At 37.0% G+C, this 288,358-nt stretch overlaps 1 protein-coding gene across 3 annotated transcripts in view; it reads left to right on the top strand.

The window, feature by feature from the left end:
* The first annotated feature begins 265,570 nt into the window (after positions 1–265,570).
* The window catches only part of GRIK2 (glutamate ionotropic receptor kainate type subunit 2), a 652,846-nt gene continuing 630,058 nt past the window's right edge, over positions 265,571–288,358 (top strand). For 2 of the 3 annotated variants that reach the window (XM_082731868.1, XM_082731869.1), the window contains exons 1-2: positions 265,571–265,865; positions 271,106–271,512. In XM_082731868.1, the coding sequence (XP_082587994.1) occupies positions 271,398–271,512 (115 nt within the window). In that variant the 5' untranslated portion in view covers positions 265,571–265,865; positions 271,106–271,397. The remainder of the gene's footprint in view (positions 265,866–271,105; positions 271,513–288,358) is intronic. The other variant, XM_082731867.1, reaches the window with a different exon arrangement.

The raw sequence follows: 288,358 nt of genomic DNA, 5'->3' as shown, positions 1-288,358 counted from the left end.
GCAAGGTTATTGGTTTAATAACTGGAGGCAGTACAGTTGGGAAGTAAAATTAGATAAATGGGATGGGGCCAGATTACAGGGAGTTTGAACACCAAATAGAGGAGATGTAGTGAAGCAGACAGGAACCACTGGTGGTTCAAAACACCAAACAAAAGAGATGAGATTCGGATGTAGTGAGACAGGAAGCATTGGCGGCTCAGTGGTAGCATGTGGGGAAACATCACAGTGTTTGTACAGATAATGTTGTGATGACTGGTACCATCTACACCATGCAATTAGTTCTGCAGTAAAACCAGCTAGGTTTTGGTAATATAAAATTATAATTAGAGGATCAAGATTAGGCTCGTGGTGCCAAAAATTAAGAAAGGATATATAGGAGACCTAAAAAAAGTCAGGACTTTTTTTTTTTTTTTTCACTGACCAGACATAGGATATGAACCTCCTTTTCTAACTTCTGTAAAGCAGATAATTTAGACCCAGAAGGACTGGTGTAATATAATATATATATATATATATATATATATATATATATATATATATATAGTACAGAGATGAGGAAACTGAATCTATAGAGAGGTGAAATGGATGGTCCACGGGTCTGCAGATATAGTGATAAGATCCTGAATTTGGTGTCAGGAGGCCTTCTTCAAACTTGGACTTGGCTATTCATTGACTTTTTGACCTTGGACAAGTCTTTTAATCTCTAAAAAGCTAGGCTTCCTCTTCTGCAACAAATAAGGATAGTAACACTCACTCTGCTTCTGTGCAATCTTATATGACTGATAAGAAAATCAAGATTCTCTCTGAAGGTACTACACCACTAACTGTAAGGCATGGTGATCCACAGGCAGATCTAGAATTCAGGTCTCTGACCTGAATTTTTGCTTGTTTTCTCTTCTGCTCATGAATGCTCAAAGTTTGTTCTCTGAAATGTAATGCATGACCATGACACATTCTTTATGGGGAAGAGATCTCAGAAAAACTATATATCTAGATCCAGTGTTCTGATAGAACTCCATCACAATTCCTGGAAATATTTTCAGAATTTCATATGTCTGTTTGGGTCTGAGATAAAACTTTTGATGTTCTCTAAGGTTCACTCTTCCAAATATGACTTGTTATCATTTAAAGTTTATTAGGTGATTTTATATTTTTTTGCACCAAAATGAAAAGTTCCATATCATTTCAATGGCCCTAGAGATTTCCTTTTGCTATCCTAGCTAAAACAATGAATATACACCCAATAGTAAAGAGTCAAGGGGTAAGCAAATTTGAGGCTTTGAAAATGCATGTTATTATTATAAAGCCGAATATTCTTGTTGGGAAATAATGGTGACAATAGCATATACCTAGTTAAATCAGAGAAATGACTACTGCCTGGGCTGGAGATAACCAAAAATAAAATTAGTCCCATAGCCTAAGGGAAAGTTAAAAAGGCAGGTGACTCCAGTTATGGGTTTACAAAGATGCTGAGAAGACAACTAAAGCAGGCCATTATGCTTGACCTCTTGTATGACACAGGTTAGTGTCATATTCTTTCTGGCTAAAGTTACATGCATCATAACTGATACTTTCAGTAACCACATTTTTATCATATTAACTTCTGCTTCTAAATATTTTGTCTCTTTGCTCTTATTGAAAATGGGACCTTCAGATTTTTTGACTATTGTTTTTTATAGTGATTTTTTTTTTATTTCTTTGTAATGATGATCCTCTCTTAATTTTTTCATTAATTATTAGGATTTTGGAGTTGAAGTTTCTAAAGATTCTTAAGTAGACAGCCATAGTGTCCTGTATTCTTATATATACAATTCATTATTTTTTTCTTTTTTCCCTATAAAGAGGCACATCTTATGTCATTCATGGGAATTTACAGAAAAACAATGAGTAAGCTAATCCTTGCAGGCACCCCATTCTTATGGCTGGCTTCTATGAGAATGTCTTCACTATTTTACTGTTCTGTATGTTGTTGGTTATTAGTTGACCACATATCTTTCTAAATAGCCTTTGGTTTTACCCAATAACATTCTGGCAGTTGTTAAGATGATGATACAATTTTTCTTTTTTGATGTACCAGTATTTTACTAATGATATCAAAATAATTGTGTTAATATGATTAATTAATATGTTTCATTATGTTAAACCAACCGTTCCACAGGACTTGGCCATACTTGAACACCATTATAAAACACCCTTCTCTTCTAGCTTGCTTCCTCCTCTCTCTCTCTCAGTCTCCTTTACTGGCTTCTTCTCTCTGATCTTTTAATGTTCAAGTGCCCCAAAGAAATCTTTGATTTCTTTCTATTCTTGAAATTATCATGTCTCATATCTTTAACTATTATCTGTATGCTGAAGACTTACATATTTATATCTCTGTTCCACCTCTTTCCAAAGCTCCACGCATGTTTATCTAGCTGCCTACTTGATGTCTCCTTTTGGATATATGAATTCTTTTTAAATACAATATATTAGAACATTTCTTGATCTTTCTCCTTCCACATTTCTCAACTTATAGCCTTTCAGTTTCAGCTGATGACAGCTTCATCTTAACAGTTGTTGGGGATAAAAACTATGGAGTCATCATTGCCTCCTCTCCCTCCAATATATAAGAATTCCTGACGTCTGTATTTTCAAAATATATCTAGCAACCAGCCACTTCTTACTACTTCCATAGATATCACACTGGTCCAGGTTATGGCTTGCCTGGAACACACAATATTTTCCTGTTTTTCCTGATCCCACCCTTTCCCACTACAGTCTATTCTCAGCACAGCTGCTAGAGTGATTATTTTCCAATGTAGATCATTTATGTTATTGCTCTGCTCAAAACCCCCAGGTGTCCCTATTTCACTTAGAGTATAAGTATCCCTAGAAGATCTGGTGCCATTATTTCTCTGACTCCATCCCTAGTCTTCCCATACCTCACGTCACCCACCCCACTAGCCTCTTTATTGTTCTTGGAGCTTACCAGACATAATCTGGCCATAAGGGCCTTTGCACTGACTATATCCTTTGCTTAGAATGCTATTCCTCAAAGTATCCATAAGCCTGACTTCTATATCTTCATGTTTTTGTTCAAATGCTATCAACTCAAGGGATATCTCTTCCTGAACTTCTTATTTAAAATTCCAACCCACTCCCTGTTTTCATTATCCCTGATCCTCTTATCCTGCTCTAGTTTTTCTTTTTATGTCTCATTTGTCACTCTCTAATTTACTGTGTAATTTACTTATTTATGCTACCAATTGTTTATTGTCTTCATTTCCTGCTATATTTTCTATGAGGCAGCGATCTTTGTTTTGTTTGTTGATCCTAAATACTGAGAATTATGATTTGTATTATAGATACTTAATAAACATTCAACATTGTTGAATAAATTAATGGATGCATTGACTTCTACTTGATTATGTGAGATATTTCCTTTAATTTATTATAGGATACGATTTACTTTTTGCTTAGGATTTTTGAATTTATTGAATTCATGTTAGTAAGATTATTATTTTAAGATTTTTTTTTCTTTTTTGTTCATATATTACTCTGATTTTAGTATTGGGGGTATGATAGATTTTTTTTTTTAAAGATTTTATTTATTTATTTGACAGAGAGAAATCACAAGTAGACTGAGAGGCAGGCAGAGAGAGAGAGAGGAAAGCAGGCTCCCTGCTGAGCAGAGAGCCCGATGTGGGACTCGATCCCAGGACACTATGATCATGACCTGAGCTGAAGGCAGCGGCTTAACCCACTGAGCCACCCAGGTGCCCGGGGGTATGATACATTTTAAAAAAACAACACGTTTTTAAGATTCCCCTACTCTAGAAGCATTAAAATAGCATAGGAATGATTTGTGTTTTGAAGAAATAATTCTGCCATAGAACTGATACTGGCTTTCTCTTTGGGTAACTTATTCAATTTCTTTCCTATTTTTAAAAAAAGATTTTACTTATTTATTTATTTGAGAGATAGAGAGTGCACACATGCACATGTGTGCACAAACAGGGGGAGGGGCAGAGAGAGAGAGAGAGAGAGAGAGAGAGAGAGAATCTGGAGCAGACTCCCTCCTGACCCTGGAGCCTTATACGAGTTTGGATACTAGGACCCCAAGATCATGACTTGAACTGAAGTGACGAATTAGCCGCTTAGCCAAATGACCACCCAGTTGCCCTCTTTCAATATTTCTAGAAAATTATTTTCATCAATAATTCTTATTTTTTTAAAGATTTACTTATTTATTTGAGGGGGTAGGGGCTGCATAGAGGGAGAGAGAAACTCAAGCAGACTCTGTGCTGTGTGTGGAGCCCCAGCTGGTGCTGGATCTCATGACCCTGAGATCATGATCTGAGCTAAAACCAAGAGTTGGACGCTTAAGTGACTGTGACACCCAGATATCCCAGTAACTCTTATTTTAATATTAGTATAGAATTTGTTCATAAATTAAAAAAAAAAACAACCTCTCTTTCTGAATTTATATCTTTCTTATCCCTCATGTTATATATTTGTGTTATTGGTTTTTTTTTTTTTAAGATTTTATTTATTTATTTGATAGAGAGAGATTAGGACCAGGGGAAGCAGCAGAGAGAGAGGGGGAAGCAGGTTCCCTGCCAAGCAGAGAGCCCAATATGGGGTTTGATCCCAGGACCCTCAGATCCTGACCTGAGCCAAAGGCAGAGGCTTAACCCACTGAGCCACCCAGGCGCCCCTGTGTTATTGTTTTTGATAAACTCAGGGCTTATTTGCCTAGTTTTTACATTGGACTTCCAAAGTATAATAAAGTTTACAACTCCTGGCTTCTTTTGAATATAATGTATTCCAATGTCTGAATGTAGCACTTTTCTAGTTGACATTATTACAAAATCAGAGAGTAAGTTTAAAACATTTTTAAGACATTATTTATTTATTTGAGAGAGAGGGAAAGGGAGAAGCAGACTCCCTGCTGAGCAGCGAGCCCGGTGTGGGACTTGATCCCAGGAACCTGAGATCATAACCTGAGCTGAAGGCAAACACTTAACTGACCAAGTCACCCAGATACCCTAATGTGTAACATCTTTTACATCATGAATGAAATATGATATTTTTTATTTTTAGTGTTAGGAGGACCTCTAGAAATGACTTTGAACCTATGGTCTCAGATTTTGTGTGTGTGTGTGTGTGTGTGTGTGTGTAAACTAAGGCTCTAAGTAAATGGTTTATCTAATAACAAAACTATTTGTCACAGTTAACATTTAAAAAAGGACATTTTCATTTGTTAGTAAGTTACAACTTTTTTTTTTAAATTAAGCATTCATCAAAATGTTATATAGATAAAATGATGATGCCCAATGCAGCATTTTAACAGATGGTTCTTTTGACATAGTATTTTAGAAAAGTAACATGATGACAATTCTGCATTTGCTAGAGCAGACAGACATTTTGCAAGATGTTATGGCTGCTTATATTTAAAAAGCCTGGAGAACCAGGGCTGGGAATTCTGACATCAGCCAGCTTGCCAGCTTAATTCCTCAAATAAATATTCTTTATCTTGGCTGAGGACATTTAGCAATGTCTGTAGACATTTGTGGTTGTCACAGCTGGGTGGGGAGAGGTGGCAGTTCCTACTGGCATGTAGTGAGTGGAGGCCAGGGATGCTGCTACATGTGCTAGAATGCACTGGGCAGCCCTCAACAATAGAGAATTATCTGGCCCCAACTATCAATAATGCCAAGATTGAGAAAGCTCAACCAAAGGTGACGACTCTTAAATTGATTGTGCCAGTCCTGTACTTACAGTTGCTTATAATCACTTCAAAATGAATATTACATATATATTTTTTTAAAATTTTATTTATTTATCAGAGAGAGAGAGGGAGCTAGCGAGCACAGGCAGACAGAATGGCAGACAGAATGGCAGACAGAGGCAGAGGGAGAAGCAGGCTCCCTGCTGAGCAAGGAGCCCGATGCGGGACTCCATCCCAGGACGCCGGGATCATGACCTGAGCCGAAGGCAGCTGCTTAACCAACTGAGCCACCCAGGCGTCCCTGAATATTACATATATTTTGAATGTAACATTTCCCAAGGTGTGTTCTATGAAACATGAGTCTTATCAGATATTCTGCAAGAAAATAGTCAAATATGATTGAGAAACAATGCAGATTATATTGTTCTCTTGGAAATTCACAGTGAAAAACGTGCATCTTAAAGTCTCTGATATGTCCTGCAGTAAAAATTCACGTAATGTTGCTTATTCCAGAATATTCTTATCTTTGTTATATCATATAACATTTTGACATAGGCTCTATAAATATTCCTGGAAAGGGGCTTCAAGAAATGCTGTTGCTACGCTTTATGGTTGTCAAAGCCCTTTTATATTTTATCTCATTGGATTCTATCAATCATTCCTTAAAATAAAATCTTAAACTAACCTCAGCATTTCTCCCAAATAATCTTTCCATTCTAACTTATTCTTCCTTGTTCATTTCCTAGAGCCAGTAAAGATTTTTCTGTCAATTAAGGTGAATTTATTAATTTTGTTTTTGCAAAAATAAACTACTCGTAGATAATATATAAAATGTAAGTAACAAAACAAAAAATTCTCATAACTCTTCCAATTGTTAGCATATTGTAATATTTTCAAATTTTCTTCCTGTCAATATATTTGAAAATAACAAAATAACATTAGGGGCACCTGGGTGACAAAGACAGTTAAGTGTCTGATTCTTGGTTTCAGCTCAGGCTGTGATCTCAGGGCTGTGGGATGGAGCCCTGCATGAGTCTCTGCATCAGTACAGAGTCTGCCCGGGATTCTCTCCCCCCCCCTTACCCCTCCCACTTCTCTCTCTCTCTCTAAAATAAACAAATAAATCTTTAAGAAAAATAAAATAAAGTAGCATTATAAATTCTTTTTATAAACTTGGATTCCTTTTTAGTTAATAAATTCAACATTCTAACATTTTATTACTATTATTACAGTATCATAATAACAGAAAGGAATACGGTTATCTCCTACTTTTCAAAAGTTTAGGAGAGGCGACTTTGCTTTTGCAAAAGGCCTGCATCAGTACCTGTTTTCACAAACTGAAGGAAATCCAAAGAGATTTTGCTTTTGTAATAAAAGACAAAAGGCAAAAATGGTGTTCAGCATTTGTTTTGCAGTGAACCATTATAGATGCAGTGTGTGTTTGGAAAAGTGAGTGGCACCACCAAGCCGCCACCAAGCCCTTTCCAGGTCAACTGCACTTACCATCTCAGCATCAAGCCTCTGTAGCTTTGAACTGTGTCTGCAGGCATCTGTGCTTTATCTTCATTTGTTTTGTGCATCTGTTAGCAAGATGTGTCCTGAGGTCTCAGAAAAGCCTAAAAGGTTTTTGTGTGGGTCTGGGAACACTCAAAATGTGTCCATACATTATTGGTAATTGTTTCTTCACTTTATACCATTTCAGCTTTTCAAGTTTTTGTAGAAATATTCTATTTTCTCTATTCAAGTACTAGCTGGATATCTGATGGGTGTTTCATTAAAAGGCAATGTCATGTTTTATTTAAGAAGTCCCCTAGTAATGGGAAACCATTAGTTTCCTCTTTTTTTTTTTTTTTTTGTCTAATTTTCAGGATAAGCTAATGAACAACTTTCTACATGTATCTTTTCACACATTCTTAATGGTTTCTTTGGGAGAGTTGTTAGTTGTGGAATTCTCATATTAATAGGTTTGGAAGACATAGGTTCAAGGCTGTGGTAATAGTGGCAACTGATGTATATTTTAAGGATTTGGTGCTGAACAGACATTTAGAAAGGCCATGCAACTTTACATTCTCAACAGTGGCATGTAAGAGAGACATTAGGTATCTTCTTGTCTTAAGAGCAAAGTGTGAGATCTATCCTCTTAGTAGGTGAAGTATACAATACATTATTATACTGTATTCTTATAGTGTTGGATTTATCTCTTTTCATTTTCCCTGCTAGGCCCAACCCCTTATTTTTTGGCTTTCTGGTTATCATACTACTTTGGCCATCTCCATTTCTTTGCTCATGCAGGCTCAACTCAAATTCTTATTTCTCTAAAAATCTCTCCTACATCAATTAGCATCAAATTCCACATTTCACAGTTTATCACGTCCTTATGTTGTGTTTAATTGCATCATATATGCATGTCTTTGCGGTCTGACCAGCTTATTAGCACTACTAGAGCCCAGATCCAAAGAATCATTATGTCTCAGTCACTGTGCTAGTCCCAAGGATGCAGGAATAAAGCAAACACAGCTCTTGCTGTCAAGCTGAAACAGTTTGTAGAGAAGATAAAGAATAAGCATCCTATGAAATGCACTATAACAGCACTAAATAGGGTACCATAGGAAGCCTGGGGATTTGATGCTAGCGAAGACTTCTTGGAAAGAGATCCTCAAGGGAGGATTTGAAGGATGAATAATTGTCCTGAGTAGTGAAGGGTAAGTAGGTGAAGACATTGGAGAGTCTGCATCTTGTAAGCATATATGTACACTTGTGCATCTATAACATGTCAGGGGAACAACTTGAAATATACATGGAGGAGTAGCAAGAAATGAGCCTGGAGAGATTGGAAGAAAGAGAACAAAACCTAAGGATCATACAGTTGCTGCTAAGACATTTAGGCTATGTCCTGAAGATACTAGGAGTATGGAGGGTGGATTGACTGAGACAGGGATGCCAAGAAGCCGTTTATAGTTCTGCAGTAAGTGAGGGGCTGGTCCCAATTCCGTGTGTGTATGTATGTGTGTGTTTCTGATTTTTTTTTAAAGATTTTATTTATTTGACACAGAGAGAGAAATCACAAGTAGGCAGAGAGGCAGGCAGAGAGAGAGAGAGAGGAGGAAGCAGGCTCCCCGCGGAGCAGAGAGCCCGACGTGGGGCTCGATCCCAAGACCCTGGGATCATGACCTAAGCCGAAGGCAGAGGCTTTAACCCACTGAGCCACCCAGGCGCCCCTGATTTCTTAAGGATTCTAGACATGCCATTTAATTCCTTGGGCATCTTATTTGATAAGATGATTATGTTCACAATTACCTTCCTTGTATAGGACTTAATGGGAATGGAACATTATATTTCGTGAAAATGTCTGAAATAATGGAGAAGTTATAGTTTTCCCCTCCTGTTTGGCTTATGTACATTTATGATGCACAGGTGTCCTGCTACTTCTATCCCAAGCTCATATAATGTGGTCGCGATATGTAGGGCTGATTTATTAATGATTTTATTTGCCTTCTTACTTGATTATACACAGTGGAGAGATGAATAGAGTCAGGTAGACAAGAAAAACCTCTTTGAGATAAATCACATTTTTGTCAGGAAATGAAAATCATTTTTATTCTACTGAGAGAAAAATGTTTTGTTTATGATATGATTTAATTTTTAGAAATTTAATTATAGCTTTTAATATAAAGCTTTGAGTTCTGAAAACATAATAATAATAACAATAGACACCATTGAATTCATTTTTTTGCATAGGGATTTCTACCCAATTTAAGAACTCATTGTTTAACAGCTAAGGCTTAAATCACATGCATTTGCTACCTTACTCATATTTCAACCAGATAAAAGACTTTGCTATTTTATAGCAATAGCTTGTTTTTTGTGTAGAGTTAAGATGCTGATAGCAACTTTTCACACATTGCCCACTAGCTTTACCTAGCTGAAGAATAATTAACTATACTGACAAAGAGTACTCAGTAACTAGAATTACTCAGGAGAAAAAAATTCTTTAAATTCAAATTGCTGTATTATAATTACAAGCAACTTGCATTAGCTTTCTTCAAAGAACGTTATTTAAAGGCCCTAAGGAGTTTTGTCATCCTTAGGAGGTAGTTTCTTCTCACTTTATGGATGGAGAAACTGAAGTTAAATGATTTGCTCAGAGTCAAAGAAAATGGTTATGTGAGACCTGGTATTGAGAAAAAATATTATTTCTTAGAAAAGCTCCTAGGGCTTTACTCAGACCACTGGTCCAGATCTGCCCCACCTTCCTGTAGTGAGAACATTGTCTATAGCCCATATAGCCTGTCTGGGACAATCAGATGAATTTCAAAGGGTCTCTTCTTTGGTGATCAATCTCAAAACTTTTTGAAGCAATTGATACTCTGACAAAATCTAAATAATAGGTCACCCAGTGTGTTTGGGAGAGAGATTGTGAAGTGTTTCTCATTTGTCATATAAATATTTGAGGTGGTACCAAATGTCACCTCAAGGTTAACTATACTTACAAACTTATAAAGTAGGGATTGATATCTGACGTAAAAGTGTCAAGAAGGAAGAAGACCTATAGTCATCTACTGGCATTTAAGCATGCAACACACTCAGTGATTCATATTTCCCTTGGGAACCAATGTGTTTCATTTGCAGGAATGTGCTTTCTTCCTATAAATAGGCATATTAATATATCATTAAGTTTTAATAAGATAAGATTAATTAATTCTAATACGATAAGATAGATAATTTCCATTCATCAATTTATTTTGGAATGTGGAACATTTAATTTACCTTATATTCTTTGCTACCCCAAAAGACTCATGCAAAAAGATGGTTCTTTTTTTTCTGAATTATTTTGGAAATATGGTTGTATATGGAGAAAAATGAACCATTTAATGCTTCAGTTACATTAATAATTATTACCAGCATAGTCTAACCTGGCAACTCTGACAGTAACAGTCTACAGCAAGAATCTATGTCTTGGATAAAATGTGCAAGTCTACCTCTCATATCCCTTAATGATCCTTGCATGACTAATACACAGTGACATTTACGAAGCACTCATCTAAAACCGTTCATATTCATTTTGAAAATATTCATCTGTGGCATATTCACCAGCAAGAAATGCAGCTGAAAAATCATTAACCCCTTCTTCATTGGTGTTATAAAATGTTATGGGATTTGTGCTTTCTGATCATACTCTGCTAATATGACCAACCCAATATTATACAGTAGATTAAGGTGTTTAAAACATAATCAAAGACATTATTAATGAGGCAATCTATAAAATTATAAGAAGCATTTGGGAGGTCTATAAAATGTGTATCCCAGAGTATAAACCAGTATGATAAGAAGTTACTTGAAGAGGACATTGAGAAAAGTGATTAGAAATAATAAAGTGGGGCGCCTGGGTGGCTCAGTGGGTTAAAGCCTCTGCTTTTGGCTCAGGTCATGATCCCAGGGTCCTGGGATCGAGCCCCGCATTGGGCTCTCTGCTCAGCGGGGAGCCTGCTTTCCTTCCTCTCTCTCTGCCTGCCTCTCTGCCTACTTGTGATCTCTGTCTGTCAAATAAATTAAAAAAAATAATAATAAAGTGACGAAGGCACTGAGATAAAAGGAGTTTATGGAGCTAATTGGGTTACTCTGTGGTACAGTTTATTACAGAATGACTGAAAATGTCCAAAGTGTGTGTATGCATTAACATGGCAGCCATGGGTCTCAATCATGGCCATCTCCAGATTATTTTAAGATAGTATATTTGAAAAGATTTTGTGAGTAAAGTTGTTCCATTTGACTTCATTGATTTTGCTAATAGTGATTTCCTTTTTAAATTTTCCAAATCTATTATGTAGAGTTTGTGCTACCTTTTCCTCTCTTACCCTCATTTTATATAGAATATCTTTATTACCCAACTTAATTCTATTTTTAACTCTCCATCTTGAAGCCCAGGATTGGAAAGAGAGGGGTAGGGAAGTAAGTACTAAATAAAGTACCCTGGTTGTGTTCATCTCTAGGTGAAGAAATTTCCAGCATCTCTGTCAGATGTGACCAGCCTCCTTTTGATGGGAAGGAAACTCATTACTTATCAAAATAGCCCACTACATTTTTTTCAGTCAATTAATTGTTGCAATGTTTTTCTACATATTTGATTATGTAATTTTTGTCTCCTGATTCCCAGCAAATTTAGGGACCTAATCAAACACTTCTTCATATCATGTTTCTGCTTAGTGTACATCTCAATTTTTATATTGTAGTATCATTGTTTTACTATATTTACCTCCTTTACTTGTCCTTGATTTTCTTAATTCCAGTGCCTGGTTCTACGCTTGGGGCAGTTTAGGAAGTCAACAAGCATTGGGTGCCTGGGTGGCTCTTTGGGTTAAGCCTCTGCCTTTGGCTAGGGTCACGATCTCAGGGTCCTGGGATTGAGTCCCGCATTGGGCTCTGTGCTTGGCAGGGAGCCTGCTTCTTCCTCTCTCTCTCTCTCTCTGCCTGCCTCTCTGCCTGCTTGGTCTCTCTCTGTCAAATAAATAAATAAAATCTTAAAACAAAAAAAACCCAAGCATTTATTGAGCACATCAATGGATATCCTTTTTTTGCTGTCTGATCAGAATTATTTCTACTGCTAGCCTTCTGCCTCTAGCCGCGTCTGGATTGAAGTTTAACTCCTATATATACTTGGGACCTGCCTAAACTATACTCTATACTAGAAACATTTGTTCAGTCAGGTTTCTAATGGTTTGTCCTGTTCCATTTAGAGTATGATGGCACCAACAGAAGTTTAAATGCCGGCTGATCAGAGATGACAACTTCCAGTCCCAGCTTTAGGCCCTGCAGGAGTATGACATTCTACATATACATTTTCAGGAACATTTGAAGAAGGCTGTTGGGATGTCAAAAGACGTTTACATTCTTCATCATATATTTTTGTGTTTATTGTGTATATTTTAAAATTATGGATTTTCCAATATCCATTTTCATCTCTTTTAAAAAATTATCTATTTGTTAATTACTGGGCCCATATTAAAGCATATGAAACAGTAGCTGCATTTTAATGTATTTTTTTTAAACATTGAGACAGTAAGTAAGAATGTGTTTTATTTTATTTTTTTTTTTTTAGAATGTTGTGTTTAAGAAGATATCTGCAGGGGGATGTGATGATTAGTAATTACAGTAAAAAAAAAAAAAAAAAAAAGAATCAGAACAGACTGAAGGACAGGGCACATAACAGAGACAAGCCAAGTTACTAAAAACCTAAATATGATCCCCCTTTTTTATGATCAAAACAAAACAGGTGGGTGGGAATAAGTGAAAACAAGAGAAAATTTGCTCACATGTTGGATGAGAAAATGTAGAAGTTTTAGTTGAAATCTTAAGTAAGGTTTTGGGATTGAAGAGAGAAGATATGGGATGAAATCTAAAAGGAAATTAAAGTGCAATTGTTAAAATCAAGAATTTAGTGCCATGAATAGAGATGGAGAGATGCAGCTGGGAGGGGGAAAAAGAGTGAGAAGGAAGTAAAATTAGTCACAGATGTGAGTACTTAGGGAATTCAATACTTGTTGATTTGCTGTTTGGAATGACGGTAGATTTATAGGTTGAGCAATCAGTATTAGGGTTCAGAGTTATGGAAGAAAGAAGGAGTTAGAGAGAAAGTTCACTTTGGAACAGTGGTTTGCAACCTTGGTTGCATATTGGGATAACATGGGAGCTATAAAAAATACTGATGTCTGGGTTTGACCCCTAGAGATTCTAATTTAATTGTTTTAATGTGTGCTAGTGAGAGTTTCAAAAACTCTCTAGCTAATTCTAATATGTAGTCAAGATTGCTCTAGAATCATTGCTCTAGAATTAGAAAAGATGAACACTAATATTTTAGGGAAACAGCTGAAGAGTGAGAATAAATTCAGTGCCTTATCAGGACTCAAAGGTAGTTGAGAGGGGAAGGTGAGAACTTTCAGAGAAGGAAATAGAAGACTAGAATTATAAGTCACTTACACTCAGCCCAGCAGGTGTTAACATTTTTACGAAGGAAAAATAAGAAAGAAGAGTGAAATAGTGAAGGGAAATAGGATGTGGAGCTGAAAGCCGAATGATCATTTGGATTTTAAGTAAGGTTTATTTAATTATTTGTTTAACAATTTACTCATACCTACTATAGCCATGACACTGAGCTTGGTTTTACAGATATAGCAGAAAACAATAAAGTCAGAGTTGCTGATCTCATGGAGCTAAAATTTTAGTGAAGGAAAGAGAGGGAGAGAGAGAGAGCAGGATAGGAGGGGAGGAGAGGAGGGGAAATTCTTGAAAGAATTGTGGTTGTAGCAAATGGCACACAGAGAGCTAACTGGAATCAAAGAGATGAGAAATAAAATTTTTGAGAGAGCATTGTATTTCAAAGAACTGAAGGTGTTTGTGACTGATGAGAACTAGAATAATTGTTGGGTCCCCAAATCTCTAAAGGTAGGGAGCAGACTCAGTGCCCAAAGGTGAGGCAGGGAAAGAGGGGGAAGGACATAGGTTTCAATGACCATTTTATTTATTTTTATTTTTTTATTTTTTTAAAGATTTTATTTATTTATTTGACAGAGAGAGTTCACAGTAGACAGAGAGGCAGGCAGAGAGAGAGAGAGAGAAGCAGGCTCCGTGTTGAGCAGAGATCCCGATGCGGGACTCGATCCCAGGATCCTGAGATCATGACCTGAGCCGAAGACAGCGGCTTAACCCACTGAGCCACCCAGGCGCCCCATCAATGACCATTTTATAAGTGGTCAAGCTGGATGATGGGAAAGATTCCCCAAGTTCAGAGCCAGGGTCATGAAGAACAATGGACTGGGGAACCCCTTCCCAGAAGAAGAATCTGGATCTGACCGAAGAACATACTCTAACCCCAGGTAGGATTTCATGATTATTATGGATTGTTTACTACTCTGTCTCTTCTTTTCATTCTCTTGCTCTTTGAATGGGGTTGTTTATTACAGTTATCCTGTCCCCTTTCAGCTACTCAAAATGTTCATGGGAAAGATAGTTTGTTTTTCGGTTTTTAGAGCCTATCGCAGACATCATCAAGAAGTCCGGGACATTGGACTTAATCCCATGACCAGATACAAAATTGGGTAACTTCCATAGAGTGGGGGTGGATATCAGGCCTGTAGGAAAGATGGTGAATGGAGTATTTGATGAGTAGAGGGGCAGACTGTGACAGTAATCAATGCGGAATGCCAACTATTTCTAGTTCTTCTCCTTTCTTGGACAGTCAGATTTCACAACTGTTGCTGTACTATTGCCCAACCAATCTTGACTAGTTTTGGAGGTTTTTGTGGAAACCTAGTAAGACAGTGGTGGTCATGAATAGGGTAATGGCAGTAAACATGTAGGAAATATCTAAGTCAAGATATACACTGAGGATAAAAAGTATATAGGAATTGCTGCCACTACTTGGATGTGGGGAGGGAAGGAAAGGAATAATCAAAGATGAGTCTCAGGTTGTGTAGTATTGATGTTTAGTTTTGAAAAGATTTATTTATTTCAGAGAGAGAGAGAGAGAGAGAGAGAGAGCGAGCATGCACCAGTGCCAGGGAGGGACAGAAGGAGAGGGAGAGGGGAAAGAGAATCCAAGCAGACTTCACACTCAGCCCATCCTGGGGCTCAATACCATGACGTTGAGATCATGACTTGAGCCAAAACCAAGAGTTGGACACTCAACTGTAACCCCCCCAGGTACCCCTGTATCACTGTTTTGAGATAGGAAAAAAACAAAGGAGGTGGGGCAGGTTGAAAGGACAAACACGTTTAGCTTCACACATTTGGAGACTGAGATATGTGTGAAATATCCAAGTAAAGATGTTAAATAGGCAGCTGGATATGTGAGCCTGGGATTCAAAGTAAAGATTTGCGCTGGAGAGCTAAGCTTCTGGGAGATAAGCATATAAATAGTATTTTTAGTCAGAATGGGTAAGATCCCATAAGGTGAGGAGGGAAGTTGGGCCAGGATGGAGCATGGAGAATTGCCAATATACATAGATTTAGTGTGGGGGAAGAGGGAACCTGAAAAGGAGAATGAGGAGGAGTGACCAGAGGAGTAGAAAGAGAAGTGGAGTCCTGCACTCCGTGATAAGCGCATCTGAGAGGCTGGGATGGAGAAGCGCTCCCCAGAGCGGTGCAGGCAGAAACCAGACTGAAGTGGGTTGAAGAGCGAATGGGAGGTGAGAAAAGTGGAGGCAGCACAAGTAATGCCTCTTTTGAGGAATTCGGCTATGAAGGAGAGAACAGAATATTTTGGGGTTGAGAGAGGTTTTTAAATTTTTTTTCTTGTTTTTGATCTGTGATACTGCAGGGTATTTGAATAAATATAGAACTGCTTCAGTGGAGGGGAGAATTGCTAATCAGGGATTGGCAGGGGAGAGGGGGGAATGCTTCACCCAAGTAGTGACATCTGTGAGAAGGTGAGTGAAGCTGGGAACCAGAGCACACAGGAGGAGTTAGGCTTTAATAGAAGGAGCAGAGAAGGGGAAAAATGGCTGTAGATGCCGAGAATATAAAGCAGATCACTGACTTTCTTATTTTCAGAGAGTAATGAGATGAGACCTTTATCGAGTGAGGATGAAGTATGTATACACTAGTTCTTGGTGAGTTAGAAGTTATGCTACTTGAGAAACATAGTAGGATTACGAGGCAGTAGTGAGCATCTATTTAACTTTGCAGTCATGAATTTAAAGTGAAACCAGTCAGCCAGGTTGGGCAATTTTTCTTCAGGAATGTTCAGCTGTGTAACCGTAGGCATGGATACCCCATTTTATCCATCACTTTGATGGAGGGAGAAAACAGGAAGGGAACTGAGAGTATTTGCAAGGCAGGGAATACAATACTGGACCTTGACTATATGGGCTGGGTAGGAGGGCAGGGAACCCAGGAAGGACTCACAGAAGGTGAAGCGGTGATACTATGGTCCAGGGAAAATTGTGAAGCAGGAGTTAAAATATTCAATAAGTGATTGTGAATGAGCAGAGTTTGGCAGATGATTGCAACGTGTGTGAGGATGGAGTAATATGTCCTGTTAGCAGGAGCTCGAAAGAGCAGGGATTTTTGTGAGCAGGAGGGAGAAAAAGCTGGGGATTAGCAAGACTGTTAGGGTGTGGTTTTAAGGTGAAAAACAGAAGAACTTTTCCTCAAGATCTCAGAGCAGATGGTATCCAAAAAGATCTCTTTAAAATAAAGAATTTGCTAATTCCAGTGGGTACAATAGAAGGGTTTAGGATGAGGAGGATGGGTGAGGAGCAGAGGTGGGAGACTGGGACAGCTTAGAGATTTTCGTGGGGTGCAAAAGTGCACAATAATATATACTTGAGAAGAAAATTTAGCGGCAATGTCATTTGAGCAGAGTCTTTTTCTAGAGTCATCTATTCTATTTGCATTCTGGTTGCATGCTTACCCTCACCATTACTTTCCTGACCCTAACTTGCCATGCATTTCTCTATTACATTCTCAGTTTTGCTAAAGGAAGAACAGGAGTTTGCCCTTCTCAGCATTTCTCACCCACACTAGATGTCACTGTTGCTTGCCTCCTAATTTCAGTCCTTCCATAGCTTATTCAGTGTGACTGTTCTGCGTGGCAGGGATCGCTCCAGGGGCCACCCTTTGCCTTACCCACACAAAGACACACACACTCAAGATTTAATGAGATTCTGGCGCTTATAAAACCACTGAGGTGTTAAATCGCCTAGGGTTAAACAGAGCTTCTTATGTGTATATTCTGTGAAGCTTATTTAGTTTTTGTCTGCATTTAGGAATTAAAAGACTGAGTGAGAACTCAAGACTGGAATTCTTCACAGAAAACGCATCTCCTTCTTTCTGTGAAAATATGGCATTTTACACTTAAATTCAAACTTAGTTAATGAGCTGCCTCCTCACCCTCTGTTATGGGGAGCAGGAAGCCTGATGTGAAATTGCACTTAGGTACCTTGGTAATCCTGCTGTGTGGTGAAGAAAATCCCTGGGCTGAGCTTGGGTGTGCTGTTACCCACATGAGGTTGTCTACTTCTGGTTTCTGATCTAGGGGCACAGCACCAGATGGTTGGTTCCTTAGTCCAGACATGAGTGTGGAAGACTCTGTGAGCAAAGGAAAAAGTCCAGGCTCTTACTTGCAAAACTGGCAAAGACTACCACCACCACAATAACCAGAAACATAACCAGAAATTGCCAGTAGCTATGGAGTCACTTTTTTTTTTTTTTCTTCCTGGTAGCATCCTACTCATGAAATGAGAGGAAATATCAGAAAGGATAGTGAGGGGCAGGTTGGAGAGACCATTATCTTTCGGAGTTTCAAAAGAAAACCAAATATTTATTCAGTCAGTGATGTAACCAATATTTATTGCATAACTACCAAGTGTAAGTATAGCTTGAAGTACTGGGGACATGCTGGTAAACAAAACTGAATTGATTCCCACTTGCATAGAGCTTAATTCCATTGGCACATGGGAGAGACAGAAATAAATGTGCATTTTTTTTTCCCCTGAAAAACAGCTTTGCAGAAAGTAAAATATTGTGATGGGATAGAGAGCATGTGGGTGGTGGTGACATCTAGGCTGAGACCTGAGTGATAAGACTGAACTAAGAGATCACGTGGGAGATGGAACTGGTTTGTGCAGAGGGAAAGCTGACGCCAAGGTCTATGTCAGGAAGTCCATGGCTTGTTCAAGGAAGGGAATGAAGACTGGACAGGCCAGCACACAATGGGCGAGCACAGTGTTTGAAGTGAAGACAGAAGTAGAAGTTGAAGTGTAGACTATAGGGCACATTGTGGGTTACATGTACTTGGTTTAGATTTGACTGTTATAATGACTGAGGGTTTTGTGAATTGTGAGGTGATTTGGTTTATGTTTGTAAAAGATCATCCAGGACATTGACTAAAGAACTGGTAGGGGCCAGAGTAGAGAGCAGGAAGACCAGGTAAGAGGCAAGGGCAGTGGTGCAAGGGAAGAGGCAGTGGGTTGAGTCAGACTGGTGAGGGTGAAGATTGGAGGTCCGTCTTTTAACAACAGACAGCTTTGAACCATCGACCCTACTTTCAAGTCTATAAAGAACATTTCAGGATGCTTTTTCATCAGTTGATTATTAGAATTAGGTGTGGAATGGGGGGAAGGGTGGTCAGCAGCAGAAGAAAAAAGAGATAAGGAACTAATATGAAAAGGGCAGGGGAGATTTCACAAAGTATTTCTCTAATCACTGCTCTCATTGCCTAAATCATTAGTATATTTCATTCTAAAGCAAACTTGCTAATATTATTATTAGGATGAAGTTGAGATTGTGTGTGTGTGTGTGTGTGTGTGTGTGTTTCCCTTTCATTAAATATGACACAGGCCCAAAACAACCATGCTAGTAGCACCAGGAGATTCCTAGGTGCTGAGGTGTAGGGCAAGGACTGTCTTTTGATGAAATTCCTGAGAGGCCAGGGGAAAGAGAACTAATTTGAGCTATGTTAACCTTTACAACATAAATTCCAACAAGTCTGTGTGTGGGAGCATGGGAGGGACTGGGACGGCTGGTGGTGTGCTTGTGTCTGCGCACCCACACACGTAAGTCGGGACAGATGTATCACTGTATAATGCACTTTCTAGGCAAATGGGCCTCCATTTATAAACTCTTACTATCTGTTAGTACTCTACTCCCAGATTCCTATCTTGTACCGTAATCAGTCACCATGTTAGTCCTATAAACTACGTGATGTCAGTGTACACATTTCATAGATGAGGAAGGTGAGATCTAAAAGAGGTAACACCACATGGCTAGTAAGTAAATAGGCAAATAGGAATTGAAACTCGGACCTGCAGTTTTAGTAATTATGCCGGGCTGCCTCCCAAAGTTTCTTGCTAGTTACATATTTCCAAAGTGACATTTTTTACTTACACAGAGTTGGCTGTTTGTAGTTTTTATCTGTTTACTCTTTTTAATTAACATATAGTGTGTTATTTGCTTCAGGGGTACAGGTCTGTGACTCATCAGCCTTACACAATTCACAGCACTCATCATAGAACATGCCCTCCCCAACGTCCATAACCCAGCCTGTTTACTCTTTATAAAGAACATTTTTAAGAGCAAGAAGGACATTTCTATCATTTTTAGTAAACAATTCTTTGTTGTACTTTTCATATGATGTACAATAGTACAACCACAATATTAATCTTTAAGAATTCTAACTACCCTAATCTGTCTCTTAAGCAATATTTTTATCTGATGAACCCATAGAATTATGAGGCTTTTCACTATACAAACAGACACGTGGAAGACTGGGTATATCCCCATCAACTATTCTTCCTTTCATACGTAACTAGGCTTCTATTCATAGCACAGCACAACATATTCCAACAGTGCTGGCAACACTGAACAGTAAGATAACCTTCTGTGTATTAGGGAGGGTTCCCTGTTGCAAGCACCAGAAGCTGACTCCCCTTCACTTCAGCAAAGAGAAATTTGCTGGCAGCCTATCAGGAAGCTCACTTGTTTGCTGAAGAGCCTAGAGACTCTGGAGACTGGCAGGAATGCGGGCAGGATCAGCAGCAAGAACCACAGCCGAGGTCAGGCGGCAGGAATGGGCTAGTGAGGACACCAGTCTCAGCCTCTGCAGCTACCTCACCTCCCTGTCCTTATCCTGGACATTGGATTCTGCCGCTGGCACTGGGAGATGCTTCTCGGAGTGAATTCCAAACTGTCCCTGCCTTTTTCTCTGACTTAGCTACAGTTCAAATGCGGCAGGCAGGATCATCAGATTGGCTAAGCCTGGGTCACCTGCTCTACCTGTCCGTGGCAGGAAGTAGGTATGTGATACACCTCACTTTTCAGAGAGAGGTGAAGCCTTACTTTTCACCAGGTAGGAGGGATTTCAGATGCTAGGCAATGAAAGGAATGGCACATGTTATAGGCCATTAAACTATAAAAGTATTTTTTATAAATTTTAAAAAATATATATATTTTTATAAAACTATTAAACTATAAAAGTAACATATTTTTAGGCATTAAGTGCTCATATAGAATTTTTCAGGTTTCTTGAAAAGGCAACAAAATTCTGGAAAGAAACTACTTTCCCACAGTATAGACTTCAATTATCTCAAAATAGCTACTGAGCTGGGGAGGGGTCACTTACTCCACATTTGCATACAGATGATCTTGCCAGCCATTTGGTTCTGTGTTGAGAATTCCAATATGACATTCGGCAGTTATTGGAACAAAGACCGAGTTTGCGTCTTCCTTCCATTTATTTCATTTATCTCTGATAGGCTTTGTGGGAACAGTTTGTCTCTAATCCAAGCCATCAGAAAGGCTTTTACACGTTCCTTCTGGCGATGTCTGATTTTCAGTGTTCTTGGAGTAATCAGTTGGCATTTTTTTTTTTTAATTGAGCTCATTGAAAAGCAACTCCTCCCCTCGAAGGAATGTTATGTTTTTGAATTTTATTGTTTTGCTCAGAGATTAAGCATTTGTATCACCATACCTGAAATGTACCCTGCCAACCTGTTAGTACCACAATAAAATTGATGTGGCAGTGTTTTAATCCACACAATGGTTTCAGCGTTTATCCCCCTAGCTTTAAAAGCAAAGTGACCAGAGGACATGCAAAAGGCCATATGAGATCTTTAATGTAGCATGTTTCCTGCCATTATGCCGCAGTTTTATTCTGATGTGGTAGGAGCCTAGTTGAATCGGATCTATTAAAAATGAATAAAATAGGATTATTACAATACAGACAAAATAAAATTAACAGAGCTAAATGTTATGGAAACTGCAACTGTCAGCACAAGGCATTATGAGAACTATAATAGCATTTAAAAAAAAAAAAAAGAAAGAAAGAAAGATAAAAAGCTACTCAAAGCAACCAAGCATTAATCTTGTCCTAACAGGGACACTCAGTGTAGTCTAGATACAGTGGGATTTGATTCATAAATCACTTATGCCCCACTCAATTGCAAAATCCATGAAATTTATGTGATTCTAAAATAATATCCAAAAAAATAATAAAATAATAAATATATTTTATTATGTGATGATAAAATAATATCCAAAATTCCTCAGTCTTTCTTCCTTCAACACCTACATAACAACCTGAATTTATTTCTGTAGTTCATCAATATACTGTACAGGGAACCCAAAGAGTCAACCTCAAATAGATCTTTGGAAAAGAAGCAAAGTATAGTACAAATTAGAGGGAAACAAAAAATACAGGATTAATGTATACAAAGAAGGGAATACAAAATTCAAGTAAAGAAATTCATAGCTGTGGATGTTTCTGAAAAAGTGTTTTCACTGGAGAGGAAGTAAAAAAAGAGTGTTAAAATAAATATTTTGCTCTTTCTCTACATACTAATTAGTTATTGGTTCTTGGCTTTATACTAACTCTCCTATTTTAGTACTTTTCACATGCCAGACATTTTGTATAAGCATTTTGTATACCTTATCCAGTTTAATGTCTCAGTAGTTCCATGAGGTACATAACATTAGCTCCATCTTGGAGTAAAGGAAACTGAGGCTTCAAGAAGTTAAGAAGAAAAAAGTAACTTAGCATTTGACCCTATCTCGGCTTCAACACTCTTTATCCCTAGATGTACTACCGCCCTTGAGTATCCCACTTCCTTTAATGCTCACAGAATGCTCAAAGTCAGGCTATAAGCCTTACTATGTGCTACTTGAAGACCGGAATCATATTGACAGTTTTTGTACACCATGCTTACCTAGGACAGTGCTTTTGAGGCTCTCAGAAAACAGTTGAAATTATGAAGTTATTGATTTTACCAGCCTTGCAATAAACTCCCAGTTATAATCATTAGAGTATCTCTACAGTGAAGTTCAGGCTTCTGTAAAATTAGATTTGAGGTTCAACTTTGAAATTAGATAGTTTAGGCAACCTCAATAGGGAGCAAGTACCGGGTTTTGATGGACTATTATAATTATGAGGTCACACTTGAGACCCTTCTCCATAGGGGATGAAAAAAACAATATTCCATCCGAATGATTAACTGCTTTCTAAAATGTTGAACAAAAAATTTATTTTCCAATGGGGATCCACACATAAGCAAATTCCATACCATTGAGATGTGTTGGTAGAATGGGACATAAGAAGTGATGCCTATTTTCCTAATATGCTTCACCTTGACCTAGATGTTTGTCTTTCTTCCCTAGTCCACAACTGATACTTCTACTTGAGTACAGGGATGAGTTACTTCAGTTGTTTTAGCTCACAATTGACCAAGAAAAACCCACATGTCCCCCATCCAACTCTCTCAATCTGTTTGTTTAAAAAAAAAAATCAGTTCATAGAAAAACGTTATTAATTTTTCTAGTGCAAATATTCTTAATGAAAAAGGGCTATTTTTATAGAGATATTATAAGGTTTTCTCATGAAGTTTGGTAAACTAATAGATAGGACAAATAGATTATATTTGATATAAATAATTATATGCCTAAGCTATAAAACAATCAGGACTGAAGTTGTTACAGACTCCTGCACTGGGTTATTCTGACTTTCATATACTGTGAGATTGTTTAAGGCCATTGCATTACATCATATTACATTATTAAATGTTTGAAAGTGTTTTGAGGAGATGAGATAATTTTACCAAGAAAGAAAAGGAAAGAGTGTATAAAAGCTCAGCATTAAGAGAATATATTTGTTTTCAAAGTTGAATGTGAACAATCATATTCACTATTTTCTTTTTCTTCAAATAATTCACCTGACATGAGGTATCTGCATTACTTATCAACCCCATCAGTTGAAGTTTTACTTTTAGTTGAGATAAAACCTTTATGAAGAAAATTTTCTTGTTTATATTAAGATTATTGGATTTAATCTTTTATTGTAACATCAGATTAAATATGTTCTTGCATTGGAGGACTACTTTTTGTAGTAATTGGATTAAAGGGAGTAGGTATTTTATTTCATTTGAGATCACCTTGCTGCCATTGTTCCAAAAATATTCATCAAATGCATATTCTGTGTTATGCATGCACATGTTACAGTGCAGGGATATAATGATGAAAGCAATATTATCATTGTCTCAAATAACTCATAAATAAGCTGTCAGAACATTTCAGTTTATTAGGAGATCATTGAAGGTATACCTACAGCACTGTCAGAATAGGAAGATGGGACACTAGCCAATCTGAGGATTCAGATAGTCTGAATATAATCTATATGTTTAATAATCCATATGTTTAACACCCATTCCTCTCACCAACGTTCTTCCTCTCTTCCACCCTCCCTCCCTCTCTCCCATCCTTCCTTCCTTCCTTTTCCTTCTGTATTGCTCATGCACTTACTATATGCTTGATATCATGCTAGGTATATATGCCTGACATCATGCTAGGTATCAAGGATTTAATAGTAAATAAGCTGATGTTCTCCCTACCACATGAGACTTCCATTTTTGGGGGCAGATGCTCAATTTAACAGCCGCGTGAAGTAAAGAGTATGTTAGGAGATATATATAGGACAACAAGTCTACTATGAAAGTAGATACTGATAGGGAGAGCCAGGAAAGAATTTCCAAAAAGAGGAATGTACTAATTCAGAAATAAAGGTTGAATAAGAGGTTTAGACATTAGCAGTTTACCAACCCTTAATCAATTAGTGGATTTAAGCATTGATCATCACTGACTGCTTACATTACAATAACAGAGACAAGCATGCATTATATACTCCATGATACAAGAATACTATACAATGTATGATGTATGATACAGTCTTGGAAAGAAAAAAAAAAAACCGATGGATTCAGATTAAATCTCTAGATCTAGTTAACAAATTATAGTAACTGTGGTGGGCAGAGGAACACGGTAAAACAGGGATGCAATCAGAATTATCCGGCTTGTGGGGAACTCTATAGAACAGTCAATCCACTTTTTTCAATTAATAAATTGCTAAGGATGGAAGAGGGATTTGAGATTAAAGGAGACTTAAGAACATTATCATCACAATGTATTACACTTATTTGGATCTTGAGTCACATAAAGAAATTATAAGTAAAAATAATTTCATGTATACGGAATTCGTGAGGCAGCTGGATATCTGAACACTACTGGATAAAGGTTTTAATTAATATTTAAAAATATGCAAATTATAGTTGTGGTAAAAATAGTCCTTATAATTTAAAATACATACTGAAGATTTTAGAAATAGTATGTGTTGAAATAATACAGGAAGGGGTAAGTAGATTGAGGTATGCGCAAAACAGGATCAGTGTGAGTTAGTGATATTTGAAATTGAGAAATGGAAAATAGGGCTTTTTGAAATTGAGAAATGGAAAATAGGGTTTTATTAAACCATTTTTTCAAATTCTGTGTATGTTTAAAATTTACTATTAAAAGTTGATTAAAAAGGTTAAAGTCCTATATCTCAAGGTTTAAAAATTAACCATGTGGAGAGGCAAAGTATCTCTGTCAGAGTAAACATTATACATAAATATTTAGCTAGAGGTAAAGGAGAATGCCATTTTCAAGGAACTGAAAAATTCAGTACGGAAAGAATGAGAAAGAAGAAACACAAGTTGCAAAATGGGAGGCGTCCATTCATGAAGGATCTTGAAAGCCACATTAAGTTTGGATACTATCCTTAGGGATATAATAAACCATTGAAACATCCTAAGCAGAACTAACCTAATTAGTAGCCTTGAAAATGATTACAGCCTTGAAAATGATTTTGAAGGAACCTAGACAGAAACTATGAAGTTCTTAGACTGTTGGAATGGTGTGGGGAGGAGATGGCAGATGAGATAGAAAGCAGATGGAGTTGAGAGATATGAAGAAGTAGATATGAAGGATGTGCAGGAAAAGGGATCAGAGGTGATTTCCTAGGTTTCGGGCTTGGATGGCTGGGTTGTTAGTGAGGCACTACTGAAATAGGGAACATCAGATGAAGATTAAACTTGGAGGAAAATATGAGGAGCTCTCTGGATAGATTGAGTTGGAGGTACTTGTAGGTCATTTAGAGTAGTTGTATATGGGTTCAAAACTCAGATGTCCAGGGTTGGGGTAGAGATTTGGGAGTTATCAGCAACATGTCTTGATTTAATCATTCAAGGAGAATATGTATAATAAAAAGAGAAGAAAACAGGGAACAGAACTTTAGAAATACCAACATTTAGGGGATGAGTAGAAGAAAAGGAACCTATAAAGGTAGAAAGAATGATCATAAAAGTATAAGGAAGATCAGGCTAATCTTCCTTACCATGAAGGCCAAGGGCAGGGAGGATTGCAAGATACATTGTGATTACTAGAATTGAATTCCTAAGAGCACCAAGTAAGGTAAAAATTGCAAATTGTCTATTGTATTTAAGGAAGATCCTTTTTATTCTTACATTGTAAGTAGGTTTTTAAAAAGTGATTAGTGTTAACTTACCTAACGCATTTTTTTCTGCCTGTGCTCATGCAACAACAAAAACAACAGTAATATTGACTATTTCTTATAAAAAGCTTACTATGTGCTAAGCACTATATATGAATGGTTCATATATTAACTCATTGTATCAGCTGAAGTATCACAATATGGGTAATTAAAGAGAATTTAATTAAAGGACTATTTATGATGCTATGGTCAAGAATAAAGGAAAGCAATGGTTTCCTTTGGTGAAAAATTTGGGGGTTAACAGCAATAGGAAACTGTTATCACCCCTTAGCCTTAAGGTGCAGTAGACAGTAGTTGGGCTGAAGTGGAAGAGCCATGTGAATAAATACTCTTATTCTTTCTTTCTTATTCTTATTCTTATTCTTATTCTTATTCTTATTCTTATTCTTATTCTTATTCTTATTCTTACTCTTACTCTTACTCTTACTCTTACTCTTACTCTTACTCTTATTCTTATTCTTATTCTTATTCTTATTCTTATTCTTATTCTTATTCTTATTCTTTCTTTTCTGACGAACCAACCAACCTCTTGTTGCTGCTTGAAACCCCACAGAGAGCAAGAATGCCTTATAGTTGTATAGTTCATGCAGGTCAGCCTCCTGAAACACAGATCAGAGTGGAGAAGGCCGGAGAGTGGATCTGGAGAAGGAAGTGTGAAATGTCCAGCACATCCATTTGGTCTTCACAACAATCTTAAATAAATGCCATTATTTTTATGATTCTACAGATGAGGAAACTGAGACACTTGGAGTTAAGGGATTTGCTCATGGTCACACAGATAGCAACAAGTTGCATGCTTACTTCATTAATTTTTATTCTTTCTTCTTCACTAATATGTGTAAGGTTGCAAATACTGTTTCAGATGGATTCTACCAGTTTAATATATAGTATTTCTATCTTTCACTTCAAAAAATATATATTTTCCTTATGGCTTTTGTTTTACCCCTTGATTATTTAGAAGTACATGTTAGTTCACAAATGTATGGAATTTTTAAGAATTATGATTTTTAAATTGACTTCTAAATTTATTTGGATTAGGGCGCCTGGGTGGCTCAGTGGGTTAAGCCACTGCCTTCGGCTCAGGTCATGATCTCAGGGTCCTGGGATCGAGTCCCGCATCAGGCTCTCTGCTCCACAGGGAGCCTGCTTCCTCCTCTCTCTCTCTCTGCCTGCCTCTCTGCCTACTTGTGATCTCTCTCTGTCAAATAAAAAAATAAAATCTTTAAAAAAAAAAAAAAAACAAATGTTAAATTTATTTGGATTAGAAAATGAAATGGTTATATCAGTTCTTTGAAGTTTATTAAGACTAATGTAAACATTTATTTAGTGAATTTTGTAGTAGTTCTCTGTGAACTTGAAAATGAAGTATTCTGTAATTTCTGAATCCAATTATTTATATATGTTTAAGCATAATCAAGCTTATTAATTGCATCAATTTAAATTATCACTATTATGTCACTTTGCATACATTAATTTCTTCCTGTGGTTTTTATGATTTTGCTCTTTATATTTTAAGGCAATGTCAATATATGAATATGTGTTCAAAATTTCTATATTTTTCTGGAATTTTTGTGGTAATGCAGTGACCTCTTTCATTGTTTTTGTTGTTGTTGTTGTTGTTTTTGGCTTGGGATTTATTTTGTTTGATACTAAGAGAGTAACACCACTCTCTTTTGGCTAGTGTTTTACTGATGCATCTTTTTCCATCATTTTACCTTCAATATTTCTGAATTCTGTATTTTAAATGTGTCTTTTGTAAATCGTACTTAGGAAGAAATCCTATGACAGAAATCCGAGAAATTCATCATCTCTGACTTCTTAACAGAGCATTTAAAAAATGTACGCTTATTGTAATAACTGAAATATTTGGATTTATTTCAATAAATCCAATATTTGATCATCCTACTTATTCTATACTTCTTTTTTCTCTGTTCTTATCATCTTTTGGATTTATTGATTACTCTTCTCATTTAGTTTTTTCATTGGCCAGTTAGTAAGATGTAGTTTCTTTTCTGTATTTTAAAAAATAATTACTCTAGAAAATTCAGCATGTTTATTTGTCCAAGATAACTTTAATTATTATTTTTACCCTCTTCTAAAACAATGTAAAGTCCTTAAAATCTTTAAATGCAATTACTGTCCCCCAACTTTGTTATTATTACCGTGTATTTTTGTTTTACATTTTATCCCACTATAAGTTATTCCTAGTGCCTCCTGCACTTTATTTCCTCTTGCTTCTTGATCTTCTATCAGGATCATGTTCTTTTTTGCCTGACATATATCATTTAATTTCATTTTAGTGAGGGTCTGTCTGTGAGCCAACCCTAATGTTTTCATTAGATAGCAATATCTTATTTTGTCCTTTTTTGGTAAGATATTTTTACTTGATACAGAATACTAGATTGAAGATTTCTTTTTTCTTAACACATTGAAAAGATTCCACTTGCTTCTGGCTTGCATTGCTGCCATTGAAAAGTCTGCTGTCAGTATAATTATAGTTTCTTTAAAAGTAAATCTATTTTTTAAATTCTGTTTTAAGATATTCTTTATCTTAGTTTCTGTAGTTTTACAGTGATTTGAGTAGGGGATAGATGTCTTTTTATTCATCTTGCTTAATATTTCTTAAGACAGAATTTAACTGATTAAAATGTTACACTTTCTCCTTCTCTCTTCCATGTTTCAACATTTCCTCATCTTTCTGTGTTTCTGTGCTGCAGTTTTCAGATCTCTTTTACTATTTAAGTTTCTAATTTCAATCATTATATTTTTCATTTATAGAAATTGCTTGATTATTTCTCAAATATGGCTGGCAATTTTAAAGTTCCTTGATCTTTATTTATATTACTGATCTTTTCATTATTTTCTAAACATAATAAAAATACTTACATTCTTTTTAAAATTTATTTTTAATTTAAATTTGATTAATTAACATGCAATGTATTATTTGTTTCAGGGGTTAAAAATACTTATATTCTGTTTGATAATTTCAATATCTGAACTACTTGCATGTCTGATTCTGTTCTTTATTGTTTTTGTGTTGCATTTGGTGATTTATTTATGTTTTGAAATTTTGTCTAGAAGAAACTATTTCCTGGAGTTTGGGCTATAGGAATAATTCAAAACTAAGCTCATGTGAAGAGTTTCATTTTTTTCTGCTAGTTGTAGTTTAGAAACACTTGAAATTCTTAGCTTGAGATTTTTTCAGATTAAATAAGTATATAAATTTTACATAAAATCCATGTGAAGTCTACATTGTGGTTAAAAATTGTCAAGAGTGTTCAGAACCAAGGTAGTTCTCTTTGCAGTCCCATTTTGAAGGGTGGGCATTTGGATAGAATTATCTTAACCTCATTTTCACCATTCTGCTGTGATCGTAGCCTTTTGAACTCCAGTTTTATGGCAAATATCTCATCATATTCTCTGAATAAGGAGATACTGGGCCTTTTCCCACCTCTTATCCACCCTCTTCAATTTTAAAGCCATATAAAACAACTGGAAATATATCAAGATTTGGCAAATGCTCACAAAGTAAAAGCCAATTTTACCTTTTGGGTTTTTGCCTTCACTCAATATTTCTTACTTTCTCATCAACTCACAGATAAATTAAAATTTTTATTTGGTCTTTTTTTCTGTTTGTTTTTTGGAAGAATTATTTAAGATTCAATCAGGGCACTTAGTTTACCAGGTTGCTGGAAAATAACTTGGCATTATCCATGACCCTGAGAAATCTTTTATTTTTTTTTTTTTAAGATTTTTTATTTATTTATTTGAGAGAGACAGTGAGAGAGGTCATGAGCGAGGAGAAGGTCAGAGAGAGAAGCAGAGTCCCTGTGGAGCTGGGAGCCCGATGTGGGACTCGATCCTGGGACTCCAGGATCATGACCTGAGCTGAAGGCAGTCGTCCAACCATCTGAGCCACCCAGGCGTCCCTGACCCTGGGAAATCTTGATGCAGTATTTCAGAGGATTTGTAGGTGATTTAAGTAAGATGGTAGTAGACTGAAGAGCGAGAGAGTGTGAGGCTATGTGGTGGTAAAGGAAGGGGTTCAGGGCTACGAATCTATACGTGGACCCATTCTAGTCTCCTTTTTTTCTCTTTTGCATCCACAGAGTCCATACTTCAAAACTCTACCAGATACTACATTATCTATAATTTTAGCCTTTATTCATTATGGATTAAAACACTAACAGCCTCTTAGAGCCCATTGAAACCAAATTTTATTCTGTTCAAGATTCAGAGCCAGGTAATAAATCTTTATATGATTTACTGATTTTACTGATTACTGGAATGCTATGATATTTTCCTCAATATTCTCTGATTATCTTCATTATATTCCAAGTCTTATATTACCATGTGAGCTCACTGTCAGTCTTGGGTCTCTTTGGGCTAAACTGGCCTTTTTGGAAGCAGTCCTCCCTCTGTCAAGAGATGCCATTTCCGGATCTGTGGATTCAGCATAGCTGAATGGAACAGGCAGCCCAGCAGGAGCAGCAGCAAACCGTAAAATCCACAATTTTAAAGTGTCAGGATAAGTATTTCATGGATCCATCCTGTTACTCTAAAATCAGATCAACTGGGAACATACTTTCCAGCCAAATTTTGACAGGTGCAGCTACTGCCATGGCTCTGCTGTTCTTTCTCTAATCTGCCCATCTGCTCCCAGGATTCCTCTGTTTCCCTTATAAATATTCCCTCTTCTGCTTTCTTTAGCCTCAAAAATTCCGGTTTGTCATTTAAGACAAGGTCCACACAAATAAGTCAATGCAGGCAGGAACAGAGCTATTATATGTAATTAGAGTGGTAAAGGCAGCCAGTCTGAATAATTCCATCCTGCAAATTGGTTGTCTTGTCTTTATCATTCTTATTTACCCAATATACTCTGATTTTGGGGGGGGGGGATTTTGCCTACTGTACATAAGCAAATAAGATAGCTAATTAAGTTGTTAGTAATGGATAAAAATGCCTAATGGATTTATTTATACAAAATTTTCCGTGAATATTATCTAAATACTAAACACTATTTTTCTTTCACAGTAGTTAACAAAAACACATATTTTGTGCTTTCAAGAGTTTGCTAAAATTAATATTTATTAATGACATCATTATCATTATTTAATTTTGGCATGAATTATTTTGTTGAATCACAAGAAGAATTTGCCACATCACTGGTTATGTTTTATAACCTTGTAGGGTAGACTAGAAATTGCTTACAAGCTATACAAAAAGAGGAGATGGGATAAATTTTGTTCATGGGCTGGAATTTCCTAACCTCTGCCTTAAAACAATCTTGTAAGAATGAGTTATTAATCTCAGTTTTCAGAAGGAGTGGAATAGAAGAACTTGGGTCAAAATAGCAGAGCTTTCAATACATTTCTAAAATTCTTTCTCTTATTTTACAAAAGCCTATCTCTCTCTCCTTTTCTCTGTTGTGCAAGTTTCTAGGTGGAGCAGGGACAAAAAGAGCAATGTTGCATGGTAATTTGGGGGCTTGGGGACCTTCCAGGGTAAATGACACCTATATGTTTTAAAATCCTGTCTATAAAATCTTCTCCTCTCTGGATCTGGGGATTCATGTGGCTGGTACTTCCCAACCTCTCTGAAAGCAAACCTATCTAGGCTGATTTATCCCAGACCTTCAGAGCAATAGTGAAATAGATTAAGTGTATCTCCCATCCCTTCTCTCTTGTTAGTCAAGTACTCTTACATTCTTACAGTCTTCACATTCTCCCTAATACCCTGGGAAAGCCATATTCAATGAGAAATCCAATGTTATAATATAAATTGTTAATAAATAAAGAGAAAGATGTTATCCTTCCCAAGGATTTGCAGTTTTACTGAGGACCAACCCCTATACCACAATATTTAATATCTTATTGCTATTTCTGTTATCTATGAGTAATGCAGATGGAAAGAATATTTTTGGTTTCCATAAACAGATGACCATATTTTGTATCTGCTCATAAAATTGACTTTAATGTTCCTGAATTTTAAAGTATTACTTAGTTTACTGGCGAACTTTAATCCACCTTGGTGGAATCTTACTTTTTAATAATGAAAAAAGTGAAGTAAGGCCTAAAGAATTGCATATCTAACTGTTTCAATGAAATGTTTCTATTTTAGTATGAATTATATTTTTTAAGCAGTTTTATATCACAGGGCAGTAAGTTTGTATTTGTGAAGTATTTTTAAGCTCAGTAAAAGTATAACCCAAAAGACAATACGGTATAGAGAAATATGCCCTAGACATTTTGGAGCATTCTCTTTTCCAGTGTCAAGAATAGAATATGTGAAAATATACTGAAAAGAGGGTAGCATGTGTGTGTGTGAAGAGAGAGAGTGAGTGTGCACACCTTTTTGGGTACTTGTATAACTATAGAAAAGGGACAGTGTATCAGTTATCTACTGTTGTAACAGACTACCCCCAAACCTAGTGGATAACCACTCATATGCTGATGATTCTGCATTCTAAGCTAGGTTTAGCTGGTGATTTTCTGCTGATCTTACATGGAGTCACTCCTGTGCCTATGGTCATCTAGTGGCTCAGTTGTGACAGGCTGGCCCATGATAACATCATTTACATGAATAAGGGTTATCTAGGGCTCTTGAGGGAGACTGCTTAGTTCTTCTTTGTGCAGTTTCTTTGGAAGGGTAGTCTGAGTTTCTTACATGGTGGTAGTACTATTCCAAAAGAACATGCCCCAGTGTTTTTAGCATTTGTTAAGCCCCTTCTTATGTCATACTTGTAATATCTACTGGCCAAAACAAGGCATGTGGATATGATGAGCATCATTGTGAAAGCGGACTACACAGAGATGTGGATACCAGGTAGGGTAATTCACTTGGGAGTAAAGTTATGGTTATAAGATCTCCCTCCAAAATGTTAAGCTGAAAAGGTATCTTTTTTTTTTTTTAATCACAGAACAAATAGATCCACAATGCATGTTTCACAACTTTATATAGCTAATTTCCAGTATTACTATGTTTAATGTTCTTTGCTGTGACATTTTAAGCAATTATAATTGTTTTCCTAAGATGTCATAGCCTTGCATGAGGGTAGGGAACACGTAGGGAAGCTATATTACAATTCAGAAGCAGTACCATCAGTGCTTTATAGTGCTTAAGAGAATTTTGGTTGAAAGCATGAACTTTATTTGCCAACCCTGCCACTTGCTTTCTTGGACAAATGCTAAACATCTCTGTCTCCATTTCCTCAGCTATAAATATTGATAGCAAGAGTTTGAAGGACATTTATATACCTCTTCCCATGACAGGCTCATATTATACCTGATAAAATATGGTAGTATTATTATTTAATACTTCTCTGTGTATTCTTCCTAGGTTCTTCAACTATTCTTCATAGAAATATCTGATCAGTCTTTCCTTTGCTAAGTTAAAAATAATTAAGTCATTATTATATATTATGTGAAGGCACCACCACCACAGAAGACATGTAGTTATATCCCCAGTAAGTTCCATTTCCATGTGAATCTGTTGGCTTGCATCCTCTTGATTCTCCTTACATTTCCCAATTTCCTAACAATTGCAATGAATTAACATTACTGGGGATCATAAACATTTTTTTTTTAAAGATTGTTTATTTATTTATTTATTTATTTATTTGACAGACAGAGATCACAAGTAGGCAGAGAGGCAGGCAGAGAGAGAGAGAGAGAAGGAAGCAGGCTCCCTGCTGAGCAGAGAGCCTGTGAAGGGCTTGATCCCAGGACCCCGAGATCATGACCGGAGCCGAAGGCAGAGGCTTTAACCCACTGAGCCACCCAGGTGCCCCGGGGATCATAAACATTTTATAGATGTTTGTGTGCTCCTATGTCTTTTATAAAGTCCAAGGTGGCAGATTTAATGGCATCAACTGAGGATTTGGGATCAGCAAGACGTGGGTGGAAATCCAACCACTGTCACTTAGAGCTATAGGACTCTAAATTTCAGTTTTTCATCTGTAAAATGGGGCTAATAATATAGTCTTAGAAAGGTTGTAAGAATTCAAAGGGATAATGTTTATAAAATGCCCAGCACATACCTAGGCTGAATAAATGGTAATCCTTACAAATAAATTTACGTGTACTTTTGCAGGGTTATGTGGATTCATTATATAATCACAGCCTAAAAATCAAGCCTTATGACACCTTGGTGTATGAAAATATTTCTGCTGCCAAAGCTATCACTGTAAGTTTTAATCAAAGATTCCAGATAACTGTGATTACTTTGCATTTCTGTGTCAAGATTGCCTGAGGACATATCCAAGAACAAATAGCCTACTGTCGGATGGAAATATGGAAACAGACTTTGGAATGCTAGCATGCAGTTAGCTCACCATGACTGTTTCTGAAACACTTCAAAATTACTCCAAAAAACATAAAAGACAGAAGGAAACATCGGGGAATATTTATGGAAAATAATCAAGAGAAGATAAATTAGCTTTAGAAATGTTCTATAATAATTTCAACTTATATGCTTTTTCAAATGAATATAATCTTTTTAGGATTTCAAGGATAACTATACAAAGCAAAACAAATATCTAAGCACAAATTGAACAAAACCCCATTCCTTCCCCTACCCTAAAGACATGGCCTAATTATGTTCAACCTACTTTAAAATGGCATTAACTCTTTAAAGCCTTCAGGTTAGTATTTAGTAAACTGCATCTTCACTTCAACTAATGGAATCCTAGTAGACTCATAGCCTTAAAAATCTTTTTAGAAACCTCAGGATTCTGGAGGGCCATGGTATAGTAGAAATGAAAGGTATATTTGCCTTACCTACCAATTTCAGTCAGGTTTCTTGGTTCCCTTTGAAAGGTCCAAGATGCCTGACCTGGGCACCTGGGAATGCATACTGTAGGGTTAGCCTCTCATAGATACAGAGCGGAGCAGAGGAAAGGTGCAGTTGCAGATTGAAATGGGATGATCGGGGTATGTTTTATGGTGAAGGAGAGCAAAGAATGGAAAGAGGTCAGGAAACCAACCATACCGACATTCAGAAACATAGCGGTTTAAGCAGAAGGGACAGTGGGTTCAAAGGCCCTAAGGGGGAGTATGTTTAGCAAGTTCTGTAATGGCTAGAGGCTACTTTGGCTGAAGCTGACTAGGTGAGGATGTCGTGGTAGGAGGGAGGGTCAAAGGGGAAATGGTTGAGATCTATGGGTCATTATAAGGGTTCGGATGTGCTGTGTGTGAGATGGAGAACCTTTGTAGTGTTTTACAGAAAGTGACACTGCATGAGGTTTTAAAAAGATCCATCCAGCGGCTGAATGGGAAATAATCCAGGAGGATGGTGTTGGGGGAGACAAGGGCAGAAGCTCATAAACCAGGTAGGAGGCTTTTGTAGTAATCCTGGCAGGGGATGATGGTGTTTCAGACCAGGAGGGTAACAGCAGAGATGGTCAGAAGTGTTGTATTCTCAGTATATTTTGAATGTAGAGCCAACAGGATTTCCTAATCGAAACTAACGAGGACTTTCTTGGCATGTCAACTTCATTTTAGTGCTGTGAATCACTTATTCCAAATTTCTAATAATTAGCTGAGCAAACCATTTTAATCCCTTCCAGCTTCTCAAGGCAGCACACTGAATCATGCAGTGATGAATTTGACCTTCCAGACAAAGGGAGGCTCTCAGGGTTGGGAATGAGAGATCAGGACTCAGGGTCGTTTGCGTCCTCTGAAGCCTTTTATTTATTCCTATCCCAGTTTATAAGGTCTTGCTCTTTCTTCTTCAATACCACAACTTCCTTAAAAGGAGACTGTGAGGCTCTGAACTTCATACTGTAGAGATGATCGCAGATTGTATAGTCTTAAGGCTGTGAACTTCAGTAGACATAACTCAACAAATTATTTGCCTTAACCTTAGGTGTGGTTTTTGGTCACTTTGGCCCTGACGTTTTAGGACTTAATAAATTCATTAGTGGGGCACCTGGGTGGCTCAGTGGGTTAAAGCCTCTGCCTTCGGCTCAGGTCATGATCCCAGGGTCCTGGGATCAAGCCCCGTGTTGGGCTCTCTGCTCAGCAGGGAGCCTGCTTCCTCCTCTCTCTCTGCCTGCTTCTCTGCCTACTTGTGATCTCTGTCTGTCAAATAAATGAATTAAATATTTTAAACAAAATAAAAAAATAAAAATAAAAATAAATTCATTCGTATCTTCAGAGGAAGGCGCTAGGTATCAGGTTGTTCCTTAAGCCAAACATTTAGGGATATAACTTGTTGTTCTCTCTTCAGTCTGCTTAATGTCACTAAAAGAAGTGCCAACAACAGGTCTTGACTCTCACAATTTCTTTGTTGCAGTGTGGCCTTCCATGTCTTGCCCTCGTGCTGCAGCCCCCTCCTGAGGACTTATTTTTGTTTGTTAGGTTTTGTGGTTGCAAGCACAAAGCCAAGTCTGATTGACTAATTTAAGCTGCAAATAAATTTATTGGAAGGTAGCTCATCGAACTGACAAATGCACGGAAGGGTTAAGTTCAGGAAGGGCTACAAGTAGGTCCACTTGGAGCAGGCATTTGGTCATGCATCAGAGCAGCCTTTTTTTGATGATTGCTGGAGGCTTCCAGCCTCTGCTTGCTAATTGGAGATGATGTGGCTCTGGTCTGGCCTCTACCCCAGACTCTAATCACTGAATATTTGCATTGTGGCTGCAAGACCTTCAGTCCCTGGTGAGAGGGAGCATCTATTTGGCTAATCCTAGGTTAAATACCCAGGTCAGTTTAAAAGGAGAGGGAGTTCTTAGAAATCAGGGAGGTAAACTTCCTTTGCAATATACAAAGGAGGATTTTCTTCCAAAAGAAAATATTTGGATCCTAAGTAGCAAAATGTGGTGGCCATATCAAAACTAAATAATGCAACTGGAAACATCTGAAAGGAATCACCTTTGCTTTGAACAACATAACGATTTGTATATACCTTGCATTTGCCCTAATGGACTCACGCCATGCTTTTGCCTCAGATACTTTTCTGTTTAACATATTAATAGTACTAACCTGGAAATTTCTCCTTTTTTAAAAAAAATAACTTTTATGAATTCTTCCCTAATTATTATTTCCTTCCTCTTCTTATTCAATTTTTATTTCTTCCAGGGTGTATCCTTTTCTTCCCCCTCTTCCTCTTTCTTTTCTTTTCTTTCTTTCTTTCTTTCTTTCTTTCTTTCTTTCTTTCTTTCTTTCTTTCTTTTTGCATTTTTTATTATTTGACTTTATAATTTTTTACTTATTAAAAAAAAACTTGTTTTTTTTCTTTCTTCTCTAATTATAAGAAATGTGATGGTTAGAACCTAAGCAAAGTTTGTAGGTTCTGTTTATTTTCAAACCTTTATCATTAGCCCCTCTCCTCCGCCCCATGACCCTGACTACCATCACTTTCAGTTTTCTAGCATTTCCTAGGTATCCAAGATCCCCACATATACCAAAGAGACAGCAATGGAAAGGCAGTGTAGTATAATGGCTGAGGATGTGTCCCCTGGAGTCAAACTGCTGTTATCAATTATATTATATAATAATAAAGCCTACTTCACTGACTTGTTTACAAGTTTAAATAAATTATTTTATGTGTTTACAACAGTGTCTGCAATATCGTAAGCAAAGTGCAGATGAGAAGCTATCGTTATTACTGTTTTCTGTATTAAATTATATCCACTCTTTGTCCCATTATTCCAAGGCCCTCTTCTATTTCTAAAGTGTTAAGATGATGTAATCAGCATAATATGTTCATGGATTTAAATGCTTTAAGATACGATCTCAATCCAGGCAACATATCTCTGTTTCAGCATGAGGTTTATAGAACCACAAATGTCTTAACCAAAAGAGGTGTTAATGTCTTTTTGGCACCCTGGTGAAAATGGGCCTTAGAAAATGGGCCTCTGAGCTTTTTGATATTCAATGTAGATAACACTACAACTTTAATCTCTAGAGTTTTCCTTTTAATTAGATCTTTTAAACCCTTAGGTATCTTCTCCTACTCCACACTCCCAACATTTTATTCTGAAAATTTTCAAAGATTACAACAAAGTTGAATGAATTTCCCAGTGAACGCTCTCATTTCTACTGTAGATTCCTAGAACTACACTGTCATCCCCCCCCCGCCCCAATGTGTGTATCACTAGACTTAGTTGTAGCAGGGAAGCAACACAGAAAGTGCAAAGAACATGGGCTTTATGTTCAGAGGTCTGCATTTAAGTCCCTTTTCCTGGCTTTAGAGCTGTTTTACTAGGGTTGATTTCTTAAACTCGTTGAGTTTAGTTTCTTTATCTGTAAAATTTGAACACTAATACTGACTTTGAAGTGTTGCTTTCAAGATCAAATGACAGCTTAGATGTATAATAGACACTAAATTGATGTTAATTCTCTCATTGTACTTTTTTACTGTGTTTATCATAGTCATTTTTAAATTAGTACATTCCAGACCACTGGCCTTTGTGTAGTATTTTTCATCTTTCAAATCTATAAAAGAAATTGGCACAACTGATTTAAACAACTGTGTTGGAAACTAAATGTTGTGATAATTTACTGTGGGGCAATCTTTTTTGATTATATACTTTCATGACCGTTATGTGTTCTGTTTAGTTTTGGGGGCTTTCTTTGTCATTTCAATGAAAATTTTATTGTTTAAACCTCTCTCTTTTATTTTCTTGGCATGAGATTGGCATTTGCTTCTTTGCTTTGAAACATATTTGCCTTTGTTAATTTTTACCTTTGGCCTATTCCCTTATCTCTGTGACCTTTTCTAAATCTTTTATTTCTGCTAAAATTTATTTTTTCTTATTTGTGTGTGTGTAATCTAGGCTTGTTATACCTGAATGCTTATTTTCCTCCAAATCCCATTGCTCATTCTTACCCTATCTCCTTCTTTGTGGAATTTCTTGATCTTATTCATGAATTCTACAATCAGGAAACACTTTTGCTATTTTTCTGCTTGGCTCCTTTTTCCATTGGGAAAGATGCAGACATTTCCTCCATTAATCAAGCTGCTTCTTGTGCATTTTTACATGTTATTCTTATTGTTTGTTAGCATTGTAGTGCCTTTTTTTTTTTCCTTCCATGTTTTCAAGCTACATTATTGAAAGGTGCTTTAATTGAAAGATGACAGTGATTCAATTTTTCTTTTGTTGTTTATACCATTTTAATATGCTACTGCATTTACCTAATCTGGTCTTAACCTAAACCAATCCACACTAATTTTTTCTACACAAAACATTTCAGAAACAATTTATTTTGAACAACCACTTAGTAAGTTATCATTATTAAGTTAGTATTTTTAATTTAAGTTTTAATATACTTCTTTTAAAGATGGCTTGTTATTTGATAAATTCTAGCAAATATGGTAGTTTATACTTCCATTTCTCTATTTACCTCATATATATTTTAGTCGTAACTGGTGATAGATATTTGATTTATGGTTGTAACCAAATAGATAGAGTTAAGATTCTAATTACTTGGTACCCTTAATTATAAGAAAGAGCTGTGAATAAAAAGGAAACAATAAAATTTCAGGTTTGGGAAATGCAAAAAATACCCTAGATGTGAAGAAGATATACAGAGGAAAATGTACTAGGCCTACATATGCTTCCAACCTTAGTGCTATTCTTTCCTAGCTCTTCATTATGAGAACCTCATGGGGTTTCTGTAGGTAAAACCCACCATGGTGGAAGGGGCTTTCCTGAGACTGTGGCCCTGAGGAATTTCTCAAGTTCATGCAAGTCAATTCTCAACTTCCAAATTATCATTCAATTACCATTTAATATTGCTAGTTTTTGGTCCTGTGGCTTCTTCTGCAATTAAAAAGATTGTGCCATGATTCTCTGTCTTCACTTGTCTCTCCAAACTTTAGGGGCAGTGATTTGTCCTCTGGTTCTCTACTGATTCGAACAAAAGTCATTAATTTTCAGTTTGCTTAGCCATTTTTTTTTTTTTAATTTCCAAAGTCTTTCTATGTGCAGCTGAAACCAGAAATCCTAGATTGTTTTATAACACGTGGTATTGGAAGGTACTGGATATCTATACAAAACAAAAAGGGATCTCCATCTGTGCCTTGCATCAGTTTTTTAAAAAAATCACTCAAAATGGAACATAGACCTTAATGTGAAGCCTAAAACTATAAAACTTCTAGAGGAAAACACAGAAGAGAATCTTTGTAATCTTGGTGTAGGCAAAGTTCTCTTAGATATGACATTGAAAACATGATCCATAAAAGAAAAATTTGATAAACTTGATCTCACCAAGATTAAAAATACCTGTTCTTCCTAAGGCACAGTTTAAAAAAATCAAAAAAACAAGTCAACTGCATAAAAATATTTTCAAATCCTTATATCTTTTTTAAAAGACTAGTGTCCCGAATATAAAAATAATTCTCAAAGCACAATCATTAAAAATGGAACAGATTTTAAAGAATTAAAATATTTAAATATACACTTCACCAAGAAGAGATTTGAATAGCAAATAAATGCATGCAATTCTAAATATCATTTGTCATTAAGAAAATGCAAATTAAATCCACAATGAATACCACTACATACTGCTAGAATGGTTAAAATACAAAAACAAAACTGCTAGTACCCAGTACTAGCAAAGATGTAGAACTGGAATGCTCCTATATTGTTGATGGGAGTGGATAATAGTATGACTACTGTGGGAAATAGTTCAACTTGTTTCTTATGAAATTAAATGTATGCTTACCATAAGCTGTAGCATTACCATTTTTAGGTAACTTAAAAGAAGTGAAATAGCTTTACCTTAATATATATCGCAGTTTTATCTGTAATAGCTCCAAACTGGTAACTAAAATGTCTAACAGCTGGTTAATGCATATACCAACCATAATCCATCCATAAAACGGAATACTGCTCAGCCATAAATGAAATGGACTATTGATACAGGCAATGACATGGATGAATTGAATCTCACAGGTATTGTATTAGGTGAACAAAACCCAACACTTCCAAATGGCTCTATGTTCAATGATTCCATTTGTATAACATTCTGGAAAAGGCAAAAGAATAGGAGAGAAAACATCAGTGGTTCAGATAATAGACGCAGAGCAATGTCTTGGGCTGCTACAGCAAAAATGTCATAAGACTGAATGGCTTAAACGGAATAGAGACTTATCTCTCACAGTTCTAAAAGCTAGGAGTCTAATATCAGGGTATTGGAAAATTCAGTATCTGGTGAGAGCCCAATTTCTGGTTCATAGATGGCAATCTTTTCGCTGTTCCTACACATGGTGGTAGAGCTCTGTGGGGTCTCTTTTTTAAGGGCACTGATTCCACCAGTGAAGGTTCTACCTTCATGGCCTTATCACCCATCTCCTAATACCATCACATTGGGCATTGGGTTTCAGCATATGAATTCTGAGGGTGGGGGATACAAACATTCAATCTGTAGAGGGGAGGACTTGATTACAAAGAGACACAAGAAGATTTTATGGAGTGATGGGCCTGTCATGTTTGTTGGATTTTTTGTTGTTGTTGTTGTTGTTGTTTTTTATTAATTTTTTATTTTTTATAAACATATATTTTTATCCCCAGGGGTACAGGTCTGTGAATCACCAAGTTTACACACTTCACAGCACTCACCAAAGCACATACCCTCCCCAATGTCCATAATCCCACCCCCTTCTCCCAAACCCCCTCCCCCCAGCAACCCTCAGTTTGTTTTGTGAGATTAAGAGTCACTTATGGTTTGTCTCCCTCCCAATCCCATCTTGTTTCATTTATTCTTCTCCTACCCACTTAAGCCCCCATGTCGCATCACCACTTCGTCATATCAGGGAGATCATATGATAGTTGTCTTTCTCTATTTGACTTATTTCGCTAAGCATGATATGCTCTAGTTCCATCCATGTTGTCGCAAATGGCAAGATTTCATTTCTTTTGATGGCTGCATAGTATTCCATTGTGTATAAATACCACATCTTCTTGATCCATTCATCTGTTGATGGACATCTAGGTTCTTTCCATAGTTTGGCTATTGTGGACATTGCTGCTATAAACATTCGGGTGCATGTGCCCCTTTGGATCACTACGTTTGTATCTTTAGGGTAAATACCCAATAGTGCAATTGCTGGGTCATAGGGCAGTTCTATTTTCAACATTTTGAGGAACCTCCATGCTGTTTTCCAGAGTGGCTGCACCAGCTTACATTCCCACCAACAGTGGAGGAGGGTTCCCCTTTCTCCGCATCCTCGCCAGCATCTGTCATTTCCTGACTTGTTGATTTTAGTGAAGGTTACATAATTCTATACAGTTAAGGGAACCCATAGAACTGCACATAGAAAAACACTAAAAAGTGTGAAGTTTATTGTTTATGTAAATTGTGCATTAATTAAAAAAGAAGTCAATAGATAATCTGTTAAGTTAAAAATCAAGAGTTAGCAAAAATTTTAGCATAATATATATATATTTATATTTATATATGTATATATATGTGTGTATGTGTAATATTCTGTTTTCTTTTTAATTTTCTAAATATTGCCCTTAGGTCAAATTTGGTACATGTTATTTCATGAGGTTTTTTTTCACTCTTTGTAATGCCACCAACTTTCATATTTAAAGAAACAATATTTATTAAATAACAGTTGATATAGAATATAAGGCTCTTTTTATATTTATTAATGAGACTTTCAGTCAATATCTTTTTTTAAAGTTTATTTATTTATTTAAGTAATCTCTATACCCAATGTGGGGCTTGAACTCATGACCCCAAGATCAAGAGTTGCATGCTTTCCAACTGAGACAACCAAGGACCCCTAGTCAATATATTCTAATGGATATTATCCGCTATATTCTACTATATCTAAACAATAATGATGGTACTACAGGGTTTTCAAAGTTTATAATTTCAAATTAACCATAAAAATAGACATGCTTTCTTCTGTGTGTCTACTACCTGCCACTCTGAGAATGCATACCTATTTATTCTGTTTCTACTATGTAAGATAGTAGAAGCATAATTTTAGTAGGTCACATGTAGAATGTTTTAATCACAATTATTACCTAGGGGTCTGGGAAGGCACAATAGAAGCTGGTTGGACATTTTAATTTAGTTTTTCAACTCTCAAAGTTGATGATCCAATGATGGATTTTTCTCTAGGGGAAAAATGCATTTTCTATATTCTAGTTAAGGATTATAGCAACTTAGGTATTATTTTTCTATGATTCCGAGGTATTTTAAGAGTTGTGCAAGGCTATATCTCCCAGTAATATTATAACCCAACAGTTCTGTTTCATCTTGAGTGGTTTGGTCATTGGACAATTCTTCACCCACAGGTTTTGATGGAGAGGCTAATTATCCTTACAATGAACTAAACCAGTTCTCATGACTTTCCTACCATGGGAATGAGACTGTTAGTAAACAAACCATGGTAATTTATTTATATAACTGAGGATATATAATCCCATTATATTTAAGTTTCTACTACCACAAACTAAGTAGTTTAAGCAAAATAAATTTATTGTCTCACAGTTCTGGAGGGTAGAAATCCAAGATAAAAGTGTTGGCAGAATTACGTTCTACTCTAAAGGCTCCCTGGAAGGATCGGTACCAGACCTCTTTCCTAATTATTTCCTAGTTATTTTCACATAGTGTTTTCCCTGTGTGCATGTCTGTGTTCAAATTTCCTCTTTTTAATATGATTATCAGTCACATTGGATTAGGGGCCCATCGTATTCCAGCATAGTCTCATTTTAAGTAGTTGTATCTACAATGGTCTTATTACCAAGTAAGGTCACATTTTAAAGTACTGGGGGTTAGGACCTCCTCATATGAATTTTGTGGGGGGATACAATCAACATATATATCTGTATTGACACTTGTCCAATGCCTGAGGCAGAGGCTTCAGCTAAGGACAGCAAACTCTTCTGACATATGATTTCCATGGCATGGTTGCAGACTACTGTAAAAAACTAAGAGCATTAGAAGCAGACTAAGCCAAGTCTAAATTCTGACTTCAGATTTAAAGAGGCCTTCAAATTTCTTATGTGGTATCTGCTTAACAAATAAGACACTTTGATTTTTGTCATTAGTGATAGTGTATTCCTACTTCTGTTTCTCTTTGCATTAAGCTGTTTTTGAAGCAGTTACAGAAACAGATCAGAACTTTAAGATGAAAGATCAGTAGCCATTGCTTATGTTTCAACTTTTTCTTTGTCTCCATAAAATTATGAAAAAGATTAATTTATATCTTTAAAAGATTCTTCTGCAACAGAGCAGTTTCACTTTTCCTTCCATGCAGTTATTATTATTAGCTGAAATTTTTTTCCTATCTTATTTTCATAGCATGATGCAGCCATGGTTCTTGACTACAAATGTTTGATGAAAAACTGTATAGGAAAGGGAATTTTGGAAAGTCCATGTGCCAGATATAAAATGTCAACAAGTGTTTGTTCCTCTTGCTATGGTTGTCATTTTTCAGGCAGTATGCTGAGTGTTACTTACTGCTTTATTTTCCTTTGATTTATGTTCATATACAGTAGACATTTTTATCTTTTTATTCTCTTCATATAATATTTAGAAATGACATTCTCTACTTATTCTTCTTTTCTTAGAATTTTTTAATATTCTCTTATCATTTATGTTATTCTCTATCCTTTTCCTTCTTTTTCTCCTTTCAGACTTTTTTGAACTCTTTGAAACTGAACTCTGCTTTTGGTGACAATGTAACTTCATAGACAGGAATGATTACTCTCTCTATTAGATCAAAACTGAGGGTTGAGGTAAGCTATTTTCAGAAACCAGACACAAACAGGATCTTTTGCTGCTTTAGGTCTGGCCCTCAGGCAGCCATGAAGTCTCTAAAGGTCATTCAACTGAAATAGAGTCCTCTCTGGGGAGTCACTGCTCCTGACATTCAATTAAGTTATTCAGGGTGTCCACCCTGTGAAGAGAAGCTTTGTATTGCTTCTGTGTAAAACAGTGAAAGTAAATGAAATCTTGTACACTCGAGGATTCTGTTTCTAAACAAGACCAGTAGAGGACTTTAGTTTTCTAGATAACAAGAATCATGCAATTTCTAATTTGATGTGGCACCTAAACCATTGCATTGTGAGCCTTCTCTAAGGACCAGATCAAACAATTAACCATTGCTTCTTGAATTCACATCCTTCTGGACCACTGAACTCCTCATTCATGTAGACTCAGCAGAAATATTTATCCAAGATCCTTCCCAGCTTTTATGTCTTGGTTTTAAAACAAAACAAACAGAAACACTAAAGTTGATGAAGATTTCCTGTAGTCATGAAGAAGTCATAAGTAATATCCTCACTCTCAGAAGGATATTACTAATGTGATCAAAGAGGCACATGAAGTAGTGGAACAGGTTTCTAAACTCTGCTCTTGGGTACACAAGAGCCCCATGAAGATGCTTTAGATGATGAAGCAGCAAATTATTTACTACCTAACAGTCAAAATTGTAATTTCCCAAGAAACTCATTCATCATTTTATCATTTTATATAATGATATACATAATATCCAATATATGATATTAAATTATATCTCTATATAAAATTTATCTTACATAAAATCCCATTATATAAAATGTCATTTAAAAATATGAACAGGTAAGAATGTTTATATCATATATGTACCTTAACATATTTGGTTATTAATAAAAACTAAGTAGGGGTGAGAAACAATGTTGTCTTCTAGACTTCTTTTTTTAAAAGAAAAGATTTGAACCCTGTTCCTTCCCAACTAGATTGTGAGTTCCATGAAGCATTTTTTAATGATTTTTTTATTTATTTCATTATTAGTTGCTGATTTGCCATGACTGGCACAAATTCTTATTAAATGAGTAATTGGTGAATGAGCCAATAAACAGAGAAATTAACCATCTTATCTCTAAGATCCGCCAATACTCTGTTTTGTTATGCCAGACCAGCTTCCAACAACCTGACTTTGGACAAGATAGCTGACATGGAAATGAAAGAGTTACATTAGAAGTGGGCTGAGTATAGCTTTCCCTTTCTTTGTTGGGAAGTTAGAAGTTCTATTCTTGTTCTGCCCTCATTCTGAGCAGCAATGACCTAGTATACATTGGGTAGCAAGTAGGCCAGCAGATACTACCCTTTCATCTTGAGTCATAAAAGTTGGCATTTTGGATTTTTGACATTTAGCTAAGTCTTTGTGACAGCACTCTCCCCAGCTTCCTACATGACATGTGGGATGAAATCCGGTATAGCAAAGTTCCATATGATTTCTTGCTGCATGTGATATGCAATAATAGATTGGATGAGTAAATTTCTTTTTTTTTCCACTATATACATAGATGCAAAACTACAAATAGAGAAATAAAGCATGACACAATCATGCAACTGCTAAAGAGATATACATTATATCAAGAGCCATATCAAGAATATAAGGAGACATATGTATATAATGTATTTTAGAATATTTTCCATAATTTTTGGCTAGTAGCATGAGGACTTAGAGATATATATGTAATATATGATAATATTATGAAAAAATTTAACTTTCTGTTTCAGTTCAGCAGTTATTTAACATAGTACCATGTATACAGCAGATATTAAAAATGGGTCAAAAGGGTTGCCTGTGTGACTCAATTGGTTAAGCATCCAACTCTTGATTTCAGCTCAGGTCATAAACTCAGGGCTGTGAGACTGATCCCTGCACTGAGCTCCACAGTGAGTTTGGAATCTGTTTAAGATTATCCCTTTCCTTCTGCCCCACCACCCCTTCCCTAAAATAATGGGGCATGATATGGACCTTAACTTCAAGAAGCCCAGAGCAAAGATTTTATAAGAACACAAATAATTATAATTAAGACCAAATAAATAAGAAAAGTACAGATAATTTAAATGGAGTTTAAAAAGCAGAAAGTAGTTCATGTAACTGAGATTAATGAAGAAGATGGCATTTAAGATGGACATGAAGAGATATGATTTTATTTGGTGGAAATAAATGTACTAGAGAAGGAAGAGCATGAACAAAGCTGTGACCATGGAAAGTGGTCTATATTTTGGAATAGCAAATAGTTAAATGCCTCCAGATATGAAGGGACACTTGGAGAACTAGTGGGAAATAAAGTTAGAAGGATAGGAAGGTCTTACTGCAGAAGTGGCTAAATATTAGGTGAAATACCCAGACTCATTTGGCTTGGAATGTGGCACCCCTAAAAGCGTTTGAGGGGAAGAAGAATAGGTTTGGCACAATGGTTTAAGAAATGTGGTCTGACAGAAATCAGGCAGAGAAAGAGAAGAGGGTAGATGAGTTCTGATTTTACTACAATTCTCTAGTCCCTGGGTTAATGAGAGGGGATTAGAGAAGTGTTAGCCAGGGTTTATATGGGAAACAAATGGCACATTCAATTTGAATAATTTGAGGAGAGTTTAATAAAGGGACTATTTTAAAATCTCTGAATAGTTGGAGGGGGGTGGAAATCACAAGGAATACATAATGCAGTTATTTGGGATTTATTAGAACTAGGAACAGTACCACCCCTAGGTCTAAAATGATGTGGGGCAGAGACTTTTTCATATCTCAGGGGAGAATTGTTTGATCAGAGAGCCTTTAGTAGAGAGGGAGAGCCAGTTTGTAACAACCCCAGGGGAAGTATTATGGCCTTATTCTCCTCCTTCTAGTTTTTGCTGGGGTTCTCCATTGGCCAAGTACAACCAGAAGCCAGATGTCAAGAGAGCTTTTCAGGTCATCCATTTAAGTCTGCTTCCCAGGGAACTTAGGAGAGTGGAGAGTGATCTGGAGGGAAAATGAAAGCTATCCTGAGCAGTCATAGACCAATACAGGTTACTTTAGATGAGATACCATGAGAAAGTTGGAAATGGAGTGCTGCGGGAATGATGAATTAAAGATGAGGAATTTTGAACTGCTGAAGTTATATGAATGGATGAGATCATGGGGAAAATATATATAGAGAGGAAAAAAGGAGTAAATTCATAGGATAGAACTTTCAGGAGAAAAGACAGGAGAACAAAGAGGAGATATCAAAGAAGATAAGGAGGAATGGACGGAAACAATACCAGGAGCAAAGAATGATGGAAAAGAAGGCAACAGCCAGCATCAGGAAGAAGGAGGCAGAGAAGTCTCAGGCATTTTGAATAGACTGTCACTATATATGTAACATATGATAATATTATGAAAAATTTTAGCTTTCTGTTTCAATTCGGCAGTTATTTAACATAGTACTATGTATACAGCAGATATTAAAAATGGGTTGAATAGACTGTAACTGGCTCTTTGCCAACTTAGAATAAATGGTTTTATCAATACCAATGTGGCCTTCTGTTATGGTTGTGTTTTGGAATTGGGGAAATAGGAAAGAAAAATGCAGTCATAGTAAAGGAGTTGAGGCCAGGAACACATAATCTCATCCTTATTTTTCCATTTAGTTTTATTTTCTTTGGCTAGTCCTCTTGCTTCTCCTTTCTTCTTCCTCCTTTGCATTTATTAATATATATAATATACTAGACACTTTGCCTAGTTACAGCATTCCATTTCAAAACAACCCAGGGTGGTAAATACTCATGTGAAAGAAAGTTTGGTCATGCATTTGGTAAGGATCAGGCTCATTTTCAAAACCAGAACTCTTAGACTCCAAAGCTGTGTACTCTTTTCGCAGTGTTTGGCACATAGTATTTATCATCTAGTTGAAGAAGGAATGAATTAAGTGTGGCATAGAATACTGCTTAAGAGACCAGGAGCCTGGGTTCCAGTGTTAGCCTTGCTATCAAATACAATGTGAACGCTCTATTAATAAAACTTGCTTTTAACTGTTCTGAAAATAATTATGTCATGAAAACACTCTCCTTAGATAAAGTTACTATATAAATATTAGATGAATCATGAATATTTTCCATAATGCAAATGTTGGAATCAAATGGAACATCTTCTTTGTAAGGTCCTTAGAGTAAAATATTTTTATTATGTCGTTGTTACTGATTTTGCCCCCAAGGAAATGGATGATATAATTCTAGATGCTTTATGATATGCCATGCTCATTGTTCAGTTTACAGTATATAAATCAAGATATTTCCAATTACTCACAATGTGATCATAGTAAGTTGTTGTGAAATCAATGACATCTAAGAGTTCAGGCTAGAAGATAAATCAAAATCCGAGCAAATAAGGAATGATTGGAGCCCTCTGACCTATGCCCTTCCCCAAAGGAAAAATGAAAACACCCACAGTTCATCTTCGTTGTGGTTGAAAAATCAGAACTGAGCAATCTGGTCTGCTCTTGAAATGTTTGCCTTAAATAGGAAGTGTCCATATATTTTTTTAGTATCCCCGCCAATGTAAATACCACTTAGTCTTCCATTCATGAACTTTTGCTATATTGTTAAGAGAATACCATCTGTCTACCATGTAACATTTAGTAATGATTTTACTGTGTTTTTTTTTTTCCTTTGGTAGCAACTGCATTGAAATTACAGAAATTATTGGATAAATATCTTTGCCATCTTTTAAAACTTTCAGTTCAGCTAGTACACAGATTTCCTCTTTTTTTTTCTTCCTTTACTCTGCTTCTCTTTAGAAATTCCTTCAGTTCTGTGTTGTTCTACATAGTGCTGTCCTTAGACTACTTGGGACATATTGTAGATAATTAACATCTGCTCACATTTGTAAAGTAGAAAAGTGACACATTTTATGTTCCTCCCAGCACAATCAGAAAAGTGACACCCAGAAAATGTTAATTGATTTACCATCCAGATAAGTGTGGAATTAGCAGGGCCATAGAATGACCCAGTGTTCAAGTAACAAGTTCAGTGTCTACAATTCACCAATTAGGCAGACTGTGTTCAGAGCACTGAAGTAAAATAATCTCCACCCCCACCTTTGCATATACTGATGAACACCTGTGTTAAAACTGGTAGAGTTGTAGAGTGGAAAAGTCCAAGGTCTTTTAGATCTCTAATCTTATTTTTGTGTTCATTTACAGATACAGATACAGAGATTTTTTAAAATTTTCAATAAATATCTATATTTACATATAATCAATAACAGGATACTATCAATTTCTCCCCATTTTTGTTCCACTAAGTGGTGTTACAATGCAACCCATTCTTATTTTATTCATAATCCCTGATCATAAATGAAGTGTCAAATCATATCTTTATTGTCCCAAAGTTTTTCTTATCTATAATAAACTACATTTCTAATGAGCTGTTTGTTTTTCTTATTCTTTTTAAGATATTTCATTTTTTAAGGAGATTAATGCCTTCTCATTTATAATGAAAATATTTTTTCTAGACAAGATTTTGTTCTCTGCTTATGGCATATTGTGGCCAATACTTAAAAAAATTTTTTTTATTAACATATAATGTATTATTAGCCCAGGGGTACAGGTCTGTGAATTGCCAGGTTTGCACTTCATAGCACTCATCATAGTACATACCTTCCCCGATGTCCATAACCCAACCACCCTCTCCCTAACCCCCCTCTCCCTAGCAACCCTCAGTTTGTTTTGTGAGATTAAGAGTCTCTTATCGATCCCATCTTGTTTCATTTATTCCTTTCCTACCCCCCAAACCCCCATGTTGCCTCTCAACGTCCTCAGATCCGCGAGATCGTATGATAATTGTCTTTCTCTGACTGACTTATTTCACTAAGCATAATACCCTCTAGTTCCATCGATGTCATCGCAAATGGCGAGATATCATTTCTTTTGATGGCTACATAGTATTCATTGTATATACCACATCTTCTTTATCCATTCATCTGTAGATGGACATCTAGGTTCTTTCCATAGTTTGGCTCTTGTGGACATTGCTGCTATAAACCTTTGGGTGCATGTGTCCCTTCAGATCACTACATTTATATCTTTAGCATAAATACTCTGTAGTGCAATTGCTGGGTCATAGGGTAACTCTATTTTCAACTTTCTGAGGAACCTCCATGCTGTTTTCCAGAGTAGCTGCACCAGCTTGCATTCCCACCAACAGTGTAGGAGGGTTCCCCGTTCTCCACATCCTCGCCAGCATCTGTCATTCCCTGACTTGCTAACTTTAGCCATTCTGACTGGTGTGAGGTGGTATCTCATTGTGGTTTTGATTTGTATTTCCCTGATGCCAAGTGATGTGGAGCACTTTTTTATGTGTCTGTTGGCCATCTGGATGTCTTCTTTGCAGAAATGTCTGTTCATGTCCTCTGACCATTTCTTGATTGGATTATTTGTTCTTTGGGTGTTGGGTTTGATAAGTTCTTTGTAGATTTTAGATACTAGCCCTTTATCTGATATGTCGTTTGCAAATATCTTCTCCCATTCTATCAGTTGTCTTTTGGTTTTGTTAATTGTTTCCTTTGCTGTGCAAAAGCTTTTGATCTCGATGAAGCCCCAATCGTTCATTTTTGCCCTTGTTTCCCTTGCCTTTGGCAATGTTCTTAGGAAGAAGTTGCTGTGGCTGAGGTCAAGGAGGTTGCTGCCTGTGTTCTCCTCAAGATTCTGATGGGGGGCGCCTGAGTGGCTCTGTGGGTTAAGCCTCTGCCTTCGGCTCAGGTCATGATCCCAGGGTCCTGGGATCCAGCCCTGCATCGGGCTCTCTGCTCAGCCGGGAGCCTGCTTCCTTCTCTCTCTGCCTGCCTGCCTCTCTGCCTGCTTGTGATCTCTCTCTGTCAAATAAATAAATAAAATCTTTATTTTTTTTAAAGATTTTATTTATTTATTTGACAGACAGAGATCACAAGCAGGCAGAGAGGCAGGCAGAGAGAGCGGAGGAAGCAGGCTCCCGGCTGAGCAGAGAACCCGATGCAGGGCTCGATCCCAGGACCCTGGGATCATGACCTGAGCCGAAGGCAGAGGCTTTAACCCACTGAGCCACCCAGGTGTCCCAATAAGTAAATCTTTATTTAAAAAAAAAAAAGATTCTGATGGATTCCTTTCTCACATTGAGATCTTTCATCCATTTTAATCTCTTTTATGTGTGGTGTAAGGAAGTGGTCCAGTTTCATTTTTCTGCATGTGGCTGTCCAATTTTCCCAACACCATTTGTTGAAGAGGATGTCTTTTTTCCATTGGACATTGCTTCCTGCTTTGTCAAAGAGTACTTGACCATAGAGTTGAGGGTCTATTTCTGGGCTCTCTATTCTGTTCCATTGATCTATGTGTCTGTTTTTGTGCCAGTACCATACTGTCTTGATGATGACAGCTTTGTAATAGAGCTTGAAGTCTGGAATTGTGATGCCACCAACTTTGGCTTTCTTTTTCAACATTCCTCTGGCTACTCAAGGTCTTTTCTGATTCCATATAAATTTCAGGATTATTTGTTCCATTTCTTTGAAAAAAATTGATGGGGTTTTGATAGGGATTGCATTAAATGTGTAGATTGCTTTAGGTAGTGTAGACATTTTCACAATATTTGTTCTTCCAATCCATGAGCATGGAACATTTTTCCATTTATTTGTGTCTTCCTCCATTTCTTTATAGTTTATATGCTTTATAGTTTTCTGAGTACAGATTCTTAGCCTCTTTGGTTAGGTTTATTCCTAGGTATCTTATGCTTTTGGATGCAATTTTAAATGGGATTGACTCCTCAATTTCTCTTTCTTCTGTCTTGTTGTTAGTGTATAGGAATGCAACTGACTTCTGTGTATTGATTTTATATCCTGACACTTTATTGAATTCCTGTATAAGTTCTAGCAGATTTGGAGTGGAGTCTTTTGGATTTTCCCCATGAAGTATCATATCTTGTGCAAAGAGAGTTTGACTTCTTCTTTGCCCATTTAGATGCCTTTAAATTCTTTTTGTTGTGTGATTGCTGAGGCTAGGACTTCTGGTACTATGTTGAATAGCAGTGGTGATAATGGACATCCCTGCCGTGTTTCTGAACTTAGTGGAAAATCTCTCAGTTTTTCTCCATTGAGAATGATATTCGCGCTGCGTTTTTCATAGATGGCTTTGATGATATTGAGGTATGTACCCTCTATCCCTACACTTTGAAGAGTTCTGATCAAGAAAGGATGCTGTACTTTGTCAAATGCTTTTTCAGCATCTACTGAGAGTATCATATGGTTCTTGTTCATTCTTTTATTAATGTGTTGTATCACATCGATTGATTTGTGGATGTCGAACCAACCTTGCAACCCTGGAATAAATCCCACTTGGTCGTGGTGAATAATCCTTTTAATGTACTGTTGGATCCTATTGGCTAGTATTTTGGTAAGAGTTTTTGCATCGTGTTCATCAAGGATATTGGTCTGTAATTCTCTTTTTTGATGGGGTCTTTGTCTGGTTTTGGGATCAAGGTAATGCTGGCCTCATAAGATGAGTTTGGAGGTTTTTATTCCATTTATATTTTTTAGAACAGTTTCAGGATCTTTGACCTCAGGATCAGGAGGGAATGTGAGTGAACAGGCTGTAAAAGCACTAGCCACCTAGATTACTGGCATTCCATCCCGAGTTAGTGAATCAACCTAAAGCATGTCTATTATAACTAAGATTTACATTTGTGAATAGGCTTAAGTTGGCAAGGGAAGAAAAAAATGTCATAGTTTGGAACTCTATGCATATTTAAAGTTTTTATGTTCTTGTTTTGTTTTTAATTTTTACATATGAGGGCAACATGTTTTTGGTCAGAGCTAATTAAATGGAGATGGAACCAGGGTGTTGGCATTAGAAATGAGAAATCAGTCCCTGTTCTGGGACTGCACCTCCCTTTATAATGATCTGCAAAAGCATGTTGAGAAAAGAAGATTTAAATAGGTAGGGACACAGAGCCCAGTGTTCCTTTCTACCATCCTTCTACAGAAGATCTCCACTTACCCTATCATCACCTCTCAGAAACAGACTTTTGTTTTCTTTCAATTGTTGTATAATTGACACAACAGTATATTAGTTTCAGGTGTAACAATGATTTGATATTTGTATACATTGCAAAGTGATCACTACAAGAAGTCTAGTTAGAATTTATCACCATACTTGATTGGGAGAAATTTTTTCTTGTACTGAGAACTTTTAAGATCTGTTCTCTTAGCAAGTTTAATTATACAATACCGTATTATTAGCTATAGTTACCATGCTGCATATTATATTCCCATGACTTATTTATTTCATTGTTGTGAACCGCCTCCGGCCGGGAAAGTCCCCGCCATTAAAAGATGGCGCTTGTCTCACTGCCAGCAAAATACGCTGCAAGTATACAACGAACTTTCTGGTGAAGCCCGCCTAAAGGAGGACATAGTCATTGGCTGTTTCAAATTTAATCAGCATAGTAACAAGACTCTCATTGGCTCTCCCCATTGCTTGGCCCCTTATTGGTCACCCTGCTGCATATAAGCTAAGGAAGTTGACGAAATAAACAGAAGGGGATGAAGCATTAAATAAACATGGAATGAAGCATTAACACCATACCAGGCTCATTGTCGTCCTTGAGGGTCGAGGGCGATATTTCATAACTGAAAGTTTTTATCTTTTGATCCTCTTCACCTATTTTGCACACCTCACACTGTCCCTCTACCCCTGCCTCTCACAGCTACCAATGTGTTCTCTGTCTCTATCAGCTAGGTTTTTGTTTTATTTATTTTTCTTAATGTTTTTGTTTTAGATTCCACATTTAAGTGATATCATGAATTGTCTTTTGCTGTCTGACTTATTTCACTTAGCATAATGTCCTCAAGGTCCATCCATGTTGTCACAAATGGCAAGATTTTATTCTTTTTTTATGGCTGGGTAGTATTCCATTATATGTATCTTTCTTTATCCATTTATCTATTGATAGACACTTAGGTTATTCCATATATTGACTATTGTGAATAATGTTTCAATGGAGTGCAGACATCTCTTCAAAGTCCTGATTTCATTTCCTTTGGATATATGCCAAAAAGTGGGATTTGGGCCATAGGGTAGTTCTATTTTTAATTTTTTTGAGGAATCTCCATATTATTTTCCATAGTGACTTCACCAGTTTGCATTCCCACCAACAGTGCATGAAGGTTCCTTTTTCTCTACATTCTCACCAACACTTGTCACCCGTCTTTTTCATAATAGCCATTCTAATGGGTGAGATCTCATTGCAGTTTTGATTTGCATTTCCCCGATGGTGAATGATATTGCACATCTTTCAAATACCTACTGGCCATCTGTATGTTTCTTTGGAAAAATATCTATTCAGATTTTAAGTATCTTCTTCAGACAAGTATCTTCAGATTTGCACATTTTTCAATTGAATTATTTATTTATTTTTTTTTTTTGCTATTGAGTTGTAGGAATTCTTTGTATATTTTAGATATTAATCCTTATCAGATATACGATTTGCAAATATTTTATCCTATTCAGTAGATTGCCTTCTCATTTTGTTGACTGTTTTCTATACCGTACAAAAGTTCTTACTTTTAAAGTATAGCATAACAGACACGGACCTAGGAGGAGAGAGAGAATCATAGATTAGTTATAAATCACTTGTGGAACCTTAGGCTTGTGCCCAAACCTTTTGGGCTTCAGTTTTTCCAAATCTATAAAATAAGAGTTTGAATAAGATTTCTAATATACTATTTCACTTTAAAATACTATATTGGGCTATATTTTCATTTGGAGCCAGGGATGTTGGACATTTTGATAATTCAAAAAACGCATTGTCTCATGCCTAAAAAGAATTAGCAATATACTCTGGGAGGGCCTTGATTAGATTCAGGAGATACTTTGGTCTTGGGAAATTTGTTTAAACATCTTCTGTGAAAATATTTAACAAAAATGCTAGTAGCCTAAGTTTTTTAGCACTCAAATATATAATTGCTCCTGAGAGAATTGAAAATATCCTCACAAGTGAGATTCCTGGGACAGCATGTGTTAAAGTTACTTTCTTAAAACAAAGCTTCAACAGATTAAAAAAATATATCAGTTCCTCGTTAATACGAACCATTTCCTGACAATATTTCCTGTCTGCATGTTTTATCTTCCCTAGTAGAAGTGTAAACTCCTGGAAAGCCAATATAGAATCAAATACAACTCTGTATACTCTACATTGAATACATTCTCTACTGCCTTTCAAATAAGACATGCTCAATAAATGCATAGAATAAACGAGGCAAATAAAAGTGAACAGATGTTGAGATATACCATAAAGAAGAGCTAAAGGGTAGTAAGGTCAATTGTAAGCTGATATCCATTGGCTCTGTCAGTCTTCCCCTAAGATCATTGGTATTTTAAATCCAATTTTAAAATTTGGAAAAGGCGAAGAGAAAAAAGGGATTGATTTCAACTTTGAGGAAATAAGTCTTAGGAGGAAAAGATTCAAGGTAGTAGTTTTACTCACTTAAGAAAGATGGGATTGGGAGGGAGACAAACCATAAGTGACTCTTAATCTCACAAAACAAACTGAGGGTTGCTGGGGGGAGGGGGTTTGGGAGAAGGGGGTGGGATTATGGACATTGGGGAGGGTATGTGATTTGGTGAGTGCTGTGAAGTGTGTAAACCTGGTGATTCACAGACCTGTACCCCTGGGGATAAAAATATATGTTTATAAAAAATAAAAAATTAAAATTAAAAAAAAAAAAAGAAAGAATAGATTATAAGGAAGAAGTAAGGACAGACTACAATCAATTACATAAAGAGGTAAGCTATTCTCACCTTCTTTCATAAGTGGACAAAGCTAAAATTTGGTTTAAATATTCAAATATTTCTAAAGTTAATGTTTAGAAATATTTTAATTTCATATCCTATGTTAACTAGATTAGTCTGAAAATGATAAAATCATGTGCTTTCAGTTTACAACATGATTTTATATACATGATTTCATTTGTTCTCATTCGATCCTTACAGGTATTTAGAGAGACAAGTAGAGTAGATATTCTTTTCATTTCAAGAAAAATAAATTTGCAGAGAAATTTAAGACTTTTCCCAGGGACTCATCACCAATAAGTGATAATTGGAACCAGAACACAGGCTTCCTGACTTCTACTGTAGTGTCCTGCCTGAGGACATCCAACCTTAGAGGTAGAAATGGAATCACTTCCTAAAGATTCTAGGTTCTCAAATAATATGTAAGCCAACCTCAAGCATTAACTAAATATTGGGCTTTTGGATCACTTCTAGTTATTATTAATAATAGGTTATATTTGTATAACTATACTATATGTATAAAACAAATTTAAAGCTTTAATTATGAGATCTCTTAATCTGAATGCTTTTCCTGGGATTCACCTCATTCTGAATTTTCAAGGATAAAGTTGTGATAGCAGTCCACATTGCTATGCTGATGGGTTAATTTTCTCCTTTCCGCCTTCAAATGCTTTAAATTTGTCAAAAAAGGGCATTTTCTCTCTCTGGTTTGCCTCCTTACTTCAAAAGAGGAGGCAGGAGCCCATTGAGAGAGGTGGCTTGGGTACTCAGCATGAGCTGTCCAAGCTGGCTGGAAGCAGTAGCACAAGCAAAAAGAAAAACAGGATTTCAATTGCCAGCATGAGCCCCAAAATGGGATTAATAAGAAACAGATAAAAACTATACACTGTAATTATATTCTGTCAAAAGGACTCTAGCAGACTCTTTCTGAAGTTACTATCAAAAGAGAAGGAAATGGCTAAGAGTATAATTTTCTCCTGTATCATTTTGCCACTTTAGTGATTAGAAGAAATTAAGTGAGTGCACAAAGAAAATTGCCCACTGGGTCAATGAAAACCACCTTCTGTCCACAAAAGAGAAGTAATGTAGATGGACTTTCTCCCTTTTTAATTAAGAAATCTTTAAGGAGCATATTATTAAAATATTTCACATATTTGCACAAGCCAAAATTCAATGAATGTTCATGTAGCTCTTCCAATATATAAGGTAAGACTGGGTGTCCCAGTTTGTCAAAGAGTTTGCAGTCTAGTGTGGCTTGCACATAATAAATAGCTATGATGAATGATGGAAAATGACAACCTTAATTCTAGAGATAGAGAAAAGAAAGGATGGGGATTCAGAAGCAAGAGTGATGATTTCTAGTTGGAGGAAATCAAAGAGAGCTTCTTGAAGGAGTTAGATTTTGGCTACATTTGGAAGATCATAAAGATTTTGATGTGTGAAAATAGTGGAAACATTAATAAAATATTCTATGTGGAGAAAACTGTATGAGAAAAGGATATCCAGTATGTCGCCAAAAAGAAATATATGTATGTGATATATATATATATATATATATATATATATATATATATATATATATATATATGATATGTGTATTATGTATATATATATGAGTCACAGATTATATGCACCTCAGTTTAATCAGAGCATAGGGTGTGTGAACATTAGTGGATAAGTATGATTGGAAAGGTTGGCTGGAGGCTAAAAGGAATTTTGATTTTTTTCTATTCATGGTGGGGAACTACTCAATGTTCTTGAACTGGGAATGAAATGATCAGAGTTGTGCTTCTGGAAGATTAATCTGGCAGTGAGTTATAAATTGTGCTAGAGGGAGAAGAATATAGGAGGTGGATAAGGATTCCAGTTAAGGGGTTATTGCAGTAAACCATGAATGTGATGATGCAAATGCGAGTTTGGAGAAGCAGTGGGACTGGAAAGGAGGGCATGCATAAAATAGGCTGTGCATTCCTTCAGTTAATAGGTATTGGATACCCTGGACTCTGCTGGGTTGTAAATTAATACTGCTGAGCAAGAGAGAAATAGTCTTTGCCTGCATAAGATTTACAGTATAGTAGCAGGCAGAAAACTGTTCACATAATCTCAAAATCATGTAAATGCAAACACAGAATGGTTTATGAAGAGAACATACTTGATTCTAGAAGAGCATGTGGTGGAAGATCTGACCCAAACTTGAGGAGGCAGGGAAGGGGTCTCCAAAGAAGGTTTATTTGGTATAAAATCAGGATAGGTAAGAATTAAATATAGGAAGGGAGAGAAATGGAGCAGCATTCTAGGCAGAAGGACCAGATATTCAAAAGCCTTGAGGTGAGAAAGAACTTGGTGTTAGGTTCAAGCAACTGGAAGGAGACCAGTGAAGTTGAGACAGAGGGGGGAGAAAGGGGAGAGAGCAATATGAAATGAGACTGAGACCCTAAGTAGGGGCAGTTAAAGCCTTTGTACTTCATCTAAGATTAATGGATTTAAAACAGTGGCGAGACAGTTACTTACAAGTTAAGTAGAATACTCTGACAGATTCCTGGAGGATGATTTTGAGATGGGCAAAATGGATCTGAGAGTCTGATTAAAAGGCTGATACACTAGTATGGTACACAGGTATAAAATGATAGTAGCTTTGAATAAGTTGGTTTCAGAGGAAGAGAGAGAAGTAAATTATATAAGACTGATTAATAGACTACATGTGGAGTTGAAGAGTGAGAATTTGTTGTTGTTGTTGGTGGTGGTGGTGGTTTATAAAGCTATACAAAAAATTAAGGGGAAAAGTATAGTTTTAATTTTAAGAAAACTGAGCTTAAGTTGTCTTTGAGACATGTTAAGTGGAGAAATCTGGTGGAGAAGTCCATGGGGGGGTGTACCCACCTAGAGCTAGATGCAATTTGGGAATCATCAGATGGATTATAAGATGGGTTAGATGAAATCACCAGGGAAATGAGTAAGTGTATAATGTATAGCATACAAAGAGAAGAGGCACTAAGTCTGGCACTTGAAGATATCTATTCCATGTTTAATGGCCAACTAGAGGAGAGTGAGACAGTAGAGAAGACAGGGAAAGAAGGGACAGAGATTTGGGAATAAAACAAGGTGAGGGTCATCAAGGAAGTAAATGAAAGAGAATGTTTCAAATGTTTCAATGCTTCTGGTCAGAAAAGAGGAGCACTGAATATATCCATGGGATTTAGGATCAGATTAGAGAGGTTTGAAGAGAAAGAAGAGTAGGCAGTGAGCCTAGGAAACCCTCAGAAGTTTGAGTACGAAGGAGATGAGTAGGCAGCCAGAAAAAGAAGTGGAATAAAGAGATTTTTTTTTTTTTAGATTTTTATTTATTTATTTGACAGAGAGAGATCACAAGTAGGCAGAGAGGCAGGCAGAGAGAGAGAGGAGGAAGCAGGCTCCCTGCTGAGCAGAGAACCTGATGCGGGACTCGATCCCAGGACCCTGAGATCATGACCTGAGCCGAAGGCAGCGGCTTAACCCACTGAGCCACCCAGGCGCCCCAAGATTTTTTTTTTTTAAATGGAGTTACTTCCTTCAGAAAATAATTTGTCACCTTGTGAAAAATATTAAATATATGATACTGTCTAAACATAGAAATAAGTAAGTAAAATCTTGCCAAAGCAAAGTAAATAAATATTCATGAGGACTAATTTAGTTAGAATCATTGAAAATTAAAGATGCCTGGATGGCTCATTGATTATGCATTTGTCTTTGGCTCAGGTCATGACCCTAGGTTCCTGGGATTGAGTCCCACATCAGACTCCTTGCTCAGTAGGGAGCTTGCTTCTCCCTCTGCTCCCCTTGCTTGTGTTCGCTCTCTCTCTGACAAATAAATAAAATCTTTAAAATAAAGAATCTTTAAAGATTAAATTTCATTTGGGACTCCCTGGAAGCCGAGGCAAATAGAGACAGAATGAGCATCATATAAATTCTTTTATCTGATAGCCATAACAAAGATAGGTGATATTAATGGGTGATTTCTATTATACATGGAGTATCTCATTTAGTCCTCATTAAAGTCCATGAAGTAGTTACTATTCTAAAATGTATTTTTCACATGAGGGTACCTAGGCTAAGGAGGGTAAGTAGCTGGGCTAACATCACAAAGGTAATGACTGGCAGAGGGTTGCTTAGACTTGAGCCCTCTGAGCCAGAGCCACACTCTTTCAAAATTAAGGTATGTGGCTTTCATTTATAGTGACTCTTCAGAGAAGAGAGTTTCTTTTTGTACCAAACTCTAAAATGAATCGGTCACATGGGATCTTGTATAAGGGTTATTGCAGAACATGCTGGAAAATGTCTACATGCTTTTAGCAGGTGTAGTAGCCATTGATGTTACCAGTGAATGTTCAGGGAAGTGGATATCTTTTTTTTTTTTCTTTTTGTCTCATAATATTTTATTTTTTCAAGTTTTTATTTAAATTTCAGTTAGTTAACATACAGTGTAGTATTAGCTTCAGGTGTACAATATAGTGATTAAACACTTGCATACCTCACCCAGTGCTCATCACAACAAGTGTGCTCCTTAATCCCCATCACCTATTTAACCCAACCCCCCATCTTCCTCTCCTCTGGTAACCATCAGTTTGCTCTCTGTGGTTGAGTCTGTTTCTTGGTTTGTCTCTCTCTTTCTTTTCCTAATGTGCATTTGTTTTGTTTCTTAATTTCCACGTAGGAGTAGAATCATATGGTATTTGTCTTTCTCTGACTGACTTATTTCAGTTAGTGTAATACTCTCTGGCTTCATTCACATCATTGCAAATGGTGGGAATCTTGAGTACCTATTTCTTGGTTCATGCCTGCTGCATATTCTAACAGCTGCAGCAGCCCTTTCTCCTGCTAAGGGAATTTACCCAAGTTCTGCTTCTTGTGCTCAATTTTGAAAGCCCTCACTTACCTGCTTTGTAGGATTTACATTTCTGTCTCCTATAAATGCTTCTCTTCTGCTGAGCTTCTTAGAATTGTTTACTACTGAGATGATCAGAATTGCTTTCTTTCTTTCTTTTTTTTTTTTAAGAAAAGTAATATTTGTTCATTATATAAAATTTGGAGAAGCCAGAGAAACATAAAGAAGAAATCAAGGACCACTTTTAATCCCTTCATTCCCTACATAATCACTGGAAGCATTATCCTTACTGCATTTGTTCTGTGGATTTACATATGTTTATCTAGTATCTTTTGATTTAGGCTCTGTGTTAAATACTTTGTATCAATATTTATACAGGTGAAATAATACTGTAAACAATGTTTTATAAAATGTTTTCCTTGCTTACACATTTTGAATAATTTCCCATGGCATTAAATATTTCTCTTTGAAATAGCTTAATTGTATTTCATTAGAAGGGTGAACATTCTGTGTTTACTCAAGTCTACATTGTTGGGTACCCAGGTTTTCTTCTCATTGTTTTGGTAATTATATTTAAGCCTATGAACATTGTACATAAATTTCTGGGCATGGGTCTGGCTTTTTTCCTTAGAAAAATTCCTAGAAAGTTGCTGTATTAAGTGGAATTTTAAAAATCTGATTATTTAGAAAAATTAGCTTTTCTCCAGGATACTCTGTCTTATTGTTTTTTTCTATACCACTTTTTTGAGGTATGTTTGTACATATTTAACATATGCTACTAGATGAGTTTGAAGACAAGTATACAGTCATGAATTTTCACTATAATCATGGCTATAAATTTATCGCTTCCAAAAGTATGTATTTAATTATGTTTGTTTGTATCTATTTATCTATTTATTTATATCCATTCTTTTCTTTTGTGGTAAGATCACTTAAGATAATATTTACCTTTTTAGCAAAATTTTAAGTGTACAATACAGTATTGTTATTTTGTTATATAGAGCTTATTCATCTGGCATAACTGAAACTTTGTAAGGGATACTGTTTCTTAAATTAAATGTGAATGCATAGAGTAAATAACCCTGTGCATCACATTCAGTGGTTTCTCAGTAAATGATGACTGTTATTATCCAAGAGAGGAAAACCACAATTTGTCCTTGAGCTTAATTATTATCAAATGAGAATATTTTCCTTAGAAAAATAACCTTTTCACTACCTAATTTTCTTACACAATTTCTGTGTTTCTTCATGATATTCCCATGGGACAATGATGATGATAAACACTTTTTAGAGCAGACACTGAATTATGAATTTTTTGTGGTATATATCACTAATCTTCACATGCATAGGCACTGTTATACTCATTTTACAGATGAAGAAATTGAGATTAGAAAGGATTATGTGATACCTAAAGGGAGATAGAGTTTAAGTGGTAGAGCCAGGCTTCAAGGCAGCTATTTTGATGCCAGAGTCTATACATTTCACCATGACTCTGTGAGACAGAAGGAAAATAATGTCAATGAATGAAAATGACCTGTGATTCTACTTCTGTTGCTAAACCTAATGACCTCTAGTCAGGCAGTAACAGTTTATCTATAGTAGGCCAAACGATATGTTTTCTGCCCTCTCTTTTTTTTTTTTTTCTATTTCTTTCTTTTTTTCTTTTTCTTTTTCTTTTTTTTTTAGATTTTATTTATTTGACAGAGAGAGACAGCGAGAGAAGGTACACAAGCAGGAGGAGTGAGAGAGGGTGAAGCAGGCTCCCCACCAAGCAGAGAGTCTGATTCGGGGCTTGATTCCAGGACTCTGGAATCATGACCTGAGCTAAAGGCAGGTGCTTAACAACTGAGCCACTCAGGTGTCCCTTTTTTTTTTTTTTTTTCTATTTCTATTTTATTTTTTATTAAGCCCATTCTCAGGTTGCTCAGGTTTTTTCTCCATTACTGCCATCAAAATCAACTTTTATGAAGGGTCTCCTGAATCATTTATGTAAGGTTTCTCAAGATTTGCAACTGTATTTTAATAGGAGCCAACATTTTAATTCAAATTTGAGTACGTCAAATGATGGTAGTTTAAACTTTAGAAAGCTGGTGGGGTCAGCAGATTTTGGGGGGCAGGGGAATCTTTCTGAAAGACACAGGGTAAGCAGCCATACTTACTACTGACTCCAAACACCAGCCTCTAACCTTGGCCTCTTATTTCTTTCTCTCTTTCTCTTCTTACCTAACTTATTTTCTCACTATTTCTTGAGAGCATTTTGGGAAAGTAATAAAAATGAATGCATCACTGCTTTGGGAAACAGGCAAAGTGATTGAAAAGTGATGTTTATATTCATTACTTTCTTTTTCTTCAAGCTTTTGGGTTTTGACTTCAGGACCTTTAATCTACAGGAAAAGCATTATGCTAGACTAGTTCAAGTGAGGAGTAATGGAGACAGACAAAAACTGAAGGGCAGGGGTGAAGCAGCTACAATCATTAAGAACCTTCACAGTGATTTTTTAGCCCTCTGAGGCTCCGTGGTGACTCTCCTGAGTAGAGGAATCTCCTTGGCATAAAGGAGATTTTTTTTTTTTTTAAAGAAGATGATGGATGTACAAGATTTCCTCCCTTTTGCCAGTTATGGAACTGGCTGGCCCTGAAGTTTTTGCCATAGTTATTGCTTCAAGGAAAGAAAAATTTGTGTAGGGGTGGAAATTATTCAAGGATATCATCTTTCCTGATTTTTTCATTTCCTTTTCCAGGTGAGAGGAAGATAATTTAACGAGGTTGTAGGATTTGTAAGTAAATATGTTGTAGGTAGTATTTATATACAGTGGCCCTGGTAATGTCAAGAAACCAGCAAGGATTATCCAAACCCACTTTTGACTTCTACTATAATCGACCACCTAACCAACTGAACAACCAAAGGTACTCTCCTGGACAGTGAGGATAAGTTCACAATTTTTAAATGTTATCAGTAAAGGTTTCTACCCCCAAATTATAGACAAATTACTAGTTACTCTGCAATCATTAGCTTAGGCTCTGCAATATTATGACTATCATGACCTCATGATCTAAGGCCACACCAGAGTTTACCTGGTATACCTTAAGGATTCACCATTCTCTGGCTATGTTTTGAGATCATAGATCTAACAAAATGAGCTAACTGACTGAGATATTTCATGATTTTTCAGTGAACAAAAGTGGTTGGTAGAGAAAGATTGAATTAAATTCTTGTTTTTGTTTTTTCCAAGACTATTATGTTTCACTTCCAGCTCAATTTTGTACCTTAGTTTATAAAATGTAATAGGAGGAATGGGCATAGAAATAAGACTGGATTTCTTCCTTTACCCATAACAGATGAACCAAGAGGAAGTAAACACAACTCTATAGTGTTTAGACTCTCATTTTGACAACTGTATTCACTTTTGAACAATTTTAATCAAAATAAAGAGGTGATGGGCATCTCTGAAATGTGGATTGGAAAAGTTAACTTTGATAGCTCATATAAATGATCTGCTAGTTGGTTTCCATGCAGTTTGTGAAGTCTACCTTTTCCACACATTATTCCTTCCCAAACCTATAATTCTAGCTGCCCTAAAGAATCACACCATTCTATTTTTTTTTAAGATTGTATTTATTTATTTGACAGAGAGAGAGAGAGAGAGATCACAAGTAGGCAGAGAGACAGGCAGAGAGAAAGAAGGGGAAGCAGGCTCCCTGCTGAGCAGAGAGCCTGATGTGGGGCTCGATCCCAGGATCCTGAGATCATGACTTGAGCCGAAGGCAGAGGCTTAACCCACTGAGCTACCCAGGCACCCAAGAAATTTACCATTCTTAATCTCACAATCACAATCATGGTGGTATTGGAATCAGGTTACACAGAATTGTAAGGTCAAATTTGAAACTTAGATTAAAGAAATCTTTTCAATTCTCTGATATGGCCTTGTTGAGTAGACCTGGAAAATTCCTGAGGAATTCTATATGCAATTGAGGGAAACGAAGTTTCTAGGACATAGTATTTTTATGTCTCCCCTCCCCTTCAAAAGGAAACAAAACAAAACAAAACAAAAAAAGGATTCAGAATGGTATAGAAAGACAGGTCTTCCAAGTTCATTTAGGCTGTTTGGACCTCTTCTGCTGCGGCTCATACAGAGCCTCAACTCTTGGATGTGCCCACCCATGTCCCAGTCTGGACACATGGAAATGTTGTAAATTCTTGCCAAGCAAAGGCAGGAGAAGGGAGCCATCTGGTGTGGGAGGTATGTGCTGGTGAACTGTGTCAGGAAGCAGGTGGTTAAGCTGCAGGAGGTTTGCAGGCTGACAACTAGAGACAGGGCAGGCTTTGTAGGTACGATGGACACTGAGACATCAAAGTAAGAGAAAGGAGCTTACCAAAGGAGAATTTCAGTGGGAGAAACCACTTTTTGCTATGCTTACATTTTGGCTTGCATTCAATTCCATTCCACAAATGTTTATTGAGTGCCACCACAGGTAAGACACTATGCCTTTTGGGAAATAATTAAGAAGACATGTCATGGAAGAGAAGGAAGAGAAATTATTTAGAGGAGAAACAATTCTAATGGGCATGATGCCTCGTAATTCCCTAAATGCCTGTGAGACCATGGCAGGCGCTGTGCAGACTATTCCAAAGCTGCATTCTTTCTCCTTTAGGAAGTGGCAGTATGAAATATACAGCTAAATAAAACTCATCCTAGGTTTGTTTTATAGAGAGGCATATTCCCTGTATCCTAAATACATATGTATTCTCTCAGGTGTGAACTTAATATCTCTCGCTCTTTCTCACCCACACACAGCCTTCTTCCCAAACACAGTTTATGTTAACCATATAAAATTTTATTACTCTAGGTTTTTATAAGGTTGGTGCAAGTAAAAATGCATATGGAAAGGGTTAAAAAATAAACACAGAACAAATAAGGAAAATTTATGTTTATAACTTTTCTATATTTATATTATAAATATAACATGTTCACAAAATAAATAATATATAGCTTTATAATAAATATATGTATACTAAGAGTTATAATTGCACTGGTCAGTCCCTTCATTAAATAAATGAAGAAGTCAAAATTCAGAGAATTAAATGACTTATCCAAGGTCATACAACTCAGAAGTAAAATTGGGGACAAAATCAGTTCACATGCCTTATAATCTAGTGATTATAAAAATGACAATATGTTACTCTTTGAATATGAGAAACAAAATACATTTTATGGAAAAATGTGGGTTAGCTTCATCTTTTGGCTCCTCTTTAGTATTATCTGAGAAACTCTTTTGCCTTGCATTGTTGCCCTTCTGCTATATACATGCTTTATTTTTTATTTTTTTAATTTATTTTCAGCATAACAGTATTCATTATTTTTGCACCACACCCAGTGCTCCATGCAATCTGTGCCCTCTATAATACCCACCACCTGGTACCCCAACCTCCCCCCACCCGTCCCTTCAAAACCCTCAGATTGTTTTTCAGAGTCCATAGTCTCTCATGGTTCACCTCCCCTTCCAATTTCCTCCAACTCCCTTCTCCTCTCTAACTACCCATGTCCTCCATGGGACATATTTGTTATGCTCCACAAATAAGTGAAACCATATGATAATTGACTCTCTCTGCTTGACTTATTTCACTCAGCATAATCTCTTCCAGTCCCGTCCATGTTGCTACAAAAGTTGGGTATTCGTCCTTTCTGCTGGAGGCATAATACTCCATAGTGTATATGGACCACATCTTCCTTATCCATTTGTCCGTTGAAGGGCATCTTGGTTCTTTCCACAGTTTGGCAACTGTGGCCATTGCTGCTGTAAACATTGGGGTACAGATGGCCCTTCTTTTCACTACATCTGTATCTTTGGGGTAAATATCCAGTAGTGCAATTGCAGGGTCATAGGGAAGTTCTATTTTTAATTTCTTGAGCAATCTCCACACTGTTCTCCAAAGAGGCTGTACCAACTTGTATTCCCACCAACAGTGTAAGAGGGTTCCCCTTTCTCCACATCCCCTCCAACACATGTTGTTTCCTGTCTTGCTAATTTTGGCCATTCTAACTGGTGTAAGGTGGTATCTCAATGTGGTTTTAATTTGAATCTCCCTGAGGGCTAGTGATAATGAACATTTTTTCACGTGTCTGATAGCCATTTGTATGTCTTCATTGGAGAAGTGTCTGTTCATATCTTCTGCCCATTTTTTGATATGATTGTCTATTTTGTGTGTGTTGAGTTTGTGGAGTTCTTTATAGATCCTGGATATCAACCTTTTGTCTGTACTGTCATTTGCAAATATATTCTCCCATTCCGTGGGTTGCCTCTTTGTTTTCTTGACTGTTTCCTTTGCTGTGCAGAAGCTTTTGATTTTGATGGAGTCCCAAAAGTTTATTTTTGCTTTTGTTTCCTTTGCCTTTGGAGACTTATCTTGAAAGAAGTTGCTGTGGCTGATATCGAAGAGATTACTGCCTATGTTCTCCTCTAGGATTCTGATGGATTCCTGTCTCACATTGAGATCTTTTATCCATTTTGAGTTTATCTTTGTGTACGGTGTAAGAGAATGGTCGAGTTTCATGCCCACTCTCACCACTCTTATTCAACATAGTATTAGAAGTCCTAGCAACAGCAATCAGACAACAAAGAGAAATAAAAGGTATCCAAATTGGCAATGAAGAAGTCAAACTCTCTCTCTTCGCAGATGACATGATTCTTTGTACGGAAAACCCAAACTACTAGAACTCATCAGCAATTCAGCAACATGGCAGGATACAAAGTCAATGTACAGAAATCAGTGGCTTTCTTATACACTAACAATGAAAATACATAAAGGGAAATTAGAGAATCAATTCCATTTACTATAGCACCAAGAACCATAAGATACCTGGGAATAAACCTAACCAAAGAGGTAAAGGATCTGTACTCGAGGAACTACAGAACACTCATGAAAGAAATTGAAGAAGACACAAAAAAGATGGAAGACAATTCCATGCTCTTGGATCAGAAGAATAAACATTGTTAAAATGTCTATACTGCCTAGAGCAATCTATACTTTTAATGCCATTCCGATAAAAATTCCACTGGTATTCTTCAAAGAGCTGGAGCAAATAATCCAAAAATTTGTATGGAATCAGAAGAGACCCCGAATTGCTAAGGAAATGTTGAAAAACAAAAATAAAACTGGGGGCATCACGCTACCTGATTTCAAGCTTTACTACAAAGCTGTGATCACCAAGACAGCATGGTACTGGCATAAAAACAGACACATAGACCAGTGGAACAGAGTAGAGAGCCCAGATATGGACCCTCAACTCTATGGGCAAATAATCTTCAACAAAACAGGAAAGCTGGACAGCTATATGTAGAAGAATGAAACTTGACCATTCTCTTACACCGCATATACATGCTTTTAATAAATTAATCTTTATTTTTGAAAATATGTGCAGCTTTTAGTCAATAGTCACTTGATGAAGTTGTAGCATTTTGTTTCTTTATTCTTTCGCATTCTACTACTAGATAAAGTTTTATGTTTATTGCCTAAATTAGCTGTCTATTCACAGCTAAACTTCCTGGAAGTACATTTTGGTTTCAGCTGGAACACTAGGATCATCGCAGGTTAATGTGAAAATACCTTTTGATAGATTATCTTTGTACAATAATCTGCCAAAATGCCTTGGCCCCAAATCACTTATTTCTGGGCTACCCCATATAATCAATTATACTGTCCTGGGAAGTGCCACTTCAAAGGAAATCAGAAAGAACCAGAGTGTTTGGGTATGTTTCCCAGTAAAGTGATGTAATCTTTCTTTAAATCTAGAATTCTGTAGTGTAGAATATTCAAAAAATTATTTTGATAATTTATGTATGGTGAGCTGCAGGGAGATATCAGAAAGAATATACATGGTATGATGGAAAAAATGTTGATACTTGGTTTGGAGGATAACTGTGAAATACTTTTTTTCTTACAACAGTAAAGTTTTAGCAGAAAAAAAAATCACAGAAAACTGGGGAGATGGAATCAATGTTTTAGGTAAGATTTAATTAGTTATGACTTAGAAAAATTGTTCTTGCTTTATATTTTATTTATTACTTATTCTTATAAAGACAGTTTAGATGAACAGTCCTTTCTGGCAATACATTGAGTAACTATAATAATATGATGATACTGGTGTCCTAATCACGTATAAATATTCAGTAGGACCCTAGTGAGAGTTATATAGTTTATTTCTGCTGCTTAAGCTTCCATGTGCTCCTACTTTGTACATTATAAATTTGCTTTGAGTCTTCCAACCACAGGTTGGAATTTCTTATATGTAGATACTTTGATACTAAAGTTAAAGTCTTGTAAACAATTCTTTAAAATATCCTCTGTGTCCCTTCAATACCTAATATTTATTGACTGCTTGTTATATTCAAGGCACTGTTCTAGGGATCTTGAAGCATAATGTCATTTCTAATCCTCACAACAACATAGAAGGCACCCAATTTTAACTCCATTTTACAGATAAGAAACCTGATGCTCACAGACATGAAGTTAATTGCCATGGTCACCCAACCAGTAAGTGGGACAACTGATACTCTAGTCCAGGTCAGTCATACTCAGAGATTATATTCTCCATCACTCCACTCTCATGCCTTAATGTTAATTCCATGGTTCACATCAGCTCATTCGCTAGTAACTGGGAGGTAGCAGTGCTCTTTGTGATTGGCCTCTGTTGTCAATAGGTTCATAGAAATGGGTATTAAGTAGTAAAGCAAAGGTAAAATCTCAGGTGGGCCATTGGAGGAGATATTGAGATCATCTAGTGACTTGCCAAGAGATAGCAACATTAGCACTCCTGGGAGCTTGTTAGAAATGTACTCTCTGCCTCCCTTTCACCCAGCTCCTCAGTTAGAGGATAGCCAGAGAGCATTCACCAAAGAGCTCTAGACATCTGGAAGAGGGTCTGTCAGGGCTGCAGAGAGCTTAAAGTGTTCATACAACTCCCTTCAACCAGAGAAGCTCAGGTTTGACTTTTTTCCCCTTCATTTTGAATTTTTGTCAAATAAGACTCCAGGATTTCATTTAATGACTAAATTTTGCTGCTTTAAAAACAAAGTTGAGGGGCGCCTGGGTGGCTCAGTGGGTTAAAGCCTCTGCCTTCAACTCAGGTCATGATCTCAAGGTCCTGGGATCGAGCCCTGCATCAGGCTCTCTGCTCAGCAAGGAGCCTGCTTCCCTCTCTCTCTCTCTCTCTCTCTCTCTCTGCCTGCCTCTCTGCCTACTTGTGATCTCTCTCTCTCTAATAAATAAATAAAATCTTAAAAAAAAAAGTTGAAAACCACTGATCTACACATGATCATGAGGTTTATGCATGAGGAAAGTGAAGTTCAATTAATGACTCGCCCCATGCAAATTATTGGCACATTTAGAAGTATAACCCACAGCCCAGCTTTTATGCCTTTGGATGAAAACTACTTGAGCAGTGTGTTATATAGGAATCAGGAGGTGGAAGTTCTACTCAAGGCTTTATCTAGACTCAGCCAGATATGATCCAGAGTACACAACTGCATTTCTCTGTGCCTTAGTTTCTGTGGCTATAAAAAAGAGAAAGATGGTATTTATAATTTTTATATTCCTTTCTAGCTTTTATATTTGATATGAATATTATCACCCATTTCCTAAAATCTTATTTTTAACACAAGCTTAAAATTAACATGAAAATTATCCTATAGCAAAAAAAAAAAAAATCAAGTGGTACATAAGGATCTAAAGAAAAATTAAAAATCTTCTTTCTCCCCTGCTCCCACCCCTGGTCTGTCCACACAAGCAAGAATTAATGGTTTCTGTTTTTTACTTCTACTTCCCATTAAAACAATGTACTTGTGACTTGATTTCCAGACTTACCACTAGAAAATATTGACTCCCTTTATAAGAAGAAGAATTTATTCCATCTAAACTACCAGAAAATTCTTCATTCCCTTAACATTTTCCTTTTAGTTGTATCTTATCGTGCTTTTCTGGAGGTTACCTTTATGATTTTAAAAAAGCATACTCTTCCTTTGTTTATATATCTACTTTAGAACATATCTTTTTATATTTTTTATGTCTCCTGTTATGAAACTTCTGATAACTATTAATACTGCCTTTGTAGGTAGATTTTTTAAAAATTAAAAAGCTAATAAACAGCATTTATGGTAATATGATTTTATAAATATGGTTCATACATGTGACAGATAGTCTCTAGGGTAGCCCCTATGCATATGTCCTGCCTTTAAGTATGAGTGAAAACTTTGTCTTGCTTTCAACAATAGAATATGGCAAAGGTGATGAGCTGTTACTCCCATGATCATGTTATGGTGTGTATTTGCATGTGTGTGTGTGTACTTTTGTGTGTTTCTGTGGGCTCTGAATGATAGCCATCATAAAAATGGGAACCCCTCAGTCTTTCAGCCACAACAAGATGAATTCTGTCAACAACTTGAATGAGCTTGAAAGTGGGTTCTTCCCCAGTCCCACCTCCAGATGAGAATGTAGCCAGGCCAAAATCTGGATAGTAGCCTTGTGATACCTTGATCAGGGGACACAGAAGGGAACCTGTCTGGGCCTGAACCTGACCTTGGAAATAGTTATAAATTGTTTATGAAGTAGTAGAAAACAAATACAAAGTAGAATTATTTTTTTCCATAATGAAGGCAATGTAATGTTTTGTCACTACATTTATACTGACTATAGAAAGAACATCCAAATATTAAGGACTGTTTGTTCTTAATTACTTTATTTCATTTTAGTAACACCTCAGGTGCAGTGGGGTTAATTACTCATACTGTTCAGTCATGACTGTTCTTTATTTCTTTATTGCTTTTATTCCTCACTTCTCACTCCCATGTTCTCCCTACTACAGGCAACTGTTCTAATGTATTCGATATATAGCTATTTTTTTACATGCATTCCAGAAAAACAAGAATTGATGTTTTAGGTGAATGAATATTTTATTGCCTCGTGATGCATGAAATTATAGATCTCGTTCATTTTCTTACTTTTTCCTTTAAACACTGTGTACTTAAGGTCCAACACATTACTATGTATATATCAAGTTCTTTGTGCCAAAGTCCACATAGGACTCCACTGTGTACATCACTCATTCTAATTTACCTGCTCCACTGCATGGGATACCCAGGGCTTCTTCAGATCCCTGACATCACAAATGATGCTATTTATGGAATTTTATTCTTCCATGAAAACTTTATATTTATTAATTACTTAAAAATATACCTAGGATTTTGATTGGGATTGCAATGAACATATAGATAAATCTTGAGAAAATTAATATCTACATACTATTAAAATGTCCCTTCTAGAGCATGGGAAGATTCTATTTTATTTTGATCACCTTCTGTGTTATTTATCAGAACTTTTAAGTTTTGTATATTTCTTGCCATCTTCCTTCTCTGATGATTCTTTGAGTTTTCTTATTTCTCCCTAGTTAAACAATGGCATCTTTTACAAATAAAGTAACATTTATATTTCCTTTTTTCAATTATGCATTTCTTATTTCTTTTTATTTCTTAATGAGTTTTCCAAGACTTCCCATGATTTTGAATCAGTGGCAGTGATAGGGGCATTATATTTCTTTCCTGATCCTTAAAGAGGAAGCATGCAGTGTTTCTTTTTTAAATTAAATTTTATTTTTTTCAGTGTTCAAAAATTCATTGTTTATGCATCATATCCAGTGCTCCATGCAATATGTGCCCTCCTTAATACCCATCACCAGGCTCACCCAACCTTCCATCCCCCTTCCCTCCAAAACCCTCAGTTTGTTTCTCAGAGTCCACAGTCTCTCATGATTTGTCTCTCCCTCCAATTTCCCCCAACTCACTTCTCCTCTCCATCTCCCAATTCCTCCATGTTATTCCTTATGCTCCACAAGTAAGTGAAACCGTATGATACTAGGCTCTCTCTGAGTGACCTATTTCACTCAGCATAATCTCTTCCAGTTCTGTCCATGTTGATAAAAAGTTGGGTATTCATCCTTTCTGACGAAGGCATAATATTCCATTGTATATATGGACCATATCTTCTTTATCCATTCATCTGTTGAAGGGCATCTTGGTTTTTTCCACAGTTTGGTGACTGTGGCCATTGGTACTATGAACACTAGGGTACAGATTACCCTTCCTTTCACTACATCTGTATATTTAGGGTAAATACCCAGTAGCTCAATTGCAGAGTCATAAGGTAGCTCTATTTTTAATTTCTTCAGGAATCTCCACACTTTTCCAAAGTGGCTGCACAAACTTGCATTCCCACCAACAGTGTAAGAGGGTTCCCCTTTCTCCACATCCTCTCCAACACTTGTTGTTTACTGTCTTGTTGATTTTAGCCATTCTAACTGGTGTAAGGTGGTATCTCAATGTGGTTTTGATTTGAATCTTTCTGATGGCTAATGATGAACATTTTTTCATGTGTCTGTTAGCTATTTGTATGTCTTCTTTGGAGAAGTATCTGTTCATGTCTTGTGCCCACTTTTTGACGTGATTATCTGTTTTGTGTGTGTTGAGTTTGAGAGTTCTTTAAAGAACTTGGATACCAGCCCTTTGTCTATAGTGTAAATTGAGAATATCTTATCCCATTCCATAGATTGCCTCTTTGTTTTTTTTTTTTTTTTTGACTGTTGCCTTCGCTGTGCAGAAGCTTTTGATCTTGGTGAAGTCCTAAAAGTTCATTTTCGCTTTTGTTTCCTTTACTTTTGGAGATATGTCTCGAAAGAAGTTGTTGTGGCCAATGTCAAAGAGGTTACTACCTATGTTCTCCTCTAGGATTTTTTTTAATATATAATTTTTTATTTTTTATAAACATATATTTTTATCCCCAGGGGTACAGGTCTGTGAATCACCAGGTTTACACACTTCACAGCACTCACCAAAGCACATACCCTCCCCAATGTCCAAAATCCCACCCCCTTCTCCCAAACCCACTCCCCCCAGCAACCCTCAGTTTGTTTTGTGAGATTAAGAGTCACTTATGGTTTGTCTCCCTCTCAATCCCATCTTCTTTCATTTATCATGCTTAGCGAAATAAGTCAAGTGGAGAAAGACAACTATCATATGATCTCCCTGATATGAGGAAGGGGTGATGCAACATGGGGGCTTAAGTGGGTCCTCTAGGATTTTGATAGATTCCTGCCTTACATTGAGGTCTTTTATCCTTTTTGAGTTTATTTTTGTGTGTGGTGTAAGAGAATGGTCAAGTTTCATTCTTCTATACGTGGCTGTCCAATTTTCCCCACACCATTTATTGAAGAGACTGTCTTTTTTCCATTGTATATTTTTTCCTGCTTTGTCAAAGATTAGTTGGCCATAGAGTTGAGGGTCCATATCTGGGCTCTCCACTCTGTTCTATTGGTCTATGTGTCTGTTTTTGTGCCAGTATCATGCTGTCTTGGTGATCACAGCTTTGTAGCAAAGCTTAAAATCAGGCCATGTGATGCCCCAGTTTTGTTTTTCTTTTTCAACATTTCCTTAGCAATTCGGGGTCTCTTCTGCTTCCATACAAATTTTAGGATTTTTTGTTCCAGCTCTTTTGAAAAATGCCAGTGGAATTTTGATCAGGATGACATTGAAAGTATAGATTGCTCTAAAAAGTATAGATATTTTAATAATGTTTATTCTTCTGATCCATGAGCATGGAATGGTCTTCCACCTTTTTGTGTCTTCAATTTCTTTCATGAGTGTTCTGTAGTTCCTCGAGTACAGATCCTTTACCTCTTTGGTTAGGTTTATTCCCAGGTATTTTATGGTTCTTGGTGCTATAGCAAATTGAATCAATTCTCTAATTTCCCTTTCTATATTTTCATTGTTAGTGTATAAGAAAGCAACTGATTTCTGTACATTGATTTTGTATCCTGCCACATTACTGAATTGCTGTATGAGTTCTAGTAGTTTGGGGGCGGAGTCTTTTGGATTATCCATATAAAGTATCATGTCATCTGCAAAGAGAGAGAGTTTAACTTCTTCTTTGTTAATTTGAATACCTCTTGTTTCTTTTTGTTGTCTGATTGCTGTTGCTAGGACTTCCAGTACTATGTTGAACAGGAGTGGCAAGAGTGGACATCCTTGTCGTGTTCCTGATCTCAAAGGGAAGACTGTCAGCTTTTCCCCATTGAGGACGATATTTGCTGTGGGTCTTACATATAGATTTTATGAAATTGAGGGATGTTCCCTCTACCCCTATCCTTTGAAACATTTTAATCAGGAATGGATGCTGTATCTTGTCAAATGCTTTTTCTACATCATTTGAGAGGACCATGTAGTTCTTCTCTCTTTTCTTATTGATTTGTTCTAGCACATTGATTTATTTGCGGATATTGAATCACACTTGCATCCCTTGGATAAATCCCACCTGATCTTGGTGGATAATATTTTTAATGTACTGTTGGATCCTATCAGTTAGGATCTTGTTGAGAATCTTGGCATCCATATTCATCAGGGATATTGGTCTGAAATTCTCCTTTTTGGTGGGGTCTTCACCTGGTTTGGGGATCAGGGTAATGCTGGCTTCATAGAAAGAGTGTGGAAGTTTTCCTTCTGTTACTTTTTTTTTTTTTAAGATTTTATTTATTTATTTGACAGATATCACAAGCAGGAAGAGAGGCAGGCAGAGAGAGAGAGAGAGAGGGAAGCAGACTCCTTGCTGAGCAAAGAGCTCAATGTGGAACTCTATCCCAGGACCCTGGGATCATGACCTGAGCCAAAGGCAGAGGCTTTAACCCACTGAGTCACCCAGGCACCCCTGTTTCTATTTTTTGAAACAGCTTTAGGAGAGTAGGTATTCTTATTTCTTCTTTGAATGTTTGGTAGAGTTCTCCAGGGAATCCATCAGGTCCTGGGCTGGGGAGGTTTTTGAGAGGTTTTTGATCCCTGCTTTAATCTGGTTGCTAGATTTTGGTCTATTCAGGTTGTCCATTTCTTCCTGATTCAATTTTGGAAGTTTATAGGTTTCCAGGAATGCATCCATTTCATCTAGGTTGCCTAACTTATTGGCATATAACTGTTGATAATAATTTCTGATGATTGTTTCTATTTTCTTGGTGTTAGTCATGATCTCTCCCTTTTCATTCATAATTTTATTAATTTGGGTCTTTTCTCATTTCTTTTGGAATAGTTTGGCCAGTGGATTATTGATCTTATTGATTCTTTCAAAAAACCAACTTAATTGATGTGTTCTCTAGTTTCTTTCTCATTGATCTCTGCTCTAATCTTGATTATTTCTCTTCTTGTGTATGGGGTTGGCTTAATTTGTTGTTGATTATCCAATTCTTTAAGGTATAAAGAGAGCTGGTATATTCTGGATTTTTCAGTTTTTTTGAGTGAGGCTTGGATGGCTGTGTATTTCTCCCTTAGGACCACTGTAGGTTTTGGACCAATGTGTCTTCATTCTCATTGGTTTCCATGAATTAAGTTCTTCTTTGATTTCCTGGTTGATCCAAATATTCTTAAGCAGGGTGGTCTTTAGCTTCCAGGTATTTGAATTCCTTCCAAACATTTTCTTGTGGTTGAGTTCCAGTTTCATAGCACTGTGGTCTGAGAATATGCAGGGAATAATCTCAGTTTTTGGAATAGCCCTGATTTTTGACCCAGTGTGTGGTCTGGAAAAAGTTCCATGTGTTGTTGATAAGAATGAGTATTCTTTTGTTTTAGGGTAGAATGTTCTGTATATGTCTATGAGGTCCATCTGGTCGAATGTATTGTTCAATGCTCTTGTTTTTTTTTTTTTTAAGAATTTATTTATTTGACAGAGAGAGAGATCACAGTAGACAGAGAGGCAGGCAGAGAGAGGGAGAAGGAAGCAGGCTCCCCGCCAAGCAGAGAGCCCAATGTGGGACTCGATCCCAGGACCCTGAGATCATGACCTGAGCCGAAGGCAGCGGCTTAACCCACTGAGCCACCAAGGCGCCCTGCTCTTGTTTCTTTATTTATTTTCTGCTTGGATGATCTGTTATTGAGAATGGCATGTTAAGATCCCTTCCTATTAATGTATTCATATCAATATGACTCTTTTATCTTGATTAGCAGTTGTCTTATGTAGTTGGCTTCTCCTGTATTGGGGCATAAATATTTACAATTTTTAGAACTTCTTGGTGAATAGACCATTTAAGAATGATGTAGTGTCCTTCTTTATCTCTGACTACAGTCCTTAGTTTAAAATTTAATTTATCTGATATAAGAATCACTACCCCAACTTTCTTTTCAGGCCCACTGGCATGAAAGATGCCTTTCACTTTCAGTCTGGATGTATCCTTAGGTTCAAAGTGGGTCTCTTGTAGACAACATATGGATAGGTCTTATTGTTTTATCCAATCTGCAACCCTGTGCCATTTGATGGGGGTGTTTAGGCCTTTCAGGTTGAGAGTGATTTATTGAAAGATAGGTTTTTATTGACATCATGTTGCTTGCAAAGTCTTTATTTTTATAGATTGTCTCTGTGAATTTCTGTTCTGTGTCACTCTTGGGTTCTTTCTTCTTTTATAGGACCCCCCTTAATATTTCTTGTAGTGCCGGCTTGGTGGTCACATACTCTTTTAAACCTTGCAGGTCTTGGAAGCTCTTTATCTCTCCATCCATTCTAAATGTCAATCTTGCTGGATAAAGTATTCTTTGTTGCATGTTCTTCTCATTTAGTGCCCTGAATATGTCTTGCCAGCCCTTTCTGGCTTGCCAGGTTTCTGTAGACATGTTTGACATTATTCTGATGGACCTTTCTCTGTACATAAAGAATCTCTTCCCCCAGCTGCCCTTAGAAGCTCTTGTCTAAAATTATGATTCGTCAGTCTTATAATCAAGTGTCTTTCTAGATTCGTTGATTTTGGGGATGTTCTTTCTGCCTCTAGGACACGAATGCTGGTTTCATTCCCCAGATTAGGAAAATTTTCATTGAGAATTTGTTCAATGATATCTTTTAGTCTTCTCTCTTTCTCCACTCCTTCAGGGATCCCAATTGTTCTGGCATTGGAACATTTCATGGCATCATTTATTTCCTTAATTCTGTTTTAATGGCTTCTAAGCTGTTTCTTCCATGCCTCCTCCTGATCCTTTTCTCTATCAGTTTGTCCTCTAGATCACTAATTCTAACTTCTGCCTCAGTTACCCTAGCTGTTAGAGTATTTAGATTAGGTTGCATCTCATTGATAGCATTTTTAACTTTTTCCCAGGTGGCTTTCAAGTCTGCCCTTAGAGATTTTATGTTGTCACTAATGTTTTTCTCCATCCTAACCATTGCCTAGATAATTGTTACCCTGAATTCCCTTTCTCAACATACTGTTTATGTCCATATCCAATAGTTCTGATGGAGAGGACACAGTCTCTGAATTTTTCCTCTGTTGGGTATTCCTCCTCCTAGTCATTTTAGTGAGAGGTGGTTGAGGGAATGCATAGTTGAATATATCATCCACAATCCAGGCAAGGAGCACCCTGGAATGCTTCTGAACAGTCGGAAGTCACCACCAAAAGTAAAGAAAAAAGAAAAGAGAGAGAGAGAGAGAAGATCTAGCCAAAATGGGCCCCAAAGGTAAGGTTTATAAGGTAAACAAGCAAAAACGAGCAAACAAAAAAACCGACAAAAGTAAATGACAAGGGGGCGCCTGGGTGGCTCAGTGGGTTAAGCCGCTGCCTTCGGCTCAGGTCATGATCTCAGGGTCCTGGGATCGAGTCCCACATCGGGCTCTCTGCTCGGCAGGGTGCCTGCTTCCTCCTCTCTCTCTGCCTGCCTCTCTGCCTACTTGTGATCTCTCTCTGTCAAATAAATAAAATATTAGTGTTCATCAAGGATATTGGTCTATAGCTCTCTTTTTTGGTGGGATCCTTGCCTGGTTTTGGGATCAAGGTGATGCTGGCCTCATAAAATGAGTTTGGAAGTTTTCCTTCCATTTCTATTTTTTGGAACAGTTTCAGGAGAATAGGAATTAGTTCTTCTTTAAATGTTTGGTAGAATTCCCCCGGGAAGCCGTCTGGCCCTGGGCTTTTGTTTGTTTGGAGATTTTTAATGACTGTTTCAATCTCCTTACTGGTTATGGGTCTGTTCAGGCTTTCTATTTCTTCCTGGTTCAGTTGTGGTAGTTTATATGTTTCTAGGAATGCATCCATTTCTTCCAGATTGTCAAATTTATTGCCGTAGAGTTGCTCATAGTATGTTCTGATAACTGTGTATTTCTTTGGTGTTAGTTGTGATCTCTCCTCTTTCATTCATGATTTTATTTATTTGGGTCCTTTCTCTTTTCTTTTTGATAAGTTGGGCCAGGGGTTTATCAATTTTATTAATTCTTTCAAAGAACCAGCTCCTACTTTCGTTGATTTGTTCTATTGTTTTTTTGGTTTCTATTTCATTGATTTCTGCTCTGATCTTTATGATTTCTCTTCTCCTGCTAGGCTTAGGGTTTCTTTCTTGTTCTTTTTTCAGCTCCTTTAGGTGTAGGGTTAGATTGTGTACCTGAGACCTTTCTTGTTTCTTGAGAAAGGCTTGTACCGCTATATATTTTCCTCTCAGGACTGCCTTTGTTGTGTCCCACAGATTTTGAACCGTTGTATTTTCATTATCATTTGTTTCCATGATTTTTTTCAATTCTTCTTTAATTTCCCGGTTGACCCATTCATTCTTTAGAAGGATGCTGTTTAGTCTCCATGTATTTTGGTTCTTTTCAAACTTCCTTTTGTGGTTGAGTTCTAGCTTTAGAGCATTGTGGTCTGAAAATATGCAGGGAAGGATCCCAATCTTTTGATACCGGTTGAGTCCTGATTTAGGACCGAGGATGTGATCTATTCTGGAGAATGTTCCATGTGCACTAGAGAAGAATGTGTATTCTGTTGCTTTGGGATGAAATGTTCTGAATATATCTGTGATGTCCATCTGGTCCAGTGTGTCGTTTAAGGCCTTTATTTCCTTGCTGATCTTTTGCTTGGATGACCTGTCCATTTCAGTGAGGGGAGTGTTAAAGTCCCCTACTATTATTGTATTATTGTTGATGTGTTTCTTTGATTTTGTTATTAATTGGTTTATATAGTTGGCTGCTCCCACGTTGGGGGCATAGATATTTAAAATTGTTAAATCTTCTTGTTGGACAGACCCTTTGAGTATGATATAGTGTCCTTCCTCATCTCTTATTATAGTTTTTGGCTTAAAATCTAATTGATCTGATATAAGGATTGCCACTCCTGCTTTCTTCTGATGTCCACTTTAAATCTGGAGGTGTCTTCGGGCTTAAAATGTGTTTCTTGGAGGCAACATATAGATGGGTTTTGTTTTTTTATCCATTCTGATACCCTGTGTCTTTTGACAGGGGCATTTAGCCCATTAACATTCAGGGTAACTATTGAGAGATATGAATTTAGGGCCATTGTATTGCCTGTAAGGTGACTGTTACTGTATATGGTCTCTGTTCCTTTCTGATCTACCACTTATAGGATCTCTCTTTGTTTAGAGGACCCCTTTCAAGATTTCCTGTAGAGCTGGTTTGGTGTTTGCAAATTCTTTCAGTTGTTGTTTGTCCTGGAAGCTTTTAATCTCTCCTTCTATTTTCAATGATAGCCTAGCTGGATATAGTATTCTGGGCTGCATGTTTTTCTCATTTAGTGCTCTGAAAATATCATGCCAACTCTTTCTGGCCTGCCAGGTCTCTGTGGATAAGTCAGCTGCCAATCTAATATTTTTACCATTGTATGTTACAGACTTCTTTTCCCGGGCTGCTTTCAGGATTTTCTCTTTGTCACTGAGACTTGTAAATTTTACTATTAGGTGACGGGGTGTGGGCCTATTCTTATTGATTTTGAGGGGCGTTCTCTGAACCTCCTGAATTTTGATGCTTGTTCCCTTTGCCATATTGGGGAAATTCTCCCCAATAATTCTCTCTAGTATACCTTCTGCTCCCCTCTCTCTTTCTTCTTCTTCTGGAATCCCAATTATTCTAATGTTGTTTCGTCTTATATCCTTGATGAACACAGATGCGAAAATACTCAACAAAATACTAGCCAATAGGATTCAACAGTACATTAAAAAGATTATTCACCACGACCAAGTGGGATTTATTCCAGGGCTGCAAGGTTGGTTCAACATCCGCAAATCAGTCAATGTGATACAACACATCAATAAAAGAAAGAACAAGAACCATATGATACTCTCAATAGATGCTGAAAAAGCATTTGACAAAGTACAGCATCCCTTCCTGATCAAAACTCTTCAAAGTGTAGGGATAGAGGGCACATACCTCAATATCATCAAAGCCATCTATGAAAAACCCACCGCAAATATCATTCTCAATGGAGAAAAACTGAAAGCTTTTCCGCTAAGGTCAGGAACACGGCAGGGATGTCCATTATCACCACTGCTATTCAACATAGTACTAGAGGTCCTAGCCTCAGCAATCAGACAACAAAAGGAAATTAAATGCATCCAAACCGGCAAAGAAGAAGTCAAATTATCACTCTTCGCAGATGATATGATACTATATGTGGAAAACCCAAAAGACTCCACTCCAAAACTGCTAGAACTTATACAGGAATTCAGTAAAGTGTCAGGATATAAAATCAATGCACAGAAATCAGTTGCATTTCTCTACACCAACAGCAAGACAGAAGAAAGAGAAATTAAGGAGTCAATCCCATTTACAATTGCATCCAAAACCATAAGATACCTAGGAATAAACCTAACCAAAGAGACACAGAATCTATACTCAGAAAACTATAAAGTACTCATGAAAGAAATTGAGGAAGACACAAAGAAATGGAAAAATGTTCCATGCTCCTGGATTGGAAGAATAAATATTGTGAAAATGTCTATGTTACCTAAAGCAATCTACACATTTAATGCAATTCCTATCAAAGTACCATCCATCTTTTTCAAAGAAATGGAACAAATAATTCTAAAATTTATATGGAACCAGAAAAGACCTCGAATAGCTAAAGGGATATTGAAAAAGAAAGCCAACGTTGGTGGCATCACAATCCTGGACTTCAAGCTCTATTACAAAGCTGTCATCATCAAGACAGCATGGTACTAGCACAAAAACAGACCCATAGATCAATGGAACAGAATAGAGAGCCCAGAAATAGACCCTCAAATCTATCGTCAACTAATCTTCGACAAAGCAGGAAAGAATGTCCAATGGAAAAAAGACAGCCTCTTCAATAAATGGTGCTGGGAAAATTGGACAGCCACATGCAGAAAAATGAAATTGGACCATTTCCTTACACCACACACAAAAATAGACTCAAAATGGATTAAGGACCTCAATGTGCGAAAGGAATCCATCAAAATCCTTGAGGAGAACACAGGCAGCAACCTCTTCGACCTCAGCCGCAGCAACATCTTCCTAGGAACAACGCAAAAGGCAAGGGAAGCAAGGGCAAAAATTAACTATTGGGATTTCATCAAGATCAAAAGCTTTTGCACAGCAAAGGAAACAGTTAACAAAATCAAAAGACAACTGACAGAATGGGAGAAGATATTTGCAAACGACATATCAGATAAAGGGCTAGTATCTAAAATCTACAAAGAACTTAGCAAACTCAACACCCAAAGAACAAATAATCCAATCAAGAAATGGGCAGAGGACATGAACAGACATTTCTGCAAAGAAGACATCCAGATGGCCAACAGACACATGAAAAAGTGCTCCATATCACTCGGCATCAGGGAAATACAAATCAAAACCACAATGAGATATCACCTCACACCAGTCAGAATGGCTAAAATCAACAAGTCAGGAAATGACAGATGCTGGCGAGGATGCGGAGAAAGGGGAACCCTCCTACACTGTTGGTGGGAATGCAAGCTGGTGCAGCCACTCTGGAAAACAGCATGGAGGTTCCTCAAAATGTTGAAAATAGAACTGCCCTATGACCCAGCAATTGCACTATTGGGTATTTACCCTAAAGATACAAACGTAGTGATCCAAAGGGGCACGTGTACTCGAATGTTTATAGCAGCAATGTCCACAATAGCCAAACTATGGAAAGAACCTAGATGTCCATCAACAGATGAATGGATCAAGAAGATGTGGTATATATACACAATGGAATACTATGCAGCCATCAAAAGAAATGAAATCTTGCCATTTGCGACAATATGGATGGAACTAGAGCGTATCATGCTTAGCAAAGTAAGTCAAGCGGAGAAAGACAACTATCATATGATCTCCCTGATATGAGGAAGTGGTGATGCAACATGGGGGCTTAAGTGGGTACGAGAAGAATAAATGAAAGAATCTGGGATTGGGAGGGAGGCAAACCATAAGTGACTCTTAATCTCACAAAACAAACGGAGGGTTGCTGGGGGGAGGGGGTTTGGGAGAAGGGGGTGGTATTATGGACATTGGGGAGGGTATGTGTTTTGGTGAGTGCTGTGAAGTGTGTAAACCTGGTGATTCACAGACCTGTACCCCTGGGGATAAAAATATATGTTTATAAAAAATAAAAAATTATATTAAAAAAAAGAAATATACTTAAAAAAATAAATAAAATATTAGAAAAAAAAAGTAAATGACAAGAAAAAAAAAAAAAAGAACCCAGCCAAAATGAATCCCAAGGATAGGATTTATATAATAACAGAACAAAAACAAGTACACAGAAACACTGACAGAAGAAAAAGATAGGAGAGTGGTTATAAAACCTTGATGTGGGTGAACAAGTTTATTTTGATTCTTTCTGGGTATATCTTGATATCTTTGTTAAAGGACTCAACTTTCCAGAGATAAAGGGAGATTAAAACTGGCTTATATATAGGGGTAGTATTGATTAGGGAAAGAGGATTACCTTGAAGCTTATATCTATATGTATATTTAAAAAAATAGAAAAGAAAAAGAAAAACACAGGCATATGTATGAAAAAAGTTCAAGTTAAAAGGTTATTATAGAATATGTTATATTAAACCTCTAGTTGTAATGGTAAGTAGGTTAAAAAATTAGAAAGAACAAGGACAGTGAGAATGAACTAAAAATAAAAGTTGTATTTATGAAATATACAGGCGTTAGGGCAATACTGAGAGGTTAATATATTGTTTTCCCCTGAATTTGGGGTTTTACAGTTTTATGGGGACCCTCTGGTGGTTGTCCTCTCATTCTTTTGGCTGGCTTTCTGGGGGACGAGCCTGCCATATTGATTTGCAGTCAGTCTTGCTTGGATTGAGTCCTCCTGTCCCCTATCAAGGGGCTGGGCTCTGTGGAAATTGGTTTTTTAGGCTTTTGTTCTCTGGAGGTTTTTGTTCTTTGGAATCTTTTTGTGGCTTTTCAGAGGTTGAGTGGAAAGCAAATTGCACCCAGACCTCTGTCTCCAAATTAATGCTAGTCCCCAATCACAGGGCACTTTTGTATTGTGGTATTTGTATTTGTATTGGACTATTACTTTCCAGAGGGTCGCTTCTGATGCCTCCCTCCCCCTTCTGTTTATCCTCTGGTATCAGTCTATCAGTCTGAGCATTCCCACTCTGCTTTACCGCTCCACTGGCGTCTTCTGCCCCATAGAGACCCAGAAGTGTATAATCCTACATTTTGGGCTGATTTCATGGGTATTCAGAGTGTTCTTTTAGATAATTAGCTTACTTTAGGGAACTGCTTGAAATAGGGTCTTCTACTTCTCCATCTTGCCTCTCCCCCGCAGTATTTATTTTTTAAGTATAATGTTTACTGTAAGCTTTTTTTCAAAACTTTATTAAGGTGTAATTGACCTATAGTATTTAATGTGTATAATTTTATAAGTTTTCACACACACACACACACACACACACACACATTTGTGAAACCACAATCGGGACATCATAATCAAGATAATAAACCTATCCTTCATCAACACTCCAAATTTTCTTTGTTTCTTTGTATTCTCCCCTCTCATACCCTTCTCCCAACCTTCCCCATATATAAGCAACCAATGATCCGATTTTTTTCACTGTACAATAGTCTACATTTTCTAAAATTTTATATAAATGAAAGTATACATTATTCACTCACATTGTTTCACTCAGCATATCTATGATTTATCCATGCTGCTGAATGTATCAATACTTTAATCTCTCTTATTACTGATTAGTTTTTCATTTCATGGATATATCACGATTTGTTTATCTATTCATGTTTTGGTGAACGTTTAGATTGTTTCCAAGTTTTGTTTATTACCAATACAGCTGCTAAAAGTATTAGCATACAATACTTTGCATGGACCTATGCTTTCATATCTCTTGGCCAAATGCCTAGGAATAGAATGTCTGTGTCATATGGTTATTGCACATTTAATTTAATAAGAAACTGCCAAAGTGTTTTCCAAAAAAGTTGTCCTATTTTACATTACCACAAGCAGTTGTTCCACATCCTTATCAGCATTTGCTGTTAGCAGGTTTTTTTGTTTTTAATTTTAACCATTCCTTATATGTGTAGTGGTATCTGTGATTTTAATTTGCATTTCCCTAATCACTAATGATACTGGCTATCTTTTTACATTCAGATGGCTCATTTATCATCCATATATTTTATTTGGCCAAATGTCTTCTCAAATATTTTATATATTTTATTTGTTTGTTTTCTTATTATTGAGTATTTTAAAGAATTTTAAATAATATATTGTTTTAAGTTCTTTATCAGATGTTTGATTTTCTAATATCTTAATTTAGTCTGTGGCTTGTCTTTCATATTCTTAAGAGAGTCTTTGAAAGAGCAGAGGTTCTTAACTTTGATGGAGTTCAGTTTGTCAATATGATCTTTTATGCATTATTCTTTTGATGCATGTAAGAAATCTCTGCCTACTTCAGCATTATGAACATTTTCTTCCATGTTTTCTTATAGAAGTTTTATAGTTTTAGACTTTGCCTTTAGGCCTGTGATCCACATGGAGTTAACTTTTGTTTGCATTGAGAGGTGTGGATGGCAGTTTATCAGTTTTCATATGGATGCTAATAATTTAAGGACCATTTGTTGAAAGATTTTTCTCTTTTCACTGAATTGTTTTTACATTTTTGTCAAAAATCAGCTGAGCACATATGTGTGGGTCTATTTCAGACTCTTTATTAATAAAGTCTAATTTCTCTATTTTAGTGGCCATACCATACTTTGCTTAATGTAGTTTTATATTGTTTCAAATTCAGGTAGTAAAAATCTTCTAACTTTGTACTTTTTGAAGCTATTTTGACCATTCTCTATCCTTTGCATTTTATATGAATTTTAGAATAGTCGTGTAAAATTAAAAAGACTGCTGGGATTTTGAATAGATTGTTGTTTATATATAGGCCAGATTGTGGGAAATGGACTCTTAGCCAGATCGAGGTTTCTGATCTACGAACCCAGTGTACTTTTCATTTATGCAAGGCCTCCTTATTGTTTTTAGCAGTGCCTTGTAATTTTTCATTTATACATTTTATATACTTTTTGTCCAATTTTTCTCTAAGTTTTTTATTTTCATGCTACTTCAGGTGGTGGTGTTATTTTTAAAATTTAAAATTCTGATGTTAATGTACAACAATATGATTGACTTTATGTATTGACATTGTATCCATAATTTTCTAAACTCGCTTCTTAGTCCTAGTCTCTTTCTTGTAGATTCCATAGGATTTCCTTTATAAGACATCATGTTGTATATGAACAAAGACAATTTTATTTCTTCCTTTCCAGTCTGGATACCACTGCTTTCTATTTCTTGTTATCTTTAGCTTCCCTCTCTTAGAACCTCCAGCAAAATGTTGAGCAGATGTGGTAAGAGAATATATACCCTCACCTTGTTCCTCATCTTAGCTTGCATGAAGGGGGAGAGCTGCCTGCCACAGTCATATTTTCCCCAGTTTCTCTTTAACCATATCCAATGGCCAGGCTTTATACCAGGAGGAATTTCTGAGTCTAACCAAACACACCCTCCTTTTATCAGTAGGAATTATTAAGTTTTAGGTTGAGCTCAAATGAAATTACTAAATTATAGACCCTGTTGCTGGACCCAGTTGTAAGTTTTTGTTTGTTTGTTTGTTTGTTTTTAGTGAGACTGGGACAATGCTTTCCCACAAGCATAGTAAAGCTTGAGGTCAGACTCCTTGTTTTTACCTACTGTTCTTTCCATCTCTCCAAAGCCTATGTGCATATTATCTGCATACACGGCGTATAAAAAAAAAAATGAAAAGTTACTTTTGGTTGTGATCACAATCCCAGCATTGGATGGGTCCTTTGATTATCAGATAAGGCAAATTCTGTAAGGTACAGAAAACTCTGTGCTCATTAGAGAGAAGGGAAATACTTTGTTTTCTTGCTGGAGTTGAAGCTGCTTTCTATTTTGAGTCTAGGCTCTTCTACCTCCAATGAGAAGTTTTCAAAGGGACAGAGAAAGGACCCACACACCAACCCACAGTGAAGGGAGGTGAAGGGACACAAACAGTGAAGGTAGGAAGTAGAGGTGTCAAGAACCAGATTAAGGTGCATTTGTCCATCTGAGTTCTGGCATCTGGCCTGATGTGGTCGCTTTAGCATAGGGTCAGGCAGGAGTGCCTATAAAAAGGCTGTGTCCCTCACAAACTTTTCTTTTCAAAAATTTATTCTGGGTATGTTTAACAATGGGTACCCATACCAATAGGTGAAAAGTTTGTTATAGTGGGATCAGGTACTGTCTCCATGGGCCCATAGTTAACTGAGTACAGAAAACACAGAACTGGATCAGATAGTGTCCCTGATACTAAGGGTCTTATAAACTTGTTGGGGTGCAAGGGCAGGTGGGCATGCGTTGGGCGGACATGCGATCACATAAATAGAGTAAATTATAATAGATGTTACAGATACAACTGCATGTGATATAAGAGTTATGGGACCAAAGAGAAAGTGACTAAATGTCCTAGAGAGGACAAGATAACTCAGAGAGCTAAGGTGATGCTGGAGATGAGTGTTGAGAGGCATGTAGGGGCCTGTAGGCAGCCAGGCACAGTACCAATTACAACATATTCTCATGACACATTGTACTTTTCTTCTGGAGTACTAAGAGATAATAATTTGTTAGTTATTTGTTTAAAAATGATTTCTATTGCATTTTCTTCTTGGGAAAGTAAGCTCTGATGAGGTTCTTGTTCACCAAATTGTACACAGAGTTCTGTGGCTTTTTTCCCCCTCTGTAGATATTTGGCATATTAAAACTTTTTATTATGTAAATTTTTAAACATATGCAAAAGTAGTGAGTGGTGTTTAATGAACCCTCCCATACCTACCACCAGTCTCAATAATTTCTAATATAACTCTTCTTATTATAACATGTAACTAAATATCATTTTCTAATATTGTTTAATACCCAGCCCCTATTCAAATGCAACATGGGGGCTTAAGTGGGTAGGAGAAGAATAAATGAAACAAGATGGGATTGGGAGGGAGACAAACCATAAGTGACTCTTAATCTCACAAAACAAACTGAGGGTTGCTGGGGGGAGGGGGTTTGGGAGAAGAGGGTGGGATTATGGACATTGGGGAGGGCATGTGCTTTGGTGAGTGCTGTGACGTGTGTAAACCTGGTGATTCACAGACCTGTACCCCTGGGGATAAAAATATATGTTTATAAAAAATAAAAGATTAATAAAAAAAAAAGAATTAAGAGTGATGGGACTGTGTGTCAAAACAAGGTGTCAGCTAGCTTGGAGTCAGCTATAAATGAGCACTTGGGTCTGGATACACCTGTATGTGCTGAGTGGAGTGTACTCCTCGGACAGGCACAGTCGCTATAGGGGGACATCATGGAGAGTATCCTCTAGTGTGAGCAGTTATTTTTCAGGCTAGTATTCAGGGAAATCACATGCTGGTGTGTTAGACCATAAACTTAATGTGAATGTCACCTAGAGAAAACAGAAATTCATAAGGTCATTTAAACACTAAATTTAAAGTATAGCTGTGCTTTAAGTAATGACTTACCCTGGGTTCTTTTCTGAATTGGTGTTTGAGGGCATAAAAACATCCCAAACAAATAGCCACTGAATACATTTTGTGGTAGATGGGGAAGAGTTATTTCTATATATTGGGATTTGAGCCAATATTTTTCTTAATTATAAACATAAAATATGACTGGAATACATTCCCAAGCCATTCCACAATCAAATGGGGACAATGAATTGTGAGCTGTGCAAGTAAATAAAGTAAATGTGGTTGTGAATATGCATGTCTCTGATATAGAAGTAAAACCAAACTGCTCATAGAGGGGTCAAGGAAAGAAGAGTGAGACCATGGGTTGGGTAAGGATTTCCTACTCTCTAACAGTACCATCACAAAATATAATGTAGTATTTCAAGAAAGAATCTGAGGTTTCAGCAGTGATTAAAATAAAAAAAATGCAAAGACACCTTTGATGTCTTTGCACAAGGAGGTTTCCATGAAGAATCTCATAAAGCTTGAATGGTAGAAACAGTAGATAAAAGATAAGGGCTCTCTCAGGCTGCATGTGTTTCTCTACTCCTCTGTATGTGGCAGTCACTGACAGATAACATCCTTTGTGTTCTCACTTCCTTGTGTTTCTCTATCATGCTTGCTTGTGCTTCCCTCTTACTGAATAGCTGCATGGTCATTTATTCATTCAGTAAACATCTATCGCACATCTTCTATCTGCCACATGCTGTGTGATGGGCTGGGGATAAAGATAGAAAGAAGACACAGACCTAGTTCTGCAGGAGCTCACAGCCTAGGAGGCTAGTTTATAGCACAGATCTTAGAAGGGCTACTGCTTGAAGTTGCCTATTTCAGATAAAAATAGCAAATATGCTACTCCTTCTCTCTCTCTTTCTCCCTTGCCTCCCCATGATGCCAAACATCCAATCAGCAATAGTTATATGTTTCCAAGCTTCTATCACAAGCTATTTCTATTTTTATTCTGACCAAACCCTACCCAGTTCCTCCTTTCTCTTTTCCTTTCCTTCCTAATCATTAGCTTCTAAAGATACACTTGTTTTCTTTACCAAAGCAAATAGACCCCTTATTTCAAAGTTGCTCTTTTCCTCCTACCCTGTCAGACATATTTTCAATATAACAAACACATTGTATAAGAAAGCATGACTTTCAAAAAGCTTTCTTTATGATCCCTGTTGACCAATTGTATGGACCACTTTTACCTAACTTTCTGAAAAAAGTATATGAACTTGTGTAATTTTACTTGATTCAAGCAAACAAGTGACCATTACATTTAGATGAGTTTTATGAATTTCTACTATGGCTGCTTCATATAAATGAAGGCTGAATTGACAGAAAGGAAATTCATGTTCTCAGGGATTTGGTGACTTTCTCAAAGGCCAGTGTGTTAAAACTGAAAAGAAGCACAAACCATAATCTCCCCCAACTTTCCACAGAGGAGAGCAAGATGGATGCACAGCGACTTCCCTAAAGCATTAGACATCTGTTCACTCAATCTAACCAAAGTTCACGTAGGCCTATCATTTGTTGTTGGCAAGATATCACCACCTCTGTGCTGAGATTTTAACTGATATTCTCTGAGTGATGTGTTTTCTTTTGTTGTGTTGGAACCTGCTTAATGAAAGCATTTGTTAGATTTTTGTTATATCTCATGAAAGAAATACTTTACAAAGTTCATAGAGAACTTACTTTAAAAAGAAGGGGGGCATAATACATTTTTTTTTTCATTGAGACCCTATACTGTTATGAATTCTTCATTTCTCATGTTGTAATGACCTATGACAAGCTCCCATTTCTTGAACATCCTGTTCTCAAGTGCAAACTGCATATCTAAAATAATGCCCTTTAGAATCTACCTAGTCCCTCTGGATTCTTTGAACATCCTATTAATGAAGACATAATTAATCTCTAGCATACTACTATTATTGAATAGTTTAATTAGTAAAAATGTCTGACAACTTCAATTGAATCAATGGAAATAAGACTTCCTATACTTCGTACAAGTGAGATATTTATAATCTGATACTTTTTCAGTCCTCCCTGTTAATGTATTAATTTCCTTCTTTCAACAGTGTGACGTTCCCTCTACTCAGTTATGTACAGGTGTTGGAGCAGTATTCTAACAGCTATCACTTTTTTAAATATTTTATCCTCCAAAAAAAAGTGCATTTATGTGTCCATGTTTGGTAGAGGAGGAATTGATAAAATATTACGAATTCTCTTCTTTTATATATTCATACTCTGCAATTTTAAGAACAATACTCCTCCCTTTTAAAACGTTTGACTTATGAAGAGAATTTTTAAGAAATATATATTTTATTGTAACAATATGCCATCAAAGCTTTTTTAAAGTATAGAAATATTTCAAGCTCTAACAATATACTTTCAAATTAAAGTTTATGAAAAGATGCTTGGTAAAGTAAAATAACTAGAAGAAAAAGACTTTTAAGTACACTTAGACCAAAATTTTAGTGGAACACATATCTCTGAGAATTATGAAAGGACAAAGGACATTAGAAAAACACTAAAACATTATTTTTTAAAATTTTTTTGCAAGCATGAATTGAAACTTCTCATCTATTGAAATATAATTCTTAGGTATATGGTAGTAAAATGCTTTTCATGGCAGTATACTTGGGGAAAGCAGCACATGCAATGTCTTTTTAGTCTGTGGAGTATCTCTTGGAAGAATGAATCAAAATATTTAGTTTTAAGGTTCTCCAGAAAACAAAGTCCAAGACAACACTTTTCGTGATGATGTCATATTGGGAAGTATAATGCAAGGGTGGTGATAGCGAGGGAAAATGGAAGGAGTGGCAGGGAAGAAGAACTAACAAATATGAACAAAGTGGTTCTTTACCAAACTGATCTGACTCTGTGAAAACCACATCTAGTTGCTTGCTCATGTGGATGAAGTAAGCTGTAATGAACCACTCCCCTTTGGAACAGTCTTGCAGAGGGAGAAAGGAAGAAGACCCTGTTGGTTCCCTCTCATCATCATTTCCTACAGTTCTGGATTTTGCCACTTGAGACCTTTGGACAGCCCCTGAAAAAACCCCATCTTACATGCCATGTCACAGCACATCTTCTGGATATGGAAGAATTGGAGAAGCCAGAATTTTGGGTTGGGTTGGGGTCTGGAGCTCTGGTAACTCCTGCCCCAGCAGGTGTAATAGATGCTGGCACAGCATAGCCCTAACCTAAAGTTGTGACAGAGACAGCTGGTAATGTTAGAAGGTGAAAAAACAACAGTCTCTAGCTAAGGGACCAGAAGGTAGAGAAGTTTGTGCAAATCTAGGAAGAGACATAAATCGGGTCCAGTATAATCTTCCCTGGGCACGATTCAGTTTGCTCATACCCTCTTGTGAAACTATTATGTGAGACCTCCATTTTTATAAGAACAACATGCCCTCATTTTAAGAGGAAATGCCTAAGAAAGGAGGCATCAAGCCAGCCAATCACAGATTTTCCTTGAAGATTTTTCTTTCCTTCAGACCAATGTCTGCAAAAGGTTTAAGGAGTCTTAACAGGTCAAACTGCAGCCTCCTTTGTTGTTAGTTATCTTCCTACTGTAATTGATAATCATCATGCTTCTTACGGGTTTCTTCTTCCTCTAGAAGGGAGTCTGAGTCCTGAATTGCCTTGACTTTGTTGGGATGTAGTTATTGTTTGCCTACTGGCAGTTGTAACTGGGGTGAGAGTAGTAGAATCTCCAGTATTCTCTAGGTTTTAGACATAATTTAGACAATAATTTGAACATAATTCTCTCTGGCCTATTGTGTTATGATTCTGGCTTGCTATAGTAATTAGGATTAATTAAATCCCAAAATGTTGTACTCCTTTATCCCCCTGCTTGTCCATTGACATGAGAATTACAAGTGGCTAGGTGGTTATAATAGCCTCAGACTCAATGGAAATCTTAATATATCCTCCAGCAAAAGTGGGAACTACCTCCACTCCAAGGTCAAGGATTCTAGTCAGTAAATCTTATGCTTTCCATTTAAGAAACCACAAATTTTCTCAGGGGGTCACTGGGAGAGATGGAAGAAAGGGTACCTCCTAAGCCCATCCCCATACATTCCAGCCATTAGAAAATAAAATTACATATTGTTTAAATGCAGCTATTGCCTGTGGAGGACAGTGTCATAATTTTGAAATGTGTTTTCCCCAAGCTAGTACTTTAGGTAAGCTTTTAAGAGACTGCTTCATTTTTACCAGGCCAGGCTTCTGACAAAGCTTTTGTAGTCATGAGCCCATTGTCTTAACTCATATTTTTTTTTTAAAAAAAAGGAGTATCTGAGAAATAAACTGAGGGTTTTAGAGGGGAGAGGTGTGGGGGGATGAGTGAACCTGGTGGTTGGTATTGAGGAGGACATGTATTGTATGGGAGTTATTGTTTATACATAAATGAGTCTTGGAACACTGGGTGGCTCAGTGGGTTAAAGCCTCTGCCTTTGGCTCAGATCATGATCCCAGGGTCGTGAGATCGAGTCCCACATCGGGCTTTCTGCTCAGCAGAGAGCCTGCTTCCTCCTCTCTCTCTCTGCCTGCCTCCCTGTCTACTTGTGATCTCTGTCTGTTAAATAAATAAACAAAATCTTAAAACAAAAACAAAAACTAATGGTGTACTGTATGGTGAGTAACATAACACAATATAAAAAAATGAGTCTCCTAGTATAAAGTAATGTATGAAGGGTCAGGCATAAAATAAACCACTGGATGTTAGTGCTGGTGGGGAGCCAGAGTCCATGTGTCCCCAAAAGATACTGGCTAGCTATACCACCTTAGACACCTTTGCTCATTTGTTTTTAATCCTTCCTGGCAGCAGAATTCTTACCTAAAATTAGGAATCGCTCATGTCTTTTTCAGTTCCAAATCTTACGAGCTTTCACTGAAATCATACTATATTGGCGAAGTATTCAGGCTCATTTCTGCAGATTGAAGGAACTAGTACGAGGTGGAAAAGGCGTTTTGTGGTAGGGTACAGACCGGGGCTTACACGCAGAAAGTCGGAAACATATTAGGGGCAGATACAGACAACATTTTCAAAAAAGATATCGTGGGCTAACTACTCTTAAACACCGCTACATGAAGCTGATAAATACAGTCATCTAAAAAGAGCACGAGTTAAAAGAAACAAAACACTAGGTTCAACTTAGTGCCTTCTCTTTTCAGTACCACTCATTCTCACTCCCTTTCAATTAACTGTGTTAAGGCATTTATTCTGAAACAGCTTTTTTTCTCTGCTGAAGTGTTTGGGGTCATCCGTGGCCGGCACCTCTGTTCCTGTTTGGCAAATGAGTGCCTTGGCCCAGACTCCCTGCAGACTTTCTCCCTGAACTGCTGCCTCATTATCAAGGAAGCTCTCACTTCAACCCTCAGGTTCTGTTCTTTGAGATAGCCACTGATGGGACATCGTATGTTTGTCTCATTGTTCATTACATATTTATGTTGAGGGGAGTTTTCAAATTGCCTTTTAGCTTCTCATTATCATTTAATATTTCCTACTTCCTAGTTAGTTAAGTCCGGCAGGAAAGATGTAGAAAAGTCCTGCAGGGACTCTCTCCTTTCTGTGTTTTGCTAAAACTCCATGGATTCATCTTCCAAACAAGGAGAGTTACAGGAATGATAAAAAAAAAAAAAAAAATCTAGCCTAACATTGTTATATATATTATTTCCTCACTTTGCTATCACTGTTTAGGCTTCTAGGTTTACCAGCTTCTTAGCGAAATAGATTCTTTAGGATTAAATCAGACTATTGCTTCTGGTAAACTCTGAATTTTTTTGATTTTTGGTATTTTATAGCCATTTTTAGGACTCTCAGCAAATTTTCAACGTTGATTTCTTTCCAATCATTTATTGAATTTCTTTATATAAATAAGCATATTTTTAAAGTTCTTTCTTGTCCTCTGTTCTTTTCTCATTAAAGCTTATTTTTGATTTATGGGTACAAATTCTTCTGAGGATAATAATTACACACACACACACACACACACACACACACGTGATTTTATTGAAATGTCCCTGATTCTAACAGGGTCTTTGATTCTTTAAGGTGGACCCTGTGGTGTCTTATGGTATACTGCCCAGATACCCCTCAAGGAAAAGCTTATTACCCTAATTGTGAAGTGGTGTCAGCAGGCAGCTTTTTGGCTGTCAGATTTTTTGATGTTCAACTTTTAAATTACAGTGAGATTATTTTCTCTGAGATATACTCATGGTAAGTATTGGATTATAAACCCTTCTGAGTCAGTGTTCCTCTTTGTGATTTTATAATTTTGTTTGCAGCGAATTTCCAGAATGCTATTACTACTGTATCTATTACTACCAGCTAACATTTACTAATCAATTACATGCTAGAAACTGTTTAAAGGATTTTGTATGCATCAGCTAATATAATTTACATAGCCACCCTACCAGGTAAGTACTATTCAGTATCTCCAGCTTTGCAGATGAGGATATGAGGGCTTACATTAGGGTACCTGCTCTAAATTACAGAGTCATATATAGTAAGGTGTGGAATCCATCCCTGAGTGGGCTAACTCTAAGCACATATTTTCAAACATTTCACATTCTGCCTCTTGATACCAGGGGACAGAATTATATTTTTAAAAAAAGGTTTTGTTGTTTTTTGGGGGACAGAGTTATATACTATTTTGGTTTATCTGTGATTGTGATTTACTTTATTAATATGAAAAATAAGAACTGATTAAATTAGGCATAGAAATGCAGCTACATAATTGTAAAAATACCTAGATAATCTTTATTTAGAAGAGATAAATACTGGAAAAACTGTGTTTAAAATTTAATTTTTGTCTGTACATAGCTGCAAAGTTGTTGCTGCTGCTACTACTGTGTGTGTGTGTGTGTGTGTGTGTGTGTGTGTGTTTTAAAGAGTAGGAGTACCAAATTTTTACTACTCTCAAGACTGACTTTTTAAAAAAGGTATATATATGGAATCAGTCTTGTTAAAACAAACAAAAAATACTATGAACAGTTTTAAGTACTTTATATTTCAAAGGCATTAGGTTCAAATCTGAAAGTGATATGGCATTTTTATTAAAAAAGTCTCAATGCTTTGTTTTCACAGTCAAGCAGATAACTAAGTTTTCAAGATTTATTTTCATCAAAGTTTCTTGCTATTTAAGGGAAATAGTTTTTTAAATTAAAGAATGCTTTTAGTAGAAGAGATTTTGATTGCTTTGTCCCTATGTGTCCTTTTTTAAGCACAATTTTGAATAGCAGATGGTTAGATTCAGACAACATAGGGTTTAGTTCGTTTCTTTGTCATTACTCATAGCTTGAAATTTAGAAAACCTGAATTTAGGAAAGGAAGGAAGATAATCAGTTTATAGTAAATTTTATCTCACATTTCCCCCTCCATATGAGTGGGATTAATCATGTCTTTATAGTGTAGAGATGCACTTTATATCTATTCTAAGCATATGAAATGTTTTGGATTGGGTTGTTGGCGTGCCCTCAAACTTGCATACTTTCCAAGCTGCTTTGACTTCGGAGGAGCTCAATAAGCTCTAATTTTTAAAGATGGAAATGAAGCAATAGTTTAAAATATTTTAAATTTTCTTTGGCTTTGTCAGTTAGTGATACTTATTTCAAAGTCACTCTCTGAAAAGAGATGTTCTTGGTGGTATAAGTAGATACTGTTACTTATTTAGTATCATTGCAATGTATACAATATGCATTGAGATCTGTTATTATCCAACTTTTTCAGAATGCATAGAAGAGAAAAAGTAAATATCATCTTTTATTGACATCCATTAAATCTCATCTCTTCTCTGAATTCTATTACCAATTAAGAAACAAAACTGACACATACATTCTTTTTTAAAGACTGTGATATAATTGACCTATATCAATGTGTAAGTTTTAAGGTATACCGAGTACTGTTTTGATACATTTATATATTGCAATATGATTACCACTCTAGAATTAGTTCACATCTCTGTCACATCACATAATTATGATTTATTTTTTGTGGTAAGAACAATTAAGAATGATTATTTTAACAATTTGAAGTTTATAATACAGTATTGTTGGCTATAATTACTATGTTGTGCATCAGATCTCCAGAACTTATTTATCTACTTGCAAGTTTATATCCTCCAATAAGATGTCCCCAATCACGCCTCCTCCCAGTGCCTGGAAACCACCATTTTGTTATATTTCTATGAGCTGGGTTTCTTTAGTTTCCATATATAAGTGATGTCAGACAATATTTGTCTTTCTCTGTTTCACTTGTTTCACAAGCATAATTCCCCCAAAGCCCATCTCATTTATTGACTTCAACATTCTTTCAGATCTTTTTTTTTTCTTCTTCTTCTTGTTTCTGCTTCTTTTGTCACCATCTGTGTCCAATCCCCTATCATATACACCAGTTGAACCTTCAAAGCATATCTTGATCTGATCAGGGACCATATATACCTCTTCCATCTTTGGCTGGACCATTGCAATAGCCTCCTCACTGGTACTCCTGTTCTGGCATCTATTTTTTCCCAACAGTCAGAGTGATCTTTTAAAACGTATACCAGATCCTTTTACTCTAAGACTCAAAATATTCACTGGTGATCCCACTTAGTAGAGTCTGCCAGGTCAAATAGGATTTTGCCCTTGCCTTCCTTTCAGACTTTCCTCCTTCACCTACTCCCCTCACTTATATCACTTCTGCCATGCTGGCGGTCTTATTTCTAGATAATGCCAAGTTCATTTCTACTTCACAGACTTTACACTTGTTTCCTGAGCCTGATACATTTTTACTTTATATTTTTGCATGGTTCAATTCTTCATTCTTCCAAGGTTACTGCTCAAATATCACCTCCTCTGAGAGATCTTGAGTAACATCCATTCTGAAGCATGAAAACTTTGTTTTATTAGTTCTAAGGACTCCTGACTTACAAACTTGAGACTAGAAATATTTGTTATGGGAAAATACATTTCACGTCTATGTTGTTAAAATGGCTGTTGAAAAAAAAAAAACTGTGTTTATTCATTTAAGTTGGAAACTATGTCATAAGAATTTAGCTTTGCCTACCAAACCTGGGATTATTAATTCACTATTTGTATATTCACTAGCTTTATTCTGTAGATGGGTCTTCTTTTTTCACGAATTGGATTTTCTCAAGTGAAACACAAGCCTGCAGACATTCTCTAGCTACTTATTCAGAGTTTGGGATAATTTCTTCCAGATACACAGGGCTCCAAGAAATCATTGACCAATTTGTTTCCAAATTAAACCAAAGAGTCATTTTTAAATATAAACTACAAACAAAGTATTGCAAGATATCTGAGGAAATCCAACAGGTTGAAAGAAAAATACAAAATAAACAAGTATGTTTATTTTGCAACAATGTTGCAGGTTGGATTCCCTGAGAAACAGACTCTGGGACAAGGGTAACAGGTATCATATTATGATATGAATTTGATTAGAATTATCAAATTCTACAGATTTACACCTATAGAAGGAAGGGAATAACTGACAAGATGAGAAGGTGAGCTGTGATGTAAGCCAAATGAGAGCCTCAGCCAAACTTAAGGGGAGGCCCTGGAACTGAAGTGGTCCTTCATCATTGTTTCAGGTTGGGCCACATTAAATACTCATGAGATATTGGTAATCTTGGGAAGGGACGTGACCTTGTGTAAAGGGGCTCTCTGCAACTCATGGGACTGACAGCTGAAGAGCTGCCTGCTAACAACATTCTCAGAATTAGGATAACAGGCTTTTCTTTTATTGGAATTAGGGAAGCACACTGCAGTAACAACAAAGACTCAAAAACTCTGTTAGAAACAGGACATTTCAGTTAAAGAAAAAATACATATTGAAAAATCTAATTATTAACCTCAGAAGAATCTGTGCCCATAAATTAAGAATAAGCTTCAATGAAAAGGAAACAGAGAGCAATAAAGAACTTAAAAATGTTTACTTGAATAATCATGATGGAGAAATAAAACAGGCTTGTCTGAGTACCAAGCTTGATATATGGAAGCTAAAGTTGAGAACAGAGAGTTAAGCAATAAGGAGATTTAAAAAAAATGTGAGAGGAACTAAAATACGTGGATGAAAGTTTTGAAAGGTACAATATTCTTCTAATGTTAGGTCTAGAAGCAGGAAGTAAAGTCAAGAGTGGAAAGAATACTAATGAACATTAAACAGAAGAGGAAGAAGAAGAGGAAGAGGAAGAAGAGAGAGAGAGAAAGACAGACAGACAGACAGACAAACCACCAACCCAGATCTGAAGAGTCTTTACATAGAAAGGGTCCACTAAATGCCAAGTGTGTTTAATAAAAAGAAAAATAAAAACTAAACAGAAGCCAAAAATCACTCCTAGAAACAATCCTGTGAAATTCAAGACTCATACGACATAGAAAATTCTAAAGAAGAAAAACAGTAAAAAAAAAAAAGGCAGGACACTGTAATGGGATAAGAATTGCTCTGGCGTCAATGAATATTTAAAGATCATAGAACAATTTCTTCAAAGTTTGAAGATTTTTTTTCTTTTTCTTACTATTGAAGTACAATTGACATACAATGTTATATTAATTTCAGGTATATAATATATTGATTCAACAATTCTATACATTACTCAGTGCTTACCATAGTTAAGTTTAAATCACTACCTGTTACCATACAATGTTATTACAATATTATTGACTGTATCTCCTATGCTGTACTTTGTATCTTTGTAACTTATTTGTTTTATAACCGGACATCTTTATCCCCTTATTGTGTCCATCCCTCCACCCACCCCTTTCTGGAAACCACCAGTTTATTCTGTGTATTTGAGTGTCTGTTTTTTGTTTGTTTTGTTTTTCAATTCTACATGTAAGTGAAGTTACATGGTATTTGTCTTTCTTAGACTTACTTCACTTAGCATAATACCCTATAGGGTATTGTCACAAATGTCAAGATCTCATTCTTTTTTGTATGGGTAATTAAAACTCTGTGTGTGTGTGTGAGTGTGTGTGTGCGCACGCGTGCATGCGTGTGCATCACATTTTCTTTTTTCATTCATCAATGGATGGACATTGGGTTGCTTCTGTAATTTGGCTACTATAAATAATGCTGCTATAAACATAGTTATACAAATATCTTTTCAAATTAGATTTTTTTGTTTTCTTTGGATAAATACCTGTATAGTATTTCTATACTTTTTTGCAAAAATTCCATACTGTCTTCCACAATGGTCGCACAATTTGTATTCCCACCAACAACGCACAGGTGTTCCCTTTTCTCTACATTTTAAGCAACAATCACTATTTCTTGTCTTTTTGGTACTAGCCATTGGGGTTTTCATTTACATCCCCCTGATGATTTGTGATGTTTAGCATACTTTCATGTGTCTGATGGCTATACTCTTTGATAAGAAACACAATCATTTAACTTTTGAAAAAGATCTTCTTTGGAAAAATATCTATTCAAGTCCTTTGTCCATTTTTTAATTGGATTGTTTATGTTTTTGATGTTGAGTTGTGTAAGTTTTTTAAAATAGTTTGGATATTAAACCCTTATCAGATGTATCACTTGTAAATATCTTCTTCCATCCAGTAGATTGTCTTTTTGTTTTGTTGATGATTTCTTTAGCTGTGGTAGGGTCTTAATAGTTTATTTTTGCTTTCATTTCCCTTACCTGAGGAGACATAGCCTTAAATATGTTGCTAAGGCCAACGTTCAAGAAATTACTGCCTATGTTTTCTTTTAGAAGTTTTATGGTTTCAGGTCCAAGATTTAGGTCTTTAATCAATTCTGAATTTATTTGTGTGCATGGTGTAAGAAAGCAGTCCAGTTTCATTCTTTTGCATATAGCTGTACAGTTTTCCCAACATTATTTATTAAAAAGTTGTGGTTTTTTTCCATTGTAGTATGCCTTCTTTGTTGTGGATTAATTCACCAGATAGGTTTAGGTTTATTTCTGGGCACTCTATCCTGTTCCATTGATCTGTGTGTCCAATTTTTGTGTTAGTACCATTCTGTTTTGATTACTATAGCTTTGTAGTATATTTTGAAATCTGGGGTTGTGATACCTTTAGCTTTGTTCTTCTTTCTCAAGAAATCTTTGGCTATAAAAAGGTCTTTTGTTGTTTTGTATAAATTTTAGGATAATGCATTCTAGTTCTGTGAAAAATGCTATGGGTATTTTGATAGAAATTGTATTGAATATGTAATGTAGACTGCTTTGGATATTATGGACTTTTTTTTTTTTTTTAGATTTTTATTTATTTGACAGACAGATCACAAGTAGGCAGAGAGGCAGGCAGAGAGAGAGAGAGGAGGAGGAGGCAGGCTCCCCGCTGAGCAGAGAGTCCAATGCGGGCCTCAATTCCAGGACCCTGGGATCATGACCTGAGCCAAAGGGAGAGGCTTTAACCACTGAGCCACCAGGCGCCCCTAGTATGGACATTTTAATGATATTACTTCTTCCCGTCTTTGAGCATGGTGTATCTTTCCATTTGTTTAGGTCATTTTCAATTTCTTTCATCAGTGTATTACAGTTTTCAATGTGCAGTCCTTTTACCTCCTTGGTTAAATTTACTCCTAGGTATTTTATGCATTTTGGTGTAGTTGGAAATGAAATTATTTTCTAAATTTCTTTTTCTGGTATCTTGTTATTTATGTAAAAAAAAAAGGCAACAGATTTCAATATATTAATTTTGTATCCTGCAAACTTTACTGAATTCATTTATCAATTCTAATATTTTTTTGGTGGAATCTTCAGGGTTATTTTTAATATATGTTATCATGTTATCTGTAAATAGTAACAGTTTTACTTCTTCCTTATTAATTTATATGCATTTTGTTTCTTTTTCTTTTCTAATTGCTGCGGTTAGGACTTTCAGTACCATAGCGGGTGGACATCTTGTCTTCTTCCTGACTTAGGGGAAAAGCTCTCAGTTTTTTACCATTGAGTATAATGTTACTTGTGGGTTTTTCATATATGGCCTTTATTATATTGAGGTATATTCCCTCTAAAGTTGCTGTGTTGAGAGTGAACAAAATATCAAGAATGAATGTTGTATTTTGTCAAATGCGTTTTCTGCATCTAGTGAGATGGTTTTATGATTTTTATGCTCTCTTTTGGTGTGATGTATCATGATGATTTATATGCAAATATTGAACCACCCTTACATCTATGGAGTAAATCCCACTTGACTGTGGTGAATGATTTTTTTCAATGTATTATTGAATTTGGTTTGGTAATATTTTGTTGAGGATTTTTGCATCAAGATTCATCAGAGATATTTGTCTGAAGTTTTCTCTCTCTCTCTCTCTCTTTTTGTAGTATCTTTGTCTGGTTTTGGTATCAGTGTAATGCTGAACTCATAGAATGAATGTGGAAATTTTCCTTCCTCTTATAGTTTTTGGAATAATTTAAGAAGACTAGGGGCGCCTGGGTGGCTCAGTGGGTTAAGCCGCTGCCTTCGGCTCAGGTCATGATCCCAGGGTCCTGGGATCGAGTCCCACATCGGGCTCTCTGCTCAGCAGGGAGCCTGCTTCCTCCTCTCTCTCTCTCTCTCTCTCTCTCTGCCTGCCTCTCTGCCTGCTTGTGGTCTCTCTCTGTCAAATGAATAAATAAAATCTTTAAAAAAAAAAAAAAAGAAGACTAGGTATTAATTCTTCTTTAAATGTTTGATAGACTTCACCTTTGAAGGTGGTCCTGGACTTTTGTTTATTGGGATTTCTTTTTGGTACAGATTTAACGTTATTGCTAAAAATTGGTCTGTTCAACTTTTCTATTTGTTGTTGGAAGATTTTGTATTTCTAAAAATTTATTTATTCTAGGTTGTCTAATTTATTGGCATAGATTTTTCATAATATTTCTTATAATCTGATGTATTTCTATGGCATCGGTTGTTATTTTGCCTCTTTTATAATTTTAGTTCTTTAAGTCCTTTTCTTCCTTGATGAATTGGGCTAATGTTTTATCAATTTTGGTTATCTTTGCAAATAACTAGCTCTCGATTTTATTGATTTGTTTATTGTTTTTGTAGTCTCTATTTCATTTATTTCTACTCTAATCTTTATTATTTCTTTCCTTCCATTAGTTTCAAGCTTTTTTTGTTTTTCTTTTTATAGCTCATTTATGTGTAAGATTAGGCTGTTTGAGATTTCTCGTTTCCTGAGATATACCTGTATTGTTATGAGCTTCCCTCTTAGAATTGCTTTTGCTATGTCCCAGAGATTTTTGAACTATTGTGTTTTCACTTGTTTCCATGTGTTTTTTTATTTCTTCTTTTATTTCCTCATTGACCTATTGGTTGTTTAATAGCCTATTCTTTAGCTACTATGTGTTTTCTTTTCCAGTTTTTTTCTTTTTCTTGTAATTGATTTCTAGTTTCTTACCATTGCAGTCAGAAAAGCTTCAAAGACTTTAAACTCAGAATTCTGTATCTGGCTGTTATCAATAATATGTTGATATTGATATTGATATTTAGAAATTGGAACACAATAATACTTGGAACATTTACCATGTATACATTGTGTATAGTGTCATATTCAAAGACTACTTCAGTAAAATTAACAAAACAACTAAATAAATACAGGAAAGATGGAACAGGGTACAATAAACAAAGGTAGCTGAATATTCCTAAGAAAAGTGAAGAAATCCAGAAAAAAAAAAAAAGAGAATCCACAAGAATCAGATGCATAGTTACTTTTTCTTTTAAGGGGAAGAGAATTATAATTATTTAATTTTAGGTTCAGTTATACTACTTACTATTGTCATAAATGGGGGGAGTTAATAGGTTATGTTTCATGAAGATAAATCAAGAAATTGAATTTAAATTTGAATTTAAATCAATATATTTAAACTTGAAAGGGAAATGATTAGAAGAGTTGTATATACTAATATATGAAACAAAAAAACAACAATATATGAAACAAAAGAAGTAAGTGGCAGGAGTGGTAAAATATAGTATAAATATTCTTCTTTAATAAAATATATCAACAGACACCATTTAAATCAATAAACTATGAAAAATAAGTTCAGTTATATTGAATAATATGTTATATTATTCAATTGTAATAATAGTCCCAAGAGACCAAAAACCAGACTTTATAAAGTGGTTGTCTTTGGGACCTAGATGTCAGGGGGAAGGGTTATGGAGATGTTATTTATATTATACTCTTTGTATGGTTATTTTTTAAATGTTATATAGAAAATTATTTATATTATATATAAGCTAGTCTAAAAAACTTACACATGAATAGTGAATTAGTTAAATAAATTATAATATTTCTATATATTAGAATAGAATTCAACAATTGCTTTAAAAAATGACAATAACAAAACAACTATGAGTCTAAAGCCCATTGTGTAAAATATTGTACTTATTGGATTTTATGTAAAAACATTAAAACTAAAATTCAAAAATCTCTTGATATATTTATTATAGAATTTTTAACACAACAAAGATTATTTAATATAAAATAATCTAATTTATATCAATTAAACCTCCCTTCCCTATGCTTTTTTTTTTTTTTTTTTTGTACGGGGGGGAAGGTTGATTAAGGATGCAACTCCTGTCTTAATGTCAATTTCCCTGGGAATCAGACCCTGGGACAGAAATTTGCATGCAGGTGATGTATTGACAACTAAGCTTTTGGGAATAATGCCTATAAGAGAGAGAAGAAAGATGGATTGGTAGGGGGAGAAGCTGAACTGCACATAGATGCAATACTCAGTTGATCCCCATGGGGAATCTCTGGAGAATGGCATGGATCTTCAGAGTTGTTCTACTAAGAGGTAAGGGTACTGGGCTTTTGTATCCCCATACTGACCAGTCACTGGGTATAGGTTACCCCCAAGGGAGGTATAAACTTGGGTGAAGAAACTCTCTGGTTGAGGGCAATGCCTATAACAGGACTCAGCTGTGAACTATTGTTGGTGTACACTCTCGACAACTAGAAAAATAAGTGCCTTGGTCCTTAATGGGGAATCTGGATGGGATACTAAAGCATCCTCTAGAGTACACCAACCTTTATGTGGTGTCTGTTAGTAGGCCATCAGTCACCATGTAGTGTTTCCCCCCGGGTAGCTGACTAGATTATCACTGTGGGTAAGATCTTGTACTGGGATCTCTTGTCAGCGTAAGGTCCGGAGCCTGTGTCTAGAGAGTCAATCTTCCAACCTTAGGAGAGTGGAAGGGCAACAGGCGGTCCTGAAGAGGTAGCAAGTGTCATGAGTGGTGAACACTGAAGATCTTATGCTTAACAAACCCTAAAATCTTGGTCTATATATGAATAGTGAACACTAGATTCTGCTATAAACTTCCATCTGATGTTAGATATTATAAATATGTAAATTAGGTATTCTTCACTAGACACAGTGAGTTCTTATGGTGGGATAAAGTGCTGATAAGATGCTGTGGCCAGAACTTAGTTTCAATCCATATGTGTAAATCCTCCACAACAGGTAAAATTTGTGAAGCCATGCACATGGAAAGACATAAGGAAAGACATTTTTCTCCCCCAAATTATCCCTCAAATAAACATAATTAATTTGTATTTGAGATCTTTTAAAAATCTCTCCTATTATAGGATAGTTCTCTCCCTTCTTCAGTTTAAATCAAAGAAATACTCTTTGGGGACGACCTTGGCTTGAAACAATTTCAATCAGTGTCCTTTGTGTTTCTTGTCAGTATCACCTGATGTAATCAATAAAAAAAAATTTCACAGAAATTTAGTGTAGATTTGATTATTTATCCTGTGCATAATCCTTCACAAACAGAGGTGTTAGGAAATGTTTGTAAACATTTTTAAAGTAACAGTTTTACAAACAATGCAGTAAGTGATTGTTATGGAAAATGAAGTAAATTCCTACTTTTAAATTTCAGGGTACATCAAAAGCACCTGGAGGGTTTGTTAAAATACAGATTATTTGGCCCCAATCTTAAGATCTCAGATTGGTATGTCAGATAAGAGACCTGACATTTTTCATTTTTAACAAGTTTCCAGATGATACTGATGTTGCTGGCCCAGATTCACACTTCGGTAAATCACTATCTATTGGACAAATGTAAATAACCAACATAATAAAAATCATTGTTCCGGTATTTTGTGAATGGGCCCTTAAGGTTTTGACTAAGTTTGCAGTAATGGCATCGCAAACAACTAGATGTAGTCAAAGATGAAGGGCTTTGGAAAATTATGTTCAAGACTCCAAAAATGGCTCTAGTGATCACAAAGATATGGATAGCCAACATAAGAGTTTCAAAAAATTTTGTTCATGGAGTTGGAGAGTGGATAATGATATTTTAAATAACTACTTAAAGCATGTATCATTCCAAAACTAATTCAATATTATAAATAGACATTGAATATTTTATCTATATCTCTAAATGCTTGAATGTAAAGCTGGCCAAATTCATTTGTATTTTATACAAAAATATTGGTTCTTCTCATAAGGCAAATGAAGATCTGCCCTATATTTGGGCCAAACTCCTATTTGACCATGTACACGTACACATTGTATTATGGAGTTAGGTAAGTAAATACAAAACAGTGGGGATAGTTTCATGTATCTCGTAATAGTAAAGCCACATATCTTTATCTGTATGTTTGAGTGCACAGAAATATGCTAGTTTAAGACATAGATAAATTTCTGGAAAAGCATACCCACATTTAAGGCAGGGCAGACACAGGCCAAGGACTTTCTACATGATTTCATACTTTCTATACCTCTTAACAGAATATTTTGTGATAGGTTATATTACTTTTTTAATTTAAAGAAAGCAATTTTGATGTAGCCATCAAGATTTATTTAAATAGAGGTAAATGAAACATATTTCTAAAACTAAAAGCATTAAAATTATAGATTCTCCTCAGCATTGAGATGTAGACGGGCAGGAAGAGAAATGGGGAGGTGGGAGACTTCACTTCAAAAATAGGAAAAAGCTTTGCTTTTTCAGCAAAGCTGAAAAACACCTTAATGATATCTAAGTAGAGCATGTGACCTGCCTAGGAGTGGAGGAATTTCAGGAGAATTCATTGTTGGGGCAAAGAAAACCCAAAGTTTCAAACCTTGAATGAAGACCAGAATCTGTAACACAAGACAGAAAGATTAGAAATCAAGGAAGGGTTCTTAATTACACATTCAGGAACTCGCTGAAATTGCATGCATATTTTATGTGTATATACTTATGGAAATTTGGGGCAGGGCTTTATCAGATGTTAAAGGGGTCGATGATGCAATAAAAGTTAGGAATCTCTTTATTAATTTGGTATAACACTCTGTCCAGAAACATCAGTGTCCTCCTCTGTAATTTTCCCCGTAGAAAATATGTACTACAATAAATCATGAACTTGTTCTTTTGATCATTTTATATACTTTTATTGTGTTTAATTTCAACAAATTTCAGAAGTAATTTCTGTTTTGGTTAGATTTCTGCAGCTCTTTTTGGTCTGGGTTTTATCATAAAACTATCTTCTATCACTTATTTTTAGTTCTTATTCTTTTAATGTATGTTACTGATTTTTTTTAATTTTTTATTTTTTATAAACATATATTTTTATCCCCAGGGGTACAGGTCTGTGAATCGCCAGGTTTACACACTTCACAGCACTCACCAAAGCACATACCCTCCCCAATGTCCATAACCCCACCCCCTTCTCCCAAACCCCCTCCCCCCAGCAACCCTCAGTTTGTTTTGTGAGATTTTTAAGAGTCACTTGTGGTTTGTCTCCCTCCCAATCCCCATCTTGTTTCACTGATTCTTCTCCTACCCACTTAAGCCCCCATGTTGCATCACCACTTCCTCATATCAGGGAGATCATATGATAGTTGTCATGCTTGACTTATTTCGCTAAGCATGATTTTTTTTTTTAAATATTTTGTTTATTTACTTGACAGACAGAGAACACAAGTAGACAGAGGCAGGCAGATAGAGAGCAAGGGAAGCAGGTCCCCTGCTGAGCAGAGAGCCCGATGTGGGACTCGATCCCAGGACCTTGAGATCATGACCAAAGCCGAAGGCAGCAGCTTAACCCACTGAGCCACCCAGGCACCCTGTATGTTACTGATTTTTTAAAATAGATTTATCTATTTCTTTAGGCTTTCTCAAATTACTTCAGGAAGTACTTAGAGTACGTATAAAAAAGAATGATAAGTATTATTTCTAGTAGCCATTGGTGAGAATCAGATCATAAACATTTTGAACTTTTATGTTATAGCTTTGCTACTGAATTCAGAATAAGATGGAGACCTTCTTTATATATAATGTGATATCATATTTCAGCAATTCTAAGATTTCTATCTTTTATATAATGTGTTTGAAATGAAGATGTGGCATACAGTTGATGGCTTATCATAGTTTAAGGTCAATTATTGGTTTTTCAAGTGGCATATAAAATAATGATGTCATGTGCTTGATAGTGCCTCACATTCAGTGAAATACAGTATGATAGAAGCTACCATTCAGAGTAGTGCAAAATTAGTAGCAAAGCGTTGTTGTATGTGTAGGGATATTTAAATCTTTACTGCTTTACCAGATTGTTTTGTATTATTTAAATTCTTTAGACCTTAATTTCTTAAAGATTAAGCAGTTTGGCAACTTTATTCCTAATGCTGGAGTACTAATATTCTATCATTTTATTTTTATTTTTTATTTTTATTTTTTATTAAATATTTATGTATTTATTTGAGAGAGAGTATGTGTGTGCATGAGCAGGGGGAGGGACAGGAAAGAGAGAGAGAGGAACCAGACTCTGCACTGAGGGGAGCCCAATGTGGGGCTTGATCTCAGGACACTGAAATGGTGACCTGAGCCAAAACCAAGAGATGGATGCTTAACTGACTGAGCCACCTAGACACCCCAATATGCTATCATTTTAGCAGATGAGGATAATGGTGATGAAGATGATGAAAGGACTGAAGAAAGGATACATCAGGAAGTTGACAAATAGAAAATCAGCAAGTTATAACCAGTTCTGTCACTCAGTCTTCTCCACTGTATTTCAGAAATGATAGGAGATAGCTTAATTTTGACTGATTTCTTTTTAAGATTTTTTTTTTTTTTTTTTTTTTTTTTGGCAGAGAGACAGTGAGAGAGGGAACCCAAGCAAGGGGAGTGGGGGGAAAGAGTCAGGCTCCCCACTGAGCAGGGAGCCCAATGCAGGGCTCGATCCCAGGACCCTGGGACCTAAGCTGAAGGCAGATGCTAAACGACTGAGCCACCCAGGCGCCCCTTGACTCATTATTGACATGTATATTCATGCTACCAAAGAGGAATGACTTCAACATATACAATGACTCACGGATGACATCCAGAAAAAGTGTGGTCACCTAAGTTTAATAGAAATAAAATGTCACTGCATAATAATTTATATCCCCATGAAGTAAAGTACATGCATAAGATCAATTATATATTAAATATTATAAAATACTAGTTTAAATTTCAGATCTCAGGGTGCCTGGGTGGCTCAGTGGGTTAAAACCTCTGCTTTCGGCTCAGATCATGACTCCAGTGTCCTGGGATCGAGCCCTGCATTGGGCTCTCTGCTCAGCGGGGAGCCTGCTTCCCTTCCTCTCTCTTCGCCTGCCTCTCTGCCTACTTGTAATCTCTGTCTGTCAAATAAATAAACAAATAAATCTTAAATAAATAAATAAATAAAATTCAGACCTCTTTTCTTAAATGCATTTTTAGTTTTCATTATTTCATGCTTTCAATTCCCCTGGGTTAATGTAAATTTGATTAGATTCTTGATTACTCTTTGGAACTATATCCGGGTTTAGGATGTAAAAACATTAACTTTAACATTCCCAAGAAAACTGTTGAAATATAATGTGTGTGTGTGTATGTGTGTGTGTGTAGAGAAAGAGAGAGAGAGAGAATTGGGGCTATCTTTTTTTCGTTGTCTACCACTTGTCATCAATCTTTTGCAAGCAGTAAGTGAAAATAGAAGCTGTCATCCAGACCTCAGGGTTTGGTTCAGAGCCTTCAGGCAGCACATTTTTGTTCACCTTTCTTAAGCATTGAGTTTCATTCTGTCCTTTCTTGATAACCAGAACTTGACTTTATCTGCACCTGTCACTCTAGCCAGTACACAGATTTGCTTATTACACTTGTCTTCCATATCATTTAAAAGACTTAGCTATAGTTATGGATTACTTTCAAAAATGCTTCCTTCAGGTCATAGCTGTATATATCTTCTCATGCATAAAAATATGTAGGCATGAAGACCCTATGGCAACAGAAAGAGTTTCCATAAAATAGTGAGGAGGCATCTCGTGTTAATGTGCCAACTCAAGGTAATAGAAGTTAAGCTAAAATTTCAAGACTATCTTTAATGCCCTTGCACCTAGGAATTGAGAACAGTCTGTTAAGTAATGCATGTGCAGCAAGAATTTGTACAGAGAGATTATGAAAAATGTGCCCTCTGAGTTTTTTGTCCTAATGATAAATGTGATCCAATCAAACCATTAAAATGACTTAAATGAAGCTGAATGTCATTTGTTGCTTGCCATAGTATTTTAAGAAAAAAATAGTCATTATGAACTCTTGAAAAGGTCTTAATTGCTTTATAACCTATGACAGCTCTGGGTGACTGGTAACAGCCATTTGGCTTTTGTGGAAATTATGAACTATGAAGGTCTAAATGTCATGTCTGCATGAGGGTGTAAAAGTGTTTCTTCCTTTAAAAAATTATATGCTTATAATTATCTAGAAAAATCCAAAGAAATCAGAACTTGAAACAGCTTAATGACTTATTTCAGCTAGTATAGTCTCCTATTCTATGACCTAATTTAAGACATTTTAGATCAGTTATCATAGACTAAATATATTAACATCGTCTTGGATCTATTATCTTCAGGGTCAAATAGATTTACTGAAGAGAAAAGACCCCAAGTTACAGATTTGTCACTTGCAATTAAAACATATACCATTATATATTTTCTTTTCAAATTAACACAGCATTTCACAGGTTAGAAAAAAGAACAAGGATATCAAAATTGTTGGAACGTATTATGTTAAATAAGTAAATAGAACATTGGGTCACTAGATGAAGGCAGATTGGTTTTCTTTATCATTAATCTGTTTATTGACTCAACATATTTTTTGAACTTCTCTTAGGTTTTAAGATGTTAGAGTCTATCTTTTGGATGTTTGTGATTAGTGTTTTTTTTTTTTAAATTGCATTACATTTATAAAGTTATACTTGGCACCCGTTATTTTCCCAAGAAGTTTCCCCTCAGATAAATGGGGGTAAAGCAGTTTTATCAGAGTCTTGTTATTTTAGTGAGCAATGAGTCAAAAGCGGCTGACGGAAGGAGGACACCAGGTTTTTAGTGACTCTCAGTGAGGTCAAGGCCAGAGGATAAATGTGATACTTAACTCAGATAAAGAGAGAAGACATCACAGCAGTTTTTCAGATACAGTTGGGTCAAAAGAGAGTAGCTGACACTGTCAGGGCATATATGGCCCTAGAACCTGGAAATATTATATGTTCTAAAGTAAGATCTTGTCTTAGATCTTGAACAATACTGTTAGTTTTGTCAAGCAAATAAAATTTTAGCCACCATTACATGTAGGGCTCTTGCTGATACAAATCTTGTTCCAATTTGCAAATAAGTCCAAATAAAAAGAACGTAAGAAGTGTGTGTGCCGGGTTTCAGGAGGTCACATGCAGTCCATGTATGCTACCAGAAAAAAAACAAACAAACAAACAAAAAAAAAACATTGCTGTCATAAACTTAAAATGGTCTCTTTAAATTGTGAAATGTAAGTCATGTTATAATATACAAGTTGGTTAAAAAAACAAAACAAAACACATTTTTCTATCAAGATAGAAAATAAGAGCAAGGAAACATGTCTTTTGGCATCCCTCAGTTAAAGCCATATTTCAGTCATGACAGTTGAAGTTGGCAGATGTTGTCCTTGTTCATTTGCTCACGTAGACTTACCATTTTTTCTGCATTCCTTGGTGCACACATTTCTCACTCTGCTTCAGTCTGTGGCCTGTGTCTTTGGAAGTATTACTTCAAATATTTGAAATTGAAATCATAATAATGCTTACATTATTTGAGGCATTGTAAGTATCCAGATGTTTGTTGGCTCAGTGTATCAAATTGTGCATCTGTTGACTCACTTATCTTTTATCCAGGGGCCCTGCCTGCCTCTCCTTAAGTCTTAGACCACTGAGTCTCCCTTTGCCTCCTCTACTCTGTCATCACTACACACTCCTCTCCTCCTTTGGAATATTCTGGAGAGGTAGTACACCAATCATCAGGGTCCTGGGGATGGCCAGCATTGATTTAGGCCTGTGGGTAATCACACCAATATGCCACCCTCTGTTTGATTTAACATAAGGCTTTACTGTTTGTTTGTTTGTTTTTAATTACAAGTAATTGTGCAAACTTTTGTTTCAATAATGAATTTCATTTTGTCTATTTTCAATAAAAATTTACTATTTTGATCATGGAGGTATACGCAAATATTAGCTGAGTTTAGTTTGACTTCCTGGATTAAATGTTAAGTTTTGCTAAAGTCAACCATAATTATATAAACTTCTTTTTTACCATAATATTAAGATCAAGGACTGATTTTAAAACTATTTAAATATTTAACTTAAAATGTTTAGTTTCATTACGCATATTATCTAAAGTAATATTAGCAAAAAAATATAAGACTTCCACGCATGTATGTTTCACTGTTATTTTAATAAGGTTACTTATTTTTACATGTTTTGTCAGCAGCACAAAAACCTACAAAATTTCCATGGAGCCAAGTCGAAACATAAAATTCACTATAATATTATCATATCTTTCTCTGAACTAATGAATGGGAGATGTTAGAATCTCAAAGAGAGTTATTTTTTGCTAGTTTATTTAGAAAGATTTATTGGGTACATTATTAAAAATTCAACATATGTGACAATTCTATAAAAATATAGAGGATGTGCAAGGTAGAATTCACGTGCCCCATAATACAAGACATTTTCTAAAGTGACTTCGTGCTAGAAAACCATCTGTGAAGAAAGCAAGGTCTGAGCGGGATGAGAAGAGTGTTCACATGCTTCTTCCTCCCTCTACCCTCCTTGCATCCGTCCACCAACAGGCGGAGTGCATCATAAGAAAACAAGCTGTGGAGTCTGAACTCCACAGATGCCTACACTTCTATTAATTAGAGATTCATTTGTTTAATGAGTAAAATACCTCTGAGAAATTACCACCTGGGAGATCCACTTTTTCCAGTAGATAAACCAAAGGCACCTGTTTCAAACTTTGCAGAACTCAGATAAAATATGATTCGAATTTTAGCTAAATGAAGCAACTGGGGAGAAATTCTTGATGATAACATTGTCAAGAACCTCCCTGAATTTTGGCCTTTAGCTCTTACTGGCAGGCTCAACTTTATCAACTCAACAGACAGAATTTATGTGACATCCCAAATTTTCATGTATTCCTTTTCATGAAACAAAAGCTCTTTTAATCCCCCCAAATTACAGACTATTAATTTACTGGACATTCTGTCCAAAATGTGTACCACTCTTTGGCTTATAAATTACATGTCTGAATTTATAGGACAATATTCCATGAAAGATGCATAGAGGTCGTCGTGGTGAGTTGTAATGTCTATAATACTTCATTTCTGTGATGATGTACCTGTGATTCCTGCCTTCAGGGTTTATAGTCTAGCAGGGAGATTATGAATTAAATGTATCATTAGATGAGTATTTAATTACAACCATGATATAAATAGTATGAACCCATTTACTGACTAGTTATTTCATCTAAACTGTGTAGTTACTTGCCCGACTTACTTCAGAGAGATGAGATAGATTCCTATCAAGATTTATGTACACTTGTAAAGGGTTTCATTATTTTGTTTACTGCTTTTAACGTGATTACACTCATAGTACATTTCAGGAAGTATCAACTCACTGCTGCTTAACATCTATCAAAGCTTTTGTTGAGACAAACCATATTTAAGAAGGATTGACTTAAAAGATCTGCTATTCATCCTTCTTCAGATGCTCTGACCCTGGATGAAATCAGTACAATAGGTTGCTGCCTGTGTGGACTGCATTTTATTGCTCACCCTCCCTTGTAGAGTTTGTATTGACTTGCATTTTGACACAATCCCATTAACTTATGTTGAAGGATGTTGCAGCAAACAGGCTGAGGAAATGCACTGTGGTAAATACCATAAGGGTGTTGTCCGTTACATTTACACCTTGTTTTCCAAGAGAACCTAGGGAGAATTTCTTTCAGGGGTTAACATACAAGAATTTGTGCTTCCTCCTACCAACAACTTTGCCTTTATCTCATTATCTATGTGAATTCAATAACTGCTACTCTTGTCTTCTCATTTGATGCTAGAAGACGTTTGTGGCTTATGTCCAGCAAGTAGATAATATTGGAAAGCAAATATATTAAAAAAAAAACAAAACCCCAAACCTCTCTTCTTCCAGCTTTGCTTTCCCCTTACTTCATTTCTCCCTTGTGAAATTTACCATATCTTGCTCTATGATACATATCTTAGTAAGCCATCTTAAACTATTTCTGTAACAAAGAGGGATGTTAAAAATAAGTCTGATGAATAGCTAAGCAATTGGCCTAGGGACATTTATTGTAAAACCGTTTTATTCTACACTAATCCATGATGTCTGCTTTATCATATATGTAATTTACATATACTCAGCTCTGTTTGGGGGTAGCTCATTTTGTTTTGCTCATTCACAGTATCACTTTGACTCAGAAATTCCACTGCTTGAAATTCATTTTGGGAAAATAAAGGTTACATAATGATTTAATGACAAAATATTCATTGGGTTATTTTTATAATAGTAAAAATTGGGAAATATCTCAATATTTAAATACAAATATCTAAACATAAACATTTATTTATAAAGATCTAAATATCTAGATGTAGAGGTTAGATTGAACAAACTGAAGAGTAGTGATTTAATGGAATACTTGCACAGCAAGATAACATTACAGTTTATTTATTCACATGTTTACAATTTAGTAAGTGGAATAAAGCAAATGATATGTACTTATGATTGGGGCGCCTGGGTGGCTCAGTGGGTTAAGCTCAGGTCATGATCTCAGGGTCCTGGGATCAAGTCCCGCATCGGGCTCTCTGCTCAGGAGGAAGCCTGCTTCCTCCTCTCTCTCTCTCTGCCTGCCTCTCTGCCTACTTGTGATCTCTCTCTGTCAGATAAATAAATAAAATCTTTAAAAAAAAAGATATGTACTTATGATTATATTTATGTAAATATGTTTTTAACGGAGCTACATTGCTTAATTGTTTAAGAACCAAATAATGGCATTTCAATAATTCCCAAAGCACAGCAGTAGAGCCTCTTCCTACAAAAACCAGTAAAATGTTTCCCTCTCCTTGGGTTCCTTCTTCAGTGATATTTCCACGAACACTTAAAACTGTTCTCTCATGTCTGAAGGACCATCCTGGATTTCCTAAACATTTTCTAAGACCCAGAATCAAGATGCTCTCCCTTGAGGGCAGAACTGTCTGTTGCCTCTGAATGCTGGTTGCTGCATAAGATGTCACTGTACCCCTCGGTTTCCAAGGCAGGAGGAAGTTGTTGCCCCATACTTTGTCAGCATGAAAAGGTGAATTTTGGGCTTAGGTTCCTGCTCTGTTTTAAAGCCTGCTCAATCAGTGAGTGGATATTTTTGCCCAGCCCATGGCTCCTCAAGGTATAAGGGAGGAAAATCCCATGTTCAGCATTTTGTTTTGTTTTCTCACCAGAAATACTCAGCATTAAGATTGGCTGTTCTCCTAAATGTATGTTTCTTTTTTATTGCTACTCATCACCTGTTCCCAAGGCAAGTCTATAGAAGCTGGGTCCAGTGTTTTCCAAGTTGTCACAAACCAATCCTAAATCAGCTCAGTGCTTAGCCCCATTCCCAGTTCCTGTCTCCATAAATCATTTTTCTTTCAGTGGACAGCATCACTTTCTTATATACCCACATATTTATAAAAAGATTTGGAATGGTATGTGTCATAATGACATTGCTTCATCTCAGTCTTAATTTTGATTATCTAATTTTATTTTCCTACACATTTATCGATTACTAAAGAAAATCTCCCAGTACTTCTGAGCCTATCAACTTCTTAAAATTTAGAAATCTCTTTATTATAGTAACTTTCAAATATATTAAAAGTAAAGAGTGTAGTACTATATCATGAACCCTAATGTGCCCATCACCTAGAGACAACAAGCATCGTTTATCGTCATTTTTCATTTGTCACTATTACTGCCAACATTTTATTTTGCTAAGGTATTTTTAAAGCAAATCTAATGTATCATATGATTTTACCTCTAAGTACTTTCATATTCTTCTCTGCCTGCAAAGACATTTTTAGCATACTCATTGTGCCATTATCACACTTTTCTAATTAATTGTTTTTTCTTAATGTCACCTAGTATTCAGCATATATTCAAATTTTCCTATTTCTCAAAGATGTATTTTACAGTTGGTGTGTTCAAATCAGGAATCAATTGTGTTTCACATATCGAGTTTGTTATGTCTCTTCAGTCCTTTCTATGCTATAAGTCGTTTATTTATTTGTCATTATTTGTTATAAAACTAGATCACTTGTCCTTCAGAATGTGCAGCATTTTGGAATTTGGTTGATTGCTTTTTTCTTGTCTTATTTAGCTTTTTTAAAAAAATTTTTCTATGTATCTTCAATAAACTATCCAATTACAGCAGATGTTCTATTGCATTGAGGTTTTTTCAAAGCAAAAATAATGCATAGCCATTGATACATCTTGTTATTTCATTTTATTATGAGGAGATCATGCTTAACTATTGGATGCTAAGACTAATCATTGAGCTTGTTTTGCCTTTATGTACATTTTGTTTTTATCGAAGTAGTACCTGGTTAAAATATACAATTGTACAGAGCAGAGGTCTTATATGGTTCTACCTTTCCTGTCATCTACTCTCCCTGCACTATTCCCAGTCCAAGTTTAACTACTTCCATTTTTAGTTCTTCTTGTCATTGCATCTAGCTCTCCAATTGCATGCTTGTATTATTCTTTCTTGATTTATCTACTTTAAACATAATCTATTTAAGCAAGACAAGGACTTAACTCATTTAAACATCTCTCCATCTTACGTCCCGTCTCTTCCTAATGTAACAATGTATAGTAACACTGTAGTAATGATTATATTGTTATTTTCAGTTCATTTTCTTATATTTGTTTCCTCTATCTCTTTTTTACTCAAGATTCATTTATTCATTACCTTCCTCTTCTGATGGGGGAGAAATGCCATTTTTCTTGAAATGAATTAGAACTTGCTTCAAATAGAGCGTGCAGTTGTGGAACATCACTTTAAAGATGGTGGAACAAGGTCAAGATAGCTGAGGGAGCACTGTCCAGGGCAACCTCATGGATAGGACTGTTTTAGAGGAAAAATCAACTTCAAGTCTTGGTCTCACTCGGAGTCTGAAGTCTTTTCTAAAGGGACCGAAGAAGCTCATGTTGGAGCTCAGAACCATAATGCATTTGGAGTTGGCCAAAGATTGAGGTGTATTTGGTCCCGGCTGCTTTTACTTATTGATTTTTAAACATTGCTGTGGATTCAGCAACTCTGAATATGGCAGCAGTTCACTCAGGAATTTGCTGCTAGTTAGCTATTAGTTCAATGAAAAAAAGTACCTGATGAAAAAGAAGGAATAGAAAGAAATGTCTCTTTCACCTTGAAGAGTAGGGAATATCCTTCCAACAATACTGAAATCCAAGATGCCATAGAATTGAAATGTATTTGAGCCCTTAAATATAAGAAAAATCTATAGCCATATAAAGAATGTAAAATATGATAAAGGGTTAAAATCTTTAGCAGTTAAATATCTTCTCCTGACTTGGTAGGAGAGAGGAAGAATACCAATGGTGATAATGACACAGACAACAGTTATCCTCCCACATAAGTAAAAGGTAAATAACAGGAAAAAAAAAAGACAGAAAATCAGATTAGGCAATACATGATTGAATAAAAACAATAGTTCTAAAACTCTAAAATTCAGACATTTATAGTATGTGCAAAAATGATGTGTTTATACCATCACAAAATTGAATTAGAGAAAATATTAAGTTCTTCCTAGATGTGAGAAAGTGGCATACTCTTATAATGCTAATTATATCAGTAAATAATTATTACTAAAAATGTACCTAATATGACCCAGGAACCTTACCTTAGGAAAGCTAGCATAGGGAAATAATTTATTGGTGGACCTGCATTTTAAAAGAAAGATATATTTTGTTTCCCTCTATGTTGGATAAAAGAAACTCCAGATAATATTAATAAGAAGAATGACCACTAAAAAGGAAAAGACAAGAGGAAGAGGGTTGAAAGTACAGTGTTTAATTCTGTTGTTCCACACAGAATGTTCTCCTTAAGAGCTTCCCCTCTTCAGGGAATTGCTACAGGACATTTCCTGAGCTAATGGTATTGGAGGAGGTCATGGAGACAGTGTAACCTCTGGTTGACCTGCAAGCTGGACCCAGGCAATCAGAGGCTCTTCACCCTCTCCTCTGTACTTGGGATGTACATTCCGCCGGCCATTCCCACAGTGGGAGTTATTTTCAAGGATGCAGCCTTGAGAGAGCAATGTGTTGTTGAGACCATCTAGATGGTACGTGTGACTCAATCCCATTAAGGCCTCTATATAAACTTTCAAGATTCTGGCAAGCAGGTGTGGAGATTTATTCATCTTGCAGCCACTGGAGACAAGCCATTTACATAAGTTTTTTTGCTTAGTAAACCTGACACCTACCAATCTGGAGGGGCTTGCCTCTTCTCAGTCTCTCTTGGCCCTCCATGAAGGGGAGTCAGTTTCAGACTTCACTCAGAAAATTCCCAAAGTTGTAAATCAACTAATGGTGATAATTAAACTGTATTCTTGCCTGCCTTGTAGGTTTAAATTGATCATTGTTCTGGAAACTCAGGAAAAAAGAAAAGAGATAATGTATTTCAGTTACAGCAGAAACCGAAGAGAAACTATTCCTTAGATGATGTTAAATACATCAGGACATACAACTAAAGATATTCTTTTGGCCTGGAATGTGTGTGCATTAAGAGTATGTTGGTCATCGCAATGTGGTTGTACTTGGGAAAATATATTCCTTTCGTTAGAACTGGCCTGATTGAATTTGGCTAAGGGATATACTCCTTATCAATATACATATATATATATATACATATGTATATATATATATATATACACGCACACATTTATGTTTACCATATATATATTCCATAGCCAATGCAATCAGGCTATATATACATATTTTTTTCTGGCTAGTGTCTCAGATTAACCATTGCATTGTCAGCATTTTAACTGCATTTGGTTTTTTCCTGCCTTTATCCTAATGTTCCTCAATGTTTACCATGGTAAACACTTTATTTTTTTATACACACTATAAAAAAATAAGCCCTGAACTTCCTCTAACCTCCACACTCTACCTTATCCTTAGTAACTTTCTTATATAGAGTATGAAAGATTCAATATTACTGAGATAAAAGCTGGCAGGAAAAGCAAGGCGTGACATAGTTACAATACTGAGAGTGAATCAGCATAGCAGTATTCGGACTCTAACCAGCAAAGTCACAGCAAGTTCTCATCTATTTACCAACTCCAGAAAGGACTTTAAAGAAAAAAGAAAAAAATCTATATTATGGTTGGTTGTCCTTATTAAATCATCAGTTTGTGGGTAGAAAATGACCAAAATACTTGTTCTTTTGGTTTTTAGCGTTTGTCACAATTTGCAAGAATATACTCATATATCCGCTCAGAAGTATAAAACTCCCCTAGTGGACAGTAAATGAACTTCATGAAGGCAGGGTCTGTTCCATCCACCAGCGAACCTGTAACACTTGCATATAAGGGTATGTGGTAAATTCGGGCTATTGAACGAATAAACGAATTAGAGGAAACCCTACTAGTAATTGCCTGTGAAGGTTAGTGTCTGTCACCAGCTACTGAACCAGATTCCTCGACTTACCCTTCCTACTTTCATTGCAGAGAACCTAACTGGGGGATGTCAGAGACCACGCTCTGCGAAACTTTCTGTCACTCCATTCTGGTTGCTTGTGAGCAGGGGTAAGTTTCTTACAGATGAAAGCGAAGTACAGTAGAGGCAGGACCAAAAACAGGGGTGGTGGGGCTGGGAGTAGGTAATCGGAATGCTTTAAACAAAAAACTATTGTATACAAAAGATTACTTTAAAAACAGGAAATGTTTTTATGTTTTTAGTATGTAGAAAGACTGTAGTAAAGGAAATGACAAGGCAGCCACATGATTTGGAAAAATTATTAAAATATGGTGTTGGTTATACTGAAGACATGAAGTTTAAATAGCAATACTTATTTTAATGTTTCCCAAGACATGATTCTCTAGATATGAATACATGACAGAGCTCAGAGAATCATTATTGAGCACACATTTACTTAAAAGTTAAATTTACCCTTTAAAAATGGAAGTAATGACTTTGAACATAGTAAATGATTTTTGTTGGTTTGAAGATACGGTAAAACCTTATTAATTCAGATTCTACTTAATTTGGAATTTCTGATCATTTGCCAAGGCTGACATTTCCCTTTGTGTTATCTTGAAGAAAGTTTTAACTGAATAGACGAATAGCTTAAAGAAGATGGTGGGGGGTGTTTAACCTTTATAAAAGAGACAACATAATTTTAGAAGACTTTAGAACATTGTTTACATGCAAATGGATGCTATTATTTATGAATTGATTTTTGCCTATTTATGAAAGCAAGCCTAGAATAATTTGTTTTTACAAATACAGTTTTAGTTACTCTAGCATACATATAATAATTCCAACTAATTATTAAAGACAGGGAGTTGGAGATATTTATTATTCATTTACCTATTAAACAAGAATTTATTGAGGGGTAATCATGTTCAAGGCCCCGTGAAGGGTGCAGAGACAAACATAATCCCTCTTCTTGTGGTGTTTATGGCCTGGTGCAGTGTTTTTTAAAACCTGTTTGATTGCATAGCTCTGTTAGGAAAAATATTTGCGAACTTACCATTATCATATGCATATTTATTTATACATTGCATGTGTGTACTACTTTACTAATATACCAAGTGTGTAAAATAAATGAATTCAGGAGTAACTTTTGACAGGATGAGATAAAAAGAAACATAAAAATTTAATGTCATCCCCTCTAATTAAGAGTAGTCATTTTCCAGGAGCAACTCAGCTCTATGGAAGGAGAAGTTCGATGCTACCCATTCCTGACACAGACCGACAGACTTAACAGTTGCCCCTGAGACTCATGAGGCTAAAATAGTCCTTCCTTAGCCCTGAACAGAAAAAAAATTCCCAATGTTTGATTTAAAGAATAAAAGAAAAGACAAGTGATATTTAAGAGAATATATGTAATATGCTGAAAACAGAGACACAGAGAAAAACATTCAATAAATATTAGCTCATTCTCATCCTTTCCCCCATTTTTTTCATGTTTTTCTGTAGTCATTTAAGGAAAATAAAACATTTAGAGCAATTCACACTGTTAAACCCAAATACATTTACTTATTAGGGTGACTTATGATGATAGTTACATATATTTGAATTTAGATTGAAATCACAATTTTTTTTCTTAAACATTGTAAGTATACATTAATTAAAGGATTTTAAAACTGTAAATTTATAAGATGATTGCAGTGGGTTTTAATGGCAGTATTATATAAAGGTGACATCTTTCGTTTACAAAATTTCCCTTGCATTAAAATTTACTGTCTTTGAAAATCCAGGTATTTGAAGCAAATAGGGAAAGGACTTTGCCTTGTATCTGTTTATATTTAATATTAAGAACTGTGGTATGGCGAGCAGCTTAGTTGGAATATTTTGTCAGTTATATAAATTGTCCAAATCAAATTGTTAAGTTAGCATAATAGATTAAATACATAAAATAATAGTTCTCCAAACACCATAGATACAGAAGGCATGTTTTAAATTATTTTGTATTATCCTTTGAATAGAACAAAAGTGTTTTTATTTCTATAATTTAACTAGTAGTCAGTCTAAAAATTTCAAATTGAATTGAACATCCATTTTTGTTTTGTTTTGTATGAACATCCATTTTTTGACAAAGTATTTGATCTAGTTTTCCATCTTAACAAAACTTAAATCGAATTTCTACCTATTTAAATTTCACAGAAATCATGTTACTATAAACTATAAGACCAGGAGTTTTTATTTTTATTTTTTTTTTAAGATTTCTTTCTTTATTTGAGAGAGAAAGAGTGCAAGCATGTTGGGCAAGGGCAGAGGGAGAGGGAGTGAAAAACTAGAAGCAGACTCTGTGCTAAGTGCCCAGCCTTAAGCAAGGCTCAATCTCCTGACCTTGAGATTACAACCTGAGCCAAAACCAAGAGTTGGTTGCTTGATGAACTGTACCACCCAGGCACCTCGAGATCAGGAGTTTAGAATCCTGATTCTAGTCATAAACTTCTAATCAAAAATAATTCCTGTCCTGGTAATCATATTTTTTTCTCTTCTTAAACATTTTCTTTTTTTTATTTTATTTTTTGCATATTTCTTTGTTTTAGGGAGGGATTGTACCCATCACTAAATACTCTGAGATGAACATTTATTTTAAAATACTGTGAAAAAATAATATTTGAAATATCATCTAAGTGTAAAAGTACAAAGAAAACAAGACTTTTTGCATTTGTGCATTTTGCTGGGAAAAAACCCTCCTGTCCCTGAGTTATTGCCAAAAATATTATTTCCTCTGGAACATCAGTTTAAGATACTACATGGAACTACTTATATGTTGGTAAAGGAAAAGCATGACTACTCAAGAAGTTAAGGATAAAATTTATTAAAGATATAAACTGTATACACACAACACACACACATATGCATATATATATATATATATATATATATATATATATAAGAGAGAGAGCCAGTTTTTTTGCTACAGGTGGTAAAATACATAATCTCAATCTGCTTTATTATATTATATAAATTTTTCCTGAGTGTGGGATAAAAATATGTTATCAATATTTCCAAGGCTGATGAAAAAGAAAACATTTCTTTGTTTGTGGGAAGAGCATAAGAGAGGACGTGATGGAGAAGCAGACGTTTAATCATGTCTATGGTTCTCTATGTGAACAAAAGAGAACATTAATCTTGAATGTTGGAGTAGTCGTAAGTCCTAGTTCGTCAAGCACTAAACCTTGGGACAGGTATTTGTTGTCACTAATGAATTTTTGCTTTTCATGTTTGTCCTTTGTAAAAGGTTGTGAATGATCTCACCATGTCTTGTTACCAAGTGTGACATTGTGCATTATTTTCTCTTATTGCTTTGAGGTTTGAGGCAGTTCTAACTAGATTTCTCAGACGCAGCTAAGATTTTCTATTCATTCCTATGTTGTTGGCACTGGATGAGGAGAGATAATAGATAGTTCTTAGTTATTGGTGAATAGCCTTAGGAATGTGCAAACAGTTTTTACAAAAGTATCCTAAAAGATACTATGGATATTTATTTATAATAAGAAATACATTTTTAGTTAAAATAATCACAATTAACCATGATAACAAATTTATTAAAATGGGAACTGTCTCTGTTGGAAAATAGTATTTCCAAAGATGTAATTGATAAGTCAGTTGGCATTCTCATTCTTCTGAGAACTCTGTCTCCGCGAGGGTATCTCACTCATGAACATTACCATTTGAACCTACTAGGTTGGATCTGTTCTTTCTCATATAAAAATAACTTCTTGGTACAAAAAAAAATGCACTCTCTGTGCCATTAAACTTCCTTTCTTCTTTATAGCCTCAACCCACTGCCTTTTCTTTCCTAGTAGATCTTTTTCTTTCTACTAGACTGGCTCTTGCATTTCATTATGTGGCCTCACAGTCCTAAGGCTATCCCATCATTTCCTCCCTATAAATTCCCACAAAAATTAATACAGCTTAGCAGAAACTGGATTTTAACAAAAATGATTGTATGCTTACTGAACATAAAGTAATGTTAGTTGCTGTTCATGGGGAGAAAATACTGGTAAGACTTTCAGAGCAACTCAGAAAGCTCTGAAAAGTCTCCTCTAAGGATGACTTGTATTAATCTTAAAGATCAAGGGTATCATCCAGTGATCTGATTTTCTAAAATAAATAAATTCTTTGATTTAATGTACTAGATTAAAATGTCAATCAAACATTAACAGGTAAAGGACCTTCCCCTCCACCAACTGCCCAAGTACTAAAAAATTAATTATTCTTAGTTTCTTTCATATGTGTTATTACGAGCAACAGTATTGTTTGGAAATGGAAACCTTAATTTTCTCCTTTTTATTATCTGTAAAGACGGATTTTCTTTTTAGTTGCCTTATTTTTATAGCCTAGATTTAAAGTCACATATTAACCACAGGTAGCTAAGTATGAAATAAAATGTAAAAGAAAATTCAAAATAGGTTCTCATTTTCTAGAGGTTGGAGCAATGATATTTCTTTTGTAGATTCTAACAGAAAGCAATATGTATAGCTTACATTTCTATAATATTTTAAAAGCAGATTCCCATAGATTGGGTCCAATTTATAGATGAAGAAACTGTTTCAGGAAGTCAGTAGATAATGTCAATGTCCACCCATATCTCTTTGATATTTATTATCTCTGTGCATGTAAGCTTGCTTTCAAACTGCCAGTAAATGTCACATTTTGCCTTTTCAGCCCCTTAGTCAAAGTGTCCCCAAAGTACCTCATTTATCATAATGGAATTCCCCCATGATGTTGCTTGGATTAAGGGAATCACTTATAGGCATAAAATTTCAACAATGGACATGTTCTTAGTAGGACCCATTAGTCCAACCATTTTGTGCATCACTCACCCAGAAGCTGCTGGCCTGATGAAATGCTGTGAACTTTAGTTCTTAAAGGCACAGTTAGAGCTCTAACTGGGTGATGAAGCTCTGAGGAGGTAGGGCTTTGCTTAAGAGGTGTTACATATTTTGAATTGATTGCCATATAATGTCAACCTGTGTTCCTGATATATAGAAAAAACCCAAGGATTGAAAGTAATAGTGGTGGCCCATCTTAAAGTCAGTCTGATTAGGGGATTTGTGATTTCTGGGACCACAACTTTAAATTTTGCTAAATTAGAAGTTCTCAGGAATAGGAAGTGAATCTTCTGTCAAGGGACATGGAAAACCCTCCATTAAACCTTAGCTAGGGCTACCAACTGGTAATTTTGTGCTTCTCATAATAGCAGACAAACAGTCAAAGGAAGAAGTTACCATATTGGCGGGATGGTTGATCCTGGTGTTTAAGAGGAGATAAGAGTTGTTATTACCTAATGGGAGCAAAAAAGGGTATCTTTGGAGCTCAGGAGGTTCAGTGATGTCCCTCTAAATGCTTCCATGTTGTCAGGTATGGCTGCTGCAGTGTCCACTCAAAGTTATTATCAGGCATGAGTGGACACTGCAGCAGCCTTACCTGACAAGGATGTAGTATAGGAGCTCAGATCCTTCAAGGATTAGAGTCTGATTTACCCTACCAGGCAAGCAATCTAGAGAAGCTAAAGCACTAGTTGAGGATAAAGGAAAAACAAGCATGTGTGATAAAGGAAGGAAATAATGTATATTAATTATGGTCTCGGGATCAGTGAAACAGGGGGTACTGTGGCTTATTCCACTAATACTCTTAGTGTAATTTTACAGAAGAAATTGTGAATCAGTGACACGATGGAGTGACCTTCATATGTGGTATGAGTTAATCTAAGTGCAAGGGAAGAATGTAGCAAGGCACTACAATTGTCCTTCCCATAGTTCTTTGATATTTATTATTTCCATGCACCCAGCCAAATCATATAACTGATAGAATTTGTGGTACTTTGAGTGTTTACTCTGATCAATAGATCCTTCCCTGTCTGTTCCAAGGGTAGGCTGGAATTAATATCATCCCACACCCCCCAAAAAGGTTTTGATAAATGTATGTATGTTTAAATACCCCTTCTGCCTCATCCTGGAGTGGGATAACTTTGAAGGATATCTCCTATACAGTCAGAGTTCCAGCAAAATAAACTTTGGTTGCCCATGGTGGTAACTTGTAATGCCTCTGTTGCTGACTGCTTTCCTTTTTCTATCTCATTTCTCTTGTCAACACTCTTGTTTTTTGGATGATCTTTCAAGTAAACTAATTGTACTTAAATATTTGTCTCAGATCTGCTTCTGGGGAACCTAAACTAAGTAAGCAAGTGGCTTATTTGAGGTCATCCATCCTGTGATAGTGAAGAGTTTAATTCCAGGTTTTCCAATTCTTAAACCAGTGTTCCTGTCACTCCCACATTCCAGAAGTTTTCTAAGATAGGATTCTACACTTTTATATAGAGAGGTCGCATTAAACACATCGTGAAGGTCGAGTACAGCCAGAAAATATCTTTCCTAGCTCTTTTTTGTGCAAGAGATTGTCAACTAATATGGATTTCCACTTTTAGAAAGGAAATATTATAATATATTTACCATATTCATGTTTTCTCACTCTTGTGTCCCTTTCAAAGGAGAGAGGAGTCAATTCCTGATTAATGGGTCAGTTCATGGACTCTTCTTTTTGGTATAGAGTTTGGGTGATGTTCTGAGTTCTGGCCAGAGAAGTGGGTTGACTGCACTTCTTTCTTCTGTAGAGTGGGGTGTTCAGAAATGGAGAGCTTGGGCTTCTCGGGAAGGCATAGTGTGGTCGAAGTGATGGCATGTGTTTACAGGAAGAAAAATTTGGAAGTAGTATGTAAACAAAGAGAGCTGTAGTGATGAACTAAAAAAAGTGATTTTTAGCCATTAACATAAAAGAGAATATACAGAAAGAGAGACAAGCCATGTGAACTGAGATTTTGTGAGAATTTCCACCTATGTGGAGAGTACTGAGAATATGGCAATGATAGCTAGAAAGGATTTTAAAGGTATTTCACTGTGCCTTTTCGGCTTTCTTAAGAGATAAGTACAGATTTAAAATAATTTCTATTTACTTTTGTTTGACTATATTTCTTTGATTGTGATGCCCTGCCAGACTAGATCACAGCAGACCTCTGTAATTCCCAGGTTAGAAGTTAATTACAAGTACTAGAGCAAATGTAGTTCAAATAGAGTTCCTACTGGATTTAGTTCGTGGGTTCTGTGTAAGAGGCTAGCATTTCTGCTGAGACCGCATGACTGCCCCTGGGATGAGGGGTAGAGGGAGAACAAAGAGTGAGGAAAGCAAAGCGCATTTAATTTAAAGAAAACATCAGAGCCAACGTGTACAGTACTCTTAAGAGGTGTTGGAGGAGTCAAGGGAAACTAACAGTTCCGTATGTGCTCATACTGCGGTGGTCCTTGTGGAGAAGGAGAGCCACAGCAGGTGCCCTCCAGACAGAGTTCAGTTGTGATGAGCCAGTGGTATTCCAGCCAAGCTCACTCTCAGTATCCAGGCTACCTGCAAATGTGGACTCTGTAAAAGAGAAGCAATGGTGAGAAGCTGATTTAGCGTGGAAAAGAGAAATGAAGGGAAAGGAAAAGGAAAGCAAATTTGTCCTGTTTGATTAGTTGCTTTTTTTTTTTTTTTTTTTTTAAATAAGAACTACTCTAGGGAGGAGCTTAAGAGTAAGTTTGAAAGAAGTTGTTCAGTCTCTAAAAGGATGTGAAGGCTGCTGGTGATGCTTTCAAAGAAGAATCCCAGTGAAGATTTGCCATAGGGGATCTGAGAAGAGTTGTTCAACCAGGGAACTTTGATTAGAGACTCAGTTGGATTGGACACAAGAGGCATGTTTGAGATAATTAAAATCCTTGTTAATAATGAATTTGCTGTAAGCTTCAGATTGGGTTGGGAAAGAAATGGATCAGACTTTGGAGAATACATGAGGAAAAACAAGAAGCTAGGACTTTGAAATGATTTTAGTGATTCTTCTGAATAAGCCAAGAATAAAGAATATTACACAAAAAAGTAAAGGTCAGAAAAGTTATGGTTAGGAGATGCTATGATAGAGGTAAAAATATAGCAGAAAGTGAAACTGTAATAGCAGTTGATACACAGTAAATACAATGAAACTGTAATTAACAGTGAGAAAAATAGCAGAAGTGAAACTGTAAAATAGGAGAGAAATATAATAGGAAAATACAGTCAGACTTAATGACAGTAGGTGAGAGGGAACTCAGAGAAAATCTTGAGAGTAAAGTACACAAATGTTTTCAGTGAACTTATAGTGAGAACATGCATTGGAGTTCTGATTGACAGACATTTGAAAAATAACAGGAAAATAAAGTCCTTGAGAGGTGGAGGGTAGGAGAAAAATTATTGGTTCTTAGAAGCTAGGAAATAAAGATGGTGATGGGAGAAAATCAAGTAAAATTTTAGTTAAGATATTTGGAAAGATCACAGGAGAGTCTCTGTCTTCTCCAGAAGGCAGAGTCAGCCTTCTCAGCCACTCAGGTTCAAAATGTATACACATGAGCAGAGGATCCTGAGGGCGTGTCTTTCCTTTATTACATCGCATCACTTGTTCATGCCAGGCTCCATAAAGGGGGCATAGGAGTAAGCAAAATAAATGAACAACAACAACAAAAATAGAAGCTCCTTGTTCCCCAGAGTGAAGTGACCCTAGGAGAATCGCAAGACTAAGAAAAATGGTGAGGGATATTTGCTATATTCCACAATAAAAACTGAGTCAATATACATTGTGTTTATGTGCCACTAATGTACACTCTAGAGCATGAGGGAATTACATAGTGATGTCCCAAATGACTATCTCTTAGGCTATGTGAGAGTTGGAGATATAAGGATACAAGAGGAATAAATGAGAATGATTCAAAGTTCTAACTTCACACATGAAGAGATACTTTCTTTCAAAGGATATTTTAAAATCTCATTTATTACCACAGCATATTAAAAATAACAAAGATTCTGGTCCTTCAAAAAAAAGTTGCTGATTTAACATATTCAAAATAGAAAGACTAAATTGATGCATTTCAGAGTCATTTTGGATTAACATATTAAAATGGATTTATTTTTAATTTTAAAAATACTACCTTGATGCTTTCCTCTTGGTTGAGCCTTAGGGATCTTCCAAAAAAGGAATGTCCTATATATTCGCTCCCTATACTCCATATATTTATATTCCCATTTTTTTCCCTCACTTCAGTCCTTCTTCTAATGGAATCAATATCATACTTCTTATCATTCTATTATCATTAAAATTCCTTCTTGAAAAGCCAGGCTGAAGAATGGGGAACTCTTTGCCATATAAACACATCAGCACATGACTTAATCCCTTTTTACTCCAAGTTCTCTCCTCCAGTAATATGAAAGGCTGATGATGGCTTAATAGGTATAGGTAACATGTAGAACTCAAGTAGATTAAATTTGAGTGGGGAGGGAGAAGATAGGGGACTCAAGCGTAAGATGTATTTAACTTGTATAACAAGAAAGATGATGGTGCCACTTAATGAGATGGGGCAGATTAGAAGAACAAAGGGGTTATATTAAGAGATTGATTTAGAGTTTGTCAAGTGTGAGATGCCTATTGGATATCTAGGGATAGATGCAGGATATATTAGAGCAGAGCTTGGGTGCTAGAGATAAGATTTTGGAAGTCATTTCAGAAATAGCAATTCTATCCATGGAACTGGAAGAGATTGCAGATGGAGACATTAGAAACAGATTAAGTCTTAGGGTTTTCCAATATTTAGAAGCTGGAGAGGAGGATGATCCTGCAAAGGACATAGGAGATAGAATAAAAGGAAAACCAAGATTGTGTGATTATCATGGAAGTGAAAGTAGAAATAATTTTAAAAAACGTGAGTGCACTGTGAATGCTGGTCAGAAGCCAAGGCAGAGAAGACCAATGAATTAAGCATGGATTTGACCTGGTGATAATTTATTGGTTGCCATACAGAGAACAGTTTTGTTTCAAAAGTGAAAAAAGGCAGTGCGATTGAAGAATGAATGGGAAGTGAAAACACGAGGACCATGAGAACAGATTTTTGAGACATTTTGCTGTGAAAAGGATCAGAGATGGAATATTAACTCTAGGAGGATTTAGGATGGAGACAGGAGATTTCTATTTTAAGAAGAGTATATCCTAGAACATGTCAATAGAAGATGGATTAACAAGGCAGAGAAGGGATTGATGAGACAGGGGGGAAATGGTGGGCTAGCAGGGCATGTCTGCCATTATAACAGAAGAGAGGATAAAATTTAAAAATAAAGAGATAGGTTTATCAGCTTCATGGTGAGAAGATGAAGGAGTCCTGTCTCGGCAAAGAAGGGGGAATCTGCATGAGACAAAATCAAGAAGAGGTTCCATGCAGAGCCAAAACAAGTATTATCCCCTCAATTACCCTGACTATGTGATGTGCCAGTTCCTCACTGAACAGGAAGTGAGCTGGAACTGACGTACCCACCAAATAATAAACTTTATGTAGTTGTCTTTACAGAGAGTAGATTTACTCATTGCCACAAATCCTTTTATCATTGTCAGAAAATCTTCAAATAAAGAACTCTTCCAGGTGTTATTAAAAATAGATCCAGGGATTTGAAGGATGCCATCTTTCCACCAGACTCACAGATCTAGTGCCCAGTGTGGAAGACAAAGGAAGTCAGCTTGCCACAGGAGCTTGGTTACATGTTCCATTTGAAATAGTATTTAAATAATGAGTAGGAGGGGAAAGGGGGCAGTTTAAGAGCTACTACGTACTCGGACTCCATTGAACACTGTACATAATTATTTGATTTATTCCTCAGAACACAGCTCTAAGGTAGGAACACTATTTTCACATTTGATGAAACCATGGTTCAGAGAGGGAAGTATATGGTTAGGCTTTGAACATAGACAACTATGATTCCAGAGACACCAAAGTGAGTATATATATCAAAATATGCATGTGTATATATGTATGTATGCGTATGTGCTCACAAAATGAGGAGGTTAATGAAGTCCCAGGTTTCAGACTTACAAAGCAGGCTATTTACAAATTATACAATATGATTTCTCTGGAGTTCAGACAAACAGAAAATAGATTTGAAAAGTATAAGTAAAAGAAAAATAAGCAAAATAAGCAATATAATATAGAATTTACAGCTGGAGGAAAAAAAGTTTGATACTAGTTTAGTCTAAGAAATAGAATGCAATAGGTAAATATGTATAGATATAGACATATGGTATGGATATAGTTACTGATTCTTGCAATTATAGAATTTCTAGAACTAGCAGTAACATCACAGGACAACCCGATTACCTTTCTTACTTACAGGTGAGGAAGTTGAGGCCCAGAGAGGTACAGTGGTTAGTCCAGGGTCAAAAAAAGACTTAATAGGCCAGAATTAACCCTAGATTTCTTCCCTCTTCCATCCTTCCCACAAAAGAAAGAATATGGTCAGGTAAGCAAGAAAAGGATAAAAAGAACACACAAATAAGAAAGTGGGTATGACCTGCACATACTAATACATTCAAGGAGCATGTGTTGAATGTTTTAAGAGAACTGGGTCAGAGAAGAGGGGTAGAATTAGGGATATTTTGCAGAAGGAATTTAGAGATTGCTAAAGAAACAGAATTAGGGAAAGAATGCCAAGTATCACATGGCCCAAGAAAGGATGCAGAAGCAAAAGCTTAGCTAGGAAAGTTACAGATATTATTGAAGTAGCTCTGAGACATGCAGTGCTGCATTCTAGAAGGTGTTTGAAAATGCTCTCATTGAACTCAGAAAAAAGTCCTTAGTGATGTATGGAAAATGTCAGATGACTGCAGTATTATAATAAGGTGCTAGTGATGTGTAGGTCGTGCCCACTTTCTTGTTTGTGTCTTTAAGAAGATAGAGAGAGGACCTTGATGTTGGTAAATGCAATTTTCAGTTTGCCTTTTCTTCCCCCCTATAATCTTGCTGCAAATGTTCTCATGAAGAGTTTATTGAATGACACATACAGCACAGTGGTATACTGTAAATCAGAAGGAAATGACCAGCGAACTTGAAATCACAAAATATGCTATTTGAGGAAGGTGGGGAGGATGCCTTTGTTTAGATTAGAGAGACTGTGTTCTTCTCTTCAGGACCATGCTGAGATCTGTAAAAACGCAGCATTCGCATGAACGTGTGCCCACACTCAGGCGAGGTGGGGAAAGATGAAATGACAGGTGGGGTGAATTACAGTGTCTTTATTATAAGAGTAATCCTACGTCCCTCCTCATAAGGAGACATGCTAAATTTGTACCAAGTTAAGACCATAAGAGGAGGCTTCTGAATGAAAAAGAGCTAGATGGCCTTTGATTGTCAGATAATGTTGTCTAGGCCATAATAGGAGGATGACAGAGAACACATGACAAATTGCAACGGTAGGGGTGGTCTAGGAAAGATGAAAATTAACAGGGGAGTAGCCACAGCTCTTTAAAAAATACTCTCACTATACTTTGTAAGGCTTGTAACACTTATGATTCTATGTGATAGAATATAGTTTATAATTGTAATATGGTGTGATAGAACATTGAACTATTGGTTTGTGGCATATATAATCACAGATTTTTTTTTTAATTAAAGAAAAGCCTGCAAGTATATCATTAAAGGTAATACACTTTATAATATGCAAAATATTCCACTCTAGTAAAACATGCTAATTAAAATGTCATAAAACTAGATTGATAGGCTTAAAACTAAACATGGTACATTCACATTTCTGAGCAGAGTAAACAAAACAAGCAAAGTAAAAAAAAATCTGGTATATATATTTTATATCATGGGTCATGATAAGAAAGTTGTTGAAATGTGTTATTTTTATTTCATTTTGTTTTCTATCATTTCGATAAAAATCTTGTTAGAGAATCAACACTAGTGTTTTGCTCAGTTAAAGTATAATTAGAATTGTTGTTCCCACAGTCTAAGAATATTTAAATTTTAATCATGCAATTGTATAGGGACTCATAATTTTAGTATCCTAGTCCCTAGCTAACCATGTGTTATAATGTTTCCTTCACATTGCTAATCCTGATTAAAATACACACACACACACACACACACACACACACACACACACCTACCTCTCTTTGATCTGAATTATGGATCCTAGGATATTCCAAAGGGAATATTTTTAAAATATCATCTGTTGTACCATATTCTATAACACTTTTTATTCTTTGCTTTTTATTAACTTTCCCCAAGACAAAAACACTGCGAGGAGTACTCAGCATTTACCTTTTACACCATCCCCTGTTCTGTGGGGTCAGAATTCTAGGAACTGAATTTCCCAGCGTCTGTTGCTGGGTATGATTCAAATTTTCACAAGTAAGATGTACTTCATGAACTTTGAAAGTGGTCAGGAAAGAAGGGAATATTGTTCTTCCTCCAGTGGTGGTGAATATGAATGTAGGCTTCCGCAAACACGAGTTTTGAAAACCCTTTCTATTAAGATATAACATGTATCCTATAAAATACGCCATAATATTAGGTTCACAACTTGATGAATATTTATCTGTGCATCTATGTAACCAACATCCTGATAAAGACACAATATTTTCAGCACCGAAGAACACTGTTTCCTATCAAGTGTTAATCAATTCTGATCCTCCAGCCTCAGAGGTAACCCCTCTTCTGACTTCTAGCACCTTAGATCTGCTCTGCTTGTTTTTGCAATTCATAAGCATGCGCTTTGCTCCCCCTTAGCTTTATTGACGTACAACTGACAAAACTGTAATATATTTAAAGTGTACAGCATGATCTGATGTATGTATATATTGTGAAAAGAATATCCCCCTCCCATTGAGGTAATTAATACATCGATCATCTCATATATTTGCCCCTTTTTTCTTGGTGAAAACATATATCTTCTACTCTTACAGGAAATTTCAATTGTATAATACAGTATCATAAACTATAGTCGCCAAGTTAAATATTAGCTCCTCAGACCTTATTTTTATTACAACTGAAATTTTGTACCTTTTTACCAACTTCCCCCTATTTGCCTCACCTGCGAACCCCTGGCAACCACTTTTCTACTGTTTCTATTTAGTTCAACTTTTCTGTAGATTCTACCTGTAAGTGAGTTCAGGCAGCCTATTTCTTTCTCTATTTGACTTATTTCACTTAGCCTCCAGTTTCATCCATGTTGCGGCAGATGATAGGATTTCCTTCTTTCTTAAGAGTGAATGATACTCCTATGGTGAACATAGTATAATATATAAACCTGTCAAATCACTAAGTTGTCAACCTGTAACATTGTGTGTCAACTATAATCAAAAAAATTTAAAAATCAAACTAAAAAAAAAAAGTGAATGACGTTCCATTGTGTATATGTGTCACACACACACCACATTTTCTTTACCCATTCACCCATCGATGGACACTCAAGTTGTTTCTATACCTTGACTAGTGTGAATAATGAATGCTGTTGGAAGAGTTAGGGAAGAAGGATGAGAAAAGACAGTCCAGTGGTGAGAAAGCATACACTAATGCAGAGACAGAGTCAATGATGTTTCCAGGAGGTAGGGAATAACTGAGTATGGCTGGGGCACAGGAAGCCATTAGAAAGGAGGGTCCTAATCAGAAGATGAAGCAGAGCTGCAGTAAACATGGGAGTGCAGGTATCTCTTCAAGATTCTGGTTTTACATCCTTTGGATATATACCCAGAAGTGAGATGTTGGTTCATATAGTAGTAGTTCTATTTTTAACCCCTTGAGGAAACACCATACTGTTCTCCATAGGGATCTTCTGGTTTACATTCCCACCAATATTGCATGAAGTTTCCCTTTTCTTGACATCCTTACCAGTACTTGCTATCTCCTTTTTTTTTTTTTTTTTTTTAGAGTAAACAGTTTAACGGGTATGAGGTGATAGCTAATTCCGGTTTTGATTTTCATTTCCCTGATGATAAGTGACGAACATGCATCTGTTGGCAATTTGTATGTCTTCTTTGGAAAAATTTCTATTCGTGTCCTCTGCCCATTTTTTAAAATTTGTATATTTATTTTTTGGCTACTCAGTTGAATAAATTCCTTGTATGTTTTGGATATTAACTCCTTATCAGATAGGTGGTTTGCAAATATTTTCTCCTAATCCATTAGTTGCCTTTAGGTACCCATGACCAGTGCAATTTGTTGCCTGCAGTTGCAGACCTGAGGACTAGTTTTCCTGAAATCTAGTGGAACAGTTGAGATACAGAAGGGGCTGTTCCTGAACTTTATTGTTCCACCTGTCAACATATTTGTGTGTATAGAATTATCTTTATTTAGTCTCCTTCCTATTGAACTACCTAAAATTATTTGTTTGGTATCTAAAATGGTTGCAGAATATAGACTGTCAAAGATACACATCTGGGATTATTTATCTCACCCACAGATCCCAGATAAATAATAGAGGGCTCAGTTATTTTGAATTTCAGATAAAGAATGAATAATATTTTAGCATAAGTACATCCCATGCAGTATTTGTATTTTTATTTGCTAAATCTGTCAACCCTAATCAAACCTAGTTAGGACAAAAGTGGTAATGATTCATCACAAGTAGATACTGCCAGCTCAGGGATACAGGGGAAATGAATCCCTGTGGTTGCTAGCAATGAAGTAGATACAAAGGCAAGGCTTTGGGATACCAAGTGGCATTGGTTATGTCAATTTTCAATGTAATTGATATAATTTTCAACTACTGATGATTCACCCCAGAACATAAGAAAAAAGGACATTTTACATCAATTAAGTTTTTTTTTTTTCTGTTGACAAGAGGTCCAATCTAAAACAACCTGCCCAAAGATTAAGATTGTTCACACACTTAAGTAAAAAGTGCTGGGTATCACTTGAATCTGTATGACTTGAATCTCTCCTTGAGTAAACAATGAAGTAATACCATGAGAATGCCAAAAAATGTGGCATTTCTACATCAGATACATGAGTTCGTGGGGTATTTTGCTGCACGAAAAAACTTCCTAACAATAATTCAGAGTCACTTTGCCGAAAGGATTCTGCCTTTCTCCCTAGCCAGAATTTCACCAATAATACTGAAAAACAAGGGAAGTCTCTCATGTGTTGAGTAAGTACAGGAGGAAAGGAATGCATAAACTTAAGAAACTACTAAACTATGCAAACTTTACTGCATTCAGTTCTGGTCTGAAAATGGACTCACTTATTCAGTCACCAATTTAGCCAACAAATCATAATTGAACACAAGTTATGTACAAAATGGCAAGCATGTCCCTTCCATACCTGCAGGTATGGCCTAGATGGTGATGTCAAAGCAGGGACAGGAGTGCTTACAAAGAAAAGGTCATAAGCATGGATGTTATCTGTAATGGGTTAGAGGAGTGTTTGAAGGAACACAATGTGAGAATACAGTGTGTCGAGGACACTGTAAGCAGTTAAAAATGGGGCTGGAGGATGGGGGAACCAGGTGGTGGGTATTGGGGAGGGCACATATTGCATGGAGCGCTGGGTGTGGTACAAAAACAATGAAATCTGTTACGCTGAAAAGAAATAAAAATAATAATAAAAAATAAAATAAAATGAAATGAAAAAAGAAAAGTGCTGGGTAGATCTAGCTTCAGGCTCAGCTAACTCCAACATGTTATCTGGACCTGGTAATTTCCTGTCTCTACCTGTTTTTTCATTTGTTCATTTTATTTAATTTTAAAAACAGTTTATTAAGGTAAAACTGACATAACATAAAAAGCACATATCATAACTGTGTAATTTGATATTTTTGATGTATGTATATAACTAGTAAACACGTATTTCATCCCCCAATTTTCTTTTTGCTTCTTTGCAGCCCTGTACCTCCCTCTCTATTTGCAGACAACCACTATTCTTCTTTTTGTCACTGAGGTTAGTTTCTATTTTCTTGATTTTGTTTAAAAGGAATTGAACATTCCTTAATTGGGCATTAAAAAGAACTGTGTACTCTTTTTTTTTGTCTAGATTCTTTTACTCAGTATAGTTATTTTGAAATTCACCCACAGTATATGTGTATCAATTGTTAATTCTTTGTTATTGCTCTAAGTATCCCATTGAACAGATACACCACAGTTTGTTTATCCATTTAATTGTTGGATCCTACGGTGGTAACCAGTTTCAGATTATTGCAGGGGGGAAAAAAAGCCACTATGAGCATTTATATGCATGCCTTTGTATGGTCATATGCTTTCGTTTGTCTTAAGAAAATACTTATTAGTAGACTAACTGGATCGTGAGATAGATATATTTTTATCTTCTTAATAAATTGCCAAACTATTTTCCCAAATGGTTGTATTATTGTACATTTTCACCAACAGTGTACCTGGCACCCTTGATGTGGTACTTTCTTACTGATTATTGATGAGGTATTTTCTTATTATTGAATTTTGAGAGGTCTTATATATTATAGTTGCAGGTTTTTTCCATCAGATATGTAATTTTTAAATATGTTCTTTTGTCTGTGATTTGTTTTTATTTTTTACTTTTTAAAAGATTGTATTTATTTATTTATTTACTTGTTTAAGAGAGAGAGCACACACATGAGCCAGGGAAGGGGCTGAGGGAGGGGGACCGAGAGAATCTCCAGCAGACTCCACACTGATCTCAGAAGCCGAGGTGGGGCTTGATCTCATGACCCTGAGATGATGACCAGAGCTGAAACCTTGAGTCAGTTGTTTAAGTGACTGAACCACCCAGGTGCCCCTGTGATTTGTTTTTACATTCTTTTTAAAAAAAAATTTTATTAACATATAATGTATTATTTGCCCCAGGGGTACAGGTCTGTGAATCAGCAGGCTTACACACTTCACAGCACTCACAATAGCACATACCCTGTTTTTACATTCTTATTCCCAGTGTCTTTCAAAGAGCAGTGGATTTTATTTTATTTTTTTTTAAAGATTTTATTTATTTATTTGTCAGAGAGAGCAAGCACAGGCAGACAGAGTGGAAGGAAGGGTCAGAGGGAGAAGCAGGCTCCCTGCGGAGCAAGGAGCCCGATGTGGGACTTGATCCCAGGACGCTGGGATCATGACCTGAGCCGAAGGCAGCCGCCCAACCAACTGAGCCACCCAGGCGTCCCGAGCAGGGGATTTTAATTTTAGAAAGTCCAATTTATCAAGTTTTTTTTTAATGGGTCATGCTTTCGATGTTGTATCTAATCTAATCTTTGCCTAAAGTCACAAAAGTATTCTTTTATGTTTTATTCTAGAGGTTTATGGTTTAATGTATTAGCAGTATGGTCCATTTTAAGCTAACTTCTGTATATGGTGCAAGTTATGGATCAAAGTTTGTTTGTTTGTTTGTTTTTTACATAGGGATATCCACTTGCTCAACACCATTTGTTGAAATCACTATATTTTCTCTAATGATTGACTATGAATATTTGTCCAAAATCAGGTGTCCATATATATGTGAGTCTATTGCCACATTCTCTATTCTGTTCTATTCATCTATTTCTCTATATGTATACCAAATCTTAATTATTTGATTGTCTTGATTATTATAGCTTTAAACTAAGTCTTGAAATTAGATAGTGTTGGTCCTCCAACTTTGTTTTTCTTTATCAAGGTTGGTTTTGTTCATTTTAAGTTCTTTGTATTTCTATGTGATTGTAAATTTAGGTTGTCAAGTTCTAAAACAAAGCTTGCAGAGATTTTAATTGGTATGGCATCAAATCTACTTGTCAATTTGTAGAAAACTGACGTCTTAACAATAGTGGGTCTGATGATCCACCAACATGCTGTATCATTACATTTACTTGCGTCTTCTCTGAACTCCCAAAGCTGTGTGTTTTAGTTTTCAGGATATAGACTTTATCATACTGTTTGTTAGATTCATCCCTAATTATTTCACATTTGATGCTATGGTATTGATTTCTAATTTCAGAGCTTTTTCCAATATGCATCTCTTTTATTATGAACTATAAAAACAGTAATGCTTATTATTTTGAAGCTCATACATTTTCTGAGGAACGTAACAGTTGTCTTTCTTGTATCCCTTCCACTTTCAATTTTTGTTCATTGCTAGTATATAGACATACAACATGGTACTTTCTGTTTATTTTTTTATCTTCCAACCTTGATAAACTCACCTATTAATTCTTTTTGTTTTGTTTTGTTTGTTTGTTTTGTTTTTTGATAGACTCTATGGAATTTTTACATACATAACAATGGCATCTCTGTGTGAAGACAGCTTTACTTATCTTTGTTTTCAAATATGGATACTGTGTCTTTCTTTTTCCTGAGAGAGCGGACTTCCTTGTCTTGTTTTTAATATTCGAGAGGAAGCATTTAGTCTTTCACCTATAAGCATGATGCTACTTATAAAATTATTTATAGATGCCCTTTGTCAATGGTAAGGAACCCCCCCCCCCCTTCTCTGTTAGTTTGTTGGAGGATTTTTTTTTAATGGTGAATGGTGGTGAGTATTGTCGAATGATTTTTTTATGCATAAAGAAATAATGATCGTATCACTTTTCTTTTTTAGTTTTTGAGTACTAGAGGGAAGCCTTCTCTTCAGAACTCTTGTTTCTTTGTTTTAGAGCTCTCTCATCTCTGGTTCTCTGTCCTTAGAACTCTAGCTTCCTTGGTCTCCAAAGATTCTCAGTTCCATCTCTTCAATTACAGACTCTTCTAGACTCTGCCTGTGTTCCCCTTCTATGATCACAGTCTAGAAATGTTCTCAAGGCAATGGTTTGGAGCAGTAGTAGGGCTTACCTTATTTGTTTCCTGACTCTTAGGCATCACTTTCCTTCTTTGGCTGAGATCTGTTTTTTAACTATTTCAAATGTCAGTGTAAATCTGATCTTTGAGTTTTCACCATGGCCATAATTGGAACTCCTGGTCATATCTATGATTGCTTTTTAACAAAGTATAGATTTAATCTATTGAGAAGGAAGTTTGGGGTCTCTAATGTCAACTCTGAGTGCTTAATTTTTAATTTTAAGTGAATTTACTAAATAATAACCTATTAATATTTTAATGACTGGTTATTTAAAATATGCCAAGTAGTAAGTTTGTATAACAAATAAACACACTCTTTTTAAGGTTATCTGTTAGTCCCTGAATTGCAACTACTCAGCTCAACTGACACTGTGGTCAGATGAAGTAAATAAGGAAAGTTTGCAACAATATCTTGAAAAATAAAATCACATCATGTAGCTAGCTAAGAGAAACCAGAAAATAGTACTAATTGTTTTACCAACCATCATTCTGACTCATTGTCTTTGTAAATTGAGTCGGTAATAGTCCTATAATTAAGAACTCTTTTATAAAACTTTGAAAAGAGTTTTAGGTAGTTTTAAAATTTAAGTAGAGGCAAATCAACACTATCCAATTAAAATGAGAAATAATAAAATCATTTAGATTGCATTGATGTAGTCATCAGTATGAAAAGGATTATTCAATTTAACTTGATGAGCTACCATATCATTTTCTTCAAAGAACTAACATTTTAGGAAAATAATAGAGGACAACCAGAAAGCTTAAGCATATGTGAAATGATGCACTGATGCATCAAAAAAAAAAAAAAAGTCATTCAAACTTTATGTAACTATACCTGCGTGCAATCAGGGATGGTTTGTGAGGCGAAGCAGTCCAGGTGTAAATTAAGTGCATCCAGTGTGGTAACTCCCAGCTAGCACAACCCAGTAGGTGGGTATTGCTTTGTTTGGAAGGCCAGGCAGAGATACCTTTATTTATGTCGCAAAATTTTGATTTAGAGAACACTTAGTCCTATACTTCTGAAAGTTTCCAAATGAATTCCATGCCACTTTAAACAGCTGGAGTTGGAAGATGGAAAAGATTCTAATATAAGCTGCTTGATTACTTGTTACTCATTCATGGTAAAAAAAGAAAAAAAGAAAAAATGTATTGAATAACACTTTTTAAGCTGTATTTTAATGGTGATCATGCTTTTAAAGCAACTCTAGAAAATGTAGAAAAGATCATTGAAAAATAAGTAATATATACTTGGATGATAATGATATTTTCCATAGGATATATCTACCTACTCATATGTTCCTTAGAAATACAAATTAGGGATGGAGTATATGCATTTTTACCTTATTTGCTTTAATCACAAGAAGCGGTGTGAAATCCATTAGTCTACAAAGGACAGGTGACTTTAATTTAAGAGAAGATAAATGTTCAAAATCCTTACTAGCAATGACTATATGTTTGAGTATTTTTGGTCTTTAATATAAAGCAAATCACGAGTTTTTATTTTATGGAAGTGAAAACAGAAATCTTGAGAAGTTAAGTAATTTTTTAATGATGCAAACATGTAGTATAGACTAAACATAAAGGCAAGGACTCATTGTTTTCAGTATTATTTTCACAGCACTAAGAATTTTTTTTTTTAAAAGGAAGGCTTTGCCTTTTTTTTTTTCCTTAAGATTTTATTTATTTATTTGACAGACAAAGATTACAAGTAGAGAGAGAGAAAGGGAAGCAGGCTCACTGCTGAGCAGAGAGCCTGGTGCGGGGCTCGATCCCATGACCCTAAGATCATGACCTGAGCTGAAGGCCGAGGCTTTAACCCACTGAGCCACCCAGGTGCCCCAAGAATATTTTTTTAAAGCTTTCACCTAATTAGGATTTTTTTTTTTAAGATTTCACCTATGTATTTGACAGAGGAAGACACAATAAGAGAGGGAAGACAAGCAGGGGAGTGGGAGAGGGAGAAGCAGGCTTCCCGCCGAGCAGGAAGCCCAACGCAGGGCTCTATCCCAGACCCTGAGATCATTACCTGAGCCAAACACAGACACTTAACATAACTGAGCCACCCAGGCGCCCCTGCACTAAGAATATTTTATTAATAAAAGTTTACTTAATTTATGGTCTTGAACAGAGAGCATTTATAATGTTGAACCAGAGAATTAATTTAGGTCAGTTGAATTATTATGAAGCTATAACTGTTAACAAAATGACTCAAAAGCAAAACAAAAAATAAAACAAAGACCTAGAACTTTTTATTCAAATGACTAAAGTAAGCTTTCTCTATTTACCGTCTCATAATAAGTGTAAGAACCATATAATAGACACCATTTTTGTTGTTGTTGTATTTTGCTTTTCTCCACATAGCCATCCATCTGCCCTTCTTGCAATTATCTGATTATCTCCTGGGGAGGAATTTCTACCTGCCTGTCAACCCATGTGGTGAGGTGCTATTATGTGCACCCTGAACCCAGAGTTGACAGGGATGCAGGCTGTCCCACGCAGAATACAGCAACCCCTAAGTCACAGTGATTGCTTCAAGATAGTTACCTGACTGATGCCAAGTTCAATTTAAGTTCAATCTACTGGGGATAGTAGCTACTCAAGCTATCCTTATTTCAGTCACTAGGAAAGGAGTTGAATCTTTTCTTTTAGGTTTAAATCTATGAAGACGTAAGTCTAAAACTGCTGAAAATTCTCATAAAATTAAAGGAAGGCGCTTTCTGGCAATGTTACTTAATTCCCCCAGCAAAACAAACAGAACTGAGAGGACAAGGGAAAAGGACCAGACTGACCTTCTTAGGAGAAACCATAACAACAGAAAACTGGATACATTATGTGAAACAATGATTTTTTTTTTTTTCAAGATACAGGACATCAGGCAAAAAGTAAAATGATTCCTGAGATAGGGGGGAAAAAAACGAGGTGTTCTGCAATTGTTCTAGGCTATTGTCTTATAATGATTTCCAGACTGGGACTCACAGAGAAGGAAAAACAAAAACCCACAGAGGCTGGCAGGCTGTTGATTGAAGGACACCAAGAAAATTTGTTTGTAGGAGAGAATGCCAAATCTCTGAGATGTGTACAGATAGCTCCAGAGATCATCTGTGTATCTCTTCAGTATTCAGTGGCATAATGATAAGTACATACATGCAAGAAAATACATACATGTGTCATAGCTGTAGAATAATCAGCCATTAAAGGGAATAGTACAAATGCTCACTATAGGAGTAGGAACAGACCTACAAACCAGACTAGATTTCACAATTCACAGAGATAAAGTGGGCAGAGTACCCAGAATGGGTAGTGGATAGAATGGATAGAGTACCCAGAATAGTCTTGACTCAGTAGAGGGAACTGATTTTAAACAAAATATGACTCTGGCCCTGCCTTACAAATCTCAAAAAAGGAAGACCTGCAAGAATCAAACTGTTGCCCAACAACTTAACTGTATCCCCCCCCCAAAAAAAAAACTCAAGAATATTTATATGAGTACAAAAATATCCTGCATCCAACAAGGTAAAATTCACCATCTATGTTCTCCAATTAAAAACTAGCAGGCAAGCAAAGAAGCAAGAAAATGCAACTCATAGTGAGGAAAATTAAACAATAACAACTGACTCAGAAATAACACAGGTATTAGAATTAACAGACAAGCACATTGGCCAATTATAACTGTATGCCTTATCTTCAAAAGTTTAAGTAGAAACATGAAGATATCAAAAAGATCCAAATTGAATATCCAGAGATGAAAACTACAGTGTCTGAAATAAAAAATACACCGTGTGATTAATACACTGAAATAAATATGCACAGGTTAAACGTTGAGGAAGATGAGATGAATGAGTTGAAGACTTCACCGTAGAAACTACCCAAAATGAAAATGAGGAGGAAATAGGGAAAAAAAGGGGGGGCATCAGTGAGCTATGAAATCTATAAAGAAGTAACTAAGAAGTTATAAAAATGTAACTAGTCAAAAAGGAATATGTTTAGATTATAGGATATGTGATTGATATACAAATATCACTTTTGTTTCTATATACCAGCAACAAAAAATTAAAATTGGAAGACAATATAACAGCACCAGAATACAAATTACTTAGAGATAAAGCTAATAAAAGTTGTGTAGGCCTATATACTGAAAACTGAAAACACTATTGAGAGAAAGCATAAGACTTAAACATTGTAGAGACACAATGTGTTGATGGGTCAGAAGACTTAATATTGTTAAGATGTCAGTTCTTCACAAATTGGTGTATAGTTCCAATGTAGTCCCAGTCAAAATATAATGTCTTTTTTTAAATAAATAATGCAAGCTAATTCTAAAGTTCCTATGGTTGCCAAGATCCAGAATAAGCAAAACAAGTTATACACACACAAACGCATACACACACACACACACACACACACACGCACGTTAATGAGCTAACTAACTAGTTTGGAGACTTATTGTAAAGTTACTATTATCAAGATAATGTAGCATTGGGATATAAAGATGGACAACTAGATTAATGAAAGAAAATAGAGTTAACAAACAGGTCCCACATGTATGGATAACTTATGTTTAACAAAAATGCAATACAGGAAAAGTAGTCTTTTCAATAAATGGTGCTGGAATAATTGGATATGCATTTGCAAAATAGTAAAAAAAAATAACTTGGGGATCCATATGTTAGACATAAATACATTGCACGTACATAAAAATTAGCTCATCATTAATCATATGCCTAAATTTAAAATATAATTCTGTAAAACTTCTAGAAGAAGATATAGTAGAAAATCGTGATCTTGAGTTTGGCAAAGATTTTTTAAACAGGGCCAAAACTCAAACTATAAAAGAAAAGCCAATAAATTGGACTCCAAATTAATTTTTTGTTTAACTTTCCAAAAGACTCTGTTATGAACAAACCCCTTAATGAGAAAATATTTGCAAAATACACATCTAACAAGGGACTTGTATCTTAGAGTATGTACAAAAATAAGAAGGCAAACCACCCAATTAAATTTTGAAAAGCGCTAAGCACTTGAACAGACATATCATCAAAAAGATTTACAGATGACAAGTAAGCACATGAAAAGATACTTCATATCATTAACCATTAGGGAAATGCAAATCACAACAAGATGATACTACCCATCTACTAGAGAGAGTGAAGTAAGAGATTGACAGTATCAAGTGTTGGAGAAGATGAGAAGAAACGAGAAGCCTGATACACTGCTTGCTGGTGAGAATGTAAAATGTTATATTCATTTGGTAAGACACTTTAAAGACACTTTAATTTCTTTAAAAATCTAATATGTACGTACCATGTGGTAGAGCTATTCCACTTCCAGCTGTTTACCCAAGAGAAATAAATGCACATGCCAATTAAATTTTTATATTGATATTTATTTATGCTGGTGGGAAATACAAAGTTGCTGAGTCAAAAGACAAAACAATGATTTACTCACAGAGCATCTCAGTGCCGTTTCTCCATACCCCAATATTTCATGAACTAACAAAATGAAGACTTAAAAGTTTCTGTGCATGGACAGGGATTTGCACCGCAGGAGAGGAACTTGGAAGTTATGAATCTCAGATTTTACATAAAACAGTGGGCAAATATACCCATTTTTCTCCTCTGGAGAGAGAGCAAGCTTTTCTCTGGAGTGTATAGAAATGTAAGCAAATTCTCTCCAGGAAGGGGAAAGAAAGCCTCTAGGTACATTACCCTTTGAAACAGAAATGAACGATGGTCTAAGGGAGAGATAAGACTTCCTATCTCTCTGGTTGTCTCTATCTTTAGGCTTGCTACTTAGTTATCTCCAAACCCAAAAGCTAGTATTCTTTGCTCAGAAAACCCTGACCAGGCAGAACAGCAAAAATATCTGTAGATCATCATTTCCCAACAATGTCCATACAAAACCTGTATATGAATGTGCTCATGCCCAAAAATGGTCACAACACAAATACGATCCTAATATGAAATATAATGAACAGACAATCGTGTTAAGTCCATGCAATTGAATAGCACCCAGCAATAAAAAGTAATGCACTAATGAAATACACAACCACATGGATGAATCTCAAAAAATCGTACTGAATGAGAAATGCAGGAAAAACAAAACCATACTGGATGATTTCATTTATATAAAATTCTAGAAAACGCAAGTTAATTTTTAGTAACAAAAAGCAGCAGATCAGTTTTGCATGGCGGGAAGGATGGGGGTTGGTAGGAGGAAAGGATAAAAGTGTACAAGGAAGCTTTTTTTTTTTTTTTTTTTTTGGTACAAGGAAACTTCTCTGTGTGTATACTCATTATCTTGATTGTGTTGATGGTTTCATGGGCTTATACATATGTCAAAACCTAGCAAATTGTACACCCAAGTATGTCCAGTTTATTTGACATCAGTTTTACCATGACACTGCTGTTTAAAAAGAAAAGAAAAAAATACCCAGAAAAAGCCCCTCTAGACTTTAAAAATTATTTCTTTGAGTTTCTGGATTATAGATACATGGGGAGAGAAAAGAGCAAGAAGAGCTTCTCCTCCTGTCAGGGAGATTAAAGGCCACAGAGCTCAAGTTCCTCAGACTCACACTTAACCTGGGGTCTGTAGCTCGACTAAAGTGACCTCGGCCTGGGGTCTGGCAGAACCTGGGGTGGGAAGACTTCACAGGACTGACTGAACTGTCATTTTTGATGAGACTCTACTAACTTCGTATAGTGAAAAAAAAGTAGACAGGAGAAGTTTCCAGTTCACTCACAATTCTGCGATTTGTTGTTGATCTTATGTCATTTCGCTTTTCCTACTGTAACATTTTTTATTTTTGTCTGAATTTTTAAATAAAAATAAAATAATTACTATGCAATTACTTAGTTTTGATGATTTCCACAGTCCATTTTATATACAGTATTTTTATATTTAACCCTCAGAACAATGCTGCAAGGTATCTTTGTTCCCGTTTATTCATTCAGCTGCAGACTGCTCACTGTGCCCACCTCTTTGAACTATGAACAATTTAGACGACTTAATATTTACGAGGATCGCCTTGGCCTCTTCTGCTGGTACCTCCCATAGGCTAAACCCACGCGGCAGGCATAGGGCAAAGAGTCCTGATAATGTAGCTTCCACGAATCAGGGAGTCAGGGCTCACAAAAAATAAAGGTAGAGGAAGGATGGAATAAAGGTGGGGCCAGCGAATAAGTCCATTTCCAACTCCTCCTTATACTCCTAGATCCTTCTACATACTCCCGAACAGAAGCTAATTTGTCTCTTAAATTAGATCAGTCTTAAGCTATCGTTTGGAAAGAATTTCCCCTTGTGTTCGACTCATGTAACTACAGGTTCGAATCGTGGTTATGACTGTGGGCTTGAGGACGCTATTCCCCGACTTTAACTTTCTTTCTTTGTAAAATGGGAATACTGAAATCCCTGACAGCTAAGACAGGATTTGTTAAACGTGAGCGCTCCTTTCCCCTTTCTCTTAGATTCTCAGCTCTGACAAATGGCAAATACATACATTTTTCTTTTTCTGCTTCTCTTCTGTTTCTTGTGTGGTGTTGTTCATTTCCAAGAGCTTTTGCCAAAGTGTACTAGTGTTTATCACTCTATTTTCAGGTGAATTTACTGCAAGAGAGCTAGAATTGGAATGAGCATTAGTTTTGTGCCGCTATTCTGTCCATATATCAGGACACTGTGACTGACTTTGATTTTTCAATTGACATTAAATTAATTAACTTATAGGTAATCACAATAAAAAAAAAACACTAAAGAAGGCAGATCCTTGTGGTAAGTGAAGAGTGTCTTAGAACCACATCTAGATAGTCTCATCTCTTTAAGTGCTCTATTTTGCTTTAGGATTTTCTGCCACATTGATGTAATTCTGTCAGCCCTGCTTGCAAAGGCAGGCTTACAATTTTTCTTTATGAGATGCAGTCGATTTCTTGTTATTTGTTAATTCCATATTTTTGAACTCACCTACACGTTAAGCTTTACTTGTAGTCCCAAAATGAATACTCCAGGGCTTTCACCATCATCCTCAGACATGTGCAGAGCTGCAGGAAATCCGAATGGCCCACCTGACTTACACTTTCCAGCAGGTGTTGAAAATGAGGATGTTCTTCCTTCTTTTTCCCATTCTCCCTGTAAATAGGTATCCTTCCGGTAGCCTATTGAACAGGATGTTGCATTTTGGTTTTGTATTTTACACTTTTCGGTGATGATTTCATTGTTTTAAACGGTCCCCAGATGTAGTGCCAAAGACTGTCTCATGCAAGTAGACAGTGGTGTGCCTTATGGAGATAATCTGGGTGTTAGATAACCTGTGTTTAGGCAGGAGTTCAATATTAATGGATCGACAACAGTTTATAGTCAGAAAAAGGAAGAAGAAATTATCCAATCTGATGCTAGGCTGCTCCAGAAAGCGCTAAAGTAACATCTACGGAATGTGAAGAAACCATGCAAAGTGGCTGTCTTTGTGGATTCACGAGATGACAACTGAGTTAAAAAATGTAGTGGATAGTATTGTTGTGAGGCTGAAAGCCAAAGACATTTATGGTCCCATTACTCAGGGTCAGGAAAATGTTTAGCCATTCTTGCCTAATGCTGACTGTCTCCCACATTTCAAAAGACGACAGGATGGGGAAAACGTTAAACTTGCAGATGAGGATGCTGCAGAAGAATTTAAAAGCTACCTGCAAAGTGGTATATGGGAAAAGAGTTATGTAGAAGAACAGGTTTTCAATACTGATGAGACATTGGCAAACGAACCTATATAAAGCAAGGGGCATTTTGGTTGAAGAAAATTTTGTGGCATAGGCTCACAGAAGCCTCGTCTTTTTCCTAAGAGCAATAGTTCGGAATTCATAACAATTTTACAGAACATAACTACTCCGGATGGGGAGAATAGACTTACATATTTAATAATCTTGATTTTTTTCCTCTATCAAATTGAATTTCTTTGCTAATTTATATCAGTGAGTAATCCTTTTTATAACTATTACTCATTTCTCTGAACAATGCAATTGATTTTTGTATACCTCTTGTCTATTCCTTGAAAAAAAATCTACACTTAAGACTCTATGCTTAAAAAATTAAAATATGCAGACTATGGGTGGTTAAGATTTTAAAATATTTTTTTCTCTGTGGCCATATCAAAATCCAGCCAGATAATTTTCTAGTAAGCACATGAGCCGGGCTTAGGGCAGGGTATTTGTCTTCTTAGATATTTCATTGTTTTTAGAGGCATAGAACTTTATCATACATGTGGGTTTGGGAGAACCAGAGTAATGAACATTAGTGTTGAGTCTCCTTGCCTTAGAGGAAGACTTACACACACACAAGGGCAGGAGGGACAAGAGTTAATAGGATCTGTAAGGTAATTAGACTCGTGCATTACTATACTTACATTTAAAGACCTTATGGTAACCAGTGTTTATTATTCTTGTGGTAAATAATTATGGTTGTTTCACTCCCTTTTCTTATATTTAATAAGTATTTTCCATAGTCTTGCCTCTTATAGCCATGACATGTACTTTACATTCTAGAAAGATGCAGCAGTCGTTGAACAGGTAAATAAGATCACATGATATCTTAAGCTGTTGAGAAATGTCATTTCAGTTTTTCAAACCTAGTATTAACCATCTGCTAAGTTATAGAACTTATAAGCTGCAGAACTAACCATATGTTTAAATCATTTCTATTATTCAATATATACAGTTTAAAAAAAAAAAAAAGTCTTTAGCTTCTATTGTCCAAAAACCCTACAGAATGCTTCTTAAGGTATTTTCAGGTCATTTATTTTGAGGCAATTTAGTTATAGTGATCAATAGGAAATATCTCCTTGTGTTACACTGAGTAATTTTAAAGCAGTGGCGTTATATCTGCTTTTAGCTTTTAATTATTCAACTAATTTAGTGAAATTTAGAGTCTCTACAAATATAATGTATGTAAAACCAACGCATATTATTTTCATTTTCCAAAAGTTTCTTCTAATTATATTTCTGGCAAGTACATAGTATTTCATACTGAACTTGGTAAAGACTCTTAAACTGTTTTTACTTTATATAGAAACTTTTATTAGTCTATTGCCAAGAGCATAATGTCTGATTTATTGGTTTCTGGTTTTGCCGACTTATAATTATCACTTATAACTACTAAGAAAAATAATTTAAAATTTCCATTTGAGCATACCCATGTTCATAGCAGCATTATTCACAATAGCCAAAAAGTGGAAACAACCCAAGAGTCCCTCAACAGATGAACAGATAAACAAAATGTAGTATATAAACATAACACGGAATATTCTTCAGTCTTAAAAGGGAAGGAAATTTTGATACATGCTATAACACGGCTGAAACTTGAGGACAGTATGCTAAGTGAAATAGATAGCCCACAAAAAAAATACTGTCTAATTCCACTTACATGAGGGACCAAGAGAAGTGAAACTCATAGAAACAAAGTAGAATAGTGGTTGCCAGGGGAGGGGAAATGGGCAATTGTCATTTAATGGGTAAGGATTTCAGTTGTGCAAGATCAAAAAATTCTAAAGATTTGTTGCTCAACAATATAAATACACTTAATGCTACTAATCTGTACACTTAAAAATTATAAGAGGGTAAATTTGTTATGTGTATTTTACCACAATTAAAAATGAAGAAAAATCATTTGAAAGTTAAATTAGTTTATTACTTTGATATTTTATGACATTTTAAAATAAATATCAATGTTAAATTTCTTTCCATCACTAAAATAGCATGAGAAGATTAATGATTTTCCCAATGAAGCAAACTTTCCATGTATATATGTGAGTATATGTGTGAATATGCGAATGTATCTGTGTGTATATGCATGTACTCATTTTATAATCCCACCAGTATCTGTGCTACTTATTTAAGATTAAAACTGTTTCTCAGGAACAGTTTTTAAGTCCTTCATTTCTATTTAATAAAATAATGAAAACCACTGTGTATAATCTTAAAACCTGTTTGTGATCATGTGATCCTGGTCTGTCTTCAGTGTTGGTGCTGAAAATTGGGTAAGTTATTCCTTGTTGAGGGTTGTCAGTTACAGCTGGTAGTATTTAATAATTGACTAACCCCATCTTCCTGAATCTTTTCTCTCCCACCAGATGTGTCATACTGATGTCTCTGAATATACTTTTTATTGCCTTCTCTGTTCCCTGATTTCTGCTTTCCCCATCTCTATTTTTCTTCACCCCACCAATGCCTCCTGATCTGGATGTTTTCTAATGTTCAATCCTTGGATTTTTTTGCTATTCTCAATATATGATTTTTCTGAAAATAACTCATTTACTCTCATAGCTGTAACTCTTACCTGTAGGAAAATGGACAAAGCCACTTGGTCTCTTTATCCTGAGGCTCTATAGTAAGCTTAATCAGAATTAGGATATAACTCAGAGCTAAAAAATTCCATATCATCAATAAAATAGAACCAATCATATTCTTATGATTTATTTAATAGACATTTTTGAGTGCTTAGTATATGTGATGGAAGCTGAGGATACAACATCTATAAGAAACTTAAGGTTTAGAAAGAGAAGTAAATAAATCATTTTAGGACATTGGGATAATATTTATGGCAAGATAATTTATAGGAAGTTAAGATAATAAAAGGGATTTTAAGCAGCATGTGCTGGTAAATGTTTAACAATTAGTTCTGTGGAGGAAAAACCCTAACCCCCTAACCCCAATTTGTAGCAGTTGATTATTCCTATGGTGCAAATACTTCTACCATGGATGATTTCAGTCTGTCAGCCTGACACCACTGAACATAGACCTGGAAAGAAACATGCACAATTGGCTGGCACAGCCTATATGAAGCAGCTCCAGCATAACACTTTTAAGTCAGACTAGGTGTGCAATAAGGAAGTCTTCCTGAAGAAATCCACATTTGAGATGAAACTGATGGAAAAATAGGAGTTAGCTACATAAAGGAATGGGCAGGGACATAGATTCTGTTAGCAGAAACACCATATAGATAACATGCAGTTTGAAACAAAGTGATTTATCTGTATGAACTTGTGTAGCCACAGCATAACATGGGCCTTAGGGAGCAGTGGCAGGTGAAGGCAGAGAAGAGGACATTCTTTGTGTGCTGGGATGAGGATTGAACCCTGAAAAGGAGTTTTGTGAGATGGAACACAATACAACCTCACATCCCTTTTTTGTTGTTGTTGTTGATTTAAGTGCAATACACCTTGTTGATGATCTCCTATAGACCAGGCACTGTGTCAGGAGCTTGGCACATAAAGATAAATGAGACACAGCAGTTTTGCTCTAGAGGAGATTCTACTTGAATGGGCAGCTTGTCAGAAGACTGAAGCGTACCTGGCACTTTGACTGACGTTTCTGTGGATATTTCCATTTCATCTCCACTCTCTGGTTGGGCTCTGTATTTTCTGTTTCCCCAAGGTTCCACATTATACTTACTCCTAAATCCAGATCTTTGGCCTTCGTGACAAGTCGGAAAGCAAGTCTAATACCTTTAACTCACTACCCTAGGGACTTCCTTCGTACATTAACATGTCCCAAACAAAACTCAGATTTTACTAAACCAAGTCCTCTTGTAATTATCCCACTTTTTAAATTCTCATCTTCAAAACCAAGGAGATAATCTTCATTACTCCTTGTACTCGTTCCCCAGCCTGAGGTAGATACACATTTCTTTGAGTTCCTTTTTTGCATCGATCTCTTATTGCCATTGGTTTGTTTGCTTGTTTATATATTTAATTACTCTGATCCCTGGCTTTATCACCCGAGAGCTAATATTTTGTAGGAGACCAGCAACTGAGTTTCTGTGCTTTATCCTGCTAAGTAATGCCAAACTAACCTTTCTTCCACACTGTCAAGATCTAGTTACCCTACTTTCTGGATACTTGCCATGGTAACAGACACAGGACAATAAGAAAGAGAATTAGATGCTGAAGAGACATGAGCCTGCTTTTCAAGATTCCTTCCGCTCCTCCCACAGTCTGTCCCAGTGGAAATTTGAGAAACAATCTGCCCAGGTATGACTCTCAGTTCAGTCAGAAATCTTCTGTATTGATGAATCCTAATTGTAAGGACATCCTTGTTTAGATTTGTCTAGGCCCCGGTTTTATGCCGGGGAAGAGCAAGTTAGACCATTTCATTGCTGAGTCTTACTAAAGAGCTTCTTGGTGCTGAGACCAGTCTAGCTTCTTTCTTGGTACAAAATGTTCCGTTGCCTCACGTTGGCTTAGCTCTCTTCTCTGACCACTCTCTCCACACACCGGAGAGCCCTTTCTCACCTGTCACCCGAGGTCTAGTCTCCTGAGCCCAGACCTACTCTCAGGACTCGTATCAACCTGAGCTCTGATAACTAACAAGATGCGAGGCCATCTGGCTTTCGACCTTTCTTAGTTTTGAGCTACTGTTGTGCTTTCTTCCTTCTGGCAGGACCTTTTGAGTCCCTTCTGTTTGTTTTTCCAACCCAGACAACCCTTCTGTTCTCTCAGATCTTCATTCAGGAACATGTGTATGGGCTAGCATCAAATGGCATGCTATGAGGTTTTCTGTATTTAGTTTCTTATTTCTTCCACATGTATTTCCACCTCTTCCTTCACTACACTGACCCAGCCTGCCATCTTTGCTTTTAGTCAGTTTATCCCTCCCACATAATAGGCCTTGTTTTCTGCTCTGTCCACGTCCAGCAGCTATTTAGCGGTTGGACTGCTCTACCATGAACTCCTCCCCGCCGACCCAGACTTCCCTTTGATTTTTCCTTTCTCTCTGTCTCTTGTGTTTCCTATCTCCCATACTCAACCTTCAGTTAATATTAATTAGCAACTAAAATATCTGTTGGTTTCCCATGTATCCTTGTTCCTTAGAACAAAACTCCAGAAAGAAAACTCCAGAAAGAAAATTCATTTTACAAAGTATAATCTTTTGTATGGACTCACTAAATCAAACCACAGTTCAGTATGAAACAACTCAAAGTATCTGTAAGTTCTGCTGCTTAACAGATGTTTAAATTATTGTGGTTACCATCTGATGTACACTAAACAATCACATATGTAATGGGGCACAGTATTAACTGTGTATCCTTTATAGGCTACTGGCGTTGTGCACAGGTTACAGGCACTGTGATGGATGTTGAGGACATACTCTCCACCTTTGAAAAGATTATAGTATACTTGAAGGAAGCAGACAAGCCCGTATGATTTATAAAATGGCCAATATCTGATATCCTATTTGGGAGCTGTACTATTAATGACAAGCATACAGAGATTTATGGCAGTTGCCAAATGTTAACACAATGTTAAGAATACTAATAAAGGGGCATCTGGGTGGCTCAGTGGGTTAAAGCCTCTGCCTTCGGCTCAGGTCATGATCCCAGGGTCCTGGGATCGGGCCCCTCTGCTCAGCAGAGAGCCTGCTTCCTCCTTTCTCTCTCTCTGCCTGCCTCTCTGCCTACTTTTAATCTCTGCCTGTCAAATAAAATAAATAAAATCTTTAAAAAAAAAAAGAATACTAAGAAAAATAAGTTATTTAGAAATTCACCTGCCCAGGGTGCGTGGGTGGCTCAGTGGGTTAAAGCCTCTGCCTTTGGCTCAGGTCATGATCCCAAGGTCCTGGGATCAAGCCCCACATAGGGCTATCTGCTCAGCAGGGAGCCTGCTTCCTCTCTCTCTGCCTGCTTCTCTGCCTACTTGTGATCTCCATCTGTCAAATAAATAAATAAAATCTTTAAAAAAATGTAATGCCTTAAAAAAAAATTCACCTGCCCATATGGTATGGAAAAAAGAATAATCCTTGCTTCTCCTCAAACCATATAACAAGGATACAGTGTTCTTGTGCCTCAGAGTAGGACTGTGATTTATACTTTGGAATTAAGTAGATATGGTCAGAAAGGTACAAGTCAGGTTTTGTTACTTATATGACCTTAATTGTTTTTCTTTTTCTTTTACCCCTACCCCCATTGAGTTAATTAATCATCATCTCATGTATTTATCCCCCTCTCTTTTTTTTTTGATGAGAACATTTAAGTTTTTAAAAATATTTAACTTTCTTTGGACCTCAGTTTTTTCAAATTCATCCAATAAATAAGGATAAAATGACATCTACCTGTTAAAGCACTTTGGAAAATTAAATAAAATTATAAATCAAGTTTTCAGCACGCAGCTAGAAATTGAATGCACACTTTGACTCTAGTGACTCTCTAGGCTTATTGTACCCACTCAGCATACTGTTATGGTGGTGATGATGATTATGTTGATGAGAAACAGGTAATATTTATTAATATAATAATTTGGTTCCTATCTACCTGGTTCCTGTTAATATTTTTAATGTGAAGTTTCAGTTTAGGTTTTCACTTGAGCCTTAGAACTCAGAGATCCTTTTTGGTCTCAGAGACCTAAGACTCCAAATGCAGTAGTAGTAAATGTTCTGGTATAGGGATACAACAACAGGACGTTGATCTAATTTTCTCATAATCTTGCTGAAGGATTTGAGTTGATCAATCTCTGAGTCTCAATTTCTTCAGGCATAGAAGGAATGGTTTTGACCAGGCAATTCTTGAGATGCCTTCTTACTTTAACATTCTGTAATTTTACTCCACTGTTCTTGTATAGGATAGGAGAAATTTGACTTAACAGCAGTTCATTTGAACAAGTGACATGACTTTCAGAAATGCTAATGCAAGCCCAAATGTCCATTGACTGATGTGTGGAAAAAGAAGATGTACACATATGCGTGTACATGCGCATGCATGTGCCTACACACACACACACACACACACACACACACACACACAGGAATATTACTCAGCCATCAAAAAGAATGAAGTCTTGCCATTTGTAGTGATGCAGAGGGAACTAGAGTGTATTATGCTAAGCAAAATATGTCAGTCAGAGAAAGAAAAATACCATATGATTTCACTCGTATGTGGAATTTAAGAAACAAAATAGAGGAATATATGGGAGGAGAGGAAAAAGAAAAATAGAAAAGGAGAGACTAAGTAAACCATAAGAGACTCTTCAAGATAGAGAACAAACTGTGGGTGGATGGGTAGACGGGCAATGGGTAGTAAGAAGGGCACTGGTTCTGACGAGCACTGGGTGTTGTATGTAAATGATGAATCACTGAATTCTACTCCTGAAGCCAATACTGCACTGTATTTTAACTGACTAGAATTTAAATTAAAAAGTTTTAAAATGCTAATGTAAACTTTGATAGATTAATAAAAGCGCAGCCCATTAACAAATGAAGATCTGTTAAGAAGGGTGCAATCAGTGTGGAGAAGGGTCTCCAATCTCATGTTGGGTACAGATGAACTCTGGAGGCATAATTACTCTCAGTAAATAGTTTAAATGCTATCACATTGAGAAAGGGTTTGTTTTAATCTGTGACTATTATAGGGCAGAACCAAAGAGTCAGGAATTAAATTCCAGAGAGGCAAATGCTAAGAAATATTATGTCTAAAGAGGTAATGGCTAGTTGATATGTGTGGTGGAGTCCAACTTGCAGATTCTATGGTTTATGACTATATTTGTCCAGAGAACATCCCTGTAGTAGGATCCCTAGCTATCCTCATTCTAGAACTTTGCTTCTGGTTTCATTCGGCCCTTCCTATTTCCTACTATTTCTCTTTCTTTGGAGATAAACTTCATGTCTATCCTTTTCCTAAAGGTCTTTTTTAAGTATTTAAATTGACATGCAATTTATACACACTGAAATGAACAGATTTTAAACCTAAACCTCAATGAATTTTGAAAGATGAATGCACCCATTTAACCCATACCCCACTCGTGATCTAAAACATTTCCGATACTTAAGGAAGTTCCCTTGGATCCTTTTCCATTCATTTTCTTTCCTCAGAAGTAACCATGGTCCTAATTTTTATTCATGGATTATTCTATTCTTCATATAAAGGTATTTACACAAGACACATTCTTTTGTATCTTTTGACCCAGTGTAGTTTTTTTAGAGATCCATTTTTAATTGCTTAGTAATATTCCATTTTGTTTCCATAACACATTTAGTTTATCCATTCTCCAAATGATGAATTTTGGGGTTGTTTTCTTCTTTTTGGATATTGAAAATAAAGCTATTATGGACATTTCTAAAACAAGTCTTTGTGTGGACATTTATTTTCATTCCTCTAGAGTAAAGATCAAGCAAGGAATTTATTGGGTCATTGTGTGAGAGCCTCTTTAATGTAGGAAACTGCCTAGAAGTTTTCTAAAGTTGCTGTAGTATATACAATCCCACAGCATTGTGGGAGAGTTCCAGTTATTTCACATCCTTGCCAACATTTTGTATTATTAGGATTTTCAATTTTAGTTTTGAAGTGTTATCTCATTTAGTATACCATCAGGTTTCACTAAACAAACATTTTTTTTTCATAAATTTGCAAAATTCATAGGGTTTTTACCTCTGCAAACTACAATTGGTTAGGTTTTCTAAGCCCTTGATGGCCTGGCACATAATGAGAACAGAGAACAAAATTTTATCACGAAAGGGGGTGGGTCAGGATACACACAGTGGTTCTTGCTTCAAAGGATCTGTGAAGCCTATGAAATTCTTCGCAGTATTGTGAGGTGTGTCAGTTTATGTGGTTGTATATCTACGTATGAGTGTGTGTGTATGCAATTTTCACTGTAGAAAGAGCCATGAAATTCTAAAAGTGATCCATAATCTACAGGAAGAAATAATTAGGTATATAAATGGTACCTGGGAATACTGTTTCCAAATTTTTCTACATAGATTTATAGTATTACATGAGCAATTTATTAATATTTGTAAGAATTCAAATAAATACAACACATTTGTTGTATTTCATGCTCTTCCTTTCTCATCATCCCAGCTCCCTGCAGAACTCAAGAAAAACACTGATCCAGCTCAGTATCACACAATTTGCTCCAAAGCTTAAGTTTTGCTCAGCTGCTATAATGTGTTAGAACAGAAAGCCTTGCTCTAAGGGTGGTTTCATCAAATTGAGAAAGCTTACTGTTTGTCTGATCCCATGAGAGTTGAAAGGTCTTAGAATTTTTACTCTCCATGCAGAAAGTAGAGATGGAAAGACCCATTTGGTGGCCTGGTCCTGTGCCAGTGAAGGATTACCTTCTCAATAACCCTGCATGTAATTTTCAGTTTAACTTTAGAAATTTGCAGTTATTGAACATGAACTACTTGCAGTAGGAGACCATTTCAGAAAAAAAAAATAATAATAACTGCTTGGGCTTATCCTGTTCTAGGTTCAGATTTAAATATAAAGCATTCTAAGCACTGAAAGCTACATAAATCCTGATAAAAGGCAGTGGTTTAGATGAGGTCTGACAAGTACATGTTACTAATCCTCTACTCTTCAAGTTTCCATTTCAAAAAATAGTGAAAATTTATCCCTCTGTGTCAGAGGAGTTCACTTGTGTTTACGGTAAAATAAAATCTTCTTGACTTTATAAAATTGGGCTTTGAGAGCCTCCTCTCAGTTTCCTGTAAATTGGTGGCAATGTCTGTGCTTGAGCACCAAACAGGCCACAATGCTCTTGATTTTGTTGTAAAAGAACAGGAGCCTAATGTTGGCATGTATACTGGATAGGATGTCTTCTGTATTGCCACGCGAACTTTGATCCTTTCCTCTTGGGTCTGGTTTGATATGAGAAGCAAGCATTGCAGAGCCACTTCCATTTTTATTTTATGTAATCGGTGTTGATCACCGTCTTCTTTTCTTAGTGACTGCCTTTCTGAAATCTCCTGCTTCCAGACACTTCTGCAGTTACATGAGCAGAATAGTTTGCTGGAGGTCTGAGAGCAAAACTCCAGAGCTCTCAGATTTGTGTAGGTGTAAATCTTACTGTGTCACTTTTCCTTGTGCAGTACAAGATTTATATTACTGCCTTTACTTTTCTTCCTCTTGCTTTCTCCTTGACTCTCAGCAGTCTAGTTTCTGGTCCATTAAAATCACGTCCTTATTACCAATTCTAAGTGTATGATCTCATTACTTATCCTTCTGGAGTTCATCATTGCCTTTCTTTCTGTTTCCTCCTTGAAATCACACTTCGGGATCCAGATGTATAATTTTTCCCCTCCATTCTAGTTCTTTATTTTAGATGGATCTTTGGCCTTTGTGACAAGTTTTTTTTTTTTTTTTTTTTCTGTTTATTTACTTATTTTTTTTTCCTTTTGCTTATCTCAATTACCAGCATTTTCTGGGAGAGTGTTTTCTTAAGGTTGAAACCAATTGTTCTATATTTCCTCTCTTTGTATTGGGAAAACTTGTGTTGAGAGAAAGTATATAATTATAAAGTGTGTCTCATAGGGATGACTGGTGAATCTGGTGCTCAGCTTTCTAAAGTCAGAAATCTAATTGCATCTGTATTCCAGATCGATAAGATGTTGGCATGTTGAATCATGCAAACAGATCTCACAAAAGATCAGCATATAAAACAAGAATGCAGTTTATTAATTTATAATGAGAAATGTAACTATTAGAAAGGTCAGGTATTTCTCTTTGCCTGACCTGCCCCTCTCTCTCTGTAGACAAACTACTTGGGATTAGTGACGATATAATTAGAATCAGGTGTCTTAGTTAAATGTGTTCGATGCCTAATAGCAGCTATCTTACTGTATCCAGCCATATAACAGAGATATTCCAACCAAATCAGGTTTAGGCCTGTGCCTGCCTGAAAAAGGTGTTTTCTATCCTAGGTAATACCTGTATTATCATTGTGGGTGTCTGCCTCTGTGTCAGTTTTTTGTTTCTGTTTTTGCTGTTGTTGTTTTTAACAGTCACACAATCTTTCCTTTGAATGACATATTCTTAGTTATATCAATAATGTTGATTAGGTTATGGTCAATTCTTGCTAGCCAAAGAGTTTCTTTATATCTACTGTTTGCTCTCTTAATTTACTCATTGGAAGAAAATCCCAATGGCTCTAATTTTCCTCATATTCTTTAATGTCTGTGATAATCACCAATTGTTTACATAAGATTTGTATTTATATTTGTATTATGCTATATCCAAACTATTACATTTGGATATCTGGCCCTGAAAACAATATGGCAAAGCTATATCCGTGCATTAATTCCTCACCTAGCTACTTCTAAGCACCTGGGAAAATATTCTTTCCTATCATATTCTAAGTCATTTTTTTCCAGTGGTGTAGATATGCCCTGTACCTTGGAAAAAGATATTCAGTATATTTAAGGAGAACTGTATGTTGAAATAACAACATAAAGCCACAATATTTATAGTAATTTCTGAAATGTATTTTTTAGAAACAAGACATAGCAGACACTGTACTAGAACCAGAGATGAGAATATCATCATATATGTCTCTAGGCACTCAGAGTATCCTGGGAGGGGCAAATGAATGGCTATGTATAGGGAGGGCAGGAACTTTTGAGAAGTAATATTTGAGGTTTTGTGTAAAGTCAGTGGGATTTTCCTGGTCAGGCTAAAGGAGCACACTGTTCATGTGTTTGAGGAAGCTCGGTTTTGACAGTAAACGGAATACAGAGCCAGAGGTGAGGGTGATGAAGCTAGAGAAATCAACAGGGCCATCTAAAAGATCTTCCCTATGCAGATGAGGAATCTTCACTTCTTACAGACAAATGGAAGATATTGCAAATACAGGGCTAGAGTCTGGGAGGAAGACAGAGCTGAAGACATGGGTTTGGGAGAGATCACAGACCACTGAAACTAACTTCGACCAGAGAGTGAGCCAGTAGATTAAGAGGAGAACTTAATAGGTTCAGGGACAAGAATTTTTCCTTTGGTGTGGTACATGGATCCTTGTTTGGGAAAGAACTGAGAGACCTGAGGCTATCTCATGGATATTAGGGAATATTTATGGCAACACAGGTGTTCTGGAAACCCCTGAAAGTGTTCTGTTGAAAGGTAAGCTTTCCAGGTAAGCAGGAACAATCAGTGAAGGGACTCTCCAACTCCCATCCCCCAACTCCTGGGTCATGTCTGGACCATGGTCTTGCATCCCTGAGTCAAGAAGTATAATGACTGCAGTTGTAAAAATCATCATGAGAGCTATTAATCCATCATACCCTCAGGCCTCTGACACTTATTTCTTACTATTTTTTAGCTTTGTTGTGTGCTTTTGAATTCCATGCCTCATGTTTCTTAATTTGGTTTAGTCAAGACATAAAGTTTCTTTCCATCAACTTCATTTCTTCTAACTCCTCTGCTTTTTTCTTTGGACAACACTTTGAAAATGATCCTCACCCTTTATAGTTTTCACATGTCCATCTGTTGCTCTTTGCAATAAATTCCTTTCCTGGTTTCAGAGTACCCTTTTAGTGCCCTTTTGTATATCTTTATATATCCTTTGTTCTTTCCCCTGGCTCCATCCAAATAACCATCCTCTCTGTTTGCTCGCTTCATTTAATAAAGCCTTATCTAACCCTTTGCTTAAGTAATTTCCTGGTCTCTCAATACTTTTTAAATTTAAAGCTTGCTTTAAAAAAAAAAAAAAAAAGTCCTTCCTTAACTTATCTCATCGCCCACCTTCAACAACCTTAGATTTTACTTCTGAGAAGGGAACCATCACATTTGAACATCTGTCCACCTTGTGATATACACTTCCTAAAGGAAGGGATTGTTCTTTCATAGTTATATCTTTCCTATATTTTTAAATTCCTAAAATCTATTAATCTATAATGAATATAAGTCAAATTGAGAAAGATTTGAAACCAATGTTTCCAGAATTCTCTAGGTCCTGATACTATATACCATAAGTGTGTGCATTTTTCTTCTGGAGAGGATACATAATTTTAGCTAATTCTTAAAGTTCCCCAAGATAAAAATAAACATGCTTACGTAAAGGCCTAAGAATCAAGATCTTACCTTCAACTTATACAAGGAAGAAGGGTGATTAGACTTTTAAATGAACTTGAAATAATTCATGTATAATTGATATCACTACTTTTCCTCCTTACCCTGTCTAGCTGGTATTAATATTACATTTTATTAAGTCACTGATCATATTCCACAAGACTTTATATTGTGGACCCCCTTCCCACAATATTAGCTATTTTATAATGTTTTGAAAGCAGCTCTACTTAAATTTGTTTTTTGAAGAAAACTTTTGTTTTTTTTTTCAAAGAACAAAGTCAGAAACAGGGAAAAGGGAGCTTCTGGCAGTGTAAAGGCAAAGTGTGTAATTTTCTAGCCATTCAGCTGCCACCTGCCCTGCCACCAGAGATTCAGTCTAATTATACTCGCTGATCTGAGCCAGCCACAGAAAGAGACATGATGTATGTGAAAGGGGAGGTTCTTTGAAGAGTTAAAGCAATCTTTCTTTAAAAGCTGGTTCTGTTTTTGCCTTGATGCATGCTTTAACTGCTTCTTCCTGCCCACGGTGTAAACCCAGATTCCACAGAAGTAGGTGACAGAGTGGAAGCTGAAGGTTCTAACATTAATCATCAGGAAGTCTAATTTTTCTAGCCTTCAGTTCCACCAAAGTGACAGGGTGATTTTTACTTTTCTCTTCCAGAATCCTAATGTGCTGGATGATATTTAGGCTTCACACTCTCCTCAAAGTATCCTGATGTCATTCTGACAAATGACCATGTCTTCTCTAAGATGTCAGGGTTTGGGTGATGGGCACATCTGGCTTATTTTCTCTTTTTCAATGAAAGGATAGGCTTACCTAACTCTCACCTGCCCCGGGTGTTATGGGGTCAGGGTTCTCATTGACCCTATCGAATCAAGGTGTAACTTTCCATTTCTGAATAAACGTTGAAGACTCCCATGGTGATCTACTTATCTGACATAGATATAGGTACTACCTGTTTGTCTTGGTAGCTATTCAACAACTTTCTCACTCAGTATTTTATTTTGTGTAGATATAATATCAGGAAGAGGATGCCTCAGGTAATCAGTTATGACTTTTGAAGCTCTTTTTTGTTCAAAATCTAAGCGAATTTAATTAATAAAAGTGCCTTTCAAGATGCAGGCATGGAGAAGGCCTTTTTAGTGAAGCCAGAATGGCCAAGTTCATATCTTTGTTTAATGTCTGAGTGTCTCTTGGGACAAATGATGGTGTAGTTGCTTTAGAAAACAATGCCATCTTTGGATTAAGTTTTAGAACTTCCTTATTTCTGGGAAAATTTAATTTAATTGCTAAGTACATAATTTTCCTGTCACTTTCAAGTTTAAGGCTCAAACTGTTCCAAACTAGAGACTTCAGTCAAAACTCACTACAGCTTACTTCTGCCTCTTTTCATTATGCTGATTTAAATAAATCTTTTTCCTCAAAGTATTTCTCATCTCTCCACCACACACTATTTTCATAATGACTTCGATTGAATAAATATAACTTGTTATATGTTTTATGAGAATACTTTAAAAATAAAATCAGGAGATGCAGTGGGCAGTGTTGGATGGTGTGTTTGTTTTTTAAAACTGTGTCACAAATTACCACAAACTTGGTGGCTTTGGAACTAGCACCCATTTATTAGCTCCTAGTTCTGTAGGTCAGAAGTACAACACAGCTTGGCTGTTCTCAGGGTCTCTCAAGGCTGAGATCAAGACAGCAGATGAATTGAATTCCTGCCTGGAGGCTCTGGGGGAAAAACAATCTTCTTCTAAACTCATTCTTGTTACTGGCAAAATTCACTTCCTGTGTTTATAGCCTGAGGTCTCCATTTTCTTGCTTGCTGTTAGCTGGGGCGATTCTCAACTCCTAGAGGTTGCCACATTCCTTGTCACGTGGCCTCCTCTTTCATCCCACAAGCAAAGGTGCCTTGCATTCTCCTCGGTTTCTTTATCCCTGACATCTAGACTCCTATTTAAAGGGCAATGTGATTAAATAAAAAATCACCCAGGTAATTTCCCTTTGTTAACGTCAGATGACTTGGGTCCTTAATTTCATCTGTAAAAATCCCTTCCTAGCAGTACTTATATTAGAGTTTGATAGTATAACTGAGAGGTTTGTATACGCTAGAGGCTGTATACCAGAACTGGGGGTGAGAGGCATCTTCAAATTCTGCCTACCACAGAGAACTAACCTATCAGCCACTGTTAATTTCCTTCTATACCATGTCCAGTACAGAAGCTGCAGAGCTACATTACTGCTTTTCGGGCTCCTTTCCAGGGAGGGTGACTAATTGACAAAGGAAGCATTAAGAGGAAATTCACTGGAAGGTTCCTGAGATACTTTTGCTTTACTAATAAAATAAACAGGTAGTCCTGCCGTTTTTCCTTCTTTTATGGAATATAGGTATCGTGTTTGGGGTTGCACTGGCCATCTGGTGACCAAGAGGTGACAAACAGTATACCAAGCCACCTGGGAACAAGCACATACACATTCCTGTTGGGGCAGTTGATGATGCTCTTGTCTGATAAAACAACATTAAGGTGGGTGAAGAAAATATAAAAAGTCCTCGAGGGCATTATTGAGGTACTGTTCTAAGCTAAGATCTTTTTACTTGCAGACTTTTTGTTAATTTTGAGAGACAATTAAAGTGTGTTTAGTGACAAGGCTACTGTTATTTGTGTTCAAACATTTCTAATTGACGTAAGGAGGAAGGGTGAATTAATATTTATGAGTAGTAACAGTACCTGCCATGGTGCTAGAGGTTTTGTATTTTATTTCACTAATCTTCACAATAATTCTGTTAAGTAGGAATTAGTATTACCCTAGTCCAGAGTTCTGCCATCCCAGAGATTACAAGTGCCGGAATAGGATTTCAAGACAAATCTATCTTGCTCCAAGTACCCATGTTTAATTCACTGCATTATGCTGCATCTCTTAAAGGTGTAATCCTGTTTCTAAGGACCTTCCTAGTGCCTCATTATAATAAATTTGGCATTTTTGTGCTTATAGATACAGAGCAATATTATATTCAGAAACCCTCCGCTGTGGACTGAATTGTCTCTCTCCCAAATTTATATGTTGAAGCCCTAAGTCTCGAGATGATCATATTTAGAAATGGGGCACCTGGGGACACTGTTAGGTTTAGATGAGGTCACAAGGGCAGGATCCTCATGATAAAACTGGTGTCCTCTAAGAAGAGATACCAGACAGAGTTCTCTCTATCTCCCTCTGCTCCTGCTGTGGCTGCTCTCTCACCTACTTCTTTCTCTCCCTCTCACCCCCGCCCTCGGCCCTGCTTTGAGAGGTCACACTGAGAAGGTGGCTCTCTATAAGCCCGGATGAAAGCTCTCACCAGAACCCAATGGTGGTGGCACACTGATCTCAGACTTCCAGCCTCCAGAAATGTGAGAAAATTAATTTCTGTTGTTTATACCACCTAGTCTCTGCTATTTTGTTATGGTGGCCTGAGTAGACTACGGCAGTGATCTCTGCCAGGTCCTACGTCTCCTCAAACAAGGTCCCTAAAAGCCCAACCTAAAATTTGGATATGGTAGATGTCGACCATAGTCTTCAATCCTTGCAGACTTCCAGGCTTTTCTATCTTTGTTACACAGCCAGATGCATTTAAATCTTTTATGAGGTGCAGAAGAAATTGCTGAAGGCAAGAAAACATATTTAGATATCTATCCTTCCTAAAAATACATCTGCTTGGGGACTACCCTCTTAGGTTTGTCCCTTAGGAAGGTCTTTAACCATTGTGGGCATTTCAGAAAGAGTGTAATTCACTTCTGTAAAATCCTGATCTCTGCCTCTTAAAACACTCTATTATTCATATTTCTTAGAAGGAAAGATCCCTGGGGGTGTGAAACCGCAGTCTGAATCTTGAACTTATCATAGCTGCTGTTATCCATGAGCTATATATCCTCAGGAGACACTCCAGCAATGTGCATTCACTTTTCACTAGCTAGAGCATTGCACTCCAATCCCTATCTTATCTTTTATCCAATGAAGCTGGACTGAATCACAAGTGAGCCTCAACCGCACTTTTACCTCCATTACATAATGGCCCAGCCTAAAGGCAGAAAAAACCTTTCCTTTGTCCACTAAATATGCATATGATTTTGCCTTTAGTTTTCACCCTAAAATCAGGAAGAAAAAAATGGGAAAGAAGACAAGGGACCTTCATGTCACATAGGTTGGAGTACCCTCATTGTGTCTCCTGCCTTTAACCCCACCCTGGTCCCTTAAGGCTTCTTCAGTAGGAGGTACCCTTATCTCATCTTCCTTTATAACCTCCTCAACTCCATTTTAAATATAAAAGGGAGAGCTGTTCCCCCAAACCAGTGGTTTCATTCAAGTTCAATGTATAATTCCATTTACTACCAGCTACACTTCCCTACAAACTGGCTTCACTGCCTCCTTAGAACCATATTTGGCCATTTCTTCAAGAGGAACGTGTGTGAGGAGTAAAGAAAAATTTGAGCTCCCACTTCTGCAATGATTTTCAAAATCTTAAGCCATACAACTTCGATTCTAATAAAAGTTTACCGGGGATCCTGTTTATGTAAATCTAATAAGTTCAAAGATTCTCGGGTTGAATCGAGGAGTAAGAGACACCCTAGATGTTGGAGCACTGTGAGCAACAAATGACTTGGGGGTTAGAAGATGTGGTCAGTGTCTCCTGATCCAGGACCAAGCCCTTACAATGCAGATAGAAAACCAGCCATGGCGATGGACAAAACACTGGGCTTGTGCTTTGGCAGAGTCATAACTAACTTTTGTCTTACTCACTTTGTTTTACTCACAAGCTGCCGCTCTCACTGTACAGAAAAGCTAAGTCCTATTGAGCTGGGGAGGGAAACTTCTCCCCTCTGAAAAGAATTTCTTCATTCAGCAGCTTCCTTGGTAGTCGGACACTTCTGGCCTGCCTCAGTCCTGCTTCAGGTGAAGGAAAAAAAGAGAGGTGTGCGATACTCCAAGTAGGCTGCTGCTTGCTCCCCAGACTTATGCATACTATAGGCAGAACTGAACTCAGAGCCTTCTGTTAGGATCAGAATTCTAGAGTCTGACTGCAAGTTTCTTAATGTTGCAAAGCTTTCCTGGTATGCAGGGCAGAGGATAGAGAGACCAGTGTTAACAGCTTAACCCTTCCAGGTTTGCTTTACAACTTCTGAGGATCTGTTGATTTTCTTGCTACCAGTTCTGTTCTTGCACTTGAGTAATTGGGGGCAGAGACTGACCCCAGTGTTGTACAAAAGTAACTGATGACAGTAAAGGTGGCCCTTTGTGTTGCTCAGGTAGAGAAAGTCGTCTATTTCTCACTACATCATAAATTATCCACCTACAGGCAGGTTCTGAAATTGTCTTTCCCCATTTCAGTTAAAGTTCATGGAGTTTGATGCGTGGGTTTAGTATGGGATTAATACCAAAGTCATGAACTTAGACCTTCCTACACATGGTATTTCGTGTTTGGCGTTTTGTATTAAGATCAAATCTGATTAGAACATAGATAGGTCTCCAGAGGCAGTGGTTGCTGAAGCAGTTCTCTAACCCATGTCTCAATTACCACTAAGCCGCCGCTTTACAAAGCCCTGTTGTTGTGAACTGTTTTTGGTTTGCCCTTTCGATTGTTATTTATTTCACTCTGAGTTTCATGCCGCTTTATATTTAACCAGCCACATGTAAAAAACACAAGCCAAAGCAACCATGTGAAAATATGCCAAAAGTAAAGGAATAGGCACGCTTTTAGTGTTGTGAATTCAAGAATATGTAGACTGGAGCTAGTATTTATTTTAACTTCTGTCATAATGAGGGACCAGTTGCTGAACAAACGCACTAACATGTAGCTGAATCTCAATTGTATTGCCTGGCAAACAATGTATTTTTATTGCGTAAACTAGGATGTGCTGAGTATAAAGAACACTGCACTAGACAACTGAACTCTTGGGGGGCAGCCTGGGTGGCTTAGTTGGTTGAGCATCTGACTCTTGATTTTGGTTCAGGTCATGATCTCAGGGTTGTGAGATTGAGCCCTGCCTCACCTCTCTGCCCTGCGTCGAGCCTGCTTGAGATTCTCTCTCTCCCTCTCCCCCTGCCCCTCCCCCTTGCTCTCTGCTTGTGTACTCTCTCATGCTTTCTCTCTCTCTCTCTTTCTAAAATGAAGAAAAAAAAAGTAAACTCCTAGAGGAAAAGAAACAAACAAAAAAACTATTCCATGGTACCATTTTCCAAGGCCACGATTCATAGTTTCTAGGAATATAGCCTAGTTGTGAGCAGATCCAGCTGTTTTACTATAGCTGTTGACTCTAAGCCTAATTCCTATGTCTGGTTAGATAATTGGTATGCTAGTTACTGCTTTGCTCATCATTATGTTTCTGTGGACACACTGAAAAGAAGAAACTATTTGAGCCCCAAACCTGTCATCACAGACATGCTTGTTTCATGTAGACTTTAGGAATTTGAAATGTCCGAGGATAAGCCAAGTGTAATAATCACAACAGAAAATTAGAAACTTGGAGGTTACCTGGGAGATGTTTCTTGTTATTTGAACTGCTCTAACTCTGATGGGAATATTAAAGTCTTCAAAACAGAAAGTAAATCCACTAGTAAATTGGAATTTTCAATTTGTATATGGACAATCTAGTTTTATGTACTAAAGAGATTATAAATTTAGTTAGAATGTTCTATGAAATGCAATAGTCGGTGACAGCAGAAGATGAGTAATGGGCAAGGAAAGCATGACTGCCAAGAAGTAACCAAAATAGACAGACAGAAAAGGAAATGTATGTTGCAAGGATTTAGGGACCTATAAGGAGAGATCTGCAGAAACTCCATGGGCCTTCAAGGTCATAATGAGCCAGGACAGAAAGGGAAATATGAAGTAAGATTTATTCTAGATTGCAAGTCCTCTGCAGCATGAGGAAAAGGAAGAGTGGTAAGGAAGCAAAAGGAAAATATGAGGTAATTACTTACATCCTCTAATGGAATAGCTGTTAGAAAAGCAACATACCGAGAGGGGCTACCTGTGGGTAGTCAGGCAGCCCTATATTGGGCTTATAGTTTAAATAAAATATCTCTGGATCCTATCTTTGCACGCTTTACTTACCAAAAGTCTTTCAGCAAGTAGGTTCATCACTGGAACCACCAGTGTTTTTTTACCTATAAAATAGAGGTAAAAAAATAAAATAGAGGTAAAAATGGTACCTTAACTTATAGGTTTATCTGAAGATTAAATGTTAATGTATGTAAAGTGCTTCATATAGTACTTGACCCATGTAAATGTTCTGTATATGTGGATCAATATTTTATTAACAATCATTCTAACTAATTCTTCTAAACTTTGAGATCAATCCTGTAACAGGGTATGGCAATAGTCTGATATGGGACCTTCTACCCATGATCTCAAGTGTCAGTATTATAGCAGAGTCTGCTTTACGTCATTCTGTTCATTCAGGCATATATTCATGCAACAGATATTTACTGGCTTGCTGCCCTCAAGGGACTTCTATTCTAGTAGGGGATATTATAATAAACAAGAAATATATCAATAAACAAGAGAACTTTGGAGAACAATGGGTACTGTGAAGAAAAATCCGGTGAAGGAACCAAGGGTGGCTGCGATAGAGAAACTGTGCAGGTAGTGTGGTCAGGGAAGGCCTTTCTCAGCAGGTGGCATTTGGCCCTGAAAAGCTGTGGTGAGAGGTTTGGATGGTTTCTTTCTTTCTTCCTTTCTTTCTTTCTTTCTTTCTTTCTTTCTTTCTTTCTTTCTTTCTTTCTTTCCTTCTTTCTTTCTTTCTTTCTTTCTTTCTTTCTTTCTTTCTTTCTTTCTTTCTTTCTTTCTTTCTTTCGTATTATTTGTTTCAGGAGTACAAGTCTGTGATTCATCAGTCTTACACAATTCCCAGTGCTCACCATAGCACAAACCCTCCCCAATGTCCATCCCCAAGCCAGCCCATCCCTCCCACCCCCGCTCCCCCAGCAACCCTGTTTCTTTCCTGAGATTAAGAGGCTCTTATGGTTTGTCTTCCTCTCTGGTTTCATCTTGTTTCATTTTCCCTCCCTTCCCCTATGATCCTCTGTCTTGTTGGTTTCTGTTCAGTTGCCCAATTAACACTGCTGCCTGGTCACTTCCAAAGCAACTCAAACTGGGCATTATCTTTAAACAAGCCTTTAAGCATATTTTGGGGGGTAAAAACTGGAATACCATTGTTGTTTTAGCATATGACCTTCATTATTTTATTTTAGTGCTTTTCAACAACCTATTATATTAAAAGGTAATGAATTTAGAAGCATTACTAGTTTTCCAGAATCCCTATTGATCTCTCCCAAGGGGCTCAATGCCTCAGCCTCTGCACCTTTGAAACTGGCTGCTGCCTCTGCTGGTTCATCATACACACACATCATCTGGGGTTTTCACTCAAGTGGCAGACATAGACCTCAGTTAGCTCCTAGTGCCAGAAGGATTTCTGTCATTAACAAGATACCTGAATTCGATTTCAGACATTCTCCTGACCTCCCCAAAGCGAGTTTAACCTATATGTTCTGATCCCAAGAATCCAGATCCAAAAATTCATCCTAAAGGAACACTTACATGCCATAGTAAAGAAGTATAATGATGAAAAAAAGCATTATTCTGTAGAGCAGAAGGGCCCAAATGTGAACTTAAAATGTGAACTTAAAAGTCACTGCATTCACTTTGTATCCAGAGGCCTTGTGATCTACCCTTTAGGAGTCCTTTTGACTGAGATGCAGGACTTAAGCTTGGGCCCTTCTAAGATACAGTAATATTCCTTCTCGTCAAAATTTCTGAATCTATATTCAAGTTTTTCACCTTGGTCCTCCAGAATTAGTTACTCCTTAACTCTGAGAAGCCTATCTCTAAGTCAAGAACATCACTCCTTCTCATTCAACACAAATGTACCTGATACATGCTCTGTGCCAGATACTGTTAGATGTTCAGGTCAAAGCACTTAACAACCTAGCCACAGACCTGGTTGTCTCTTCAGTGAAGCAAGCAAGAGATTTTCAAAGACCAGGAAAGTTCAGAGTGCTGTGAGAGCACACAGTAGCATATCCAACATAGACAGTATAACTATTCTGAGATCTGTATGTGGCAAAGGATTTAGCCACGTGCAAACTATTGTTTTGGGAAGGAGCTAAAATTGAGGAGAGATTGTAAAATTCTGTGTTAATGACTATATAAATCTCTTTGTATATTATCTGAAAATTGTGTTTTTTCTCCTTTTTTAAAATGAGGGTTATTTAGGTAAAGGTAAAACAACTACAAAGTGAATGAGAGTCAACTTCTCCATTTTCTTCTGTAAAGTTGTACTCAGGACCTCAAAGGGCTTATGGTAGATCGCATTTTGGCCCCAATTGTTTACCACCCTCCTATCTGTGGTTTTTTCCATGTGACATTGTTATCTTTCCCACTAAAGGTGGAGAGAACTCCCTCCTTATCTTGACTTTGTGCCCAACTGTGTGACTTGCTTAGGCCAATGAGATGTGAACGAAATGATTGAGCTTGCATTCTTGTACTTTTGCTATCACCATGAGAAGAACTTCTACTGGGTAAATGCTGCCTGTACAGCCTGAGCTCCACATATCCAGAGCTGACCTGATCCTTCCCACAATGGGGAAATAAGTCTAGACACAATAATAAGTTGAAGCAAATATAGCCACAGTATAGTCAATTTAGCCCCAGTAGATCATCAAAACCCTAGTTGAACCCCAGATACCTGAGTAAGAACAAATTATTGCTGTTTTAAGCCCATGAATTTTGAGTGATTTGTTACACAGCATCCTATGGTAATAGCTGACTGATGAGGACCACGTGTCCTGAGACATTGGCACCAATGATACTGTTACATTTCAGTGTGAGGATTCCTGACTCATTCTTCTTTTCTTTCAAGAACTGCATTTGCTAGTTTGTGTCCTGGTTTCCCAGTTGTTGTGGCTGAACCCACCCTACCCCCCAGTGACCATAATTTCTTCACATTTACCTTTTATGATTATCCTTTGCCCAGCTAACAGCACGAGTGAACAGGCCTCCTAGGTCATTAATTGAATCTTGTACACTAATGCTATTTACATGTCCACCCTAAGACCTATCCTCCCTATGGATTTGGACCTACCTTCAAGTTCCATTTCTTCCATTGTTCCTAAAAGAAATTATCTGAGATCTTACTCTCAAGGTACCCAATGAAGGTTGTGCTAGAAACTGGAAATGTATAAGTAACTAAAACAATATTACTTTCAAAGTATTCATAACCTACTTGTTACATGCTGAACTGTGTATTCCCTAAATTCATATATTGAAGTCCCAACCCTAAAAAGTGACTATATTTGGGGAGAGTGTCTTTAAAGAGTTAATTAAATTTAAATGAGGTAATTAGGGTAGGCCCTCATCCAATATGATTGGTGTACTTTTAAGAAGAAAAAATTAGGATGTTATCATGTATGGAGGGAAAACTGTGTGAAGGCACAGGGAGAAGAGGGCCATCTAAAACCCAAAGAGAAAGACCTCATTAAAACAACCATGATGACATCTTGACCTCTGACTTCTAGCCTCCAGAACTATAAGAAAATTAATTTTCGTTGTTTAAACCACCTAGTCTGTGAGACTCTGTTATGGCAGCATTCACAAACCAACACACTAATCAAGGAGATAAACCAGGAGAGTACATTAAAAAAAAAAAAAAGTCATATTCAAAACACTATGAAAACACAAAGGAGGTATTTTGGGGAGCTGCTGAAAAGGAAAAAGAAGCGAAATCTTTTTAGAAATGGTAACATTTTGAATTTTGATTGATGAATAAGACAGTGCTAAGTCAAAAAGTAGAAGAATATTTCAGATAGAGTGAAAAGTATATGCAACTGTAGGAAAATGGGCTACGTCATGGTATGTTTAGGTAAATGCAAATTATTTGAGAGAGTTAGAAATGTGAGGAGATTAGCAAAAATGACTCCTGCTGACATTTTATACAGATAGTTCATACTTAAAGAGAGCATGTACACTTTCTCTAGAACATGTAAATTACCTACAAGATAAACTAATTTTTGTAGCAAAAGAGTGATTTCTTTATAATCTATTCCAGTTGGACCCCTGATATCAAATTGGGTTAGATTGAAAATATCTTGACAGCTTGATTCCAATATCTAGCTGCAAAGCTTTTGGAGGGAGATCGATATTCCTGAATTTCTATCAACGTATTCTTACCACTGCATAATCATTTGCACTAAATGTTCTTCCATTTTATAGGCCGTCTAACTAGCTCCCAAAGATAAAGCTCTGAAGTGGTTACACAGAGGTTGTAAAATCAGAAAACCTGGATACCATTTAGAAGAAAACTGAAATGGAGTTGTTGGTTGTGGGTTTTTCTTTCTATCTCTCTCTCTCTCTCTCTCTTTTTGCCCCCTTTCTCTTTCTCTTTTAGAAGGGCTGAGAATCTGTGATTATTTGGGCTATACAGATGAGGCTGAGAAGAGTGGCTAAAGCATTGAGTCCGTAGAAGAAGGAAGATGAGTGAATATTTCTTATTGGGCTCTTCTCCAGAAAGAGTCATCTGGCAAGTTGGCAAATACAAACTCAAACAGCCCCGTGCCAGATGTGCACGGCTGCTGTTGGGCCATCTGCAGCTTGCTTTTGTGCCATATGCCACTTTTACATTTGGTTGACTGGAGTATCAGAGGCAAAACTCACAGTGCAATTGTTTTTGCATGATTCTTGTAAATTTAATCAGAAAAAAATGAACTGATCCCCAGCTAGGCAAGGCAGTGAGTCCAGTGTAGTGGAAGCAAAGATGACTACTGCCAGGATTGCTTAGGAACCACCTTTGAATATACTGCAGAGAAATAAATGACAGAGTAGTGCTATGCTCGTGAATCTTTGGTGGCCTTATTCAGTCATCTCTGAGACAATCTTTTACTTGTTTTCTTCTCTCTTAATTTGTTCCATTTAACTTGTCCCTTGTCTATGAACATCAGCACTACTACTGTAGATAAATACCTAGGCAATAACTTTACTCTTTATTAAAAATGGGCTATAGTTGTAGTTTGATGTTTCTGAGTTGTTGGCCTATTTGACACAGTACATTAGCAAAAAACAGATTGCAATGCAATTTGAATTCCATAGGCTATATAATAATACCAGGGATGGGTATAAGCGGAGGAAAAATGGATTATAGTATGCTTACATTTCATACCCAGTAAATAATTCCTTGTTTTTCAACTCAATTTTTCCAAGGCTGTCTGCCATTACTGACCATATATAAACATGTTTGCTTTTTTGCCAATTTGGAGTCTAGTTGAGGCTGAATTTTAGTCAACACTTTTCTGAATCAAAGCCTAGAGTTTTAATTAAGCTAACAAATGACTATACTTCTTAATTGAAGTGGTCATGACACTCTGCTATTTCCTGCAGCTGGTATTCTTATTTTAGATATAGCCTGTATATACACTGTAGCAGAGTATAAACCAATAGCATGCCTACAATCAAAAAGGGATTTTAAAAATTTTGTGAATAATATTATATTATCATTTTAAAGTTTACGTGGAATAAGTTTACCTAGGAGGTCCAAAAGGTATAGTTGACAGAACAGTCCCCTTCTATCAACAATAGTTGACAGAGGGGAAGAAATTTAGAGGAACTAGCATGGACAATCTATGAAGGTCTATATTGTTTAATTAGAGCTAATTTAATGTTTTAGCTCTATTGTAGGGATTTTTTCCTCTGTTTTAATAAATGTTCTTGATGACTTAAACCTTGTGAAATGGTTTCAGTTCATAATGTTCAGCATCTTCATATTAGTCTAAACTGCCAATGATGTTAAATTCTATTTCAAACTTTAAAATGATCACCAAAAGTCCCTCTTACATGTTTTGGCATTTAAATTTTGAGTTAAGAGTTATTCTGTGACAAGCAGATAGACTGGTTCTGTAAGAAAAATTAGGGGTTTATAGATCATGATCCCAATCTAGGATGGTGAAGGAGTTCTCTGTTAGTGTCCAAGTTCATAGTCTTCACCTAAAAAATTAGTAGGCTGGAGTAATTCACACCCAACGTCCAATTTAGCTCTTAGAGATTATGATTATCACTTGCAGTATTTGGTTTTCCATCCCCTGGCTATCTTCACTAACACAGAAAATTAAGACCAGATTATACGTAAAGGTCAGCATCCTCCACGGAGAATTGAGGGGAAATATGAGAGAACATTATCGTGCTTTGAATATATTCCAGGAAGTGTGCTAGATGCTCTCCGCATATTATTTCTATAATCCCTTTGGCATACATATTAGAGTTAGTTTTTAGATGAAACCACATGAAATTGCCCTCTTTCTAGTTCAAAAACTGTCAAATATCAGCAATTTTACATGGGTTATCCTAAATGTTATTCTATTTCACAGATCAAAACACTGAGGCCTAGAGAAGGTAAATAACTTGGCCAAGTCCTTAGTTACTAAGTGGCCATCTGGGATTTAAACCCAGTTCGCACTTTTAAATACAATATAAAATACTGCTACTATAAACTAGATAAACACAGTTGATTATTAGGTATTTCTATTTGCATGTAAATAATACCCTCAAACCTTCCCTCTTGTATAATTGAAACTTCATACTCCTTGAACAGCAACTTTCTAGTTTCTTAAGAGTGTTTTTTTTGTTGTTGTTTGTGCGTACTTAGTTTGACTTATCTATGATTAGCAGATGTTGGGTACGGTTTCCCGGGGTAAGCAAAGCAGGCAGGCTCTAAATGGCTAAAAATATTCTTGTTTGGGTTATATTTAAAGCCACTGCATGTGTAAGAACTTAAGTTTGGTGGGCTTTGGCATAAAAATCCTAGCCTGCTGTGAAGAAGTAAATAACATAAAAGCCAATATGCTGCTCCTTCACACAGCACTGTGTGACCCAGCCGAGTCGCTACAGGGCAAGGAGACGGGGCAGGGCCTCTGTTGATGAGAGAGCCATTGCCCTTCAGTGGTCACTGTGCTGCCAGGGGCCAAAGGAGAAAGGACACCTCTCAGGAGTCATGCGCAGTCCCTTTAACAGTTGTGTGGATATTCTCTTGGGGTCCTGTGAGGGGAAGACTGTTCCCTTATTTCCTCGGCACCAGGTCTGCGCCGTGCATGTTGCTGGGCAATTTACCTAACTAGAGCTGTTCTTGGCACATCGCAGGTACCCGACAAGCCATTTTTGAATGAATAAATCATCTTTAATATTCACAATAATATTAGGAGGTAGATTTTGTTGCCTTTGTGTCACCGATTTGGGGCCACTTTCCCATATTATTTTTGGTGGGCATTTGAGATACAATAGCTGTATTTTAATAGTTCTTTGTCAAAAGTTAATGTGCAGTATATAGAACAGAAAAAGTCGGAGAGTTCTTGTAAGAAAAACTGTGCGCTAGGGCACATCTGCCCCCATTAAAAATATAATTTGAGGGCGCCTGGGTGGCTCAATGGGTTAAAACCTCTGCCTTTGGCTCGGGTCATTGTCCTGGGGTCCTAAAATCGAGCCCCGCATCTGGCTCTCTGCTCCGCAGGGAGCTTGCTTCCTCCCCGCTCTCTCTGTCTGCCTCTCTGCCTACTTGTGATCTCTGTCTGTCAAATGGATAAATAAATAAAATATTTAAATATATATATATATATATATATATATATATAAAATTTGAAGAAGCTTTAGGCTATTATTTATGTGCAAATAGAAATAGCTAACTATAAACCACTTTTATCTAACTTACAGAAGCAGCTTATACTTTTTAAAAGTGTGGATAAAAGCTTATACTATTTAAAAGTGCCTGGGTGGCTCAGTAGGTTAAGTGTCTGTCTTCAGCTCAGCTCAGGTCATGGTCTTCGGGTCCTGCGATCAAGTCCTGCATCAGGCTCCTGATGATCAGCGGGGAAACTGCTGCTCCCCCTGCTTGTGTTTTCTCTCTCTCTCGTTGACAAATAAATAAATTTTTTTTAATAAATAAAATCTTTTAAAATAATAAATAAAAATAAAATAAAAAATAAATAAAATAAAAAATAAATAAAAAGGGTGGACTAGCTTTAAATCCTAGGCTGGCTACTTTGGTGTCTCCCTACTGCAGAGAGAGGAGTGCTGACACAGAAAAGCATGGTGGGAAGGTGATATTTGTTTAAACTGATGGCAAAAAAAATAAATGAAAACTGAGCGCTCCATACATAATCAGCTCAGAAAAACTGATTGTTAATGTGTTCCAAACACAGCTTTGAGTCTCAGTCCTCACTTCCTCCCCATTATTCAAGCAGGTGACACTGTGTTGTAGAAAAGTCATGAATTTTGGAGTGAGACCTGGATTTGAATCCTGATTTGTCACACAGTAGACAAATAATGTCTTGCATCTTCAGTATCAGAACCTGGAAAATGGGACCAATAAGATACATCTCATAATGTAGTTTTGAGAATAAAATAAAAGAATATCTCTAGGACACTTAGTAGAGGTTTTGCCTCATATTTAAAGGTTCAACAAATATTAGTTTTCATCCCTACTTTTTGAGCCTGAATTTTCTACACCGAGGCTTTCCTTATTGCTTATTTTACTATGATTTTGCTAGCATAAAAATGTTCAGAGTAGAAGTCATTGAATACAGTGATTTGTTTCTTCTTAGCCCCTTCCCTTTTCCCAGGCATGGTCCTAGAAATGCATTTAGTTTGACAATTTCCTCAGAGGCCATGATGTCCAACAATAGATGAGTTGGATGCTGGATTATTCTTCTCACTGAGAAATACAACACAAGCTGTGAAACAAACCAACAACAACAACAACAAACAAGCAAAAACAAACAAAAAACTGGCATGGAGGAAGAGAGGTCCATGCACGTGGGGACCCAGAAAGTTCCAATCTTCTTTCATGTGATCTAACAGGTTTTTGGGGGGATAAATGAGGAGTTGGGCACGAGATGAGGGATTTCCTTCCAGTGAAAATATGTTCCCTATGAGAAGGTGTGATAAAGTAGAGCTTGTGGCTCTGGAAGAATATTTGCCATATATCTTTATCCTCTGCTAAGAAGTATTTTTAATATGAGTCATATTAATATTTATTTATTCATTTGGAGAAATGTTTTGCTCTCTGTTTTTATATTTCTGGATGCTACATTTATTTTTTCTCTTTGAAAATTCTAATGACCATCTGCAATACTGGGAAGTGGAGAAGTTATTATGACAGCTATGTTTCAGATTTGGTTAAGATTACTGGTAAATTGCATGCATTAGCTTTTTAAAATGTGGGGCAGATTCTAAACACCTATATACTAGCTTTTAAAACAAAATGTGTCCCTCTTAAATGCTGGAAAGTTCTCAAGAAAGAAAAGAACATAAAATCTGTTCAGCATGCTTCTTTGAGAATATTTTTCAGCACGTAAAATCTTAACTTCACTTAATTAACTTTGAAACAGAACCATGTTTTTTTTTGTTCCCAATGGTTGGCTTCCTTCGTCCTTAACCACTCTACAGCCTCTAATGACAACACACATTCTTCTGGAAATGTTTTTCTTCCCTAACTAAGATAGGGTTTCCTATCCTAGAATGACTATTTTTCTATTCTTTAATTATTTTTCTTTATGTTTTCTTTGTTCTTTTTTTCTCCTGCAAAAATGTACCTTTGTGTCCTTAGTTCTATTCTTTACTCTCTGTTCTTTAGTGAGCTCACATAGTCACATGACTTCAATGATTATTCCTAAGTATGTGATTTTCAAATATCACTCTCAAATAACGACCATGCCTACAAGTTCTGTTTCACATTCCCAGCCCTTTGATCCACAACATCCCAGAGGTTCTAATGGTACCACAATAACATCATCCCCATTTTTTGATACTAGCTTTAAGAAGTAAAACTAAAAATCTCAGTCCCACGTTTGATTCCTTCTATGCCCACTCTTTTTTTTTTTTTTTTGGTAATTCAGTTAGTAGATTCTGTCAAAACTTTTCATCTCTTCTTCCTTTTCATTACAACCATTATACCATATTTTATCAATTCTAACCTACATATTTGTTCCAATAGTAGCATCTCTGAAACTGGAATATGTTTCACAATCAGTGATGTATTAGGATTGTGTCACAGTTTAATTAGCAGCCCTACCCATTCTTTCATTTAACTAAGTAGACTAATGATGCATCTTACAACTGATGGTGTCTTACATTTGATGTTCTGCTTTATGTAAACTCCTACCTGCCACACTCTTTGATTTTGATAATTGCTTTCTCAAGATCCAGGTACTCCTTTCATCATTACGAGAATATTTTTCTTAAAAAAGAATTCTGGTCAATCCTTGTCTTGGGCAAGAACGTTTGTTGATCCCCATTAGTGGTTATATAAATCCAAATTCTGTGATTTAGCATTCAATGCCTTCCTATAGTTTTATCTCTCGCAACTCTCCTAAAAATTTCCCATTCCAGGGGCACCAGGGTGGCTCAGTTGGTTGCACGTCTGACTCTTGATTTTAGCTTAGGGTCATCGCGTGGAGCCCCACATCAGTCTCTGTGCTCAGCAGGGAGTCTGCTTGAGAGTCTCTCTGAGTCTCTCTCTCTTTCTCTGTCCCTCTGCTGCTCTCCCCACCCCATCTCTCAAAATAAATAAATAATCTTTGAAAATTTTTCTCACTCCATGTACAAACCAGTATAGCTGTCAAATATACCCTGTAATTTCTTACCTCAGTTCCTTTGCTGAGAACAGTGTTCCACTTCAGAATGCTACATTCTTCATCCCATTTCTTGATAACTTACCTATGAATTAGGGAATTTTAAATGTCATTAACTCCATGAAGCCTTACTGATATGCCCGACCTCTATGGATTCTCTCTCACTCATGAAAGGTAACATTATCATTTCCATCTAATAAAAGAGAGTTGAGAGATTAGAGAGTTGTCACTCAAGGGCCAGGACAAGGGAAAAGTCAGAATCTGAACCCAGATCTGGCTTACTTGAAATAATACATTTAGTTATGCATGAATTGTAAGGAAAATGCTGTGGAGAACAACTAGGAAGAAAAGTTCAAGGCTCTGCTCTTTAGTTATGGAAGTAGAAACCTAGAAATAACTTTATTTAACCTCCATATCCACTTATAGTGAAATAACCTAAGATATTCTATTTTCAACTGGGTGACTTATCATTTGTCAGGAGGAGAACTTAGAACTCCCAGACTTAAGGTATTTTACATATCCAGACACCACACCATTCTTATCTACATAGTATAGAAAATTACATTCAACAATGTTGCCCACAATAGGCTTGGCTAGTTAAAAAGTAAAATAAAAATTAAAGAACATACTGAAAGGATAAAATGAAAACATAATGAAAGTGTGAAATTATATATGGATATATACATATAAACCTGTACAAAGGATAACATTATACAATGTACAACTCCATTTTTCCATAGGAATAAATAGGACCCTTTGAATTGAAACAAACAGTGAGTTTCCCATATGTCTGTATTCATCAGGGTTCTCCAGAGAAGCAGAAACAATAGTATACATACAGATATATACAGAAATAAATTTATTATGAAGGATTAGCTCAAATGATTATGGGGACTGAGAAGCCCATGGTTTGCCCTCTGTAAGCTGGAGGCCCAGGAAAGTGATGTTGTAGTTATAGTGCAAACTCAAAAGCCTGAGAATCAGGAGCACCAGTTTCTAGGGGCAGAAGATGAGTGTCCCAGTTCAAGCAAGAGCACAAATTCACCATCCATCTGCCTTTTTTTGTTCAGCTTGAGCAAGCGAGCAAATACCCTTCCTCTCCTTTTTGTTCTGTCAGCCCTCAACGGCTTAGGTACAGCCCACCTGCACTGGTAAAGGCACTCTTCTTCACTCATGGACACACCCTCATGGGCACACCCAGAAATAGTATTTTGCGAGCACTCTGGGCATCGCTTACCCCAATCACAATCTTAACCATCACAATCTTTAAGAGAAATAAGGCACTATTTAAAGATCTCTGAGAGAGAATGCCTCAGAACAATCTCTCTGGCTTATGTTAATGCTTGGCCCTCTTTTATTTTTTATTTAAAGATTTTATTTATTTGAGAAAGGAAAAGAGAGAAGGTGGGGAGGGGCAGTGGAAGAGGGAGAAAGAATCTTAAGCAGACTCCACGCTGAGCGTGGAGCCTGGTACAGGGCTCAATCTCATGACCCTGAGATCACCACCTGAGTAAAACCATGGGTCAGATGCATAAACGACTACACCACCTAGGCTCCCCAAAGCTTGGCCCTCTTGTGCTCACCTTCACCATTATGTGTGGGGAGAGGAAATCAGTGAACCTCATCAGGACCAGCTGAGTACTCTACACTCAAACATCCGAATCCAAAGTGCAGAATCTATCACCTTATAGAACTTCCTTGATAAAATCTCCCATTGCAAATCAAGTGCCTTATATAAAACCCATCACTCACATACAGAATCACCACCAATTCCAATACAAAAAACCCACTTTCACTTTTAAAAAAATCAAATATTTTGTGTGAAAAACTTCCATTATAAGCATTCATGAATTTTGACAAACATAACCATTTTCACAATATAGAAGATTTTCATCGTCTCAAGAGGTTTTCTTCTGCCCCTTTCCTGTCAGTCCCCACCCCCACCCTGCCCCTGACAACAACTAACCTAATTTCTGTAGATTAAATTTTTTATATTCACGCTTTCATATAAATGGAATCATATAGTATTTATTCTCTTATATATGGTTTTTTTGCTCAACATACTGCTTTTTAGGATTCAGTTATGTTGTGGCATGATAATCAGCTAGTTTTTCTTGTTGAATACATCCATTGTAGGTATTACTACAATACGCTTACCCATTCACCTATTGATGGACATTTATGTTATTCCAACATTTTGGTTATTATGAATAAAGCTGCATGAATATCCTTGAACAAGATTTTGTATGAGCATATATTTTCATCTCTCTTGGGTAAATATCTAGGGATGGATTTATTGTATTTTATGTTCTGTTTAACTTTTTGAGAAATTTCCCAACTCTTTTCTAAAATGGTTGTTAACATTTTACATTTATAGTAACAATATATGAGTTCCAGTTAATCCACATCTTCCCCAAAAGTTGGTAGAGTCAGTCTTTTTTTATTTTAGCCATCTTGGTGGGTGTGTATTGGATTTCATTGTAGCTTTAATTTGTATTTCCCTGATGATTAATGATGTTAAGCATCTTTTTATTTTAAAGATTTTATTTATTTATTTGACAGATCACAAGTAGGCAGAGAGGCAGGCAGAGAGAGAGGAGGAAGCAGGCTCCCCACTGAGCAGAGAGCCCGACACGGGGCTCCATCCCTGGAGCCTCGGATCATGACCTGAGCTGAAGGCAGTGGCTTTAACCCACTGAGCCACACAGGCGCCCCGATGTTAAGCATCTTTGTGTGCTTATTGACCATTCACTTATGTTTTATTAGGTTGTTTTCTTATTACATTATATTAAAAAAAAACACTCATTTCCTTTACTCATAACCCTTCTGACACCGGGTTGTATGGGTGTTCTTCCCACACTGACAAATTCTCTGACACTGGGTGTCCTAAGAAGTAAGTCCAATTCTGACACTAACAGAGTTTGTGTAGACCAATAGATTGAGGGTTCAATCCCACAAGACTGCCTCCCACTGCAGATGCCAATTACAAGTAGTGGGTCCCCAGGTTACCCACAATTTCTGTCTGATTTGGCTGTAAATTCAAAGTTCCCGTGGCCCCGTTTTTAGGTTTCATAATTTGGTAGATTAGCTCACAGGACCCAGAAAAATAGTTTACTTACTATTGCTGATTTAATACAAAGGATGTTTTGTTTATTAATTTATTTATTTATTAATTTATTTACATTATGTTATGTTAGTCATCATACAGTAACAAAGGAAGTTTTAAAAGAAACAAATGAATAGCCAATTGAAGAGATAGAGAGGGCGAGGTCTGGATGTGTCCTGAATACAGGAGCTTCTGTCTCTGCGGAGTTGGGGCGCTCCACCTTCCTGGTGCATGGTCATGTTCACCAACTTGTTCTGTACTTTTGGAATATTTATGAAGGCCACCAAGAGTTACCTTATTAGAACAAAAGATGGTCCTATAACCCAGGAAATTCCAAAGGATTTCGGAGCTCTGCATCAGGAACTGGGGTTGAAAACCAAATATTAGCAGGAACTTGGGGAAAAGACAAATATATGTGTGTGTGTGTGTGTGTGTGTGTGTGTGTGTATCCTATTAATTGACAATTTATAAGAGTTATTGATATATATTATGGGTACAAATCTTTACACATATATATATTATATATATACATAGTGTGTGTGTGCACATCCATGCATGTGTGCATTTAAATATACCAATCTTCACTATATTGTACATCTGAAAGTAATACTACACTGTATTTTAACTAACTGGAACTTAAGTAAAAACTTAAAAAATTAAATTGGCCAATCTGTAATTAACCTTCTTATTATCTTAATGGTGACTTTTGAAAAGCCAGTTTTTAATTTCAATGAAATCCAAGTATTGATTTTTCCTTTGTGATGTAAGAAATATTTGCCTACACCAAGGCCACAAATATTTTCTTCTCTCTTTTTTGTAGAATTTTTTTTTTTATTTGACAGAGAGAGATCACAAGTAGGCAGAGAGGTAGGCAGAGAGAGAGGAAGGGAAGCAGGCTCCCTGCTGAGCAGAGAGCCTGATGTGGGGCTCAATCCCAGGACCCTAAGATCATGACCCGAGCTGGAGGCAGAGGCTTTAACCCACTGAGCCACCCAGGAGCCCCATCTTTCTTGTAGAATTTTTAAACGCTTAGTTTTTATGTTTATAGCTATTTTAGTTAATTTTCCTGTATATTGTGACATAAAGGTTGAGGTTCCTATCTTTCTATATGGTTATCTGGTTTTCCTTACTGTTTGTTAAATAGCATCCATTCTCCATTAGGTTATCTTTGCTCCTTTTATTCAAAATCATTTGGTGTTGATGAATGTATTTCTCTATTGTTATATTATTCTATATATTTATTCTTATGCCAATACCATATTATCTTAATTATTCTGCTTTTATACTTAAATCCTCAATTTTGAACTTGTTATATAACTCATTAACAACTCTCTGTGTATGGACCTACCACCTTCAGTGTATCCCCTTCTTGATGATGTAACAGCATTAACTTTGATCAGGACACTCCAGTGTTTGGGCCTTTCGAGGTCCTTTCTTTTCAGTACAGATTATAGAGTCAGACTGTCAAGTTCTACAATGATGTTTCTGAGGTTCTGATAGATTTTATGTTGATATATAGGCCAATTTGGGTAGAAATTACACCTTAACAATATTATGTCTTGACCCATGAATATGACATAAGCTTTCTATCAATTTGGATCATTAGTTTCTCTCAGCAATATTTGGTAATTTATAGTGTACAGATCTGGCATGTATTTTATTAAATTTATCCATGATTATCTCATGTTAGAATACAATTAAAGTGGTAGTAATTATAATTTCAAGTTCTAATTTTTCAATGTCAGAGTACAAATGCCAATTGATTTTTTATACTCTTTATATCCTGTGGACTTGCTAATTTGCTTACAAATGATAAGAGTCGTTGTAGATTCCTTAGGATTTTCATTGTACATGATCATGATAACATTGTCTTAGAGTGAGAACAGTTTTTTCCATTCTTCCTGTGATCTCTCCCTGCCTTTTGTTCCTTTCCTTATTTCCTTGTTTGTGTTATTGCACTGGCTACAACTTCCTTTGCATTGTGAAATAGAACAGCTCTGAGCGAACATTCTCTTTTTTTCCCCCAATCTCAGGGAAAAGGTTTTTAATCTTTAATCATTGAAGATGATGTTAGCTGTAGGTATTTTGTGCATACTATTTATTAGATTGAAGAAGCTCATTTCTATTACTAAATTATAAGTGAAAGTCAAATTTTGTTAAATGCTTTCCTTTACATCTATTGAGATAATTTTGTGGTTTTCCTCCTTTGTTAATATGTTAAACTTATATTTGACTGATTTTCAAATCTTGAACCAACCATTGATTCCTGAGGGGGAAAAATGTAGATGGTCATGATGTAAAAACCTTTTTTAGAGATTGTTGGATTTGAATTGATAATATTTTGCTGAGGGTCTTTGCATCTCTATTCATAGGAGATTCTTATAATGTCTGTGTCTTATTTTGGTACTAGGGCAACACTAGTTTTATAAAAGAAGTTCAGACATGTCCATACTTCTATTTCCTAAAGGAATTTATGTAGTTTTTGTATTATTTCTTCTTCTAATGATTGATGGAATTCACTATTAAAGCTATTCGGGCCTGGGATTTTCTTTATTATACTATAAATTGAAATCTTGAATACTTTCAGAGGTTCTCAGATTTTCTCTTTTTCTCCTGAATCACTTTAAATAATTTTTTGTCTTTCAAGTAGTTTGTCTACTTGATCTGAGCTGCCAAATCTATTGGCGTAAATATACTCCTGGTATTTATTATTCTTTTATTACCTCTAGCACCTAAAGTGATAATCCCTGTTTCATACTTGAGATAGGTAACTTTGTACTCTCTGTCTCTGTCTGTCTTTAGATGTCTCTCAGTGTGTCTTAATATATTGAGAGTTGATTAATTCAATTTTATCCTTTTTTTAAACAGCTTTTGATGTTATGATTTTTCCCTTTTATTTATTTTTTATTTCATTAAATACAAGATTCAAAATATTCAAAAATAATATAATATAGACAGAATTGTATTGGGAGAAGGAAGCTTTATTTCTCAAAATTACAAAGGATGAAAAATAAGGAGAAGTATAGAACTAAATAATAGTGTTATATTTAATTGGCTATAAATAGATAATAGTTTATATATTTAATTGGATATGAATAGATAAATATCAAACTCTTTAAAGAAAACAGCATATACTTTCTTTTAAGGTGCTCATAGTACATAAGAAAAATGGGTACATATTACACACATCAAAAACTAACCAAATATTTAAATATAGAAAGTGTGATGGTAATATTTTCTGCTCAGAGGTAAATAAAACTAGAGAATAAAAATCCTGTTACCTGAAAATTAAAAACTCATTTAAAAAAGTATGATTAAAAGAAAGGGGAGGGGCTCATCTAGGTGACTCAGTGGGTTGAGTGTCTGCCTTCGGCTCAGGTCATGATCCCAGGGTCTTGAGATGGAGCCCGGCTTTCAACTCCCTACTCAGCTTGAGATGGAGCCTGGCTTTCAACTCCCTGATGCTTCTCCTTCTGCTCTCCCCCTGCTCATGCTCTCTCTCTCTCTCTCTCTCACAAACACACACATAAATAAATAAATAATCTTTAAAAAACAACAAACTTATGATTGGAGGAACTCCTAACCAAAAAATTAAGAATATTTAGAAAATTGTAATTGTATCTCTACCTAGCAGAACCAATTGTATCCAGCTAAAATGGTACTCATGGAATATACATATACTTAAGGACCTGTATAAGTAAACCAGTAAGGATAAAACTAAACACCCAACTCAATTATGAAAACAAGAAAGAATTGGTTAAATGAAAGCAGAAGAAAGAAATTGACAAAAAAGACTGAAAACTGGATAACAAAAAATTCCATAAGTAAACAAACCCAAGAGCTGTTTTAATAAAAACAACCCTGTCACTGTCATGGAAAGAAGACAAAGAAAAGGTCCCCTGAGGGGCAGCTTGGAGGCTGCAGGAGGCATGGAGTTCCTGTGGATGACTTGAAGTAGCGGGAGTCCATGAGGACTCTGGCAGCCTTCCTCAAAAAGTCTGGGAAGTGGGAAGTTCCCTGAAGTGTGGGCATTGTTCAAGTCGGCCAAGCACAAAGAGCTTGCTCATTGTGATGAGAACTGGCTCTACGCAGGACCTGCTACCAGAGCACATTACTGGAACCTCTAGGGAAGCGCAGCCCAAGGTTGCCTTCAAGGCCAAGACCAGCAGAGAACATCAGAGAAAGGGGGGCCTGCCCAGCAACTTCAGCAAGGCTCCAACAGCATGGCGCACAGGGTTCTCCAAGCCCTACCAAGGCTGAAAATTGTGGAAAAGGACCAAGATGGGGGCTGCAAACTGACAGTTTAGAGACAGGAATCTGGACAGAATCACTGGACAGGTAGCAGTTGCCAACAAAAAGCATTAGAACACATGCCGGGGTAATAAACTGCCTCATCACAGTCCTGAAAAAAACAAAACAAACAAACAAAAAAACAATAAACGAGATAACGTTTAACTAATCAGTCAATAAATAAGAATAAAAGAATAACCAGAGCTCTGGAGGCAATTAGAGTCATAGAGACTATGATGAACATGAGACTGTATGAAAATATAAATCGAGGAAAATATGAATATAATTTATAAGTATAAATTTAAAAAAAATTAATTTAAAAGGACATCCTAAACAAACCAATTGCCGTAATAGAAAGAAAGTAATTGAAGAACATTATGACAAAATGTATGAGGATAAGATATATTAACAAGTGACTTCTATTGGATCACTAAATAAAAACACCATTTTTAAAAGATTTTATTTATTTTTTTGACAGAGAGAGAGCACAAGTAAGGGAAGTGGCAGATAGAGAGGGAGGGAGAAGCAGACTTCCTACTCAGCAGGGAGACAGATGTCTGGCTTAATCCCAGGACACTGAGACCAGGACCTGAGCTGAATGCAGATGCTTAACTGATGGAACACCTAGGCACACCAACAAAAATACTTTGAAATGCTACAGACTCTTCCTCAGCCTGGAAGGGAAAGTTGTGATTGGAGGTTCAATCACAAAGCAAGTTTTCTCTTGTCTCCTGCTCTCCTCTGAAATTTGCCTGCTGGGCCTTTCTTTCTTTCTGAAAAAAGAAAAAGCATATTCTATTCTTGAGTGGGAAGATGTAATATCATAAAACATAATTTTCTCTAAATCTGAAAACTTAATTCAGTCTCAATAAAAATACTATTAAGTGTTTTCTAGAACTAAATAATCTGATTCTAAGTTTTATGTGGATAAAAAGAGTAGCAATAAATTGCTTAAGTTACAGATATTGGAACAGTGTAAACACTACAGAATTTAGGGGCACCTGGGTGGCTCAGCGGTTAAAGCCTCTGCCTTTGGCTCAGGTCATGATCCCACGGTCCTGGAATCAGCCCCACGTCAGGCTCTCTGTTCAGCAGGGAGCCTGCTTCCCCCTCTCTCTCTACCTGCCTCTCTGCCTATTTGTGATCTCTGTCTGTCAAATAAATAATTTTTAAAAATCTTTAAAAATATACTACAGAATTTAAAACAGCAACTGCTTGGACAGGCAAGTAGATCAATGGAACTAAATAGAGAATCCAGAAAAAGATAACAATTTATTAATAAAGAATTTTGGCATCTGATGAAAATTATATTATATCCTAATGGTGAGCAGATGAATTATTCAGCAAATAAGGATAAAACAGCTAAATGGGTACTAAAACAAATTCAAAGATTTAAATGTAAAAAGTGAAACTAAATATACTAGAAGAAATTATGAAAGACGTAAGAAATTGTTCTTGGAGATAAATAGTTTTCTAGAGATAATATAAAACACTTAAGCTATAAAACAAAAGATGTACAACTTTACAGAAAAATAAAAGAAATATGAGAAGATAAAATGGGGGGAAATAAATACAATTGACAAAGGATGGGTGTTCGGATTATACATAGCTTTCCCAAAAATAAATTTTAGAAAAAGACCAGTAATCCAACAAATGTGAGATGAGACCATGAAGAAATAATACATAGAAGGGAAAATACAAATTACTCTGAAATGTATAAAGAGTCTCAACTTCACAATAAAAGATAAGAAAATTGAAACTACAAAGAAAATGTTCACATGTAAGATTGTCAGAGATACTTAAAAGTTGATGCACTCCTGGTGAAGGTGATGGAAAATAAGCACTCAGAGGTATTGGTGGAAATGTAAATTGTTATAATTCTGTGGAGGGCAATTTGTAGTATCTATCAAAATGAAAAAAATACACATATGCTTTCGCTATGATATTACTTCTTGGAATTCATCCTAAAAGGCTACTCACACAGGTGTAAAATAATCTATGCATAAGGATATTTACTTTATTGATATTTACACCTGCAAAAAGTGTGGAAATAAACTAATTTTCCAACAATAAGGCACTACTTAATTTAATTATGCATATCCATGTGGCCTTTAAAAAAGATGAGGAATTTTTATATTGTATAGAATGATCTCTAGAAGTTACAATTATATTACATAATCATGTAATACTATAACAAAATAGAAACCTCTTAATCTGTGCAAATAATGCCATGTTTATTCATGGTGAATGAAAGACACTTTCTCTGTGACATTTTTCCCATTCTGAATTTTGTAGCATTTGGATTCTGCAACATGTGATTAATTATATCTATTCAAAATTATTTAACTTAAATGTATTAAAAATAAAAAATCCTGATGATGATGATATTGATGATAGCTACCATATATTGAATTCCTCAAATAAGGGCTTTTACATATTCTCACAGAGATTTATATTTATTTGAGAGGGAAAGCACTCACACCCTCTAGGTGGGGTGGGGGGGGGGGGCAACGGAGAAACGCCAACTCCACTGAGCTTGGAGCTTGAGGCAGAGCCCTAGGCGGCTCAGTCTCAGGACCCTGACCCTGAGACCATACCTCAGCTGAAATCAAGAGTCAGATGCTCACCAACTGAGCCACATAGGCACCCCCATATTTTCTTTTATGTTATCAATGCCATAGGTCTCATTATTTAAGACCTACTATATAATTCCCATTTTAAAGATAAGGAAACATATCACCCTCGCCCCGCAAGGACGACAAGAACCCTGGTTCGGATGCATCTTCTCTCTCCTTATTTCCGCAAGTCTACACACTTATATACGCTTACATGACCAATCAGCGAGCAGGGTACAGGAGGGAGCGAATCAGGCTGTGCACCTAAACGAACAACTTCGCTAGCAACCAATGCTGTTTACTTCCTTTTTGGGCGTTCTGCTTAGTCTCACGAGGCAATCCTAACCTGGCAACTAGCCAGGCGCCATCTTTTAATGGCGGAGGCCGCCCTGGCCAGGGGCCTGCCTCCGACAGAAACAGAGGCTCAGAGAGGCTAATTAATGTGCTCAATATTATAGAATTAATAACTCACTTACAATCTGGAAATCAGGTGTGTCTAACTTCAAAGCCAGAGATAACCAAGGTTTGGCCAAGTTCAACTGAGCATCACATTTAACTAAGTTTAAATAGATGTTAACCATTTCTCTACCTCATTAAGTCACATAGCACAACTTTTTCTTTTTAAGTGCCAAGTTTGATATAAATTAGCTAACTTTATTACTATAGTTTGTGATTTTATGTACATGAAATCTTGTTCTTTTGAAAGATCCAATTAAGATTACATAAAGGTTTACAACAGTCCTGTTGTGTAAACGGTTCAACATTCCAACAACAAACTAGATAAACATTTTGCCAATCACTAATTAAAAAGCTGGCTCTCAGTACAATAACCTGGAGTCAGTTTGCATTCACATTTCTATTAAAGGCTAATGAATACACAGCTAAACTAATTTAGTCAAATCGTTCCTTCATTGTGTTCAAAGTTAAAACTAACAATTCAGCTTTAGCCCTGAGTCTTTTAAATTATTTTTTCCTCCCCTATTGAGTAAAAGTCTAATTAAAAGCTTTTAGTCTTTCACATTGTGCAGGCTGCTAAGTGATATTGTTTAGTCTGCAGGGATTCAATTATTACTTGGCTTTAAAATATACATTTCTACAAGGATTTTTTTTTTTTTAACCTCCTTTGCCTGAGAGGTTTTGTGTTCTAAAATTTAATTTGATAACAAGATTACTAAATTGTGAAACAAAGAAAAATTATCTTTGGTTTGAGATTTTATGTGTATTTGCATTTGGTGTGCAATTTTAACTCAGCCCTAAGACTTAATGACTTACTCTGGGTTTCAAGTCAGGTGGTCTGGAGATATAAAAAGTATCCCCAATTCTATATAGTAAGTGTGAGTTTAATTCTGCATGTTCATAAACAGAGACTGCTTATATAATTTGCAGGACCTGGTACAAAATGACAGTGTGGAGTCTTTTGCACAAAAACTAAGAATTTCAGTATGGCCACAGCAGACGTTAAGCCAAGCACAAGGCCTTTCTGACCTTGAGTCCCTGTGCGGCTGTCCAGCTGCGTGCTTGTGAAGCCAGCCCTGCTCGCAAGCATCGAGTGTAGAAATCCCACATTATGTTACTGCTACTTTTTAAATTAAAATGACTATCTAAATCCTATTCTACTACACTGACAGACATGTTCCCATTTTTTTTTTAAAGATTTTATTTATTTATTTGACAGAGAGAAATCACAAGTAGTCGGAGAGGCAGGCAGAGAGAGAGAGGGAAGCAGGCTCCCTGCTGAGCAGAGAGCCCGATGCTGGACTTGATCCCAGGACCCTGAGATCATAACCTGAGCCGAAGGCAGCAGCTTAACCCACTGAGCCACCCAGGCGCCCCACATGTTCCCATTTTTAAGCCTCCTGTCTTAGAGGTCTGAGGCCTGATAAATACCGAGGGCTCCTGGTCTTTGTCTGCTCTGGTTGCCATAAAAATGCCCCAAGACAAACCATAAGTGATTCTTAATCTCACAAAACAAACTGAGGGTTGCTGGGGGAAGGGGGACTGGGAGAAGGTGGTGGGGTTATGGACATTGAGGAGGGTATGTGCTTTGGTGAGTGCTGTGAAGTGTGTAAACCTGGCGATTCACAGACCTGTACCCCTGGGGATAAAAATATATTATATGTTTATAAAAAATAAAAAAATAAAGTAAAATAAAATAAAAGCAAAGCAAAAAAAAAAAAAAAAAATGCCCCATTTTGCCTCTGTTGCTAGAGACCTGGAAGGCTGGACAGGAGCTTGGTGCCTAACATTCAGCTTTCCCAGCTACACATTTATAATCCAAATCAACATATTTTGGCAGTGAACAGGGTCCACACTGACCCAACTGGCCTGAAATGGGTCTGCCCAGGCAAGCTGGGGGGAGGACAGTCATCCTCACACAGACGCTTCGTCCTCTAGTCTTCAGGTCCCTGGTGCCATGGAGGACTTGCGATGGGATTTCTATCCTCGGTCGACCCTGCACATTTCCAGCCTGTCTATGGGCTTAGGGAAACTCCTCTCTGCAGAGTGACAAAGTAAAATCTGGGCCTAGAGAAGACAATCAATTCAAATTAGTCTGAACTGCCTATGATCTTTTTCCCTTTCTGCTTCTAATGAAGTGATCAAAGATGGTCTCTCATTTTGGTTTTTCTAGCTAGTTAATTTCACCAGACAGATAATTGGCTATAGGTAGCCCGAATGTTTAAATATAGTACAAGACAAAAACAAACCACCACCACAACAAAAAGTGCTCATATTATGGAGGAATGGAATTTTTAAGTGTTACTTTTTTTTTCATATAACAAATGTATGAACTTAAAAACAAACTAAAAAAATGTGGAAATAGTTTTGAAGAACATGTTTCTTAAAAAAAGTTTCCATTTCCCCATTTTCTAAAAACATGTACACTATAATGTCTATAAACATTTGCTCTTTTGTTATGCAGGGCTATCATATGAATTGGAATAGAGCAGTTAAAAACATAGGCTCTGAAGCTAACGGACCTGGATTGGAATCCTTGCTTAGCTGTGAGACCTTGGATGAGTCACTTAAATTCTCTGTGCCTCAGGGTCCTTATCTTAAAAATGGGAATATTAACAGTTCCCCATCATAGTGTTATGGTGAGCATTGCATGCTAATATATATTTAAAATAATTTAAGTAGGGATGCCTGGGTGGCTCAGTCCTTAAATGTCTGCCTTCAGCTCAGTTCATGATCCCAAGGTCCTGGGATCCAGCCCTGCATCAGGCTCCCTGCTCGGCGGGAAGCCTCTTCTCCCTCTCCCACTCCCCCTGCTTGTGTTCCCTCTCTCACTGCCTCTTTCTCTGCCAAATAAATAAATAAAATCTTAAAAAAAAAAACTAACTTAAATACTATGAGTCAATATGTGTGAATAACTATAATAAATATATTATACTTGGTAAAATAACTCAGAGGCATCTGTGCCTCCAATAAATGATCCCATTTTGAGTTCCTAAGACTGCTTTAAAATAAAAACCATGTATCAGTATTTCAAAGATCAGATACCTCTTGTACTATCTTTAATGTGTCCATCTCTTTTCCCCACACCTCTTCTAGTTGTTTTCTAGAAGTTGTGCTAATATAAAAAATAAGTTGGCTCAGCATAAAACTGAGGTGTTATCTTAATAGTAAAATGAATACATTTTCTTTTTTTTAAGATTTTATTTATTTATTTGATAAAAAGAGATCAAAAGTAGGCAGAGAGGCAGGCAGAGAGAGAAGAGAAAGCAGGTTCCCCAAGCAGCAGAGAGCCTGGACGTGGGGCTTGATCCCAGGACTCTGGGATCATGACCTGAGCTGAAGGCAGAAGATTAACCCACTGAACCACCCAGGCACCCCAAATACATTTTATTTTATGGCTGTTCTAAACCTTGATTTGAGTTGATTGAAATGTTTTGTTTTGGAGGTGGCCTGGGTTGTTAAGCATCTGCCTGCAGCTCAGTTCATGATCCCAGGCCCATGAGGTGGGGCCACCAAGTATAGCTCCCCCCTGAGTGGGGAGTAGGCTTCTCACTCTCCCCCTGACCCTCCCTCCAGCTTTTGGTCTCTCTCCCTATGTCCTCTCACTCAAATAAATAAATAAAATCTTAAAAAAAAAAAAAAAAGGAAATGTTTTTATTGTTTTGCTTCACTCCAATGCTCGATCATGCTCTCAGTAATTGAGATGGCTAATAATGGGCCACTAGTTAAGTGGGCATTACAATAGCTCCCAAGTTTACTGTGAAGATGAAATAATATATTGTACATGAAAAATTTTTATAGTGTTTATTGTTGCTGATTTGCATGCTAATATTATTGAATGTAGGGCTCTAAAGAATATTAAACTTAGGGTGGGAGGTTGGGGGAACCAGGTGGTGGGTGTTGGAGAGGGCACGGATTACATGGAGCACTGGGTGTGGTGCAAAAGCAATGAATACTATTACGCTGAAAATAAATTTTAAAAATTTTAAAAAAGAATATTAAACTTATATGTAATATTCAATGCAATCAAGAAAAGTCTAATGGAATTTTTCACAGAAATAGAAAAAAAATCCCAATTTTTGTATGGAATCACCAAAGACTAGATAGTCAAAGCCATGTTGAGAAAGAAGAGCAAAGCTAGAGGCATCATACTTCTTGATTTCAAACCATGATGCAAAGCTATAATATGTCAAAACAGTATGATATTGTCATAAAAACAGAGACAAATCAGTGGAGCAGTATAGAAATCCCAGATATAAACCCTGCCAAAATCCTCAGTTGACTTTTGACAAGGGAGCCAACAACAATGGGGAAAGGACAGTCTCTTTAATAGATAGTATTGGGAAGCTTGGACAGCCATTTGCATAAGAAAACGATTGGACCACTATATTACATCACACACACAAATTAACTCAAAATGGATGAAAGACTCAAATATAAGACCTGAAACCATAAAACTCCCAGAAGAAAACATAGAGGGTAAGGAATTTAACATTGGTCTTGGCAGTGATTTTTTTGGATTCTATACAAAAAAGCAAAGGCAAAACAAGCAAAAACATCCAAGAAGATTACATCGAAGTAAAAAACTTCTGCATTGCAAAGGAAACCATCAACAAAATGAAAAGCAGCCTTTGGAATGGAAGAAAATATTTGCAATCCACACATATAATAAGGGTTAATATCCAGGTTATATAAGGGACTTACAGTTTAATAATTAAAAAGTAACCCGATTTTAAAAAGGCCAAGGACCTGAATAGACTTTTTTTTTTTTTTTTTTTGAAAAAGACACACAATAGCCAACAGTATGTGACAGGAAGCTCAGCATCACTAATCATCAGGGGAATCAAGACCACAATAAAATATTGCCTCACACTTGTTAGGATGTCCATTTTAAACAGTAAGGGATAGCAAATGTTGGTGAGGATGTGGAGTAAAGGGGAGCCTTATATATTGCTTATGAGAACGTAAACTGCTACAGGCATTGTGGAAAACAGTATGGAGTTACTTTAAGAAATTAAAAATAGAACTAATATATGATCCAGCAATCCTACTTCTGGGTATGTATCCAAAGGAAAGGATACCAGGATCTCAAAGAGATATCTGCACTTTTTTTGTTTAAAGGAATCTGGATTTATTTATTTATTTGACAGACAGAAATCACAAGTAGGCAGAGAGGCAGGCAGAGAGAGGGGAAGGCAGGCTCCCTGCTGAGCAGAAAGCCCAATGCGGGGCTCGATCCCAGGACCCTGAGATCATGACCTGAGCCGAAGGCAGAGGCTTTAACCCACTGAGCCACCCAGGCGCCCCAAGATATCTGCACTTCTGTGTTCATAGCAGCATTAATCACAGTAGCCAAGGTATGAAAACAACCTGAGTGTGTGTCAGCAGATGAATGGATACAGAACATGTGGTATGAATGGAATATTATTCAGCCTAAAAGAAAAATACTGTTAATTGTAATATGGGTGATCCCAGAGGGCATTATGTTAAGTGAAATAAATCATACTGCTTGATGGTATCACTTACATGTGAGATCTTAAAAAAAAAAAAAAAAAGTCAAATTCATTGAAACAGAGTAAAAATGTGGTTGTCGGGGACTGGGGGCTAGGGGTTGGTAAAAGGATACAACTTTCAATTGTAAGATGAATAAGTTCTGAGGACCTAATGTGTAACATGGTGACTGCAGTTGATAACACTATATCATATAATTGAAATTTGCTAAGCGGTAGAACTTAAGAAAAAAAGTCAGGGGCACCTGGGTGGCTCAGTCGATTAAGAGTCTGCCTGCAGCTCAGATCAAGTCCCTCATCAGACTCCCTGCTCAGCAGACAACCTGCTTCTCCCTCTCCCTCTGCTGCTGTCCCTGCTTCTGCTCTCTCTTTGTCAAATAAATAAAATCTCAAAAGAAGAAAGAGAAGAAGAAGGAGAAGAAAAAAGGTCAATATGTGAGGTGATGGATGTGTTCATGAACTCAATGGAGGGGATCTTTCCCAATATATTATACATGTTAAATCATCACATTGTACCTTTTAAATATCTTATAATTTTATTTGCTAGTTATACGTCAAGTAAAGCTGGGGGTGGGAGGAGCTGATTTCTCTACTAACATTCCTAAATCTAGTGTTCAGTACTTCCACTGTGTCTGAGGAGGGCTCCATTTAAAAAGGCTGTGCCAAGGGCGCCTCAGTGGCTCAGTGGGTTAAGTCGCTGCCTTCGGCTTGGGTCATGATCTCAGGGTCCTGGGATCAAGTCCCGAGTCTGGCTCTCTGCTCAGCAGGGAGTCTGCTTCCTCCTCTCTGCCTCTCTGCCTACTCGTGATCTCTGTCTGTCAAATAAATAAATAACATTAAAAAAAAAAAGCTGTGCCAAGAGAAGATTGAAAGATTGTGTAGCGTCAGGGAGCTGAGCCCTGTAACACTGAGGGTGGTGACAGATATTCAAGATATTCAAACTGGTTTCACTGTGTCTTCTTGGCTGGGGGAAAAAAAAAAGAAAGAAAGCTCTTAAGACTGAAATTAAGATCTTTAAAAATATTTTTATGGTATACATGTGACCCAAGTATTGGATATTTTATAAGGAATTTCATCATGAATATTAGTTACTTATTTGATCGTCCTGTTTTTCATGAGATTGAGCATTTAAAAGATTTTTTTTCCTTATGTGAACAGATTCTCTTGACCCTGGGTGACACCATTCAAATGTAAACCAAAGCTATATCTTAGAAAATTGCCAAGTCAGAGAAATCAGGATAATTGGAAATTCTATGAAATAACTTCAGTTGCTTCCCCTTGACCCCCTCCTTTTCTCTAGTCAGTTTCCTTGACCCAGGCTTTCCCTCAATCTCTTATTCCCTTTTTCCTCAAACACCCAAATGATATGAAGGAAACCAGACATTCTTAATTTATATCGTGCATACAATTTACAATCTTATTCAGCCACAGTTTATATTAACATAAGGGATTCTGTGAAGACCCTGTCACCCCTTCCCACCCAGGTGGTTGCAGAAAACTCACCCCTTTTACCCCCCAGCCTGGGAGTCCTCAGGTCTTCAAACAACTCACACAACCTTGCTTTCAACATCCTGTTAACCACTCAAGTTTCTCATTTAAAGCTTGTAATGGTAGCAATTAGGTAAAAATGTCTTTATTGTAATAGTTTCCCTATCATTGTCAATGTTACCTTAACCAAATTCTCACAGAAGAGGAGAAACAGAGAATCTGCAATTTACACTTACGGGAATTTTTTTTTTTTTGTACAACCTTAGTTTCTGCTTCAATGAGATGCACATTCCGATGGAAACCTTTAGGGAATAGTTAATGGCCAAAATGAATTTCCCTTAATACCCCACTAAATTGTCAACTTGCTAGCATAAGATTATCTCAATAACAGCTAAATTAGAAGTGTAATTGAATGAGATGTCAGTACAGAAGAACAAACTGGTGAAACTTTCTATTTAAACTCAATTTTCAATAGTCTGCCAAGTCCTTAAGTCTTCAGAGCTATATCAGCTTGGCTTAGAAAAAATATATATATATATATTCATGATTGTGTAGTTCGTTTTCATTTACCACTTCAGTCCGTTAAGAGAACTTTGTTTTAAACAGTCCCTTTCTGTTTTCCTACCAGCTTACTATTCTCTGGCTTTTCCTTAAATGCCTTCTCAAAGTACATTCCTCCACTAGAGAAGTCATGACACCATTTAGGGATCTGAAATACTTTAGAGTCCACAGTAATGATGTCAGAGGGGAAGGTTTCATGAATATAAACACATTCTTCCTGAACAGCTCCCCCACTTTCCCCTCCCCAAATTAGTTTGCAATCTGGAAGGGCCTAGAAAATTTCTATCAACTCATTGAGGGTCCAGTGACGTTAATGAGGTAATGAGGTTCTGGTTCCAGCCCGAGACAGAGCTGACCCTGCAGCACAGACCTCTGCCACTCTCCTCATTAGGCCACCTGTCAGGTGACTAATGGTTAATTTCATATCTCTACTTCCATGAGTTTTAGCTTTTCTTATTGTTTCTTCTCTATGCTTTTGTTCTTTTCTTCTTTAACCCACTGAGGCTGATTATTTCTTATTTCACTTCCATTCATATTTCTGTTTTCTCTTCATGTTTTTCTCTTTCAAGACTTTTTAGCTCTTCCATTTCAAAATACCTGCCGAGTGAATGAATGAACGGAATGGAATGACAGCAGGACAGCAGTGGTAGTGCGGTGTCTAGGAATATGGATATAATGCTCTTTGGGCTGGTATTTTCTTAGATGTGTTCAGTTTGACATTGATTGAAGGGTATACGATGACTATTTCTTAACATTTGTTAAACTAAAAGCTGATTTTAAGTTTGGCAGAATCACAAATTGCTTCTGTAAGCCACAAAATTAGTGGCTTAAAATGACACAAATTCACTATCTCACAGTGCTGGAAGTCAGATGACCCAGTGGGTTCAGCTTAGTCCTTTGCTCTGGGTCTCGCAAAGCTGAAGCCAAGGTGTTGGCCCTTGAATTCTTACTGAGATGCTCTCAGGGAGTATCTGCTTTCAGGTTCGCTCAGCTTATCGGTGGCATTCAGGTCTGTGCGACTGTAGAAGTGAGGTACCTGTTTCTTCGAACAATGCCAGCTGGAGCCTTCTAAACCTGCGTCAGGCTGTCTGAATTCCTTGTCACCCTTCCGTCTTCAAGCTGGCCGCTGCATGCCCAGTCCTGCTCACAGTTTGAATTTCTGACTTCTCTTCTGCCTCAGCCAGAGAAAATTTTCTGTGTTTACTAACTTATATAATTAGATTGAACCCACTTAGATAACCCAGAATAATCTATTTTAAAGTCTGTACCTTAATTACCTCTGAGCCCTGTTGAGCCCTGCGTCCAACTCCCTGCTTGGTGGAGAGCCTGGTGTTCCCTCTCCCTCTGCTCTTCCCTCCAACTCATCCTCTCTTTCTCACATGAATAAAAAAATATATTAAAAAAATTTATTTTGCCACAGAGTGTAGCATTCCCCTGTGTTCCAGGATCAAGACAGGGACATCTTTAGGGGATCATTCTGCCTACCACAGTCTCCAAATCAGAATTTTCATAAGGAATTCTGACCAACCATTTTAAATTTCTGAGTCATCATGAATAATTAGCAAAATTAATAATGAGCCATAATTAGTACTGCTGAAAGCATGGAATTCTAAAAATCTTGTCAATAACTAGACTCTCGTGAAAATTATATAACTGACTTTCCAAGATTTGCATACACTAAAGTTCATTCTTCGTGTTGTGAAGTTTATTGGTTTTGACAATTGCACATCGTCTCCACTATTAAAGTACATCTTTAGTTTCATCTCTGTGCTTCACCTATTTATCCCGACCCCTTTACCCTGAACCATTAACAACCACCAGTCTTTCTACTCTCTGCAGTTTTGCCTTTTCCAAAATGTCATATAGTTGGAATCACATGATACATAGACATTTCACTTAACAATAAACACTCAAGTTTTCTCCCTATCTTTTAACTGCTTGACAGTCCATGGGTTTTTTTATTGCTGAGTAATATTCCACTGTAGAACTGAATCACTCTTCCTTTATTCATGCACCTCTTTAAGGACATCTTGACTGCTTCCAGTTTTTGGTCATTATAAATACAGCTGCTATAGACACTCGTGCACAGATTTTGCTTTGTTTTGTTTTATTTTGGACGTAGTGTTCAACTCAATTGTGTAAATACCCAGAAGCATGATCATTGGGTCGTATGACCCATTAACTTTGTCAATCTGTCCTCCAAACTGGTTGTACAAATTCATATTCCCACCAGGAATAAATAAAAGTTTCTATGGCTCTGAGTCCTTGCTAGGATATGGTATTTCAGTTTCTTTGGATTTTAGCCACTTTAATAGGTGTGTAATGACGTCTTATTGTTGTTTTGATTTGCATTTCTCTAATGACAAATGGCGTTGATCATCTTTTCAAATGCTTATTTTCTACTAGTGTTTCTTCTTTGTTGAGGTGTCTATACAAATATTTCACCATTTTTAATTTCGGGTGGGTAGTTAAGAGTTTTTGTATTTTTGAAATAGAAATCCTTTAGCAGATAATGTGTTTTGCAAATAATTTCTCCTAGTCTGTGACTTGTCCTTTTATTCTCTTAATTGATGTCTTTTGCAGAGCAGAAGCTTTTATTTTAATAAAGTCCAATATCAGTTTTTCTTTCATGGATCCTACTTTTCGTGTTGTATTTATAAACTTATCACCAAACCCAAAGTCACCTCCTATTTTTTCTCTAGATGTTTTATAGTTTTTATGTTATGTGTGGGACTCTTTTTACATTTACATTTTGAGTTAATTTATATGTAAAGTGTAAGGGCTATGTTCAGATTCTTTTTGCATTTAGATGTCCAATTAAATTGTCCCATCACCGTTTATTGAGAAGACTATCTTTTCTCCACTGAATTTCCTTTGCTCCTTTGTCATGAATTAGCTGACTGTATTTTTGTGGATCTGTTTATGGGCTTTATACTGTCTTCCATTGTTTACGTTTTTTGTGGTTTTTTTTTTTTTGTTTTTTTTTTTTACTTTGTCAGTACCATATTGTCTTGAACCTTGTAGCTTTACCATATGTTTTGAGATCTGGTAATATCAGTTCTTCAATTTTTACTCCTTCAGTATGGTGTTGACTATTCTGCATTTTGTGCCTTTCATATAAACTTTGTAATAACTTTAGCAATCTCTACAAAATCACTTGCTGGGATTTTGATTGGATTGCACTGGATCTATTGATCAAGTTAGAAGGAATGACATTTTAATGGTTCGGAGTCTTCTAATCCATGAACATAGAATATATCTCCACTTGTTTAGTCTTCCTCTGAATTTTTTCACCAGAGTTGTGTGGTTTTCTGCATATAGATCCTGAACATATTTTCTTTTTAGATTTATATGGAACTATTTAATCTTTTTGGTGTTAAGTTAAATGGTATTTTTTAAACTTAAAATTCTCATTATTGGGGCACTTGGATGGCTCGGTCGGTTGAGTGTTCAACTCTTGATTTCAGCTCAAGTCATGCTCTCGGGGTCGTGGGATCAAGCCCCCACCTCAGAATCTGTGGACAGCACAGAATCTGTCTGAAATTCTCTCTCCCTCTTCTCTACCCTCTCTCTTGTTCTCTCACTCTTTCCCAAATAAGTAAATAAATAAATAAAATCTTTAAGAGTTTAAATATTCTTTACTGCCATAAAGGAAAACAATTGATTTCTATGTATCTACTTTGTATTATTTGACAACAGAGTTGCTTATTAATTTCAGGGGTTTTTTTGGTTGATTCTTTAGAATTTTCTACATAGATTGTCATGCCATCTGCAAAGATAGATTTTTTTTTCTTCCCAGTCTTTACACATTTTATTTTGTTGTCTTACTTCACTGTTTATGATTTATAATCTGATACCTAATAGAAGTAGTGAGAGGGGACATTTTTGCTTTTTCCCCAACCTCAAAGGGAAAAACATCCAGTTTCTCACAATTAGGTATGATGTTAATTTTAGGTATTTTTGGTAAATATTCTCTATCAAGCTGAGGAAATTTTGCTTTATTCCTAGCTTGCTGAGAGTTTTGTTGTTGTTTTTTATCACAGATAGTTTTGGATTTCATCAAATACTCCTTCTATATCAATTGTTATGATTATGTGATTTTTCCGATTTACCGTCGGTGTGGTAAATACATTCATTGATTTTCTAATGTTGAACCAGCCTTACAAAGCTGGAATAAATCTCACCTGGTTGTCATTATAATTAGTGATTGGATTTTAATATGTTGTTTATGCTGTTGAGGATTTTTGTATCTTTGTTCATAAGAGATATTTGGTTATAGTTATTCTTTTTGGCAATGTTTTTGGTTTTAGTTCTGGTTTTGCATTAATATATATTTTATTGTGACGAAATATGCATAACAGAATATTGATAGGGGCCCCTGGGTGGCTCAGTGGTTTAAGCCTTTGCCTTCGGCTCAGGTCATGATCCCAGGGTCCTGGGATCTAGCCCCGCATCGGGCTCTCTGCTCAGCAGGGAGCCTGCTTCCCTTCCTCTCTCTCTGCCTGCCTCTCTGCCTACTTGTGATCTCTATCTGTCAAATAAATAAATAAAATCTTTAAAAAACAAAAACAGAATATTGATCACATTAACTGTTAAAGTGTACATTTCAGTGAAATTAAATATATTCATAATACTGTATACTATCACCAGTATCTGTAAAAACTTTTCATCATCCCTGAAAAATATTTCGGTACTCATTAAGCAGTAGTACTCCCCTCCTTCCTCTCACCAACCCTGGCAACCTCTATTCTACTCTGTGTCTCTATAACTGTGTTCTTGGTACCTTACCTGTGTATTCTATCATTTTACATACACTACTTGTTCTGCCTAATTTTCCTGGGCATAATGTTTTCTAAGTCAATCCATGTTAAGGTATATATCAAAAAGTCATTCTTTTATGGCTGAATAATATTTAATTTTTCAATATTTCATTATACAGTACATAAGAACACATTTTGTTTCCCATTATCTGTTGATGGACACTTGAGGTGTTTGCATATTTTGGCTATTTTGAATAATGCTACTATAAGTATTTGTGTACAAATATCTGTTCAAGATCCCTATTTCAGTTCTTTGGAGTGTATAAGAATAGAATTGCTAAGTCATATGGTATTCTCTATTTTACCTTTTGAAAAACTACTGTTTTTGACAGTGGATGCATGATATTACATTCTCACCAACAGGGCACTAGAGTTCCAATTTCTCTATATGCTCACCAATATTTGTTATTTTCTGTTTAATTATAACCATCCTAATAGATATGAAGTGGTTTCTGATTGTGGTTTTGATTTGTATTCCCCTAAAAACTAATGACATTGAACGTCTTTTCAGGTACTTAGTGGCCATATGCTTTGCAAAATGTCTATTCAAGTTCTTTGCCCATTTTTAAATTGAGTTGCTTGTTTTTATTGTTTTTAAGACTTGTTTACATATTGTGGATATCAACTCCTTATCAGGTATAGAGTTTACAAATACTTTCTCCCACTCAGTAAATTGTCTTTTATCTTCTTGACAGTATTCTTTGAACCACAAAAATTCTTAATTTTCATAAAGTCCAGTTTATTTTTTCTTTTGTTGCCTGAATTTTTTGTCATATCCTTAAAGTCGTTTTCAAACTGACACCATGAAGATTTCTTCCAGTGTTTTCCTGTAAGAAATTTATGGTTTTACCTCCTAAATTCAGGTCATTTTAGTTTGAGGTAAATTTTGTGACGGTGTTAGTTAAGGGTTAGTTAAGAAATTTCTTTCTTTTGTCCAGAGATATCCAGTTTTATTACCACCATATGTTGAAAAGATTGTCCTTTTCCCATTGAATGGTCTTGGCACTCTTGTCAAAAACCAACTGACCATATATGTTACTTTTGGGCTCTCTATTCAGTTCTGTTTGTTCATATGTCTATCCATATGCCAGTGCATTGATTACGATGGTATTGTAGGTAAGTTTCAAAATTGGGAAATGTGAATCCTCTAACTCCAAATTTTACTTTTCTTTTTCAAGATTGTATTGGATATTTGGAATTCTTTCCAATTCCATGTGAATTTGATGATCATTTTTATCCATAAATCTGTTTCTAAGAAAATACATCAATTAATCCATTTGCCTATTGAGGAGGTTCTAGTGAGATATTACCCACTAAAAATTAACAGCAATGGATTGTACTATCATGTAAATACATCAGTTAGAAACTCTTTCAACTAAATGAGGAAAAATCCCATTCTGGACAAAAATAAATGACTTGAAACACTCAACAACGATTGCTGCATAAGAAGGTTTTTGTCTCTAACCATAATTTCAAATCGCTCATATACTATTGCTGTTCTCAAACCTGGAATCACATAAGAACCACCTGACAAAGTTTTAAGAAAAGTATCCAACCCCACTCTCAATAATGGATAGATCAACTAGAGAGAAGTAAAGAAATAGGTGACTTGAACAACAGCAACAAAATAAAACCACTAGACAGATTAAACAGACATATATATGGACACTTTAAACACCAACAACAGAAGAGACATGCTTTCTTTTTTTTTTTTTTAAGATTTTATTTATTTATTTGAGAAAGAGTGTGTGTTCACACAAGTAGGGAGAGGGGCAGAGAGGTAGGAAAAAGGAAAGAATCTCAAGCAGACTCTGTACTGAGCACAGAGCCCACCACTGGCCTCAACGTCAAGATCCTGAGCTCATGACCTGAGCTGAAACCAAGCGTCCAATGCTCAACCAACTGAGCCACCCAGGAAAACCAGAATAGACTTTGTTGTTGTTGTTGTTGTTGTTGTTGTTGTTGTTGTTGTGTGTGTGTGTGTGTGTTTTAATTAACATGTAATGTATTATTTGCTTCAGGGTACAGGTCTCTGAATCATCAGTCTTACATAATTCACAGCACTCACCATAGCACATATGTCCATAACTCAGCCACCTCATCCATTCCACCCTTGTCCCTTCCAGCAACCCTCAGTTTGTTTCCTGAGTTTAAGAATCTCTTATGGTTTGTTTCACTCCCTGGTCCCATCTTGTTTCTTTTCCTCCCTCCCTTTCCCTTCAACCCCCACTACCCTGCCTCTCAAATTCCTCATATCAGAGAGATCATATGATAATTGTCTTTCTCTGACTGACTTATTTAGCTCAATGTAATATCCTCTAGTTCCATCCACATTGTTGCAAATGGCATGAATTCAATTATTTTCATTGTTATGTAGTATTCCAGTGTGTGTGTGTGTGTGTGTGTGTGTGTATGCCACATCTTCTTTATCCATTCTTCTGTTGATGGACATCTAGGCTCTTTCCACAGTTTGACTTTTATAGACATTGCTGCTATAATCATTCAGGTGCATGTGCCCCTTTGGATCACAACATTTGTATCTTTAGGGTAAATACCCAGTAGTGCGATGCTGGGTCATAGGGTAACTCTATTTTCAATTTTTTGAGGAACCTCCATACTGTTTTCCAGAGTGCCTGGCTGCACCAGCTTGCATTCCCATCAACAGTGTAAGAGGGTTCCCCTTCTTCGCATCCTTGCAACATCTGTCATTTCCTGACTTGTTAATTTTAGCCATTCTGACTGGTGTGATGTAATATCTTACTGTGGTTTTGATTTGTATATCCCTGATGCTGAATGATATAGAGCACTTTTTCATGAGTCTGTTGGCTATTTGGAGGTCTTCTTTGCAGAAATGTCTGTTCATGTCACCTGCCCATTTCTTGATTGGATTATTTGTTCTCTGGGTGTTGAGTTTGATAAGTTCTTTATAGATTTTGGATACTAACCCTTTATCTTATATATCATTTGCAAATCTCTTCTCCCACAGAATAGACATTCTTAAGTATACATGAAACATTCTCTAGGATAGACCATATATTAGACAACAAAAAAGTCTTAATAAATTTTAAAAGATTGAAATTAGACAAAGTATCTTTTCTGACCACAAATAAAATAGTTAGAAATCAATAAGTAATGGGAAACAGGAAAGTCACAAAGGTATGGAATTAAAAATGCACTCTTAATCAAGAAAAAAAGGTCAAAAAACGGTAAGAAAATTTAGACCAAAAAGTCAAAAAAAGAAATCATAAGGAAAACTAGGAATACTTAGAGACAAATGAGAATAAATATAACATCTTGATATGTCCACTTAGGTCTCAGTTTACCATTTAGAAATGCAAAATTTTCTTCATGTTAAAAATGAAAGTGTAGGGGGCACCTGAGTGGCTCAGCTGGTTAAGCAGTTGCCTTCAGCTCAGGTCATGATCCTAAGGTCCTGGAATTGAGCCCCACATCAGGCTCCTTGTTCAGTGGGGAGAATACTTCTCCCTCTGCCTGCTGCTCTCCCTGCTTGTGTTCACTCACTCTCACTCTGATTGAAAAAAGAAAGAAAGAAAGAAAGAAAGAAAGAAAGAAAGAAAGAAAGAAAGAAAGAGTAGGTACTTTGGCTGTCAAAGACTAGGTTCTTACTTACAAAGATGAAAATAACAATATGTGGATTAATATATGAATTGATTAATGGACTGTTCTCAAAAAAAAAATCATTTTATTGTTAACTCTCTTTAGCCCAGAACAGATCTCTAAAATTGGTATCAAATATCTACCATAGAATTTCTTGGCTCTCTGACTCATGAAAGCAATACTAGCATTTTAAACAAAGATGGCTATCCCCTTGAATGAGAATTCCGATTCTTTCTTTCATGGCTAATCTTTCAATCAACAGGAAACATTTAATTATATTTCTAAATATTCAATACAATTCTTCAAACTGCAATGTAAATTGAAGACGGTGAAAACACTGCACATTTGCAATCTAGGAAGTATGATGAATTAGGTAAGAAAAGTTCATGTATTAAGTGAGGAAATGTAATATAATATCAATATTCAATTTCTTCCCATTGATTAGGTCTTAATTTTAGGAAATGTTTAATAAAACTTTTATTTACTTTTATAATTAGCAAATCAGTCACCCGAAAGATGATGCAGTATATTTTTTCTGAAATAACAATAATTTGAAAAAGTAATATCTTTTGGTTCATTTTATAATATGCTTCTGTGTCTTAACTCAAGCCTAGAGTATTATTTTATGTAATAAGTAATCAGCTATGGTCAGACAAATTTAAATAAAGCTGAAGGCCAAAAGAGAGTATATTCTGGAGAGGGACTAAAATGTACATTTCATAGTGGACTTTGGGACCTGAAGACTCAGGTCCCAAAGGTTAATGAGCAAGTCAGTAACTGAAATAGATCAAATTATTGGCACCAGTTAGAAAGTAGCTATCGCAGTTAAGTCTGGGAGCAAGGGATAATAGAAATAAATCTGTACCTGGGACAATAGGGCCAGAGGTATGGACAGGGTTAGGGATAGATTCTGAAGTTAGAATACACTGAATGAAATATAGTTAAAAATGTTGCTAGGTAAGGGATGTGAGGACACTACAGGGATGCAGAAGTTTGTCTAAAATTTAGTACGCTGAGGGAAATGTTAAGACCATCTTGGTCATAATTCCAACTCCTCTTTTGGTTACAGGTCTATTCATATTCTGTATTCCTTTTTGAGTCATATTGATAGCTGTGTCTTTCTAAGAATTTGTCCATCTTATCTAGATCATCTAAACTTTGGAATACAATTGCTCATTTTATTACCTTATCATTCTTTTCATTTTGTGATTTACTTTAGGAAATACTGTAAAGTCGGTCCCTATTTCTCTCAAAGCACAAGTTTGTATGTTATTAATGACTGATTTAATGGTTTGTTTTATTCATGTTTCTCCTTCATTTTGATTCAGTTTTAGTAAGGTCTTTTTGTGGAAAACTTGTTCACAGTTTCACATTTATCAACATTAAGTCGTTAATAGTATTGTTTATACTTAGGTTTTTTTGCTTTATCTGTAGTTATGATAGTTCTATCATTAATATTGTCTTTTCTTAATAAATCTTATTATAAACTTATCCATTTCTTTAGGCTTTTTTAAAAAAAAGCCATATTTTGGGTCCATTGATTCTATTTCATCTTTATTTTTCTATTTTAAGGTGTTTAGCATCATATTTCATTTTGTATTGTTCTTTGGATTTTGTCTATTGTGATTTTTCTAACTTTAAGAACTATAACCCTTAACTCCATAATTTTCATTCTGATTTGTTTTTCTAAGTAGTTAGGTGATCAGTAACCCCTTAAGGAACACTTATATTCTGTACTATGTTTTTGCTATGTTGTAAGTTTATTATCATTCTTTTTCAGATATTGTCTAATTTCCAGTCTAATTTCTTTCCTTTTTTGTTCACAAATTATGTGAGATTGTCATTATTTTTTAATTTACAGTATCTTGCTCATCTGATACTTGTTATTCCCTCATTCTTCCAAGTTCATGCCTCCTGTGAGAGTTTCTCCTCCCTACAGAATTAGATCTCCTACTTCTTCTGTACCCATCAGTCTCCTAGTCATCTTTGTAATTTCTCCAGTTTAACTAGTTTTGCACAGGTGTTGAAACCTGTGTCCACGTACACTTTCTTATCTTCCACTGTGCCTCAGTGATTTCCTCTCTTCACTCCAATCTCTTTGGCTACTGGCTTCCAACATTTCTGCTCTTACTCCATGAAGTCTATTTCTTCCGACTGCTCTACGTCTCATCTCAGCCCCATTCTTCGTCTTCCCTTTATACCAATGAACAATCCTAGGATACTCTACTAATAGATAGGAGATTGCCTTGTCCTAGGTCAGCTACTGTCCACTTTCCAGGAATTTTCTAGTTCTTTGGATTTCTCTTTAAACAGCTCTTATCAGGGGCACCTGGGTGGCTCAGTGGGTTAAAGCCTCTGCCTTCAGCTCGGGGCATGATCCCAGGGTCCTGGGATCGAGCCCCACATCAGGCTCTCTGCTAGGCAGGGAGCCTGCTTCCCTTCCTCTCTCTCTGGCTTTTTATCTGCCTCCTTGTGATCTCTCTCTCTCTCTGTGTCAAACAAACAAACAAACAAACAAAAAAAAACCAGCTCTTATCATCTTCTTTTTTAAGTTTTGATTTAAATTCTAATTAGTTAACATACAGTATAATATTAGTTTCAGGTATGCAATTTAGTGATTCAGCACTCGCATATAATATCCAGTGCTGATCACAAGTGCACTTTTTAATCCCCATCACCTATTTCACCCACCCACCTCTGCTCTGGTAGACATCTTAACTGGCCTCATACTGTTGCTTATTCTAGCCTATAGAGTGAGAAACAACAGTGACTCCCTTACTTTTTTTCCTTTGTCTTAGCTAAATACTTAGTGGAAGGCTGAACAGTGATCCCTGTTCTTGACTCCTTTTCCATTCTTCAAAGTATTTAATATTTAAGGGCATTTGATGTTTATATTCATCAAGTCCTAAAAAAGGCATATATTAGATTCATTGTGTCTTCTGTTCGCAGGTATGTTTCCCTATCACATTTAACAGAATTTAGTTATATCTATTTGAATGATCATCTTGGGAAAAAATAAATAAATAAAAGGCTAGTCCTTGATTACTTTACTCCAGCAAGCTCAAATAATTCTGCTGCCACAAGGTTTTAAATTTAACTCCTAATTAAAGACCATATGCTAAAAAATAACTCACAGAACAAGGATTGTGAGACGTTCCTTTGGTTCAGTATTAGCCTATTGGGCTTCCTTCCAAACTTCCTCACCAACAGAGGAGTTTGACAAATCAATATCTCCTCTGTCAATCAATACCTCTACTGTCATGTGTGTATGGTTACGCAAGGTAATCACCCAGGCAAGAGAGGTGAAGCCAATTCTGGGTCATAATTCAGCTCTATTCCATACCAAATTCCATCAACTCCCTCTAGGAGTATACTTTCAATGGTTTGCAAACAAAACAACTGGAAAGTGTATCTGCATCTTTGTTACTAAAACTTAACATGAGATGAACAGTGAAACTATAGTTATTTGGTCTGGTCACCCATTACTGCTACTTGGTATCTAGAATTAGGCTTTACTGTGCAGGTTGCGAGCGGATTCTGGTCAGCCAAATGTCTATTCCTTATTAGTGACAACTACATTTAACACATAGGTCCTAATCTGGGAGTAGAATACAGATTTTTAACTTCCAGTCAAAGAGGTTCACAGAAGCTTTTGACATTTATTCCATGTTCTTTGTCTTAATATAGCTCAATCTCTAAACCCTCAAAGTTAGGACCTAGATGAATAAGGAATTACAGAGCACGGTCAGCAAAGGCTAAGCTGAAGCTCACATTAGACCATTTTCAAGTTCTTACAATCTGTTCAGCGTCCACCAAGAGCTCACGGAAGTCTGAGGATGAGTTGGCTGGGAATCCAATCATCGAATGAGTTTTTCCTGATTTTCCTGACTTTCTTCAACTACACATTTATAAAATAGAGTTAGATTATTAAGCAGTTTGGGGTGCCTGGGTGGCTCAGTTGGTTAAGTGTCTGCCTTCCACTCAGGTCATTGTCCTGGGATCATGGGATTGAGCCCCCAATCAGGCTCCCTGCTTGCTGGGGAGCCTGCTTCTCCCTCTCCCTCTCCCCCTGCTTGTGTTCCCTGTCTCTCTGTATCTCTCTCTGTCAAATAAATACATAATATCTTTAAAAAAAGAAAAAAAGAAAAAAGAGAGAGAGTATTAAGCAGTTCAGTAATCTAGGAACAGTTTTTTTTTTCTTTTTTCTTTTTTTTTTTTTAAGACTTTATGTATTTACTTGACAGAGAGCGAAAGCACAAGGGAAGGAGGGGGAGGGAGGGAGGCATAGGAGGAACAGGGAGAGGGAGAGAGGAAAGGAGAGAAGCAGACACCCTGCTGATCAGGGAGCCCCAAATGGGGCTTGATCTCAAGACTCAGATCATGCCTGAGCCAAAGGCAGACACTTAACTTACTGAGCCACCCAAGAACTCTCTGGGAACAGTTCTTCACAGAGCTAAGGTTACTTACTGCTAAGCTTCCAATAATTTTTATTCCTTTATAATTGGCAAGTTATTGCCTACTGATGTTAGCTGGTAACTTTCCAGCACTGATGCTCATTCTGTACTTGAACACTCTGTGCGCAACATATTTAAGAAAAGTTGGGAAGAAATTGGAACTGGTAATTTCAGATCTGTCCTCTAAAACTCTTTAGTAGTTTAAGAACTGGTTATTCATGTTCCTTCTAAGTCCTGCAGAAAATAATTATTTCAACTAATTAAAGCAATACTTCTGGCTAATTGGTATCCCTAATTACCTTTTTTGTTAATCAATGAAAAGTGGCAGTTGTCCCCGAAATACCCTGGACTTTACTTTTAAATTGATAGAATCCCACAGATCACAGGATATAAGTTCTTTGTGCTTGAAAAACACGAGTATTTTTCCTAATTATTTTTGAGTAGAGAGGAAAGAGAGAGGGAGACTGGTGAAGATAATGGAAAGGGAAAAAGATTGTGTGTGTGTGTGTGTGTGTGTGTGAGAGAGAGAGAGAGAGAGAGAGAGACAGAGAGAGAGAGAGAGGTGGGGGAGAGGGCAGACAGAGAGACTGGATCCCAGGAGACTGGACAAAAGAACAAAAGTAGGAAATTCTCAAGATTCAGTGATTCTTAGTCCCTAAGAGTGGTCCAGAGAGGGGGCAAAGACCTCCAAAGTCCAGATAGCATTCTGAGTCTGCCAGACTCTGAGCACAGGGACTCAGGGGTTCTACCTACGACAAATGAAAAGGAGAACTGCCAGATCAGGATGGGCCACAGCCGCTGGGAATAAGAGGCTTCAAAGATAAGCCAGGAGCAGTCCCTGAAGAGGGCTGGGGGAAGCCCTGGTCCTATGTGAGTTGCTGGAAACATTGCCTGCCTGTGTGGTGGGAGGAGGAACAACAACAACAACAAAGAGTAGAGCTATTGGTCAAAATTTAGTTGATTTAAGGAAAAAAGAGGAGGAATGTTCCAGTTTTTGCATACTTGAGCTCTTCGTCAAGATTCATATCTGCCAAAGAATGGTAAAATTTATATACTAGAAATGAGCATAGAAACTGCTGACACTAGTATCTTTATGAATTAGGCCTACTTGATTATCAGCTGGCAATAAGTGAATCGTCAATTCATAAAATGTATTCCTTAACCTCCTGGCATTTTAGTTAGCTCAGAACATCATTGATGACACAAGTAAGGCTTTGTTTGGTCAGTCACATTCAAATTTCATTAAAACTTCTCTATCCTTACCCACCATTTTGGGGGTCAACTTGGCAGTATCTATTACAGTTGAAAATGCAAAAGAACAAAAAACACCCATGAACCAACAATACTGCTTTATACGCATACTCTAGAGAAACACTAGAACAGGTGCAGAGGAGATAGATACAAGAGTGCTCACTATTTCCCCACCAAAAAGCTGGGGGAACTTTTTAATAACCATTAATAAGAGAATGAATAAATAAATTGTGGTCTACTTATAACGTGACATATATAGCAGTCAGTTCAAATGAATGAACTAGATCCTCATGTACTAATATGGTCAGATCTCAAGAGCATAATAATTGAGTGGAAAAAGCAATTACACAATGGTGCCATTTACTTAAACTTTTTAATGCACAAAACAATACTAACATTAGGTTATTGAATGTGAATTTAAAAATTCACAAACCATGAGAGATTTTTTACTATGGGAAAGAAACTGAGGGTTCTTGGAGGGGAGGTGAGTGGGAGATGGGGTAACTGGGTGACGGGCATGAAGGAGGGCACGTGATGTGATGAGCGCTGGGCATTATGCACAACTGACGAATCAATGAACACTATATCTGAAATTAATGATGTACGGTATGTTGGCTAATTGAATTTAAATTAAAGAAAAATAAAAATTCGAATGGATAGGATATAGAAAAACTCCATGAGAAGTTGCCTGTAGTGAGAGAAGAAAGTGCACCTACAGATTGAATACTAAGATTGATACAGCCACAGCTGTATCAGGAATGCTTTGTTAAATTAAAAAAAATTGTAGCAAATAAAACAAAATGTCAACATTTCTTATTTATTATTTCTGGATGGTCCATATTGTTATAATATTTTCTGCCCTTTATTTTCGAATTTTATATAATTTTTTTAAAAATTTGCTCCTCTCCCCCACTCACCTAGAGCAATTCAATATAAGATTTCAAATAAGTCCCGGAGCACCTGGGTGGCTCATTCAGTTTAGTGTCTGCCTTCACCTCAGGTCATGATCCCAGGGATCCTGGGATCCAGCCTGGCGCCAGGCTCTCTGTTCAGCAGTGAATCTGCTTCTCCCTCTCCCTCTGCTTCTCCTCTCTGGCTTGCGCTCACTATCTCAAACAAATAAATAAAATCTTTTAAAAATAAAGATTTCTAATAAGTCTTCAAATTCTGCTTAGATATTAACTGGGCATCTTCTGTCTATCTTCCAATCTCCTTTGCTAAATGTGTGTGTAGACAACTAACAAACTAGAATCCTCGTAATGCTCTAGCAGAAGCAACAGGCTCCATGCTGTGGATGTAGAGGGAGGAGGGAGCAGGGCCAAAGAAAGGAGAGATGGAATCGCATCGGTCTTCTGGCAGGCTTCTCAGAGGTGGGGCCACTTGTGCTGGGCTTTATTGAAATCCCATTCATTCTTCAAGTAGAACATCCAGGGAGCAGAGATATGAAAACTGCTCAGTGCACTCAGAGAGCAATAAAACATCTGGCCTCCCCTGAGAGAAGAATTCTCACAGGGGTGTCTGCGAAGTGAGCTCGAAGCATGACTGGCATCACATCTTGGCAGAGTGCTAAATGCTATCAGCCATCAGCACTAAGGAGCTTACATAATATTGTAAAAGTAATGGGAAACCACGGAGTTTTCTAAGGAGGTGAATGATATGATGTAGCCTGTATGGGGGTAGATAGTTCTGGAAAAAAAAAAAAAAGGAGTTAGGGTAAAATACAACCTGAAAGCTGACAAGTCAGAAGGACGCATTTAGAGATGAAGAACTACCTCTAACCTACAAGACAGTCCTAACCTAACCTAACTCACTTCCTGTGAGTCAGAGATGAAGAGGGCTGTGCAACAGATGCATTTATGAAGTCAACCAAAAGCGAACAAGGCGAGATCATCTAAGGCCAGGAGCCGAGGGAGAAGCGCGCGCAAAGGCAACTGTGTACCAGCCACGGGAGAGGTGAGAGGCAATTGAGGAACAAAGTTGAAATCAATGTAGGAGAGGATGTTAGTGTCAAATATTTCCTGACCTTTAGATGAGGTTCCAGCTGATAATCTCCAAGAGCAGCTCTAGCTCTAGTCTAGTGATGGGGTGAGAAGACATGTTCCGTGATGACGGAATGAGACTGAGAGCTCATTGTAGAAGTATCATGGCAAAGAGAAAGAGAAACTTGGGACAGTAGCTTTGGAAGAAAGAAAACAGATTCATAATTGTATCTTAAGTTTATTTTCTAATCTATTATATAATATATGCCTTTCAGATATATAACATAAGAGCATCACATGATAAGTTGGGTTATTTCGGAGCCTTTAAAAAAGGGAAGCATGGCAGGCTTCTGACTTTTAGCAAAGGCAAGAGACCAGTGAAATATCTCATTATGAATTATGCTATTCATTTCATTTATCATTTATACCCAATACTGGATTGAAAGAAGCTTTCATAAGCAATTCTATAAGAGTGAAACTCAGGGATTTGTAAAACAAAAAACACAGCGTTTTTAGACAAGGGTATCATTTTTTGTTTGTTTGTTTTTCTTTGCTGAATGAGGTTTCCACAAGAAACCTTGAGGAAAGGGAGTCATGTTTTGGATTAATTCTTTTAGGAAGACAAAGAGAGGTGTTGATGAGAGAGTTCTTTGAGTCTCCAAGGGCTTATAATACGTCATCTGAATAAAGAGAGAATAGGCTGTCCAGGGAAACCACTGATTAAATTGCATGCTGTGGAGGAGTGCTTGGAAGTATGGGGATGGCCAGAAATAGAACCATTTCTCAAACTTTCTAAGCAGACAGGTGCCACCAATATAGGACTAGGTTTTCTCTGGGCACAGCTGGCTGTGGGTGGAAGAGTTGTACCCATCCAAGCTGTGAATTAAAAACCAATGTCTTTCAAATTGTCTTAGAAAGTATTCTCTTCCTCCCTCACCTACCCGTTAGCTGTAGAAACTGGATGTTTTCAGCTTCTGAAACTAGTGAGGACAGTGAGGGTACTCTGCTGTTCCTCTGTAACTGATCCATCTCACATTTTTAGTATTTTATACTTTATTAAACACATTCATTTAACCCCGGAAGCAGGAATTCTAGTCTTTGTTTTGCAGAGGAGGGGGAACACAAAGGCTCAAAGATGAATTCTCCTAACTGCTGAGAAGGGTTGTGGAAACTAACCCCCAGGGAAGGTTTTGCCCCTTTACTATTTTCAATTTGGAAGTGTCAGTGGGATTATTTTCCCTTCATTACTTCTCCTTTTGGTCGTTCTACCCAAGAAAGAGCGTGATATTTTGGTCAAAGTTCAGGGGACTCACTGGTGTCTCTACAAAAGGTTGTCAGTCTCTGTGGCCATGGGTAGAAGCAAGCTGTCTGTGTTCTTCTTGATGCCTAAGTTCTTAGGAGACGGTTCTCTAGGTCTTTCTTTTTTTCTTTCTTTTTTTTTTTTTTATTTATTTATCAGAGAGGGATGGGGGGAGAGCGAGCACAGGCAGACAGAATGGCAGGCAGAGGCAGAGGGAGAAGCAGGCTCCCTGCCGAGCAAGGAGCCCGATGTGGGACTCGATCCCAGGACGCTGGGATCATGACCTGAGCCAAAGGCAGCTGCTTAACCAACTGAGCCACCCAGGCGTCCCTCTCTAGGTCTTTCTTGTCATATATACATGTGGGTGAATGGGACAGGCCAGTGGGACATTCCCATCCTCCACTGCAGAAGCTGTGTGAGAGGTGGTTAAAGACGCATCCTGGAAATACTATAATTTTTAAATGCTTTGTAATAAGAGGTAGAATGACTTTGACAATCTGTTCCACATAGAGGTTTGCCATTTGTCTTGTGACAAAATATTTAAAATAATTGCTGAAATTTCAAAGTTATGTGTTTTTATTTCATAAAAGACAAATATTTTAAATTTACTAAATACTTTTGTGAGGGAAATAGATTCAACAGTAAGCTATCTAGAAGATGTTTTTTAAAAATTTCCCCTAAGTCTGTCTCTTTCAAAGGCAAAGGTGACATTTAAGCAATAAGTGAGAAAATAAATGCTACATTTTTTTAAAAAAATCTCTTCTACAGAGAGAGCATTTCAAAAGTGAATATTTGGAAATGTTTCCATTGCTGTGTAATTTTATTGCTGAAAATAATGTGTCACCTATAAATAGTCTTGTGCTTATAAACTCTACATACTTAAAAAACTCAGAAACTAAAGTTTTTAAACTGTTTTTTAAGAATCTGAAGTTAGTGAATTTTGAGCTAGTTTATTTTAAAAATCAGAAAAATTGGGGCAGAGATGGGGAGGAAATCAGAAAAACTGCCTTACAATGTATGTGTTAAGAACAGCTGGGGGCACCTGGGTGGCTCAGAGGGTTAAGCCTTTGCCTTCAGCTCAGGTCATGATCTCAGGGTCCTGGGATCGAGCCCCGCATCAGGCTCTCTGCTCAGCTAGGAGTCTGCTTCCCCCTCTCAATCTGCCTGCCTGCTTGTGATCTCTCTCTCTCTCTCTCTCTGTCAAATAAATAAATAAAGTTTAAGGAAAAAAAAAAAAAAGAACATCTGATTAATGTCAGAGAAGATGGAAATTTGCTATCTGAATTTTCGCAAAAAATTTTGAATAATTGGTCGATGGGACTGCAACACGAGTTTCCTGATTTTGTAGGCATAGCTAGTGACATACTTCTGTTTGAAACTCGGTATATTTTCCAGCTATCTTTTCAATTAAGATTACAAATAAAGTCATGTATTCAAACAGATTGGACTTAAGATCAGTGGGAACATAATTCGATCATTTCTCTACAGGATCATCATATTGTAGCTGGGCGGACTCTTGTCCTAGAAGCTCATGTTAGGAATCACTCCTCTTTTCAAATCCCTAATGTCAGTCACAATAACACTCTGACCACATTTTCTTACTTTTTTTTCAATTATGTTCAGCGAGCCTGCATGTCGTACGTCATGAGCTTTTAATGTAGTGCTCAATGATTCATTAGTTGCATGTAACACCTAGTGCTCGTCACAACACGTGCCCACCTTGATGCCCATCAGCTGGCTAGCCCATCACACCCTCTTCCAGCTTTATCGGTGCTCTTGTGGGTGGGGCCCCCCCAGTTGCAGTAATTACATGGCACCCTTCGTATGTTAAGTCCTAAATGCCTGTTGATCTTCACTACCTGTTTCTCAAGATTTCTCAAGCTGCTCCAAAACTTATGTCACAAGTTCTGGTTTGACAAACCTCCCTCGTGTTGGCGCAGCAGTTCCAGCACTGTAACTTACACACCCATTAACTGCCTTATCAGTCAAAATCCTTTGCCAGGGAACAAAGTAAATGACAGGAGCAGGGGTAACAGCAGAGGAAAATAGTGTAGGTTGGAGAACTCAGTCAGTTTAGGATAGGCTGTAGGAAATTCACTGGCTGAATCTGCAGCTCGAGAGAGCACAGAACAATCTGTCACGCTAGTTCTAAAGAACTATAAAAGCCCTTTTTATTAACATGAATTCAAAACTAGAAAAGTCAATTGAACGGATCCAGCCTGCCAGTGAATTGCACCCTTCATCCCAAATCCCTCAACTAAGCTTTCTTTCTAGTGCACCCAGACCAGGGGACAAACCTTCTTGCAGTCAGTAGCAAAGCCATGCATGCAGACACCTCAGCTAAACTGTAGGTTTCTCTAGGGCTGAGACCACAGCGCAGGTCCCAGGTTGTTTGCTTGTTTGTTGTCTTTCCTTTTGTTCTTAATTCCTCCCCTACATTTGTAGCTCAAGGCTACGTGTACAATAGAGCTTTAAGATAGACTTGTTAAACTGTGGGTTGAAGTTGGCTGGTGAAACGGAGCAGTGAAGCTTGTAATGCAAGATTGCAAATATTGACTGCCAAATAATTTAATGTTATTTTTGGTTTTGCATATGACTGTATCTGACACTTCTGTAATATATACATTTTAAGAGCATATTTATTCTGTGAAAACATAATGCAGAGGGAGTTGGGGAAAAAAAAAAACAACCCACAAACCTTCAGTTTCTTACCCCAGCGCTTTGAAAAGCCTTTAACCTCTTTCCTTCCCCATCAGTGCTGAGTTCAGATCTCTAAAAGTTGACGTACTTTGAACCCTCTAAATTCTGTCTCAGTTTATTGAGTTCTCTAGAAGAAAAGTCAGTAAAGTCTGTCTCTCCTCTTTACTCCCTACTACTCCCCATCTCCTTCCCATTAGAGCTAAGCTATTTTATTGAAAGAATGTTTTCCTTCCTTTCCAGATGTTTCTCAAAAGCATAAACAAGAACATAAATATTTACTGAAAAATTCAACAGTGGTTATTAGATATAGACTCAAAATTATTAAAACTGGAACTCCCTTGAGATTTTAGTTAAGAGAGCTTAAAAACCTCTGGTTGAGTGTCTTTTCCCGGGTTCCCCCTCATTAACATTTTGGTTTTAAACACTAAATTGAGAGGATGGATTCATAGAAATCCAAACAACTGAACTGATTAAATGTTGTGGAGGCTCCCAAGGCCCTAGTGCATTCCCTTATATTAGTGTAAACCCAACTTGAATATATATATATATATATATATATATATATATGTAACATATATATTATATGTATATACTGTCTATTGCTTATTCTCCTATTTTAAAATGTAGAAGGACTCTCCTCCCTCCCAACTGTATCCCCCACCAAGAGCATCCCATTGAAGGAATGGTAAATGGCACCTTTATTACATTTCCTTACAGGAAAATACTCATCATGTTTCTTAAAGAATATTATTTTGTATTAAAGAATATTATTTTCTAGACCAGTTTTCCCGGTTATTTTCGGGTTCTATAGCTAAACCTGGATTTAACTTAAAGAGAGGTGAAAATTGACATATTTTTAGTTAATAGTCTAAACATGTCAATTTAAGTGAGGTTCAGAGAACCAAGGTATTTATTATGCTTCTTGGGTGGAAAAAGGGAGCTGATAACAGATTTCAGGTGCTTACAGGAAGAAGGCTGCATCAGGCCTGCACATACAGGTCGAATATTGTGAGTCAGCGGTGCCAAAATGCACTGGAAAGATTTGATAACATTTTTATTAAAAGCAACGGGAAGAAAACATGCAAAATGTGGTACACTGAAGAAGCCTTTTTTCCCTTCTCATAAAAGGGTATAAAATGAGAATACATTAATGGGAAGACTCCAGACAACTTAGAAATAAATTATGGAACTACATGGTTAGGTTCATTTTAACTCTCATCTGAAAATTTACTTCCCATCATTTCTTGGGCTTCTCTCTCTTCTTTTCTTTATCTGTGAAGCACCATGTTTTCTCTGGTTTCTTTGCAAAAACTGGTTCAATAGTCTCTCTCCAAAGAACATTCTATGACTCTAAAAGGACATGAGGAGTTCATAATAATAATAATTTTAATAAATCAGTACTCAATTTGAGAGGAAATCCAGGGGCAATTTCTGGGTACAGTAAAATCTTTGAAAACTGGGAGAGGAATTTTTGTTTGGCTTAATTAAGATAGAGTTTCCTGTTTATGGTTCATTCACATAGAGATAAAGGATTGATGTTGTCGCCCTCGGCCCGCAAGGACGACAATGAGCCTGGTATGGTGTTAATGCTTCATTTCCGTTTATTTAATCAACTTCCTTAGCTTATATACAGCAGGGTGACCAATAAGGGGTCAAGCAATGGGGAGAGCCAATGAGAGTCCTGTTACTATGCTGATTAAATTTGATACAGCCAATAACTATGTCCTCCTTTAGGCGGGCTTCACCAGAAAGTTCATTGTATACTTGCAGCGTATTTTGCTAGCAGTGAGCCAAGCACCTTCTTGTAATGGTGGGGACTTTCCCGGCCGGAGGCAGTCCCCAACATCTCCCCCTTTTTTGTTTTATGGCAGAGATCGTGCCTGTCTTAGGTTGTCAGTAGCAGAAAACATCCTTACCCGTCATTAGACACAAGATATCGATGATCTCTGTCCTGTCTTAGGTTGGTATGTTTCTCTACTGACCTTACCCGTCTTTGACTACTGATCTAGCATGCTTAGCCATATCTGGGGAGATGTCCCAGCCTCTATTGACATAGGGGCTCGGCTCTGCTCTCGCTGCTATGTTCTCCACTGGTGAACGTTTCTGAATAGAAGCAGAATGCCAATAAGGAGGAGGACAAGATGACCAATTGTATCAGCCCATTTTTGGTGAACTGGAACATATTGCTGAATGTTGGAAATAGCTCTGGAAGGGAAGCTGGTTGCACACGCGTACTATTTACTCAAGTTATCTCAGCCAGAAGGATTCATGTGAAATTTTGAAAATCGTCAGACCAAGTACCCTGCAAATACTAAGAGAGCTGTTGGGAGGAATTGCTGGCCTTATTAAATTGAGAGAATTTTACAGGGGTAACACAAAGCGCAGAAAAAGGAACAATAGAACCAACACTCAGTACATCAGCTAGTGAAGAATGGGGGGGAAGATAAAGGAAGAATTAGTTAAAGGTAAAGGATAGGGCCAAGCCTTCAGAATAGCCCATAATTCACGTGTCGCCGTCGGGGGAATTAGGAATATCAGAGTCCCCCACGACAGTAGGAGGATCATGGCTTCCTCTGTCCTCATCCTCGTTCTCAGGGGCCTTTCGGACCAATCTCTCTGGAATCCAAATCGGCACTTCTTTGTCCTGTGGGAAAACACAAACGGAGCCTCTGCTCCAGATTAATACAGGATCCGGGCCTTTCCATTGTCCCGTAAGGATATCCTTCCAAAGAACTAAGGGCTTGGGGGAAGAATCCATACAGGCTGAATGTCTTTCAGCTGCTGCTTGACCGTTTTTATCGAGCGTCAAAAAATTTAAAATAAATAGAATTGTATTTAGTTTGTCTTTAGGGGACCGGAACGTGTCCCCTATTCCCCCTTTTTGTTTATAAAGCGCATTTTTTATTGTAAGATGCGCACACTCCACAACACCCTGTCCTTGTGGGTTATAGGGTATTCCATGTATCAAGTGAATGTCAAGTTGTTGTAGGAAGGCTTTAAAGGGTTGTGAGGTGTAGCCTGGATCATTATCTGTCTTTAATTGGCGTGGCTTTCCCCATGCTGTGAAAGCCTGTAGGCAATGGGCGATAACATCTCTGGATTCCCCCCCCCCCCATGCACTGAGGCGAAAATTATTCCAGAGCAGGTATCTACAGAGACATATGCCATATGTGATTAGGTAACAAACCCTTAGGATTAACCCCCAAGGACGGTGCAGGTAGTAAGATCACGCAATTTCTGCAGGAGACTACTATGTCCTGTGCCTGTGCTTTTGTTATGTTAAATTTGAGGCGAAGAATTAAAAGCATCCTGTTTCTTCAAATTCTCCCATTGAGGTATGTTTAGCAAGCCTTTATCTAGGAACCATGGAGCCGACTTTTCCACTGTATTCAAAAAGGCCCGAGCAGTTTTTGCTTTTAGTGGAGTTCCATTGGCTTTCAGCAGGTCTTCTAAAAAGACCCTTCCAACCACACTTTAGATACTTCAGATCCCATTATGAACACACAGACAACAGACGCGGATGTTAAAGACTCACCGCTAAATTCCGGCTCTAAGGCCGCCCCGCTTCTTATTGCGGTCTTGTACAAGATTCCCACCACTTTGATCGTGGTCCCTTCCCTGCTTACCTGTGGACTTCTCCCTTGCAAGGTTTTTCTATTTTTCTTAATATTTCCCGGGTCTCAGCACCATTTGTCGCCCTCAGCCCGCAAGGACAACAATGAGCCTGGTATGGTGTTAATGCTTCATTTCCGTTTATTTAATCAACTTCCTTAGCTTATATACAGCAGGGTGACCAATAAGGGGTCAAGCAATGGGGAGAGCCAATGAGAGTCCTGTTACTATGCTGATTAAATTTGATACAGCCAATAACTATGTCCTCCTTTAGGCGGGCTTCACCAGAAAGTTCATTGTATACTTGCAGCGTATTTTGCTAGCAGTGAGCCAAGCACCTTCTTGTAATGGCGGGGACTTTCCCGGCTGGAGGCAGTCCCCGACAGATGTTAGTTGTCTTTGTTCTGTGTGTGTGTGTGTGTGTGTGTGTGTGTGTGCACGTGCGCGCACACATTATAAGGCATTACTCTGCTAACCTGCCTGAGTCTTGAGCTCACTTGGTCCTCCACGATCTAAGAAGGGATATACCATAGGAGTGCGCTCCTATGCGCTGATTAGCGATAGGAACTTCCAAATAGATTTTTTTCCAATCCTTGTGTTGAATATTACATTGTTTATCTCCTTCACTCAAAATGCGTACAATACATACTAGCAATATCATGAAGTTCTTTTTTTTTTTTAAAGTTATGATTGTGTATCTCCAGTGAAGTGAGGCTCAGGAGACCTTCTTCACACTAATCTCAACAAACTGCTGTCCTTAAACCAATTGCTCTCTTTCTTGCACTTGCAGAATCACAGCTGGGTCTCCTTATGAAAAGAGAGCACATAATAATTGCACTAAATATGCATTAAATTACTTTGCAAAATGATAGTGGCATCCATTATAAAGCCTGTGTTTGAGAAGTTTAATCAGCTATTTAAATTTTCATCAGGATGCAAGTCGACATGCGAATTCTTGGCCAAAGGCATTCTATTTACCACATAAATATTTGTTGATTAAGAAAAGCAAGGACCCTACACTCTCCTAGGGTTTCAGAGGCACACAAGCATTTCTCAGGAGCAATAAATAAAAACATGAAATTTAAAAAATCAAACTTGAATTTTGATACATTGTTTAGTTGGCAACTACATTTCCTATGAATAATATACCACTTCACAGTGATTTAATATTAATATTCCTCAGGAAATCAAGTTGAGGAGAGTGGAATTAGAGAACATAGAAATGCTAGTAATTGTATTTTTTAAGAACAAAGCTAATAAATGCAGAGCAAACTATTTGCTGATTATATCACAAGGTTTTATTTTAGTTTTTTTCTACGTTAAATCTTTTGTACATCAGAGCACTTATATCAAAATGGAAAGGAATAGCATATTTGAGGTTATGGCATTTTATTTTCTCATTTTTCCCCACATGTACTTGATCTGAATTACATTGAGCGTATGGATCTACATTGATTAACTTTAGAAAACAGAGCTGGTACATTTTCTCTCTGCTGGGCTCCACAGAAGGGATCAAGGGGAAAGTGACTTCTTGTCTTCATCACAACGAGTGCTCCATTTATGGAGCCCTGGGTATCACACCAGTGCTGGGAGGAAGGGCAAGAGGAAGTGACAGAGGAGGGTTAAAAGGGAGCTGGGGTTGCCTTGAACTTGGCTCAGATTTTCGGGTTCCTAGATAACTAGGTAAGAATTTTTAAACTTTTCCCTGGTATAATTTATTACTCTGAAGTGAGGGACAGGACTGGTGATTATCCACAGAATATTATAAATGGGACTGCCCATTTGGGAAAAGAGAGAAAGAGAGAGATGGAGAGAGAGAGAGAACAGGCAACATATTTGGACATTGCGGTTTTGTACTTTGAATGGGAGTTTGTAATTCTCAGTTGTTACTGCACTCCTAATATCTAGCAATTACTGTGTACTGTGACAGGTCTAAAATGGTAAAGCTGAAAAAGACAGTAGAGAATTATTTAGGTAAAACTCTCTTTCCTTTTGTAAGAGATAGTTTAAATTACAAATGTGCATCCTCATAGAAATCACATAGTATTTTTGTCTGTTCTATTTTATTGTATCCACCAGAATTTAAGTTCAACGATAAAAGGGACTTTTCTATTTTGTCACGGTACTTATTTCTGTAACCTAGAGGGGTGTCTGGAACATAGCAGGCACACACAAGTGTTTATTGAATGACAGAGTGAATGAAGGAATGAATGTGTGCTTAGGAGTCTAGAGAAATAAAATGAGCATACATTTTTTTTTTAGCCAGAAAACATACTACATTTGTAGGGGCTTTCCCTGAGTAGAGCAAAATTACTGAATTCCATTGTTAAGGCTACTGTTGCTAAGTGAGAGATTTGAGTGAAGATGATACTGCTTATTATGTTTATGGATGGTTACTTGATGCTTTCTTCTTTGAAGATGTCACTATTAATAGGAATGGATATCTATATAATTGGAAGGAGTTTTTAAAATTATGACAGCCAATGCATTTTTCCATTATTTATACATAGAGACTTGCCCTTGTTTTCTAAATGAAAATCTTTTGCAGGCATTGGCTAGCAAACTGCCAAAGCTTTGGCTCCCAAAGTCTGAAATGTTGGTTGATTTGCCATCGCTAACCAGGCATAGGACCTAAGACAAATAACCAATGCTTCATCATGCGTGAATGTCTTCATCTAAGGACCACGTGTTAGGCTGTTCTGGGACAGCTTATTGGTACCTTCCAAAGTAATAACCTATGCATTTACAGTCTAAGATCTACCTTGACTGCTGCTTGCAGCCTATAGTATGTGGCAATCTAACACTTCAGTGCATTTTAAAGGTATGTCTCCAGCTCCCTTTTGCTCTTAATAACTTACCATTGCCACAATTCTGTCCCTCCTGTACTGGAGAACTGACTTAGGTAGGACTCGTAAGTCATGATAGTACTCAAGAAGATTCAAATAAGAAATCTCTATGTTCATCTCTCAAAGCTTATGGAACACAGATTTCTCTGTAATTGCTGTGTGTGTGTGTGTGTGTGTGTGTGTGTGTGTGTGTGTGTAATTATTGAACGAATGTGTATATATGAGCCTTCACCAGCACAAAACAAGATATGATCCTGAGATAGAAAACTGTCAGTCCTTTCATAAACACAAACACTCTTATAAGCAAAATGAGAGCACAATTTTCAGAACAACAATAGTACCAATTAACTCACAAAGCATCTCACTACTTGATGGGAAAAGATTAGCTCAGAAATCTAGTCTGTTCTCTATGGTGATGAGAAGTTTTGTCTGTTCACAGTATCTTTAATCCTACTATGCGCTTCTGGATACTTTAGGATAATGGCTCTGCCCCCCAAATCTTTCCTGATTTTGAGCCTCATTTTCTTTTGCTTCTTTCCGTTCATTTCATCTTAATCATATACTTGTAAATCCTCTTAACATTTTCTCTTTTCTATGTATTTAATCAATTTTTTTCTTAAGTGTTTGAAAGATAATCATAAAAATTCTACTCATTTCAATAATTTTAAGTTAATCATACTGCACCCTTTCTCTCTCCCATCCCCCCTCCCTGTCTTTCCTTACCCTCCCTCCTTTTCTCATAATATTAAGTAGTGTGAGATTCCCCTGGCAAGGATGTGAAGTTTATTTGGCTAATCTGAACAGCTGTTTATCTGATATTTGGAAGCTCACTGGAGCATATCCAGTTTTCAAGGTAAATAAATTTACCCCTTTCCCTCAAAATTGTTAGACATCTTCAATATCCCAAATCAATGCCTTTTCCGGCTCTTCTCATCCTGTCTTATAAACTCACCATCAACTACAAACTTTTATAGGTACGGAGTATGTCAGCCTCCTGGGAAATAAATGGCAAAGAGATTAAAAATATTATCTCAGACTTTAGGGGAAAGAAAGATTATAAATATGAATATATATCTTAAAACCATACACTGGTAGGATATCCTAAATGTCAGATAAATAAGGGAAATAATATTTCCTACAGGAGTTCAAAAGTCAAAGTTGGGGCAGGTAGGAAGTTCCATTGAGTAGGGCAATGGTCTTGAATGTTTCAATCCCATATTTTGAGACCCAGTTGTTTGTGGAGTGATCTATGTACCACCAAAGGAGCACAGATGGAATTCATATGAAATGGCATTAGAAGTTCTGTTTTTATGTCCTTATTTTTCACGGGGGAGTCAGCTTTTTTCCTTATCATGGCTGAGGCTCCTGACTTCCAGCCATCTGTCTTCTGCCTAAAACCTTTGGCCAGTCTGGTTCTTAGGTGTTTTGCTTCCACTCTGACCTCAGCACCCCATTATCTGAGTTCTTGTATCGTGAAACTGTAAATAAATTCTTGTCTTGTGTCTCAAGTTCCTGGTAATCAAGCCTCCAGTGGGCTACGGTGGTTGAGTCCCTACCTGTGGCTCCAGAACTCGGAGAGAATTAATATTCTGTCTTTGAACCAACTTCTCAGAACTGGTTTTCCATTATCTGTTGCAAGATTTCCAAATGCTAGTTATTTATCTCTCTGCTCTTTTTTTGCTATCACTAAATGTCCTGACTTAATGGATGCCTTGAATTTCAGACAGGGAGAGAATCTTAGACAAGTCATGTTTTGATCCTATGTGTTTTTGTACCTGATTAACTCATCTCCAAATTTCATAACTGTCCTCAGACCCACGATCTCTTGCTTTTAAGTTACTAATATCCTTAATTCCTGCCATTGTTGTCCAAACTTTCAGGACCCAACATTTGCCTAACCCTTGACAGGAATTATGTATAATCTTGAATTTTCTTATAGCTCTCAAATTTGAGCAAAGTCTTAAAAGACCTAATACAAATTAAGATGGGTAGTAGGGAATTACTGAGAAATAGAGAAAACCTCCTAGTAAGAGGTAAGAAACTAATTTAAGCCAAAGTAGAGACGTTGAACTCCTCTAGCAAGTTTAGGGAGGAAGAAGTAATTATGTGAAATAATAAATGTCCGAATTTAAATAGTGGCTTTTTAATGGATAGTTTTGATACTTTTGTTTATAGTATCTTCTAAAATGGAACTTCTAGATTTTAAAAATTTTGCAAAATCATTAGAGCTCCTTGGCAATGTTGGTTTTTCTGAATCATTATTTACAAATTTTATTGAGTTTCTATTTGAAGATGATTCAAAACTAGGTGTATCTTTTATGCAAGAATAACCTTCATGGTGCTTAGTGTCCAATGGCTTCTTATACTGTTTTCGCCATCACATTATAATATTTTGTAGCCACCATATGGTGATAAAATACTAAGATTTCAAACTAAATCTTGTTTTTTCTAAATAATATGCATTGTTAATCTGTAATTATCATACTAATAATTTTCTACAATACTATAAAATATGACCACAAAGAAACCATTTTATCTGGCAGTTTTATATTTCAAAAATGTATTTTTGTTCTTTAAAATATGGGTATTTTAATTTTGAGCTACCATGTCATGTGATTTCATCATTTAATAAAATTATTAGTAAAAGCACAAGCCCTGACTTTTAATTTAGGGTGGGTTTAACTTGTAATTTTTAAAGTACTTTTATGACTAAAAGCCATTTTTCAGTGATAATTAAAATTATATTAAGTGAAACTTGTAAAATGTAACACCATAAACTGTTACAGTGGTGTTAATATGATAAATCTCAAAAGCAATGAATGTCATTAGCACTTTAAACACATGGAAAACAAACATAAAGGAAAACGCAGATGAAATATCATGGTAGTCCTTAGAGTTTGAAATGATTAGTAATAGTGGTTATTTATAAGTTTAGTATCTTCTGAAACTCTTGCAATGGGTTTAGAGGTTCCAAATCATGCTGCCTTATTTTATTAGAAGTGGAAGAATACAAAGGTGATTTCATGAAAACATTTCCCTTTGAAGAGAAATGCAGCTATGAGTTGGTAAACTGAACCTTTACCTGCAAATAGAGAAGGAAAGAAAAAAATGTGAGTGAAACAGAGTAGGTCTTCAATAAATGTATACTAATTTTTTGAGTTTCCCACACATGCTTTAGACTATCTTTAAACCCCTCTAGGAATTCCATTATAAGTCCACCTTGGATATTATAGTCCAAAGAACCCATAAAACATGAGGACAACACTGAAGTCCTTTGAGACCTAGACTGTCCTTTGAAGAGAAAGAACTAAGGCACCAAGGTTAGTGTAGCAGCATAGATCAGAACCACATAAGGGTATCCTAAAATAGTCCACCTCTCCCTAGGGTCAGTAATGAGGTCCAGCCCCAAAAGAGATCACATCTCTAACATACTTGTGTTCACCAAATTGTGTCTAAGAAGGCCTTGAACATCATAGCTACAGGGCTTTATACACAAAATAATATTTTTTTCTCCTAAAATCAAAATGTCGGGTTATTTTTATATCCTCACTCTTTTACAGATAACATTGACAAGGAATCAGTCATAATTTTAAAGTCTGCTTAAAGCTAGGGAAGAACAAATGCTTCCATTTGAGGCTAATCTGTTAAATTAAAATTTACCTTATTAATGTACAGTACCATATGTGTAATGCAAAAAACACAATAACAGATTTTCAAGTTGCAACTTCTTAATTTAGTCTGTCCTCATATATGTTTCTTTCTCTTGAAAATTTGGTTCAAAAAGTACTTCATCAACACAGAGAATTTCAGTTTTAGTAGATGTAGATCTTGAAGCGATTCTGTGGTGGGGAATTAGGGAGGGAGTGACACTTAGGAGAGGGAGATCAGGGGTGGAAGATAGTCTTATTGCCTCTCCCCAGTATCACAGTATAGTGTCCCAGGTTCTGAATAAGAAAAAATGGTCTAACTCTTAGAAACATATTAGAATTATCCACAGTACCTTCAACTATGAAAAATAAATCATCTGAAACAGTGTCCTAGTCTACTCTGGATGTAATAACAAAATTCCATAGACTGGGGGGCTTAAACAATAGAAATTTATTTCTCCCAGTTCTGGAGGTTGGGTTATACAAGATCAAGATGTCAGCCAATTAAGTTCCCGATGAAGACTTCCTTCCTGGCTGTCAGAAGTCCGTCTTATTGCTGTATGCTCACATGGCAAGTGCAGAGAGATAGAGAGTGGAGAAGAGGGGAAGAGGGAGAGGGAAAGGATGACTGAATAAAATTTATGTCTTTCCTTATAAAAGCACTAATTCCATTGTACGGGCTCCACCCTCATGACCTAATTACCTCCCAAAGACCCCATCTTCAAATACCATCACACAAGGGAGTAAGACTTGATATACGAATTTGGGGGTGGGAGTGACACATTACAGTCCATAACAGCAGGGTGAGCTACTGCTGCTGCTGCTGCTTCTTTTTTTTTTTTTTTTGGCCTTTTTTCCTTTGTTGTTTGTTTGTTTGTTTGTTTATTTTTGGTCAAGGGAGAAGATAAAAACAGAGGTTGACTAGTCCATCAAATGGAGGATGCACCTAACACCACACTCCAGGAAGGGGATATAATGATAGATAAAACAACGGTGGTCCACAGTGTGTGACTGAGGGTTTTGCAGTGCTAACGTAAGAGAGAAAGCAAATAAAGAGTAACTCTAAACCTTCTCTGTTAGGTAGGAAGCTGTTAAAAAGTGTCTGAGGTTTTCACTGAGCCTGGTCTAAATCTTTTGCTGTGTTCTAATTTATCCTGGCTTTGATTAGGTTCACAGATGAAGCTAGTCTTAAATAACATTGTCTTGGGGTTTGGGGGCATATTCAAGGTGTGGGAGTTAGGCCTTGATAAGATCTACTTTTCTGTAATACACTGAAAAAGTTACAAGATTACCCCAATTTTGTTGTTGTCATCACCTTTTCCCCCTTAATCTCATGTAACAAGTATACAAATTATTTTGGTTTTCTTGGATCTCTGGAAGCAGAACGCACCCATTTAGGTCATAAGAGCAGAAGGAGATCAAAAATTTTATAAGATATCAGTCTCTTCTTCAGTAAATTTATAAGGTGTAACAAAACAAAGACTTATAAAGTCATTTACTAAAAAAATGACTGAAGAAGAATCTGAAGTAGCCCCAGTAAAGAAGGAACATAAAATAGAAACTATTAGTTATTCATGTAAGGATATTTAATACATACCTGCTATTCTACTTAATCTACTATATTTTCCTTTTATTGTGGTTAATGTAAAAATATCTATAGGGTTTTCACAGGTCTCCTTATGTCATCAATTCCCTAAACCCATTTCCACCTCATCCTAAATTCCTCAGTAATGATTTTTTTTTTTTACAGCAGAATATTCTAAGAACATAGCAGAAGCTGGGGAAGGACTACTGGTTCACTCCTGGAGTATAGTATTTAAGATTTAAAGAGACCCATACCCACACTCTGACTTCTTTCCCTGACTATGGGGAAATAGTTAAACTGATCCATCTAAACTTTTTTCATATTATCCTTTCATATTTCTAAGAGGTGAATGGTCACATAGGGATCTAGAGAGGAGGTTTCCTTGGATCACACTGTTGATTGATTTTTCAGGAACATGGTGTCCAGCCGACTGAAGTAATGCCCCATACAACAACATTCACTTGAGTCAGCATGTGTCAGATGATGATATTAAAAAATACATTGTGTCAGTGTTCCTTGATGTTTTCTTTTGGAGGAAGGATGCCCTTTGTTTCTTGACTTTGTCAGGTCTTGGGATTCTTTTTCACCTACTTCACTATGCTATAGCAGTTTAGAAAAACAGCATACATTCCACTCACTTTGTTATTCATAATGGTAAAGCACCATATAGGAGCAGTGAGTGAACAGGTTGGTGGGTCTACCCTCTTCCTTAGCTCCATCCACCAGCCACCCTTACACCCATCCAGATATGAGGAGGAGTTACTCATCTAGCTGGTCACATCTTTAAACCATACCCTTGGTGGACACGGGCAACATGTGTTACAAATTCATTAACTCACATTTATTTTCTTCCTGCATGATGCTGAGTTCAGCTTTGAATAGAGAATTTTAAGCCCTGTTTTGCCTTGAGGGATAATCTGGCCATTAATAATAATAAATGTCTATGGAACACTCCACACCAGGTATGGAGTAGCTCCCAGCTGCCATTCTTTTTGAGAATGTAGGGCAAAAAGCAGTATTTTTATGGCACAGCAACTTAGAAAGATACAGTACTTTGATTTTCATTTTCTTTCATTTCTTTGTGTTTAAAGTCATGCGTTAGGCCTACAATTCTGAGTGTAACTATGAAGCAGAGCTCCCTGCCAACTCTTGCAGGATATTTACCCTGAACAAGAAATAAACTTCTGTGGTTTTTAACCACTAAAAATTATCATGAATGCTGTAGCGTGATCCTATCCTAATACAGACTTCCATGGTGTATATGTTTTACTGCTATTCAATTTTCCTTTCATATAATGTGTTTCTCTTAGTTTTATCTTCATTTATAGTATTAGTTACATTCCCAAACTCCTTCCCTTTAACTATTAGCAGATGATTTAAGATCTGGTTTCCAATCATCTGGATTTCTCCCAGGAGTAAGGATATTTGTATCTCTCATCAGATCCCAAGGTGACCCAGATTGGTATCTTTTGTTTCAACGTAAAAGCGGGTTCTTAGTCTTTTTGTATTCAAGCTGATTAGAATCATCTCCTCAAGCTTTAAAGAAATATCTATGCCCAACCCTTATCCAAAACAAATTCATGGGGTAAGAGGGGTAGATAGGCATGGATATTTAAAAAGCTGGTGCTTCTAGTGTGCAGTTAGAGTTGAGAATCCTCTTTTGGGAAGTGAAGGAAAGCTTTTATTACCCTGTCACCTGTCATGGGAAAAAACCCTCCAGTTTTTGTGCTCTGGGAAATACTCCTTTAACTTTATAATCAATGAATGACACATATATTGCAGCCTTCCAGCAGACCGGAAATGATCAACACCATTCGAAGATCAATTTTATTACATTGTTTATTATATTATTTAATTGTTTATTTTCTTATTTAATATCTATTTCCCTAACTAAACTGTAAGTTCCATGAAATCAAGGACTTCTCTGTCTTTACTTTGCGGAGTACACTGTCTTATATTTCCAGAGCCTGGAACAGGCCCCGACACATAGTTGGTGCTCAATAAATAATTGTTGTACGAATAAAATATCACTGGAAACAGAAGTAAGACATAAATAGGAACTGTGAAGAAAAAAACTGTGAAATATGACAAAATGTTATATATTAAAACACAAATAGTATAATAAAATGATGGTTAAAAGATGTGAGCAGGGCCATCTGGCTGGCTCAGTAGGTTAAACATCTGACTCTTGCTTTCTTGCTTTCAGCTCAGGCCATGATCTCAGGGTCCTGGGGTGGAGCCCCATAGCAGGCTCCCTGCTCTGTTGTGAGTCTGCTTGTCTCCTTCTCCCTCTGCCCTTCCACATACTCACACACTCTCACTCTCTCAAATAAATCTTAAAAAAAGAAAAGAAAAGAAAAAGATGTGAATAAACAATTGACAGAAAAAATACAACAGACATTCAAAGGAGCATATTAATTAACATACAATTTTTATCTATCAAATTGTCAAAGATTACTTAAAGGTAACAGTTAATACTGAGTAAGGTATAATTCAACAAGGACACTCAAACTCCAGAAGTTACAGTGACAATTAAGATAGTTGGGAAAGCAATTGAGAGCTACATATAGAGAGCCCTGAGGATATTAATTCTTTATTGACCAAGAAATCCCATTCGTAGAATACATCCTAAGGAAATAAAAATCAATTATTTAGTCTAATGTTTGCAGGCAAGAATATTTATTGTAGCATTTTCAAATAGTAAAGATTGGAAACAGTCTGTTTTTTAAAGAAATGTAAATTTATCACAATAAATCTTCATATGAGATACTATAATAAAACCATTAAAACAAGTATTGACATTATTAATGACAGGAGAAATGCTCCCATTATAATGTTAAGGGAAATGAGGAACACGATAAAATGTGAAACATTCTGCCTTTAAATATGTAGATGTTTGGGGCACTTGGGTGGCTCAGTGGGTTAAGTCTCTGCCTTCAGCCCAGGTCATGTTCTCAGGGTCATGGGATCAAAGCCTGCATTAGGCTCTCTCCTCAGCAGGGAGCCTGCTTCCCCCTTTCTCTCTGCCTGCCTCTCTGCCTACTTGTGATCTCTCTCTCTCTTTCTCTCTCTTTGTCAAATAAATAAATAAAATCTTTAAAAAATATGTAAATGTGTAAAGGTTTCGTTTGGTCGTTAATTTGATTTCTAATTTTTATGTAGTTTGTTGTTCTGTATTTTCAAAATTTTGTATTTGATTATACCTTGTATAACCTGACCATTAACAATAACAGTTTGAATAAAGTAGATTCTAATGTTAAGTATTACTCTAAGTGCTTTCCTTGTTAACCTATGATATTAAGTAGAATTATTTTTCCTATTTTATATGTGGGGATATGTAGGCAAGTAATGACTCAGTGATTTTCCCGAGGTCACCCAAATCCCAAGCTCAAGAGTCCATGCTTCTATACTACCGGGTGTGGGGGGGGGAGTCAACATAGGAAATAGTTTTAAGCTCTGAGGCAGTAAGCATTAAAGATTACATATTGGGCAGAGCAGACCCAAGGTCTGAATTAGAATTTTTTGACAGTAGAAGGCTTTCAGAGATCAAGTCTAATCTTCTGTTTTTCTGATGCATGAAAATGTACATTGGTTTTGTTGAAAAATTATTTCATGTATTATCCTTCTTCAAAGCAGAAGCCTACAGAGGTGACATGATCGTGGGAACATTGTCACGGAAGAGAGACTCAATTTGTTCCTTCTAACCACTTTCCCCTGTCACTACGGAGTATTGGCTATTCCCTGACAATTTCCTAGGGATGAGGCTGCTGGTTCTATCCTGGGGAGGGTGCTTTGGAAGTAGCCCATGCACTCCTCAATGAATCCTGAACCAAGCACTCTAGTATGACTCCCTGACTCTGACTGCTCCAAACTAGAAGAAGAAATGCCAATTCCTGTCCAGGGAATGTGTGTTTTTGCGGCGGGTGGGAGAGCTCCCCTTTACTAGCTAGTCTAGGGAAAGACCTCCACTTCTACCTGTGTTATCTCTCCACATTTCTTCTGTTAAGAGCATCAGAGAAAGCCTTAGGTAGAAGTGAAAGGGTCAGGTGAGGATTAAATCATATTTCTCAGGGGCAGGGGATTGGACAGACTACAGAATTTCTTGTCACAAGTTCTGTGAACACAAGTGTTCCAGAGATTGTCACTCATGGATGGACTATCATCTCAGACCAGTCCTTTGGCCTTACTTCCAGGGCAAAAAGTAAGAATCTAAACTAAAAATATGATGGTGCTAATATTTGCTAACTTTTGCTTATTTCTGGAATTTCCATTTAGGTATCATTTTGTTCTCTGTTCCTTAAACAAAATTGTTTTTGATATTTTAATTTAAAAATATATCACTAGAAATTTTCTCCCAAGCTAGTGGTGGGGTTTTCTTCATAGTAGCTTCTGTTATAAAGCATTTTGGGATAATGAAGGATGAAAATCACAATATAAATGTAAAAATTTTTATAGTAACATGTTGGACCCTTCACGGAATTTTCCATTGCCAAATCAAGGCTCATTATTCTGCACCTGAGCTCCACAATCCCTAGAGCTCTTTGGCATCTTTTAATAATAAGAGAAATGTCCCGTTTTGTTTTATAAAACCTTGTTTTCCCTTTCTGACAGTCTTTTTCTTACTAGCTTTGAATATGGCCTCAGAGATTCATGCTTTCAAATATAAATTCCCTTAAGACATATATTTTTCAATTGTGTGGGTTGAAGCAGGGTAGGGGGTTGCTCTAATCTGAGAAATAGTTTGGTAAGTCTTGCCAGAAAATCTGCATTTGAAGATATGTAATGAAATATTTCTGACTTTAGGTTTATGATCCAAACCATGACATCTATAGCACAGACTTCATGGTATTTTGAGACCAAATTCATGTATTATGACAATCTGTCTTTTCTGATCTCTGTCATAGGGTGTGCTGAGTAATACAAATTAGAGACCCTGGTAGAGGAAGGAAATGATTCATTATTGCCTTCATTGATTCTCTTTAGAATTACTTTCCCCCTATTGTGTTCCTTTACCAGTCTTTGTGTATGACCTTTTGTCTTTTTTCTTTCTTTCTTTTTTTTTTTTTTTTTTTTTTTTTTTTTGGTAATTGCCCACCATTTTCTTAATGGCTAAATCATTTCCAGTCAGAGAGAAAGAGCTGTGGCTCATTTATGATTCTATCCCACATATTAGTACAGAGCCTAACACATTATTGGATTGGTTGGATTGGTTGAATGGATTTGATTGAATTGATAGGATCAATGTATTAATGCCAAGTAGTAATTTCAGGTTATTCTTTGAATACTAAAGTGATTTCAATTTATTCTATGATTCTTTTCAGGTCAGAAAAAAAGTGAAAAATATTTTGAATAGAATTCAAATGCTGAATTCAGCCTTACTAGTAAGTATAAATGTACCTATCAATTTTTTTTGAAAAATCTCACACTGACTACAAACTTAAAGGTCTTAAGGCATAAAAGCGGTAGAAACAATATTTTTTAAATAAAACAATAAAATAAGAAGTTATAGCAAAAATAGGAAATGAAAATATTGAAGCTGGTAAATACACACACAGACACACACACACAAACCTCTCTCCTATACAATTCAGCTGATCGAAGAAAAGATCAAAACAAATTATAGAATTTCCAGGACATAAAGATGCCACATTATAAATCAAAAGCTATAAGATATGGTTAGAATTTATCCAGAAAAAAATTCTAAGCATTAAACATTTAATTTATTGAACATAAAAGAATAAAAATGAATCACTTGAATATCAAATTCAAGAAATTTTTAAAAAAATTAACTCAAAGATAGAAAACAGTAAAAGCATAAATTATTAAGAATTAAAGAAATGGGGGGGCGCCTGGGTGGCTCAGTGGGTTAAAGCCTCTGCCTTCAGCTCAGGTCATGATCCCAGGACCCTGGGATCTAGCCCCACATCAGGCTCTCTGCTCGGCAGGGAGCCTGCTTCTCCGTCTCTCTCTCTGCCTGCCTCTCTCCCTACTTGTGATCTCTGTCTGTCAAATAAATTAAATAAAATCTTAAAAAAAAAAGAATTAAAGAAATGTAAAATAGCAACATAGATAAATGTGAGAGCTAGTTCATGAAAAAAAGTAAGCTATGAGATAGCTTAATGAAAAAAGAAAGGAAAGGGAAGCATAAATAGGGAAAGAAAGAAAACACCTTACTTATGAATTGAGGGAAAATATATGATTTAAATGTTAAAAAATTTCTTTGCACCTTTCCATGTTAATGAATTTGGGGAAGATCTTAGATAAAACATGTTATTGAAGAAAATAAACAATCAAATTTGATCTGAAAAGGAAAGAATTTAACTGAAAAAAAAGATAAATAATAAGATTTAAAAAGAAATCTATTCCCATCCCTAATTACCAACAATCAAACCAATTAGCTAGTCTAAGCAAAGGAAACCAGTAAAAATCCTTCAGATGCAGAGTGGGTTAGGAGGCCCCACGTGATATGAGTCCTACCCCCTTCCTCTGTAACCCTTCATTTCCTGCTTATTTCACTCCAGCTCGATCCTCTCCAGTCCCAGGCTTCCTAGCTCTTTTCTGAACACTCCAGGCCTCCTCTGCTAGAGCCTTTGCAATAGCTACTTTTTCTTCCTGGAATGCCCTTCCCCTGAAGTGTTGGTACAATGTATACAAAATAAAGATTGCATTTCACCTCACAGGAGTAAAATGAATTATCCAACAGATGACAATATAATAATTATTTAGCTTTTTGGGGGATTGGGTTATATTTCCCACTCATTTTTAATGCTAAATTAATACCATGTGAATGAAAGCCTTAAATGTAAAAATTTGAATTTTAAAAGAAATAAAGGAAAACATAGAAGCAGGACTGATAATTCAGTTTGCACAAACCAGTACAAGCATACTAATAGCATAGGATATATACATGTCTATCTAAGTATTTATCTCTACCTTTTGAGTGTATAAATCTAAACTCAAGTTGGGATAGTGTTAAATATTTTGAAGCTATTCTCCCACCTTCGAATATACTTATGTTGGATATATTTATATTTAGGGAAGATCTTACTAAGCATGATACAAGCCATCTTTATGTCAAAAACATAAATGTCATGATCAAACTAAAAAATGAACAGAAACATGGGAAAAATTTGCAACAATAAGACTGGTTAAAGGCAAATATTCCTAATATTAAAAGAGTTCTTGAGTAATCCACAAAGAAATAAACTATATAAACTACCCAGTAACTTTAGCAATAATTAAAATGTAAATTAAAATATTTATTATCTAAATATTTTCAGCTATTAAAAACATTAGTACTTAGTGTTGGCAAAAGTGTAGTAAAGCTGTTCTAATTCATATTGGTGAAAAGGTAAATTGATATAATCTTTTTCTAGAGAAATTTAACTATTAAAATTTTTAATATATATACACTTTGATCCAGAAATTCTACTTCTAGAAAATTCATCTTACAGAAATGCACAAGAAAGATCTGAGTGCAATAGAATTTACTTGTAAAAGGGAAAAAAGAAAAAGATTACATGTCCACAAGTCTGATATTAGATAAACATTTTATGGTAGAGACATAAAGTGATGCTGTTTTATAAAATGGGTTTATCTACTTTTACTAACAGGAGAGTTTACAAGATATGTTTTTAGCCAAAAAGAGATATAATATAGACTATATTTTGTATGATTACATTTTTGTAAAAGCATATAAGCATAGTTATCTGATACACCACACACATTTGAGTACACAGAGTGAAAAAAATAGGAAATACGTTCATTGCCTACTAATAGGTAATGAACTAATAGTTCAAAACTAATAGTTTTGGGCTTGGATATTTTCAGTTCTTAAGGCACGCGTTTTGCTAATGTTTGCATTTTTTTAGTGAGTGTGTTTTTTAAAACATAAGTAATAAGAGAGCTTTGAAAATACTAAAAGGAAGCAGTAAATGTAAAGACATCTCTGAAACATGTTTTGGGTCTTTGCTTCATCTAACAGATCTAAGACTACAAGTCAAGCCGAAGGATGTATACAGTATCTCTAAACATAGTTTCTGAGGAAAAAAAAAAAAAATGATGGATTATTTCTAGGTAATAGATGGCAAAATATTCAATCTGATCTCTCTTATATGAGTTCTGAAATATATTGCCTTAAAGGAGATGAACTCCATGCAGTGTTTTACTTATTAAGGTTTGACAATGAGTATGTTAAAAAAAAAAAAAAAAGAAAGAAAAAAGGAATCTTTTCCCAATCTTTGTGATTTTCCTTATTTTATCTTTTGAAACATCATTGAAACATTTCTACTAATGTTTGAGAAATGTTCTCAGAGTAAATTGAGTATGAGGAGTTTTAAGAAAGGGATTTAGTAATATGTCTTTTGGAAATGCTAATCCTTCGAACATTTAAAAATTTCCAGCTCACATCAGTCTCCTGGTTACAGTGAATAAACTGGAACATTTGCACTTAGCCAGTTAACTTCTTTGAGGAGGAAGCTTAGCAAGGAGCTTTTTTTCCTTAAGTATACCCAAGTGACTTTATACATTCTAAAAGATACTGCAATTCAATATGATTAAAAGTAACATCATATAATAAAATCTTATTTCTAAAAATAACAGCACAGAATTATTGGAGAAAATATTAACTCTGGGACTGAGACAAGTCTGGACCACATGAAAGAGTCCAATTGTAGAGCCTCTTTCCTGAAAACCTTGCTGTATCAGAAAAAGGAATAAGAGAAACTCTCCCAGAGTAAGATTGGGAAAAGGAATACAATGTGTTCATTTAACGTTCAGCAAAGACTTTAGTACTCATCATATGCTCAACATTTTTCTAGGTGCCTGAGATATCAAGTTCTGAACAAAACAGACAAAGATACCATCTTGGAGTTTACACTCTTGGAAATAAAAACACATCAATACCGATTCCTAAAATCTAGATTAATTTTAGTTTAAGACAATTGGACAGGGGCTAGGTTTGTCCTGTTTTGCTTAGAAATATCTTCCTAATAAAGATGCAAGTTAATTAACTGGGCTTGAGTGAAGTTTGAACTACTCTGGAATTAGTTTCTTAAATGTTTTAGAAATGCACATTCATAAACAATTTATGAGCCTAAGTGTAATATATAGGAAATGAGTCTGATGATTAAAAGTAGAATCTGTATAGGGTTAACTGACATGTTAAGTCTGTTGCATGTATATGAAATTAATTATGAAATGAATACCTTTAAAGTACTTTAAAATAGTTTTGATTCATTACTCCTCAAATTTCCTTAATGTATTGAGTTTTTATATTAAGGCTGGGATTTAGAATTCAAAGGTATTTAGAATGGAGTTTTATTTATTTTCTAACATATCCATTTTGTTCATATTCTTCAAATTACTTTATGTAACTATAACTGAATTTCTCATGTTTCTATGTAGAGATTTTTTTTTAAATTTTCTTTTCATAATTAAATTAACACAAGTTTATTGGTATTAAGCTGATAGTTGAAGAATAAAACCTATTCTACTAAACTTTGGAACAAAATGATTTAACTGAGAGTCATTTTTTTTTTCTTACCACTTATTTAATGTCCTCAATTAGCCTCAACTCTTCCTAAAATAGATTTGTGTCTTTAAGAAGTTGAACAGCCTAGATATTTTTTTCCCTCCCCCCTCCCTCTCTTCCCCCTTCCCACCCTGGATGGCTCATGATTGTTTGTCCATGGTTGTCTGTAAGTTCAAAGCACTTGACATATATAGTCTGTGAGGCATTAAATACTTTAGATGCATATTTGTGACTTGAAATCATTCCACATTTAAATCTATTTATACTAAGCACATTCTGAATTCCCTAATGTGCAATGGGAGAAAAAGATTGCTCAAAAATGAATCTGTTTCCCAGGTTTTACAAAAATTATTTAACTATTTAACTATCTTTACAAGATTTGGTTTTCACTTCTGGAGAAAATTTTTGTTGTATGACTAAAGACTGTTTTATTCTTGCAATGTGAGAGTACAATTCAAGCAACCATTAATCTGTGGTTCTTTCAATTTGGTTTTTGTTTTTGTTTTCCAGGATCTTTGTTCAAGACAAATCATAACCTTCTGATTGACAACGGCCAATTTCGCCGATCTGTCCTGATTGTTTTCCGTTGGTCTGTTGGTTTGCTAAACTTTAAAAGGGTGCTAAACTTAGGTAGAGGATTTTTTTTTTATACTGTGTCAAAAAAGCAGAGAAGTCGGCAGCATTAAGCTGCTTTGATGCCAGAATGGTTTTAAGTCAAGGGCATCTTGTTCTGTAGAATTTGCATTATCACCCATAAAGGGCAATAGGCAATGACAGAGCATAGGAGAGGTGGTTCAGGATCAAGCAAAGAGTAAGATGTGAACTTTTTCACTCCCAAAGAATATGTGGAATGCAGTTTTATCACTGCAGATAAGTGAACTGTGTGTGAAATAGATGGGATATTTCATGTATCTGACAAGCAGATTGTCCACAGTTAGCCTAATGGAATTAAAATCACTATGTCAGCAAGACATTGGCTATTAAATCACAAGTAGTGGTTTGGAATGTATAAATTTTTTAAAAAGATACTATATATATGCTACTTATTGGACAATGAAAAAATCTACTTCTGCTATTAAATCAGAAAGCCTAACACTTTGATCTTGTTAGGGAATTTTCATGTTGAAGCTCGAACCCTCAACATGATGGTATTAGGAGACGGGGCCTTTGGGAGGTACTTAAGTTTAGAGGAAGTCATGAGGGTGGGAAGTCCTCATGCTGGGATTAGTGCCCTTAAAGAAGAGATGCAGAGAGCATTTTCTCTTTCTGCCACGTGAGGGTACATACAGCAAGAAAGCCCTAGTCTATCAGGCAGCAAGAGGATGATCATCAGAAGCTGACCAGGCAGGCCTCCAGAAGTGTGAGACATAAATATCTGTGATTTAAGCCACTCAGTGTATGGTATTTTGTTATAGCATCCTGAACTAAGATAGAGCCATAGTTCCTTTGCACATGTTCCCTTTAGATTAGTTTTACATCACTTTGTGATAAAATGTGTACTAACTTTTGTAACTATGTGATTGTGATTGAGGTACAATCTTTAGTTCACAGGTTATCGTCAGTACCAACAAAGATGTTGTCTCCTTTCGACTATAAATGCTGAAAGGGCAAGGACTCCACCTGATTCCAACTCCGTCAGCCAATATGGTTAAAAATGAATTAAGTCACTTAATTCATTTTTAATGAATTAAAACTCATTAAATTTTGTGGTGCATAAATTGTGTGGTGCATAAACAATGAATCTTGGAACACTGAAAAAATAAAATAAAATCTAAAAAAAATGAATTAAGTCAGATACATGAAATAATTGGGTGACAGTTTTACTTTTCCACCTGCTACTTTGGACATGTAGATACAAGCTTACTAGAAACTACTTTGTTCAGTATCAAAATTGCATCTTGTATCACAGACATATTCATTGATTATATGGTGCTGTTGCTTTGGAACTTTTATTTTACTAATATGGCATAGAAATAGGATATTTGTGATAACCAATGGGCTAACTAGTTTCATTTTAAAAGATTGTGTGGACATTTTTTTTTTTTTTTGTCCTTTAGGTATTTTTTACATACCAGAAATTTCTCATTGGCTATCTAATTATCATTGCTAAGACTTTTAATAATTATAATGGCTTACATTATTAAAAAATAATATTCTGCCCTAATATTATAATGTAGTTTGAAAATCATTGTGCTGCCTTTCTCTGGTGTTTTAGTATCATTTTATTTTATATTTGAAATTTACATTTAATATTTTATATTTAATATAAAATCATTTTATTTTATATTGTACCATTTTATTACATTTTTTCCTATTTTTAAATTTTTGTTATCATCATATAATTGACATATTGGTCTTAAATTTTAATTTTGAGGCTGCACGATATGCTCTGAATATCAGTAGACTTAAAGATGCAGTCTGCAACCTTGGCACTACCACCACTGACAATGTGATCTTAGGTAAGTCCCTCTGCCTGTCTGGAACTCAGTTTCTGTGTAAAGACTTGGACTCTCACTCTGACACTTTGCTATAGCAGTCTGTAGTTTATGTTTTGTGGTTAATTTGTTTCTACTGATAGATAAAGTGCCAAATTTGCCAAGAAGATTTACATTTTATTTTAGGGCGGCTTTCCCTAGAATAATATCATTCACACTAATTTTTATTCCTATATGTAATTTTGAGTGGGAGGAAAAGGATAGATTTGTCGTTTGTGTATCAGGAATAAACCCAGAAAGTAGTACATGCTTGTGAGAATCATTTTATATGTGGATTCAGAAAAAGAGGTTGAGAACTCCAGGGCTTAATTCACATGGTCACTAGGCTCTCTACTCCATGATATTGCGTGTTCCCATTTTTTCCATTTTAAGATATCCCTCATTCTCTGTATCAGGAACCAAAAAGATCCATAATATTCTTTGAGTTACTTCATCTACTACACTGGGAGTTAACATTTTCTCTCCTTTTAGCAATTCAATGATAAGTATTACATATTCTGAATAATTTATTCTATTTAGAACAGCCATGTTGTCACTTATTTATAATCGGTTTTAAGCAACCACAAATTCAAATAGGTAGATAGATAGATGATAGATAGATAGATAGATAGATAGATAGATAGATAGATGATAGATAAAGAAAACAGCAAAAAAATTGCCAAAAAGAAACAGATACAAACATAAAAATGTGGTAACAGTCTCATTGAATGTGATAACGCAAATCTTAGCAAGACTAAAGAAGACAGAGACAGGGAAAAATAGGAAGAGCAAAAGTGATATTGGAAGTACCTTTGGGGATTAAAAATGGCGGTGGGACAACTTGCTGACACCTGAACAATGGTGGGAGTATCTGCAGATGACAATGGAGAGCAGGAGAGAAATATCCGTTAGAGCACTATAGCTTTCCGAGGACATTTAATATAAGGGCAAGTTCTACACAACCCAGTAACCCTCTCGGGATTCTTAGTGCCAATTTAAGACCAAAGCTCACCAATTAGAACAGCACAGCATTCTGGAATTATACAGTGTTGGGGAAAGCAATCTTTCATACTCCAAAGAGCAGAAAATAGCAATATATTACTGCATGGTTCAATTTGTCAGTTATTCATAAAAAATTTTGATTCATCAAGAAAATTTTGAAATATTTTGAGAAACTTCTATTTTATAAAGCAGAGAACTAAATATACTTTCAAAAGTCTTTATTGACAAAAAGAGCACTTTTGTTGAGTCTGAAGATTTCGATATTGTGTTCTTTCACTAAATGACTTTGAAAAAAGTCATTTAGCTTCTCTGAGTTTCAGTTTTTTCCCTCTGTTCAGTAAAAGCACTTGTTTTCCATGCCTTGCAGAGTAAAAAAAAAGTATTAAGATCTAACTGGATAGATGTATGTTCTTTGGGTAATTTAAATATATAAAATACATAAGATTATGTTATTGTGATTAAAATTTTTAATGTTTAAAAATATTGTCTAAAGGAGCTACAATCCTCCGTTTTCCAAAATCTCATGCCTGATAAAGAAAACATCACTGCAGAATAAATCAGTTACTATTGATTTCAAGGACCAGAATTCTTCAAAGGAAAAAAGAAACCTAGTAAGTACACAAACAGTAAGATGACTTTATTTACATTTGAGCATGGAATTTGACTTAACTTTGTACTTAGTTAAACTTGATGAAATTTTGGTTTTATACATATAACAAGGTAGCTTCTAAATGAATGCAATTATTCAGCCTTCTAAAAGCATACAGAAGTCTAATTGATGCTCTGTGATATTAGTTTTAAACATGATTTTATAAAAGATCAAATTTGCATTTAATGGAAACTTAACACTGACACATACTTATCAAGATATGGAGGAGTTGGCATTTTCGTACATATGGTTTCTGCTTAATAGAAGTGCTTCTAAGTGGGAGCCCAGGGGACCCTCAGCCGGTTTTGCCAGCACTTGGCTCTTTAAGATAGCTCTGTTGGTTTCAACACCCTGTGATTCTATCTCTAGTTATGTAAGAGCATACTCATTACACATCTTTATGTGTACCTCCTTTATACCTAAGCAAAAATGTTGTAGTTTCATAAATATAGTGGATTTCTTATCAGCTTTGTCGTGCTAAGCAGTGGGCTGGGGCAAGGTAATAAATCTCTTTGAATAAATTGGTTGTTGTAGATGAACAGCATGATACATGAGGAAATATTGACTATTCATGTTTTCTTCCAGAATGAGATTTGTATCAAAATAAAGAACTTCTACACCAAAGTCATGTTCTGTTAAAAAATGAAAGACTATTATGCTTTTGTGATTGGAGGCAGAATGGGGTGAATTTGGGTCATATCTTGCAGGCTTTCAAAACTCGTAATTTTTTGATGGAAGGGCAAACCAGAAGATTTGCAAATTCATTTAGAAAGGGATGGGACAATGAAGAGTTATTTCTTTCCAGTTTTTCATTATAGAATTTGCTGCAAAGCAAAAATAGGAAAAGCAGGATAGGAAATCTCTATATTTGGATACTTTCCACCATACGCTTCTAAAATATATTCTTTGCAATTGAAAGACTGTTTTTACTGTTTTACTAAGGGGGAATGAGCTGTTTCAAAGGTAAAAGGACAGCAGGGGAATGGCATTAGGCCATGTGATTTCATGAATTTGGCTGCCAGCTCTCCTAGTTTGTAAGGTGGTGATGGAAACAGCAAGGACCACCTGTCTGCAGCAGGAATTCTCGCACCCACTAGAGGGGAGATTCATTTGAGTCAGGAAGTTCTCATTTGGGGAGGGAAGTTTAGGCTTACTGTTGTTCATTTACCACTTCCTATAAAACTGCCGGAGGATCTGTTCCAGTGATTGGACATTGTGATGGGAGCAAAGTGGGTAGAAAAGAAAATGAAGTAAATGAGATGGTGCCTCTGGAGACATGGAGTTCAGATATGCGTCCCAAGGTCTGGCCTCCATTTTTAAAACCCCATGTCTACTGTATATAATAGGCTTTCACTTAGTTTTGGATTACAGAAACCTAGGGTAAGACTCCAGGATTTCTAAGCTGTCATTGCCAAATTTCCCCACCTTGGGAAAACACTCTCAGGTAGTGATGACCTCAACCTGGTTGGACGTATCATGAGATGGAGATTCTGCTTGGATGGTATCAGCTGATATTGAGGCCATTTGAATGCTCAGGAGAGTAGGTTCTTGTACTCATGTAGACTGGAAGGTGAGCCCATCTTAAAATAGTAGTGGGGAGAATTGTTAGGGTTCAAAGGAATGAAGAAGGTGGATAGGGGTAGGCAGGTCCTGTTCCAGAAATACCACAATAAGGAAGCACAGTTGGGGAGGAATCCATAAGCACATGTCCCTGGCTCTCAGATGGAGAAGTCATCTTTAGACTTAGTGTAAAATGGGTTGCTGGATGGATATTTGGAGCCAGATAGGGCGGTGTTCCCTCAGGTCAGGATGGCTATGGAGCTGAAGTGGAACAGAGTCAGGACCAGTTGTGGCAAGTGTCCCTGAGAGGGGTGAGGGCTGAGGCTGTGGGGAGAGCCATAGACTGTGCAAATCTAAGCACAGTGGTAACTCAAGTGCACATCCGGCTGGCTGTCCTCATAGTTTGGTCTAGCACCCAGTGAGATAGGAGTGAAGTGGGAACTTAAAGTTCATGTCAACCCAAACACACTGGATTCTAAATTTTATTTATTGTATGTCAAAACTCCTGTGGTTTTGTAGTGCATGCTTTCTTCCATTTGTTCTCAGAAAATTTATTTATAAAAGCTGAAATTCTGCCTGCTGTAAAAGTAGTTGCATGGAAGAAGCATACTTCCCACGTTTTAACCCCCAAACATCTAATAACACAGGAGAATAAAACTGGAGGAGGATTTGGGATGTGGCCCAGCATAGCCTAATACACCTAGAGAATCTTTGATTCTCTTTGATGTCTCATGCCTTCCTAAAATCCTTGTAAAATTGACAGTGTGTTATATAAAAAGCCATGCATCCTTATTTTAATATAATGATGTGTCAAATTTCTTTCTAATTAAAACCCTAATACAGCACCACATACTCTGGCTAAATGGGCTATAGTTTGAGAAGCATGGATTAAGTTTATGTCTCTCATCCTTGCTGGCATTATGGCCTTCATCAAGTTACTTCCCAGCTCTGAATCTCTGTGTCCTGTGTAGAATGTGAAGAGAAAAGAAAAGAATTTGCTCTAAGTATTAAATGAGAGACTGTGCCCTTAGTAGGCCTTCAATACATGGTAGTGGTTTTTTTTTTTTTTTTTTTTTTTTTTTTTGTCATTTTAATGAATTGTAGGACTGGAGAGAAGTAGATGCATCCAGAAGACAGTGTCTTGAGAGGGCAGAGGGCCTATGGAGACCAAGCATGTGGAACCATAGCCTTTCCTAGGAGGGAGCAAATGTAGAGCCAGGAAGAGCTGTGATAGCCACACATTTACGCCTGGCACTTTAGTAACATCGTATCATATCATATCGTAATTGGCTACTGAGGGGGACTGGTGACCACTGATGCTGCCTTTGCCCCTGAATGTGATTTCTCCCCCTCCCCCTTCTTTAGGAAAAAGTCCTTAGACTTCCTTCTTTTAATGTCTATGGAAATGTTGCAATTCTTTAGTTGAGATTGAGTCATTTTTAGTTTCCACTATTGTTATGGTCTCTCAGACATCAAATAAAAATGAATTTTTAATTTTATTTTTTTACTGTGGCCGATGAAAGCACAGGGTGTGATTACCTTATATGTAGATTTCTGTACATATGGATGGCTTCACAGAAGCAGGGTCTTGAACCCACAACCCCACCATCAGTCTCTGACCACAGTCATGAGGGGTACAGACAACTCCTATCAGTGACCCTTCACAAAGCCTCAGTGTGCCACTGCCTGGGGCATATCACCAGATTCTGATCATTGTCCCTTGAGGGATGAGCAAAAATAAGAAAACAAAAAACACCAGGGAAAATTCTGAATATAGATTGAAGTGATAGGCTGTGTTACTCTGGAAATAAGAGTCAGAATAAGTAGGGAATGGCTCTGCTGAATATGGAATTATTCAACAAATTCACAAATAAGGAAAAGAAAAAGAGAGTAACTCCTTTGAAGTGCTCTTAATGACAGGTTCTTAAAAACAATAAAATAAAGCATATTTATTCATAGTTCTTCCTTTTTTTTTTCTTTTACATTTCACACAGAAAGGCTAACAGATCTTGTGGGTATCTTTACCACCCTACTTAACTTTTATATTCTTAAATCTTTTTTCAAATTTTTATAGTGAAGAATAGGTATTCATCTAGAGTAACATAGCCTTCCTTTGCAAAGCAAATTGGATTGTAGGTATCTAAATACTTTTTCTAGCCTTCAGGAATTTTTTTTTTTTTTTTTTTTTTTTTTTTTGTGCACCTAGTGAAAGATTTAAATGCATCTGGCTACTAAACAAAGACAGAAAGGTCTGAAGTTTGCAGGTATGGAACCCTACAGTCATTATCTGCCACATCAAGACTTTTAGGTTGGGCTTTAGGCTTGGCAGATAACAGCTGTCTTAGTCTGCTCAGGCTACCATAACAAAATACCGTAGAGTTGGTGGCTTAACCTGCAACAGAAGATTGCTTTCTCATAGTTCTGAAGGCTGGAATTCTGAGATCAGGGTGCCCGCAAGGTTGGGTTCTGCTGAGAGCTCTCATCCCAGGTTTCACGTGGCCAGCTTCTCACTGTGTCCTCACATGGCAGAGAGAGAGAGAGAGAATGAGAATGTGTACGCGCATGCATATGTGTGTGTCTGTGTGTGTGTGTGTGTGTGTGTGTGTTCTGGTATCTTTTCTTATAAAGACACTAATTTTATCATGAGGGTCTACCCTCATGACCTCATCTAAATTAATTATCTCCTGGAGGTCCCATCTCCAAATACCATCATATTGAGAGTTAGGGCTTCAAAATATGAATTTGGTGGGGGGTACACAATTCAGTTTACAGCTTCATCTAACTATAGGTTCAATCTTGTTGGGTGTTTTGTTGTTGTTGTTGTTGTTGTTGTTTTTTTAATTCCTAATGTTGGGCCTGGCTCTGGACAGCAAGATGCTTGGGATTCTTTCCGCCTGAGGTTCTGGATCAGTGCTAAAGCTGTTTTATTAGTGGTCGTACTCTGAACTTAATGGTATCATCTTTTTTTTTTTTTTTAAGATTTTATTTTTTGGAACCATTCCATGTTCATAGAAAAATGGAGAGGAAAGTTAAGTTCCCATATGCCTTGGTACACCACCACTCTCCTCCACACACACACAACACACACAGCTTTTCCCAGTATCCACAACCTGCACCGGAGTGGTACATTTGTCACAACTGATGAACCTACACTGACATATCATTATCACCCAAAGCTCATAGTTTACACTAGAGTTCAATCTTGCTGTTGTACATCCTGTGGGTTTTGACAGATGCATAATGACATATATCCACCATTGTAATATCATACCGAATAGTTTCACTGTCCTAAAAATCCTCTGTACCCCGTTTATTCATTTCTCCCTTCTAAGCCCTGGTGACCTGATGTTTTTACTGTATCCATAGTTTTGCTTTGTCCAGCTTGTCATTTAGTTGGAATCATGAAATGTGTAGCCTTTCCAGATTACTTCACTCATTTACTAATAGACATTTAAGATTCTTCCGTGTCTTCTTATGGTTAGATAGTTCATTTATTTTCTTTATTTTTTAATTTATTTTATTTTATTTTTTGGATGAAGATGGCACTGTCTTTAATTGTCTGGATTCCTGCCCTTGACTTCAAGTCTCTTGGCACCTAGATTTGGGCCCTTGTGCTTCCACCAGGAGCCTGAGTCTCCAACTCTGCTGCTTAGATCTTGATCCTCAGCGTGTGGAACCCAAGTTCTATTTGCTATACTCCTTTGTTTCATTCATCTCTCATCTTAGATCCATGTTTCTTCATGAGCATAGCCTGGTAGTTCACTGGCAAATGTTCTTTGAGAGAAGTCCCTGGCTTTCTGTTCAACCCAAAATTTGTTTAGCCTTCTCTTGTGCGAAGTCCCATTTTTGCTGGAACCCTCCTGGTATGGCAGTTGATAGGTAGGGGACAAGAGTAATGCTATAAAAATGTTTGTGCACTTCTTCCTGGTTAAAAGTAAGTCCGTTCTGAGCAACAAACTAGAATTTTGGTCCTGATGAGAGAATTCTGCAGTGGTCACATGGATTCAGTAAAAAATTCACGCACGTGCATGCCTCCTCCCCACCAAACTAACAAAAACACTGAAATAGTAGTCGAGATGAGTTATTAAAATATCTTTTTTCTTGTCATTTCTAACTGAGATTGATATTAGGGATTTTTTTTTTGAAACTTACCAATTAACACTATTTTTTTTATGAAGATAGAAGCATTTTTGTGTTGTTGCTGTTGTTTTTATTTAAATGTAATTTAACTAACATATAGTGTAATATTAGTTTCAGGAGTAGAATGTAGTGATTCATCAGGTGCATATCACACCCAGTGCTCATTCCATCAAGTGCCTTCCTTCACGCCCATCCCCCACTTACTTCATCCGCCTACCTGCCTACCCTTCAGTAACCCTCAGTTTGTTTCCTATAGTTAAGAGTCTCTCACGGTTTGCCTCCTTCTCTATTTTTATCTTATTTTATTTTTCTTTCCCCGTTCTTTATGAAGCAAATGATTCACATGCAAAATGTATTACTTTCCCTTCTCCCATTCCCCCTCCCATCCTGATGTTAAACAGGTAGAAAAATCCAAATAGTGGAGAAGGATGTTGGTAGTTTCATGTGTGCTGGTATTGTAGCAAGTTAGAATCTGAGAGCCAGGGTTTGACTCAGTATCACTAATGTAATACTGACTTATTTGGTTCAACTCTTTTATCACCATCTATAACTGCATTTTTTTTTTTCTCACAGAGAAATAAAATGGTATGATGCAGAAAGAACTTTGTTAAAAGCATTGGAACATTAACCTTTCTAGGTTTCTCTGTACTGATATAAATGGCATAATTGCATATTGTGTTTGAATCCATGTGGGAAGTCTGAAGCGATGTTGTGAGAATTTATATGCAGGTTGTTCAAGCCCTGTGAAAATATGAAAAAGCCACTATATTGGAAAAACAATGCAACATTAACAAAATGCATGGTTGTTTTACAATAGTAGATGCAAATAAGTTGGAGGAGAGGAAGCCAGGCTTGAGAAAACACAACAATGGGTCAGACAGAGAAGATGGCTGTTACCACTGGTATCGAAAGCACCCTCTTTGCATGGTCTTTGAAAAGAATGGAAACAATACCATGAATTATGAATGTATGTCATAATTATGCTTAACTTCATTCACAATGACCTGTTCTTGACCCCATATGTGAGAACAATTTGGTAGTTGTTTCTTTTCCAATGGAGTGGTTGAAATCTCTTTTGTTTCTCTTTAAGTGAATGGCTAAATTCTTGGTTACAGAATTACAGATGATTTAATTTAACATGAAATGAATAAAAAATGGGCTTACTCCCACCTTGATTGCTGTCAGCATTTTAATAGTGGAAGAAGTGTCTTTTTGTGCCTGGGATTGGACAAGATCTGAGGGAAAAAAGGTTTAGAATGCAGGGCTGAAGAAGCATCATGCTGTCTGTCCCCAGAGAGAAAAGAAATCTGTCCTCATTTTGAAATAGCTCTTGGCTATGGCTCAGAAACACTCAATGGGCAGCTTTAGAAAATGTAGCACTTTCTTTGACAAAGACAAAAATCACTGTATGTCTGTGTAGTCCTCAGGGAGATAGAGGAGGTTAAAAAGTAAAGGCAGAAGTTCTGTAATTGTAAATAAGTATCCATGTTATATTTTCATGTGTATGCATGTTTTTTAATTAGAAAACATGCATTCAACTGTAAATATAAGTAAAATATTCTTAAAAGTTTCTGATTTCAATTATTTTGTTCTATATTCAGACCATGTGTTCCAAACCTGCATTAAGGAGTATATAAGATGTATAGAAATTAATTAATATAATTACTATATAAGAAGATTTTACCATAGTCTGAGAATGTTTTTTCATAATTATTTTCCAATCTTCAAAAACATTTTTACCCAAGGTGGGGTAGTCCTCATTTTGCAGTTGAAGTGAGCTGGGGCACACATCTTTTCCTGTTTTCTACCAATTACATCTTTCTTTCCCACATTTGAAGGTCTAATCTTAGATTTCCTTCACCTTTATATTGTAGGCAATAGAACTGCCAGACTTAAAATCAGTTTTGAACTTGAAGAGTTTATATAGGGTCAATGGAGTTGGAAGTTAGGATTCTTTTCTGTTTAAAATGTATTTCAACCAGGAAAAAAAAAAAACAAATTTTTTTTTTAAATTGTTGTTGTTGTCTGTATGAAACAGTATAAGAAAACTGACATATAAATGAGATATTTCAACAATATGCTGAGATAAGGCCCAGAAAATTAGTTTAGTTTCAAAATGTTTCAGAGTTGTCCTTCTGGAATAAAACCACCCTTATAAAAAATAGGGAATACTATTTTAAAATTTCCTTGACGGTACTGATGTGAAACCAAGCATATTATCAAAGAATAGATTCTGCCTGGAGAAGGCCTCCTATCTGACCTAATACATATCACTTTAAAAATGCTATTTGTTTGTTATGAATGTCGTTCTCAGAGAGTGGATGGAAAGAGCATGAACTTAGGAACTAAGCAGAACTAGGCTCAACACTCACTGAGTAGACCTAACATCTGAAGACCACTCAGGGTTAATTAATCTCCACACCTTCCTTGAAGGATTGTTTTAACAGAATTTAATGAAATAAAATATGTAAAACACCAAAAAGACTGTCTGCATATAACAATTTTCAATGAAAATGTGTTCCTTCTTCAATTCTCAATGTGGTCTAAGGACCCAGAAAAAACAACACATAGTTTTCTCTTTCCTATGCATTCATCAGATAGTACAGGAGAAAGTTGAGTATAGATCACCTGACAGAGCCTTAAACAATCACAAACAAGTAATTTTGGGAAAAGAAGAAATACTTAGAATATAAGGAACATTCCCAATAATTTTGTCTTGGTGATAGTAAAAGGCCAAGGCACTGCTAGGATATGCCCTAAAAGCCCCAGTCCTTTTGAGCATAGATGGAATTGCTGTCTTCTGGAACTGCTGTCCAATGACCAGAAAAACAACAGAGGGTTACTCTGTAAATTCGTCATCTGCCATGATCACTTTATTCCTTGTATTTAATTGTGAAATTCTATTTTTTTTTGAGAGAAAAAAAAGTTCTGAAGTTTATAAGTTTAGAAAATAATTATTATAATATTTTAACTAGTAATTATGAATGGACATAATTCTTAATTTAAATCACATATGATACAAAAAATATGAGATAAATATAATGTGGTGTCTCACATGTAAGAAATTATAACATCTCTGTATCTAAGTCAGCTGTATTTGGCATAGTACTTGTGAGATAATAAGATATCATCAATAAATATTTGTTGTCTACTTAATCTATGTCAGGTCCTGGGGAGAGAGTGATAAATAAAGAAACCATGATCATTATTTTTATGAGGCTTATATTACAGAGAAGCAGATAGTGATACACACTAGAAGAAAAGGAAACAGAATGGACTATAGCAGGTGGGGTTGAATGGTTAGGGAAGCCATCTTGGAGATGGTAACTACTAAACTAAGACCTGAAAGATGAGAAAAATTCAACCACATGAAGATCTACGACAAGAGAACTCTAGGCAGAAGGAACAGGAAGTGTGGCAAAGCGAGCAAATGAGCATAAAGACCATGCGGTCTTTGTTCAGAGAAAAGGGGAAAACAAAGAGTGTGGCTGGGGCCATTATGACAGAGGGTGAACTTGATAGGAAATTAATTTAGAGAGTGAGTAGGTTTTGTATGACCATGGTAAGGAGTTGAGTATTATAAACTTAATTGAATGGAGCAGGTATCAGAGAGTTTCAAGCATGGAGATGTCATGTACAACAACTGGTGCTATGTGGGGAATGGATTTTAGGGAACAAGAGCAGAAAGTAAGGATATAATTTAACTTGTTATGGCAGTGGGCTAGATGAGACATGATGGTGGCTTGGGTCAAGGTCATGGAAATGAACATGAAAAGGTAGATGGATTTTTGAAAGATTTTGAAGGGAGAACTAATAGGACTTGGTGATGAATTTGCAATGGGGGTGGTGCTTAGTAAGAGAAAGAGGAGATTCATGAGTGACTCATACTTTTGACTCAAACAATGGAGTAGATGTTTCTGCTCTTTAAAATAGGGTGAGACTAAAAGTAAAAGATTTCAGGTGGATCTGGAGTTCTGTTTGGGACATGGTCCTATTAGACATTCAAATGGAATTGAGTATAAGTCTAGAGCTTACGAGAGAAGTAAGAATTAAAGATAAAATATTTTAGGTCTTTAGCCTATAGATGGTGTTTTAAAGCTATGGCACTGGATTAATTCTCTTGAAAACATAAGAGAAGATCTAAAACTGGATCACTCAAACATTTAGAAGTCAGCAGCACAAGAGAGATCCCATTAAGGAGACTGAGAAAGAAAAGCAGAAAAACATGGTACAACCAATATTAAAATAATTATACCAGCAAAGACATTAATAAAAGCATTTTAAGTCATCATAATAAAACCATTTGAAGAAAGTGATACTGGTCTACAAGTGTGAAATGCTCTCGAAAATTCAGGAAGATAAAGAGAAAAACAAGAACATGGGACGGAGCAACATGGAACTGGCTGGTGATCTTGTTAGGAGCAATTCTAATGGAATTCAGGGGAGAGATGATCAAATGGAGTATGTGAAGAAGGTGATGTAGGGAAATAGAAACAGGCTCAGATGACTCAAAACTTCTGCTTCGAAGATAAGGAAAGAAACAGGAATGTAGCTGAAAGAGACATGGGATGGAATAATGACAGGATGGAAATATGCGAATGGCCAGAATCCAGGACACAATCACAGGATGACCTTCAAAAGATAAAGTGGGATCATGCCATTTTTTGGAAGGTCAAGTATATGCCATGATATGGAAACTGGTGACAACAGCAGAGTATACTTGCTGGTACGTGAGGAGAGAATTCCTGTCCGATCGTGGCTTTTGTCTTGAGTAGAAACGAAACATGTTATAAGCTGAGATGAGAGTTTGGAGGGAGAAAGCAAGAGATGTGAAATAATTTTATAGAACAGTTGAAGAGCAAAATTACAGGTCTCTGTTGAGAGCTCAATTGAAATGAGTAGTTAGTAATATTGCTTGGTCAGACTGTCCATGTATAAGTTTTCTGGGTCTGCCATGACAAAGTACCACAACATGAGTGACTTAAAACAACAGCAATTTATTCTCTTGCAGTCCTGGAGGTCAGAAATCCAAAATGGAGGTTTTGGCAGTGTTGGTTCGTTCTGGGATTTCTGAGGGAGAAAATTATTCCATGCCTCACCCTTAGCTACTGGTGGCTGCTGGCAATCCTTGATATTCCTTGGTATGTAGATGTAGCGCTCCAATCTCTGCCTCCATTTTCTCACGGCCTACCTCCTCCTTTCTTCTAAGTTACCAGCCATATTGGATTTAGGGCCCACCCTAATCCAGTGTGACCTCATCTTTTTTTTTTTTTTTTAAGATTTTATTTATTTATTTGACAGAGATCACAAGTAGGCAGAGAGGCAGGCAGAGAGAGAGGAGGAAGCAGGTTCCCTGCTGAGCAGAGAGCCTGATGCGGGTCTGGATCCCATGATCCCTCGGATCATGACCTGAGCCGAAGGCAGAGGTTTTAACCCCCTGAGTCACCCAGGTGCCCTCAGTGTGACCTCATCTTAATTTGATTATACCTACAAATGTTTTCTTTCCAAATAAGGTCACACTCAGATTCTAGGTGGACACGAATTTTAAGTGGACATGAATTTCAACCCAGCACCTTCAGCTGTAAACGTTCTTTAGATATGTTTAGCTGCTTGGGTCAAAATAATGAGTGAGTTTGGGGCGCCTGGGTGGCTCAGTGGGTTAAGACGCTGCTTTCGGCTCAGGTCATGATTGCAGGGTCCTGGGATCAAGCCCCTGGGCTCTCTGCTCAGCCGGGAGCCTGCTTCCTTCTCTCTCTCTCTGCCTGCCTCTCTGCCTGTTTGTGATCGTTCCCTGTCAAATAAATAAATTAAATCTTTAAAAAAAAAATGAGTGAGTTTAATCAGGGTGATGTTTATAAAAATGTTTATGTTGTCATTTCCTGTATATGTTAACTTTAGGCAAAAACTTATCAGATTAGTATTGATCATGGTTTTTGCCAAGTGAACAAAATGTGTCTTTCTTTGGTAGGAAGATATATTTTTAAATTAGATTGTAAGTTTTGTGTATTTCTGATGACCTTAAATGAAGGGGGAAAAAGCTGAGAACTATACATCTTCTGAAGCTTAGCTTTTGATTTCAGAGATGTTTTATTATCTGGATAAGAGTCAGTCTGGAGGCCTGACTTTAATGAGATCCGGTTCTTTTTTGTTTGTTTTAATTGCAAGGACCTCATCGATTTCAAAATGAATTCCTGCTCCTGATTTTACAAAGGAGAAAACTGAAGCATATAGGTGTTAACTGAATTACCAAAGGCATTATATTTAAATAGAAATTCAGTTGGTGGAACTCTTAGTGTGGTGTTATTATTGCTGTGCCATAAAAATTGTTCCGAACCTTTTGTTCTTCATTTATAAAGTGAGGAGAATATATCCCTTGACTCTGCGTAATGGTTATTATAAGTATAGAATGAGGAGAAATAAGTGAAACAAGATCTGCAAATCCTGTATTCACCCTATTGTAATGGAGACCAATTTCCACAATTCTGGCTTCTGACAATTGGATCTTAATTCCTAATTCCCTTATTGTAACATTATAAGTATAATGAAGTACATGTAAATATGAAACCTATGTCTTGCTTTAAAGTGAGTAAATATGGGAAAATGTGGAAATTATTACATTCCTTCTGTTTTACTCACCAAAACAACAATTTCTAAATCTGAGACATCTTTCATTTCCATATCATGCATCCTTTCCTTCTATCTTCCTAATTATGTATGTATCTAGTTTTGTAGCAATAACTCCAAAGTTATCAATTTGTCAGTCTAGAAGAGCAAATAAAATATCAAGGACAGTGTGTTTGACCACATTTGCAGTTTGTAAACAGGTCTTGGTTGGGTAGCTCTGTTTGCGAAGTGGAAATGTGGTCAACAGACCCTTAGTCCCTACAGTCCACAGAAAAGGCTAAATCGGCTTCTGATTTTTACATGATCAATTACATAAAATTGTGATGCGATTAAGTGATGCATTGCTACTGTTCATCTCTTTGCACTCAAATTTAACATATGTTTACAAAGGGACACTGATCTGTCAGCAGATTAAAACAGTTATATATTAAAAGTTTGTCAGGACAATAGGTTGCAAAATAAAAGTTTATTTTCTGCTTTTCACACTTTCCTTTAGTGTACAGAATATGGGCCTATATTCTGTATATGTTAACTTTAGGAAAGTTAACATATAGTTTCCTTTCCTCTTCATTTTAAACTTACTGTCTCATCCATTAATTTACAGAATTAAAAACCATAACTGAATTCTCTTACCTCTGTTGTGTGCTTTCCAACCGTGCACATCCAAACAAGGCCAGGACAGCCCAGCTCCAGTAGCCCATGTGATCCGTGGGAAGGAATATGAAAGGTAGGTGGTCAGCAGTGTCCATATCCTTAATGAATGTCAGCCCTTGAAGCTGGGCTCACCTGTAATAAGAAATTTGAAAACTTTGCTAATTAGAATCCCCACTTTAAAGTAAAGGAGGAAAATCTATTGGCACCCTGGTCAGTTTCTAAAGTTCCTACCTAGCAGCTTTCTCTAGTACAGATGACTTCTCCAGGCAGGGCCCATTAAGAAAACAGCCTTAATTTTGTATCCAGCAACTTCTTTTATGATGAAGTGAATCAATCAGAATGTTTCAGTACTGAATAAAAAAATAACTATAAAGCCCTATTTGACATTCTGAACCAGTTTGCAAGTTTGCTTGAATCCTGTGACATAGATAAGTGAACTCCACCCTACCATTGATTGAAACAACCCATGAAGACAGTGTTCTTTGAAATAATCTCCAGTTCCCACTTTGGAATGCACCAAATATTTATATAGTCAGAAAGTAAGAATATAGCTAGCAGGTATAGATTCTTCCAGGGAAGGAATAACTAGGAAGATATTACCATTATGGATCAAGGGTCATTACCAAAAGTTTTTGTCTTTAGTTCTGACTAATTGCAAGAAATGAGCTTTTGGCAACAAATATCCTTTGGGTTCTTTGAGAACACTCAAGTGATCAGATCAGGTTCTGGGGATTTCCTTGGACTCTGATAAAGTCTAAGAGGAAGAACCTTCTGCTTGCTTTTAAGCTGGCATCCCCTCTGAGAGGCAGTTGTTTCTGATTTTTGGGGTCCAGACAAAGCCTCTTCTCAGGGGTTTGCTGGGGGAGCAAATCTGCTCAGTCCTACTTGCTCCATATTCTCCAGTTCTGGGCATCCTCAACCTAATCTGTAGGGCTTTATCCCTACCAGTTTCTAAGCAACATCTGACACCCTTTGGGGAAGGAGGCAGAGAGCTGGGGCAGATACCACTGTATTCTACCTGCTTTCTCTGATGTGCTTGCAAGAACAATAAACTACAAAGGTTTGAATCCTAGTTTTGCGTTTGCTATCTGTATGCCCCTAGGCAAGTTACATGACCTCTCTCTGTATTAGTTTTATCATCCTTAAAATAGGAATTATGCTTTTGATAAGACTGTTCAAAGAATTAAATGTGATATTTTATGTGAAAATGCTCCTAAGAGTAGGACTTATGTAAAGAATTTTCTTCCCCTGAAACCTGGCATTAAGCCTCCAAGAAAGAATAGCGATCAATCAGGGTAGCTGGAGTATGATCCTAAGGATTTATATTTGACAATTCCCTCTCAATCTGGCAAATTAGTTCCTTTGCTTTGGGGAAACAAGTGCTTCTGTCTCTGTATGTCTTCTTATCCACCCCCAGAATGGACATCTTTCTCCATTTTTTTTCATACTTACAATGGTCTTCACTGTCTTTGTATGGCTTAATCTCCTTCTTTGTTAAGGGTGGGATGGGGAGTCTAGTAAGAAATATTTTCTGGTAATGCCTCTCTAAAAGGTGCCACTTAGGTATATACTGCTGATACATTCCTGCCTTTATTATTTTTAAAAGAGTTTATTTATTTATTTATTTATTTATTTGAGTTGACACGGGGAGGGGAGCAGAGGGAGAGGGACAAGCAGACTCTTTGTTGAGCGTGGAGCTCAATGCGGGTTGGGGGGCGGGAATCAGTCCCATGACCTTGAGATCATAACCGGAGCTGAAATCAAGAGTCTGACATTAACTGATTGAGACACTCAGGTACCCATTTCTGCCCTTATATCAGTGCTTCCTACAAAGGGAGAAGCAAGAATGTCCTAGTCTTGCTAATAGAAGTAACCATTTGTCTTTAGAAATACCTTATAAAGTTTATTATCTACATTTTTTTTCTCACTGTTTTGTCCTCATTTCCCTGAAATACAGTATATAACCAATAAATACTTACAAAATAATTAATTAGTTAGCTAGGGCTTGAGAAGGACTTGGAGGTATACGTATTAGTGAGAGAAGAGACAGTAGTAATAAGGTGGTTGAGGGAAGACAGTACAAAGTAACCTCAGGAGTCTAAAATTTATACTGGTAGAAAGAGTGAGTGAGAATCACAGGAAAATTTAAAGACTTATAAGTCATCAAAGTAGAGTACTTGAAGAGTATTCTAGTCTTCGTGTGATCACAGGAATCTAGGCAAAAATAAAGTTACTAAGTGACCAAATTTTTCTGACACTGATAAAGTTGGGATGCAGTAAATATGCAAAAAATATACTGAGTGGAAACAGGTATGAAGCAATGGACTGACTATATAAAGCTAATGATTTAGTCATTTCAGGTGGCCTGGAGGTCTCATAGAATTGTTGAGTCTGGAAATGGTGTTTTCCAAGCTCAAGAAGAGCAACTCTATGTTCTACATTCACGGTGAGGGGGAGAAATTACACTGGAGGAGGTGCTCGTATCTCTCCCTGCCTCCTCTTCCTCCCCAGAGAGTGGATGGATATCTTCTTTAGGAATAATAGCAGGCAAAAGCCTCACGAGTTCTGAGGTCTGGCAACAATTATCTGCCCTGACCCATACCTTCACAGGCAGAAGTAAAAAGAGGATCCCGGAACAAGCCCACACATCTACCCCACACGAATGCAATCTCAGCACAACAATATGCCTTGGAGACCATTAGGCTTCACCCAACTTGACCTTCATCTCTATTTATATCAGCCCTTACAAGGAAGCTTGGGGCTTGGAGATCATCCCAGATCACTTCTCATCTCCAAATTGCTATGTAGATCTCCAAATCAAAACCCTGTACCCTGTGAATTTTTAGTCTATTACCAGCTTCTTCTGTGAATTTCTCCTTCAGAGAATTGCAGATCTCTCATGTGATGGCTGTTTTTCTTCCTCCCCTCTGCTGCCACTGGGCCTTGAGATAGAGTAGGTGTTCTTGCTGCTTCCAGATATCACTGTTCACTCTTCCTTCTTAAAACTCTTGAACTTTAAAGTTTATGCCAACAGACTTTACCACTTGTTAACCTTCCTTTCTGTACCTATGTCACTCTCAGTCCATTCCGTGAAGACATCTGATTGTCACTCTCACCAGAACTATTCCTGTGATCATTATTGATAATTTCAATATCCAAATCAATGATACTTCTAATACCCTGGCCTCTCTCCCTAGACCATTACTCCTCTACCTATCTCCGTCACCGACTCCCAGACTTCCTCCATAACTATCCTACCAGAACTTCCTGTAATGGTGGAAATATTCTGTATCTGATGTGTCTACTGGCCGCCCAATATGGTAGCCATCAGACACATGTGACTATCGACCATTAAAAAAGTGGCTGATGTGACTGAGGAACTGTATTTTTTTTTAATGTAACAGAACATTTAATTACATCAGTTTCCCATCAACACAGTATTCATTTAATAAAGATTGTATTGGCCCTTTCCATTGGTTGGCAGGAGGGTCTTCTGCTAAGAGTTCCATGGTTTATTCTGTATCATTTTTTATTGCCAGACCTAGTTATATTTAGCCTGAAGAATCACCTATTCTAGTGACCACCCTGAAGTTAGTCTTCTAATTTCTTAGCATCTTGTTCTGCTTTAACCATAATTAGCTTTTCATTTGTAATCTGTTGTGTATACTTTCTATATGCTGAATTTTTAAGAATTTGCTCAAGATTATCAAGAATCTTTGTGTACGGGGACGCCTGGGTGGTTCAGTCAGTTAAGTAGTGAAGTCCTGATTTCAGCTGAGGTCATAATCTTAGGGTCCTGGGATCAGCCCTGCACCAGGCTTCCTGCTCAGCCCTGCTTCAGGATTCTCTGTTTCCCTCTCTGTCTGCTCTTCCCCAGGTGCTCACACACACACACACACACACACACACACACACACACACTTTCTTTCTCTCTAAAATAAGTAAGTAAATCTTACTTTTTTTTAAAAAAGAAGAATCTTTGTATACAATATTCTTAACCTTTTGTGTGTACTCACACATATAGCCAGTCCCACAGGGCTAGTGGTCTTTTTCAACAAATTCACCATGATAGCTAATTTTAATGAATCAATATTTAAATTTGAATAGTCACATGTGGCTAATTGCTATCTTTAGAAGAATTTATCATTATCCAAAGCTATATCCTCTCTATAATTTTAAATTCAAATATCACTAACAACTTTTAAACCATTACCTCCTATCTTTTCAACTCATTCTCTCTCTTCACTACCCCAGTAATAGCAAAACATCTATCAAAGAGTGACCCCACTAATTCTATCTGCTTTCTTGATCCCATCTTGCTTCTTTGTATCCTTACTTTACCCTTGGTCTCCAGGGTTTATCAACACAAGAACTACCTTACGTAGATGTTTAACTCCATTGTCTGCCTATCTCTTCATCACACTTGTCTGGCAAAATCTCAGCTCTTTAACTGCAACTCTTCACCTACTCCAAGCCTTCACTTGTACCTTAAACACGCCTAAAGAAAAGTACCAGGAGGAGCTTGGCTGTCTCAGTCAGAAAAGCATGTGACTCTTGATCTCAGGGTCTTGAGTTCAAGCCCCATGCTGGGTGTAGAGGTTAAATAAAAATAAAACTTTAAAAGGAAAGTACACGATCATGCTCACTGGTTAGATTCTTGATCATTAATTTTAAGGGGCTCTGAGTGTTGGTCAAGTATCCAACAGCATTTCATTATATTTTTACTCTTCTATTCTCCTAAATAAAAATTTTCACACTTTTTCTATTCTCCCTAAACATCTAATATGTTCTCTCCTTTACAAGACCCTCGGCTTGTGTTTTTTTTTTTTATGATAATTTCATAAAGAAAATGCAAAGAATAAGAAGAGGACCTCACATCATCTTCCACTTCCTGTTTTCTCTTTCCTTTCTGTTCCCTTCCTGAAAAATTCAATATGTAAACTATTGGGTTAGGACCAAGCAAGCAGATACCTTTATGAGAGTTAAGATGGCAGGAGGCAGAGATTAGTAAGGACGGTGTCTATGGAGTAAGGCAGCCTGGCATGGGGCTTTAGAGCTCACATTGGAAGAGTAGGTCCTCAACACCACACTTACACACCACTTTCTTTATTATCAATCATCATCAGTTATGAATTAATGGACCATTCTAATTCAAGGCTAACCCCTCTGCTTGTCTACTCAATCGCATCCTCTCTTGACTAGTTAAGGACATCCATCTTCTCTTCTCCATCAGTTGATTTACTCCCATCAGAATACTAATATTCTGCATTATCTTCTGTTTAAAAATAAAATCTCTTGACTCCACCTTGTTCTTTAGATACTGCCCTGTTTCTCCTCTCTACTTTAGAACAAAATTCCTTGGAGGAAAAATGGTTTTATTCTCCATCTTCAATTCCTCTCCTCTTGTTCTCTCTTGAACTTCTTTCAGGCACACTTTAATCTCTACCACTATGCTAGCATGCTCTCATCAAGCTCACTAGTGGCTTCCACATCATCAAATCTCATGGCTAATTCTTAGTACTCACTCATTTCACCTCTCAGCAGCATTTAGCAGAGCTAAACAATCACTCATTTGGAGGATTACTTTGTTCATTAGGCTTTTGTGGAAAATCTTGGTTCTCTCAGCTTTACTTAAGAATAATCTATAATTTGACCACTACTGAGCTGGTGCTGTCCATAGTTGGGTCTTCTCAAGATTATTATAGTAGCCTCCTAGATGGTTGTCTTGCTTGCATGCTGCCCTTTATTAAGTCTAGGCGATCTTAATAGCACAGCCAGAGATATCCTTTTAGATTTATGTCAGATCATACTTCTCTTCTGGTCAAACCCTCCCAAGGCTTCGGTATTGTTTTTAGAGGAAAATCCAGAATCCTCTAGGACCCAACCCTCTGCACCTCTCGGACTGGATTTTCTATCAATCTCCTGTCTCATCTCTGGGAATTGTCCTCACTGATTTTCCTTGGGGGCTTTACACTTGTTTGAACCATAGGTCCTTGACACTGTTTCCTCGTCTTCCAACTATGGACATAGATCTTTCCCTTACTTCCTTCAGAGTTCTACTCCAGTATCACCTACTCAGGGAGACTTTCCCTAACCACCCTATGAAAATAACACCTTCCCCCATGCCTCTGTTCCCAACATGCCCTATTCTGCTCACTTTGCCTTTGTTTTTTCTATAACACTCCTTGCCATCTGATGTCTTATATATTTGCTTGTCTATCTGTTTATTATCTATCTTCCTGGCACTAAACTGCCTTCAGTGAGGGCAGGGGTTCTGTTTAATTTGTTTATTGCCATTTTGCTAGCAGTAGAGCACTGCCTGACAGATAGTATGAACTCAGTAAATATATTGAGAGGTTTCAGGAATGAATAATAGATCCCATTCTTCAAGGTCAGATATTAATTATTCTGAGAGAAAAATCCATTAAGTCATTATGAGTTATTCATACCTCAGTGTAATTTATGTCCAATTACAGCTAAGAAGACCTGAGGGAGTGGGAACAGGTGGGAATCAGGACACCTAGCATCCAGGAATTGTCCCTAACGCACTCAGACCCTAAAGTTCTTGTCGTCGTCGTTGTTGCTTACATTTCACCAGCTGTAAAATGATGTTGGGACTAGATTGGAGGTTTTTAGCCTAGGATCTAAGGAGTGGATGTTCCCACAAAGAGTTTTAGGGGATATGAGCATCTTCTATTGCTGTATGAAAAATTTCATGGCCATGTAAACGTGTACATTTTTTTTTTCTAGATGAGAGAAAGTTATGTGACCCTGAAATAGAGTAGAAGTCCTTGAAGTCTCTTTTCGTCTTAACTTCATATGATTCTAAGTTTTGAAAGAGGATGGCAGGAGGCAGCCTGATGCTGTTCTACACAGGTAGAAGGCAGTTTTCATTCTACCACATCCTGAGCAAGTCACTCCTCTTCTCTTGCTTTGTATTATGTGACTTTTAAGATGAAGGGTTGGGACTAAATGATCCAAAGTTGTGTCTTTTGACTGTAATTCAGTATAAACAAAACTGACAAAAACAAACAAACAAACAAACAAAACCTGTATACAACTTGGGAATTCAGACGGGTCCTTGCTGGGCCATCAGGAGGCAGAATTGTAGATCTGCTGAAGTTCTAAGAGTACTTTGAGGTAAGTAAGAAAGGGAAGATAGAGAGGTGGTTTCTGCCTACGACTCCAGCTGAGGGACTCAGTGACCTCCTCAGAGACAGAAGATGAATTCTTATGGATGGTTGACTGGGAATGGAGAAGAAAAAATCCTGTTGCCCCTAAAGAGATGTGGCATCTGATTCCTTAAAGTATAACCTCATAAATGCTGGAATAAATTCTGGAAAATATTCTTTATCGTGTTGAAGAATTTTATTTTGAAGGGTTAAATGGGTGTGTGTAGTCTAATGCTCCCTCGTTATTCTACTTTTCTCATTAGAATTCAGATAACATTTTGTTATTGAGGAAATGAATTTGCCACAACATGCATAATTTTGATTGGTTTCATTCTCTTAGCTCTTTCCCCCTGCCCTCCAAGCCCTTGCTAGTGCCTGCTATTTCTTTCTTTGTAAATGTGTCCTGGTTGCTCTGGAAAAGAAATTTATGGCTAGGTTCTAAGAATACACATGGCCTTTAGAGGAAGTTGTTTGAAGCCTCTCCTTTCCCAGACAAAAGGAGGTTGGGGACAACAGTGTGGAATGTGGAAGGTTGATCCAGTAATCCCCCTCATTCTTTCATTCAGTGCCCACTGCATGCCAAGCACTGTGCCTAACGCTTAAAGTCAAATGAGACACACTCCCTGTTCTACTGTCTCCCAGCCCTGGCAAAACAGAGCGGGATGCCCTCACCTAGGGATTTGCTCGGGAATCTACTCTGTGAAGCCTTGTAGCTCCTCCCTCCCTGGAAGGGGGAGGCAGGATTGTAGGATGACAAGGACAGTGTCTTTGGCCAGTAGACAAGTTGTCTCCATTCCTCCTGCGGGGGGAATGGGACTGAATAGGGTATTTTTTCCGGGCCTGGCCCAAACTGGGCTGTGCCTCGAGGGCCCATTAGGCTGCAGGTCACAGCAGCTGGAGCCCAGGCGCCCAGAGCCAGTCACGCGTCTGTGCTGCCCGCTCCACGAGGCACAATGGAGTCATTGACTATTTATTTACTCCATACAACAAGGCTGCTGTTGACTTAATTACGGGAGCCTCCCTGCCACCCCCTGGATCTTTAAATGACTAACAGACTCTCCATTGCCGCTAACTAATCTCTCCTTAACCTCTGTGAGTCCTGAGTCTCCCCAACCTGGGCGGGCGCAGTAGGTGGATAGGAGGCACAGAGATTCCTCAGTGGTGTCCAAGAAGCTAGAGACCGGTGGTTTTGCTTGAGAGCCAGGTACGGTTTGGCAGGACTGTTTCGGTGTGTTGCAGGACTAGGCTGAATCAGGCGCTAGCCCCAGGGCGTGCGCGGTAGCAATGCTGAGCCAAGCTCCGGTGGGGGCTTAATTTTAAGGGGGTTGCAAAGAAAGATGCAACCAAAGGACAAACTCTTGTTCTTCAGCCAAGACAATCAGTGCCTGGAGACGCAGAGCCTTCCTCCTTCTGGGCCTTCAAAATTACAGATCTGAGTGCCGCCGGGGATCAGGGCTGCTGGGGGACTCCGCAAGCCGCGGGACCTCACCTGGCCCCTTTGCAAATTGTCTCCCTGCTCAGGGGCGGCCTGCTCCCGCTCAGCCTCACTTAAATCTTCTCTCAAATCGCTGCTCGCCAACTTCCTCCCGCGGCAACTTGCTAAGTCTCTGCTCTAGTTAATACTGTAGGGCCGAGGATAAAATAGCAATGGTATTGAATGGATGTTGACTTATCCGACCCAGAGGAGCAGAAATCAGAGATTGTTTGCAGAAGCTAATCGTTTCTGCTGAGAAGCAGGGGAAGCCTGTAGGGCTCGCCGCCAGCGGCTCCTCCCCGAAGCCAAGCCACGGGTAGACTCCGGGTCTTAGGTGCTCCTCCCCACCTCCGGCCCAATAAAAAATGCTCCAGGGAATTCAGACAGGCGGCCGCCTGGCCGGGACTGCTCTCCCGGCTCCTTTCTCCAACGTTTGATCGCAAACCCAACTTCTTTCTGTAATTTGCTTGGGTCGATAGTTCAAAGACCTGGGCGGGGCGGGTGGCGCGTGGCCGTTTGTCATTAAGCACGGGACCCGCACAGAGACTTCTCGCCAAAACCCTCTCCCCTTGACACTCGGGGGAAGTCTCTGCTTTCAGCAACGGAGGCGAGGCGAGGTGAGGTGCACGGACTCCAGGCGTCTAAGGGGGTAAGGGCAGCGCTGGGGGGAGAGCGTTAGTAGTGTACACAAGAGGTGCAGGTGGGGGTAAATCGCAGGTCAAAATCTTTACGCAAACCTCAAAGGGAAATGACCGTAGTTGGACTAAAAGGGCCACTTTGGAGACTACCAGCTGCTCCCCAAATCCTGGCGGCAGAGAAGTTTCGTTGCTATGGTTTCGAAGAGGTATAAAATCCACCACCCAGAACTAAACGTGCTCGGGCTCCTTGTACGTGTTGTCACAACCCAGGGCCCGGCGAATTCCTTGGGGGTTTGCATCACTCTCTGACCGAACATCTCAGTCCCGGTCCTTCCATCCCAGAGCAGGCGGGGGGTGTGCGCAAGAGATGAAGTCCCGGCCAGGGGATTTTTAACGTCCAAGCCTGGAGGCGCCCAGAATTCTCGCACTTTCCCTCCTGCTGTCCAGGGGCGAGCGCTGCGCCCTGGTGGCCGCAGCCGCCGGGAGTGTGCGGCGGCCGCGGGGAAAGGAGCGCGGCGCCTTTAAAGCAAGAGGCGAGGAACCCCCGCCAGGAGGCGTGTCTGTCTCCGCCGCCGCCGCCGCCGCTGCTCCACGGTCTCCGTCTCCGCCGCCGCCGTCACTCGCGCTCGGCGCCCGCGGCTGCGCTCCTCCGTCCGGGAGCCGCAGACTTCCCGCCCGACCTCCTCCGCCTGCTCCTCCCCGAGGACCACCCCTCCCCCTCCCCGCCTACCTCACCCGCAGCGAGAGGTAAGGACTCCCCCCACCACCACCCCCGGTGGGCTCCGCTCGGGGCTGTCTCCCGGGGTGTAAGTTCCCACCGGAGGGACCGGGGGTGGGCGAGGGGCTTTGAACGCCTGGAGAGGAAGAAGGCGAACAGCCGCGCCGCGGAGCCCGGTGCGCTCAGGGCACCCGCTGGACCGATTCGCTGCGAGTGGCTTTGTCCCGCTCGCCTCAGCCAATTCCCGTCAAGGATACAACTGGCTCGGTTGGCTGCGGGCGCTCGCGTTCTCCTCATAAAATAATTTAATAAGTGGACGTGTCAGGAAGTGGCCTCAGCTACTGGGACTCACGCGGGGCGAAGAGAGCCAGATGGCAAGAATCTGTGTATCTGCCTGCGGGTCTGAAGAACTCCCCAGCCTTCCTTCCATCCGCCCAATTTTCCATGAACCCTGCTCTTTAGTTCTGCGCTGAAGTACAGACGTTGATTTTAAGCAACGCCGGTATCGAGGGTGTCCCATTAGGGTAGGGGGAGTCACCCACCAGGGTGGATCAGAAACGCTAAAAACTTTTAATGACTCTCATCCCCTGACATCTTTACCTTCAGGGAGTTCTTTAGTAAACACCACGACCTAGCAGAGACCCCCTAGCTCATGATTTCCAGTTTAGAGAATAGGGGACGTTAGAAAACTTACTACTACTATCCTTTTGGTAACACACAGACCACCTTCTAGCATTTCTTCATCTTCATACTGTAAGTATTCTGTCATCAGAAATTACCTTATGGATGGATGATTATTTTTATTTCAAAAGAGATGATCGATTCATTTGAATCTTAATTAGCTTGTAGTTTAGTTACTGGAAGATAGGTAATAATATTTCAATTTTGATTTGCCTAACTTTTTATTGGAACCATTCCTGTGACCATCAAGACAGCTTTCAGTGGCCTTAGAAACTTACTAAACAAACAAACAAGCAAAATGAAACACACAGAAGGAAGGTGATTGAGAAATAAGTGATGCCTGGAAGTCTTACCTGTTTGTTTCCTTCTATTTAAAACCCACTGGGGATTGCACAGACTAAAATTTTTAAAAAGAAAAAAAATGATTCCAGGGCATATAAATCTATTCCAATTCAATTTCTTAATTAAGATACACTTATTTTTGGCATCTAAAAATTAATTAAAACTCTAAGTGTCATTAATCATCAATGCAGCAGAATGTTGGTGGAACAGCTGATATGTGTTCGGAATCACAAGGGATTGCATAGCATAGCATTCATAGTTAGAAAGAGCGAAGTGCAAGTATGCAACAGTGTGTTTTTAACTGATATCAGCTCTGACTTTATTCTCTGGCACCTCTAATGCCACGGATGAACAGCTTGTTTATTTTAGCTTAGCTTACACACAACAGGCCACACACATGGAAGAATAGGTCAGGTATTACTGTAAGATGAGGTTTCTCAAATGTCATGTAGCAGCAGGACTTTGGTGACAAGTCAAGTGGAATCCTTAGAAAGAATTCCATGTGGAAAAATTTAAATATAGAACCTTTGAAACACCTTTGAAATTCAGGTTGTCCTGGGATATGTATTTGCTGTTTCTTACGGAAAGGTATAGGCATTGTCTTTTTAAACGTTATGCTGTAGGCATTATTACACATTTGTACATGCCCCAGCAGGTGGCAGCTAACTAGAATAAGATTCATTTTCACTGGGAGAATAGAAAACTAAAATTGCTTCTCAAGTAATAGTACCCAAGTATAAGAGGTCATTAGTGTCAGTAAATATAAAAATACAGTGAAAGATGAAGCTAATGGTATTTTGTTATTGTTGTTGGAACAAGCTTTACATAAACATGATGTGCATTTTGTTCTTTGCTAATTTATCATAGGCTTGATATCTCTTCATGTCAGCCTTCTGTGTGTGTGTGTGTGTGTGTGTGTGTAGGCTTACTTTAGATACAGCATCTCTGTGTGTGCATGTATGTGTGCATTTGCAGTTTGTCATCTCTGCTTTGACCTTGGAGCCTACAGAGCTTTGGCTCTTAGATATCAAGGTTGCCATATGGTTAAAATACATAAAAAGCAAATGAAGCTTTGCAATAAGGTGTGTAAATCTCACTATTGCTAAATATATGATTGTCTGACACCAAATCATATTTTTTCCCTTTGAGAAAAAAGAAAATTACAAAACTGGGACAATTTTAAAAAGAGTTCAATATGGTCAGTGACCACTATATCATGACTATCAATCCTTCATATAGCTAAGGCTATATGAAGGTATCAGAATTGGGGAGAAACTTGCAATAACTTCAAAATTGCCCTATTCTGAGGTATCTTCTCTATTATCAAGTCCTTCTGTTCTATTATTGGGGTGGTAATCTTAGGATTTTGTTGTTTTGATTTAGATTTTGGCGGGGTTTTTTTTGTTTGTTTGTTTTGTTTTTAGGGTTGTTGTTGTTTTTGTCCTAGGAGTGAGCAAAGTTTAATGAAAAAGAATGAGAATTGATCTGATTACCCTTGTAATAGATGAAAAGCTGAAGGTGGAGAATTCAACCAATAACTAATTGTATATTTTAGAAATGTCTTTAGCCACTGACCATTGGCAGCATGCTCTTCAGTATTCTGAAATCTTGGTGGTCTTTCAGGCATTTTTAAAAATACTGAGCAACAGTGCTTATGAGGGAACTCACAGTTAATGTAGATGGCTTTTGTAGTAGTATGCCCTGAAAAGGATGACTATTAGCACATCCTGGGTAAGCTAAGCAATCCCAGTAAGTCACACTGAAATATACACACAACACAGTTGGGAAAATAATCCTCTTGACAATGTGAACAATGCAATAACTCATATTCCCAGACTCTGTGTAGTAGAAATATTCACTTTGTCACTTCAAATGGCACATTACCCATTCAATGTACTACTTTGAATGTACTACTTCAGAATAAATCAATGCCTGGAGCGCTGTCCGCGGTCCTGAAGAAAGGTCGTCTCCTATCTTGCAGAAGTTCAATTAGACAGGTGGACTTGCTGTCTGTGATGCTGAAGTCTTTCAGATTAGTTGATAGATGTAAATGAACCTACTTTAGCATATGTGCAAAATGGGTTCTTTGGGGACCAATTAATAGTAAGAAAAATTTATGATAGACTTTTTACTGTTTAATATACTGAGTAAGAACTTCATGAATCCGGAAGCTTATCTTTCACTTTTCCAACTAGATATCCAATAAATAATCCCACAAAAGCCAAATAGCTTAGAATGCTAGTTTTAAGTAGAGAAGTTACAACTGTAACATCAAATTCCATTATGTTAACAGAATATGTGAACAAGGACTTACGGTGCATTTTGTTTTCTCAGGTTTTATTAAATGCTAACTAAACTGCAAAACTGCAATATTTTGATTAGTCACATTAGAACATGCTATTTTCATGTAGTATATAACAATCATATTGACAGATGAAGAAAACTAAGAATATTTACTCTTGCTCTGGCTATCATTATTATATCTGCTAGGATCAAAAAGAGAAAGAACAAATAGAGTAGGATAAATGAAACAACAAATACAGAATGTATTGGACTATACATGTCTTACAAGAGATATTTTAAACATGGACTGAAGGAGTCGCTAGAAACCCTTGGTTTTAGCACAAGGTGTTCCTTTTAAAGTGCTCAAATAGTCAGATTATTTGATTGAATTGCCTGCTACACTGCAGAACTAGTCATTCATGATACTTATTTTTGACACTGCAGTTATGCCTCCATCTTTTTTTTTTTCAAAAAAGTCAATGCCCACTTAATGCTCTTGCAAAATGTAGCTTTATTTTCAAATCAGCATTTTATAATACCTTAAGAAAAAATAGAACAAGAAAATCACTATGATGGAATGAAAACATTACATTATTTTCTTGCTATCTGGAATAAATAGTACTCATATCCCCCCTTATTAAAAGATTAGATATTCCTCAAATAAGGTAGAATCTTATAATTTTTTCATAAGGTTTAACCTATGCCCTGTTATTTGGTTATGAAAAGCAGATTAATTTTAAGAAACAGATCTAGCCTTTTTTGCTACTTTTGTGCTACTTGATCACTTAAAATATTAATATGTATAATATACTTATTAGTAACTATCTCAGTTTCATTTATGAATGTAAAATATTAGGACTGGGTATTTTAATCTCTATGCCTGCATGACAGCATATTACTTATTTCAACAGCAAAATGTATTTTCATGTTAAAAGAATATATACTTGTGTACTTTTCTTTTCCTTGAATAAATTGCACCTGATGAAAGCCAAGTCAGTCATTGCTTAAAGACTAAATATTATGACCAGAACACCAGACAATAATAAGGCATTTTTAGGCAAAACTGTGACATTCAATGTTGCCCAAACTATGATCCCATATTATGCCTCTGAAAGAAAAACATACTCAAAAAACCAAAATGAGAAGAAATTTGGGCATGAATTATTGAAACCTTTGGAGTTTGTTATACCAAATTAAACATCATCGTCTTTATACATAGGCACAATTATTTTAGGTGAGCTAAAAAAAAATGTGTGGAAAAGTATGATTCCTTCATTTTAATTCAACACTTTTCCTCCTAAAAGACCACTTGAAGACTTTTTTTTTTTTTTTTTTTTTTTTTTTTTTTTTACCCCTGGGTAGTAATCACGGAATGTCCACTCAAGTTTTTAAAGACTATCTTAACTTCTGCAACTGTACTCCAATCTATATTCACTCCTGGACCAAAATTTCAGAATATAAAGACTTTCTTTTAACCTAAAGACAGGTTATATTTGTAGTAAATTCCTCTGCCTTAGACCACTTCCTTTTTTACAACTCCTAGGCAAAGTGACTTTGGTTTAGCTTGTCATTTATTAAAATTCATCAGCCGATTGTAAGAAGTCCGTTTGCATACACCAGTTACTCTCTTAGCAAAGACTCTTACGGGAAATAAAAGCAGTTTCTTCCGCGTAAATAAATCCGACTTCTTTCTTGAAACTCAAGGCGGGCGATGAGATCGGTTGCATAAGAGATATTGGGAAGCTCGCTGGCAGGGAGCCTTAACAGGCAAGCAGCTATCTCAATTTTTCTCACTTAATCTTGGCTTCACGTCAGAAGCTGTGCAGCAGTGCAGTAGAATAGGGCCTGGCAAAACCTTTGCGAGCAAAGCGCCTTTTGTGCTGGTACCGTGGTTCGCTACCGACGCCTCGGAGGTTTCCAAGGCTGGATTTCCTATTGATTTCCCCCTCCTTTGCTTCCCCAGGCTCGCGCGGCCGGACGTTGTGGGTGTGCGTGCTGGATTTCTCCCGGATGCTCCCCGACTAACATGGATGTCCCACCATCCCTTGCAGTGGAAGGTTGCTCCTTGGCGCAGTGAGTGAGGAACATGCAGCGATTGCTAATGGGTTTGGGAAGCGGAGACTCCTTCCTCTCTCTGTGACCATGCCGTGATCGTGTCTGCGGCCACCACTCGACGCATCCTCATTCCTACCCGAACCGGGAGCCTAACGCTAGATCGGGGAAGTGGGTGCCGCGCGTGTGGACACAGAAACACCATGAAGATTATTTCCCCGATTTTAAGTAATCCAGTCTTCAGGCGCACCATTAAACTCCTGCTCTGCATACTGTGGATTGGATATTCCCAAGGAACCACACATGTATTAAGATTTGGTAAGATCCCCCATCTCCCTCTGCTGCCTGGTATCCGGCTCCGAGGCAGCCGGATGTAAACAGGCGGGCTCCCTCTGACAGGCGGGTGGGCTCAGGGCATTCCGACCTGTTTGCAGTTCCGGAGCCTCCCGGGGTTTTAAAGAAGCCCCGCGTGTCATTTCATTTCCTTTTCTTTTTCTTTTATTGAAAAAAGAAAAAAAAGAAAAAAAGCCCCGGGAGGGTGAAATGAGTGCCAGTGTGTGGTAGTGGTCGCTGCGTTACCTCCACACCGCAGCCCGAGATTGGTGATGACGCTGGGGGCACAGCCAGCGCTTGCGCCCGCTTGTCTCCCCGGGAGCCTGGCGGGCTTGGCGGGCGGGAAGCGCGCGCCGGGGCTCCACGCCTCTCCGTTTGCGGGGCTCGAGAGTCAGTACCTGGGAACTCTTCGGCAAGTTGGCAAGTTGGCGTCTGTCCGCTTCGGTCTGGGACCCGGACAGGTCCGCAAGTGAAAGGCGCGAACCCTTTGGATTTCTTTTGTGAACAGAGAGCCTTTTAGGTGAATTTACCCGCTTTCCCAGCCCCTAGTGCCCTTAAGGGGACACGGCGCTTTTAAAAATAGTGTTGTAAGGTAAAAGCCTCTACTTAGCAAGAGGAGGCTTTTTTTTTTTTTTTTTTTTGGGCTTTTATTTTGTTTTGTCTTGTTTTTAACTTGTGAGTCCTCCTCTCACAGCTTTCTGACGGCGCGCGTCCTGATCTAATGAATGATTAACAGCGGTGATTGGGGCGGAGAGGAGTCGTGTATGGGAATCTAAGTATGCATCTTTATTTCATCGTGGCATGATAAAAGAGTCGACTGGCAGTTATATACTAGAGGAATCTGTCACTTTCCTAAGGTATCAGGGTTCATGTAGAGCGCGCAGGGAGATCTAAACGTGGGATTCCGTGGAAACGCTGGTCAGAAGGTTTGCTTGGAGGAAATGAAGCGTGGGCAAACTCAGCTGCTGTGGATGGCCAATGGAGTTTTAGTAGGAGCAGAACTAGTGAGGGAAAGTTCCCTTAAGTAGATAAGAAGGAGAGAGGAGAAAGCCAACCAGGTAAATGCTCCCACTGTGGGTGCCTCCTTTGACAGATCAAGTGGATTTAGACCAAAGAGTGCAAGTAACCATATAATCCTGAGCATGTGTTTTTGAAGTAAAAACAGATCCATTAAGTCAGTCAAATTTAAATTGAAGTGATTGCCTGCATCTCCTATCATGTCCACAGCCTCTTCTCTCTTTCCTTTTTCCCATGTGCTTTTTCTGTAATGATAAAATCATCTTTCTCAGGCTTTGTGAAACCAGAGTAGGAATGTTTTTCACATATTAAAAAGGGAACCCTACCTTCCCCTCCCCCATTCAGCACGTTAACACTTGGAGTCCAGAAGGCTGATAATGACAAAGAGAGACAACAGGTTATATCTAAATTCCTACTGTAGCATTTTTTTTCTTTCTTCATGCCTTTAGATGGTACTTAAGCACGTTGCTCTTAGCAACAAGCATCCACAGGAATGCTGTTCCTTTGGATGAGATTAAACAGGTCCCTGTATCATGGAAAATGTGTGTGCGTTCAGCTGTCCTCCTTAAAGCATAGTAAATGTTATAGTATGGTAGTTTTGCCCAATATTTTGAGTAGTACAACCTACTTATTTGGAATAGTGAGGAATCTTCTGAAATGTGTTTGGGAATGAGTGTACCTTAGTGTGTTTGCTTTCGGTCTGGGTGGGGGGAAAAAAAGAAGACTTGGAACAGAAAAACTGCCACCAGTAATCTAAAGATTTAATTATTGCTGGTCTGGTCTTGCAGCACAATATTTGCTGAATCATTAGATTGTTACATTCGCTGATCATTTCATATCTTCATATTAAAAATCTTGGCGACTGTTGCAGAGTGTGTAGCAGCTTTCTAAAAGAGCTGACACACACACAAAAATATATGTTCCTAGACCAATGCTTACTAAGAATGTCCTTAAGAAATAGGAGAGTAGGCAAAGACCTTCTCACAGTGTCTTTTTTTTTTTAAGATTTTATTTATTTATTTATTTGACAGGCAGAGATTACAAGTAGGCTGAGAGGCAGGCAGAGAGAGAGAAGGAGGAAGCAGGCTCCCTGCTGAGCAGAGAGCCATGTGGGGCTCGATCCCAGGACCCTGGGATCATGACCTGAGCTGAAGGCAGAGGCTTTAACCCACTGAGCCACCCAAGCGCCCCTCACAGTGTCTTGATACCCTAAACCAACAGCTCAGTTTTTAGATAACCTGTTATTTTCTCCATTAACTTCAAACATCTTCCACATGGAGATCTATTTTCTCTGATTTCTGACCTGGGTTATGGGGAAAGATAGTGTACATTGTAATCAGTAGACCATTTCCCCTGTTGGGACTGTTTGGATGCAATGAGTATTTTGGGGGGTTTTGTTTGTTTGTTTTTTTCCTTCTGGGGAAACTTGTTTTGAGTGGACTGGATGGTTGGTTGGGAGTGTATAAGCCATTCTGGAGAAAGGTTAACTTCAACTTTGACTCAAAGGACCAACCAAAGCCTCACTTAGCTCCTTGTCTTTGTCTTGTAAGGGTAGGGTTTGGATTTGCTGCTGAAACAGCTACCCCTGAAACAGTGGCCTGCCAGGTGCAGGTGAGAAAAGCTGTCTCCACGGAAGAGGTGGCAATTAGTCCTTTTCCCCTTCCCCCACAGGCTAGGCTTGACTAGGAGCTCAGCCACCCAGCAACTCCATTTTGGTGCTATACCAACTCCTGAGCCCTGCTAGGAAGCTTCCCCAGCCCGTCTTCCCCTCAGGTGGTGGAAAACCACCCTCAAGGGCTCTATGCTGTCTTTTCTACCCCTAACCCCCACTCTCCTGGTCCTTTAAACCCTGCCCTCCATGTCCCCTCCCCCCACCCAAGGCCCTGACCCTGTGTCCTCCTTTCAAAGTCTGGATTGAGGAGCTGTCTGCCCTGGGTGCTGACCCTTGCCTCATCCCTTGCATTCTCCACCCCCCACCCCCCCCACCCCTGCCCCTTCTGGGTACAAAGTTGACTCCCTTGCGCTGGGGCTTTCTTGCTCCTGCTCTCTCGTTTCTCTCTCCCTCTTCCTCTCTTTCTCTCTCTCTGGCTCCAGCGCTGCTCTCCCTCCTCTGTCTTATACACACACACACACACACACACACACACACACACACACACCCCACACAGGCAAATGCATTCTTGCGCTGCAAGTCTGACACTTTGGTACAATGACTCCTCTCTAGTGCCCCCAAATGTAAGCAGCTATGCCTGGGAGCGCCTCTTTCCTGGCACACACCCCTCCCACTTTGGCTGGCTCCCCCTGAGCTCCACACCCCGGACTGTTCCTCCTATGGCTTAGCAAACAACTCCAAGAGAACTTGTCTGGAACATTGACCCTAGGGCGGTTTCCCTATGCTTTAAGACAGCCCAGGACAGTAGGGACGTATAGTCAGCCAAGAGTCAGCTCCTCCGAAGCCAGAGGGCTGGCGCCTCTCCGTGGGTTGGGCCGTTTCTGTCTTTGATCCTAGCTGTGCACATCTTGGCTTCTCCACAGCGCCCACCTAGTGAGAAGATATCAGGGGACAAAGTGGATCCCGGACAGTTAGGGTCAGTTTCCCCATTCCAGGTCAGGTCAAACGTTCTCAGAGCCAGCTTTTCCAGGTGCCCGTGTAACCCCCACTCTGGCTGCTACCAGGCTCTGCGGGTCCCAGGGCCATGTAAATGAGGCACCTTTGTGTCTCTGCAGCTGCAGTCCTGGTCCCGCGGGTAGTTGGAGAGGGCAAAGGCAGGATCCTTCCGTTCTCGGGGGCTGCCCCCAATACCACAGTCTCCCTGCTGAACTACTGCAGCTCTCAGTACTTGAACACTGCTTCTGTTACAAGAGCCTCCCTTCCTTCCTGTTCCCTTCAGACCTCTGCTTCTGGGAAAGCGTGGGTGTAGAAAGTGGCTCTGCCTGGGGTTCGGTACTGGGCTAGAAATCCCTTTTGTAGTTTGGGGGTGTGGGCATATCCTTTGAGCAGTCACTCCTCAAGCTGCCGGTCGTTGCTGATCTTCGAGGTCTGGTTATTTTTCAGTCCTGATCTGAACTGGCATTTAGAACGCCAGGAGCGAAGACATCAACCCAAACTTTCTCCCAAACTCTTGGGCAGCTTCTCCAAACTAGTCGCGTCCGAGGAGCTGAGCGTGTGATATAGGCCATTTCTTTCCTCCAGCTGCTTTGACCTAGCTTTTCTGTTAAGCTTGCGGGTAGAACGGCTTTCTTTAAAGGCTTCGCGGGCGAGGTCTTCCCCCAGATGCGCTCAGACCTCCTTGCTACTGCGCACGGGCCAACACTGTGGCGCAGCACGTAGCCACCTCCCAGCACACATGCCGAAGGTGAAGACAGCTAGCTCAGGGACTGCTCAGATAATAAAGCCCACAACGTGAGAAGGAGTGGAAAGAGTTCCTATGGGAATCCCCCTATTTGCTGGACATCCCATGTGCTCCCACATATAATAATTAGTAGCAGATGTACTACGGCATCAAGGAGGGTGAGTGAATTGACTGAGCTTAGAAGCCGCCACTCTCTACAAGTTCTTTGAAAGAGATTTTTCTTCTTTTGGGAGGTGAGGTGGGCGGGAGGGAGGAGTGGCCTTACATCTGGGAGCAGGAAAACTGGCTCTTGAGAGGCGGGGATGGGGGAGTAATAGCGGCTACTGTTTGAAACAGATAAAGCCGGGAACACCTGCTCAGCTGAGCTCTGGAAAGCAGGGGAGGGAAATCTTTCCAAGAAATTGCCAATACAATGGCCACTAAAATATATCTCTCTATATATATCTGTTTTTCACTGAAGTTCTCACTTATTCTTAAAGCTTCAAAGACTAACTCTTATGTGATCCATCAACAGAGGCACACTCATTTCAGAAAATGACTTTGAAAAATGATCTTTTCGTCCTCTAGAAATAGCACCCCTTCTCCACCCAGATACATGGAACTCAACACATTTTCAGGCTTTGTGAGGTTGTCTTTCGGAAGTGAACAGGGGTTTATATGTCAGTAGACATTTCTTTAGACAGACACCTTCTGCTTTTTAGTTTAATTCAAATGATTATTGCAGTGTGTTCATTCCCTGAATTCTCAAGTGACACTGTTTCAACATTTACTCAGCACAGGAAAGTTAATGTGACTTGCTCCCACACAAAGGAGGAACATACCATAGACCAAACACAGGATGTATCATTGATTATCAGAGCCCTTTCAAGTCTATTCGCCATTAAATAAAGTGTTGCCTGTGATATAGATGACATAATCTTTGATTTTCCTTTAATTGTCAAAATTTCTGATACAGAAGATGCTTTGCTCTTTTGTAGTACAAATTAAAGGGAGAGGAATTCATTTTTCTCTTTCTGTTCTTGAGATTTTATTGTGTTATTGTAGGTCTACTTACACTTGTTCCCTGAAAATTATCAATATCCATTTTTCCACCTTAGAATAGAAAGCATGGTTCACTGTTCTTCAGCTGCACTGTATTGAAATCATCAGTCCACTGCCTCCATCATACCCAGGGTTTGTGGGAGATCTTAAGTTTTCCCCCAGTAGATTGATCTGATGTGTTGAAATGGAATTGTTGATTGTCTTCTATTTGGGTGATGATGTAGCATTATCTTCTACAGGCATTCGACTCATAGTGGTACTAGAAATGCTTCAAATGAACCTTAAACCCTAAATCTTAGCATGAAAGGTAAGGTCAAAAGCCCCTGAAAGGGAAGGAAGTAGGTGCATATCATCATTATTGACTGGCCTAGATTAAACACCAAAGAGGAAGATTTCAATCTGATAACGTCATAGGGCTTCCTGTTTTTCTTTGCTGCTTCTGCTGACAATTTTGTAAGGTAATTAAATTGGCTGATTGAAGTCACGGTGGTCATGGGGTGATAAAGACCATTTGGATTTAATGGAATTTAAAACAACAGAGCACTGAACACAACTCTTACCGAACAAGAATTTTAATGGCCCATTCTGGGTGCTGACTAAATAGAATGCCCTTAACAAGTTTAATCGAAAGGGCAAGGCAGATTAGCACTATCCAGTCTTTATGGTTGAAGATTGGGGAATTAAAATTATCCCTTTAAAAGACTCATTAATGCATTATTAAGATTTAATGTAGGTTAAATAAGCTTTCCTTAGATCTTCATCATATATGTGAACCTAGGTTTAGGAGCAAGTTTCAATAAGAAAATATTTTTAAGAACTGACCTAACAAATTGAATTATATGTCTCCTACTTCAAACACAAAAGGCACTTAAAATTCTTTGAGAGTATACAGGGTATTGAGGGTAAGTGTTGATAATGAATTCTTTTCTGTAACTGAAAAGAACAAATTTGACTTTTTGTTTAAAGTTTCATTATTTTTTTACTTATAAACAAAGCTTATCTGTGGTAGAAAAACTACAGAGGTAATAAAGTTCTCAGTATAGTCCTAGGTTTTGATCTTTTATGTTGTCTTTTTAATCCTGTCCTTTTCTCTCTCTCTCTCTCTCTCTCTTCCTAAAAATTCGGCATTGGGATTACCACATTTTAACCCACTTAGGTCCCTTCTCCCTCAAAAAAGGATACTTCCCTGCTTTACACTGGAAACTCTGACGGACAATCAGTCCCAACATGAAAGTCAAGCCTCCATCTATTATGAGATTATTCACACACTTTCAGCTGTTTCTTTCCTTGTGGAATTGTCTACTGAAAGCTGTCCATTCCTTTGATAATTAAAAAAGAAAAACCCCAAACCCAAGTTTTCATATGAGAATCTTCAAGATTTTAATTGTACACAATTTAAAAATCTGTTTTAAAAAATCGGAGTTGACAAAATCGAAAGCAGCAAGCAGCCGAGAAGTCACCAGTTTTCACCTTCCAGCCCACCCCACATTCCACAGGTTCTCTAAGGAACACAGACTTTTCTCACTCCCTGTTGATCCCCAGACAAATAAGTCTCCTTCAACTCTCGCCTCACAATTTTAGGGCCAATATTTCATATTGTTGTATTTTCAAAGCAATAAGTTTAAAAGCCATTGGTTTAGTAAAACCAATCTGATAAAACCAATATGAATAGAAGGTTAGAGATGATCATCAAAATCTATCCGTAAGATTTTAAAAAAATTTTCTTGTTATTTTTGTATTTGGCCTTTGATGTATCTCTGCATTTATGACAGCATTCAAATATAGTGTTTGCTTATAGATTGATTTCAACCATTTATTTCCTGAACTAACAACTCAACATTCTTCTCTGGATTTAGTGGAAAGCCAGGTCACTAGACAGCAGCAGGGTTTATGTGTGAAGATCTGAAAAAGTCTGGGGAGGGGCTCTGGGTAGTGCGGTTGGTTATGTCTACTTTTGGCTCAGATCATGATCTCACAGTCCTGGGATGGAGCCCTTGCATTGGGCTCCCTGCTCAGCTTCCTGCTTCTCCCTCTCCCTCTGTGCTTTCTCTGTCTCTCTCTCTCTTTCAAATAAATAAATAAAATCTTCTTAAAAAAAAAAAAGAAAGAGTCTAGGAGGATGTGGCTTTCAGTTATTTTCCCCACGGACACATGTAATTCTGTCAGTCTTCCCTTTTGGTTACACATTTGCCCTCTTCCGTAGCCTTGTTGTAAGACAAGTATTTTCTGGAAGGGAGAACATATAGTCTCTAGACCGTAAAGTTAGGCTAAGTTTATTATATTGATTGATTCTGTCTGTGACAGAGATGCTCAGATATAGAAGAGATTACCTCATCCCTAAGGGAGTCTGAGTGACTAGCACTGATGTGAAGGGGAGACTGAGAAAACAGAGAAACCAAATGCCACTGCATACAGTCTTTTCTAGATTTACTGCCAGACATCTCAGTGCTTTGCAAATTGATTGTTTTGCTTGTATTGGTCCAAATCTTTGAGGATATGTGATTATTTTAAATAAGATGTCAGTGATAGTCTTACATTGACATATCTCTTCCCAACCCAATCAAAAGGATTTTTAAATACTTTGCATACTCTTTAAAAATCAACAAATGACTTTTCCATCACTGAACTAGAACAAGTATTTCTAAAGTGTTGCCTCTAATTCCCATTTCAGTGTCTATCTCAGTCTTCCTACTTTGAGTCCTTGACCGATCACGATGGGAATATTTCTCAGCTTAAAGGATCAAACAAGCAAAGCAAATATTAAAGAAATGTCCTGCTTCAGTATGGTCATAGGCATTTGACCTATTTTATGTAGTCTTTTTAATATTGCCTTTCTTTTACCAACTGAAGTTTCTGTATTCAGATTATCATACCTTGTAATGGAGGCCCTTCCTTGCCCAGAAGAAATGAATATTCTCTCAAGACGAAGGGGGCGTTAGAGATCATCAAATCTAGTATCCTCCGTTTGCTGATGAATTGCCAAAAGCAGTTAAATAGCTTTTCAGGTCTCAGGTAATTAGTTTCAGATTTTACACCCAAACATGAATATCCTGACTGTTAGTCTAGTGATTTTTTTTCAGTGAATTATGTTATTTTCCAGTGTAGGCTCTCACTCTGTGCTTTCCATCCATTTTAAGAAAAGCCCCTGGTTCTAGGTAGCTCCCCTAAAATTTGTCTACTTTATTTTTTTCATCTTTCTTTCATAGAACATTCTCTCATAGGGGAGGGGGTTGGGAGGGATGGGTTGGCCCAGTGTGGGTATTAAGGAGGGCATGGATTGCATGGAGCACTGGGTATTATATACTAACAATGAATCATGGAATACTACATCAAAAATTAATGATGTACTGTATGGTGACTAACATAACATTAAAAAAATTATCTCATAGATTATCCCTTTTCTCTCTTTCTCCTTCTTTTTTGTCATTCTCCTTTCTTCTCTGTGCCTGCCAAGATCCTCTTTCCCCTGAGTCCATAGCTTAACCCCTTCTACTCATACAATAAATAGTAATTGAGTACATATTATGTGTCAGGCCAATAGAAATCTAAGACCCAGTTTCTGCCTTAAGGAGTTTGTAGTCTAATTAAAAATATTTTATATAGAGAGGGAGAGGGGCCAAAAAGATATATAATAGTTGTTTAAAGGAGACTATTGTGGATTTGAATTTTTATAGAAGAGATGTGACGCTCACTGGGGCCTATAAAAAATTGTGTGATAGGGAAGGTGGGGGAGGAACTGAGTGTATCACTGACAAAAGACTCAGCACAAGAGAAGAAATTTAGTCAGAAATTAAGAAGGTGAGCTTTGGAAGAGGGAACGGACCAGCTCTGTCCTCCTATTTGTCTTTCTATCTATGGAAGATAGAGAAGGCCTTGCTTTTTCAGAACTTTAATATTTATGTCACAGGATTTCAACTTCTGTATGTAGCCTCTGGAAAGCCATTGAAAGTGAAAGGATGAGCTTTACTTAGTGTGCAACAAGCAGTCAAGTGGTTTCTTAGGCTGCTGCTTGTGTTTTATGAAGAATAAGTGGATCCCCCTTCTCTGTCTTACTGAAATGAAAGCAAAGGACCCATCCTTGTCCTCAATTATTGAAGCCTTTAAGAAGTTCTTGGTCTGGGATCACAGATACCTTTGCAGTGAAACCCTGAAGTGAAATAAAGCAATGTCCTTTTAACACATGGCCAGATGACATGATTAAGTGAAGAAAAGTTTCCTGTTAATCTAAGGAAAAATGCATTGGAGGACAATTTAAAAGTACTCTTAGCTTCTTTGAGGAATAAAAATAAATGGCCTTCAAGAAATTCTCAATGTTTATTGTCTGACTTGAAGAGCTCTTCATTCCCTGAAGCATTATATATGTGTATCTATATAATAATTATATATCTCTATATTGCAGTTTATATATATTATGTAATAATATATATAAAATTGGAATATATATTTTAAATTGGAATATAAAGTTAAATTAAATTTAAAAATAATTTTAGTAAAGTTCATTGTTAATAATATTTTCTAATTCTACATGCACTCAGAACCCAGAACTCTTGAGTTTAGCTGTTTGAGTTATGAATGTTACTCTTGATTTTGTCATCTAGTAATCATAAATTAGGAAAAATAATTAAATTGTAGTGGACCTTGGTTTCCTTGCCTATAGAATTGATGTTACTTGCTTTGTATCTATCTTGTGAGGATAATATTGGAATTAATAAGAAAATGTATAGAACATTCTGTTTAATAGCAGAAAATGACTTTTAGAATTGAAAGTATTATTGTTTATTTACTGTGTACATTTGAAGCAACGTAGTACTTGTTAATTTCATGTACATTTAATTCAACCTCTTAAACTGTGCATAAACATTAAAATAGTCCGTCTTTTCTAAATTACTCACCAAATATTCTTCTTCAGAATGCACTCGAAACTATTATAAACACATGAAAAGCATTTATCGTCTAATAGAACAAACTTATTCTGAGTTGGTAGTTTTATAGAAGAGCAGGGCCATAATTTCTGTTTCTTCTTTAACATTGTGAGTTTGATTGGCATTATCAAATATGCAGATACAAGTAGGAAACAAGCCATAGCTAACATAAAAAATAATATGCAAAGACATCATGCTAAGTCCTTTCATTTAAGATTTTTCACAACTGCATAGTTTTTCTAGTTTTTGGTCACAAATATTTTCTGGAAAGCTGTGTCTGATTTCATATATACTTCATTCTGCATCCATCTGCCCATGGTGAACTTTTAGCTGTTATTCAAGTTTTGTATTTCAAGTCATGCAAGTGACTGTATTTGATCCATTTGCGTTAATTCAGGAAAGCTACATAAACAGATTTGATACAGTTGTTTGGGATAGATAAGTGGGACTTTTCTATGATTACACTGGCATCTTTATCAAGGAGCTGTGTTAGGCAGTTTTTGTGGAGCTTACTGTTTAAGGCATAATATAGACTTTGGTGCTATCCTTACACACCATTAATCTCACTATCTTTCCCAAGGTATTTCTGACTTACCTTTGGCTCTTTTTTCCCAAGATCTACCCAGTGGTAAGGGGCTCAGCATAGAGGTGGGTAGAGACAGGTGAAGGTGCCTCCTTCTCTCCCACCTGCCACATTGGAGAATCCAGGGGGCCATTTGGAAAATTGTATTCAACTTATAATACACTTTAGTGTTTGGAATTTCTTTTTAAGTTTTCAAAACTTCAAAATATTAAGTTTGTTAGGAAAGTTTTTTGGATGTTGAAGATAATGAGGTTTTAGATCAGTGATTCTCAACCATCAAGAGTGGGATCAAGGAGAGGCAGCCTCAAGATTTTTATGATAATCTATAGGAGGAATGGACTAAATACACGTTGAAAAACACTTTCCTATTTTAAGTCTAGTTTTTGGGTTTCCTGGAAACAGCCTGCCCATCATAGCAGAACTGATGCTAGAGCAGGTGAAAATACAGTTGAATTCTGCCTCCAGGGCATGAAGGAAAGAGCAGTTTTCCGTTCAGTCCTTTTTTCCATGAGTATTGTAGTTTGATCCCTCACAAAGCCTTCCTGGAGATCAGGGGTAATATTCCAGTCACTCACCATCATCTTGTTCTGTAAGATACACTTCTTTTCCTTTTGCTATTCCATCCATTGATTGTCTTTTACAATCTGGACCGAGTTTTGCTTCTTCTAAAAGGTCTGTGTTTAGACAGGGATTCTGTAGGTTAAATTCAAGCATTGCCAACAGACTTTGATGAGACCAACGGCTCCCAAACCTTGTTTCACTCAGAATGGAAGGAGCTTTAAATAATTTAAATCCCTGGTTCCCAAACCTAGGTATTTTGTGGAAAAAGATGTTTCATTTTTTTTGTTTTATTTAAATTCAAGCTAGTTAACATATAGCATGTTATTAGTTTCAGAAATAGAATTTAGTGACTCATCAGTTGCATATAACACCCAGTGCTTGTTACAGGAAGTGCCCTTCTTAATGCCCATAACCCAATTAACTCATACCCTCACCCACCACCCCTCCAGCAATGCTCAGTTTGTTCTCTCTAGTTCAAAGTCCGTTACAGTTGTCTCCCTCTCTGTTTTTAACCCATTTAAAGTGTTTCATTTTTTACGCTGCATGGTTGTAGTACCTTTGCTTTTTTTTTTTTTTTTTTTTTTTAACTCCTATGTAATATACATAAAAGAAACAAACTCTAAAGGCAGGTTGAAAATCAGTTACTGAGCTAGATGCTCCAAAGAGTTTTGTCCTTATAATTTACACTTCCTCTGTTTATGATGGGCAGATGGTTCAGTTTTCTGGATTAGCAGTTGATGATCATGACTAGATTGTATATAACCATGAGTAAATTTTATAGGTGAAGATCGTGGCTTAGATATTTTATTACTTCTCATAACATACATGGTGTTGGTCTCACAGCATACCACTGGGAATGCTGACTGATTCTTTTAAACCTAAGCATTTGAATAGTCATACTCATATAACTGAGCCCAGAGCCCAAAGAGATATTAAGCAGGTGTTATTTTCCAAATAATGTTTAAAATGTTGTATAGTCGTGGGACCTTTCCCTCCTAACCTCCTACCTAGGGAGTCCCAAATAGATCAATTTAAAATTTAGTTTCCCCCAAGTCTATCAGAAAATAATTCTGGTAGATAGTTGCTGTAGGACACTGACTTGGTTGCCAAGAATACATGTAAATAGCCTGGAATCTAGGCTAAAAATAGAGTCTAACCTAGGTTGTGTTCATTAGAAACCTCTTGGATGATTGTATGCTCACCCCTACTCCCTGCTTCATTGCTCTGATTACAGTCTCTGGGTCATTCTTAAGTTATGGTGCCAAGAGTTGAAATCTGGACATGATGTTTGAATTGAAACCAGAATGCTCTTATGTATTTGTTTAAGGTAGACATTGTCAATAATTTCATATGCCACTTCAACATTAGAACTGATAATATTTTTGTCCAAATTATTGGTAAATACGTATTTGTCATATTTGCTGCCTACTAGGTTTAAACCTTAGTTTGTTAAGATTATTCCTATAATTTAACTTGCCATTTGGGTGACTATATAGAATTATATAGACCAGACATTTCATTGATGGTACAATTTTAGTACATGTAGATTGGTTAAATAGTCTAATGTATTAAAATCATCATAATCACATGATAATCATAGTTTTAAGACAAATTCTGAAGGAATTCATCAGATTAAGTTCACCATTCCTTAGAAGTTTCTTTTTTTTAATTGGGCTAAACAATATTTACCAATTTGTGTTCAAATGTTATAAAGTCTTTTAATTAAAACAGTTCAGGGGGCATTTAACAATTGAGAACTTGTAAATACGTAATTTCAGAAAAATGTATCTGCTGGTGTGCAGTTCTTTGGAAGATAAATTATGAAAAGTTATTTTATATGACATGATTTCACAGTACATTTTATTCACATATATTCATCTAATTGTAGTTCCAGAATTACTATGTTTTTAACCTCTCCATTTGTGTAGGATGAATTTATATATATATAGGACATACAAAATGCTCACAATAGAAGAAAAATTAATAAATTCACATTTGCTCAAGGGTATTCATTTATTGGCTTTAGATTGGAATCTCTGACTTTTTAAACTTGTTAGCCACAAGTAAATATTAATGGAAGTGAATTTCTCTAAGTTCATTGAATTTTATACATCTTTTATTTCCTAGCAGGTAGCCAGACTACATCAGCATTTTCAATACAAAGAAGGATAGAATCTTAGCTGGGATTTCAAAGTGCCATAGTTTATAAGCAAACTGTGAAGAGAATTTTAACCATCCAATTTGTTTATTGTTCTTCTATATTGTATCTATTATAAGGCCGCTAAACTTGAATATAAAATATCCCTGCATATTAATAAGAAAAAGCCCTATTTAGTGTAAGTAATCTCTTTCCTCTCTTTTATTAAAATTATTCTTCAAGGAGGAGTGATAAAGCTAAATTGTTTATCAGAAGATAAAACAATGCTTTGTACTATGGTTGTAAGGAGGATGCTGAAAGCGTCCTGTCAACTCCCAGTTTTGATTCCATTTTTAATTTAAATTAAACATTTAATTAAAAATTAAATTGCCATTCAATTCACCAAGTACTGGTGAATTTACCAGATACCAATGCTGAAATTATTGAACACTCTCAGTATTGGGCATGTTCAATAACTTCTCATTGGTATCTGGCTCAGCTCTTTGATTATTGACATAAAACAGTATTTGAGAAGCAAGATATAATTAAAGCTTCTGTAAATATGAAAGTTTCCTGAAAATATGGTTGATTATTAAAAAAAAATACATTATATGAAGATTCCTAATGGTGCCGTTTTTTAACTGACAGGCAGCAAGATGTATGTTCCTCTTTTCTTTTTTTAAAGATTATTTATTTATTTGAGAGAGAGAGAGAGAGAGAGAGAGAGCCTAAGCAGGGAGGGGACAGAGAGAGAACCTTCAAGCAGACTTCTTGGGTACAGAGTCCAACTTGGGGCTCAATCCCAAAACCCTGAGATTATGACCTGATCAAGATTTGGCCACTTTACCCACTGAGCCACCCAAATGCCCAAGATTGTGGCTCTCAATTCCATTCAACAGGTTCTTTTTCAATATTTTATTCCAGTACATTGTTAGAATGAAAATTCATCTTATTGACTTTTAAGGAATTTACATTTAGTTTGATATAATTTTTAAAATGTACATATTTGGAAATAACTTTGCTCTAATATTTAAAGGAAATACATTAACTCTAATATATACCATATAATATACTGCATATTTCTAATATATACATATCTATAATATTTACATCTCTGTGCAAGCAACTACTACTTCATTTCATTATCTATTCATTCATTCTTTTGAACATCCATTTAACAAATGTTTAATTGATTACCATATGCCAGATACTGTAGTGGGCTCTAGAACACTAAGAATTTGAGTGTAGAAAGAACAGGGTCCCTGCATCATGGACCACACACACACACACACACACACAGGTGAAGAGAGAGAAAGGGAACTAGTCTAAATTATTTAAAGTATTTGAGTACTATATTAGTTAGGATGTAGACTCAGTGACATATCATGAAAATATCCCTCTACACCCTGGAAGATGAAAACAAGACAAGATAAATATTCACCTCTCTTTACACACGAGTCTAGATGTGGGTAGTGCAGGGGTGGTGTACTGGTTCTACAGCTTTCTGGGGTTCATGGTGTTTCCAGTTTTCTATTCTAGCATCTGGGTCTGTCATCTGGTGTGGCCTTTCTCATAGGCTAAAGTGGAGTTTTAGTGATCTCATGTATCTTCCTGGTAGCAAGATGGACGGACACCTTCTGAATCTTGTACAGAGCTTTTACCTAACATCATGTGGCTACAACTGAGCAAATAGGAGGCTGAGAATTGAAGTCCTATAGTGTGAAATGTGCACAGCTCTTCAGTACATTGTTAGGGTCTATACCTACGGAAGTCACAGAGAGTGAATACTAAAGCACCGCTGCTATACTCTGTCCTGAGCAACCAAGTAAACATGTTAGGAAGGAACTTTTTACAATTTTTAATGTGTGTGTGTTTGTGTGTGTGTGTGTGTGTGTGTGTGTGTGTGTAGTCATAAAGTAATGCTTTGTAGCACATTTGGAGAATATAGAGAAGTATAAAATTGAAAATAAAACTTCTCATAATTATGACATTGAGCCAAAAACACCATTATCATTTTATTTCTATTTACTAGCTTTTTAAAAAATTAGAGCAAAATACTTCGGTTGAGTATCAGGGTAATACATATCCATTGCAGAAAATTGAAAATATATAGAAAATCTTAATGTAAGTATATATCACCTATGACCTCACCATAGGTGACATTTTGAGGTTTATCCTTGAATCTTACCGTACATGTTTGTTACTTTTATTCACTCAACAGTTTATTGGGATTTTTTTTTTAAAGATTTTATTTATTTGACAGATAGAGATCACAAGTAGGCAGAGAGGCAGGCAGGAGAGAGAGAGGAGGGAGCAGGCTCCCCTCTGAGCAGAGAGCCTGACTTGGGACTCCATCCCAGGACCCTGGGATCATGACCTGAGCCGAAGGCAGAGACTTGAACCCACTGAGCCACCCAGGCGCCCCACCAAGTATTTTTCTATAACAATTTTTAACAGTGTGTGGCTTTCCATCATAGAGATGTTTGTCATTCATCAACCAGTCCCTCTATTATAGGATCATGAGCTTGGGTTTTGGGTTTAGACATACCTGAGTTTGAACTTGGCTCTGCTTCTGTGAGTTATATGACTGGCATGTGTTGCTGAGTCTTCCCAAGTTTCCTTACCTGTAAAATGGGAATATTAATATTATCTACCATACATGGTTATTTTGGGGATTAAAACAGGTAAACACATACAGTGCTTAGTGATGTGCCTGACATGTAAGTACCTAACAAGTGTTATAATCTGTCAATCATATTGATTTTGCCACACAGAGTACTTGATTTTGGTAATTGGTTCAGGCTCATTTAGATCAGATACTTGTGGATCTTGTGCTGTCCTCACAAGGCCGGTTGGACCCCACAGAAGTTCTGGGATGTCCCTCAGGTCAGTGGGTTGCCCTTTAGGAACATGAGGGACCAGATGGTCGACCGGAACCCAGTAGACCATTAGACAGGTGACATATAAATATCATGATGTTTCTCTGCAGCTGTAGACCTGGCCCTCTCTCAGTGCTTCCAAGGATCAGGCCCTGTAGCATCTATGATGAGCTGGGGCCAGGGGAGGAGGAGCGATGGTTGCACAACACTCCTCTCTTTGCTTTTTGATTTGCTAAGCAAATTCCATGTGTTTTACTTGCTAATGATATTATCATCCCTGATGCTTCATTATTTTCTGTAGGGAAATAGAGTTGTTTGGGGCTTTCAGGAAATTAAAT

Source organism: Mustela nivalis, assembly GCF_964662115.1.
Source record: "Mustela nivalis genome assembly, chromosome: 5".
NCBI classification, from domain to species: domain Eukaryota; kingdom Metazoa; phylum Chordata; class Mammalia; order Carnivora; family Mustelidae; genus Mustela; species Mustela nivalis.
Note: the sequence above shows the minus strand (reverse complement) of the source record. Positions and strands in the feature narration are given on the sequence as shown.